Genomic DNA, 288,358 nt, shown 5'->3' with positions numbered 1-288,358 from the left:
TTGTCAGCTGCGGCAGACTCTGGTCAGGGGGCAGGAAGCTCATCCGGGCACAGATATCCTTGTAATCCTGGTTTCGGCGCTCGAAGTCTTCCACGTGGGCAGCAAGGTGGGAATTGACAATGCAGAAGCTGGTATTGTGGAAGACAAACCTCACGGCCACACCCCCCTTATTACCCTGCAGGGGCGGAGCAAAGATGGCTGTTAGTGAGCAAGCAGCAAAGAGGGGGGAATTGGTTGGCAGAGATTATAAAAACATATAGACAGATAGAAAGATAGACGTAGGGAATTCCGCTGTCAGGGTCTACTCACCATCTTCCCCATGATGCCTGTGCCCACGGTCTCCGTCATCACTTCCTTGATGTGGCTGAGCTGGTCCTTCCTGACAAAGATGAGCAACATCATTCCGACGAGACGCACCAGCTGCACCTAGAAGATGCAAGGTACTGGGATGTCTACCAGATTTGTGCATTGCTTGCTGTCCTGGGCTGGCTGGCTGCAGATAGGAGTGGTGGGTGGCACCAACTGGGGATCGCCCAAGGGAAGAAGGCTCAAAGCCAGGGAACTGGTGGGGGACAACGATGAGTTGTCAGAGGGAGAAGACTGTGAGCAAGAGGAGGTGTTGGAAACTGAAGAGGCAAGAGGGCAGGAAGATTCTGTGGCAGACAGCAGTTCAGAATCAGAGGCGGAAGTGGAGGCTGGAGGCGGGGGTCAAGAGGCAGAGATCAGGCAGGCTGCTGAAGAAGTCAGGGGGTCTCCCCATTCTGCTGCAATCAGCTCCCTTCCCTGCTGGTCTCCCAGAACACAGAGAGAAATTAAGAGGATGCAGCAAAGACAGGCAAGGTGTCAGAGTCTCAGGTTGCTTGGGAAGGACCAGGGGGAGGAGGAGACTTCAGAGAGTGGTGGGAGGGTAGCAACCTTGGGGCAAGATCTGTTGGGAAAGGTTTCTGTGATCACTAGGCCTGCACAGTTTTGGTTTCTTTGAATAAAGAATTTTGGCTTCTTTTGAATAAAACACCACTGACACCAGGTGTTTTTATTGCTGACCTTCTCCTCCTCACTCCAGCTCCTGACAGCTGTCTAGCTGCTGAAGAAATGGGTGGGGTTGGACTTACTTTCTTGTACTTGGATTTGGAATGCAGAGCCTTTTCCACAGCTGTCAGCCACTCTTGCTCCTTTGTCGAGTCAAAGTAGAAGAAAGCCTCTGTGCTCAGGTCCAGCTCCTGGAACCTAATACCAAAGTGCCATCAGACACAATACACATCCCTAGCACTGAGGCCATCCTTCCCCCAGAGCCACCTAGGCCTCTGGCTATCTTGGATGCTGCTGTAATCCACTGCCCACAGGGTGAAAGGATGGCACTGCCTCGTTCATTATGGCAGAACGTTGCTTCCTAGCTAAAAGATACAAATCCTCAGGATTCTCCTATTTTGTTCCAAGTTTAAAGCGAAAGTCTTCACACAACAGGACCTCAGTTTAGAAAGCAACTGTGGGGAAACAAAGACTGAGAGAGGGCTCTCTGAAAAGCTATTATGTCTGCTCACCCAATGCAGTAGATATCTGGGGGTTCAGAGTCACAGTTCAGCCAAGGTTCCAATCCACTGTCTGGAGACTGCCCATTCACATTCCACGTCCCCACGAAAAACCTGCAAGGAAGAGAAGGATGTGGAGCTGCAGGAATAGGACTCCAATCTGAACAGACTTGCTGGTTAAATATGCAAAGACAACAGGAGTGTGTGGCACGTAAGGTTACAAGGGCAGGCAAGATCAGGACCAAGAACAAACAAGTAATACCAGCCACTTCTTCCTCAACTTAGCTATTCTGGGCCCCAAATGAGCTTTGCTAATGAAAGAAAAAAGCTTTTTCCTTATATTTTTAAAGATGTGTCAGCCAGCCTGATATTTAAGCACTATCCCAGTTGCCACAGGCAACCAGAAATTCTTTGAAGGCAAGTGAGTTGATTGATCTCTCCATTCTTCCTTCACCTGGCAACCTGGTTTCCAGGCTGGCTTTCAGGGAGCAGAAAACCACCTCTCAGATCTGCTGTGCCAAGCTTGTTTGGTGTAAGATTACCCTGTAACACCCTTTTCCTCTATGCAAACCTCCTAAATGGAGGTTTCCTGTGTTTCCATGCTGGCCATGAAGGAAAGGGCATTCCCGACTCTGAAGACAGCACAGAAATACAGCCTGTCTAGTAAACGGGAAAAAAGAGCAAAACAGCCTCTGTAAAACAGTAGGATCTAAAGCTGCTAACCAGATACTGATAAACTTATGATAAAAGCAGACATTAAAAACAAATTGCAGCTGGGTACTATTAACAGTACAAGGAAATAACCAAAGCCAAAACTTTCTTTGAAGTAGTAAGTTTAGCATTATCAGGATGATCCACACCAAGCGTTGAGGGGTCGGGGTCAAACACCTCCTTGTCCTCCAGCACAGCTTTTAGGAAGAGTTCCAAAGGTTTTGCTTCAGTTTTGGATTAACTGCATCTTGTTACAAAGTCTGAAGCTGTACAACCACTTAATTTTAACTGTGGCTCATTGAAACAAGCCGACTTCAAATCATGTGTTTACAAAGCTGCTAAAATTAACCACCATAGGATCTGGACACACCAAACTGTGGTAAATTTAAAATACAAGTAGAAGCTTCCAAATAGGCTCAGGGTGGGGGAGAAGTGTGCAAACCTGGAGGAGAGGCTGCTGTCGTGCTCATAATATGAAACCACGGTTCAGTATATGTGAACGCAAACATTTGGCACCAAGGAAAATTGCCCACCACAACTAATACTTTACATTACCCACCCTTGTGGCCTGAATGAACAGGACAGACTTTGCCTGGCACCCGACAATAAAGCTGTCATGTAGATGTCGCTTTCTCCAACCCCAAATATGATACAGGTTCCACTGGTGTTTGCATGGTGTTTGCACTTTTGCATGATCTGACCTGAAATTCTGGATGTTGACATATTCCTTCTCTCTCTTGGCGAGGACGTGCTTGATGAGTCCCTCTCTCTGTCCGGACTGCGTATGTGTGGAAGGCACAAAGAGCTTGCGCATAGTGTTGGTCACTTTGGGTTGCTCCTTGCTCATGCTCTCCTTGTCACGGATACGCCTAAGGGAGATGAGAACGGAACTCAAGTAGCCCTTAAAACCAAGGAGGCGGGAGGGCACAGTACACCTCTAAGTCAACTTACGGCCTGCTTGGTGGCAGCGGTGGTGGTGGAGGTTCACGGCGGGCACTCATTTGCTGATTCTGTAGGTTTCTTTTCTTCTCCATACTCATAACACTGAAGTTATCCTCGAATCCCAGAATCCCTGAGAGAAGAAAAGACTTCTGAAGTTAGAGAGGCTTCAGAACCATTTGGGGAAGTTTCGGGAAAGGAACTTAGAAAATACTTAACTGCAGGAAAATGTTACTGCTTCCCCCCCGCACCACATTTGTCGGACAATTGCCTCTCAGCTAATGCATGTTTAGGAAGGATTGTGGAGGAAAGTCCCCTCAAGGCCTTTCCTCTAAAGGAGGCAACAAGTACTTAAAAATTTCAAGCAGAAATCACACAAGTTACATGTCAGTGTGGTTGTACCTGCAGAAGGGGGATCTACTGGCCCTGTGAGACCTTTCACTTGGTGCCAGGAAGTATGATCCACAATATCAGGGAAAGAAGTGTTTCGCGGGACTACAACAAAAATCAACAACAACACTCATGTGAGAGACTTGGCCATCTCCAACATCAAACATCAGAGACAGGGCATGGGAGTTGCTCACCTTCTTGGATTCTCAGAACCTCAGCGAGGAATCCCAAACACTGTTCCTCATCTGGGATCTCAAAGAGATGTTCTGCTGTCCAATCACCCTGCACTCGGATCTTGCAGCCAGCTTGAAGCACACACAGGAAAAGCACATGTCAGGAAACAGGGCACAACACTGATAAGGCAGAACACAGAAAATGCCCCCAATGTTTAAAAAGAGGGATGACAATAAACAGACAACAAAAATGAAGAAACAGCTTGAGGAACAATTGTGCTGTAAAATTTGACTTGTCATATTCATTACTTAATCCAAGGATGAACTTTCAGGCACACACAGTGAATGAGCAGAATATTCTTGCTTTGGCTCATACAGGAAGTGCATTACAAAAGACAAGAGATATAGCGAGACTGCACTGTAATTGAGTGGACTTGAAGCTGAGAAGCAGCCACATCTGAAGATACATGAACTTCTAGACTTTGATCAGGTTCACAGGAACCTGACACACTTCAAAAGTTACTGCTTTTATACCACAGTAAATGAAAATAAAAACAGCAGCAAAACCTTGAAATGAAACACTATGGAGAGCATTAAACACTCTACTAAGAAGTTATAAAGGAACTGAGGAAGATTGCATTTTGTAGAATAAAAGTTATGAAATAAGGTAATGTATTTTTCCGTGTATAAGACTAGGTTTTTCCCCTTAAAAAATGTCAAAAATTAGGGGGAGTCTTATACACGGGGCCATCTTGCCCCATTTTCTTAAATCTGAGTCCCCCAAAATAGGGGGCGTCTTATACATGGGGGGGACACAGGTGGCGCTGTGGGTTAAACCACAGAGCCTAGGACTTGCCGATCAGAAGGTTGGCAGTTCGAATCCCTGCGACGGGGTGAGCTTCTGTTGCTTGGTCCCTGCTCCTGCCAACCTAGCAGTTCGGAAGCACGTCAAAGTGCAAGTAGATAAATAGGTACTGCTCTGGCGGGAAGGTAAACAGCGTTTCCGTGTGCTGCTCTGGTTCGCCAGAAGCAGCTTAGTCATGCTGGCCACATGACCCGGAAGCTGTAGGCCAGCTCCCTCAGCCAGTAAAGCGAGATGAGCGCTGCAACCCCAGAGTCGGCCACAACTGGACCTAATGGTCAGGGGTCCCTTTACCTTTATCTTATACATGGGGGCATCTTATAGATGGAAAAATATGGTACATTTAAAAATAGCTGCCTACTCCCTGTTGCATTTCCAGGGCAGCGGGGGAGTGGGGAGGGGGAATCTTGATGTGGACTGTGGGCAAGCCAAGAGCCAAAACTGGAAAGGACACCACCTTTCCTCTCTGCCAGTGGAAGCTGCTCCACGAGGGCAAGTGAGTCTCTACCCTACCAATCTCAGTCTGTGCTCAGCCCCTACCTGCCGGCCTTCTAACTTACAGTCCTGTGGGTGGCCCTGCCTAGATTCCTTAGTCTCAGTGCTCCCTGAGACGCAGCACAGAGGAGGATGGGGGCAAAGTTAGAATTAGTTGGCTCGGCCTATTACTGGCTCTGGCCCCACCAATCCCAGTGGGTGCCAGTCACTGCTGCTCTCTGCCATTCTTCACCTCATTGCCCTTTCCTTGTGACCATGGTAGATTTGATTTAAATCAAATCAATTTAAATCACGATTTAAATCACTAGTTTGTAAGACCTGATTCAAATCACTGTCAGTAAGACTTGATTTAAATCATTTTTTTTACAGAAAGACTCATTCTTGTATATTTACAACCTGATGAAGGTTTCATTTTTGGAACAATAAATTTTCAGAGTAGTTTTTACAGTTATATCAAAAATTACTGATTTGGTTATACTATTAGAAATACATAGACAAATAACTATGAAATTATTGTGAGGTTTAATAAGCTAACTGTTTATATTTGGGCAACTTTTCTGCTGTACTTTATTGGAAGGAGAAAAATAATCATTTCCTTAATAACAATTTAAACAATTTATTTAACTAAAACAGTAACTTTATAGCATATGTATCCATGTTTGTTAACTGATGTGCTTAAACAATTTTTTAAAAGAAAACTTAGACTGAGTTTTAGCACACATGAAAAACTTAAAACAAATCCTTTGGACTATAATGTAACTTAAACAGAAAACTATCTTTAGAAATATTTTTCCTCCAAAAGCATTTTATTTCAAAAATCCGATTTAAATTTTAAGAAATCCTTTTTTAATTTTTTTTTAAAACCCCATTGATTTTTACCAACCCTGCTTGTGACCCTTATAAAATCAGGCCAAGGCTACAAGTGGCCCACAGGCTGGAGGTTACATGAATGTCTGTTGGTGTGAAGGGACCGCATTACACACTCTGGAAGCCACTATTTATGGCAGTTAAATCAATATACAGTGGACAACAAAAAGGAGAAAAGTTGGGACACACTGAAACAAAATGGGGAACGCTTGCACCCCTCTGATCTTGTGGGACCCCAACTCCCACCAGCCCCAGCCAGCATGGGCAATGGCCAGGAATTATGGGAGTTGTAGTCCAGCAAGAACTGAAAGGCCAGAAGTCCCCCTCCCCTGCTTTAGATGGACAAGGCCAAACCCTCAAACTTCCACTGTCTCCCAGCATCTTAAGCAGTTATCTGCAAGAGGGGCACACTTTTCCTGAAAATGGAGTGGGCAGCAAGCCCACTCAATAGGAGATGCCACTAGCAACAGGGAGGCAAATAGCTATTGCCTGCATAGTTGGAAGGCTCTTGAAAATTCACCGTTGAGATGTGGTGATGGGCCAATTTTCCTAGTTACTTTTAAGAGAAATGGGCACACACTTGTGAGTCATGTACAAGCAACCCCCGTGCAAGAACGATGTTATCTATATCTACCTGGAGAGAGATAAAGGAATGCTTTTAACATCTTGGACACCTCACAGAATAGTGTCTATTCTAATTCTCAGTTTCCATGTGCTGGAATCCTTAAAAACACCTGTGTTTTTAAGAATGGACCTCAGAAGAAGTTCTGGACCCCAAGGGAAGTGCTGAAGACACTGGTTGCAGTTCTCTGGTGGCTTTCTCAACCATCTTCAAAACTCTTGTCTCTGATCTCATATCTTGATACATCCCTGCCTGTGACATTCCGTCCTCCAGCTCTACCACTCTTAAACTTCAGAAGGTTTACAGCAATATTAAATCCTGGGGTTGCATGTGCTTTGCATGCAGAAGATCCCAGGTTCAATCCCCAGCAACTCCAGGAAGTGCTGGGAGAGACTTTTGTCTCAAAATTTTGGAGAACTGCTACCAGTCAGTGTGGACATTACCAAGCTAGATGGTCCAATGTTATGACTTCGCATAAGGCAACTCTGTATGTTCCTTCTCATGCCTGCAACTGTCTCCCAAGGAACTTATCTCACTTCATTGAAAACCCTCATCAAACCCTGTATGTTCCAGGAAGTGTCTAGTACAATCTGTAATTCTCATCCTTTACTAAAACTGTACATGTAACTAGACTGAATGCTTTTCCCCAGCTTTCCTCTTCCTCCACTGTGAGCTTCTCAGGGGACTGATCTAGTCCTGACTCTGTAAAGCAGCATGAAGACAGAGGATAGAATAAAAAAAGCCTTTCACCCCAGCAGCAGTCTGACTTTTGGGGGGGGGCACAACATCCAGACATCAGGGTCAGGAAGAAGAGACAAGCAGGAACAAGAATGATGAGTCAAGAGGGAAAGATGACATGTCAGTGACAGGCAATATCTATTCCTGACAGCACTCTGGTCAAGGGAGACTCACTGTTTGCTGTTATGTCAATCAGTAGAGTTTCTTCAGCCTCTGGAAGAGAATTAGAACGGATCAAGAATTAGAAAGGACCATCCAAGAAGGCCCTCAATAGGAACATCTCTCCTCGCCTAGCCATAAAGAAAAGTCAAGTGCTGTCAGAGGAGCAGAGCACCATGATCTGGGCCTCTGTAATGGAGATACCACAGCAAATCTCCTATTTCATGGAAACCGGTGCTTAGATCTGCAAAGGTTTAGCACCGAGGAACAACATCCAAAGCATGGTCTGAAGTCAATTCCATTATTGGAGACACCTGAACAACACACCACCAGGGGCTGCACAGTTACTCTTATGCACCAACAGGGATCTGCATTCATGCCTGCACTCCAGTCTGGAAAGCATAGTTAGAGAGGCATGGTTTCCATTTGTGGCTTTTGGGGTGGGGCATTGTTTTCCCACCACCTTGCTACAAGGAAGCAACAAATTCCCACAACAGAAGAGACAAGAGAGGCTGGATACCTTGCACACACTTAAAACGGCTGTTGATGGGAATCCTCTCTTGAACACTGGGGTCTTCCTGGGAACGGATAGTGAAACTGGAACAAGATGAAAGGTGTGTAACAGTGTGTTAATTGAGGGATACGGGGAGGTGCTGTGAGAAATCTCTATTTCTTTATCATTCTGAGAGCCATACTCCTTCCTAGGCAACCTTCCAAGAGCAACATGCCAGTGCTGGGCAGGACCAGAGGCAAAAGAAAGCACAGCAATGAAGGTAAATTTCACCTTTGTACATGATAGTTCCCACAAATAACCTTTGTTATCCTCCATCCAGGCAAGCAAGAACTCAAAACACCTGGAGTACACAGCAGGGCCAGTGAGGGGAGTAGCTTAGGGAAGGTTCCAAGGGCCAGGCACATTTGGAGGGCCACATTTGGCCCCTGCGCCTGAGGTTCCACACTCCTGTGCTGAAAGATCTACCTAGTTATAGCTATCAGAACAAAGGACTTAGATGGGGTTGAATTTAGGCATGAAATAGCAGCACATGCATCCAAAAGGGTATCCCTTCAAGTACACAGTCAGGGGTTTGGGGGCAGTTTTTGTTTTGTTTTGTTTTGTTTTTGCTCAGCCAGAAACCCCATAGGGTAGCCCTGAGCAAGTGAGTAGGACAGCAAACCTACGCTCCTTCCTGGGAGTAAACGCCAATGAACATTTAAGACTAAATTTGTGTGATTGGGCTGTAAATCTCTCTTCTCAACAGAGTTCTGAGAGTCCACTAATTTTAAGATTGGAGAATTTGTGTCTCTTACCCGTAATTTGGCAAGGATAAGCCACTGAGCAAGCCTCATAGCAGAATAGGATGTGAGCCAAAGTCTGCCATGTCTGCAACTTTCCCTCTGCCCACTACACTGTCAGAATAAGGATACAGTGGTACCTCGGGTTAAGTACTTAATTTGTTCTGGAGGTCTGTTCTTAACCTGAAACTGTTCTTAACCTGAAGCACCACTTTAGCTAATGGGGCCTCCTGCTGCTGCTGGAGCACGATTTCTGTTCCCATCCTGAAGCAAAGTTCTTAGCCCGAGGTACTATTTCTGAGATAGCGGAGTCTGTAACCTGAAGCTTCTGTAACCTGAAGCGTATGTAACCCGAGGTACCACTGTATATTATGATTATAGGACTAGGGCAGGAAAGAAACAAGGTAAGCCCATCAACTCAATGTAAGGAAACATTTTTGCACCGATAATCATAAACTGCCATCTCCCAAAGTGAAATATAGTGTTGATATGACTTGACTGGCATTTTAGCCATGAAAAGGCCAGGGGGCAATGAACATCTGGAGACACAGGGAGATGTCCAAGTCCTGCTCAGAACCTTGTTCTTAAAACATCCAAGGCCAGTCCCAGGAGATTACCAGGGGAGCCATGGAAGGAGTTGCCTCCTGCCCCAGTCTACAGAGTACAAATGAATGTGTGGGGTCTTCAAACTCCAGTGCCAACTTACACATATTCTTCACCGCACTGTGACAGGGTCAGTTCACATGGCACTTTCTGGCTTCCCTTTACCTCCACACCCTGAGAACAAGCTAAGGAAAAGAGGGAAGGTGGTACAGAAAAAAGCCCGTGTAAAATCCTACCATCCCAAATAATTCAGTGTGCTGCCAGCCACACATTTCCCCATAATCATATTCAACCCCATTACCCACTACACAACCAAATGAATCCCTCTTCCTGAAGTTGTGATGTTGGTAGCCCTCCGCACTGCTCTGTGCCAGTTTCATCCTTCATCAATGAACCCTCCTCCCACCCAGTTTAATTGCTATGAAAAAGAGGTACAAGAAAGGAGTGTAGCCTAAAGCTTGTCTCAGAGACCAAACCTGTGCTGGCTGGAAAGGATGCCATGCCCATAATTTGTGTCCTACTGCAGATAGCAGGTGATGGTCATTCAATGGCTGAGATAAAACACTCCACACATGTCCCTTATCTCATTTACGACTTTAATAATATCATCCAATTCTGAAAACAACTCCCAGGGCTGAGCCAGAAAACAAACAACAAACCAGTCTGGCCTGCTTCTCTGTGCCTGTCATGTATGATCTAGTTGAGTTTCCTGCATTGCAGGGGGTTGGACTAGATGACCCTAGGTGGTCCCTTCCAACTTTACAATTCCATGATTAATCAAGGTTTGACATGGAGAAAGCAGCAAGTGCAAAAAAGTGTATTTCCCAGGTAACCAGACAACCCAGCCTGGCATCCTGTTTCCAACTATGATGGTGAGAAGGAAAACAAAACACTTTGGAAGCATCCTACCCTCTAGAGAGATACACTGCCTTGCAACGTGCAGGCGAGAGCGGTCAATTTAAGGCTCGCTTCTCCACGAAGCTGCCCTTTAAAGTCTTCCCGGGCTAACATGCCAAAAAGAAACGTCCGAGGGAACAACACGCCCCCCCCCCCCCCGCGTAGGTCTCCTATCTCCAAGCAGAAACGCAGCGGAGCGAAAAGGCTGCCGGGCAACAAGGGGGAGGGGGCCGTCTCGGGAAGCTCTGGGCTCTAACATTGTGGCCCCCCCCCACTACCTGCCAAATCCCTCCCACCCACCTACCCCCGTTTCAAAGCCCCTCCCAGGCCCCCATCCCTTGCAACCCCCAGAACCAGCCCCCAAATCTTAACCTGCAAGTCCCCACACAGAATCACAGCAGAGTTGGAAGGGGACCCCAGGGGGTCATCTAGTCCAACCCCCTCCAAAGCGACCCCAACCCTTATGACATTCGGCCTTGCCCGACGCCTCCAACAAAGCTGGAGAAGGATACGCGAAGGCTCTTCAGCTGCTGCTCCTTCCTCCCAGGCGTGGGCAGCGGAGGAGGCTCCATGCTCCCGTCTAGGCCCCCGTGGCGGGGATTTAAAGGGGAAGATGGACAGGGGAGAAGGAAAGGGAGGGGCCCTTTGCTCGGCCGCTCGGTCCCGTCAAGGCCGTACTAACCCGGTCCGACCGACCGACCGCGCGCTCCCACCTGCGCGCTCCCGACTCCCGGCGAGCTTCGGCCGCGCGCACCGCGGAGAAGAAGGAGGAGACAAGCGCAGCGCCAGAGGGCGGGCAAGAGTGGCAGCGGCGCTTCCGGTTCGCTTCTGCTACCGATCCTGCCGCCGCTGCCCCCTGGTGGCCGGAGGGTGTTCGCTGCGCCACCCTTTCTTCCCGCCCACTCCCCACGCGCCTTTTTTTTTTTTTTTTAAAGAATAAAGATATATTGTTTTCCTGTTACTAAATAGTACACGCGACTCATAGAGCATTTCCTCTCTCCGCACCCTGTTTTGTTCACAAGAGGACTTGGCTGAACTACAGTGGCCAGGAGCTCGTTGGCTCTTCCCGAGGAATTCTGGGGACTGTAGTTTACCCCTTGCAGAGGTGCAGGGCACAGCTGCCCTTAACGCAGTGGTTCTCAACCTGTGGGTCCCCAGATGTTGTTGGACTACAACTCCCATCATCACTAGCTAGCAAGGCCAGAGCTCAGGGATGATGGGAGTTGTAGTCCAACAACATCTGGGTACCCACAGGTTGAGAAGCGCATTGCTGCTCCCAGGAAACTTCGGGGGAAGCACGTGCTCTCAATGTGGCACTTTGGAACGCCCTGCCTATTGAGATCAAGCAGGCGCCTTCGCTGTACTCTTTATGGTGTCTGCTAAAAAACAATATTGTTTGGACAAATCTACCTAGCTGCTTAGAAAGATGAGGTAAATCTGTTTCAGTATTTCAACTTTTGTATGTTTTAAAGTAGGGTTGTGAAGTTTTCTCAATTTTATCGTTTGATCTTTTTGTATACTGCTTTGAGGTTTTGTTTTGTTTTTTTAACAATCAAGTAATAAAAAAGGAAGTGGGAACTAGGGAGAAGCTTCAGCCACTTTACTTATCCAAATGGACAGCTACATAGTTCAGTGGTGCATTTAGGATGTTTTATCAGTTTTATTTCTTAATTGCTTTTCTCACAGATGTGACCCAAAGCACCTTAGAAACACAATATAAACACTAAAACAGATTACAGTGGTGCCTCGCAAGGTGAAATTAATTCGTTCTGCGAGTTGTGTCGTCTTGCGATTTTTTCGTCTTGCGGAGCGCGGATTCCCTGGGTATTAACGGCTTTAAGAAAAAGGAAGAAACTCGCAAGACATTTTCATCTTGCGAAGCAAGCCCATAGGGAAAATCGTCTTGCGAAGCAACGCAAAAAACGAAAAACCCTTTCGTCTTGCGCGTTTTTCGTCTTGCGAGGCATTCGTCTTGCGAGGTACCACTGTACAACAGACACAACCAATAAGCACCTGTTTAAACCTCCCCTCACCCACTTTCTTGAATAGTTCAGTTGATAAGAGCATGAGATTCTTAATCTTAGGGTTGTGGGTTTGAGCCCCACATTGGGCAAAAAGATTCCTGTATTGCAGGAGGTTGGACTAGATGACCCTTGTGGTCCCTTTCAACTCTACAATTCTATGATTATGTGAAATAAAAGACAGGTCTTGCAAATCCTGCACCTCTAAGAGGCTGCACGGAGACACCAGAAGCAGTGATCTTAACAAGGGCCCCCACTGATGATGATGATTCTGTTATTTGTACCCCACCCATCTGACGGTTGCTTCAGCAGCTGCTCTGGGTGGCTTCCAGTATATACAAAAACATTATAGAGCATTAAACATTAAAAACATTAAAAACTTCCCTATATGACTCCTTTATGGAGAAGCTCCTTCTGGCCTTAAAGGTTGAAACCCCCTACCCCACTTCTAGTGCCCTGATCTGGATTGCCCACCCCATACTCATGGTTTACTTTTAAAATTATTGTGAGGTATTGGTGTGGGTAGGGACATGGGTGGCGCTGTGGGTTAAACCACAGAGCCTAGGACTTGCCGATCAGAAGGTCGGCGGTTCAAATCCCCGCAGTGGGGTGAGCTCCCATTGCTCGGTCCCTGCTCCTGCCAACCTAGCAGTTCAAAAGCACGTCAAAGTGCAAGTAGATAAATAGGTACAGCTCCAGCGGGAAGGTAAACAGCCTTTCCGTGCGCTGCTCTGGTTCGCCAGAAGCGGCTTAGTCATGCTGACCACACGACCCGGAAGCTGTACACCGGCTCCCTCAGCCAATAAAGCAAGATGAGTGCCGCAACCCCAGAGTCGGTCACGACTGGACCTAATGGTCAGGGGTCCCTTTATCTTTATTGGTGTGGGTGGCTTTAAATGAAGCTCAGACAAATTTGTTGAGGCTGAGGCTACCTGTGGCTACTAGCCACAATGATTATACTCAAACTCCACTGCCAGAAGCAGTATTTGTTGGGGGCTGTTGCATTCATGTTCTGTTTGCGGGCTTCTCATAGGCTATTGAGAGAGCACAATGCTGGATTAGCATTTGGCCTGATCCAATTCATATGATTACAGAAGCAGCCCATGGGGGACAGGCTTAAACACCCCCTCTCCCACTGTTACTTTTGACTTAAAATTTGCAGCCACTCTCACCTCACCTGCATTTCACTTTTTAAAGCAAGTCATGATAATAGATCTGCTATGTGGCATTTGAGCCTGCCTGCCTGTCACATACACAGTTGCCTGGAAAGGGGGGTGGACGGGCAAGCAAATCTCAGAGGATCACTAAAATGTGTTAAATTCCACTTGAACCACATGCTGGGCTATGTACAGGGACACATCTGATATTCTGCACCTAATGGCTTCCTCTTTTGCATCCTTTAACTTGTAGGAGGTACAATTTATGCCTGAAGAACCCTCCAGAGGCTACTGCCAGAGTTAACATTTTTAATTTCCTGTTTAATTAGAGCTGGTGATGGCTAACCCAGGCGCTCTATCACTGGTGGCAGCCAGTGCTGTAAATTTCAGTTTCATCTGCTCGCTTGAGCGACCCTGGAGATTAGGGCTCCATGAATATGAATGAAGTTCCTCTTTGTTTCATCAAGCACAGAAACGATATCCACTGTGTGGCGTTCTCAGCTTGTTGCTGTAAGGGTTTGCTTCTTTGGCCCATAAGCTGGCTAGTTATGGAATTCCTGCATGTTGCAGGTGACTTCAAATGTTCTGCAGAGTGTGCACACAGGACATTATTCAGTCAGTTAATCTTCACCATTGCCTTATGAAGAGGAATGGGGAGAAATTGGATCCAGTTCGCATTTAAAGGCAATCTAACCTAATCCATTCTAAACTTCCCAAGACAAGAATGTAAGGAGAGCCTGCTAGATCAGGCTGATGGCCTTTCTAGTCTAGCATCCTGTTCTCACAGTGGTCAACCAGATGCTTGCAAACAGTACATAAGCACAACAGCACACTACTCAACTTGGATTCTCAGCAGCTTGTATTCAGTGGTGTGTTGCTTCTGGCAGTAGAGGTAGAATATAGACATTGTGGCTAATAGCCCCATTTATTTGTCCAATGCCTGTTTAAAGCAATCCAACTTGGTTGCTATCACGGCCTCTTGTGGAGGTGAGTTCCATAGTTTAAGTATGCACTACGTGAAGAAGTACTTGCATTTATCTTTCCTGAATCTTCCTGCGTTCAGTTTTCATTGGTTGTTCTAGTGTAGGGGTCGGCAACCCGCGGCTCCAGAGCAGGATGTGGCTCTTTTACACCTTTGCCGCGGCTCCGGGGCGGATACTAGCGAGGGGAGGAGGCGCATTGTGCGCCCCGACACTCCCCACTGTGGGCCCACAGCTGTACTGGCTGTGACGTTGCATGGGGGCGGTGCGTGTGTTAGTCACGCACTGTCCCGACGTCATCTTCCCGCCCACCCGCCCGCTACATTATAAGGGGCATGTACGCTGGTCACTGTTTTGAATGGGAGTGAAGAACACACACACACAAAAAGGTAAGTTGTTAATTTAACGTTTATTTCTATGAGGAGGAGTAATTCTGAGAGGTCAAACAAATAAATAATTTTAAAAAGTGACAAAAAAAGTTATTTTTATAATGACGAGTTTTGCGGCTCCCAGTTTTTTTTCCTTCGGAAACGGGTCCAAGTGGCTCTTTTTGTCTTAAAGGTTGCAGACCCCTGTTCTAGTGTTATGGGAGAGGGACAAAAACTTTTACCTATCTGTTTTCTCCATGCCATGCGGAATTGTATAAACGTCTATTATGTCACCTCTCGTTCACCTTTTGTCTAAACCAAAAGTCCCAATTGCTGCAGCCTCGTAAGGTGAATTAGGGGCTTCCCTTGCATGTGAAGATAGGCTATGGTGAACTGAGTGGACGAGACCAATAGTGGGTTCAGTGGTCAAGAAGGCAGTTACTGCAAATGCCATAGAGAGAATTGAGGGGCAGGTGGGGCTCGTCAACCTGGAAAGGTAGCCCATCTAGGAGAGGGACAACTCTGATCCTAAACCTCTGCTGCCTTGCAGGATATCTTCAGGAGAAGAAAAGGCTACACAAATCTGGAGTGGAGTCCCTAAGGCAGTTGGATGGCACCTTGTTTGCCTCCTTCCAGCAACTCCTGCAGCCAAGCTGGTGCCAAATGGATTGTTTTCCTTTCCTTTGGACCACGTCAGTGAGACCGAGAGGGGGGTCATGTCGTCTGGGCAGCCCAGGACCTCCATGCACACTGCCCAGTCTTGCACCCCAGGGAAGTCACGTAGCTGCTGCTAGCGCAGCGGTTTGGCTTCACCTCTGGAGGCACACTCCATTGTGTCTTGAGACAGACAGATGCCAACAACAATTTCATGTATAGAAAAGAATGGGGAGCCTCTGGACCATGGGCCAACTTGGGCTCACCAGCTGTCCAAATTGGCCCACGTGCCATTTCGGCAAGCCTACCTGCCTCACGTGGCTTCAAAGGAGCTATCGGGAGCTTAAAAGTGAGCTCCCAGTTGTTCATTTGTTGCAGTAAGTTCTTCTCCCCCTGACTGTCATCTGATGGGCCATGGGAGCCTAGATCAAAAAGGATCCTGGAGAAACCACGGCATTTTTCCCTGAAGGGGAAAGAAAACTGTTTTAACAGCAGCTTCAATGTAAACACCTTTACAACCCTGGAGCAAGCTTTTTTGAAGGTGTGCTGGAAATGCACTTTGTCACTTGATGTCATGGGCAGCCCTGCCCGCCTGCCGAATTTGGCCGCATGAGGGGTAGAGCAGATAAGAATCTGGCCCACTGGGAGGAAAAAAGCTCTCTCCAGCACATCTATAGCTCTGTCGTTTACCGCCCTGCCCTGTTTACTCTCCCCCATTTTGCCAGTTGTTACAGTTAGCATGCAGAAGGTGGCGCTATTTCCATACACATTGAAATCAAAATGCATAGTATAAACCCAACTGCCAGGCATAACTCTGCAGCAACTGCTTAAGGAGGGGGGATGCATTTGGGCAGTATAGTTGATTCCCTTAATTCCCCAAGGCTTTGTCCGTTTTCTGTCTTGCCCATCAGAATGCCGATCAGGGGCTGAAACAGATGCGAAGCCAGCAATCTGCGATGAGATCTGTAGACGTAATTGTTATGTACTGAAGTTCTCACCCTGGGCCATCAGGGGGATACTGTAGATAGTTATGCAGATAAGGGATTGAAAGTGACGTTCAGTGATTGGATAGTTTTAGAAAGTTGTTACAGTTACGTTGTACTGGAGCTCTATATAAGCAGGCTGGCTGAACCCTTCAGTTCAGTTCTGTTCTGGCCTGTGAATAAACAAGAGCTGTTTGAAGAATTGCTGTGTCGTCTGATATATTCACCCACAACTTAACAGTAATTGTCATAATATATTTTTTATGTCAGCCACCTTGGGCTGCAACTTTTGTCCAGGCAACAGAACTGGGGGGAGTTGCTGGCGAAATTCCCCCAATGCCTTTTTCACAACCCAAAATCTCTATTATCCTTGTAGCTAGTTCAGTTGGTTACAGCATGGTTCTGCTAATGCCAAGAGCACAGGTTCGATTCCCTCATGGGCTACCTTCGTGTTCCTGCATTGCAGGGGGTTGAGCTAGATGGCCTCCAGGGTCCCTTCCAACTCTGCAATTCTATTGTTCTGTGAACATATTGGGCCCTGTATCATGCCTTTGTCTTTCCCAGGCATGGTAAACAACAACACGAGACCATGGTGATCCAGGAAATGGATAATGTCATGGGGAAGAGTCATTTTTCTGGATCACCCATCCCCTCCCTGAGAGACTGAGAGAATTCATATTCATTTCTCCTTTCGAAGGAATCTGTGTTAAAGTCATATCTGGTATAATTCATCTGAATGTTGAAAAAAACCACATATAAGTAAAATAGGCAGTTGGTAAGGGCACCACTCTTTCAACTTCCTCCTTCAGTTCTATGTACTTTTCTTTTTTTCCATTTTTTTATTGATTTTCCAAATTTGTAACAAACATAACAACAAACAAGAAAAACATTACAATATCAACAAACAAACATTTATCCTAACTGTTATAATCCCCGTTTAGTTATCATTATTGAATGACTTCCTTGAATCCCCCTAGCTGAGTTTCCATATGGCTCATTGTAGCAGTTTTCCAACACTATTTTCATATAAGATTTACTTGTTTCAATTAAATCTTTCTTTCTTTTCATTTTGACTTCTATCCGTAAAGGTAAAGGGACCCCTGACCATTAGGTCCAGTCGTGGCCAACTCTGGGGTTGCGGCGCTCATCTCGCTTTACTGGCCGAGGGAGCCGACGTACAGCTTCCGGGTCATGTGGCCAGCATGACTAAGCCGCTTCTGGCGAACCAGAGCAGCGCACGGAAACGCCCTTTACCTTCCCGCCAGAGAGGTACCTACTTATCTACTTGCACTTTGAACTGCTAGGTTGGCAGGAGCAGGTACTGAGCAACAGGAGCTCACCCCGTCGCGGGGATTCAAACCTCCGACCTTCCGATCGGCAAGCCCTAGGCTCTGTGGTTTAACCCACAGTGCCACCCGCGTTCCTTCTTTCTCCTAACATCCCTTCTTTCGTCCTAACACCTTTCTTTCTTTTCATTTTGACCTCTATCCATAGTATTATATAATTTCACATATTTAACTCCTAGTTCTATGTACTTTTTGAGGGGAAAACGTACATAGCACTTTATGACCAAAGGGGCAATGAGTTGTTGGGTGTGAGGGGAAGCCCGGAAGCTTTGTGGGTGCCACTGTGCCCATGGGACCATGTTGGAGATTGCTGCTTTCTCTCCTTTTTTCTGCAAGATCCCTTAGTGACTTTTATGTGCCTTGTCCTTAGTTCTGTCTGGCTCCTTCCCTACAGGAAATCAAGGCTTCTTTCCAGAATTTGGCTCCTCACTGCTTTGCTCTTACTTTCCCATCCAGCGCATCTTTTTGTCTATTAATTAAATCTCACTCAAACGCCTGCTTCAGGTACTTAAAAAGAGGTGGGATCCAATTAACTTTATGGAGCTTTAACACAGCTTTTTTTTTTTTTAATTTGTCAGTTGATGGCTCAGGCTGGACGGGGAGTTGACTTGTGAGAGGATGTGCTCATGAACTTTTATGGCAAGTGTCTAGACAAGGCCTCTGTTTGTAAACACCTCTGCTAGTGTGTATTGTGGAAGCATCTGGCAAGAAGCTCCAGAACAGATGCACCATCATTAAAGCATACAGAAAATGAGGTTACACTGTAGTAGTCCCATGGCGGTACATGCCTGCTGGGACTCCACCAGCAAAAACCTGGGAGTTTTATAATCCCGCTGTGCAGACTTAAAATCTAAATAGACTTAGATTTCCTCAATAATCCTCAAAAAACAGTTACTATTAAGCTTAATGCATTAATACATGGGCCAGAGGCCAGAAAGGAACTAAGAGAAGTACATTTGGTGCTCAGGGGAAAGAGCTTCAGTTTGGTTCCTCCTGAACCAAATTGGCTTAACTTTCACAATTCACTCAAAGTCCAAAATTCAGTTTTTGGGAAGGGGCCATAAATCCAGAACCTGAATTTATGCGGCATGCCTGTAAAGTATGAGTCTCATAGGGTGCTGTAAAAAGGCTTGTTGAGATATTGCAAAGAGGTTGTTGGCAGCAGGTTTTTTAAAATAATAATAATAATAATAATAATAATAATAATAATAATAATAATAATATAAAAACCTTACTGGATTCTCCCTTGAAATAGTAAATCCATATTAGATGGGGAGGGAGCGGAACACGGGGGGCATTGTGTGATTTGCTGATTGCACACAAAAAAATACCATTATGGAACCACCTACACAAGAGTTGAACAAAAGCACTTTGGAAACACCAAGTATCTCTTCCCTGCCACAAACAAACTGCTGCCCTTTCCTCACACAGCTTCATTTGGGCTGCTACAAAATGAGATGCACCATTCAATGTGGAAAAGCTGAAGGCTGCAGTATATCCGAAATAACAACTCAAGGTCACAGCCTTTCATGTTAGGATATGAACAGATAAGTAAATATGGTGCTTTGGGTGGAATAGTTTGGAGCATCATGAAAATGGAAAGAGGAAAGCCAATATTTATGCATAAGACTGTATGCTGGGAATTGCTGGGTACTCCAGAGAGTGAGAGGAATTCATCCTGTAAAGGGAGGATAGTACTTGACAAGTGGCAAAAAAAAACCACACACCCTCTTTGGAGAAGAAGCAATCTGATATTTTGGACCAGCACTTGTGGAACATTGATTAGAAATATATGTTCTATTCTAACACCATAGTGCTAAAGGACTGTAAGGATTTCTCCCCCCCCCCCCATGTGAATTCAGTGTTGAAAGAAAGGCAGGAGACTGAATAAAGGTCACCTTGTTCTCAGCTATTTAAGAAGTGTATTGGGTTTTCACATGCTGCATTCAGTGAGTGTACAGTCTGTGTACCTACGTACACAGTAATGTACACTTGTAGTTATTCACACGTCACATTCAACATGTGTGCATTCTGTGTGCACACGAGTTGATCTGTATAAACCAAGAAATGTACACTCTTTCGTCCAACTTGAACACATGTAGGGATGGGGAATCACTGGCCTATGGGCCAAACTTGCTCGCATTTTGCTCGCAAGGCCATTTTCAGCAATCCACACCCATCTATTCTACATCTGACATAATACATGATGTCAACTGTAGGGCAGAAAATGGTGCAGCTTCAAAGGAACAACCTAGAGCTTAAAATGAGCTCCTGTTTGTTGCTTTGCTGAAGCAAGGTGCACTCTCACTACCCTGAAACTCTGAAAACTGGAGGTTCAAAAATCAATGTGGGGCTGTTTGAAAGCTCTTTTGTAAACAGCCCTGTGCTGCTGTTTGGAAACCCCCCCCCCCGCTGCACTTTGAAGTCTAGATGTTTGGGACTTCAAAGTGCAACATCACCTGACATCAGGGGATCAACAGATGGGTGGTCCTGCCCAGTTGTTGAATTCAGCCCAGCAAAGCAGGAAGATAAGGATGTAGCCTGCTGGCCAGAATGGGGCAAATTGATGGTTTCTTTCCATGGGGGGGGGGGGCTGTGTTGGTCCTCAAACCCTGTTGTGCATTCCCAGTTAGTCAGGAAGAAGCTGGCAAGTACAAAGTTTAAAATCTAATTATTGTTGGAATTAGCATTGCCAGGCCATGTTGCCTGAGGCTGTTGGGAATTTACAATCTATCTGTTGGAATGTCCTCTTTTTTTTTTTTAATGAGGTGTAATTACAGCACAGAGTAGCATTTTGAAAAACATTGTGAAAAAACCTATTATGATGGGGAGATGAGATTGCCAATTAATTTCCTCCTAACAAGTCTATCAGGCTGATCAGCTCAGCTTCCCAGCCAGAGGTAACAGGTTCAGGTCAACCTAGCCCTACAGTGGAGATCTATAATGTTCTCTGTACGACTGATGGTCTGTAGGTTCCATTCAGGTAGCGTGTTGAAAGATTGTGGACCAGTTGACAATATCTGTAATTGGCCCTGTATTTGATTTATCTTTTCTGGTGCTGTAGAGATCAATACCATTTTGACTGGGACCAATATTATCAGACAAGCTGTGATTTTTATAACCCAGCACTGGCTTTCATAATGCTGCCAATACAGAAGCAAAATAAACAATAATGGAAAAAAGGTTATTAAAACCTATGCATCTGCTAGGCTGCAGTCCTAAACATACTTGGATCAGGATCAGCTTGTCTGAGTTTGAGGGTGGGGGAAAGCCCCAGCAATTGTCTCCCAGCAGCAGCATTGCTGGTGTTTATTGGGGAGGGAGGGCAACGAGTGATTGGCAAGTTCTGGGTTTCATGAATGCACTGGTGGAATCAATGTACCAGGCAGCCCCAGACTTATAGCTGCTTCCCACTCCCCCCCCCCTTCCCATCCAGCAGCGATTCTGCTGCCTGAAGGCTGTAGCTGAGGTTCTCCTCCACTGGTTGAGGCATTCCTGCATGGGAATAGGACACGGTGAACACAAAAAGAAAAAAAAAATCCTTCCAGTAGCACCTTAAAGACCAACTAAGTTAGTTCTTGGTATGAGCTTTCGTGTGCATGCACACTTCAGATTGAGCCGCATGAAATGGAAGTCCATCAACTACTAACTTAGTTGGTCTTTAAGGTGCTACTGGAAGGATTTTTTTTTTTTTGACTATGGCAGACCAACACGGCTACCTATCTGTAACAAAAAGAAAAGACTTTGAGAAGCATATAGGAACGATATCTTGAACACAAGAGCTGCAGGGCTGGCAGTGCTGCTGTCTCTGTCCCCTGGCGTGCTCCTGCAAGACACAATATATGCAGAACTCTTTAGCCCTTTCCTATCCAGTGTGGACAGGAACAGTGGTCTGGTGTTTTCCATGAGATTTCAGTACTAGACCTGTGTATTGGATTGAGGACCTGTGGGGTCAAATGAGATGTAATGTTAAGCGTGCCATCGGGAAGCCCATCCGGGCGTCTCATAAATAGCATGCATTCTGGGTGTATTTGTGTGTGTATGGGAGGCAGATTTTATTCAGGAGCACAATGCATAGGGAAAGAGCTCTAATTGTTTCTACCTTTCCCTCCCTTGGTTCCGTTCTTTCTCCCCAGGCCGAATAGCAGCATGTTGTGGGGGTGGATATCTTCAGAGGAAAAGGCTAAATTTCCCGTTTCTGTGTGCCACAATGCATTAATAGCTGCCTTTAATTAAAAATAACAACACCATGACAAGCTTCCTAATGATGTGCTTTGCAGCACGTCTAGCTTAGCCCAGGAGGTTGCCACAAAAACATATTTTGCTCAGACCCTGAGATATTAGATTGAACCACATCTGGGTCCAGGTTTATATGGGCCCTCAAGCACCAGATTATTATCAGTGAGGCTTCATTTTCTCTATCCATTTAGTACAGGATGGGAAATGTGGCCTCAGATGTAGTTGGACTCTAGTGTCTATCAACCTGGTCACCAAGGCCATTGACCAGGGATGATGGGTGTTGGAGTCCAACAACTTCTGGAGAACAACAGGCTCCTTATCCCTGATATAGTACCAGGGGCCCCAGTCTCTGTCAATGGTGGAGGCAACAGTGAAGAGGAAGAGCTCCTCTTTTGGTGGAGATTGGGCCTAAAGGAGAGGATGAGTGGTGGTTCCTGCAGTTTCTGTTTCCATAATCCCTCAATGAGGACTTGGCCCAGAAGGAAAGAGTAAAATGGCTGATTGGCAGCTAATATTCCACCTCCCCCTTATTACCATGGCAACTGGGAGCCCTGGTGTTCTGTCTGTCTGTAGGCCCCAACCATGCCAACTGCTAATGCCACCCTGAACTGTCAAGAGTCCTGACAGGTTGTGTTATCAAATCCTAGGCTTGAGGAGGGACCAAGGATCATCCACGTTGTAGCTCTGCTCTGTATTGACTGGTCTCCTGAGAGCAGCCTGACTTGGTTGGCTACACATAGGAAAACAAGCAGCACAGGAATACTGACCTAGATGGATCATTGGTCTACACTGACTGGGAGGGTTTCAGCCAAGGAGTCTTTCACAGCCCTACCTAGAGGTGCCAGGGATGGAATATGAGACCTTCTGCATGCACCTCTGAGCTAAAGCTCTTCCCCTTTCACCAGGACTGGCTTTAGGTTTGAGAAGGCACTGGGCAAAATGCTAGGGTCTTGTTGGGCTTACTTTCCTTGTAGTAGTGGCGGCATTTTATTTTCACACAATTCCCCAAGCTCATGCTATACCAGGGACATTGTAGGATATTTAAATAGCTGGCAAGTGCTGCTCAGTGCATCAGACTTGCAGGGAAAGATGTCAGCAGTAGGCTCTGCTAGGTTGCTGGGACCCTGGCAGCAGTCCAAGGATGTCAGGTTCTGACACTAGCCCTGGGGTTCACACTTCGGCCCTCTCTTCTTCACCCCTTTTTATGGATAGCATCTGCTTCTGTGTCTCTGGTGTCATCAGCAAGAAAGGAAAGATTGATTCCTGTGCAGTTTTGTTCCTGAACTTTTGCTCTCCATGAATCAATAATTAATGTGGCCCCAAGATGGCAAGAGTGCACGTCCGCAATTACCTTCCCATAGGTAGGCTGTGAATGGTTCTTGGCGGATAGACTGATTGTACTTGTTACGTGTGAAATGCCATGTGCTTCCCTAGTCAGTTCTCTAGCTAATCAAATGCTACTGCACAAAGATCAGATGCTCACTGCCTTGCAAATGTTTGACCAACGGTAGCCTGCCTCGTGTTGAGAAATGGGGGGCGGGATGTGTGTGCGCACGAAGCATATAAGTCTCATTATGACAACGTGTCTAGTAATGGGGTCTTACAGGGTGCCTTTCAGCACATAAATATTTCAGTGCTGCTTGCCAAAGCTAACTTTTAGAATACTATGACCATGTAATTTTGTGTAATTATTACATTTACATCCAATGAGCTCAAGGTGACATTTATTGTTTACCCTTCCCTGCTTTATCCTCTCCTGTGAAGTAAGCTAGAATGAGGGACAATCACTGGCTCAGGGTCACCCTGTGAGTTTCATGGCTGAGTGGGAATATGAACCCTGGTCTCCCAGGTCCCAATTTGACACTCTAGTCATTACACCACATGCTAATGTACCCAAAAGTTGATTTCTGAACAATTTCTTAAATCTTTATTGATAAATACTTGTCTGGGTTTGTACTATTTGGTGGCATTATATTTGTGAAACTGGGTACCTAACTAGGCCCATTTGCAGTGCCGTTGTGTTACTCAGGTGGGGCAGAGGTCAGGGACACACTTCCTTCGCAGTGCGGAAAATGACATCATACAGACATTCCCTTTTTTCTGAATCAAATGGCACCTTGTCTTTCCAACACAAACCTACCCTTGGAATGATCCTTCCTTCTGGCTGAGTTTGCTTCTTTTACTTGTTATATTGCAATTCTGTTGTGTGCATTGATAGCCAGCTATTGCCCCCTCTGAGACACTGTGTTTTGTGTGTCTGTCTGTCTCCAGAACCAGATGTACAAAGTAAGGGCAAAAAGTCAGCTGCCACTTCCCATCATCCTTGAGGATAAATTGGGTAGAAATTCATTCAGGTGATGCTTTAAAAATTGCATCAGTGCAGCACTCTTCCCTTTGTCCAGACTGGTCAGTATGCTCTCTAGGTATGATACAGTGATGATTAAAAGGGACACGGGTGGCACTGTGGTCTAAACCACTGAGCCTCTTGGGCTTGCCAATCAGAAGGTCACTGGTTCAAATCCCTACAACGGGGTGAGCTCCCGTTGCTCTGTCCCAGCTCCTGTCAACCTAGCAGTTTGAAAGCATACCAGGGCAAGTAGATAAATAGGTACCACTGGGGTGAGAAGGTAAACAGCATTTCTGTCTAAGGTTACCTGACATCCCCATTTTCCGGGGACAGTCCCCAGACAGTCCCCAGATTTACAGATCAGTCCCCATGCAAAATCCATTGAAGTTGAAAAGTGTCCCTGGATTCATTGAAAAAAATCTGGTAACCTTAGTTTAGTCATACTGGCCACATGACCTGGAAATCTGTCTGTGGACAAGCGCTGGCTCCCTTGGCCTGAAAAGCAAGATGAGCACTGCAACCCCATTGTTGTCTCTGACTGGACTTAACCATCCGGGGGTCCTATACCTTTTTACCTTACTGTACTGTGATGATTCGGGTGGTGGTAGATTTTGCCTAAATCTGTTATGATTTAGTAACAGAAATAATGGTTTGATTCAACTTTGCTAAACACAGAACCCCCCTTGGATTTCGTTATGGTAACCAGCCAAGAGGCAGAGCTAGCTGGATGGCCCATTAGCAGGGGAAAAAAGGCTAATTGCCAGAAACTGGAAAGGAGAATTAGTACCAACAAAAGAGGAATGGCAGAGTAAATTATTTGAATATCTCAAACTGGCAAAAATGGCAGAGACAATTAGGAGACAGCCAAACCAGAAGTTCAAAAAGAAGTGGGAAATTTAAAAAGAATATTTAAAACCTGGACATGCTTTGATTAATTTTCGCAAACCACAATATGGATTATAAGTATAGTATTCAGATAACAGAAGAAATGGCAAAATGATTAAAGAAGCAGTTTATTAAACAGATAAGACAGACCCACATTGAGGAAGACTGAAGTCTGTTGGGGAAGATAAGGAATTGGGAATTAAGAACATGGTGGCATAAGTTCTTTTGTAAGAACATACGGATTTATAGATGTATGTATGTTTTTTGTTTTTGTTATTTTATCATTTTTGTTTATTTCTTGTGTGTGTTTGTTAAGTAAGAAAACTAATAAAAAGCATATTTAAAAAAAAAGACTAGTGATGCCCATCAAGGAAACCATCAGAGGGTCAGACTGTTGGGCAAGGGGACGTAGGGCCCCTTATTTGTTGGGTTGCAGTGGGCAGAGGCAAAGGTTGGGTTTAAAGTTTCAACCTTGAATGGTTGATAGGAGGTCCTGGGAGTCAGCAGAAAGAAGGAGAGGAAGGAGCAGAATTCCATGTGAATTGGGAACGACAGGAAGGAACGAAGAAAGAGGATGGCTTTTTGCTATCCTTCACATTCAATGCTGCCCTTATGCGGGAAGCCGGACTCTCATAGGATGTGAATGCGCTGCAATCCCTCCATCTAAGTGAAGTTTGTATATATGTGAGAATAAAACCATACATCATGAAGACACCGCAGTCTCTGCTGTGCTTTATTCCCCAAAGGAAACACATACCCTGGGTAAACATCTGGAATCTTGCTGGTGGAGATTGGGGTGGGGTGTAACAATATTTTAGGTCCTGTGACATGTTTGTCATCCTGCTGGATAACTTGTAAAATGAGTTGCCTTTCTGGAAAAGAAGGTACAGCAACTTGAGGCACACAACTTCAATCTACAGGACAAGATACGGAGTTTCTTGATAGAGATGAGTGGACTGTGCTGGAACAGCAACATAGGTAGGGTGCCCCTACAGAGGAGGAAGACCGCCCATTGCAAGAAACGAACCCCTGGAGGAATGTGGCTCACAGAAATGGGACTGTCAGGAGCCATGCTGTGTTATTAGGTCGGCAAAATCGATTCAACGCCTTCATCTTGGATTCTGGGCTAGAGGAGCTAGGATAGCAGTTGCTGACCTCAGAATACCCCAAGGTGACTGTGAAAGGTACAATGCTCAGAACTGATTCCTGCCCCCCCCCACCTCAAAAGGAGGAAGAGACAGGAGGAGATGGACTTGGAGGAGCCGTTTTTCCATTCTTCACCTAATCCCTTCAAGATCCAAGACTACTGATCATGGATGATAACCAACTTGCTACCTTTCAAGGAAATGATCTCAGAAAAAGGGAATTGCAGTCTGGAGAAGGCAAGTTGAAAGGAAGGAGTAGGAAGAACTTGAACCATAAGGTTCCTGACTTTGTAACCTATCCCAATAATACCCAGATAAGCTCCAATAGACAAGAAGGAAAGTCTCAAGGACAGCAGTTGCAGACTATAGAAATCATTGATGTTGCTTTGGAAAGCACAGTGCATGGAACAATTCCTTCTACTCCCCAGCATAGACATGTGGTAGGTGACTCCCTATTGAGAGCGACAGAGACAGTAGTGTGCAAAGGAAACAGGATATCCCGGGAGGTGTGCTATATTCCAGGTGCAAAGATTCACAATGAGAGAGAGAAGTTGCCAAGTCTTATAAAGCCAACTGACCACAACCCCTTCCTTCTCTTTCATGTGGGTCTTAACTAAACATCAGGAAAAACTTTCTGACAGTAAGAGCAGTTTGGCAGTGGAATGGTCTCCCTCAGGAGATTTAGGACTCTCCTTCCTTGGAGGTTTCTAAGCAGAGGTTGAATGGCCATCCATCATGGAAGCTTTAGCTGAGATTCCTGCACTGCAGGGGGTTGGACTTGATGACCCTCAGAGTCCTTTCCTTCTGATTCTACGTCTTGGAGTCCCAATGCCACCCAGGAGAGGCTACCATATTCTCTTTATTTATCTGTGTGTTTTCTTCCACAAATGACTGGGTGAAATTCTGGGTTTTGCAGGAGACACCATTTGCACAGATTCTGAGGAGCCAGAGCCATGCCTGTTCTGTTCTGTGTGACTAAGATTAAGACTGTGAAAAGAAAGTAGACCTCCGTAGCCCATTGAGGCAGCTTTTGTCCACTTCTAAAGCAGTACCAGTAATCAGCACGTTCTATGCTTAGGTAAAGCCAGCTTCTCAGTTCTACATTCCCAATACAAACACTGAAGGAATTAAAGATGCCTATGGACTGTTAATAGTCAGCCTGCTGTAACGTGCTCTGTGTGGGTGCAGAAAGCTGCTACAAGATTTCTAAGTGGTATAATACAATGGTATCCTAAAACACCGATTCTTCAGGATCCATGGGGCCAGAGGCGAAAGCAGATAAAGCAGCTGATGCAAATCTCACCTTTCTGCAGTAGGCTAAGTCACACACACATCCCGTTGTGTCTTCCATCCAGGCAAGCAAACAAGAAGCATTGTCGGAATTCAAGTACACACTCTAGCCAGGCAAAATAAAGGCAGTGTGTGGGATGAGAAGTGTGTGATGAGGAAGCAGCGTACATTTGTTGCTTGGTCCACATTTTCCTCAGGCACCACCCACCACTTGGATGTGGCCCCTGGAAGGTTACCCAGATAGGAATGTGGCCCTTAGTATGAAAGCAGTTCTCCACCCCTGGCTCAAAGTATCCTGGAAGGGGACATGGTGGGCTGGCACCCTTGAGCAGCAGCACTGCTGCTAGGAGCTGGACGTGCACTGCGACATTTTGTTGCAGGTGTTGTTGTTAATTCAGTTTATATACCACCCTTTATCCAAAGATCTCAGGGGGTGTACAATCTTAAAAGCACATTGCAGAACATCAGTGATAAAAAACATAATAAAAACATAGCAAAAAGCATACTGTAAAGGTAAAGGGACCCTTGACCATTAGGTCCAGCCGTGGGTGACTCTGGGGTTGCGGCACTCATCTCGATTTACTGGCTGAGGGAGCTGGCATACAGTTTCCAGGTCATGTGGCCAGCATGACCAAGCCGCTTCTGGCGAACCAGAGCAGCGCACGGAAATGTCGCTTACCTTCCCGCCGGAGTGGTACCTACTTATCTATTTGCACTTTGACGTGCTTTCAAACTGCTAGGTGGGCAGGAGCTGGGACCGAGCAACGGGAGCTCACCCCGTCGCGGGGATTCGAATCGCCAACCTTCTGCCTAGCTGTCAACTTACAGATTTGAAAATAAGGGACCAGCAGCCTTGAAAATAAGGGACCAGCAGCCAAAATAAGGGACCTGCAGCCTCACCTGTTCCAGGCACTCCAGTCTTCCTGTCTTACTGCATCGTCAAACTCATGCAGGTAGCTTCGAGAACACTGTCCAACCAACTTTGTAACCAGAGGTTCAACTGAATAAAATCTGAATCACATGCACCACAAGGCCTATGGAGCCTCAACTTAAGAAGGCTCCCCGGCCTGGCTTTGCACTGCAAAGTTTGCAGCAGCACGTGCAACAAAATGACGTCCAGCATTCAACACCCCCCTCAGCTTGCATTAACTAGCCACACACAAGGCATGCAAGCTCCACCCCTCAGTCGTTCTTAGACTTCTTATTGGGTGAGCAACACAGCCAAGCAACACAGTTGGAGCCTCCCTCCTCCCTGGCCGGCAGGGAGGGAGGGAGAGGAGCTGCTTCCTTTGAAATTTAAGGGACATCATTTAAGGGACATTTAAGGGACATCTATCAATAAGGGACAGCAGCGGGATATGGCACTGGAATAAGGGACTGTCCCTTCAAATAAGGGACACTTGACAGCTATGCTTCTGATCGGCAAGTCCTAGGCTCTGTGGTTTAACCCACAGCGCCACCCACATCCTTCTAAAAGCATACTGACAGACAACCTAATAATAAGTTAGTTATCAAGATAACAGTCCTCTCCCCAACACTTTTACAGGCTATAGATTATTTAATAGCCAATGACCTGGGTAAAGAGGAATGTTTTTGCCTGGTGCCTAAAGACATGTAATGAAGGCTCCAGGTGAGCCTCTCTGCAGTGAGCGTTCCACAATTGGGGAGCCACCACAGAAAAGGCCCGTTCTCTTGTTGCCACCCTCCAAACCTCTCTGGTATGGAGGACATAGAGAAGAGCCTCACATGACAAGCACAGGGTCTGGGTTCATATGGGGAGAGGTGATCCATAAGGTGTTGATCCTTAAGTTTCCACTTTTAACAATAATAACAAATATAAAACTACAATTTATTATGATTATCCTTTTGGGAATAGGCATGCCTGTGGAATTCAGCTGTGAATTCTGATACAGCTGACCTAATCCATACTTACTGAGTTAATACGCAGGTTGAAATGTCAGCTATGTTTAAAGCATGTGATTTCCCCCAGAGAATCATGGGAACTGTAGTTTGTCATTCCCAGCACCCTTAACAAACTGCAGTTCCCAGGATTCTCTGGGGAAAATATGTGCTTTACATGTATGATGTGTATGCTGCCCTGCTTATCAACCTCATTTCACACTCCCAAGTTTCTTGGCTCAAAAATGAATAAATTAACCATGCAATATTTAAAATGCAATTTTTTAGAATTAATGTGTTAAGATATGCATATTTTGTGAGAAAATACATTTTAAAATGCATTATTTAAATAAGTAAAATGTGTATAAATGCGTTTAAAATGCATAATTTAAAACTTTTGGGGGGGGCAGATTAAAAAAAATCACAGATTTAGGCAAAAACAGGATGGAATGGCCTTAGGTGACACAGACTGATCCATTCCATCCCTATTCAGGAATCTTCACAATAAAAAGGCAAGATGTGAACCCCCCCCCCAGTAAATCTCTAGTTTACCCCTGGCCTACCTCAAAGGGTTGTTGTGAAGCTAAAATGGGAAGGGAAACCTCTAAGAGGAAGGGTGGCATGTAAATGAAATGAGTAAAAACCCAGAGTGAAATATATGCTAGCAACCCAAGGGAAAAATGTGTCAAAGCATTAGAAAGGAACCTGGCTCATCAGAAATGTTATTTATAGAAGCCTCCAAAGCCACTGTAAGCCCTAATTGGTGCCAAGGCTGCTTCAAAGGATTTCTGTGAAATCCTCACAAATAGAGCAACACCATCCTCAGCCATTCAGCTGGGGAATGCAATATTAAAAGAATGGCAGTGGGCTGGGGGGATAACTTGATAAAGGTTGCAAACACAGAGAAGGAAAAAGACAACAAAACATCCACTTCTCCAATTTAAAACCCAATCAGAAATCCTGCTTGCAGCTGCACTGTGACAAATTGTGTGCTCATAAATAAATTCTGGAGGCTTTTTTAAGGAACCGACACTGTAAAAAAAAGGGGGGGGGGGAAAGAAAAATAGTGGCAAGAATTAAGGCAAACTTAGCCTTCCTTCTCCATAAAATAAAAATAAAATCCCAGTGTTCTGCACATCAACTATGCCACCACTTAAACACCACTTAAACAGGGATGCTCACCTGGTGCCATTGTTATAAATTTTTATAATGCATTCCTTTTTTTATCAGGCATTTAGCTTTTAAATATGGTCTTTTTGCATAGGTGGGATGCTTTAATTTTTTTAAAAAATAGAATTGTCTTTTGGATTTTTCTTTTTTTGGATGCTGGTTTTAATGTATGTACGTGTTTGTTTATGCTTAAAATATTGTAAGTCACATTGGGTTGCTGTAGCAAAAAAAGCAACTTGTAAATTTAATTCATCATCATCATCGTCGTCGTCATCATCATCAAAGGGCTCTTTCAAATAGGGGCTCCATATTGCAAACAGGCCATTCAGATGTTGCAGACATGTTGTTGACAACTGTATCATTCTTGCTGTTCTTAAAAAAATATAATAATTACTGGATTCTCCCCTGGGAAGAGTAAATCTGGATTAAATAAAATGTGAGGGGCAGGGCCATATGGGCAGGCACTTTGATGGCCATGACACTGTGTAGAGTATTGGGCCACATCTGTACTGTACATTTAAAGCACCATGATACTCCTTAAGTAGTCATACTTCCTCCAAACAATCCTGAGAAATGTAGTTTGTTGAGGGTGGTCTTTGGAGACCCCTATTTCCCTTAGAGAGATACAGTTTCCAGCATAGTTTATCAACCAGTCCCCCTTCCCAAGGGGGCATTCTGGGAATTGTAGCTCTCCTAATAATTCTCAGTGCTCTTAACAAGCTACAATCCCCAGGATCCTTTGAGGGAAGCCATGACTGTTTAAAGTGGTTTGATACCGCATTAAGTGAATAGTGTGGAAGTGGTCTTGAAAAATGTGAAACACCCACCCCATGACAAACACTGGTCCAGAAGCACCCAAGGAGTGTCCTGTGGCTCTCAGCTCAGTTTCATGAGGCCCTGGGCCTAATTTCATGTGGATGTCAAGAAGAGAAAGGGGCAGTGGTGGCTGGTGGCCATTGGGACTGGTGAGACACAAGGAAGGGAGACCAACAGTATGTGGAGCCAGAACTGCTTCAAGACAGAGCCAGCTAATTCTGGTTTGGCCCACATCCTCCTCCTGCCTGTTGACTTCCACTAGAGCAACACTGAGACTGAGAAGGAAGGTGGAAGTTGACAAGAAGGCAAGCAGGTTGTGGTTACCTGGTGGCACTAGGATGGTGGGGCAGAAAGGGAGGTAACTCCACCTGCCTCCAACCCCACCCAAGTTTTGACTCCAACCTTATAGGGTAACCTCACAGTCAGACTTTCTCCCATCTCTTCCTCCTATAGAGTGCCTTCTCCTTTCACATCTGCTCTCTCTACCTCAAGATACAGGGGCAGTAGAGATAGACATTTGACATTCTCCTTTGTCCTTTCTGGTCAGGTGACGGCAACATGCCTCTCACAGGGCCCTGGACTGGCATTTCAGAGACCTTTGCTGCACGTGTGACTTGAGGCTGCTGAGCAAAGGTTAAATGGAGCGTATAAGAGGAGCTGACACCAGGTGGACGAGAGCTGGCAGAGATGGGAAGTGAAGCAGGTGAAAAGGAGGTAAGCAGCCAGGTAGGGCAGCCTAGCCCAAGATGGCAGCTAAAGCATATCGAGCTTTTGGCTCAGCTACTAGAAATCTTGCAGGACTCCAGCTCCAATCAGACCCACCCACATTGGTCATTGATGGTGGAAGTTGTAGCCCAATAACATCCGGAGGGCCACAGGTTCCCCTATCCCTGTCTTTTCATGCATTTTGTAACACCCCTCCCCCTATTTTTGTATGCATTTTTGTACATATCATTTGGCTACAGAACTGTATTGCAAAATCCAGAAAAGTGTGAAATCTTGAAGGAGGGCTGTGTATTCAGTTTGCGTATTTTTTCAGAAAGTGCAAAATTACCATATTTTTTGCTCTATAAGATGCACCAGACCATAAGATGCACCTAGTTTTTGGAGGAGGAAAACAAGAAAAAAAATATTCTGAATCTCAGAAGCCAGGACAGCAAGAGGGATCGATGCGCAGCGAAAGCAGACTCTTGCTGTTCTGGCTTCTGGGATAGCTGCGCAGCCTGCATTCGCTCCATAAGACGCACACACATTTCCCCTTACTTTTTAGGAGGGGAAAAGTGAGTCTTATAGAGCAAAAAATACGGTAAGTATGTTGGCCTTTAAAGCTGAACTGATATGGCTTTCTCCCCCATCCCTATTGACAGGTGGGCTGTCTTGCCCACCTGTCAAAAGTTGACCCATGGGGTGGGGCTAGATAAGGATCTGACCCACAGGGCCCCAAAGGTTCCCTGCCCTTCGTGCTAAGCCATAGTTTGGTGATATGCGAACCAGGCTGCCTTTTCAGGTCTTGACCTCAGGCAGCTGTGAGAGGGGAGCCAGGTGTCAAAGCTAAAGACCTCAGAGCCATGCAGAATCTGAGTTCCCCAGGAAAGTCTCAGCCCAAGCAAGAAGCCTTTTGTAGTTCTTCCTATCTAGAGCAGCCCAGTGACCAGACTAGTCAGAGATTATCAGCCAAACCTAACAAATGCGCACTCTTGCTGGTTAGCATGAGAAGGAGCAAAGTCCACAGAGCTGTATTGCTGATAGGCAGATATTCAGATCATAGAAATACATTTGATAGAGAGGGCTCTGTGAGATGTCATTTCCCCTCCTTTCCTGGAGAGAATGGAACATGTAGCACTTCTTCTCTCTCTGTCTCTCGTTCTGTTTTCTTTTACAGGCAGATGCTTGAAGCTGGTATTTTGTCTGCTTAGTTTTCCCCCCTGCCTCCTTACCGTGATCCAATGCATGATTATAAAGTAAGCAAATCTTATTTTTAAACTTACTTTACAAGTTGTTGCCTGACTCTTTGTTAAGTGGGGTAAGAAGGGGGAAGCCAGCTTACTTCATTAGCTGGATTTGCTCAAAAGGAGGCTTTGCAGCCTAATTCCCATGCTTTTAATTTTGCTGCCAACGATGGGATTTTAAAACTCTGTTCAACCCCCACGCATGACTTCCTGGAGGGATAAATTGTAATTAATATATTCCCTCCTACCCATTAAAATCCATCCACAAAACTAGGTGGGCAGGGTTCAGTCCAGGGCCTAAGAATACCCCTCTGCCCAGAGATATACTGCAAACCATATGGGAACTCACCACATGTGACATGGGGCCGCTGAATGCAGAGCCAAGGTTTCCCAGTCCTTGTGCAGACTGTCAGAAAAATCTTTGGTTCCCCAGTTCTGCTTGTGTTGTGTTTTGTGCGGCCACCTTTAAAACACGGAACATGGTAGAAGGTACAGCCATTCACAGCCTCGACAGTGTGACTACAGATAGTGCCTGAAGTGGTGGCTGATGCCCACTAGGATTTGAAGGGAATAAGGCAGGGAGCCCAGTGGTAGGTGGAGCCAGACTCCATGGCAGGCAGGCAGAGCAAACCAATTCTTGTTTTCTCCCCACACTCCTCTCTGCTGAGTTCTATGACTCCGAGACTAAGGAGGAGGAGAGGACTGTTGAGTAGTGTTACCTGCTAGATTGGTTGTAAATAAGAAGGGAGGCAGGTGGGAGCTGGCTGAGGGCATACTGAACTTGGTGGAGCAATGTCCTGTTTGCCCAAATGGAACTGCTTTTGTGTGTCTAGTCACCTTGGTTTCGTGTGTAGTCCCAGGCTATGTGCTGTAAACTGGAAGAAAGCCTTCACAGTTCAATGGGATCTGCTTCTGAGTGATGGGAAAGGTCCATAGCTCAGTGTTAGAGTAACTAATTTGCATGTGGAAAGTTCAGTCTCTGGCGCCACCAGGTGGGTCTGGGTTAGACCCCTTTCTGAAACCCCAGAGAGCTGCTGTCACTCAGTGCAGACAGTACTGTGGGAGACGGGGCCATTCAATACACTGTCGGCTTCCTAGCAAGTCTGCTTACGATTGCAGGCTTCGTGGTTAAATATCCAGAGAAAATTTCCTGTCCAGCATCGCGGATTCAAAGACAGCACGGATTGCGCTCTAGCAATGGAAGGCACATTGATTAATTCAGTCTATCAAAGGGATGAGTACATCATCTATGATTCATCATTTGGGCAATTTTCAGTTAACCGTTGGGATTTCATTTCTTACGAGAAATAGCTCACAGCAACAAAATATATGGACAAATTCTGTCCATAACAAGCTGCCTATTTATTAAGGGCAGAGCTCCCAAAACAGGAACTATACAAATTACAAATGCTTGTCAAACCTTGTCACATTTTTTCAGAATTTATCTCTGAGATGAATTCTTTATGCCTCCAGTTTGTGGTTGAGACTAGGTGCTGTTTCCTCAAAGCTTCTCTTGCTTGCTTGTTACTGCTAAACGCTGCTCAGAGCTGGAGGCAAACTTACCCAGAAATGAAAGCCTTTCTGTTGTGTTTTTATACCCTGTTTATAATTATATAATTGTATTCGTTTTGTTAACTCCTGATTTGTTTTTTTCTTCTTTCGGCTTTATTATTGAAAGCTCCTTGTGTTAAACTCGCATTATTCTGTTGTTATTGTTTGTTTCTCACTTTGTGCGTATTGTCCGTTTTTGTTTTTTAACAAAATTTTAAAAAAATTAATTGTGGGGAACTGAACTTAACATTGCAAAACTGAGGAGAAAGGGGCAGTTTCATCAATCCCTGAGAACAGGATGCTGATAGCCTCAGTACATATAGTGAGGGCTTTCTGGGCAATGTAAGACAGAACATAAGAGAAAGGGCTGGGATGGCTCTCATGGTTGTAGGTGTTCAAGCCCCACGTTGGGCAAAAGATTCCCTTCCAACTCTACAATTCCATGGTTTTTTATTATTATTATTTATTAAATTTATATACTGCTCTTCATCACAAGATCTCAGGTGGTTCACAGATCTATAGACAGACTTTGTTGTTGTTTAGTCATGTCCAACTCTTCGTGACCCCATGGACCAGAGCACACCAGGCACTCCTGTCTTCCACTGCCTCTCACAGTTTGGTCAAACTCATGTTGGTAGCTTTGAGAACACTGTCCAACCATCTCATCCTCTGTCGTCCCCTTCTCCTTGTGCCCTCCATCTTTCCCAACACCAGGGTCTTTTCCAGGGAGTCTTCTCTTCTCATGAGGTGGCCAAAGTATTGGAGCCTCAGCTTCACGATCTGTCCTTTCAGTGAGCACTCAGGGCTGATTTCCTTAAGAATAGATAGGTTTGATCTTCTTGCAGTCCATGGGACTCTCAAGAGTCTCCTCCAGCACCATAATTCAAAAGCATCAATTCTTCGGCGATCAGCCTTCTTTATGGTCCAGCTCTCACTTCCATACATCACTACTGGGAAAACCATAGCTTTTACTATACGGACCTTTGTTGGCAAGGTGATGTCTCTACGTTTTAAGATGCTGTCTAGGTTTGTCATTGCTTTCCTCCCAAGAAGCAGGCATCTTTTAATTTTGTGACTGCTGTCACCATCTGCAGTTATCATGGAACCCAAGAAAGTAAAATCTCTCACTGCCTCCATTTCTTCCCCTTCTGTTTGCCAGGAGGCGATGGGCCCAGTGGCCATGATCTTAGTTTTTTTGATGTTGACCGTATTTTGCACTCTCCTCTTTCACCCTCATTAAAAGGTTCTTTAATTCCTCCTCACTTTCTGCCATCAAGGTTGTGTCATCTGCATATCTGAGGTTGTTGATATTTTTTCCGGCAATCCACCATAAATTTGCAGAGGAGAAAGGAAAACTTTTGGTTGGTGGCTGACGTGAGGTGGCTATGTTCTTTGGTTTCCTCCCTTCCCTCTCATGGCACAGCTGAATGTACAGCTATGCATGGGCGGGAGCGTGAAAAATGTTTTCTGAAAGCCCTGCAGGAGCTACCTTGAGGCTCCTGAGCTTGTCAAGCAAAGTAATTTCTGTTTTAAAAATGCACGGAGAACAGAGTTTATAGAGTGTCAGCCGGCAATGATAATATGCTCAGTGTGGAGCAAGCGGTCAGCCACGGGATGGCTTATTCTATCTGACGACTCTCAGCCATCCGTTCCCCTCTTTTTTTCTTCCTGCTTTGCTGTCAGCCTTACCTGCCAATCTCTGCTGCCTAATTAATGCTCTGCCCACACTCGTCTCCCGGCGCAGAGCTCAAAGGCCACCTCACAAAAAGTAGCATGGGAGTAAAAACCTCTGATCTTGACAGCTGAGGAAAGCAGTAAGTAACATAATGGCCCAGAATGAGATGAGCTGGGAAGGAGTGTTTCATCTACATCCACATCTTATGTTTAAAGTACAGTGATGCTACTTTAATAGCTAAGCCTTCCCCCAAAGAATTTTGGGAAATGTAGTTTAAGGATTCTGAGAGGTATTAAAGGTAAAGGTACCCCTGCCCGTACGGGCCAGTCGTGTCCGACTCTAGGGTTGCGCGCTCATCTCACTCTATAGGCCAGGAGCCAGCGCTGTCCGGAGACACTTCCGGGTCACGTGCCCAGCGTGACTAAGTGGCATCTGGTGAGCCAGCGCCAGCGCCGCACACGGAAACGCCGTTTACCTTCCCGCTATAAAGCGGTACCTATTTATCTTCTTGCACTTACGGGTGCTTTCAAACTGCTAGGTGGGCAGGAGCTGGGACCAAATGACGGGAGCTCACCCCGCCGTGGGGATTCGAACCGCCGATCTTGCAATCAGCAAGTCCTAGGCACTGAGGTTTTACCCACAGCGCCACCCGCGTCCCTATTAGGAGGCCCCTAACCACCACCACCCCAGTGCCACAGGGTGGTTTAACAATCTATCCCTCTTCCCAAGGAGCTCTGGACGCTGCAACTCTGTGAGAGCAAGAGAGGTTTCCTAACAACTCTCAGCACCCTTTAACAAATGACAGTCCCCAGAATTTCTTGGGAGAAGCCTTGACTGTTCAAAGTGGTATAGTAGTGCTTTAAATATATGGTGTGGATGTAGCCTTTGTGGGCAAAGTGGCCGAGATACAAAGAGATTTCAAATGCACAGAGGATGGGGTTTGGAACTGGATTGAGTCAGCAGATCCAATTCTTCTCCACACACACCCCGGCCCACAATAGGCCAAGTATGACAGGTAACTGGGGACACATACCTGTCAACCTCCTGGCACCACAGTGATGCCAAGGGCCCTCTTTTGCATAATTTTCCTTTGACCATAATATTGAACCCTGCTCTTTGTAAATCCCCTGAAGTGTTGTTATTTTATTTGCTTTGATTGCTGCAATTTGTTTTTATACTGTTGTTATATGAGTTTTAGGTTGTATTTTGTTCTAATGGAATTGTTTTTAAATTGCACATAGTGTACACTGCTTAGATTTCATATATATGGAGTGGTTCTGACATGCTTTTACAAAACAAAATAGCACTGTGCATGGAAGCCCCAATCACCAGCTGATTGCCAGAGCATGCAATGTGTTAGACACAGGGTTGTCATTTATGATCTCAGGTGCAGGGCAGTTGGGCCAACCTGGCTTTGTCTAATCCTGCTTTAAAGACATCTAAGTTGGTGGCAACATAGGTCACATGTGGAAGCAAATCCTATAGGTTTAACTATTGCACTGTATGAAGAAGTACTTCCTTTTGTCTGCCTGAATCTCCCACCATGACTAGTGAAGTTTGAAACTGATGACAGTTCGTCAATGACGCAAGAGTTTAGTTCCTATGGTTTTCGCTGTTATCTTGAAGGTTTGTCCATCATAATTTCGCAAGAGGCGCAATCATGTAGAAATCCCTGATGGATGCTGCTGATTCACGCAATGGGTTCATTGGATTGCATTTAACAGGTTTTCTCTGTGATAAGTGGCGGATCTATCAGCAGTTGTATGATTCTGTGAAGCTGTTATTGAGGATCTCCTATAACAGATGGTCCTCTTATCACTACCTTGCCTGTCTCCCTGTCAGTAATAGCAATTGTTTCATCCATGTATCAGGAGCACACAGAAACTGCAAGGTGGTTGAACTAGTTCGCTGGTCTGGCAACCTGGAAAAGGCAAAGGGACCTAAGTAAACATACATGAATGTTTCATCGTGGTAGCTTTGCCCCCCTTGCCTCAGATCCGCAGCTGTTCTTGCAGCTCTTCGCTGCTCAAGCTTGCAGTGAATTTGACAACATATTTTATTCATTAGTGTTTGGGTTTTATTTCACGGGTAGCGATGAAAGCGAATTACACGTTTTGCCAAAACTCTAAGCTCACTGATGAATGAAGATGAAATGTCTTTCTGCAACTCTATCATGTTTTGCCAGTGTTTCATCTAGTAGCTGTCTGTTGTTACACACAGTTTTGTTCTCTTCCGAAGTCCAAGTTCTTGGAAGGTGAGGGATACACGATTCAGTGGCATCCTGGACACCTGTGTGCAGGGCTTAGGCTGGTGACTCCAAAAGAGCAGAAGTCAAATGTTGTTTCAGTACCAGTCTGAGCCTTCACTAGCTGCTGCAGATCTTACTAGCTGGTAGGTGTTGGAAGTGTGAAAGCAGGTGTAATTCAAACTGCAGTTTAAGGAGTAATTATGGTTATGTTAAAACCAACTAACCAAGAGGAGACAGGTAGAGGTGTTGCTTAGAAACTGGGCAGAATAGAATGATCTTTGCTGAAGAAGCACATGCCCTGATTGACTATGTAGAAGGAAATGTCCTCCATAGGCTTGATTGAATGTCTTCCTGCTATGTACAAGGCCTGAAGTAAGAAAGACAAACCGGTGTGTTCCTTTCTCCTTGAATTATTCACTGTTTTTGTTCCCTTTTGTTCAGCAAAGTGTTAGCTGGATTTCTTGTCTCTCTGGACTCCCATCTGCTTTAATTAAGTGACTTTGCTAACCGTAAGGCCCTCTGGGGATCACCCTGAGGCCAATTCAGTCTTCTACTCTGCATCCCTGGTTTCACCCCTCTAACTCTGAGGTCATTGTGTACATTACAACTTTCATTGCTGTTTAAGGCTTGATTAAGGGTATTGGTTTCTGCAATTTGATAGGAAACATCTGGCTTGGTAGCATCCAGGCAGGTAAATAGCAAATGGGCTTGCACATCTTGTTTAATTAATCACTTGGTACACACCTTGAGTTGCTGCTTGGATGCTCAGTCAATGAAAAGCCTAAGGCCAAAAAGTCATGGCAGCGAGAGAAGTCAATGGAGATGGATGTGATATTTGATGGGAGTTTGGGTCAGCGGTGGTGGGAACCTGCTGGAAAGAAATATTCCATTTCAAGAGGACCCAGATTACTGTAACAATCTGCATGTGTGGGTTTGCTTGCTCCTTTTCTCTCTGGCATTCTGCTCTGTTTACCTCCTGAATCCTGTCTCACCCCACCTTCTCCCCTCTAGCCATGCTGTTTCTTTCCTTGCAGTCCTCTAGATTCCTTCCCATAGCCCACCTACCCTCTTGGTCACTTCAGCTGCTCAGGTTTTGATCTGAGCCTTGAAAAGTACATAGAGCTGAAAGAGGAAGTGATAGGAAGAGGCACTCTTTCAACATCCTCCTTCAGCTCTATTACTTTTCAAAGGGGAACAGGGGAACCACGCTCACCACCCCATAGCGGGGCGGCGGCGGGGCTTTGAGCCTTTGCTTATGCATGGGGATGTCCATAAGAGTACCATTATGCCCACGGACACCACACGGGTGACTCCACGCTTACTTTCATTGCTATCTCTGGCATTTTGGACTATTCCATCACGTCTTCAGCCACTTCCACCAGCTTTGTGCCAAGTTATTTTCCAGCAATGCATTCTGATGCAGAATAAACTCCAGTCCAGAGTAAAAATCCTGACTGCATACACACCATGCATATAAAACACCCAGCCCACTCCCTTCCCCAAAAGTCATGGGAACTGCAATTTACCGCTCACAGAGTGACAATTCCCAGGATTCTTTGGAGGGGGGGGGCATGTGCTTTAAATGTATGGTGTGTACACAGCCTTTGAGGCATTTGCTAAGTAGTACCATGCTTAGTAGTAATTGCCCTGAAAACCATCTACTTGTTAGCTTTGCTGCCAAATTAGGCCAGACTAGATAGTGATTTATGCTCAAGAGATGTCGGGAGAGGCAGTCTTGCATGAAAACCGTATCTTGTACTCTTCTCTCATCAGAGGAGTTGCTTTTTAGGGCTCCCAGACTTGTCAGCCTTAAAGCAGAACCTTGACGAGGAGCGAAGGAATCAAACCTCAGCCCTAGGTGCTCCTGCAGCAAATGTGGTTGTCTTTACCTTGATTGTTAAGAATCCATCATGAAATCCTGCATTACCTGCTGAGACTAGGGTAGACGTGGCAGTACATCAAGAAAGGTATCTTTGTGCAGCTGCGTGGCGCAAGAAGCAGATTAATGGGCAAGCTGCAGAAGATAATAGAGAAGTATTCCCCCCCACCTCTGAGCAAGCCTCCTCCTCCGTTACACAGAACAGTGCACAGCCTTTAATGGCAGGAAGGGGGGTTTTCTTTTGAAGCAGCTGGACTCTTGATAATTGTTCTCCAAGGCCATTATTGCTTTAATCCAAAGGGAAAATTTGGGGAGTTTCCTGAATTTGGCATGAGCTGGTTTTGCGACTGCTCCATTTTTCACTCCATCCTGTCCTTGGCCTTTGGGAACCTTTATTATGAACATGTTTCTGAGTACTTGCTATGAGACACAGAAGGTCAGTGTTCCATCAGTGCTGCTCTGTGCGGAGCAGTGGCGCATGAGCATGCAATATTAAACACGCTACTTGCCCAGCTCCAGAATACTGACACTGATTAGCAGGTAGCGTGGAGGGTTCAAAAGGAACGGGCATGTTCTCTCGCACGATGGTGTTTCCACTCATGTACAATCCGTCACCTCTGAACTCCTCTGCATATGTTGCCTCTTGGGTGAATGCTCAAAGCGAGGTGAAACACCAGCCTTGCTTGACAAGTTCTTGCATATCTCTAAGTGGGAGGCATAAGAACTAAAGAAGAGCCCCTCTGGAACAGACCCCAAGTCCACATAGTGCAGCATCCCATTTTCCTCTTGGGCAAGCCAGATGGTTTTGGAAAGCCTACAAGCAGGGCATTGAAAGCAGAAGCCCTATCTTGTTGCTCCCTAGCACCTGGTTCTCAGCGGCATCGTGCCCCCAAGTCTGGAAGCTGCATATGCATATAATAAACCTAACCCTGGGCTGTAATCCACTGGAAAGCTCCCAGTACAAGATCCAGAATATAGATAGCCTAAAGGCAGATCAAGGGGAGCATGACCGGCGTCTATATATAGCATGGGTAGGCAAACTAAGGCACGGGGGCTGGATCCGGCCCTGTTGTTGTTGTTTAGTCGTTTAGTCGTGTCCGACTCTTCGTGATTCCATGGACCAGAGCACGCCAGGCACTCCTGTCTTCCACTGCCTCCCACAGTTTAGTCAAACTCATGCTGGTAGCTTCAAGAACACCGTCCAACCATCTCGCCCTCTGTCGTCCCCTTCTCCTTGTGCCCTCCATCTTTCCCAACATCAGGGTCTTTTCCAGGGAGTCTTCTCTTCTCATGAGGTGGCCAAAGTATTGGAGCCTCAGCTTCACGATCTGTCCTTCCAGTGAGCACTCGCAATTGCCTTCTCAATCCGGCCCGCAGACAGTCTGGGAATCAGTGGGTTTTTACATGAGTAGAATGTGTGCTTTTATTTAAAATGCATCTGGGTTATTTGTGGGGCATAGGAATTTGTTCACCCCCCCCCCCAATATAGTCTACCCCCAAGGTCTGAGGGACCGGCCCCCTGCTGAAAAAGTTTGCTGACCCCTGATCTATACTGTAGGAAGGAATGTATGAACCAAGAAGGCAGAAGTAGTTAAGACAAGATTAGATGCTTATACAGTACACAGGTGCCCATCCTCAACACCCTTGCATAGCTAAGCCTTCAATCACTACTGCCTGCTTTTGGTTTGGTGGTCCTGAAGACGCCCCCCCCCCCCAAAAAAAATTTTCAATGTAATTCTAGAAACTTGGCTTTCAAAGAGAGTTGCATTTGTTTCTCGGTTGGTTGGTTTTCCAGAAGATGCCCTCTTTCCTTCTGGCTTAAAAAGCCCCCAAAGTAGCTTGCAGCAGTTAAAATATAATACTGGGGGGGGGGGGCAGAGGGTAATGGGACATTAAAATGATAGAGGCCAGTAATGCTGGTCACAATAATAGGAGTAAAGCTCAAGTCAGATAAAAGCTAGCATTTTTGTTTAAGTCTTCAGCATTTGCCAAAAGGCAAATGGAGTGGAGAATTATTTTCCAGGCTGATTGCCACATTCCCTTCTTGGCAACGTCACAGGGGCTGCAGGGCTGGAGGCAAAAGCAGAGGGGCAACAAATGCAAATGTATTTATTTATTTACCTATTTTTTTATTAGTTTTCCAAATTTATAACAAACAAATAGAAAAAGAGCATCAAAAAACAAGTAAACAAACAAAGAAACATTTATCTTAACTGTAATAATTCCAGATTTGTTAACATTCCTAAGTGACTTCCTCGAATCCCTCTAGCTGAGTTTCCATATAAATCATTGTAGCAGTTTTCCAAAACTATTTTCACATAAATTTTACTTAGTCAATTAACGTCTTTCTTTCTTTTCATTTTAACTTTAAACATATTATTCTATAACATCACATATTTAAATCCTAGGCCTATCTGATATTCACAAGTATTTCTATTTAAATTATCTTAACCTATTTAGTTAAATATTCTTTAAATTTATTCCATTCCTCTTGGTGCTCCTCCTCCTTCTGGTCGCGGACTCTTCCGGTAAGATCAGCTAGCTCCCAAAAGTCCATCATCTTCAACTGCCATTCCTCCACTGCTGGTACTTCTTGTAATGCAACTAATGCAAAATTTGCCTGTGTGGGTTAAACCACAGAGCCTAGGACTTGCTGATCAGAAGGTCGGCGGTTCGAATCCCCGCGACGGGGTGAGCTCCCATTGCTAAGTCCCTGTTCCTGCCAACCTAGCAGTTCGAAAGCACGTCAAAGTGCAAGTAGGTACCGCTCCAGTGGGAAGGTAAACGGTGTTTCCGTGCGCTGCTCTGGTTCACCAGAAGCGGCTTAGTCATGCTGGCCACATGACCTGGCCAATAAAGCGAGATGAGTGCCGCAACCCCAGAGTTGGTCACGACTGGACCTAATGGTCAGGGGTCCCTTTACCTTTACCTTTTACAGTAGGCTACGTTTATATATACTCATGTACCCCCACTACAGCCTCCATCCAGGCAAGCAAGCAAGAGGCATTATCAGAGCTCTAGGACACATTTTGGAGTGGCAAAATCAGTCATGGAAGTTGCAAAGCGAAGCTGGTGAGGCAGGTAGCGTGGGAAGATTCCCAAGGGGTAGAAGTCGAGGCCTGGAGGGCTGCATTTGGCCTCTGAGTCTAAGGTTTCTGACCCCTGGAAAAGGCCATGGGAGAAAGGGGCCAAGGGAACCTCTCCAGGGGAGGAGTTCAATGACCTTGGACTCCATAACTGCCCCATGTATGAAGAAAGAGATCTTTATAGAATTCAGGGGAAAGCTGTGGCTCAGTGGTATAGCATCTGCTTTACATGCAGAATGTCCCAGGTGGTCTTTGGAGTTCCCAGGTAGGGATTGAAATTCTGGAGAACTGCTTGCTGCCAATCAGTGTAAAGAATACTGAACTAGATGGGCCAATGGCCTGTCTCAGCTTCCTGCTCACATCAGGTTGAGGAGTCCCTGTTGCTATGACAAGTGCAAACAGACTTGCTTAGAGAACTGGACAAAAATATCTAAAATGGCATGTTTTCTCTTGGCTCTAATGAACAGAAACATTATCCAAGATGGCAGAAGTGAAATGCTTCAGTAAACAGGAAGTGTCAGCAGAGCTCGGCAGAGTCGCCAGTAGAGGAGCTCAGAAAATGCACATTTCTAATGTACACCCCAACCTGCTCTCTCCCACATCCCATTCCTCTAGCTCCCAGGGGCTGTCTTCTTGAATGCGTTGGGTTCTTGAAGTTTTCCATCATATGTCAAGTGAGGTGCTAAGCAGCCCAGGAGGTGTGAATAGAAAAAAATATATATTGTAGAGCAATGACATGATTTTATGGAGCAAGTGGGACCACGCTGGTCACTGAGATCATTTCAGCAGAGAGCTTTGGAATGGGAGAGAATAAATACAACTTGAAAGTGGGTAAGTAAGGACAAATGTCATTTTTTAAGGAACGAAAATAACTCGCTGGAGAGAGAGGGTGACCCCTAAGTGGATTTCAACTGGCAGTTTAGAGTCTTGGGCAATGCTGATCACGTCAAGGCCTAGAGATGAAAAGAAACCTCAAAGGATTCCAGACAGGGTGGGATTCCTAATGCTGACACATCAAGGTTATGCGGATATGCTGGTCTTCATCTCTGCTTTTCAGGGAAATAACAGGCAGGCATTTTGCTTCCCCAAACCCCAGTTTAAACACCAGCTATGAGGATATAGCAAACCAGAGAATGCATCCTTACTGCAGCATTCTCCGTCCTGCTGATGGGAGTTGTAGATCCAAACTCCCTGTCGGCTGCATACACAGCATGCATTTAAAGCAACCTGCCAATAATCCCAGAAACTGTAGTTTATTAAGGGTACCGGGAATTGTAGCTCTGCGAGGAGTAAGCCACAGTTCCCATGATTATTTGGTGGGGAGCCATGTGCTTTTAGCCTAGGTAGTGGAGAGCTGCAAGATTTTAGGGTTTTGGTGTCAAGCGTTTTGAGTATGGAAGGGAGAAAAGAAAGATTGTCAAAGGAAGAAGCAGAGAAGGATTGAGTGGGGGAGAGGAGTTTGAGGGATGAAAAGAGCAAATGTATGCAGAGCAGGGAGAGGTTTTCTTGGCTTCTCCAAAAGACCCCAAAGATATCTGGTATTGCTTATTCACTGGGTTCTCCATGGACCACAGCAAAGGCAAAGATCTGATGCTGGAGGATAGACATCAAGGCCAGAGCCGACAGGAAACCTCTGGCAGTGGGAGGCGTCTCACATAATGAATGCTAGAGTCTGATGCCCGGGGGAGAGGAGGGAGGGAGGGAAAGAGGCGGAGAAGTGTTTCAGGAAGGTTACACAGAGCTTTGAGCTTAGAGCTTTGAACAGCCCTGGATCTTGCTCTGGTAGAAAACTGGAAGTGCAGTGAGGGTGCTGAGAGGACGAGAAAGTAAAAGAAGATAATTGCTGCTGGCTTGGAATCCAACCTGCGTTGGGGAAAGAGGAGGGAACGTTGCCCTGGGAAGCACCGTCTACGCTTCGTCAGTCTCTGGGGAAAAGCCGCTGCCCCACCAGGTAAGCTCATTTTAAGTCTTGCAGGTTTTGCTAACCTGATGCCCCCTGAATGTTTTGGACCACAACTCCCAGCAGTGCTTGTTGTAATCCAAAACATCTAGAGCAACAGGTTGGCAAAGGCTGAAGTAATGCATTGTCTCGGCTCTTGATGCCTAGGGTGAATAGATGCAGAAAAAGAAACTTTAGCAGAAATTTTAGAAACTGCAGCTGGTTATCTGTGCACTTTTTAGGAGTGAAGTCAAACCACTGTGTTAGCAGCACTGAAGTGACCAGGGCTGGATTAAGACTTTTAGAAGCCCTAAGCACTTTAAAGGTGTTGGTGCCCCATGTATATCTTATTTAAAATTTAAGCAACAATAAACTGTAAAATAAAATTTACTTTTTAAAAAATGAAATGAAGGCTATAGCAAGATGGAAAATAATGCTTATTTTTTATGCTTCCACTTTATTTATGTTTGGGGGGAAATTCTCCTGCTTTTTCTAATTGCAAAGTCTTTGATCGGGTGTTCAAAACTAATCTTACGTAACACATCTGCTTCTATACTTAGTAGAGACAGTGGCGGACTGGGTCTAAAAATGTTGGTTATCAGGAGCCAAACTGCACAACTACAAGGGTTTCATTTAATTTTTTTTAAGAAATAAATGAAATTTTCAAAAAATACGTAAGTGGAAAAAGGAAGATTTTTTTGGGGTGAAATAAATGTGTAGATAGATAGATAGATAGATAGATAGATAGATAGATAGATAGATAGATTTAGTAATTACAGTATACATATATATTGTACAAATTACTGGCAGTATACAATAGATACTAAATGTAAGTACGGATTGTTAAATTTGATTTTTGTAAAATAAATAAATGGTGGATATTTTTAAATAGTTTTCTGGTACTGAACATTTTACACATTAACAGGTAAGTTCAAAAGTATGTTTCATACAGTCAACTATATTCAGAGTAATTGTTTGAATTCACTAGATGATTTCAAATCTGTCAATAATGCCAGAATTTTTAGCACACAGGATAAGCGATTGTTACAAATTTTACACATGGTGCAACTGGAATCCTTATTCTCACCATCATACAGCAAAGTTCAAAGCAAAATAAAACAATTCCATCATTACCTTCTCTTTGCTGATTTGTGGAGTCGGTTTAATAATACCTTCCAGTGCTTCTTCTTCAAGGCCCTTCTTTACATTCGCTTTAAACTTTGCTGGGTGTGAGCAGGATAAATCTTCATACAACTTTTTGTGTTGTACAAAGTGTGAATCCAGTGACTGCACAATGCGACCCATTTTTAGGCTAAACACATTTACTTGAAAATCAGAAGGAGAATCTGAGAAATTTCTTTCATTATCTATAAGCTCATTCTTTTCTTCTTCCTCTGCCTCTTAACTGGCAATGCTGTTTCCAAAGAGTCAATTTCCAATGTTTGATTTTCATCCATGCTCAACTGTGAAATCTTGCATTACATTTATTTATAAACCCCAGTGCCTTGCTGTGAACGTTATCAAATGTTCTTGTCTGTTCCTTCAGCTGTGTTGTGTAGCTGCATCTAGTAAACTCCATGCAGTAAACATATAGTATCTAAACCCCTGTTCTGTCAATAACTTGATAATGGGGCTGTCGTTTTAAATATATAGAAATAAGCAAATGCTGTCAATATTGTTTCAAACTTTAGAAGACATTAAAAGTAAAACATTTGTTTCTTGTTCTGTTTATGCATCAAACTCGTCTGAACCTTGTATCATTGATAAGCATTTCAATAGATTTGACATGGTACCTCTGATATATTTTCAAGCTACTAAAATATCATTAACATTTTAAACATATTGTCTAATGTTTAAGGGGCCACAGTTGCCAAGCTGACACCCTGGCCGGTCCGCCACTGAGTAGAGATAAGGCACCCATCCTGCCTTGTTGCATAGTTGTTCTGTTGGGATTTTTAATATACCATACTTGAACTGAGAAAATGAACGCTTAGCTAAGCAATTTGTGACCATTAATGTTAAAAAATCCAGCAATGGGAAATTTCTGTGGTGCCCTCCTTCCCTTGATGACCTAAGAATGTGCTTATTTTGCTTAATGGTTAATCCAGCCCTGGAAGTGAGTTCCATGGGATGCAAACTTAGGCGGTGTGTATGGAGGTCCTGAGCTGCCCAGATGACCTGATGTGGTCCTAAGAGAAGCTTGGCTATAGGAGTTGCTGAAAGAGGAGGCATGTAGGCAGTGGCATTGCAACGGAGGGGTGGGGGAGAGGTTTGCCCCAGGTTCCATGTCTGCCGGGGTGACAAGAAGTCACCCTGCGGGCCATCACGCAGCAGCCATCACGCAGCTGCCTGTGGAGAAGCCTCCGTTTGCGGCTGCAGCCGTGAGTAAGGGATCCCGATGCTGGCAGCAAACCGCTAAGTATAGTGCATGTGTGGCGTCGCACGTATGTGCTGTATGTAGTGACGCCACACATGTGCTGTATAGCAGTTTGCCGCCGGCGCTCCTCCAGCGCCGTACGGACGGTGCCGGGATCCCTCCGTCGCTGCTACAGCAGCGAACAGAGCATCCTCTGTTTGCGGCTGCAAGCAGAGGATCCCAGCACCGTCCGTATGGCGCTGGAGGTGTGCCAGTGGCAAACTGCTATACAGCACATGTGCAGTGTCACTACACATGCGTCGTATGTAACGACACCGCACATGCATCCTATGTAGCTACGCCCGCCTCGGGTGTCACGACGCCTTCCTGCGCCCCTGCATGTAGGGTTTACTTCTTAGCTTTTTCTTCTTTTCTCCTGAAGATATCCTGCAAGGCAGCGGAGGTTTAGGACCAGAGTTTTCCTTCTCTAGATGGGCTATCTTCCCAGGTTGATGAGCCCTGTCTTCCCTTAGCTGGTTATACAGGTGCAATAAAAGAAACAGCCTCTACACCCTCTTCTATGCAACAAAATGAATAAATTAAGGAACAGGGGGCTTGAGTCACACTCATACCATACATTTAAAGCAAAGATCCTGGGAACTGCTGGGAATTGTACTTCTGTGAGGTGTCTCCTAACAGTGCTCAATACCTGTAACAAATAACAGTTCCAAGTAACCTTTTGGGGAAGACACAACTGTTAGTGGTAAAAGAGTGCTTTTAAGGTATAGTACAGGTGTGAACATTGAGTTTTTAATATCTGGTTGCTGGGAGCAGTGTGCCTAGGCAGAGTCTTTGGCTTTCATCTCTTAGGTTCCAAATTCAGGAAGCATGTCAAGCTGAACAAAATGCAACAATAAAACTCAGAGCTTGAGAAAGACAATTAAGAGGTGATACGATTTCGTACATTTGAAAGACAATGGAACAGATTTGTTTTCAGTTGCACCGATGGGTAGGGCATTGGACAATGAGAAAAAGGATTTAGGCTACTACTGATATGTGTATGCCGCCCCATAATATTAAGACTAAACGTTTGGAAGAACTTCCTGATCGTAGATGTTCAACAGTGGAACAGTGCTTCGGAAAGTGGTGGGCTCTCCTTAAAGATTTTAAAGAAAATGCTAGATGGTCACCTATTAGGGATGGTTCAGTAGTGAATTTCCTGTATTGGCAGGGGGTATGGGTTAGATTACCTTTGAGACCCTTTTCCACTTTAAGATGACTTTGATATCCATCTACCATCCCTCTGAAGGGGCTCAGTAAGTAAAGAACACTACTTGCACGTAGATAAATCCAGATTCAGTCCCTGGTATCATCTTCTTCTTCTTCTTCTTCTTCAAGTATTATTATTATTGTTATTATTATTATTTATTAGCTAGTCATGTTTCTCACAGAATGTCCCAAAACAACTTACATTGAAAGCAATTAAGAATAACCACGTGAAAATCTGAGTATATTTCAAAACCTAAGAAGAGCCATACAGATAAAATGCAGGAGTCACATATCCCACCCCACTGCGAGAGGCCACAAAACCACCCTTCACATTAAGGTCAAAAGCCTGGGTAAAGGGAAATGTCTTTGCAGGCACCTAAAAATAGATAAAGACAGTGCCAGGCAGTGCTAGTGTTCCCTGAGAAGAACACTCAGATCACCACTGAAAAGGCTCGTCCCTGTGTTGCCGTCCTCTGAACTTTCCATGGAGGAGGCACATAAAGAAGAGCCTCAGACGAGGATCCCAGGGTCCGGGTCAGGTTATGTCGTCCTCTTCTTTGACGATCACTCATAGCTGAGTAAGATTGTCTTCCATGAACACGGTTTTAAGTGTAAGTGTAAGTGACTGTGGGGGCCAATTCTGGATCCACACGGTCTTCTGCAGTGGGGACATAGGTTTCCGGGCAGGAGTTAATCATGGTGAGGGTTTGCCTAATGTGCCTTCCTCTTTGCTTGTTTCTCCTTTTCGCCATGAGTTTGTGCTTCTTCAAAGTCCATAACACCTTTGGTAAAGGCTGTTCTCCAGTTGGAGCACTCGCACTCGCAGGCCAGTGATTCCCAGTTATCAGTGCTTACTTATACTGCATTTTTAAAGATTTGCCTCGAGAGTGTCTTTAAACCTCTTTTGTATGTGGGGAGCTGTTATGAGCTCCCTGTTCCCCTCACAAAGCTACAATTCACTGTGGTTTAACAATCAATTCCTGTTCCTAGGGAACTTTGGGAATTGTAGCTCTGTGAGGCAAAAAGGTCCTCTTACTAGCTCTCAGGTCTCTTAAACGACCATTCCCATTATTCTTTGGGGGAAGCCACAGTTGTTTAAAGTGGTATAATAGTGATTCAAATGTATTGTGCAGATGGGGCCTAAGTTGAGCTAGGTTTGGATCCATTAGATCCATGGCTGTCCCAGTTCTACCCTGGCTCCACACAGCCATGACCCAATTTTGTTCCTTCCACTGGCTACTTCTGGTGGGAACACCACCGATGATAGTGACTGCATACACACAATGCATTGAAAGCACATTTTAAGCATCTTCTGGGCATTGTAGCTTGGTAAAGGGTAAGGGTTGTTGGGAGTTGTAAATCTGCGAGGGGTAAACTACAGTGCCCAAAATTCTTTGAGTGAAAGATGTGCCTTGAATGTGCTTTCAAGACAGAGAGTGTACACAATCACTGTTTCCTTCACTACGTTTTCTGTAGCTATGGGGGGGGGGGGCGTTGACCAGTGTGCAGGGTTGCCTGTTAAATTCCCTAATCCCCTCTAGATGCACAGATCATGGGTTAGGATGCAGCACGAATCCCATTCAATTCAAATGCATCACATTGTAAAATAATAATTAAAAAAAACTGCACACATAAATAACGAATAAAAGAGTATGTACGTATGAAATGGTGGCATCAGTTGTATTTGAGAGCCATTACGGCTGAAATAATCAAAACAGCTGTTTTCCTTCAAGTTTATATTTACCATTATGATATGCAGAATGAGTTAATCTTGACTGGTCAGAGAAAAAAGATTTTCTTATCTTTTCGTCTTGATACTTAAAGAAACTGTGGAGTCAGGCATGGGTGGTCTGGCTTTCCCCAGTATGTTTGTGCCTCTGTTGTTCCATGCAGAATGATGGAGCCTGTGGCAATGAATCTACTTGCTAAGACGCCCTAATTCCTATACATCATGAAAGCAAATTACAATAACCAGCCACTATGGAATAGACCTACACAGGCAATAAATCTTCTGACCAAGGCAAGCCACTACACAATCCCTGGCATCTCATGGAAGTTCTGATGCTGATGCCCACTAGAGGCATGCAGGCTAATAAAAGGTTGTCATGATTATACAGGCAGTGGAACTGGAGCCCCATCCTCACAGTAACTCAGGCATGTCGGCACGATCCCATTCAGGATGCTGAGCACAGGCCACAAATCCCCTATGTAATTGTCTCGCAGATAGGGTAGCAGAATGTCCTTGGCCCAAGCCAGAGCCCGCCAATCAGAGTCAGCCGAAAGCGAGCTTGCCAGGCACAAGATTAGCAGAGCTGTGCGATGCAAGAGTGGGGAAGGCACCGGAGGAAGGAGAGATGAGCACAATTATTCTAATGCTATTATGTAAATCGCTCCCTTCGGGCTCTGCTTTGACATTTACACATTAGGAGAGACCCAGCTCCAGGTGTCCTCCTTTCTTTTGCTTTGGCAGATGATCTACCCCAACCACCAGCAAGGCAGCTAGGCTAATTGGGCCAGCTTTGTCCGGAGAGGTAGGGCATGCTGGGGCAGAGAAGTAAACCAAGGCTCTGCCCAGGAGAGGCCAGGATGATGATGACGTCAGGGTAGGGCTTTGGGGGCAGAAGTCCAGAGCCCCACTGAGCACGTTTTGAAGCAATTGGAGTAATGTACATTATTAGGCAGGGAATTGACTTTCAGTGCCTTGAATGGCCTGCAAAGTTTTTGTCATATATCACCGTTGTATTTTTATCCCCAGATAATGCTAGAATAAGTTGGCTGACCATGGGGAGTATACACCTTGCCATTTGGGGTGGAAGTGGCACCATTTTGCTGCACTGTGTCTAAGCAGCCCTGATTACCATCTTTAAGTGGAGCCAAGGCATAAGGCATTCAATCCATAGGGTAAAATTACCCAATCTACACCACTGGGACAGGGCCCTGGGCAGTTATTGTCTAGACCAGGGATTGCCACATACCCTCCAACATCTTGGGTCCCCAAACTGGGATGTGCATCTTCCTGCCCATGTTCCCGCATGAGTCATGCGACCAGGGCAAGATCAAGGAGACCAAAAGGCACATTTTTTGGGGGAGGGCATGCTTGCACAGTGCCCCAAAACACGTGTTTTTGGGTGCCATATGAGATCGCAGCACCAAAAAAGCACTCTTTCAGGGAGAGATCTTGGTGCAAAATCACACGAGATCACGGCATCCAAAATGGCTGCCGTGGTCTCATGTGAGAAAACGGAATGTCCTGTTTTTTGTTTTGTTTTTCTGGGACACTTGCGGGGTATATTGCCAGCCTTTTCAGACTTTCAGGCACATTTGGAATTTTGAATGAGTGCCATAGGTGCCCCCCCTGCCCTGGTCACACATAAACCACTTTCTCCTGAGATCTGTGTAAACGTCAGGTCCAGTGGAATGAGTCTGAGCCTCAAAAGGGTCTAAAGAGCTGAAAGTGGGGACTGGACACAGCTTTTTTGGTAGAACACATGATTTGCATGCCAAAGGTCCAAGGCTTAAACCCTGGAATCTTCTAGTAGGTCTGGGAAAGACACTTGTCTAAGACCCTGAGGAGCCACTGTACACCATGTTGAGACACCATCTGCACCATATATTTAAAGCAGTATCACAACACTTAAGTAGTCATAGCTTCCCCACAAAGCACCATGGGAAGTGTGGTTCACTAAGGGTGCTGAGAGTTGTTAAGAGACCCCTATTCCCCTCACAGAATCTAGACTCAGCATGAACAGTGAGGTGGCCAAGTTTAACTGATGATACTATATTGTTCAGGGGCGTTAAAAACAAAAAGAGATTGCAAACAGCTCCAAAAGACATCTCCAAACTGAGTGAATAGGTGGTAAAATGGCAAATGCAGTTCAATATAAACAAGTGTAAAGAAATGCATTTGGGGGGCAATAAATAAATAAATCTTAACTTCAGATATACACTGAACTGGCAGTGAATGACTAGGAACAAGGCTTTGGGGTCACAGTAGATAGCTCAATGAAGATGTCAACCCAGTGCATGGGAGTTGTGAAAAAGCCAAATTGCATGCTAGGGATCATTCGCAAAAGGATAGAAAGTAAAATTGCCGCTATCATAATGCCGTTATACAAATCTGTGGTGTGCCCATATTTGGAATACTGTGTATAGTTCTGATTTCATGTTGAAAAGGATATTGCAGGGCTGGGGAAGGTTAAGAAAAATGAGCATGCAAAATGATCAAGGGGAGGGAGTGACTCCCTTATAGAGAAAGGGAGCAGCATTTGGAGAAAAGCAAACAAGAGGTGACATGGTAGAAGTTTATAAATTTACGCATGGCATGGAGGAAAGTGGGTCTAGAAAAGTCATGGCTCCCCCACCCCCCCGTAACACTAGAACTCACGGACATTTAATGAAGCTGAATGCTGGAAGATAAAAGGAAGTTCTCCTTCAATGCAGTGCCTAGTTAAACTATGGAACTCACTCCCACAGGAAGCAATGATGGCCACCAATCAAGATGGTTGTAAAAGAATATTAGAAGGAGAAAACTATCAATGGCTGCTAGCTGTGATGGGTAAGCTCTGCCTCCACTTCTAGGGGCAGCAATGCTTCTGAGCAATGGTTACTGTAAATCACAGGAGGAGAGAGTGCTCTTGCTCTTGAATCCTGCTTATAGGTTTTCCACAGGCATCTGGCTGGCCACTGTGAGAACAGGGTGCTGCTGGACTTGATGAGCCATTGGCTTGATTCAGCAGGCTCTTATGTACAGCTCTCAATATTCTTTGCAGGAAGTCACTCCTGTTTATAGTGGTATGATACTGCTTTAAATGTATGGTGCAGATGGGTCCAGGTTTTGTTGGCATCCTCAATGGGCACCACTACCACAGCGAGTTTACCTCTTCCCTGCCATTGTTGCTATGCTTCACCACCTGCGCTCCATCATTGCTACCAGACAAAAGAAGTGTTCACACAGCTTTGACACAGTGTCTGTTCCCAGCAGATGTGTAAATCAACAGTGTTCAGTGTTAATGTCTGAATAAGCCCCATTTCAGGAAGCAAGAAGACAGTGGCAGCTGCTGCTCCTCTTTCTCGCTGCTGCTGTAATTTGCTTGCTTATTGCCTGTAGGTCAAACAAGAGGCAGGTGAACCAAGCACCTCTGTAGAGAGAAGGAGCAGATCCAAGGGGACGTTATCATTGGCCTCCTGCTGTGGTCTGGGCCCCATAGCAGGTGCTCAGGCAAAACGACCCTGGACACTAGCCTTTTACATGAGTGGTTCGATGGTGCAGTAGCCAGAGCAGATTGCACCAAAATACTGGCACAAGTTCAGGAGAGAGAATTATACATGTGCAACATTCCATGTGTGCCACCTTCTGGGCTGGCACTTTTAAACGAGCCAAAATTAGCTATTCCCTAAGGTGCTCTTGGGCGATTTGGTGCCATCTGAAGGGATTTCTCCCTGATAAAAATGTAGAGCAGATGCTTTACCCTCCTGGAAAAATAAAAAGCTGAATTGCACAGAATCAGTTAGTTAGTAGTTGCAAGGAGCGAAGTGCTTTTAGAAATCAGAGCAGCTCTTTGTTCACTGAGGGGGAAGCTGTCACTTGCTGATTTTTATGATGTGTGAAAAGCACACAGAGGCAGGATCTTTGCACACAAAGGGTGTTCGGGACTGTCACTGTTTTTGGGCAGAACCCAATCAGATATTGGCAAACTAAGTTTCTCACAATTAAAGTTGTTTTGGAGTTACTGTACAACAAACCCCGCTTTTCTCGAATGCCGGAATTTTTGTGATAAGGCAAGCGACAAGAAGATGCACAGGAAAGTGTGAGAAAGTAATTGCTTGGTGCAGTTTCATCCATCCTCCCTGTAAACAGATCAGGATGAAAGCTCAATAAAGATTGTCTTAAAGCAACTTGTTTTGCAGCTGGCTCCGGATAGCGTTGAAATTTGGGCTTCTTGTAAAAACGAACCAACAAAGTCTGTCCACTGCTGTGCTGTATCTACATCTATACTACTACTAGTACTATTTTTAGATTTATTACCTGATTTTCACCACAGAGTCACTGGGTGTGGGTCACAGCAATGTAAATTATGGCATTAAAGACAGTTCAGAACAAATTGAAATCACAACTAAAGTGGGTTCTAAAATAGATGTAGCTCAACTGTCAAAAGTGCATCTTCCTCTTACAGTGAAAGCTGCATAATGAAGGTGCCAGACACACCCCTGTGAGGAAGGAATTCTACAATTTACAGGCTGCCACAATGAAAATCCTCTTCTGGGTCACAACATACCAGCTTCTGGTGTTGATGGAACTACTAAGAGGGCTCTCATAGAATGAAAGAATCACAGAATTGTAGCATTGGGAGGGACCCCGAGGGTCCTTTAGTCCAGCCGCTGCAATGCAGGAATCTCAACCAAAGCATCCATGGCAGGTGGCCATCCAATCTCTGCTTAAGAACCTCCAAGGAAGAAGAGTCCACCACCTCCTGAGGATGACTGTTTCACTGTTGAATAGTGACAGAAAGTTACTCCTGATGTTTAGTTGGAATCTCTTTCTTGTACCTTGAATCCATTGGTTCAGGTCCTAGCCTCTGGAGCAGGAGAAAACTAACTTTCTCCATCTTCCATGTCTTCCTTTAGATATTTAAAGATAGCTATCATATCCCCTCTCAGTCTCATCTTTACAAGGCTAAACATATCCAACTCTCTCAACCATTCATCATAAGGCTTGGTTTCCCGATCCTTTATCATGCTGGTCACCTTTGTCTGCACACATTCCAGCTTGTCAATATCCTCCTTAAGTTGTGGCACCCAGAACTGGACACAGGACTCCAGGTGTAGTCTGACCAAAGCAAAATGGAGTGGTACTATTACTTCCTTTGACCTGGACATTATATTATTGTTACTGCAGATTAAAAAGGTAAAGGGACCCCCGACCATTAGGTCCAGTTGTGACCGACTCTGGGGTTGTGGCGCTCATCTCGCTTTACTTGCCGAGGGAGCCGGCGTACAGCTTCCGGGTCATGTGGCTAGCAGGACTAAGCCGCTTCTGGCGAAACGCCGTTTACCTTTCCACCGGAGCGGTACCTATTTATCTACTTGCACTTTGATGTACTTTCAAACTGCTAGGTTGGCAGGAGCAGGGACCGAGCAACAGGAGCTCACCTCATCATGGGGATTCGAACCGCCGACCTTCTGATTGGCAAGTCCTAGGCTCTGTGGTTTAACCCACAGTGCCACCCACGTCCCCACAGTGCCGCCTGCGTCCCAGCTTAGAAGGGCATTAAGGCAGCTTAGAAGGGCATTAACTTTTTTTGCTGCTACGTGTTAAGCTTATGGTCCACTAAGACCCAGGGATTCTTTTCACAAGTACTAATGGTAAGCCAGGTGCCCAGTCCTCCTAGTTTGGTGTCATTGTTCAATTCCTTCATCTAAGTCATTTATAAAGACATTGAACAACAATGGGCCATGGAAAGAATCCTGCAGCATCCCACTTGTCACTTTCCCCCTGCCCCAGGATGATGAGGAACCATTAGTGAGCACTCTGTGCCCTTTTTACATCTCATGTCAGCTGTAAGCTCCTTATGCAGCCACACTGGTTTCTTTAGATGCCTCCTGCTTTTATTTCTTGTTGGAATTGTCTGCATTTGTGCCTTCAGTATCTCACCTTTAAGAAACTCCCATCCATCTTGAACTCAATTCTTTTTGAGTATTTCTGACCGTGGGACCTCTCCCAGTAGTTCCCAAAGCTTTTTGAAATCAGCAGAGTGAATATCCGACTACACTTATCTTTCCCTTTCCTTTGTATAATGAAACCCAAGAGGACATGATCACTTCCTCCCAAGGTTCCCAGTACTTTCACTTCATTTATCAGTTCCTCCCTGTTAGTGAGGACCAGGTCTAAGGCAGATGGCCCTATTGTCATTTCTTTCATCTTCTGGGAAAGGAAATTGTCAGTGAGTTAATTGAGGGATTCGTTGGCAGAGTTTGCATTCCAACAGATATTGGAGTAGTTGAAGTCTCCCATGATTACTATCTCTCTCCTTTTTGAATGTTTGACACTTTGCTCTAGAAAGGCATCATTCAAGTCTTCAGTTTGGCTTGGAGGTGTTTAGCAGACAGCCACACTAAGGTCACTGTTTTTTCCTTCCCCCTACAATTTTTACCCATATACTATCTATCTGCTTTCCATGCTCCAGGTCATAGATGTCTTCACAATTGTACACATCCTTTACATATAATGCTCCTCCTCCTCTCTTCCTGTTTGATCTATTCCTTTTGCATAGGTTATGCCGCTCGATTTCTACATCCCGGTCATGAGTCTCATCCCACCAAGTTTCAGTCATGCCTATTAGGTCATATTTGTCAATCTGTATTAGGATATCAAATTACTCTTGCTTGTTTCCTGTGCATTAGTATACTCTGTGCACTAATGCATATTTGTATAGAGACAACTGGAACTATGAGTCTTTTCTCCGCACACCACTGCCTCTGTCCTTTTCACTAGGGAGTTACCTGCCACCACCATACGTCTCTTCCTTCTCTGGGGAGGAATTGTTCTGTGCGCTGCACCTTCCACAACCACCTTGATGTGTTCTGGGATCTGCAGCTGCTTTCCTTGCTCCTCTGGTCCAGAATCAGCGATTAAGGTGAGGGCATGGAATAATTTTTGCAGCCCCAGAGGCACAGATTGGCTCCTGACAGTCCTGTTTTTGGTGACATGTTCCTCAGGGGTTCACCTCCTGAACTGGGTGATCTTCCTTCTCCCTAGAGGGTCTGTGGGGAAGGAGACAGGCTTTATGCATATGATGTAGCCCTCTGTGCTCTGGAGGTGTTCTGCTCTAGACTTTTACGTCAAGGTGCAGATGCAACTGAGGATGCTTCCAGAGTCGGCGAAGGAACATTTGGAACAAGTACAATAAAGTAACAGCAAATAATGGGTGTGATTGAAGGTTTTGTCCAATTAGAATGCCAGGCTGAAAACTGACAAGGGCCCTTAAGAAGCAGAGTCCTTCTGGGTTGGTTGCAAGCTTTAGATAAACACCCTGAGTCTTATGGATGCCAGAACAAGCTCAGAAAAGATGCACTACAGTCTTATAAGGAGTATGTCATCTGATGCAGGAGGGAGAACGTAGGCAGGAGATTGTATGATTGAATGCTTCACAACACTCTGCCTTAGCCTAGTATTTTCCTCAAATAAGGCAGGTACATTCAAACACACAACATCCCTGCCCTGCAAGTCATATCTTGACAGCTGCATTTTGAAGGAGCACAGTTGCAGGAGAGTGTACCATTTGCTTCCCCCCCCCCCACCCTTGAATGTATATATTGGCTGAACAGTATAGCAGAAAATGCATGCTAATTGATAACCATGTCATTTTAAACCAGGGAATAAGAAAACCAGTGTGGTGTAGTGGTTAGAGTGCTAGGGCCTGGGAGACCAGGGTTCGAATCTCCACTCAGCCATGATGTCCCCTGGGTGACCTTGGGCTAGTCACTATCTCAGCCTAACCTACATCACAGGGTTGTTGATAGGATAATGGGAAGGAGAACAACTTGAGCTCTTTGGAGGAAAGATGGGGATAGAAATGCAACACACTGAACCCCCCCCCCACATGTACACTATATAAAAGAATATAAGTTTCACCACCCCACCCCTCCTTTCTTCCTTCTCTTCTTCCCCAACCCTATACTGAATGCAACACTAATGACTTATATCAAACGTAACTGATTTGCAGAAAAGATTTTACAGGATGAAAAAGAGACAATGCACGTACTTTTGTAAACCAAGAAAATCTTTATTTTTTTTTCAAAATAAATAAATAAATGCAATACACAGTCAAAATAAATAAAACCTCTGGCCCTCTACATGTTGCCGGATTACAGTTCCCTGAGCATTGGCCTTGCTACCTGCTGGAAGCTGCATTCTGACAATATGTGGAGGGCTACTTGGTGGATTAACAGCCTCCAAGTCTGAAATCACTTTAGAAAAACAGCACAGTTTGGGGATGGGGTGCAAATGTATACTGAGCAGAGGATGGGGAACCTGCATTCCTACAGATGTCATTGGCCTGCACTTCCCACCATCCCTGACCTTGGATAATTGGCTTTGCTGCTGTCTGGGAATAGGAATTCAACATCTAGAGAACCACAAGTTCTCCATCCGTATGCAAAAGGAATGTGACATCTTCCTCCACACACACTTATTTCAACCCCAATCCCCATAATAAAAGAGTAGCAGGCCTGAACTTTGCTAGACCTCACCCCTGACATTCACAACCCAGATGCTGATTCAAATCAAAAGGACAAACTAAACAGGGGCTGAAGAGATCCTCAGTCCAGTTGGGAACATTCTCTTGAAGAGATCTTGTTCTTCCTTTATCATTCTTTTGGTGGTGGGGGGGAGGGAAGGCACCTGGGCCCAAAATGCCTGCAGCATCGATAAGTTGCCAGAGGATCCAAACTTCTCATTTTTCCATCCTCCCCTCTTCCAAATCCTGATCACTCAGTTTCCTGCCTTATAAAGGCTTGAGTTTAATCCAAACGAGAAAGGAATGAAAAAACTGGGGCACTGGAAATCCATTCATTGAGCAGCAACACAACAAGGCAGAGAGCAACTGCAGTGATTCTGAACGGCGCTGCATAGTTTTGGCCTCAGGCATCCCAGCCCACCTGCTCCAGAATTGCCAACACATTCTACAAACGAAGCTGTGGTGGCGGCTGGAGTATGTGTGTGTGTGTTTGTGTGTGTGTGTGTGTGTGTGTGTGTGTGTGGTGAGTTGTGCAGCTGTCACTGTATGCCGAGTTAATAACTGCATGATGGCTGTTGTGTTATGCTTTTAAAAAGGGAGAGCCATTGACACTAAGTCCTTGCAGCCACCACACTTGAGGTTGCCTACACACCATATGTTTAAAGCAATTGGCTCCCTCAAAGTGTCCTGGGCCTACAGTTTACCCCTCAGCAGAACTACAATTCCCAGAACCCACATGACAAACTACAGTTCCCAGGATTTTGGGAGAGAAGCCATGTGCTTTAAACATAGGGTATGGATGTGACCTTCAGCTGCTTCCAGATTGTTGATATTCTGCGGGTGGGATTTAGTCACATGTGGGAAAATTCGAGTTGTGCAATTAAAGTGAATTTGGGCATTAAAATTGTTTCCCTTTACCATTATTATCACCATGCCGAACCCTGCAGCTTTTGGAGTCAGAAAAGTGATGGGAAGATGCATTGGAACATGTCAGGCATTGGTTGTTTGGCTCAGCCTGCTGTAACCTCCCTGCACACAAATCAAGGTGAATGCTCAATAAACAGGTCAGCTGGAAACAACCTCAATCCCCAAACTGACATGCTGTTTCCAGGAAGCCAGGCATCCCCATGGAAAAAAAAAAACTACAACAACTTGAAATAACGTCCACGGTGGTGGTCACTCATCCCCTCTGCCACACACCTAAGCCAAAGACCTCCCAGTCTCTGCAGTGTTTCTAAAGAAATATTTGGGCAGTGAGGGGGGAATGGAGAACAATACAGGTACCTTTGTTTGCAGCAGGACTGGTGTCAGCAATGTTGGTAGCTGTCAAAACCTATGCCCCAGAGAAGGCACACTGCTTGTCTTAGGAACCTCCTGGCCCCTGCTGGGCTGCCAGGAGTAGTCTGAAGTGAGCCAGGAACCAAGAACATACAACATGGGAAGACTTAGTATTGACCACACTGACTGGCTGTGGTTTGCAGGTGTTTCAGGTAGGGTTCTCCCAGACCTAAGTAGAGATGCTAAGGATCGAACTTGGAATTTTTTGGGATGCGTTTGTTGTTGTTGTTTAGTTGTTTTCATCTTCGTGACCCCATGGACCAGAGCACACCAGGCACTCCTGTCTTCCACTGCCTCCAGCAGTTTGGTCAAACTCATGCTGGTAGCTTTGAGAACACTATCCAACCATCTCATCCTCTGTCGTCCCCTTCTCCTTGTGCCCTCAATCTTTCTCAACATCAGGGTCTTTTCCAGAGTCTTCTCTTCTCATGAGGTGGCCAAAGTATTGGAGCCTCAGCTTCATCATCTGTCCTTCCAGTGAGCACTCAGGGCTGCAGGTGCTTTTACTACTGGGCTATAGCTCTTCTATTCCACAGAACAAGCTAGAGAATAAACAAGGAGGCAGGGCCAAATATACAAGAACATGCCAGAGCTCAGAAAGACCATGGTATTCAAGCAAAGCTGATCTGGAACAGGAAGCCCTTTTATACTTTTTCCTGCTCAGGAAGATTGAATGGTCCACAGCTCACCACTGGGGGGCAGCTGCATACAGATCCATGCAACTCTTGAATAGGATTTGGAAGGAGCAGGGACTTCTGTATGCCGTGCCATGTCCAACCCCCAGCAGCACATGGAATCTTGTCCGCCACTGTCCCTGGGTAGGTTCAAACCAGCAACCTTCTGATCAACAGCCAGAAGCACCAGCCCATTGCACCACAGTATCTTAGGGCAATGTTGAGGATGCTGTAGTTCTAGATCCCCTGAACGAAGGAGGGAAGTTGGACTAGATGGCATACACTAGCCTCCTCCAGCTCTATGATTCTTTGTGGAAGAATATCATCACCTGGATTGCAGTAGGGCAGTGGTTCTCTAAGGGTGTGGAGCACCACACTGGTGTGGCAGGAGAAGGTGACAGGTGTAGATTCAAGGACAATCAAAGAAACATTTAAACATTTCAGTGTAATACAGTGTGTGTGTGTGTGTGTGTGTGTGTGTGTGTGTGGAATGTGGATAGATACATTTTCAAAATGAGAGCAAGAGCATCAAGAATGTGGGAATGATTCATGATCTTATGTATCTGCATTGCTTTATATCTGCTGGATGTCCCTTGACCCTGTTACAAGATAGTTGTGTTCTATGTTACATAACAAGAACTTCTAGGAGCTGTTTCCTTTGGTTTTCTGATCAGTGAAAAATTTGGTGTGGTTCAAGCAAATTTTTATTCTGAATGTGTGGCCCAGATTAAAAAAAAAAGTTTGAGAACCTTCAATAGGGGGACAAATGGAAATCTGTCAGACATAGAAAACCAGGCCTCCAAAATTCATATAAAACTCAGAAGCCAGGAGGTGGGAAGAAATCGTGTATTTGTGTGCATAGCATGGATTTTCTGCCTCGGGCATCAACATTTCCTTGGCATCTCTGCAAACGTGCGCTCACAGAACTTAAAAAGCTGCCTTCTACTGAGTCAGGCCAGTGGTCCATTTAGCTCTGCATTGCTTACACCAGGAGTGAGGCCCCCATTGTGTTGTTGGACTCCAGCTCCCATCCACCCTGACTATTGCCCAAAGTGCTGGGGCTGATGGGAGTTGGAGTCCAACAACATCTGGAAGACCACAGGCTCACCACCCCCTGGGTTACACTGGTTGGCATCAGCTTTCCAGGATTTCAGACATGGAAATGGAGAGAATTGAACCTGGGACATTTTGTATGCAAAGCACATGCTCCACCACTGAGCTACGATCCCTTCCCACTCAAACTGCAAGTTTTAATACAATGATTTCCATATACTGAAAAGCACTCATTGATTTTTTACAGGTCTATACAAATATTTCAAAAATAAAAACTCTAAAGAAGTTAAGACATGCACAGAGAGAGAGATCATAACTGAGTGCATTAATAAGTGGAACGGATGGTTCTAGGCTGGCAGACCTTTCTGCAGTTGCCTACATGCTTCTAAAAATGTATTTACTTGGGCTTCTCCATGGACTGAATTAATGTGGGCTTGGAGAGGAGAGGAATGCCTGTGATGCAGGACTATCTTACGTCAAGAAATACTCCATATTCATTTTGCATTTTAAAAGTGTTCGTTAAAAATTGATTTTCTCCTTAGCCCATCCACAATTTACAATTTGCATTTCAAGCCATTTAAAATATTTAAATATATTATGAAATGGAGTTCAATTATTTATAAGATCATTAAAATGTGCATTAGAAATTATGTCAGGCCAGGCAAATGATCACGGCCCCTTCCAACGTCAAAAGCTTCTCCTCAAATTTAACTTGCATGTTTACCTCTTCCACCTGGTTCCCAAATAGATGTGCATAAATGATTTCTAAGGACTCAGTGACTGAGGGCTTACCCACACTTAACTTTCCTCTGTGCTTTCCAGGCACAGTCTGCAATTCAAAGCTCCATATCTGGGTGCCCTCCCTTTTTTACTCTGGAGCTTTTCCCATGAAAACCTCTTTCAAGCTGAATCAGAGCAAGTATCAACCCTTAGAGAACCTGATTTGTCGTTCATAGTGCTTCAGCCTTAAAGAGAGGGTTTGGAGGAGTTGTGAGGTGATAGAGTTCAACATGCAGTCGGTCATTCACACATGCAAGATGTGGGAACTCATTAAGTACCAAACACACACGTGTGAACCGACCAGTTTGCTGAGCTGGCAACTACCTCTTGTGCTTCTGCAATTCTTGGGCAGTTATCTTGGTTGCTTATCTATGTTGCTGGTGGAGAGCATTAACAAAATGGCTCTAGCATCACTGATGCTACTTTGGAAATACATTAGTCCTTTTCTGAAGTTATTGCTCATAAATCCAGTGTGGTCTGAGAGCATGTGATGCATCTACCTTACCCATGGCCCTTAGAAACAAAATAATGCAGGCACAGTGAGCACAGCAACTCTTCCCAGCAGGTCTTGCTCCAAAGAGGCAGTTGCGAGGAATGAAGGTCTCCGCTTTCCCACAGCTCTCTAAGTCTCCTCCTCCTCTGTGTCCTTTCCAAACAACCTGATACTTCTCTGCCTTGCCTGTCTTTGCTCTGCCCTTTTCATACCCCTGCGGGTTCTGGGAAACCAGGGGAAGGGGATCTGGTCTCAGCAGTAGGGGGAGACGCCCTGGCTTCTTCAGCATCTTGCCTCATTGCTGCCTTGTCTTCAGCCTCCTTTTCTGCCTCCGATTCTAGACTGCTGTCTGGCCCAGCCTCTCCCTGCTCACTACACCCTGTTACCTCTTCAGCTTCTGACACCTCCTCCTCCCAGGCGGCTCCTTCTGACCACTCATCATGTTCCCACCACCAATCCCCTGGCTCTTGGCCGTCTTCCCTTGGGGGTTCCCCAGCTGGTGCCTCTCGCTTCTCTGTATCCAGCCGGTTCCACGACATAAACACATATTTGTAGGATTTTATTTTTTTGGCAAGTGATTATGCCTTAATAGAATGTATTTGTGCACATTATTTTCATGAATATATGCATTTATAAAAAAACAAAACAAAAACATGTTTCATCTTAATGTATGTCTTTTAGTAAACACTGTTTGCTTGGACCGCTGCATTCCAAAATGCGGGGGAGCATGAATTTTGAAGGATAGATGTGCTTCTGGTTCACATACTCTTTTTGGAAACTGCAAACTTCACCTTTAAATTCATCTTTAAGTGTGAACTGAACAGAATTTATCTGCCTTCCCTAACTCTGAGTAGAACTTAGCTAAATACAACCCTAAGTAAATAAACATGTGCATGGAGGTGCAATTCAGGCCCAACTTGACGTATGCCTCCAAAGTAAACCCAGAAAAGTCTGTAGAACCTCTGACTAACCCTTAAGTCTATCGTTTTGTTCCTCTGTTCCTGGTCTCCCTTCCCCCTTGGCCGCCAGTAGGGAGGTTAGCGGAGCTCTGTTTTCAAAGATTCTTAATAAATCTATTCCTTTTTTAAAAAATAGATTTCTTGTTCTAAAGATGAAGTTGACCAGATTATGATCTGTGAAAGTGATCAAGGCACGGACTGAATGTCCATCTTGATATAAGTAGTCTATACTGTCTATGTCGGTTGCTTTAACTGCCCCAGGTAGAATGTTGTTTATAATAGTCAGCAGGTGCCTCACACGGTCTGTCCCTGTGCGAGGAAGATTTTATGGTAACTATATTCGTAATGTATTTTTGTTGGTGTTTGTTCTTTGATGCTACGGCCTGTCGGCTATGCAAATAAAGTCTATTCTATTCTATTCTATTCTATTCTATTCTATTCCCTTAAGTCTACACTCAGCATCAAAATTTGGGCTACTAGCCTTTTAGCAGGTTAGCAAAGGGGGGGGGGGCAGAAAATAGAGAAAGAGAGAGTGATGTCTCCTCTTCCATCGGGGAATTGCTGGTCGCCCATGGCATAACACAAGGCTGGTCTGCACCTACTGCTGTATATGCTGAGGCTTCCATGTCACCTGAGACTCATCCCCAGCATCTCCAGGTTGGGATAGGAAAGACTCCTCCTGAAACCCTGGACAGCTGCTGCCAGTCAGTGTTTAAAATGCTGAGCTAGATGGACCAATGGTCTGACTCAGTAGAAGGCGGTTTCTTATATTCCTAATATTTGGCATTCTGGCCTTTTTCTTCCATCTCCTCTTGCTTAGTTTTGGATTTGGATTCCGTTAAATAAAGATACATTTCAAATAGTGGTTGTAGCAATGACCCAAATTTATCCAATAGCCCTACTGCAATGCATTAAACTGCACAGAACATATTTCCTCACTTTCAGAAGTTAAAATATAATCTCATCTATTTCTGATAGGCTTATTGCAAAGAAATTGAATTGGAACTCGTAAGTTTTCACCTACGCTGCAGTGATGAATAATAACAGACTTCATGGATCTCATTTTAAAGTCTCGCCTTGACATATATAGCAAAATGCTGATGGCTTCCTTTAGAATTTCCACTTGCCTTTGTGAATAAGGAAAGCTGTCCTTTAATCAGAGGGCTTTCCAAATTATTAGTCTGCCTTCCTTTTCTATTGCCATGTACTGGCTGGGAATAGTATGTAGTTTCACTTGGGGATATGCCTCAGCTATGTTAATCACATGATCCTTTTGAAAACTGTTGCTAGAGGCAGAGCTTTCATGGTGGTGGTGCTCTGTTTCTAAGGTAGCCTCATAACAGCGGGGACAGGGGGTGGGGCTTCCAGCCCTCAAATTAATTTAATGTGACCCTGTGAATACTGTCTTGTGAGTTCCAAGGAGGGGGAAATGGAGAGAAAGGGGGTGGGTGGCAGAAAGAGAAAGAAAAGGCAGAGTGAGAAAAGGGGTTGGCTCCTCCCATGTTTGACTCTGACTCCGCCCACCTTTGACCCTTAGTCTTCCCACCAGCAGTAGGCAGCCACTAACAGAATACAGTCGTACCTTGGATCCCAAATGACTTGGTACTCGGACGTTTTGGCTCCCGAATGCCGCAAACCTGGAAGTGAGTGTTCCAGTTTGCGAACGTTCTTTGGAACCCAAATGTCCGACGGGGCTTCCACGGTTTCTGATTGGCTGCAGGAGTTTCCTGCAGCCTATCAGAAGCCGCTCTTTGGCTTATGAATGTTTTGGAAGTCGGAACGGATTCCGTTTGACTTCCAAGGTACGACTGTGATGTGGGTCTTGGCTGAGAAAGATTCTCTTTATTTCAAGTACTTCTGTTAAAGAGCCAAGATGGGCTGCAGCTCCCATTCAATAACAACCCCAGATAATGTGCGAAGCAGTATTTATTCATCATCTTGGATCACGTGCAGACACAAAATGTCTGTGTTGGGATAGAGGGCAGGGAATTGTTTTGATCCTTCTACTGAAAAGCAGGAGCTCATCCAAATCTGTGGAACTTAAAAAAATCAGCAAATCTATTATGTTTGTTATTAAATATATACTTACTTGAGCATATGGATGTTCTGGGAAGGAGGAAGGCAGAGAAGAGTAAAGCAGATTTTTAGTCTTTTCACTTTAACAGAATCATCTCAGCACCTGCCCATCCTTGTTGCTTGTTGCCCCAGGGCTTAACAAAATTAAATCCTTTGTGTTTTGCTGATAAAGTTACAAGCAGAGACAACTGACACCTCCCTCTCTTCATGTTCAGTAGGTTACCAACATTTGTTAGGGGAAGGTAAGTCAACAACGCTGTGTTGTCCAGCAGAACAAACATTTCAAAATGTAAATATAGGGTAGCAGAAGAAACAAATAAAGTACATTTTAGGATTAGCCAACCTGTGGCCCTTAAGGTGTCACTGGACACCAACTCTCACCAGCTCAATCAAGCATGGCAAAGGCCAAGGGTGATGGCACTTACCATTTTCTGACATAACATTCTCTACTCATGCAGCAGAATCAAGGGGTAAAGCTTTTCTTGAATTGTATCACCTCTGCCTGCTTCCATGTTGGTGGGAATTTCTTGCATATATTTTTTTAATAAAAATGAATAAACAAGGGTAACAGAATAGGCTTAAGCTCTCACTCTGTTGCACTAATTGTCTATATGTCCCCCGGTCTTCATCAGGTGGCTTGGGGTTCACAAATGGGTCACAGCAGTGCTGCCACCACCATTTTATTTTCTAAAGAAAAGCACCGGTCTTCCACCTTTTCTTACTTGAAATCTGAGTACTGTTTCACCTCCTCCTCCTGGCCTGGAGGAGATTTAAGTAGACTTCATAGAAGTTTTCAGGCTGGTGTTAAAGTTGAGGTTGACTCTTCATAGCAGAGGTGGGGAACCTCCAGACTGGAAGCCAAATGTGGCCATCCATGTCTCTCTTTCTGGCCCTTGAGACTCTTCCCAGGCAGCTCCCCCATCACTGTACTCGCCTTCCTTAAGTGTTTTTGCCTGGCTGGAATGTGCCTAGTTTAGACAATAATGATGCCACTTGCTTCCTTGGTCCCACTGATCATTGACAGGTGGCACCCAGAAGGGAATTTGTCCCTTAGTCTGCGAAACATCCCACAGCCCTACATTGTCGGGAACTCTTAAACTAGGCATGTGGAATCTGTGGTCCTCTGGAAGTTGCTGGACTCCAGTTCTCCAGCTCTAATACCTGCAAAAACAAATCTCAGTTGCACATACACAAAATAGTTCATTTTCTAGGTAATGATAAGAGATTTCCACATGCACACAAGCACACAGTTATAAAAGCCCTGTCTTCGGTGGAAAGCCTAATTTTCCATGCTTGTGGATGTTTTGGCATTTTGCTAGTTTCTGTTGTCACTTGTATGCTTTCAATCAGGTAGTTGAAAAGGGGGGAAAAGTAGCAAGAAAAGAATGCAAAGGAGGAAAATGCTGCACACACCATTTCATGTGGCCTCCTCAAGCTATCTTGGAGCTTGTTACAAATCAAGAGTGTTCACAATATTGCTTATTGTTCCGAAGGAGAACCAGCATGGCTTCCACAAGAGTCATGCTTGCCTCACTAACCTTTTAGAGTTCTTTGAGAGTGTCAACAAGCATACAGGTAGAGGTGATCAAGTTGACATTATGCACTTAACACTTTCAAAAAGCTTTAAGTTGTTCACCGAAATAAGTCCAGCAGTCATGGAATAAGAGGAGGGTCCTCTTATGGATCAATGACTGGTTAAAAAACGTGAAGCACGTAGGAATAAATGGACAGTCCTCCTCATAGAGAGATGTAGATAGTGGATTCCCCCGTGGATGGGTAGTTCCTGTTCATAAATGACATGGCATTTGGGGTGGGCAGTGAGGTGGTCAAGCTTGCTGATGACATCAAATTGCTCAGGGTAGTAAGAACAAAAAAGAAATTGGAGGGATTCCAAAAGGTTCTCTCTAAACCGAATGAATAAGCATTAAAATTAGGTGAATGTGATTCAATGTAACTAAGTATACACACTGGGGCAAAAATCCTAATATATATATATATTCACCAGTGGCGTAGCGTGGGTTGTCAGCACCCGGGGCAAGGCAAGTAATTTGCACCCCCTAACCCGTGGATTTGCGCCCCCTAACCCTAACCCCCAGATGTTGCGCCCGCTCGCCACGTTTCTGGCGCGGCCAAAGAGTAGACGGCAATCCACCTGTCTGCCTCTTGCCGCCTACCACTTCAGGAGGGCGTCAGGACGCGAAGCCATCGGAGGCGCCTCTGGTCACTCCCCCTGCAGGGAGAGTCAATCAGGACCCCTTGCACCCCTCCCCCTAAAGCCTTTCCACGCTCGGTAAGGTTGGCCAGAGCAGCGCCCCCGCTCCACCCCCCCCAACGCCGGACACGTTTCCCTTCTCCAAAGAGGCAGCTCCCTGCCACCTTCTTGGCCAGATCTTCGCCCGCCTCCAACATCTGGCATAGCCATGACTACGTACGTCTCTCCACCCCCGCCGCAGGCACGCAGAGTGCGCCGCCCCTGATCCCCAATTTTGGCCTAAGCTGAAAAGGGCACATTGGATCACCCCTTGTCCTGGGGCCCAGCTGAGCTCCTGGGTGCCCCCACTGCCGTCGGCGGGATGAAGCCTTTGGAGAAATTTCCGAAGAAGCAGGGGTCTCACTTGGCAGCCCGGGCTGGCCCCGGGAGTTGTGGGCAGCTGCCTCGCAGGCAAAGCGTCTCCAAGATCCTGCTGCCCGGATTCCTCAAGGAGCCCCCCGAGGAGCCCCCTGAAGGAGGCACGGACACTGCTGGCGATGGGCGATGGCTGGAGCTGCCCCCCCCCGATTCCTTTCTGCGCTCCCCAACGTCCGTGTGGAGATTCTTCCCTCCCCACCTCTGCGCCCAGCAAAGCGAGGCGCGTGCCCTTGCCCCCCGCCGGGCTTTCCCCAAGCCGACGAAGCGTCCTGGCTTGCTTGCAATCTGAATCTCTCCAGTTTCCTCCGCCAGCCCGCAGCCTCTGCCTCGTCTCCTTCGCCTTTGCCACTCCGTGCGCCCCTGCGCGCGCGCGCTCTATTCGCCAGGCTGCTGCTGCTGCCGCTGCAAGCGGGAGTGAGCCAGGTAGGGGCAGAGAGCTGCGAGTGCGCCCCCCAAAATGTTGCGCCCGGTGCGGCTGGCACCCCCTGCACCCCCCACGCTACGCCACTGATATTCACTTATGGATCCAAACTGGCAGTGATTGAGCAGGAAAAAGACTGGGGATCATAGTGGATAACTCTTAGAAGGTGCTGATCCAGTATGCAACAGCTGTGAAAACGGTGAATTCAATTTAAAGGATCTTGAGGAAAGGGATAGAAAACTATAACTGTCAAAATCACAATGCTATTACAGTGGTACCTCGGGTTACATACGCTTCAGGTTACATATGCTTCAGGTTACAGACTCTGCTAACCCAGAAATATTACCTCAGGTTAAGAACTTTGCTTCAGGATGAGAACAGAAATTATGCAGCTGCGGTGCAGCAGCAGCAGGAGGCCCCATTAGCTAAAGTGGTGCTTCAGGTTAAGAACAGTTTCAGGTTAAGAACGGACCTCCAGAACGAATTAAGTTCTTAACCCAAGGTACCACTGTACAGTGGTACCTCGGGTTACAGACGCTGCTAACCCAGAAATAGTACCTAGGGTTAAGAACTTTGCTTCAGGATGAGAACAGAAATCGCGCGGCGGCAGAGGGAGGCCCCATTAGCTAAAGTGGTAGCTCAGGTTAAGAACAGTTTCAGGTTAAGAACGGACCTCCAGAACAAATTAAGTTCTTAACCCGAGGTACCACTGTATACAACATTATGATGTGACTATTCTTGGAATACAGTTTTGGTCACCATTCCACCCCAAAAAAGGAGACTGCAGAGCTGGAAAAGGTTCAGAAAAGGGTAACTAACATGATCAAAGTACTGGAGCAATTTCCTTCTGAAGAAAGGGGGTTTTGTGTGTGTTTACATTTGGGGCTTTTTTTGGTTACAAAATAGTGAAGTATAACAGATGCATAAAATTATGCATGTGCAGATAAAGTGTGCAGAGTTAAGTTTCTCTCAGTTTCTCATAATACTAAATTCTGGGGCCTTCCAGTGAAGGAAGTACACACCACATAGTTCAATTATGGAATCCACTAACACAAGACGCAGTGTGGCTGCCAACACGGATGACTTCAAACTACGCTTAAAATTCATGGCGGATACGGCTATCTCTTGTTACGAACTTTATTATTTGTGCTAAAGCAGAATGCTTCTGAATACCATTTGCTGGGAGAGAGCAGTTGCACTCAAGTCTTGCTTGTGGTCTTCTCATAGTCATCTGGTTAGCTATTGTGAGAATGGGATAGAAGACTTAGATGAGCCATTGGTCTAATGCAGCAGGGCTCTACTTAAGTTCTTAAGTAGTATTTTAGAATTAAGGGTTGTTGCTTTTAATTACTGTGTAATACAAATCTGCTTTCAACCACCCATAAATTTGCCACATTGTGGCTTGGATGTGGTCTGCCTTAACTCAGCCTTAACTTAGGGCAGCCAGTGATGTACAGTCATTATTTGGGAATGTGAGCAGAGGCAGAACGGTCCGCTGCTTGCTAATTTTCCTTTCTAGATAATGGGATATTAAACTGGCCAATGGGCAGGCGCTAGCTCTAGAAATTCATCGGGTTGGAAGCGGCCTTGGAGGTAATCTGCCCCAGCCCTTTCCTTAATGCCTGATGTGCAGGATTCAACCCTTGGGGTAAGGACAGGGATCACCAGGTAACAGATTTTCTCTCCTTCCTAGGACTTCTACTTGATCAGCCAGTCAGTCAAAGAACAGAGCTCTGAAAGGCTCTCGGTGCCAACTACTCACAATGGCTATATGAGTGTGCTGGAGAGTGCTGTTGCGCTCAGATCCTGCTTGCGGGCTTCCCAGAGGCATCTGACTGGCCGCTATAACAGGATACTGCACCAGATGGGCCATTGGCCTGATCCAGCAGGCCTGCAATGGCTGTTCCCTCTTATGGAGGTGCCCTGTCTCGATTGGCTTTCCTTTTGTGTCTTTTGCATCTACTTATATTTAAATATTGGGCAATATTTAACATGCACAAATTACTTACTGTGCAACCCTGTGCCTGTTTATTCAGAAGACTGGCATGCAAGCTATACTCCCTTCTTGCTGAGTGCTTTACAATATATTTGCCCAAGCAGGCATTTCCTGATCAGTAATGCAGAGAAGCCATGGAACATTTTCATCTGCCCGAGCTGCAACAAAACATCTCTCTCCTGTATCGGTCTTTGCAGCCACAGCAGGCACTGAAACTTTCCAACGGTTTGACCTCGACTCCCCCCCCCCCCAGGAGCACTCATCCATTGCCTCTCAAGACAGATGGATGCCAACAATGCAGCCTGCACACAGCGCTGTCAGGTGAAATGGCATATGCATCACTATTTTATGGTATTATACTGATTCACTGTCTTTGTTCTTTAGCTTAATGATTTGCTGTATACCAGCTTGGTTGTTTTTTTTAAATAAGGACTGCTGCCCCTACTCGCCAGCATTGCATACCCCTCTGTCCTTTCCCCTAGGTAAAGGTAAAGGGACCCCTGACCATTAGGTCCAGTCGTGGCTGACTCTGGGGTTGCGGTGCTCATCTCGCTTTATTGGCCGAGGGAGCTGGTGTACAGCTTCCGGGTCATGTGGCCAGCATGACTAAGCCACTTCTGGAGAACCAGAGCAGTGCACGGAAACGCTGGAGCGGTACCTATTTATCTACTTGCGCTTTGACGTGCTTTCGAACTGCTAGGTTGGCAGGAGCAGGGACCGAGCAATGGGAGCTTACCCCGTCGCGGGGATTCGAACCGCCAACCTTCTGATCCTCTGACCAAATCCTCCCCCTTTAAGCCTCACCTACCCCCTTGTCTATCCCACCACAGCCACCCCAAGCCCCTCCCCTTCCTGCATGCATGTTTAATAGAGGGGTAGATGCAGAGGGATTCTACATAGTGGCTTACTAAATTGCTGTGGGAAGGGCCTCACCCGCCATTGAACTTTGTTGCAGGCCTGTTTAATGGGTTGGGGTGGGTGGGGAAGCACTTCACAACACCTCCTTATCTCGTTAAGCAGTTCGCCTGGGCCTGCCTGCTGTTTCTCACCTTGACACACAGCGTGAAGGCACTACAGTGGTACCTCTGGTTGCGAACGGGATCCATTCCGGAACCTCCTTCGCAACCTGAGCAGAACGCAACCTGCGTCTGCGTGTGTCGCAATTTGCCGCTTCTGCGCATACACGTGGTGTCATTTTGAGCGTCTGCGCATGTGCTAGCGGAGAAACCTGGAAGTAACCCTTTCTGGTACTTCCGGGTCGCCACGGGACACAACCTGAAAATACTCAACCTGAAGCAAATGCAACACAACACAAGGTATGACTGTATATTTTTAAGCATGTAGGTAGAGCAGCATATAAATATTTTTAAATAAACAGTGGCGTAGCGTGGGTTATCAGCACCCGGGGCAAGGCAAGTAATTTGTGCCCCTTAACCCGTGGATTTGCGCCCCCTAGCCCTAACCCCCAGATGTTGCGCCCCGTGCGGCTGGCCCCCCCTGCACCCCCCACGCTATGCCACTGTAAATAAATAAAAAAAAGTCTCCAATGGGACTTAATGCCCTAGCAAGAGTGTTTAGGATTGGAAGTCAACAAAACGATCCTATAAATGTCTGCTCAGAAATCCATTGAGTAGAGAATTGCAGCCTTAGTTTAAGAACTGTACAAAATTTACGGCCACAGCTGTTGATACTGGTCACTCTGGTCATCTCATATTCACTTGAGCCCATAAGCAGAAGTTGCAGATTATTGTGCCTTTTCCATTTCATGATCTTTCAGCCCAATTGAGGGCAATACTTTGTTGGGCCTGAATAGCTGATGTTGAGAATCGGTGTGCTGCAGTTGTTAGTACTGGACTGGTACCTGGGAGACGAGTGTTCAAATCCCCACTTGGCCAGGAAGCACACTGGGTGACTTTGGGGCTGTTGTAGGCTACATGAACGCCATACAGTTGTACCTTGGAAGTCGAACGGAATCCATTCCAGAAGTCTGTTCCGACTTCCAAAACGTTCGGAAACCAAAGTGCAGCTTCTGATTGGCTGCAGGAAGCTCCTGCAGCCAATCGGAAGCCGCAGAAGCCCTGTTGGACGTTTGGGTTCCAAAGAATGTTTGCAAACCGGAACACTCATTTCCGGGTTTGCGGTGTTCGGGAGCCAAAACATCCGAGTACCAAGGCATTCGGGATTCAAGGTACGGCTGTATATTTAAACTAGTTAAACTTTTGTAGAGCCACAATTCCCAGTAGACAGTTCCCAGGATTCTTGGGGGAAGTCATGTGCTTTACATGTATGGTTTGTTCACAGCCAGAGTCTGTCTACCTCACAGGGCTGTTGTGAGAACAGAATGTAGAGGAGAACAATGTAGGCCACCTTGAGCTGTTTGGAAGAAAGGTGGCACATCAATGTAATAACAAGCCCTTCCTGCTTCCGTTGGACAGGACTCCCAATTTGGAAAGGCTTATGCCACAATTCATCTGGCATAAGGTGGTGAATCTTGCTTGTCTCTAAAAGGTGCCACGAGACCTGCTTTATGTGTAATTATGAAAGGGGGCCGCTTCCTCCGCCAGGTCATGCTACCGACTGATTATGCGACGCGAGTTTGATTTAGGATTTGACGTCGCTGCTTCTGCCGCGACGAAGGGCTCCCGGTCCGCTGATTCTCTCCTTCCTCCTCCTCCTCCTGCGGTCTCCCGAAGGCCCTCTAGCGACTGCTGCCGTCCTCAGAGCCAGCACGTGGAGGGCGGCCCCTCAGCCGGCTCCCCTGCTGCCATTGTCCGTCGGCCGGTGCGCGCTTGGAAGTGGACGGTCTCTGCGTCTCGCCTTCGCTCGGGGGGGACGCTCCGGCCAAGAGGAGGGAACAGCGGGCAGGAGGAGGAGTGCGCGGCTGTGGCTCCGGCTTCCTTCCTGCCCTCCCTTTCTCCTCCCATCGGCCGGGCCAGCCTTGCCTCCCTCCCTCTCTCCCTATCTTCCCGCACACGCTCCCCGACCGGCAGCTCCGCGCTCTCTGCGCCGGCTCCTCCTCCTCCTCCTCTCCGCGCTTCCAGCAAGATGACAGCCGGGCGGCAGCAGCGGCGGTGGCGCGGAGATTCCTCGCACCGGCTGGTAAGTAGAAAGGACGCCGCCGCCGCTGAAGGAACGAGCCCTGGACGGGCGGGCGGTGGTCGCCGCCCCGACGAGAGGGCTCGCGCAGCGCGGCGTAAAGGAGGTGGCCTTTGCGCTCTGGCGATCGCCCCAAGAGAAGAGCGGAGGGCGTGCGGGGTAGTGGGGTGGTGGTGGTGGGAGGCTTGGCGTCGCGGACTGGCGGGCCCACTCCAGAGATGGGAGAGAGGTGTTGAACCTCTTGTGCAGGCAAGGAGGGGTTAACTGAGGGGGGCATAACCAAGAGCGGAGGAAGTAGGTTTCCTCCAGGCGGGCGGGGAAAGGATCGGCTCCCACGGGTTGTGAGTACTTGGATTTGGCTTGGGAGAAGCGGAGGGAAGGAAGGGGTTAACAACCGGTCTGCAGGAATGGCTAGTAGGGCGGCGCGCGGGGCGGGGGGGGGGAGGGTGTCAGTTTTAGGTTGCACTGTTTGAAAGGTAGAGAAGTGCGTATTTTGGAGCGTGGATGTGCTGCTTTGTGATGTGTAAGGATGTGAGCGTGAAGTGGCCTTGCATATACCTGCGCCCCCGCCTTTTGGCAGAGGGGCAACCCTCTCCCGGCCCCCTCCCGCCCCCGCTTCAGAATTTTCCTCAGTATTTTGCAGAGTTGAGTTTTCTGCCAAAGAGCTGAGATGGCGGTAAGGTGGCCCCTTCCTTTGCCACCCCGCCAATCCCTTTTGGCACTGCAGACTTCGGAACACTTGTGCCTACGCACTTCTGACATGGTGGCAGGTGTGTGTCCCCAACCATGGCCCTGCTGACCCTGAGCTCCCCTCTCCTGGCTGTGGTTCCACATCTGAATGGTTCTGGCTCTCTTCCAGGTGCACATCTGACTCTTGGGAGCGCAGCAATATTGTGGGTGGTTTGCCAGGGGGGATTAATGGAGCTGCCAGCAGAGCCGAACGGGAGGGCAGGTGCACCGCCAGGTAACACCAGTTGAAACAAGTTTTCTCTCCCGGGTGCTAGCCTGAGACACTGAAGTTGGAAGGGGTGGTGGAGAAAGATAATTGCACGCCATCCACTGGTTGGTTTGCTTCAGCTCTTACCACCCTTGGCTAGCGGGCTGCCCCTGTAGAGGAAAGACAGCATCCTTGGGTTCTTTCTCTGCTTTTTCCATCCTGAGTAGACTATGTGTTTGCAGCATCCTTCCTCTGCCCTCCCCACTTCAGATCTAATCCTGTCCTCTTTCATTTGCAAGTTCCCAGTTGCGTCACTGAAGCAAGGTCTACGGTGTCTTAAGATTCTTGTTCTCCTGGTTTGGGTAGCAAACTGAACTGCAGCTTAACTAAATTCTGCAGTTTTGGGCAATGTGAAATTTTCAGGTTGGGCTGAAGTTTAGACAGCCAGTTCTTTTTCTGCTTTGGCACTGCATTTTCTGTCTGGACAGAGGAAAGCACGGTGGATGTGTGAGGCTGTCGTGGAGGACTTTGGAAGAATCAATTTCTGGGTCTGTGGCTTGATGTCAATTGAGAAGATTTAAGCTGTCGCCTCCTAGGGATTTTGCTTGCACTAACGGTGCCAATGGCTTCGGCACATATCATGTTTTCTGTGGGCTAAAGACAGAAACTTGATACGGTGCAGAATATTCAGGGTTTAACCTAAGAGCTGGAAATCTCCGAAGCTATCAGGTCTACTTAGGCTTGAAACAAAATATTTACCTGTGATGTGTTTCACTCCACATTTTATATTAGTATTTAGTGACAGACATCTCTGATATAGTTTGCAGCTCAGATGCTGTGGGCTGTTGGATTATTTAGATTCAGCAAGCTTGGAGAGAGGTTTGCATGTTAGAGCTTCTGTCTGCCACTCAGTGGCCTTACCTGACCCCAGCAGGTAAGGAGAGGGAGTTACAGTGTGCTAAAACCCCCCCCCCCCCAATCCCTCTTGCCTTTGTATAATTTGCCATTGTCTTCCCTGAACACATCTTTACATCAACAACTTTGGAATTTGCAGTCTTCAGTGGATGGTGACTTAACTTGGACTTCACAGTCCAAAATAGCAGCTGCGGCTTCTAAGGAGCTGGATATCGTACAGATTTCTGCGAGCCTCAAACTGCTTTGCATTCCTCAAGAGTGCAGTGTCCAGAGAGTTGCTGGTGCTGAGCATTTGAACTTTGATCCAGAGCCTAACAAGAATCCTTTCATCATCATCTTAACTCCCCACCCACTGCAACATTGCTGACCCAAAAGCATTTTTTGAGTTGAATCTTCACAAACTGCAGCATTCACTAGGAGTCTTGTTGAAGTTCAAGGGTGATTTCGCAATTATTTTGACTGATCGGAACCAGAATGCAAGCTGTGCTGTTGTGATGTACAAGTGATATAGGCTAGTGTGTGTCCAGCGCTTTGCTCTGTGGCTGCCTTTACAGAAAGCCTTTATGATGGCAGGTGGAGTCTTAAAGTGGCCCTGGGGAAGATGATGAACAACTTTAAAGTGGTGTGTCTGTATGATTAGCCTCTACCAACCTGAGTCTTCCAGATGTTTTCGACTGTAGCTCTCCGCCAGCCCTTACTGTGGTGAATTGTAGACCGATATATCTGGAGGACACCTGGCTGACAAGGGCTGTGTTAGATTTACTGTTAGATTTTTCATGTTGCCTTTTCTTATCATTTCTGAAACCTGAACAGAACAGAGCTGGAGAAAGGTTGCCATTCTGTCGGCTGTGTAAATTCCTAGGCATTCAAGGGGAGATTAGGAAGAAATCATTGTGCGGAAATTAGCAAAGACCAGTGTACTTCCAGAAAATTATCTCTGTAACTCCGGCAGCAAGTGGAGTCACTCTTTTTCGCAGTGTATCCTGAGATGCTTCCTCTACTTTTCATGAAAGAGTCATGTCTGTGGCAACAGCAAGTCTCTCAGTGAGGGTTTCTGGGATAAGTTGTTTAGCAAACCTGCTTTTTTAAAAATAAAAAAGTTGCTATTGATAAGTATTCTTAGGGACATAGGAAGCTGTTTTATACCATGTTAGGTCATTCCAGCCAGTGGCGTAGCGTGGGTTGTCAGCACCCGGGGCAAGGCAAGTAATTTGTGCCCCCTAACCCGTGGATTTAAGCCCCCTAACCCCCAGATGTTGCGCCCGGTGTGGCCGGCCCCTCCTGCACCTCCCACGCTACGCCACTGATTCCAGCTATTGTATTGTCTGAATTGACTGGCAGCAGCTGTATAGGTTTTCAGAATAGAGCTGTTTCCAGTCCTACCTGGACACACCAGAAATGGAATCAGGGACCTCCTACCTGCGAAGCAGGTCCTCTGCCACTGAGCTATGGCCCTTCATTTGCAACATCTCTCTTGGAACAATTCCCTTTGCCAAGTATGATGGAAACCTCCTTGCTTGGCTGACAGGGATGGGCGAGATGACAGCTGGATGGGTCTTGTGTGCTACTATTGCACGCCTGTGTCTTGGGACAGAGATGCGTGCTTTCGGAGCTCCTGTGGTTGACCCTTGGCTATTTAAAGACCCGGGACTGTCATGTCAACAGCAGATGGTGTAACACGCCTGTTCTGCCTTGGCAGTTGTGTGCTCCCAGCTCGAGGCAGTTGATTTGCTCAATCAGGCAGGGTTGTAAAGAAACGCTTCTGGTCCCTAGCGGGGCTTTTGGTCAATTTTGATGGGGGAAGACTTGAATTATCCCAGGAAATAAAGTGGAACCTCATGCAGTACTTACAAGCCTGAGGCAAGATTTGCTGACAGTTCCCTCCAGGCTGTGGTTTCCAGGTCCTGGATTTTCCAGGAGAGACTAATGCTCTTGATTGTGAATGCTTCTGGTTACACTTGAAAAAAATAATAATGGTGTTTTCTGCTGATGCATGTAGAATCTCACCATTTGCTGAAGATCAAGTCCCAAATGAAGCTGTGGAGTGAATTCTGGCTTAGAGGGGTGGGAGTTCCCCAGAGCACCACTTTTTTTTTGGTGAAGAATATTTAGATTTTCAGGCAAAGCCAAGCTTTTCTTCATTTTGGCTTCCCATAACGGCTCCACTCATGGTGCTAATGGCCTTGCGTTTGTTGATAGGGGAATGGGGAACCTGTGGTCCTACAGCTGTTGTTGAACACCAGACCCTGCCAGCATGGCTAGTGGTCTGGGATGGTGGGATTTGTAATCCCAAATTTGGGCCTCCAGCTGCTTTTGGACTACTATTCCCATCATCCCTGAAGACTGGTCCTGCTAGCTAGGGATGATGGGAGTTGTAGTCCAAAAACAGATGGAGACCCAAGTCTGGGAAACTCTGATCTAGATAACTACAGTTCCCCCATCCCTGCTGAAGAGGAATCTGTATGGGAACCCAGAGCCATAAAGGCAGCCTCTGGGGCTGGCTGGCTGTTTAAAACCTTCTAGCTTCTCTCGTTGATGCCTTCTTGGGTGTTAGATTCTGGGGATAGTCTTCTTATGGGGGCAGCAGAAGCAAAGAAGCCCACTAGGTTTGAGGTAGAATCAGATGTGTTTCAGAATGATTTCAATGCAGATACCACCTTTTTCTTTTCCTTCCCTCTCAGACTTTGGTTGGGGTCACCAAGGCTGGCAGAAGCTGTTGTGATGTAGTGGGGAGGAGGACTGAACTTGGACTGGAGGCACCTGGGATGAAATCCTCGCTCAGGATTGGCGTGCCTACCTGTCAGTCGCCTAATGATGTCAGGTGCAAGGCACTGCTAAAATGGAGACATTTCCACCCCCTTCAGTTTAGCAGGGGTTTCCGTGTAAAACTTCCTGAATAGGTGGATTCTGATGCAAATTTCTTTCTGAGGTTAAACTTCCATTTAAAGTTTTAACTGGAGATGCTCAGGGTTGTACCTGGGACCTTCTGCATGCAAATCTTGTGCTCTACCACTGAGCTGTGGTAGCTTCTCAAAAGTCTTCTTGGAATTGCCTAGTTTAGTGTTGTCTTCTGGCAGAAAAATGGCTCAGGCCATGTTCCCCAGCTGAGAAGATATTGTCTCTTGTGCTGATTTTGAAGCCAATAGACATTTGAGCCAGATGGTCTTTCAAGCCCCTTGCAATTCCCTGAATGATAGAGAAGCTTGGGTGTGGACCACAGCCCCGCCCTCCCCAATTCCTTGATTTGTAAGCCTGGTTGCAGCATGAGTTAGTGTTTTGTTTTCTTAATTTTTTTTCCTCCTAGAGAGCACTCATACACTTCTGGCTTAATGAGGGCTCTGGCTTATTCTGTTTGAACGAACAGCTCCATTAAGTTGTGCTGATTAATGAGCAGAAAACCCAGTAGGGAAGGCAGAGGTCTGAGCTTCCCGTATGTGTTTATGGCTGTGTCTTGTATGCACAGCACGAAAACATAGCTTGGGAACTTGAAGCCTGCAGATGGGTGGGTGGGAATAGATGCATGTCAATGTGGGGAAAGGAAATCTGGCACTGCAATCATCCATAGATGTCAGGGATAGGGTACACTCACCCAGATCTTTTGAAGGCCCCTGTAATGGTTTCTGCCACAATCCTTTCATGGCAGTAAGAAAAGATGTGGGGAAAGGCTGCCCCATGCTGAATTTCTGCACCTTCATTTCCTGGTGAGTGCACTGTGTACACATACTGCTGTGTGCTGGGAGAGGTGTTTGATGTGCAACTACTAATCCTTTCTTAGTGTTACTTGTAAGGGTGCACTGTGAGTTGTGCTTTGTGCACACAGTGAAGGCACGCAACTAGCTTGCTGCAGGCCGGAGTCAGCATAGGCTAGCATTTTCTTTCTGGCTTCGAGGCTCACTGGTGTTTTTGAGAATAGGCTTTGTGGACGGTTGCACCCACACAGAAAGGCCAGCGTGGGTGCTACACACAGCATTTCTCAGGCCTCGGCAGTTGAACGTTGGCTTTTGTTTTTAAATGTGAGTGTTGCAGAGAAAGATTGAATCTTCTCCCCTTTGCTTTATGACGCCAGTTGCATCCCTGTGCCTGTCACAGATTTTCACTGGAGCTGTGTGCAGAGACAATAAAACAGTAAGATTTTGCACCCAGAGAATGCAAATCCTCCAGTAAGAAAGGTGACCCCTGACCGTTAGGTCCAGTTGCAAACGACTCTGGGGTTGTGTGCTCATCTCACTCTGTAGGCCGAGGGAGCCGGCATTTGTCCTCAGACAGCTTCCGGGTCATGTGGCCAGCATGACTAAGTCGCTTCTGGCGAACCAGAGCAGTGCACGGAAACGCCGTTTACCTTCCCGCTGGAGCGGTACCTATTTATCTGCTTGCACTTTTTGGCGTGCTTTTGAACTGCTAGGTGGGCAGGAGCAGGGACCGAGCAACGGGAGCTCACTCCATCGCGGGGATTCGAACCGCCGACCTGTTCGGCAAGCCCTAGACTATAGCGCCACCCATATCCAGTGCTCCATGTAAACTATACAAATTGAGCAAATACGTGTCATTTTGTACTTTGCACAATCCTGGTCATGCAAGAGCTCTGTGTGGCATTAGTGTTCCCTCCCAGCTAACGGAGAACTTAGGATCAAACTATACATTGTATGGAGCACCTGCTTACAACTGTCTATACCTTTCCCAAAAAGCTGCTGCCACACCCCACCACGAACCAGATTGGACTGTGGCACGGGGGAAGGACTAAATAACTCTTTTCGTTCCATACTGTTGAAAATTGTTTCCGGTGTTGCTCTTTCCTGAACATTATGCACAGCTTGACCCTTGGTGAGCAATAAGCTCTGCAAACCATTTTTTATATCAAGTTCTGGCAATTTGGTTCCGATTCTGTTCACATAGTGCCTGTCCCTTTTGTACAGACTTGCCTTGTCCCATAATGGCTGCTTACCCTGCTCGGGAGTAGGCAGCAGTTGTGACCTATCACAGGCTTCCCCTCCATCCCTGGGGGGTGAAATTCCTCTTGGTGTGGCCAGCCATTGGACGGCTGGATAGCCCACCCACATCAATATTTGAACTGGCCAATTGGGCAGGCTGGGAGATGGAGCATAGATGGAGGACCAGAGTCAAGGAGTGTTCACTCTGGTCCACCGACTGGGAATGAAAGCCGGCTGCACCTGCATCACTTAGCACAGGTGGCCAAAGATCATAATTGTCCCTTAATGTTTCCTAGTATCTAGCAGATCTAAACCTGTTCTCCTGGCATCACTGTCTTGCCTGCGATTTGAGGCTTCTGAGCTCTGCCTGTCCTACTGGCCTTGCATGTAGAACAGGTAGTATTTCTTGACAATGCTAACATGGAGGCCCTGGATCTTAATATCCTATCCAGCAACTTAATTATTTTACATCCAAGAGCACGTTCATTTTTTACTAATGCTGAAGCTTAGATGGCTTCAAAATCTCCTGAATCCCTCTATTACTTACTTTTATGTGCCTTTATTCTAAGGGTTTTTTGGTTTTAGGTTGCATTTTGGTCTTAATGATAGCGATGTTTTTTTTAATACGGTACACAGCTTAAGCGTATTAAGCAGTTTATAAATGCCTTATACATAGTTTAGTCTATTCATAGCTTAGTTTAATTAAAAGTATTTATTGACATTTATGTATTTAATGACAGCAGCACGAATACTGTAATTCCCAAAGATGGAAAGGAGGAGAAGTCCCAGCAAAGGAAGAATAGCTTTGGAAAAATGTTGGAATACACGGAACTGGCAAGATTAACAGCAAAGATTGGAGACCCAAATGATAAAAACTTCCTTGGGGACTGAGGAACTTTTATTAAGCATTTCAAGTGTTGCTAAAGCGAGATGAAAACGTGAGCAGGACTTGAAATATGAGCGTTAATTTTTTAAAGATAAATAGGTTTAAATGGATGTATTGAATAGTGCAGCTGAAATATGCAGCATTCAAGGGTAAATATGGAAAGCGTGGAAGGGAAGGGCGGGAAGTCAATTGATAAAATAACTTACGGTTTATGTTAAAATTTGTAGTTTTTTTGTTTTTGTGAAAAATCAACAAATAAGATAAATGCACCAAGGATAAATAAATAGATAAATGCACCAAGGATAAGTTTACTGGTGACCACAAGGCAAGATGGTTATTTGCCACCATAATGGCCAGTTGCTGGGGGACAGCAGAGGGAGAGGACTGTTGTCCTCATGTTCTTCTTGAGGGCTTCCTATCCAAATATATTTTATTGCCTGCTGTGGTAAACAGGATATTGGAACAGAAGGTGGTTTGGTTTGATTTGGCAGGGCTCTTACGCTGCTGACTCCTCCCCTTGCGCTGTCTGGATGATGCAAAGATAGACTGCAAGACTTTGCGACATGAGGGCTGCTGTCTTCTATGGGGCAGTGGACCGCCCTGCTTGGCATCCTCCCAGTGTGGCTAGGACAGGGGTCCCCAAACTAAGGCCCGCGGGCCAGATAGGGCCCGAGGGACTTGTTTATCCGGCCTGCTGCGACCCCCACCGCCCACTGCTGCCGCCCCCGCTTACCGGTGCTGCGCTGTGTGACTGCCCACTTCCGGGTCGGAGGAGCACTGGAAATAGCTTGGGCACATGTGCAAGTGTTATTTCCAGTGCACATCCGGGCCGGAGGAGGCCCATGCACACAAACTATTTCCAGTGTTCCTCCGACCCAGAAGTGCGCCGGAAATAGTGTGTGCACACGTGTATTGGCATGCGCTTCCCCGCCCTCCAGCCCGCTGCACGATCGGTGCTGGAGACATCTTGAAGATTAGATAGGTACCATCTCTCCTGCCTTTCCTTCACCCTGCTGAAGGCCTTCTTCTTTCTCAACGAGCCTTTTAAGTGGAGATCTTTCCCAGTCTTCATCGGCATTGGAATTGTTTTAAAGATGTTTTAAAGTTGTTTCATCACTTGTTTTTTTTGCTAGCTTGGGCTGCTTTGGGATGGATTTAATAAGTAAGTAAGTAAGTAAGTAAGTAAGTAAGTAAGTAAGTAAAAGTCAGTAAGTAAGTAAGTAAGTAAATTAATTAATTAATTAATATTTTCAAGCTTTGTAACGTCAGCTAGTTTCTGCATTCATTTGTGCACTCTCCTCTATCATCTGAGCAACCAAACAGCAAAATTCATATTGAAGGGCCAGATAGAACAACTTGAGGGGCTGCATTATGTGAGGTTCCCTTTTCTTTCTCTGCATGCTGACTGGCAGTTGGCTTTCCAGGTTTCTGACTGAGGATATACGTTGCCCAACCTGGAAATGCTGGGAACTGAACCTAGGACCTTCTGCAGATAGTCTGCCTCTGAGCCGTGGCTCTTCCCAGTTAGCAGGTAGTCAAAGAGGCCTGGCAGGAGCTCTGCAACAGAAGCTTGCATCTGTTACTTAGAGCCAAACTGAGGTTTTCCAGGCAGCAACCCTCGGGGTGGCAATCTGTAGATGGTAAACAGCCAGAGAGATATGGGTGCCCTACCTCTCCTGCCCCCATGCATTTCTCTGGAGGACATTGAAAAGCTACCTGGGGCACCGAAGATAGATTCAGATTGGCTTGTTATGAAGAACCCCCAAATAGTCAGTCCAAAGGTGGGAAAATCCCAACTATTTAGTTGCTTCAGTATCACAAATCAGAATTGTATGGTTTTTTTAAGGATTCACCCTATTCTTTACGTGGTAGATCATTGAACCGTAGAATATGCAGCTGTCCCACACGGGGATTGAACCTGCAACCTTGGTGTTATCAGCACCATCCTCTAACTAACTGAGCTGTGTCATCTCATTTAACTGATTTTAGTATTGTGTCATTACATTCTTGTAACCTGCCCTGGGTTCTTAAGGTGAAGAGCAAGTAGGAAATCTTAACAAATAAATAGCCAATAAAGTTGGGTTTTTTTTTTTTTTGTTTGTTTGTTTATTTCCCACCTGCCTAAGGCCAAGCTCTCTTGATATTGTAAAGGATTCTTTCTATTGAAAGATTCAGGCCCCAGATTCTGCGTATTGCTGCTCTTGTTATTTATTTATTAACATTATTTTATGCCGCCTTATATGGATGACCGAAATATAAAGGCCAATCACAAAATAAAGCAACGAAATGGTTAACACACCAAGCAGAAAGCTTTGGAATACAGTATAGAGAAAGCTGCATTTAAAAAAACCATTTTCCAGAGGTGTTTTTAGAAGTAATTATTGTTGCAAGCCACTGCAACCTACTTTATTGACTGTAAGAGAATGATTCGGTCAAGCCTAAAATAAGTGTGTGTCGTGGTGGTGGTGGTGATGGGACCCTGCAGGCACAGGCTAAGGCCTCTATGGGCACATATGTCCCTGCAGGCCCTCCATTGGTGATCAAGATTATGGGGAAAACTGATCACAGATGTTGCGAAGCAGTAGAGGGATGCTCAAGGCAGTAGCATTAATGAGACATAGATTCATGGAATTGTAGAGTTGGAAGGGACCCTGAAGGTCATCTTGTCCAACCCCCTGCCATGCAGGAATCTCAACTAAAGCATCCGTGACAGATGGCCATCCTTGATGGCTTGGCTTGATTTACAGAGCTCTCCCTGCAGACCTCAGGAAGGGTCGTTGCTCAGTGGCAGAACATCTGCTTTGCATGCAGAAGGTCCAGGTTCAATCCCTGGCACCTCCAGCTAAGGCTGGGGGAGACCTCTGTCCTGACACCCTGGAGAACTGCTGCTACTCAGTGCAGACAATACTGTGCTAGATGGGCCAGTGGTCTGACGCTGTGCAAGGCAGACTCCTGCGTTCCAGACCTGCTGTTCTGGACAGATATTACATCTCTTTAGTAGGCATATCTTTCCCCCTGGAAGTTCTTTTCTGTCCCCTCAGGCATCCTCAGCGATGCAGTCTTCATTGGAGATTGACTGCACCTTATCTCCTTTCATTGCTGCAAAGGATTAAGCATACCTGCCTGGCTCTCATAAGCGTGTGAGCTGTTATAACGAACTGAAATTCATTTTTAATAGCAAAGTTAATCACAGAGTCCACTCATTGATTCTCTATTTTGCAGCTGTATTAGCTAGGCTGTGCTGCTGCTAATGGTCTAGAAAATCGCCTTTTAATAAAGTCAGGCAGAGGGTGTGTGTTTGACGGGGTGCGGGGAGAGAGAGAGAGAGAGATCTATCTGTAAAAGTACAAGCCAGGATGGCTAAAATTGGAATGCTTCAGAATCAGCCGCGTAAAAGGATGCTGGCAACAGCCATGCATTGAAGCAAACAGAAGCCATTCAAAGGCTGTTTACTCACATGCAGGCTTATCACTGAATGACAGCAGCTTCCAGAGAGCGTTCTTTGATACCTTTTACACTTGCATCTTTTTGTTTGCACTTTTGGTGCAGAGAACAAGTTTGTACTATGTTGAGTAATTTGAGAGGATAGTGCTTTGTTCGCGTCCTGATATTTGAGGAAGGAAGACAAATTAACTGAGGGCTTTATTTCGCTGTCTCTCCAGATTGAGGAAAGATTGCATGTGCGGATGGTGGAGCTTCTATGTTAAATTAAAATGCAGAGAGGTTCAAAACTTTGACTCTCAGGGTTGGGTGAATTGCCGTTTGCTGTCCTCAAGGTATGTGGTGATTTTCTGTGCAGGCCTTCCTTCCCTCTTTGTCCTATAACTACATTTCCCTGCTTCTGTTTAACGTGCTTTCGAAAGCTTTGCGTAAATCTGGATCTCACACAAATAATCACCTAACGGTTTCACCATGTGCACAAAGCAGAACTCAGCCCTCATCCATTCAAACCGCACTGCACAGCCATTTATAGGCAGCAAGAATTGTTTTTTTTGCTTGCCCAGTGTGAGTGGAACAATGGTTATATTTTTGCAGTAAGAAGCTTGTGCTGATGAAAGCCAGCGTGGTGCTAAAAGCAAGAAAAGCCATTCTGGATTAAGCCAGTAAGGAGATACCACAAATACATATATTTGTGATAGGTTTTCGCTGTTTGTACAGTAATATTTCCCTGCATAAACACTTCCCTGTATTTCACTGGGGATGTAAAACCCAACCATTTTATATAATCGCATTAGAACCAATTTAGTGCGGCTGGGATTGCTTCTTGCACTTCACAGGTGAAATTCTGCTGAGGCTGGCAGGAAATGGTCACTTCCCTAGCTTCCAAACCTTACATTTGCTCCCATGGTGTGGACCGTAGTTACAGGATTGTGGTTAGCTAGGCTGGAAGACTTCAGATGGTAGCTGCATTTCCACCTATTGGTACAACACACTTGCTGGCTTATCTGGCATGGGCAGTGTGCTAGTGCAGGCTGCCAATCTCTCCTACTTTGTTCCTGCCTTCATGCAATGCGGATCAATAAACTAAGAAGTATTTGCTCCAATTACACCTTAACCAGAGTTGTGGTTTATTGTTCTCTAAGAAAACATGGTTGCTAGTCAACCAGAGGACATGGTTTATAGTTCGTTATTTATTTATTTATTTATTTACTTACCTACGTACTTACTTACCTACTGCAGATAATGTTTCAGAGTAGACTCATGGAAAGGAAGGGACCTAAATTAGCCATGTCTATTAATTTCCATGGGTCTACTTTGAGCAGAACTAGTGCTAGATACAAACAACATAATAACAACTTCAACAGGATAAAACAACAGTATTGACTAAAAATGCTCATCCTGCAGTATTATAAAATACAAGGTTTATATAGCTCTTAATGAAACCTTCTAAGCGGCTGGCTTACAACAACATGAAATACTGATTAACAATATTGATAAAATAAAAAACAAATTGACATACGAAGTACCCAGGTATGGATAAAACCAGCAGTTTTGAAGCAAATATATCTAATAAACCTGGGAAGGCTTGCCTAAAGAAAATTTTTTTAGCAGGTGCTGAAAAAGGTACAACCAAAGCATCTGCCTAATATCAATTGGCAGGGAGTTCCAGAGCATTGAGGCTGCCACACTAAGGGATTGATTCATTGCAAGTGTGGAAGAAGCATTTTGCTCTTCCATAGTTCCACAGATCAAAATGGATGATAGGGCATATACCCTTGTGCAAAATAATTGAAACAAAGCGTGTTTTGTATCTTACATGTAATCCTGTACTCAAAACAAACACGGAAAGTCAGTTGATCATTATGCTGTTGGAAGCCTGCAGCCAACAGAAGGAATGATGCACTCGCTGCAATATATTGAGGTTCTACGAAAGAGAGTTATTCCAGAGCTGGAAAAGAGGTATCCTGGTGATACTGGGATATTGCAGCAGGACCTAGCCCCCTGTCACACATCGAAAGTGGGGAAGAAGTTCATGACAGAGCAGCAAATACAGGTACTTGATTGGCCAGGGAATTCCCCGCACGTAAATCCCATTGAGAATTTGTGGGCTATATGCAAAAGTCACCTCTGTGCTGTAGACTGTATGACTGTGGAGAAACTCATTCAGGCACTGATTCAAGTGTGGTACAGGGATCCAAAAATCAACAGTAACTGTTCGAGACTAGTAGACTCCATGCCAAATCATGTTCAAATGCTGCTTAAAAATAGCAGAGGTCATATCTATTAGTAATGTACGTATGTGTGAGTTTTGTTCAATAAACTACATTGTTTGTTTCAAGTAATTTGCACAAGTGTGAATGGAATAAGGCAGTCCTTCAAGTAAGCTGTTGATGGCTTTTATTGGCTTCCTTATCATGACTTTGGAGAGCAGCAAACCGTGATCCTGGTTCAGATATAATTAATTAATATACCGTTTAATGCCGAAACAGCTTCTGAATGGCTTACAGAACATAAAAAACAATTGCACAATGTTGTTCAAATAAGGAATAATTAAATAATATAACAGTTCCAGGGAACAATAAAACAACCCCATTAAACCATTTACAGTGTAAATATCCATGCTTTTAAAATGCAATGAAACATTAAAACAGCACAGCAATTAAAACAGGAAACTTGGGTCAAGAGATCAAGGGAATGCCGATGTAAACAGGTGCATCTTCATAAACTGGTGGCATGCCAATATAGTTGGGGCAGTTCATTCTGCAATACTGTTGTCACAGTACTGTCACAGTGCTTCTTGATTTGTTTATCCTGCTTGCAGAAGAGGAGCAAAGTAAGAGTGATCAAGAAGCCTGCATGGGCATGCTGTTTCTCCAGATAAATCATGGTAAGGTAGGCACTCTGGCTTGTCGTGTGAATGCAGCAGCTTGTCACCACACTGAACTGCAATGACTAGAACAACAGAGGGAGTATTGCAGATGAAATCTGAACATTGTTGAGAACTGATGCTATTATTTTTCTGGGTCTTTTAAATAATGCATCAGATGCATAACCCTGAAAACTGGTTTTCAGTTCTGCCGATAATATTTTGGTGACCAAGAGCAGCTAATTAGACTGCATTCACAGGCAACTGGAAAGGCTAATAATGGTCCTGAATATTTCTGCAATGGGTTATTCATGGGGCATACTTTACTGTCTGCACTGCCCACGTTCCTCTTGCATACAGAAATAGATCTCCAGCTCTTTCACTACAAGTGATATGAGAGTTCTTCGCTCCTTGTTGTAGAGCTGTGGTGGGTTGACTTTAACCTCACAGTCTACTTTAAAAATAAATCCATGTGGTCTTCCAGTCTGCATTTTTCACCGGGAGTGCATGTGCAGGATCAGTTAAGGGGTGACAATTCTGTTTTAAGAGATTCTTGCTTAAGAGCATAAGAATTGCCTGGTTGGGTCATGACCATGGTGAGGCTTGCTCAGCCTCTATCCTCGAAGGTTTCCAGTTCACCATAATGAGAACTGCTTCCTTTAGGATGAACTGGAAGTAATTCTACTCCTTATGGCAGAGCTTTCCAAACTTTTCATGTTGGTGACACACTTTTTGGACATGCATCATTTCACGACACAGCAATTCAGTTTTACTAGCAAACCAGACATTAAACTAACCCCTTTCCATTCCTGGGATGAGCACAAGGAGTGTCCGCATGACACCACTACACACTGCAGCCGACACAAAAGCATGTCGCGACACACAGTTTGGAAAGCTCTGCTTTATGGCACTGGGCATAATAAAAGTTATTGCTGGATATGATGTGTTTATGACTCCCAAAGCTGTACTGCTTGAATGCTAGAAGTATATGATCCTTGATGAAGATTTGGTGGTAGTCATGTGCTTATTTCAATCAAGACTGTTGCATCCTGCTGGAGAATCCTCAATACTGTTCTCTGGACATATTTGGTGGGGTTTTGAGGTTTTTTTGTTTTGTATAATATTAAGCTAGCTGTCAGGGAACTGCCATCAGTGCCGGAGGGAGAGAGCAAAATCCAGAGGGATTCCAGAGAGCGTCCCGGGATGGGGAGAGGCAGCCCATCTTCTGGGGAAGAGAATCAGCATAGCACCAGTGGAGAAGGGGGGCAGATGGGGGAAGCGGTGAGGCGGTCCCATGACTCCTTGCCGGGGACCAGCGGGGAGAGTAGAGGTCCTCCGCTGCCTACTCCCTCCTTGCGCAGAAGGCTTCCGCGCAGAGAGAGTAGGAGGAGACTAGGCGTCAAAGAGCTTCTTTGCTGGAAGAAGTTTAAGAAACGCCCACTGATGGATTCTGCCAGCGATTGAGACAGCCACGGGTGAGTGGCTGTCTGGACAGAAAAGGTTCACTCAGGCAACCCAGCCAGGTGTTTGCACCGGTTTACGCACGAGCAACCCCTAGAACCATTACACTAGCACATTACAAAACCTGCGGTTCTCCAGATGTTGCTGGAGAACAGGCAAATCCACGTCATACATTTAAAGCAGTTTAAATGGGAACAGTAGTTTCATCCTCACTAAGCTACAGTCCCTACCAATAAACTGTAGTTCCCAGGATTCTTTGGGAGGAAGTCATTAATGTGTTGAATCAACTCTAAATGTCTGGTGTGGATGTCCCATACATCTCGCATCATCCCTGACAGTTGGCCATGCTGTCTGGGAAAGGGCCCTAGGTTCTTCATCCTTTTTATAAAAGAGCCACAGATGTTCAGGGGTGGGGAATCTTTTTTCTTTTTCTTTTTAGCCCAAACAGCTTATCCCCTCATGGATGACCTTTTGGGATCTTTGTGACAAAAATAGGTGGCCCCAGATGCAAAACTGGGTAGAGTAAGAGGTGTGACTTATCTTCATACATTAGGCTGTATTCCAATTATAGTACCCCCAAAATCAGAGGTTTCTACATGCACTCAACCCACCACCTCTCTTGTTTCATCCAGACAAGCAAGAGGCATTGTCCACAATTGTAGCCAGTGCTGTTGTAGAAGGTGCACCATTGAGGGGAATAGGAAGCTTGGACTGAGACTGGTCATGACCTGGGAAGAGTCCTGAAGGCCTGATGGAGAGCTCTACAGGGCTGCTTTCAGAGGCTTGAGGTTCTCCCACCCATGAGATTCAGTAACAAAATGAGTTTATCTATCAGCATGGCTGTCAACGTTTCCCATTTTTAAAGGGAAATTCCCTTATTCCGAATAGGATTCCTCACAAGAAAAGAGAAAAGTTGACAGCTGTGTCTGTCAGTCATTACAGTTCAGAATTTCATGGTTGTGTATATCCATCTATGCTTTCTTTTTTATGCTTATTATAATGTTTGTCCTAGATATGCAGTCTTAAATGCAGGTAGAGACCACAATTTGCCCTTTTCTCTCAGAAATACCAAAACTTTTCTTACATCTCCTTAAGTTCAGTGGGTCTGCTCTAAGCATGACGTAAGTCTGGCTCTTTCCTATGGACTTAAATTGAACTGTGTTTGCCACTCTGATTTCCAATGCAAAGTACAGAGGGCTTTCGGTTACTATAGAGGTACCAGATATACAGCAATGCCAGACTGCACCCTTAGAGAACCATGGCCAATGGCAGCTTTCAATCTAACACCAGAAATTCAGACTGAAACCCACTACGACAACCAAAGCTGATTAAAAAAACACATCTATACAAATAAGAGACAGGTCTTACAGATTGTGCCCAACTAAGAGAGGACACAAGTACCCAAAACTCATTAAATTAAGGGTCGAAAGCCTTGGTAAAAGGCAAGTTTTTATTATGTGTGGATGTGCTCTGAGTAAAAATTAGTTGGATAGAACTCAGGAATTCAGGGAATTCAAACAAATAAAAATAGGGTCTGATCTTGTGGAGCAGGGAAGGCCTGGGCAAAAAGACATACCTTTACAAAACATCTGAAGCAAGTGAAGGCTGCTGCTTTTGCATATGACAAGGGGATTCTATAGTACAGGGGCAATAGCAGAAAATGCCCATTTTTGGTTCACTACTCTATGATGTTTTTTGGAGTGTGGTGTTGTGAGGGGAATTTCCACAAATGATTTAAGTGATCTCGGCAGGGTAAGGCCTCTGCAGGGGACAGGTGGTTTCATGTAACCTGGCTTCAAGTTGCATTAAGAACTTTGTATGCCAGCTGCCACACTTTGAACATGTGCCCCGGAAGCTGATCAGTGGCAGCCAGAGCAGTTCATGGCTGAGAAGGGCGGAAGAAGATCAAGCTCTTTCTATGCAGAAGATATGCAGAAGATGGAGGAATATTGGGTGAACACTGACTGCTCTACACATCGCTTGTGTTGGGCTTCCCAGAATGGGCCTGGAGTGACAGCAGGTGGCCTGTGTCGCTGTTGTAAGATGGAGATTAACACACTCTCTCGGCTGCATGAGATCATTTTGTTTAGGCTCAGGCATCTGACAAGTACTTAAAGCTCCCACTTTAGAGCCTCTCAAATTCTTCCAAGGCAACACTCCCTGGAACAGCGTTTGCTCACATTGTCTCGCTCCTAAACTTTATATGTAAACCTTGAAAGCTCATTTAGGTGAAGGCTGTGAAGTATCCCTCCCTTTTATTGGTTTGCCTGAGAGCTGGCTTATTTTGGTTCCTTTCTGTGAGAATCTGACACACAGGCAAAATTCAAGCCTGGGTTTGCTTCCTCTGGAGCGGGGATGTTTGTGCCAGAACTTTTAAGGAAAAACCCTCAGTGGCTAGAAAGTGTGTGACACACTGCTCAGAAACTTTCCCTCTGCCTGTTGCTTCTAACATGCTGGGGCCTGCCCTGTACAAAAAAGGATAAGGGAACAAGCTGTGAGGAATTCCATTTGCCAAGCCAAGTTGGCTGCGGTGTTTCAGGGAGGGAGGGTCTGGCAGGCAGGTTTGGTTCTGCTGCTCGCAAAGCCTGCTTGTTTTTCTTCAGGAAAACGTCTTCTGACTTCGTTTGGAGAGATTTTCAGTTTTAAACATTGCAATAATCTTACAGACATTTTAACGTTTCAAAACTTGACTTCCTTCCGCCTCTTTCTGTGGTTTTTAAAATTTATTTTTAATATTTTCTGCATATCCAAATTAATTTGTTCATTAATTCATCTACTTTAAATATACAATCGTACCTTGGGTTACAGACACTTCAGGTTGCGTTTTTTCAGGTTATGGACCCGCCGAAACCCGGAAGTACTGGAACGGGTTACTTCTGGGTTTTGGTGGCCGTGTATGCGCAGAAGCGCTGAATCGCAACCCGCACATGCGTAGACGCGCTGCTGCGGGTTGTGAACACTGCGGGTTGCAAATGTGTATCCCACACGGATCATGTTCGCAACCCGAGCGTCCGCTGTATACTCTTATGAAACTGCAGGTAATTACAATCATCCTGCCAATGTTCTTATCTGTTTACTACAGCTTGTTTGTACATATTCAATACATCATTTCCATTCTTTTATAAAACATTTGTTATCTTGATTTCTTATTTTTCTGGTAAGCTTCACCATTTCTGCGTATTCCATGTCCATTCTTCTTTTGCCGGGACTCCTTCTTAATAAATAAATGCTATTGTTATTATTTTCTTTTTCCAGTTTTTCTTCCTTCTGATTATTGTGTAGTCTTAGAAGCTAAGGGGATTGTCATGAAGCGTGCCTGCACGTCAGGATTTACTGCTACGCTTACCGCATTGACCGATGAGTGACTTCCCTGGCTGAGAACAGGTGACCCTGCTTGGGGATAACATCTTTTGGGGGGGGGGCAGATTGAGGCCTTTGCATGTTGCCTGACTAGAAGTTCAGATGCTCAAACTTCTATCTTAACTTCATAACCCGCCTCTGTTCCCGTGCTGGGTACTATTCCCATGTCCTTGGTTGGGACAGCACAAGTTCAGGGGCAGAGTGAAGTGACGGTACAGGATCTAGGAATTGCAGTACAGGATCTAGGATTTGTATGGGGGCGGGGAGAGACAGGGTCTAGGGGAAGCAGTTATCAGTGGTGTCTCCCTCCCTGAGTGTGTCCACACATCCTCCTTGTGACTCTTGTGACTGTACATCTGCTTGCCTTTCCCTCTAGCCAAATCTGCACCACCTCGCAGAGGAACAAGTCAAGGTGTGTGGTAGGGATGTTAGAAGGCATCGCTTCCTTTTCTGTCCTGTATTCATTGCATGCGGTGTCGCTTCCGTTCTGCTACAGTTCATCTTCGGCCAAAAACCCCATTATCTGTCTCATTGTTCACGGTAGTGAAATTACATAGCTTACGTAATTTCTGCGATCTATTACATCAATTAGGCAGGCTACATTGCCGTCATGTTATTCCACCCCATTAATTTCAGTGCAGAAGGAACACTATGCAAATTGGGGAGTGACATAATCTATTATTATTATTTTACCCTGAAAGCAAAAACCATGAAGACTATGGTAATTATATTTGCTGGATTGATTTCTGTACCAGACGTGGAACAAAGAAGCGAACATTGGCACACCTGTTTCTGTTTTCATTGTAATTCTGTAAATCCTTAGTGTGCGGATATTGTTGCTCCTATTTCTAGCACCTCTCACTGCTTGCTCTAAGAGGGCAGGTAAATAGACCAGTGCTGCGCTAAAACCTGTCATCCAATTTCTCAAAAGCTTTCTTCCGCTGTGAAGGAGACATTTTTCTGCCTCATTCTCTCTGGGAAATTTTCAATTTTTCTTTAGCCTTCTGGTCAGTGCAAGGTTTTGAATGCACTGTATTGTTGCAAGGTGACAGAGAGTGCTGTGTGTGCATGCACGCTCTTGCTTTCTTTCCAGTGAATATTTCTCTGGCACTTTGCAGCTTCCTTGGCTGCCCAGATCAGGTTCTGATCTGAAAAAAGCCCCATGGGAGGAGTTCCTGCCCACCCCTGGACTTTAATTGGAGTGTGAGAATGAAAGAAAGAAGACTTGCTAACATCCACTGGCTGCCTCAAAAGTATGGCAATCGCAATAATAACCACATACCCCACACATGAGAAATTCACCAGATTTCTCTCTCTGTGTGTGCTTCAATTCATTGAAGGAAGATGGTTGGGAAAAATGCAGGAGAATTTTTTTGGCACAGCACTAAAACAGATAGCACCTGCGAGGAGCACCAGGGGGCTCCAAGATTTGGCATAGAGTCCCCTACTGGGTCATAGGTCTTGGCTGGCATCAAATGATGCTGACAAGGGGCTTTGAAAACCCATTGGTTGCTTGGCTGGGTTCCACACATATCATACAGGCTTGCCTTAATTATTTTTCAATAATTATTACTCATAATTATTCATAAGGAAAAGTACTGATGAAATTTTCCAAAGATACAGTGAAATTGAAAGCTTTTTAAAATTCTTCTCGACCACCCAGTACTGGAGTGACCTTGTGCATTTTTTGACAAACTACCAGTGCATAAAACTTGGAAATGGACAGAGCATTAATCTCTCTCTCTCTCTCTCTCTCTCTCTCTCTCTCTCTCTCTCACACACACACACACACACACTTCTGTATATTATTCCTCTCCCTCTCAGTTCTCATGCACACACCTTCACACATTTCTTTCATGCAAAATGAATTGAGAAGGCTCTTCAAAACAAGAACCCATTGACTATTTTTCCAGAAAAACAAATGATCTTGCTAAGAAATTCAGATTTTGAACTGTGTAGGCAGCTGAGCAGAAAATAGGAATTATAGGCTTGGAGAGGAAGAAGGGTCGATTTTTTTCCAGGCTGTGTTCTCTCCACAATTGATGGTAAAATCATTAATGGCGAGGTTACAGATCGGATGGCAACGCCAGTTGCCAAAAGACATCACTTCCCCATGGATCAATGAAGTTATACACTGCTCTCTTGTAAGCATTATTGTAGAGATATATGGTGTCCTTCTTAAGAAAGAGTAGCCATGGCCCCAACTGCATATTTTCTCCCTGTGTTGGGGGGGGGGGTTGTAGTATATATATATAAATGTCAAAGCCAGCACTTTGAATTGGACCCAGAAACTAATTGGCAGCTAGTACAGTCAGGCCCAAATTGGTGTAATATGCTCAAACCATCTTGCCCCAGTGAGCAACCTGGCCACTGAATTATGCACCAGCTGAAATTTCCGAACTGCCTTCAGATGCAGCTCCATGTATAACTCATTGCAGTAATCTAACCTACAGGTTACCAGAGCATAGACCACAGACGTTAGGCTATACCTGTCCAAATACGGACATAGCTGGGCAACCAGCCCAAGCTTGATAGAAGACCACCTGAGGTTCAGGCTACATACCTGCTCCTTCAGAGGGAGTGTAACTCCATCAATACCAAAGCCCAAAGTACTGTTTCTTCTGTGAGGTTTCTTCATTTTCCTTTATTGGGTTTGCAAAAGGTAGATTATTTTGTCTTATTTTTATCTTCTCCTTCCCCTTAGAAGTTCATTTTTATATTTGTGTGGGCAGAATCAGAAGTGGTTACTTGCCTAAGCCCATCTAATAAAGAGTTGAGCTTGGATTTGAACCCATGTCTTCCTGGTTCAAGTGGAATGCTCTGTATCTCTATGTTTAGCATAGACTTTTAAAGCCTTTTCTACATATTTTCCCCTGAGACTCAGGATGGATGATAGTCAGTGTAAAATATCAAATCATAACATACAGAAATAAGGGAGAGAATCTCCTGTACTTTCCATTATAATGTGTGCTCTAGTCTTGTTGTTTCTTGCAGAGAATAACCAGACTCTGACTTCAATGACATCCAAAGCCAGATATTATCCACCAGGAAATGGGACTATGGGGAGAGCTATCACTGGGTAGATATAATTGAATTCTGTTATTTGACCAAGCTGCTGCTGTTCTCCATCCAAACTTAAATATGCAGGAAGCTGTCTTATAACAGATCAGTCTTTGTCTACCTAGGCTAATATTATTATTGACTAGCAGCAGCCTTTTGGAGTCTTGAGCAGAGGTCTTTCACATCATCTGTTATGTCAGTGGTGCACCAATAAAACAACCAGCACATTGGCAAAGCTAAGTAGGGTCTGGTATGGTTTCAAGTTGGATGGGGGACCACATGTTGAGATTGCTGCATTGCAAGTTCAACTAGATAACCCTCAGGATCCCTTCCAACTCTACAGCTCTATTATTCACTCTGAAACTTATACGCCCCCCTCATGTTTTGTGAGAGGGCAGTGTTTAGATACTTTTTTGATGTTGATGGAATTATGTGTGGTGGGGGTAAGAGAAATGTTTTTCTTCCTCTCTCGTAATATTAGAACTTGTGAACATTCAATGAAGTTGAATGCTGGATGATTCATGAGAAAGAAAACAAGGTACTTCTCCACACATGGTGCATAGTTAAACTCTGGAATTTGCTCCCACAAAATGTGGTGTTCACCACTTACTTGGATGGCTTTAAAAGAGAATTTGACAAATTCACAGAGGCTGTCAGTGGCCAGTAATCCCGATGGCAATGTTCTACCTCCACTGCTGAAAGTAGTATGCTTCTGAATGCCGGTTGCTGGAAACTGCATGAGGGGAGAGTGCTGTTGAGTACAGAACCACCTTGAGAGCTCCCCATAGGCATCTGATTGGCTACAGTGAGAATAGGATTCTGAACTACATGGGCCACAAACTGGTTCGATCCAGCAGGCTCCTGGGTTCTTACGTTCTTGGGAACCCTTTTAACTGGAGATGCTAGCATTTGAACCTGGGATCTGCTGTATGCAAGGCATATGTTTTACCACTGAGCGGTAGCCACAAACTTGCATGGGGGCATATTTGCCCAGTTTTAGCTACTTACCTCTTATTTTTCCAGCATCGGCTGAAGGCAGCTTCGTTTCTTTGGTGGTGAATTGGAGTAACAAAATTCTCAGTCTCCATGCTGTGTGATGGGCAAGTTGACAAGTACATACCTCTCAACGCTATGACCTACACCAATAGACCAGGCCTGGGAAGCCTGTGGCCCTCCAGATATTGTTGGACTCCAACTCGCATCAGCCCCAGTCATCATGGCTACTACTTGTCAGGGACGATGGGAGTTGTAGTCCAGCAACATTGGGAGGGCCACAGGTTCCCCGGCCATGCAACGGATAGTGGGCTTGTCCACACAGGAACAAAATGTGGATTTGTACCAGTCTATCTCCCTATTAAATTAGGAGCATTCACATGATGTCCTCTCCGTCCCAGTGTTACCTAGGTCCTTTTCTCATTTAGGTGTGGGATTTTTTGGTCATTGGAAAGTGTGAAATGTCCAGGATCAAAAACCCTGCATTTAAAGGGGAAAGGTGTGGGACGATACTGGGATAGGGAGGATGTCATGTGGATACTCCTAATTTAATAGGGAGATAGGCTGATACAAATCCACATTTTGCTCCAGTGTGGACAAGTCCATAAGAATCAGACTGGGGTTTATCTAGTCCAGCGTTTTCTTTCCAACAATGGTCAGCAATATTCCTCCAGGAAGCGCTCCCTTAGTCTTAGTTCCTAAAAAGGTAAAGGTACCCCTGTCCGTACGGGCCAGTCTTGCCAAACTTTAGGGTTGTGCGCTCATCTCACTCTATAGGCCGGGAGCCAGCACTGTCCGCAGACACTTCCGGGTCACGTGGCCAGCGTGACAAGCTGCATCTGGCGAGCCAGCGCAGCACACGGAACGCCGTTTACCTTCCCGCTGGTAAGCGGTCCCTATTTATCTAATTGCACCCAGTGGTGCTTTCAAACTGCTAGGTTGGCAGGTGCTGGGACCAAGCAACGGGAGCGCACCCCGCCGCGGGGATTCGAACCGCCGACCATGCGATCGGCAAGTCCTAGGCGCTGAGGTTTTACTCACGGCGCCACCCGTGTCCCTATGTCTTAGTTCCTAGATTCTGGTATTTAGAGGTATATTGCAGCTGACCCTGGATGTTATGCGTTAGCTATCATAGTTTCATTGATAGAACCATCTTCCATTACCATAGGCAACTAGGGTGTTTTCCAACACTATATCCTGCAGCAGTGAATTCCATAACATTTAACTATTGCTTCTCTAATAGCAAACTTGGGTGATGAATGCCAACAAGATCTGAGCCAAAATGGGGCCACTGTGAATCAGAAGTGGGCTGTCAGCTTTCTTGAGAGAACTCTTGAAATAGGTAGAAGTACACAAAATATTTTTTTATATAAATTAATGGGTCCACCCTCTCTGCATACAGCTCATTGACTGAGTATCCAGAGCGATGAAATGTTGTGTATCATCTGGAAACTCAGGAACAAAGAGTGGAATGCCCAGATAGAGACTCTTTAACAGTATCTTGGAGGGAGGCATAGCAGGCCGGCTGCAGCCATGAACAGGAACACTCCTGTTAGGAGGCTAGGATGCACTGCAACATTTTGTTGCAGCTCCCACTTTGGATTCTCATGCCTCCTCTCTCTCCTCCAACCTAGGGATATAAGAAGCAGTGTTAGAAACTGGGCTAGAAAAGCTAGGAGCCAAGTGGCTTCTGGGACCTGGCTTCTGGGTGCCGAAACACCAGGGGGCAGGGGGCAGCAACATGTTTTATTTATTATTTTGATAAGCATGAATTATTTTTCAATTCACATAAGTGACACATTGTTAATATCACATTTTAGCAGAAATTATGTTTAATTAACATGTTTAATTTGGTGTTGACAATGAAAATATTGGTACCATATTTCAGTTTTCAAAACACTCCACTCTCTATTCTTAAAGTCCTTAACATATTGTCTATCCTTAACATATACGGTACTTCAAGGCTTCAAAGCACCATACATTTCAGTAATCCTTCTGTGTCAGCCAGGTGCAAAAAATAGCACCCAGACTTTTAGAGATGATGGCAAATGGAGAATCTTTAGGTGCAAAATAGGCCTGGCACCCTGCTAATTTTGAACCCTGAAAAGAAGGTAACATTTCCTGTAATGCCCTCTATTTATTGTGTGTTTCCATTTCGCTGCAGTTTGCCCTCCCATCAAAAACTACATTATTTGTCTTGCTGTCTGCAAGTTATGTAATTCATTAGATATATTAATTATTCCACTGCATTCATTTCAGTGCAACAGACACACAATGCAAAGGGGTGGGGGATGCCATCAGTTACAAATCATTTGCAGACAACAAAAACTAATATTGATCATGTTCGTTGGATTGATTTCCATTCTGGTTATGGGATGAATTGGAGAACACCTGCAACTTCTGCTATCTTTTCCATTTTCGTCACAATTCTCCAACATTCTCCACCTGCCACCAAGGGACAAATCATTCTCCTGTATCCTCTTCACCACCCCAAACCTCTGCTGTTCTGGTTTCCCTTGACCACATTCAGCAGTGTAGGGAGGGAATTTGGAGATGGCTTGTCTCTGGGGTGAACCGAGGATTGTTTATTGTTGTTTAGTTGTTTAGTCGTGTCCGACTCTTTGTGACCCCCTGGACCAGAGCACACCAGGCACTCCTGTCTTCCACTGCCTCCCGCAGCTTGGTCAAACTCATGCTGGTAGCTTCGAGAACACTGTCCAAACATCTTGTCCTCTGTCGTCCCCTTCTCCTTGTGCCCTCAATCTTTCCCAGCATCAGGGTCTTTTCCAGGGAGTCTTCTCTTCTCATGAGGTGGCCAAAGTATTGGAGTCTCAGCTTCAGGATCTGTCCTTCCAGTGAGCACTCAGGGCTGATTTCTGAGGATAGTGCAATGGAAAAGGCAGGAGATTGGGTGGGGGGGCGGGAATGGGACTCTGCTGCCCCCTCTCTCACCATCTGCCCTCTGGAGCTCTTTGGCAAGCGGCAGGTGTTTTCCCCCCTTCTTCTTTCCCATGCCATCATCATGACTCTGCTTCCAAATGATAATATTTTTTGTGATACTGCTTCTAATCCGTTTCTAGTTGCAGTGTCCTTACGCACAGCTGGATGATTTACAGGCCTGTTTTATAAGCCTCTCTCCCATTTGGCAGAAAGGAGTTTCGAGAGCTGCGATTTGTTTCTGCCGCTTTCCCATCCGGGAGACAAACGGCTGATGTAAAAGACAACGAGGAAAACAATAATAAAAGGTTGTGGTTCTTGGCCAGCTGGAAGCAACCAGATCCTCACAGCTGGGACCAAGGGGTGCGTACACCCTATAGGAGCACTCGCTTGCACTCTCCATGATTCTGCAATTGCGTTGCTTCAGTGCAGGCATTTGGCAGTAGGCCTAGGACTTGGGGATAGATCATGTGTTGCCTTACATGCATGACTGCTACCACATCGTATCCCACCCCCTGACATTTCCCTGATATCTCACGTGATGTGACATCATGAGTCTCAGTGTTTCCCACCTCCACTCTGCTTAACTGGCTGCCAGTTTTCTCTCTCTGTGTGTGACTGAAGTGAGTAGAATGACATCATGTTACGCATCGTTTTTCAATTGTTTCGAGGGAGATGCAGGAAAAGATGTAGGTCAACAGCAGGCATGAGTTCTATGTGTAGTTTAGTCCCGTCTCATCCCCCACCGAGTCTAGTCCTTAAGTTTGCAAAAATAGCAATGCCTAGTGAGTTACAGATGCCAGACGGTGGGTTGAATCCTGTGTTCAGAAGGGGTTATTCAACTAATACATATTCTATGTTTAATGATTAATTGGTCATTTAATTTAATTTAATATAATATGGTATTTTGCTTTTCTGTGTGAAGAAATGTTTGTTTAGGCAAGCATTGGGCACACCTGTTTGGATTGCTTTTAGTCCCCCTGCTCATAGAATTGCCGAGTTGGAAGGGATCCCAAGGGCTGTCTAGTCCAATCCCATTGCAATGCAGGAATCACAGCATCCATGACAGATGGCCATCCAAGCTCTGCTCAGAAACCTCCAAGGAAGGAGAGTGCACCCATTCCAAGAGAGACCGGTCCACTGTTGAACAGCTCTTGTTAAAAAGTTTTTCCTGATGTTTAGTCAAAATCTCCTTTCTTACCATTTGAATCCTTTGTTTTGGGTCCTGTAGAGCAGCAAAAGCAAGCTTGTTCCATCTTCCATGTGACATCCCTTCAGATCTTTGAAGTGAAATATCATATAATCCAGGGGTTGGCAAGGTTTACCTCGCCTGGACTGGTTCACTCCAGTGGAGATCCCTCTGTGGGCTGGACCGTGCATGTGCCTGTGATTTCCGGCGTCTGCGCAAATGCAATTTCCAGCGTCTGTGCAGACGCAATTTCCAGCACTGCGGAAACGAGTCCCCGTGCTGCACTGCACTGGTTTAGCACAGTGGGCGGGGACTCGCCAAGTGGGCGGCTCGGTTCGTGGGCAGTTTGTGGGTCAGTTAAACGACCCCTGTGGGCCACTTGTGGCCCATGGGCCTTAGGTTGCCAACCCCTGATATAATATCTCAGTTTTCTCTTCTCCAGGCTATACATCCCCAACTCTTTCAGCTGTTTCTCATACCTGGTTTGGTTTCCAGACACTTTATCATCTTGGTCACTCTACTCTGCACAGGTTCCCACTTGCCAATATCCTTCTTTAAACTGCTGTGCCCAGAACTGGACACAGTACTTTGGATGTGGTCTGACCCGGCGGTATAGAATGGGACCATTATTTCCCTTTATCGAGTACTTCTGTTGATGCAGCCTAGAATTCCATTAGCAATTGGGTGTGTTCTGTGATCTTTCTCTGCTGCTGTTTTGTTATTTTAGCATACTCTGATTGTTAGTGTTTTGTTTGTTTTGTCTTAAAAATATTGCACAATGGCTTGAGCGCTTCTGCTGAAGTCGAAAGCTGGGGTGTTTGGCAAACAAATAAGATTATTTCTTCAGACCACCTTATGGGGATAATGGATACAGCTCATGCATGCAGAAAGCTGCTTAGCTAAAATAACTCTGATTGCACTTGTACAATTCAGCTTTCCTTGGTACAGGATCTTTTGAGATTGTGTGGTTCCTTCTAAGTTCACAATTGACATTATCTGGCTTGTATTCCTTGTTAATGGACTAGCGTGTTAGACTTAAGGGAAGGAGACCTGGGTTCAAGCACCTACTCAGCTGCAAAGCTTTCCCTGCTGACCTTTAGACAGGCCCTCTCTTTCAGTTTAGCCTACCTTACAGGGTCGTTGTAAAGAGACACCCCCGGTCTAATACTCTGGAGAGACACTGCCACTCAGTATAGACTATACTAGGCTAATTGAACCAATACATAGTCTGGTTTGGTACGTATTTAGTGATTGATTGGTTGATTGCATTTGAATACCACCATTCCTCCAAGGAGCTTAGAGTGGTGTACATGGTTTTCCTCTTCCCCATTTCATCCTGAGAGATAGATTAGGCTGTGGGAAGTTAGTGTCTGGCCCAAGGTGACCCAGGGAGCTTCATGGCCAAGTGGGAATTTGAACCCTGGTCTCTGAGGACACTCTAACCACTACACCACCCCTGGCAGTTTCCTGTGTTTCTTTAAAAACAAACTGCTGCTATTTAAATTTGTGTTGCTTCCCAACCCCCCCCCCCTTTTTTTTGGAATAGCAGGTAAAATGGTGAACTGGAGCTATCCTTTATTTATTTATTTAAATCTGTATACCCTGCTTCTTTTTTTTAAAGAAAACTCCCTCGCAAAGCAGCTTACTACTAGCTCCAGTAAAAAACTGACCCTACTTAAACAATAAAATACGGTCACAGATCAATAAACTAGCATGAATTGCTTTATATATATATGTATATAAATAAATGGAATCATTTTGTTTTTAATTTGTTTTTATTCCTGGGGTTTTGTCACTGCGAAATCGCTTCAAGAAATTTTATGGGAGGTGATTCAGAAATGGAATTGAATAAATGATAAATAAGTGGCTTGAAGAAATGAAACTCTTCATGTTATAACAGGAATCATAAAGGCGTTATGAAGACATAAAAACCAACGAGAATTAAGAACTGCAGAAATAAACATTATCTGAGTTCTTGTTCTAATGAGCCTAAACAGCCCAGCTGATGCACAAGATCATGGGTAGGCAAACTAAGGCCCGGGGGCCAGATTGGGCCCAATTGCCTTCTAAATCTGGCCTGCGGATGGTCCGGGAATCAGCGTGTTTTTACATGAGTAGAATGTGTCATTTTATTTAAAATACATCTCTGGGTTATTTGTGTGGCATAGGAATTCGTTCATTCCCCCCCTTCAAAATATAGTCTGGCCCCCCACAAGGTCTGTGGGACAGTGGACCGGCCCCCTGCTCTAAACGTTTGCTGACCCCTAGAGAAGATGGAAGAGGAACCTGTAGTTGGGAGACTGATTTATTAGGGTGAGTGGAGCTCTGTCCTCCCCCAGGAAACCCCCACCTGTCTACCTCCTCACTTATAACCTGTTCAGAAGGTGGTCCTGGTTGTCAGTGCCCTCCTTGTGTTAGTGTTGACTTGGTAAAACTCAGCTCGGAGGAGGATGGAGAGAAAACCAGAACGAGTTAGTTCTGTCTGGCTTTGGCTTTGGCTCTGTCCCCTGTGGACCTTTCTGCCCTCCTGCCCTACCAGTTGCATCCTCCTCCACTGATTCAGCAGGTATAAGGGCACCTGGAGGTTTGTAGAAGTCCTAAAAAATAACCTTAGGAGGAAACAATCCCAAAGGGGGAAGGCAGATACTCAACAACATCCCATGAGAACTGAGCATTTTCAATGGGTTTGGAAATTGTGTGTGTGTGTGTGTGTGTGAGAGAGAGAGAGAGAGAGAGAGAGAGAGAGAGAGAGAAATGGAAACCTATGTGGGTGTGGTAGGAGAGGAAGAGAATGGAACATACTGGGAAAGGGCATAACTGGCTGAAATTCCACATTTTGTTGTAGGTCCAACTTGTATGCACCGTTTGGTGTTAACTGGATTTATATAAAATGGTACCTCTGGTTACATACTTAATTCGTTCCGGAGGTCCATTCTTAACCTGAAACTGTTCTTAACCTGAGATACCACTTTAGCTAATGGGGCCTCCTGCTGCCACCACGCTGCCGGAGCACGATTTCTGTTCTCATCCTGAAGCAAAGTTCTTAACCCGAGGTACTATTTCTGGGTTAGCGGAGTCTATAACCTGTAGTGTATGTAACCTGAGGTACCACTGTATTTGAAAACGTGTGTCTATGTATATACAGATATATATCTTGTATGAAGCAAATGTTCCTAGAAATAATCCTTGCAAACACTGATGTGCAAATTGGTATCAGCATTTGTATGTTCCACATCCCACAACATTGAAATGAATCCAGCCTAAGACTGCAATCCTAACTCTACTTTCCTGGAGGTAAGCCCCTTTAAATTCAACAGGACCTCTGAATAAACGTGGTTAAGATTGCTTTGTAAATTAGTTGAACTCAGATCCTTCTGAGATCAATGGGGTGGGTGCAAGTTAGCAACTTAGTCAGGGTGCAAGTCCATTATGTACAGCTTTCATGTTTTTGTTTTGAAAGCAGAACTTGGCAAAAAGACTTTAAAGTATTTGGATTGCTTTTTTGAGAGTGTTAGGTGGGATAGGAGGGAGACTGAGTTTAAGTGTTTAGTAAGCAGACGGAGTAGCAGCCATGGGGCAGTCTTTCAAGAGCCAAATGAATTGCAATGTTGAGAGATCTGTGGTTTGGAACTTGGGATTTGAAATTTTCCTCTTCCCTCCCTGTCCATTTTACCTTGTGTGTCTTTTTTATTATTATAAACCTGTGGGCAGGTACCATCTAGGCTTAGTAGTATATAAGCCACACCAGGAACTTTTGTGGCTGAGGAGGGGGGAATAAATGCTAATCCAGCCCCAAGCAAAGAACTAGAAAGGACTACACGGGGGGGGGGGGAAGGTCTTTTGTGCTTTATCCAATTTAACTCCCCACCCCCAAACTGCTTGTAGACATGGGGCGGGGTGTGTGTGTGTGAAAGCAGGGTAGCTCAAAGATATTTTGCAGTATTCTTTCTTCCTCTCATTCTTCTCCCCCCCCCCCCAACTAATGGCAGTTTTGGATTTAGATTGGGGAAAGGGTAATAATAATTAAGCACCACTTCCTCTCTCCTCAAAGAAGAAATGAAAACGCCAGATAAACTGGGAGATCTTTATTACTGTTAGTTTGCCCTGAATGTTGCAATACAAAAATCTGTGAGTTAGCCCACGTCCTTAGGCCTCCCAAGAATGCAATAACGGTCAGCACCTAGTTTTCGGGAGGGGGCCCCTTCTTAAATGTGGCCAAGTTCCACAACTTGTTTCCAGGGCCCATACCTACAGCATAAAGTTAGAACCCATTGGGTTCAATGGTAGGTGGGATTGCCAAAGTCATCTTTCCCAGAATCCTGCCCTCTTTCCACTCCTTTTAATTTTTTGCCACATGTGTAAAGTTGAATGCTTAATGTGCATAAATTGTGGGTTTACTCATATTTTGCTGCTGGCAGCTATCTGTTTAGAGAGGCAATGTTACCTGCTTCTGGGGGTGAAGTCAACCCAGTAACAATAATTTTCACAATAAAGTAATCTGTGGACAGGTTTTTACCCACAGACATCAGTTCCTTCACTACTGTTTATCCCCATGTTCCTTGGCAGAATTCAGAGTCTCCTGAATTGGTTTAAATCACATCTGTAGCAGCTTTGGTTGCAGCAAGTATGCCTGAAATATGATAGCTGTATGTTCTAAAGCAAGCAATAGTGGATTTGTGGCCCTCCAGATGTTGTTGGCTTCCAACTCTTATTGGTCTCATGTGCCATTACAGGACTGATGGGAGTTGTAGTCCTGCCGCATCTAGAAACCCACAGATTCCCCACCACTGTTTGAAAGGCCCAGAGATCAGACAGCAAGCTAACCCAATGTATAGAGCACTGCTGGATCAGGCCAGTGGTCCTTCAAATTCAGCACCCTGTTCTCACAAGGAGTCAGCCAGATGCCTGTAGGAAGCTTGTACAGGGAATCCAACACAGGGATTTCCCATGAAGGTTGGGTTTGGCTCAGGGGCTGTCAGTTGCTGACCTCCAGTTTAGACTTGAGTAAAAGCTGCTGGTTTCTATTCAATGAATCCTTCTGGGGAACCTCAGTAAAGTCTGTTAGGCCGGGAGTCCTCTCCTTGTGGCCACTTGGCTTGCCCCTTAATGTCAACACCTAGAAATTTTTAGTGGGGCAGCTGTGCTCTCTGTTCCAGCAAAACCAGAAAACGCTCTTGTGGCATCTTAATGAGCCACTGTGGACAAGAGCCTGCTTTGTCAAATGCATGGTAGAATCCATAGGATTTCTGCAGTTAACAAGTTTCGTTTGCCTGGTTTTGGCAGTTGCAAGCATCAGAAGGTGGAAGGAGCCCATAATCTCCTTTCCCCATTCCCCATAAAACTTTCATGCACAGGTAACTGCTGTCAAGTACCATTCTGTTCTCTGTCTGTCTGAGAGCCGCAGATTGTGGATGTTGCTCCGTTTTGACTTTTACAGCCTTTTCTTGAAATCCTAACAAATGTACTGTGAATCTTACCACCTGACGCCATGCAAAAAAAAAAAGTGCTTTTTTGTGTGCGAGTGTGTGTTCTATGCACCCACTGAACGCAGATGAGCATTGCTCTCTGGGCTTTCTAAGTGGCATGTCTTGTATCTGGTGTGGTGTGACCTACTTTAAAAAAAAAAGTCTTTGCTTCCCGGCAAGGGCTAATCCAATCAGACTAAGCAAACAGAACATTAAACATCACTGCTAAACATTAGCCGAAACATTTTATTGTTAGGAGCCCTGCCTCGCAAGCACATTTGCCAAGTCAAAGAAGTGTTTGTTTTCATGCCATCAGGGGAAAGGTTTGATGTTGTCAGAACAAACAGCATAATCAACTTCCTTTTGGAACAAATTATAATTGGCTGCATCCGATCCTACTCAGAGTAGACCCAGTTAAAATTAGTACACATTGCTTTACTAAGGCCCACAAATTTCAGTGTGCATCTATTCTGAGTAGAATGCGTAGAGTAGAATTCTGAGTAGAGTAGAATGCGTACAACCATACTGTACTTGATCTTTACAACATATATCCCAGTATATAATGCAGTATAATGTTTTCCTAAACAAATGATATCCTTTTGGAGCAAGAGGGGATGAAATGGTGGATAAAAAGGTGGCTTGGCTGGCATTGTGAGCAAAAAACGAGACTGAAGAGCTTTTCAGTAATTGTATGACCCCTTGTTTGATGAGAGAGGCTGTGTGTGACTGTGTGTGTTGGCAAATTGGGAATGTAAAAAACCTGCCTGGGAACACTGAATGATCTGAGGACACCAGATGCAGCAGCATTGCTGAGGCTATGTGAGCCTGGATCTCATTATTTAAATGACTTTATAATGGGGATGGATTGGGTGTATTTCTAGGTCTGTGTCAGTTTCACATATGTTCAAACAAAAGTCTGTTCCATCTCATTTTCTGCATTGTTTTTAATAACACACACACACACACACACACACACACACACACACACACACACACACAGCATTTGAAGTGTGCATTCCCCCCAGTGTACTTCCTAAAATACTCCCCTTAAAAAGTATGCATTTTTTAGTGCCAACAACCGGTTTGCAAAATTCATAGAGATGAACACAGTCCATGGGATAACTGTGTTAATCTGGGAAGTGTGAATTAGGCTGGTTGGTTTAAAAATGATCTGAATGAACTTCTCAGTAGCTTTGCATTTAAAGGGGAGTGGAATAATCCGTGGAGGTGAGGTTTGTCAATGGCTGGGATACTTAAACAGAGTCTGGCCGTACCAAGGAAGAATACCGGTGAATATCAGATGCTGAGGACAAACAACAGGGGAGGAGGGGGCTGGTTTACTTCATGTGCTGCTTGTGGGTTTCTTAGAGCAGGGCTTCCAAAACTGTGGTCTGCAGGCCGCCACTGGTGCACAAGATCTTTCAGGTGGTTTGCAATGTGCCAGTGAAGAACAGTGGAAACAGCAGCTGTTAACGCCAGGTGCAATGCATTAACTATTCATACTGATTTTTAAATGCATTTTCTAGTGCATCTTTTATCTCTTAAATTGTATTGTATTATTTATTATGGCATTTCATATTGTAGCCAATGGGATTCAAATACAATCAAATACAATACTCCCCAAAAACAATAAAGCAATAAAAATACAATTAAAAATCATATAGCACAATTGCTACAAGAGGGAGAAAAGTCATGATTTGGCCTGCATTTGAAATATGGCACTGCATGTTACAGGCTCAGAGTCCAGAAAACAAGCCAAACCATTATTCCTCATGATTGTGTACTAATTTTAGTTTCATTTTTTTAATGGTGAGCTGTCTAGGGGATTTTCCGGTTCTGGAATAAAGGCCACGCAGAATGCGTATAGGGAGTTGCATGTCTTGGGTGTAGCAACTCAGTGCAGATTGAGAGGTGATGTTGTGGTTGTGGTGTCAGGCTAGAACTGAGGAGACACAGGTTCAAATTCCCACTCAGCCATGAAGCTTATTGGGTGAGCTTGGACTAATCACTTGTTCTCATCCTAACCTACTTTGCAGGTTTGTTGTGAAGATAACATCGGGGAGGGTAACTGTGTATATCTCCTTATTAGAGGATTTTTTGGGGGGGAGGGTTAAAATAAAAATTATGGTACCAAAATCTGGATTTATTTATTTAATCAATCAATCAATCAATCATAAATAAATAAATAAATACATACATACATACAGTGTGCAATCTAAAAACAGAGCAATATCATTAAAAAGTACAAAAGAATCTTGAAATGCTGTAAAGAAGCAATTTAAAAATTCATTAAAGGGTAAAAAAAAATGTAGCCAGGGAACTCTTGTTTTTGGTATATGTATCTAGATACTTTTCCTTCATGGGATTTTGAACGAATCTAGTGTTTCAAAATATATTTTAATGCCCCCCCTTTTTTGTTGTCCCCCCCCCAGCAAGGAATGATTTTCTTTTCTTTTTAAGTTAACTTAATAAAATGTATAGGCTGCTTTCAAAGTGGAATACAGTGGTAACTCTGGATACGAACGGGATCCATTCCGGAGCCCTGTTCGCATCTAGAAGCAAACGTAACTAGCGACGGCATGCCTGCGCACGCACGCATCGCTTTTTGCCGCTTCTGCGCATGCGCGTGGCATCATTTTGAGCGTCTGCACATGCGTCAAAAGCCGGAAGTAACACGTTCCGTTACTTCCGGGTTGCCGCAGAGTGCAACTTGAACGTGCTCAACCAGAAGCGCATTCAACCCGAGGTATGACTGTACAGTTATAATTAAAAAAGAGCAAAATGATCAAGAATGAAAAGGAGAGAACAATCAACAGTCAAGCCAAGTAAAAAGTTGGCCTTTTGTCAACGGGGTACCAAAATCAATCCAAACGGAAGGACAGTTTAAATAATGCAGTGTTTGCTAACTTTTGAAAGCATAGGCCGTGGCGGGGGGGGGGGGTTAGGAACCTGCGACCCTCCAGATGTTTCCAGCTCCTATCAACCTTAGGATGCCTCCTGCAGGTTTTCTGCAGTTAAAGCACTGGACTTTTCCTGTGGTCAGGAAAGTGATGGTGAAATGGCACCAGAAAGTGTGGGACAAATGTAGCACATTGCACAAGCAATTCAGAACGGATGTTCGCTATTGTATAACCTCCCTGCAAACAAATCAGAACGAATGCTCAATAAAGCCCCAGCCATAGTCTAACCTTTGTGTAAACTTCATGCAAGCAAATCATGATGAATAAACATATCTTCTAGCGGAGCCCTTAGATGACCTAGCCCATTGCCAGGGATGGTGGTAGTTACAGCAGCATTTCCAGGGCTGTGATTTTCGCAGTGCTGGGCTAGACAGGCAGGACTTCTCCTCTGTGACTTATGATTGGAAAAAAATAAAGATTGACTGACTGACTGACTTACTGTCAGGTCTCGGGGGGGGGGGGACGACGACTTCCTGAGTCTTTGAACCACAACTGCAAAGGATTTGTCTCTTGCACCCACCAACAGAGAATGGGAGCAGAGCCTCCCTGGCATAGCTGCCAACGTTTTCCTTTTTAAAAGGAAAATTCCCTTATTCCGAATAGGATTCCTCGCAAGAAAAGGGAAAATTTGACAGCTATGCTCCCTGGCATATCTCAAAGGGAGAGCAGGATCCTGCCTTCGTAATATTGATGATTAGCATTTATATAGCACTTTACATTCATCAAAGCACTTTGTAGCCATTATCTCAGGAGCCCTTGCAACAACCTTGTAAAATAGGTCAGTAATTCGTATCCCTCTATTTCAGATGTGTGTGTTGGGGGGTGGATGACAGGGCCGAGGTGCTGAGGCTTGGCGAAGGTGGCTTGCATAAGGCCATTTAGTGAGCTCAAGGCAGAGGTAATTTGGTGCAGCAAAGGGGAAGTATTTTTTTTGTAGCTGGTACACACAGGTATGCATGATGATGTGTTGGGGGGGGGGAATTCACCTATTCTGCAAATGGATGCAAATGAGGAAAAAGGGAAAGGGAGCACACTTTTTAAAATAAAAAAAATGTCTCTGATCAGCTGCTGATGCAGACTTCTGAAGAGTATGAGAGATTATGACAGGTCCCTTGGGGACAGCTGAGACAAAGTGGAAAATCCGGAGTCAGCACACAGCCTTTGTAGCAGATGTGGTGTTGCCTGGCAATGTGCCCTGACATGCAGTCTCTGTTCTGTAATAGCAGCTATTGATAAACATTCATTATTTTGTGTGTATGTGTATCAGTAAAGGTATCGCTGAGCTGGTTCATTCGTTAGGGACAGACTACATCTGAGAAAAACAAAAACACCCTGCCCTACTTTCCCATCAGAGAGGTTGGATTGCTGAGGTCATGGAAAAGGCCCCCGGCAGCAAAAGGTTGGAAGCAAAATAGCCAGTGCATGGGAAGTTGGGTTTGCAAGCTCTGTGAGTCGGAAATCAGGTGAGTTGGCTGTAGAAAGCCTCAGAATCGGGACAAGGTAGCTGGATAGGTAGCTTGCAGGCATCAAGATTCTGACATCTCTGATGAAATGGGTCTCTGGTCTCAGATCTAGGAATGAGTTACTGCCTGAGCTTTTGAAAAACAGGTAAGTCATTGTCGGTAATATAGTGGTACCTCGGGTTAAGAACTTAATTCGTTCTGGAGGTCTGTTCTTAACCTGAAATTGTTCTTAACCTGAGGTACCACTTTAGCTAATGGGGCCTCCCGCTGCTGCCACCCCACCACAGCGCAATTTCTGTTCCCAAAGCAAAGTTCTTAACCCGAGGTACTGTTTCTGGGTTAGCGGAGTCTGTAACCTGAAGCATATGTAACCTGAAGCGCCTGTAACCCGAGGTACCACTGTACTCTGCTAAATGGATCAGTGGTCTGACTCAATGTACAGCAATGACTTGCCTGCTGCCAGGTGGCTGCAAGCTATCAACATGGGCTGTACCTCAGTGGCAGAATGTGTCTTGCATGCAGGAGGTCCTGGGTCCCTATTATCTCCAGATTGCGTTGGGAATGTCCCCTGTTTGAAACCCTGGAGAGTCAGGGTGGATAATACTGAGCTAGATGAGCCAACGGTCTGACTCAGGATAGAACAGCTTCCTATATTCTTAGGGCTGCTTAGTCTCATCTAGAATCTGTGCACCCAGTAGGGGAGCCTTCCCAAAGTAATCCCACTTGAGTTAGACATACCGGGGGGGGGGGGTGTTGGTGCTTTTGTGACAATGTACATGGAATTCTGCTAATTGTCTCCCTCTCTGCTCCCAGAAATGTTCAGCTGCTGCTTTAAGAGGCTTTTTCCGGCATGACTCTGTGCCGGGGCTATTGCCGGGGTTGATCTCTGGTGCGCAATGCGTCCTGCTGCCTTGTAAGCCTTGTTAATATTTTATCATTTTGATACACGGGGAATTAATTACTGTCAACAGAACAGATTTTAATCTAATCAGCTATTCCATACACCGCATCGGGTTGCAGACATCAAAGCCAGCATCAAAGTGTTGGGAATGAAAGTGCTCTGTGAGCTTTCCAAGCAAGAAGCAGCTTAATGCACAAGGGTGCCCTGCGCGGATACTATCCTTGGGCGTGCCCTCCTCCTTCTGTATGTTCTTCCCCAGGTGGTGGATCTTTTGAGGCGTTACCAGTGCTAAAACATACAATGGTGCCTGGAAGGGTTGGCAGTTTCCCAGGAAAAGAAATTGGCACAAGACATTAAATCAGTAAACAAGTACCAGTTTCAACCTGACTTCATTTTTTTAAAAAACTTGATTTTTAGCAGATTGAAAAACTTTTTTTGCATGCATGCAGCCATGCAAGAAGGAAGGTGTTAGTTGGTTCAAAAAGTTGGGTACAAGAAGATAGGCAAGGCAGTAAATCCCAGCTGTTTCCGCTGCCCATCCCTGAGACCTTCTGATAACACCAGCCGTTGACCATGCACATTGGTCAATTTGGGGTTCTTACCATAGGGACAGATGCCTTTGTTACAACTGGATTACTACAACATGGTTTATGCCTATATAAAGATACTGTGTTGTAGGTTTATCGAGGGTGCAATGAGATTAAGGGCCACTATCTGAACGATAATCTTGATCATTTGATTGTCTTTTTTACCCATTGTAGCCTTTTAAATTGTATAAATTGCTTGTTTAATGTTGCTTTGGCCGTTGGCTAATGTGAATAAAGTTTATCTATCATCTATCTATCCTCTATCTAACATGGTTTATGTGGGGCTGACTTTGAGGGGAAAATGTAGGGAGCATATTGTTGCACCCCACTCCAGTCTCCAAGATTCCAGAGGTTCCAGGCAGGTTTACCCAAGGTTTGGTTTCCTTGGAATGAGGGACATCCGAGACTGAGGTGTCTTTCTGATATAAGGTTTATTTACACATATATACAGTCTGAGCCTACAATGCAGAGGCTCATAGCATTAATACCCCTAGAAGGTCTTGCTTCCCCCATAGCCACAGCCTTGGATTCCAGCAGAAATCAAGCATGGCTCTGCCTCACAGGATTCTGCCTGCAGCCAGCTTCTAGCTCTCTCACACATTTCAAATCTGACCCTTATCCTTCTCACTAATAGCCAATACTTGGGCTATTAGCTCAACAAGAAGCTAACCTGGCTAATCCAACCATCAAATCCTTGCTGGATTCAGGAATTAGAACCCCTCAACCCCCACAACCCACAACATTAGGATTCTTGGCTTACAATAGCTAATACTGGCTGCCAGTCTGTTTGGGCACAATTCTGAGTGCTGACTCACCATACTCGTGCCTTCCCTCATAGTTGTGTGCAGCTGCACATGTCTTTCCAAAATGTGCAGATAATAACAGCCATAACCCACACCTCAGACACTCACCTGGCCGTGTGGAGTTGAATGTACTGATTTTGGGCAGAAATGAGTTGCTTAATTTCGGTGTATTTGTGGGCCAGTGCTTTTCCCCCTCTAAAAGGTGTGCATAAGAGTATCAAGGGACTTGCACAGAAAATGAATATAGATCACTGCTTGACCTTTTCCTGTGTTTTTATTATGTTGGAATCCACTCAGAGACACTGGGAGCTGGATGGTGGACAGCCCTCTAGGCTGTTCTGGGCTTCTCTTTACTTGTCCTCCCCTCAGAGCGTGATGGTCTTTAGGTAGCCCTGTGGAGGCAGGTGGATCAGGTGACACTTTGATTTCCTTCAGACCTTTTGCTGCATTTTGTGACCATGGTCACTTATGAGTGCTGTGTTGCCATTGTTTGGCTTTTAGCACAGAAAATTGATTGAATTGGAACAACTGAAGGACTATTTGTATCCATACAAATCTACCCAGACCTTAATACTGACCTTCCAAGGCCTGCTTCTGGGCCTGCCATCAGTACAGTGGTACCTCAGGTTAAGTACTTCATTCGTTCCGGAGGTCCGTACTTAACCTGCAACTGTTCCTAACCTGAAGCACTATTTCTGGGTTAGCGGAGTCTGTAACCTGAAGCGTATGTAACCTGAGGTATCACTGTATCAGTTAGATTGGTGGGTGCTAGAGAGCAGGACTGCCTTTATGGTGGCCCCATATTTGTGGACCTCCCTATGTTTGTCCCCATCTGCATTGGCTTTTAAATGCACTTTGAGAAGCCATTTATTTATAGCTGCTTTTAGATGAGAGATTTTGATGACTTTTATTATTTAACTACAGTATGTATTTTACACTGTTTAAACTGGTTTGAGTTGAGTGTGCTGGGCTGTGAAATTTTTTTTAGACTACTGTTTCAGCACTCTTGTTTTGTTGGAATGAAATGTTTTAGTTTCTATATTTTATTTAAGTATGTAATCTGCCTTTGGAGGGCTTTGCTCTGAAAAGGCGGCATATTAATATTTGAAACAAAGAAAGAATCTAGTTGCGCTTGAGTCCATGCACAGTTTGCTTGTTTGTTTAAAAAAACTCTGTAAGCACCAAACTCAGCATTGTCAGCTAAACCAGAATCTTGTGAGGCTACTTTAGCAGAGGAGATGTAACAAGTCTTGCAGATGCCACTAGCCAATTCTTGGGGAAGGGCACAAGCCCTTTCGGTTGCTTACGCCATATGGTTTCTTGTGGTGGTGAAGCAGACAGGAAAAGCAAAGGAGTGGACCATGATGATATCTGCCAGAATGCCATGCTAATTGGCAGACTCTCCTTGCGTTGGCAGATAAAGGTGGTGATAAAGAGGCTTTCAAGTTTTATTGTTCTTTGTGGAAGATTAGCATAGAGGAAGTGAGGGAATGAAGAAAATCAAGTAGGATAGAGTTGGGAAACCTTGGGCCGGGGACACACGCAGACCCTCCCAAGTGTCCCTATTTTCCAGGGACAGTCTCAGATTTACAGAAGCCGTCCCGGTTTCTGATTTGATCCCAGAATGTCCTGTTTTTCTTTAGGAGGTACCTATTCTCACTGGAAAAATGTTGGAGCAGATGGATTTATGTGACCCCTGAACCAAGTTCAGAACATTTAGAAGGCATCTGAAGGCAGCCCTGTATAGGGAAGTTTTTAATAAAGTTTTATTATGTGTTTATATATGTATGTTGGAAGCCACCCGGAGTGGCTGGTGCAAATTCAGTAAGATGGGTGGGATATAAACAATAAAATTGTTGTTGTTGTTGTTGTTAAATAGGATATCCCTATTTTCATCGGAGAAACATTGGAAGGTATGCAAATTTGGCCGGCCCTCTATATCGCTTGGAACTAACCCTAAGCCACACAGCCTCTTCACATTTTATATGCTTCCCCCCTCCCCTGCTCCCCATGGTACAATGTATTGCATTTATGTTTATTAATGCAAATTGCTTAGAGACATTTTAGGTAACAAGTCACTAATACATTAAATAACTAGCTAACTAACTAAAACAGAGGTGTTTGTGTTTGTGTGTGTGTGTGTGTGTGTGTGTGTGGAAACTAGTGTACGAAGGTGAAATTTTCTTTTATTGGTTCACCCACTTTTGTCTCTGGCCCCCACCTACCTACCGCTGGTATATGGTCCTTGGAAGGTTGTCAAGGCAGGAATGTGGCCCTTGGGCTGAAAAGAGTTTCCTGCCTGTAAAGCAGAGAGAGGCTGAATAGCCCCTTTCCTTTGATAAGTTTCTTACATTATGCTAACCGCTGCGGTGGCAGCACATCTTTACCATATGCTTTACATTTCTTATTATAAAAGCTAAAGGTTGCATTTCATCTGGCTGAAGCCTTTTGTTGAAGCTGGACCTTTGCAGTAATCGCCACTGAGTTTAGTGGAGCTTACAGTGCATAGGATTGCAGCCATAGTAGTCTTAATAAAGTGGTTTGTATGCTATGCATGTACTGCTGCTCTTGGTGTGTGTGTGTGTGTGTGTGTGTGTGTGTGTGTGTGTGTTTGTGTGTGTGTACACACACACACACACACACACACACACTATATAATAACTGGACCAATCTGTGAATTTTGCTTCTCATTTTTTCTCATTCTTAAATTCAGTTCACCCCATTTCCACATCAGTTTTTAAAAAAGAAATACCTCACAAAAATTTGTATGCATTTTCCACATGCATTCCTGCTAATATACACATTTTCACATGTAATTTTACCTTATATACTATATACATTTTTGCAAGTAATTTTCCCTAATATGCATTCCTGGTAAAGGCCCTTTACAGTGGTCACTCCTTGTGTATGGAACTACCAATCTATTGTAGTTTTAGGCAGTTAAATAATATGTGTCCTTTTCAGTGGTAAGTTGGAGGAAGAAAGATCTGATTCCTACGGCGATTTTTATTTGTAATTGTAATTGTTTTGTGACTTGTTCTGTGTGTTTAAAGGATTGTGCAATATTTTGTGGATCTATTTTTTACGTATTTGCCTAGTAAACCACCTTGTGGCTTGTGCAGAGGGGTGTGTGTGTGTATCTGTATCCAGAGTAAGTTTGCACAAAGTACTGTTTGATGTTTATCTTCTATAATATAATGCATTTTGTATGTTTTCACTAACATATAAAGGTAAAGGGACCCCTGACCATTAGGTCCAGTTGTGGCTGACTCTGGGGTTGCGGCGCTCATCTCGCTTTATTGGCCAATATCTCGCTTTATTGACCCAGCTTCTGGGTCATGTGGCCAGCATGACTAAGCCACTTCTGGTGAACCAGAGCGGCGCACGGAAATGCTGTTTACCTTCCCACCAGAGCGGTACCTATTTATCTACTTGCACTTTGATGTGCTTTTGAACTGCTAGGTGGGCAGGAGCAGGGACCGAGCAACGGGAGCTCACCCCGTCGCGGGGATGCGAACCGCAGACCTTCTGATCGGCAAGTCCTAGGCTCTGGTTTAACCCACAGCGCCACCCACGTCCCTTTTATATGTACACATAAAAGGCATTTTGTATGTTATTTTTATTATTTATTATATTTGTTGGATGCTTCCCCCCCCGCTGAATGACCCCGCTTCCCCCCCGCTGAATGACATTAAAACTAATTGAGAACAATCAATAGAAATCTAAAAACACAGCTAGATGTATAAAAGGCAAAACTTGCAGATCCCAGCTCAATGCCAAAAGTGCCAAAAAACCTGGGCAAAGAGAAGAGTCTTTCTCTAGTGCCTAAAAACAGATGAAGATGGTGTCAGGAATCCCTGTGCCACTGGTCACGTGAAAAGTAGTCTCCCTCACATCCTTGAAATAAATTATGAAGGAAGCAACTCTTGTGGCTTCAGGGTTTGATGCTGTTCCATAGTCCCAGAGAAGGACCTGTAGGGAAGGTGTCAGGAATCTTTCCTGTTCATTCTTTTTTTCTTTTCTTTTTGAAGTATCTTCCTAGCATAGGTGGAAGAAAGGCAGGCATATGGAGTACTTCTGTCTGTAGTTTACCTTGCTTAGCAACAGGGAATGGAGCAAAAAGGTCTGGTGGGATGAATTATTTGCGGCACTTACTTACTTTGGCAGCCAGTTTATGTATTTGTGGTTTTCTGAGAAGATGGAGGAGGTGAGAATTTAATTAGCACTGGGCTCTTAAAAACAAAGGCCTCCTGTCCCAGTCTAATTGGGCTTTCTCATCAATAAAGGGTGCAAAGCTGGAGCCAAGTGCAGTCACAACCAGCCTCAAAAAGGTACAGCGTTCATGTTCATTTGTTTTGGTGGCAGGTGTATGTGACTGCACATATATGTGCATCTTTGCAAGGAAGTGCATCAACCAGGCCTCTTTCACTAATGTATATATTTATATGCACCCTTTCTCTTTATACACTTTTTAATTTTATTTTTTTGGGGATAGAGAACTGCGTTGTAATAGAGAAGTGTGGCTTTTGAAGGTTAGCTGTCTTGGTTCATTTATTGTTTTGGAAAATGCCAACCATTAAAATGAGAGTTGGATTTCTCCCCAACCCTTAATCCGAATCCACTTTCTGTCCAACCTGTAGTAAACAGTGATTTATTGGCTTAAGATTGTGACATTTGAAACATGCCTCATTCTTTTTATTTTTAATACACAAAATTCATTACGTATTTATTACAGATTATTTACATCTGTGGCCTATACCATCCCAAGCATTCAGGCCTCTACGATCTGTGCCTCACTGGGATCTTTTGCACGAATGTCTTGTTGAAATGGGTGTTGGGTTGTTGGAGGATTCACCTTGGTGAGACTCTTAACTTCTATTATCTTAAAAACAAACATGCAAAGCAGTTATTTGCAATCATTAAAGGTGCAAAGATGGGTTTAAAAACTGTGGTTAAATGTGCTTGTGGTGCAATTGGTTTCACTTCACTTGAAGGACTAGTCTCCTTTAATATTTGCATACTGGAGGGAGAGATCCGTCTTGGCTGTGAACCAGAGGTAGATCAAAGAGGCAGGGCCTTTTCCCCTGTGCAGTTTGCTGTGAGAGAAATGCTTGTTCTTCCAGGTAAGGGATGTGAAATGTAACAGGTCTTCCAAGCAGAGCTTGTTTTTGTGGGCTCATTATCAGCTGAAAAAGATTTAAATCTGTTCCTTGACCGTATCACTTGAGAGTGCAAGTTTGGGACTCCCATGATACAGTGCTTCTCCATACAAAGATAACAATTTAAAATCTCTGTGCATGAGGAAGTAGTGTGTTGAGGAGAAGGCCAAGTCTAGAATAGTTTTTGGTCTCATTTTTACGTGTCGGGATTTTGCTGTCGTTTTATTTGGCCTGGGGAAGCAATCAGTATATGAACTCCGACCTTCCATCTATGAAGTGGTGCAGTCCATAAACCACTTCACTGCCTGTGTCTTAGATGTAAGTCTCACATTGGCCTTGGCCAACCTGGTGCCTTCCAGATGTTTCAGCCCCAGCCAGTTGGCTGTGGTTGATGGGAGATGTAGTCCAAAACATCTAGAGGGGGGCAGGTTGTCCAAGGCTGCGTTACAGCTTATGCCCTCTTCCTCCCACCAGTAGAAGAAGATTTAAGAAAGCCTTTCCTTTCCTTTTCCTTTCTTTTTTGAAGTGGCTTGAATAGGAAATTTGGAAATTAAGGGGAAATGGCTGTAGCTTGATAGTGGAGCACAGCTATGCATGCCTGAAGCCTCAGGTTCATAGCTGTCAACTTTCAGATTTGAAAATAAGGGATCAGCAGCCTCGAAAATGGGACTGCACCACTTCATAGATTGAAGGTCGGATGAGGGTGGTGGATTGAGGGACACGGGTGGCGCTGTGGGTTAAACCACAGAGCCTAGAACTTGCTGATCAGAAGGTCAGCAGTTTGAATCCCCGCGACAGGGTGAGCTCCCTTTGCTCAGTCCCAGCTCCTGCCCACCTAGCAGTTCAAAAGCACGTCAAAGTGCAAGTAGATAAATAGGTACCGCTCTGGCGGGAAGGTAAACGGTGTTTCCGTGTGCTGCTCTGGTTTGCCAGAAGCGGCATAGTCATGCTGGCCACATGACCCGGAAGCTGTACACCGGCTCCCTCGGCCAATAAAGCGAGATGAGCGCTGCAACCCCAGAGTCGGCCACGACTGGACCTAATGGTCAGGGGTCCCTTTACCTTTAGCCTCGAAAATAAGGGATCAGCAGCCTCACCTGTCCCAGGGACAGTCTACGGGATATCTAACAATCCGGGATAGCAGCGGGAGGCAGTGGGAAATGGCGCTGGAATATGGGAATTTCCCGCCAAAAAAGGGAAGGTTGACAGCTATGCTCAGGTTCAATCCCTGGCATCATATCCAAGTAAGACTGGGAAAGACCTCATTTCTGAAACCCTGGGAAGCTGCAGCCAGCCTTATGCTCTTCCATCCACTGTCTTGTGATTAGAGCCACAAAAAGCAACTAGCCTGCAAAAAATTCTACTAGCCTGCTGAGACTGGCAGAGGAGGGACAGAGAGATCCGTCCCACTTGCAACAAACAGCCTGCTGTGTTTGTCATGGTTCCCTCTGAGCACCCTGATTCAGAGAGGAGTGGGAGGTACTTGAAGACAACAACTTGGAATGGGAAGGAGGGGGAGGGGTTGAGACGGCGCAGCAGAGACCTCGTAACGAATTTCTCCCTCTGTCCCTGGAAATGCATGGAAAGAAATCTTTAATAAGAATTATTATTATTATTTTTAAAAAAGGTGGGAGATGGGGATAAGAGGGGGAATAAGGATTGTGAGGGTTCAGTGGTAGAACACACACTTTGCAGTTCCACCACTGCAGTTCCAGTTTAAAACCCCGGCACCTTCAGGCTAGGCTGTGAGAGAGACCCCGGACTAAAATGCTGGAGACCCATTGCCAGTCAGTGTAGGCCATACCGAACTAGGTCACTGAGCTTCAGTAGGTGGGTTGTGGACACCCTATTGTTTCTCAGACTTTGGCCCCCCAGCTGTTGTTGGACTACAACTCCCATCATCCCTAGCTAGCAGGACCAGTGGTCGGGGATGATGGGAGTTGTAGTCCAACAACGGCTGGGGACTCAGGTTTGAGAAACACTGTGGTCATAGTTGAATTCTAAGGTGCGTTGTTGTTGCAGCAGCAGCATTTCCACCATGTAAATATATGGTCAAACAAACAAACAAACAAGAAAGTTGTCCCTCAGTGCATGTTTGGGTTAAAGGGCATGGCTGAAGACTGCTCAGCTAGGTGGATTCAGGGTAAGTAGAAGGCAGCTTCCTATGTTCCTGTATGGCCTTCCGCGCATATGTGACATGAGGAATGTCTACTTCCCAACAGTTACTTATTTTCTTGGTGGAGAAGAGTATCTGCACACAGCTGCAAAGTGGGACATGAGCATAGTGAGTCATTGACCCTCACCAGAGCAAGTGAATGAACCCTGGAAGCTGCCTGCACTGTTGGTTGCACAATAGACCTGAAGGATGGGAAGTGGCTTCCGCAAAAACCAAAGCAGAGATGACAGGGTTATGAAACTAGTTGGAAGAGCAGGCTTCATCCCTGAGCCAGCTGGTTGCAGGTGTGGGTCTGTCGAATTGGCATGCCTCTGCATGGGAGTGCCCCGACACTGTACTGTTGGAGGGTTGCCAAAGCTTAATGTTGCTGTTGGTGTATGTATGTTTTGTATATGTGTGTTTGTGCAGCGCTTTTTACGATGGTGTTCTCAGTTATGGAGTACTGTGACCTTTTTTTACCGCCTGTGGCAGACATTTTGTACTGGCACCCATGGCACATTCATCAAGATCTGAATACCTGGTATGTGTGAGTGTGCATATGTGTTGTTGTTGTACCCCTGCCCATCTGGCTGGGTTTCCCCAGCCACTCTGGGTGGCTTCCAGCACATTAAAAATGGTAAAACATTAGGCATTAAAAATTTCCCGATACAGATGTCTTCTAAAAGCTCACTCAACCACTTTGATCTGCAGAAGTGTCACTTGTACAGGTACCACATAATGCTCATTCCCAGTGCTATTTTTCTAGAAAAAGGAGGTGCTGGAATTCACCATGAACACCTCCCTTGTTCGGGAGTTGCACCCACCTGGGAGGTGCCGGAACTGAGTTCTGGTGAGTTCCAGCTAGGAAAAAAACCTCGCTCACTCCACATTTGTAAGACATTGATATTTTAGTGTGGTAGCACCCACACTTTGAAACTCCCTGCTTATTGACATCAGGCAGGTGCCTTCCCCTTCATTATTTTTTAAGCCTGTTAAAACACATTTTGCTTAGACAACGCTACCCAGATGGGTGGAATGTCAACATGCAATGTAAACTTATAATTGACTTAATTATTTTTGAATGCTTTGATTTTTTGTAAACTGCTTTGAGGTTTTATTACAATTAAGTGGTATATAAGTATTGGGAAATAAATTCTCTCTCTCTCTCTAAATAATTTATTTCCCAATACTTTCTCACACACACACACACACACACACACACACACACACATAGTATAATGCATTTATGTTTTAAAATACATTGTAAACCACTTAGACACCTTTGGGCAACAAGTGACTACCAAGCATAGCTGTCAACTTTCCCCCCTTTTAAAGGGAAATTCCCTTATTCTGAATAGGATTACTCGCAAGCAAAGGGAAAAGTTGACAGCTATGCTACCAAGTCAAATAGATAGTGTTCTGGGTTTGCAGGGGCCAAGGATCCCTTAAATTCCTGGGTGCGAGTTTCTGCCCATATTTTCTGAAATTAGTAAATATGGGGTTTGAAGTCAAGCCAGCTTCCTCAGGAGCTAGGCTTCTCTGGCTTGACTTCCTTAGAGGGGAGATAGCAGAGTCATTATCCTGCCAAAAGGTGAGGCATTCGGCATCGGACAAGAAAGGGGGAGGCTGCCAGAATTAGTACAGGGGCAAGATGTCATCACAGTAAAAAAAGAAAAAAAGAAAAGTGATTTTTGCAGGAGGCTTTTTAAATGAGGTTGCGAGGGATGCTGGAAGCGGAAGGGGAAGAGTTGTTTTCTGCAAAGGCTGTTGGGAAGAAGCAGCCGGAAGTGGGCAGAACTCCATGCATGCTGGCTGGGAGAGGCTGTTCTGAGAGGCTGGGGGCCGTGGCTGGCTGCTGTTTTGGACCCAAGCTTGTTGAAGCCACGAGAGGAGCAACAAGAGACACTCTTGGGGTGTCATGTTCTATGCCCCCTCTGTGGAAGGCTTTAGGTGTCAATGTGTGTGATCAAACCACGTTTCTAAGACACAGCAAACTCCACTGTGCCTTTATTTTGCAGTGGAAACACAACTCTGGGTGAGTGCTTGGAATCCCTGGAATCTTGCTTCCATTTGACAGAGATTAGGGGTGGCGTGTAGCAGTAGCAACAACAAAACACAGTTTGCCAATTTGCACAGAATGTGTGGAATAACCTCTTTCCAGTTTCCCTCTTTATTTCCCCCCTCCCCTGTTCCATACTTCAACAATAATCTGAGTAATTCCTGGGTGTTGTATTTGCAGAAATGGGAAATCATTCATTTTTTTGCTCCTACTTTCCATATGGCTGGGGCTCTGTTTGAAAGCAAAAGTACCCCTGGTTGTCTGCTACCTCCTCCCATATCCTAAGTCTTTCAGCAAAACAGGTTAAGGTGTCTTGATAAACGGCAGCAGACTTTCTCTCTCTTCTTCCCTCTAATGTCTTTTAAACATCTGATGAAGTGTTCCGGGGAACTCAAAAGCTTGCACTCAACAGTTTCATTATGACTGAGCTAATTATGACTGAGCTAATATGAATTGGAAATTTGTGTTTTTTTCTTGTAGGCCATCAATGGCCTTCTCTAACTTACATAAATGTGTCAGTTCGAAATCTTCAGATCCTTTAATTTGTGGAATATCCACATGGAAGTATTTAGCCACACGGACTGATGTACAGTGAAGGTTAGGGACCACAGCTCAAAGGGAAATGAATTGCAACCCAGTAGCTGAGAACATACGTTTGTATGCAGAAGGTTCAGCCCCTGGAATCTCTTTCCTAGCATACCCTCTTGGGTTTTAATCTCTTAAGAGCTGCACCACTCTCAGAAATTTGGGGGTGGCCCAGGTGGAGCATCCTCTGTTGCAGCCCCTAAGTTGTGGAATTCCCTCTCCCAGCTTCACTGTATAGTTTTTGTCATATGCTGAACATGCACTTTGTTACCCTGTACGTCTACACTTGAAATAGATCTTTTATAGGGCATATTCTAATTGTGATTTTAAGTTGTCTTAATTCTTTTTTTGTTGTTGCTCTAACCTGTGACCCCTCTTCACCTCACAAAGACCCCTCTTCACCTCACAAAGGTATCAACTGTTAAACCATCATGAGAAATGTATCTCTGTGGGTGGAATAGGGGTTCCCTAATATTCTCAGCACCCTTAACAAGCTACAGTTTCCAGGATCCTTTGTGGGGGAGGAAACCATGACTGCTTAAAATATATGATCCTGCTTTAAATGTATAGTACAGATGTGAGTGCTCTCTCTCTCTCTCTCTCTCTCTCTGGGGTCATTGTGAGGCTAAAAATGCTGTTCTGAGCTCCTTGGAGGAAGGGCGATAAATGAAAGTCTATAAATAATTCACTGTCCCCTCTTGCCCTTCTTTCTTTCCCAGGTGGCTAACCTGCCTCCTTCGTTTTTAGTGCTGAAGCCAGATTGCTTTAACTAAAGATGGAAACACTGGAGTCGGAACTGACTTGCCCAATTTGTTTGGAATTGTTTGAAGACCCCCTCCTTCTGCCGTGTGCTCATAGCCTCTGTTCCAGCTGTGCCCACCGCATCCTGGTCTCCAACTGCTCCGCCGGAGAGCCTCTTGAGCCCATCACCGCCTTCCAGTGCCCCACCTGCCGCTATGTCATCTCCCTCAACCATCGGGGCCTGGAGGGCCTCAAGCGCAATGTGACCTTGCAGAACATCATCGACCGCTTCCAGAAGGCCTCCCTGAGCGGGCCAAATTCCCCTAGCGAGAACTGTCGTGAGCGGCCATACCGCCACAGCCCAACCATGTCGGCGGGCGACAGGATAGCCTGCCAGTTCTGTGAGCAGGACCCTCCGCGCGACGCTGTCAAGACCTGCATCACCTGCGAGGTGTCCTACTGCGACCGCTGCCTGCGGGCCACGCACCCCAACAAGAAGCCGTTCACCAGCCACCGCTTGGTGGAGCCTGTGCCGGACGCCCACTTCCGTGGGCTGACTTGCCTTGAGCATGAGAACGAGAAGGTGAACATGTACTGTGTGGCTGATGACCAGCTCATCTGTGCCTTATGCAAACTGGTGGGGCGGCACCGGGATCACCAGGTGGCATCCCTGAGTGACCGGTTTGAGAAGCTCAAGGTAAGAAGGGGCAGGGTGGGGTTTGGGGCACTGATTGAGGCAGCCGCAGCAGCTGTGTGTGTTGTGTGGTTTGTGTCTCTTTTGCTCCTTCCTGTATGTTCATAAGTAAGCATTCATTGCAAAAACCACACGCCCCAAAGTGACATATGGAGAACGTGCTCTGAGCTGCTGTTTCACCGCAGTTGCATCCCTCACCCACTGTGTCATCTCTTAACTCACTTTTCAGTATCTTTTACATCAAAACACTAGGAGGCTGTTGTAAACTGACTCAGGCTGTTTACTCAACTAGCCCAGTTGTATCCATTGACTGGCAGTGGCTGGCTGTCCAGGGTCTTGAGAAAAGATCGTTTCCATCATCTGCTACTGGATGCTTCTGAAATGGGGATTCCCATAGTTTTGCCACAAAGCTATGGTCTCTTCCTATGAGCCGCGCTCCCTCCACAACAGAAGAAGCACTCAAATTGGTTTTGTGGTAGAGCAATGAATACACCACAACCCCCCATTTTCCTTACCACACCAATCTGGTCATGTGAATTGGCTTTGGTACTAACCAGGTAACTGGAAGCAAGGTTTTCCTGTGTGAAGCGATGCAGACTGTTTCAATAGGTGTTGGCTTCCATAATTAGGTTGCAATGGCAGACGTTGCCTGAAGCTGCAGGGGCTGGATGGAGGCAGGCAGGCAGGCAAGCAAGTGGGATGGATGCATGGTTTGTCAGGGGCTTGTTTAACTGAGATGAATCTGTACTATTTGTGGGTGTGGGAATCTTGGTTAGCACTGCATGTTGGCTGTGTGAAAGGCCTTATTAAAGGTTTGTGATGGTATTCCCCTTTATGAGTTATACAGAACCATAAGACTAAGGGTTCTGAGCTTAGTCATCCCCCTCATGCTGATCTTCACACCCAGCCTTAAGCCCCTTTTTCTTTGTGAGATCAAACCGTAAAACACAAGAGTAAACCTCCAGGCACTTAAAAGTCAGCATGTAGTAGTGACTACAAGAGTGGGAAGCAGCAAAAATATTTGGACTTTAGAAAGGGTAGAGGTGGGGCTTGCAGTGGTGGAGCCCACTGTTCAGAGTTCCACCGGACCAGCTATGCCTTTCTCTGGGATTTTGCATTTCACGCCCCTCTTCCCCCCCAGTTTTCTGGTGTTTTTTCTGCCCTCCAGCAGTTAATCAGTCACCCATTTTGTGGGTGGTGAGACTTGAATTGGATTGAGGTTTTATAAAGTGTGTGTGTGTGTGTTTTTGTACATCTGGAAACCTTAGTGTTCTCCACAGCCTGTAGCTACCCCCTTTTGTGTGTGGATAGCTAAGGACCAGCACTTAGGGATTTGAGTTCACTATGGGTATATAGCAGGTGTGAGTGTGAGGTATCTTTGGCCCTCCAGGTGTTGCTGCACTATACCTCCCATCATTACTGGCTGTTGGCTATGCTTGCTAGGGTTGATGGGAGTTGTAGTCCAGTAACACCTGAAGGGTCATAGCTTCCTCACACTTGGTATATATGATGGTCTGCATGGGGAATGGTGGGTCAAGGTGCACCCAGTGTGAGAATAAGCCTGGGGAAGGATGGAGCTGTAAAGGGATGTAAGCAAATGCCCACGGTTCCTTTGTTGTTGGTTTTTTTGTTTGAGGAATTCTCCGCCCTGTCAAAACACTGGAATTTTAGTATTTTCAGTGCTGTTTATCCTTGTCCAAGATGAAGTGAGAGAAAGTGTCCCACTATGGAATACATAAGCCATGGAATAAGTTTTGATAGGGTGTTTTGGTAGTCACAGCCAAAGATAGATGAAAGATGATAGAAATAATAATAATAATAATAATAATAATAATAATAATAATAATAATAGATATATTTATACCCTGCCCCATCTGGCTGGGTTTCCCCAGCCATTCTGGGCAGCTCCCAACAAAAAATTAAAATCACGACAAAACATCAAACATTAAAAACTTCCCTAAACAGGACTGCCTTCAGATGTCTTCTTAAAGTTGTGTAGTTTTTTATCTCCTTGACATCTGATGGGAGGGCGGTACTGCCAAGAAGGCCCTTTGCCTGGTTCCCTGTAACCTCACTTCTCGCAGTGAGGGAACCGCCAGAAGGCCCTCGGTGCTGGACCTCAGTGTCTGGGCTGAACGATGGGGGAGGAGACACTCCTTCAGATATACTGGGCATTCTGTTGGTGTCTTTAAATCATGACATTAAAAGAAAGTTCAGAAAGAAGGGGTTCCCATGGGCATCTGCTGGGCCACTGTGAGAAGAGGATGATGGACTAGAAGAGCCATTGGACTGATCCAGTGGGACTCCTCTTATGCTCATATCTCTCATTATCAGATACTGAGGGGAAAGTACTGGAGACGGCAGTTGCCATTTTGGCTTTGATTGCAAGCTTTCCTTGGTCCATTGTATCTGTTTCCTGTTTTGAATTGCCCACAAGTTCCTTGCTGGCCAGGACTTTGATGTTACCACCAGAAGTTGTTGGGCTGAGTCTCCTGTTAGCACCAGCCAGCAGGTTGGATGGCCAGGGATGTTGGGAGTTGTAGTCCTACGGCACCTGCAGGATCAGGGATCCCTTCCCTGCCTTATATCTTCAAGGTGAACATTCCTAGAGAGGCCGAGTAATTTTTTAGTTTTGGGGGGTGGGGGGGTAAATATTTTTTATTTCATTCTATAATGTATATAAAACAGAGAGAACAGTTACTTTTAAAAAAGCAGATAAAAGTAAAGGATGGAAAACAAAACTATAAGGTAGGCACATATAATAAGTGCAGTAGTTGCATGTGGGTTAAAGTAACAAATTCCAAGTAATAAAGAAGTGAGAATAAATGTCTTCTCATAAAGAATATTAGAGTTATCTGATAATCCAGTATAGAGAGGCAGTATTAACTGAGAAACTTCTGGTGCTTGTTGTGAGAACCTTATTTCTTCCTGGAAGAAATATACAGAAGTATATATCCTTCTGTTATGGAGTGAGTGTGGGTGAGAAAGGATTCTGTTCTCCCTTCACTCAAGCCAACATTGTCAGTGCATATTGATGAACTACCCTGAGCTTCTTGAGACAGAGGGATCAGACATCTCTGTGTGCTTCCTGGGCCTCTATTGAAATCTTTTCATGCTTGACTTTTTACGCAGCTATGGAGGCTCTGCTGAATCTGACAGGAATCAGAATGTCTGGTTCTTGACCCATACGAAACGAGACATCTCTCTTTCTCTCTTATGCATTACACAGGGGGCTGGATCTGCAAAATAATGCTAGGTTCCGAAAAATCTGGAAGCGCTCCCCAGCCATATCAGAGAAGGTGGTTTGATGGCCAGGTCTCTTGAGAAATCCAGGCTGTCCTGTGACCTGAATTTTGTAAAAAATTAGGAAAGAACACATTGTGGAGACAGAGAGTCTACTCTGTAGGAGTCTTTGGAGCCAAACTGTCCTGGAAGAAGCATTTGGTTCAGACCAACTTTATATTAATATGCTGGAGTTGCACCATGAGACGACCTAGTATTATTTCAGCTCCTTGGGAATGCTTGCAAGTCAGATTTAAGCTACACAGCATAATAAGCATTTTAAGCCATCCGTGTCGAGGAAAGTTTATGTCTGATGCTTTCAAATTGTGAAGAGGCGGAGCTTTTCCAAACAGTTTCATGTTTTCAGGAAGCAGCTGGTTCACTGCTGACTGCATTACAGGATCCTTGTAGATTCCTTGGGTTCAGTAATGTTTTTTGGTTTGCACCTGCTCATGGAGGGATCCACAATTCCCAGAGTTTAAGACACACCTCAGTTTAAAAACAGGAGTATTAAAACAACAGCATTATAAACAATAATTGGGGATGAGGCAGCCTCAAATGCACTTTTAAACAAAACAATGTGAATAGTCTTTCTGAAGGGAATGAACTAAACAAGGCTTTCTGGAGGAGGAGTTTAGGATCTTATGCAGTACCATGGAGAAGGCCTTGTTCCATGTTCTCATCAACTTCACTTTGGATGGTAGCAAGTCAGAGCCCAGAGTCTCCCAGAATAGCTTAATAGGCAGGAAGAATCAAACAATCTTTGTGCAGGCAGGAAGTAGACCGTGTGACGTAAGATGAGGCAGCTGCCTCACATGGTGGAGGTTACAATGGGAGATGAATTTGACTCACATGGGATGATTCACTGGGAAGGTCTCCTTTGCAAGTTCTCCACAGAGATAGAGAACTGAGCCGGAGAGACAGTAATTTGGTTAAGGCAAAGGACTGGTTTGGCGCACAATTGCATTGTGCAAGCATTTTTTTTAAAAAAATATATATAGAAAAGCTAAACCTAAAGTGAGACAAGTTTCTGGTTCTTAAGAAACTCATTGAGACTTGCAATCGTCTGAGCAGATGATGTTGAATTCTCACTATGCCTAGCTGAAACTACCATAAGCACAGTGCCCTGCATTGTTCTCTCTCTCTCTTTCCATCTCTCTCTCTCTCTCTCCTTGCTAACCAGAGCTAAATAATTTGTGCAAAATATGTGAACACAATTAAATTTCAGGGCTGCAGTGTTTTGACTGATCAGTCAGTACATTGGCTTAAAAGCTTTTGCTCAGCTTACAATGTGGTGACAATCTATATGCACTCATAATAACTATTTAGTACAGGTACTTCCAAAGAACAGCAGGTGGCAAGTACAATCTTTACAGAGGCATCCCTCCTTTTTTCTCATACAGGAGAGAATGCTTCTTCTAAGATGATGCCTACTGCGACACACAGGTGCATGATCCAAAAGGATGGGCTTTGATCCAAAGCTCCTGTTTGGACTTGCATGCAAGCGTAATCAATGAATCGATTCCTGGCACTCATACAGTTTAATCAGCTAAGATTTCTTCAGTTTGGTTGCGGCCCCATTAGATTTGCATAGTTTAGGCAGGTCGCAGAGTTCAGCTTTTCCAGGGGCAGATTTTTCATGAAATGCTGAGTGCATTTAATCACTAAGTACATTTAGTACTGCCCAAGATGATGGGAGGGAACCAATTGCTGGGCAAGGGCTTGATCCCAGGTCCCTCAGATGCAAGTCCAGATCTCTGTCTGTGATAGTTATCGTTAAAAGTAATTAAAATCTTGCTGGATTGGTTTAACACTCACCCAGATAGCTCTCTGAGGGCAACAAACTTTGCAAGTACTTAACTTTTTTGGTGAGTACAGTGGTAGCTTGGGTTCAGAACTTAATTCGTTCAGGAGGGCCGTTCTTAACCTGAAACTGTTCTTAACCTGAGATACCACTTTAGCTAATGGGGCCTCCCGCTGCTGCTGTGCTGCCGGAGCACAATTTCTGTTCTCACCCTGAATCAAAGTTCTTAACCCGAGGTACTATTTCTGGGTTAGCGGAGTCTGTAATCTGAAGCGTCTGTAACCCGAGGTACCACTGTACTGTATTTGTGTACTTTCATTTCTTCTTTTCCTTTCTCTTCCTTTTCCTTTCCCCCTTTTAGTTTCCTCTGTCTGAAATATGTGAATGGTAACGAGCAATTTTGGGTTTATAATAAGAGCTTTCAAGACGTGCCAATCCATTAGGTAATATGGTATCCCCACTCCCACCTTCCACTATTCAGCATGCAGTTGTGACTTGTCCCAAACTGCTATGTTATCTTGTCAGATTCAAAGCAGGTTTTTGTGACTGGGAAGCTTTCTGGATACTCATGGGTATGTGAAGGATTACCCAGTGGAAACCTTACCATGGGACACCAATTTGTACAGTGTTCAGTGGGAATGTGCAAATGCACTTTGCACCTGCTCAGGGGTGCTTTGCCTTTCTATCTTTCTATCTGTTGGAAGCCATCCAGAATAGCTAGGGAAACCCAGTCAGATGGGTGGGGTACAAGTAAATAATAATAATAATAATAATAATAATAATAATAATAATCTTTCCCTTGGAGGGAAAGGAATGCTGCCCGTGCTTGGAGGAGGATTCTTGGTTAGGGCTGCCAGACCTTCTTGTAAATGAGAGGGCAGTCCTACAGTTGTGACAGCTTTTTATGATTAAGTGAAACAAATTGGTATCTCGCTCCAGAGATAAGAATTCTTCCTGGGTTTTATGATGCTAAAATACTGGTGGGAAAACGAGTTTCTTATTTGTCTTAGAAAAATAACTTCATTGCACAGGAAAATATTGTTAGTAATAGACAACAACATTTGCCTAGGCAAGAAAATTCTTGAGTTACTGGATTTTCAAGCTCCAGAGAATCTACAGTCGGGCAGTGTGTGTTATTAGGAGGATTAATCAAGATGTCACAAACTTGTGGCATGCTTCTGAGTTTCTTAGAACTTTTCATCAGACAGTGTGTTCCATTCAGCCAGCAGTCTCCCATCTTAGAACTGAGGCTGCATCTGCACTATACGTTTAAAACAAAGTCGTGCCACTTTGAACAGTCATGGCTCCCCCTACAAAATCCTGGGAACTATAGTTTATTTTGAGATTTGCAGGAGACACCTTTCCCCTCTTACAGAGCTACAGTTCCCAGAGTGCTTTAACAACTGATGCTTCTTTGCAGGGAACTATGGGAATTGTAACTCTCTGAGGGGAATAGGGGCTTGTTGCCTAATAAACATTTTTTGTAGTTTTTAATTTAATGGTATGCTTCCTTCTTTCTCTCCGCCCCGCCTCCCATGCTTTGTGCAACATCTCACCTAATGAAGAGTCCTGGAGAACATGGAAGCATGCCACAACTTTGTGATATTTTGGGTGGTCCTCCTAATGAATGTATTGCCCAGTTTTGGATTCTGGAGTCCTTTTCTTTTGGCTCAACATGACTATATTTTGTTTATCCTTCTGCCCAAATAAAGCCGGGAAAGGCAGACATTACAGCAGCCATGCTGGCTTGGGGCTGATGGAAGTTGGAGTCCACCAGCATCAGGAAGAGAACATTTTCCTCCCCTCTGATCTAAACAAGCATAAGGCACATCCATGCTTCTGGAAAACTGCTAGGACCTGTGGACGAGCACATGGTTTCATCTCTTAAGATTGCAATACAAAATGCAGCAGTCAGATTACTGGCTGGGGTTCACTTTTAGTCTTGCATAACTCCAGTTTTAAAATAAGTGCACTGATTGCCAGCTTGCTTCCAGGCCTAGTTCAAGGCACTCACATTAGTGTTTTAAAGCCCTAGAACAGGTCAGGCCCCAAATACCTGAAAGACCACTTCTTTCCCTCTTGGATGCTGAGATTGGCAGAGGGGAACTTCTTGATAGTTCCTCTAACCTCAGAGACTTGGGGTGATGGCAGATCAGGAGAGGGCATTCTCTGTGGCAGCCTCTAAGTTGTGGAACTCCCTTAGCATAGAGGTGTGTCTTCATTATACAGGTTTCGGTGAATGCTGAAGGCACACCTCTTTACCCTGGCTTTTGGCATACTGTATTCTTATGAAACACTTTATTTCTGTGATTGTAAGTTGTTTTAAACTGTTTTTAAACTGGGAGTAAGCCTCATTGAATTCAGAGGGGTTTAGTTCTGAGCAGACATGGTTGGCATTTTGCTGCAAGTTATCTTCTGGACATAGGAGTACAGTTGCTTGGCTATTCTCTTTACCCCCCACCCCAAATAAAGTTTTCCTACTGAATCCTTGAGGTCAGGTTCACAAAGTATTTTGGGTTGTTTTCTGATTTATTATACCAGGATCAGGATGGTAGTAGGAGAAGATGCCTTGAAATTTATACTTTCAGGTAACACGTTCCTTGTCTGTTTAGACAAGGAACCTATTCATGTGCTGAAGAGACACGTCTCTACTCTGTCCTTTGACATGTGACAGAGACGTATTTTAGGAGCCACTCTAGTGGCGATTGCAATTTGTTTTAAACCAGCCAGGCGCCTTTTGCGACTGGATGGAGATATCCAGGAGCCACTCTTGGCACCTGGCATCTCCACCTGCCTGGCTGCAGCCAGCTGCTCTGCCAAGCACAGTGGCAGCAAAAGACGTGTGTCTTTTTCTGCAGCACAATCCCCACCAGACACCTGATTTCCCAACAGTGCAGCAGCAAAAGGCACATGTTTATTTATTTTTTGCTGCTGCTGCCAGCTGAATCAGGTGTTTGGCGGGCTAGCAAAAGACGCCTTTCCTTGTGGCCACGCTACGCTGCAGACCCCTTGATTCACCTGGCAGCAGCAACAACAGAAGTTTTTAAAACAGGTTTTTTGCTGCCGCAAATCAGATGTCTGGTGGGGTAGAGTGTTAGCAAAAGCTGCGTCTCTTGTGGCTGTGCTAATATGCAGACCCCCTGATTCACCCAGCAGAAATTTTATATATATATATATATATATATATATATATATATATATATCTGTCCCTTTGACCAGTGAATCAAATATTTGGTGGGGTAGAGTGGTAGCAAAAGCCTTTTTTTCCCTACTGTGCTACCCTGTGGACCACCTGATTCCCCAGGCAGCATTCCTGCCCCCCTCCAGTGGACTGCCTGGTCTGGTAAAAAGGTAAAGGGACCCCTGACCATTAGGTCCAGTCGTGGCCGACTCTGGGGTTGTGGCGCTCAACTCGCTTTATTGGCCGAGGGAGCAGGCATACAGCTTCCAGGTCATGTGGCCTGCACGACAAAGCTGCTTTTGGCGAACCAGAGCAGTGCACAGAAATGCCGCTTACCTTCCCGCCGGAGCAGTACCTATTTATCTACTTGCACTTTGACGTGCTTTCAAACTGCTAGGTTGGCAGGAACTGGGACCGAGCAATGGGAGCTCACCCCGTGGCAGGGATTCGAACCGCCAACCTTCCGATCGGCAAGTCCTAGGCTCTGTGGTTTAACCCACAGCGCCACCCGCATCCCGTGCCTGGTCTGGTAGTGGGGCAGGAAAAAAGGGAGGAAAGGGGGGGGGGGAGAGAAGCAGCTAGACATTTTGTTTTGGCGCCCACAACCTAGGTCCCAGGAGCCACATGGCATTCCTATCCCAGTTTCTAACACTGTTTTAAACTGTTTTTAATGCTCTATAATATATTGCTGTAACCCACCCTGCTGCCTTCTGCTGAACAGTAGGCAGTAAATCTAACAACCACCCCCTGACTTCCACTCATTACCCATTTCAAACTAAAGTTTCCAGTCACTATCAGTTTCAAATAAATTTTGTTCACCTTAAACTGGCAAAACACTCTGAAATATTCATGCTGGGTTTTACATTGACAGGCATGTCATTCCAATCATAAAAAGGACTTTATGCTGTGGATTTTCATCTCAAATACCAGGGATGTGTGAGAGAGAGAGAGAGAGAGAGAGAGAGAGAGAGAGAGAGAAGAGAGAGAAAGAGATATGCATAAAGCAAAGAACAAAACTCTCACTGGCTTTAGAGGGATTTGCTTTGTAAACTGGTTATACAAGTCTGGGTTGAGCTTCTTCTGCAAATTTACTTTGGTAGTATAAAATGCTGGGAGGAGGTTTGTTTCGACAGAAGAGTTATGTGATGAATTGGGAGGATAAAACTGCAGGAGAGAATGGTCTGGATTAGAAGCCGCAATATGAGACAAGAAAAAATGAGAGACATTGGATTCCATTTATCACTTAGATGAGTCAAAAATATAACATGAGCAAGAATTCATATAAAACTTAGTTGTTGCTGTCATGGAATATTGTAAAAATAGCCATGCAGCTTGATGCCCTTCAGATGCTGCTGAATTCCCCTCACAGTTATCATTTCCAGAATGGTCAATCCCTCTTCCCACAGAGTTCTGGGAATTGTAGCTGTTTGAGGGGAGTTCCCTTCCTAGTAGCTCTCAGCACCCTTAACAAACTACTGGCCTCCAAGATTCTTTGAAGGAAGCCATGACTATGGTATGATAACTGCTATAAATGTATACTGCTGATTAGGCCTTAAAAATACCTTAAAACTGGTATTTTTACTTGTCACTTTCCAGCTAAATAAGCTCTCAAAGTGACTCACCGTATTTTTCGCTAAATAAGACGCACCAGACCATAAGACGCACCTAGGAGGAGGAAAACAAGAAAAAAATATTCTGAATCCCAGAAGCTAGAACAGCAAGAGGGATCACTGCGCAGTGAAAGCAGCAATCCCTCTTGCTGTTTTGGCTTCTGGGATAGCTGCGCAGCCTGCATTCGCTCCATAAGACGCACACACATTTCCCCTTACTTTCATGAGGGAAAAAGTGAGTCTTATAGAGCAAAAAATATGGTATATATATATATATATATATATATATATATATATATATATATATGCTTTCGTAGATTTTCACGGGTACAGGAATGCAGGTTTTGGTGTCCTCGGGTGTCTTCCCGTGTAAAAGTTGGGGTGTCTAGGCGACGTTTCGACGAGGTCTCACTCGTCAGGATATCACTCAAGAAATCACTCAAGGTATCTCTCAAGTAATTAAGGAACAAAAGAAGAAAAGGCACACTAGCCTGGGAACTTCCTCTCTGCCCAGAACATTGGAGGCTAGACACCACACCCCCTCTACAGTATTTATAGGAACTCAAACATTGAGATCCCGCTCTGTTCCAGTAACAAGAAGCCGAAAGCACCAGCCTGAAGATGACGAGTGAGACCTCGTCGAAACGTCGCCTAGACACCCCAACTTTTACACGGGAAGACACCCGAGGACACCAAAACCTGCATATATATATATATATATATATAAAAACCCTATCCAAAAAACCTCACATATTATAACAAGAATGGGGAACCCCTACTGATGTTGATGGACCCAACTCCCATCTGCCTCAGCTAGTGTGACTAATGGCAAGGGATGTTGGGTTTTGCAATCAAACAATCTTAGAGCATCTGATGGTCAGACATACGTTATTACAGGGTGGGGGCACCCATGCATTATAACTTATGTTAATTAACACAATAATACCTTTACTTACTCTTCAGCAACCTCATGCTGATACTGGAAACTGGAATTCTATGAAGGGTTTTTGGTCAAGGATTCTTAGTTATTTCTCCCAAACTGAAATTCCCAAGATTCTTTGGGAACCCAGCGTAAGTTGTCATAGTATAGGTTTATGACGTGTGAAGTTCTTGAGCAAGTATAGTTGTCAGGACTGAGGATATTGAAAGTGAGGGTGATCTTGTAGTACTTTACTACATTGGTCTTCAATGGTGGGTCAGAACCCACGACTAGGTCACTTCCTGATCCAAGGGCAAGTCACAACAGCAGCACTGCCACCGTGCAAATATATGGTGAGAAATTAAGAAATGGGTCCCCAAATGCGTGTTTGAATTAAAGGTGCATCCTGGGTATGAAAAGGTCGAAGATGGTTACTGCTTTACAGGACAGCTGCTGTCTCCAACATGCAGCCAGTGGCGTAGCGTGGGTTGTCAGCACCCGGGGCAAGGCAAGTAATTTGCGCCCCCTAACCTGTGGATTTTAGTAGGGGCAGAGAGCTGCGAGTGCAAGCGCGCCCCCCGGATGTTGCGCCCGGTGCGGCTGGCCCCCCCTGCACCCCCACGCTCCGCCACTGCATGCAGCTGTTTTGTTTCACACACAGAAGGGCACACCCACACCATATATTTTAAGTACCTGACTTCCCCCAAAGAATTCTGGGAAGTGTAGTTTGTTAAGAGTTGTTGAGAGTTGTTAGGAGACCCCTCTTCTTACAGAGCTACAGTTCTGAAAGTGGTTTAGGAATCAGTCTCTCTTCCCTTCAGACTCTGATAAATGTAGCTCTGTGAGGGAAATTGGGGTCTCCTTTCCTAACCATTCTTATCAACCTCAACAAACTTTTGAGAACTTAAAGGTTTGCACAAAGTTTTGCAATGCTCTCATCAGGCTATTAAAAGTATTGCCCTAATATGGATTTGGGAATCTTGTTTGTTTTTAACACTTACATCCCACCTTTTTGTGAAAAGCACACTCAAACCACTTGTGGAATAAACATATATAAATCAGGAAATAAAATAAAACTGCCGCACTAAAAAGGAAAAGGAAAAATGCACATATGCAGCAATAGCAGGATCATAACAAAAAATTCCCAACAAAATATTGCTATTGGCTTTAAATAAAAAAGAATGCCTGCCTAGATAAAACAAGCTTTAATAGGCAGTAAAAGAGTGGGCAGATTAATAACCTTTTCCAAGGGTCTGTGTAGCTCAGGGGTACTGACAGTACAGTCATGGCTTATTCTTGGAGACTGTGTCTTGAGGGGGCAACACACACACACACACACACACACACACACACACACACACAGCTTTGTCCTGCAGAGAGGATTTTTGTAACTTAGATCTTGCCAGCAGAGTCTCCTTTTTTAATTTAATTAGCAGCATTTGCATTAACATGGGTTTTCTGCCTCTTTGTCCTTTGAGGAGGGAGCAGGCAAAACTGCCTGGGTAAACATCAGCTTAACAATGCAACTTGAATTTTTCCTTTGCTTCCTTTGAACATCTTAGCCTAAGGATGAATTCTATATGACTCAGCGGAGGTGTCTGTCAGCCCCTGCCCTCTGAGGGGATCGGTATGGCAACGTGATGTGTTAATTCATATTGATAACCAGCTCTATTTCTGAGGCTTTGGATTTGGTTGTATTTTTAAAAAAGGTCACGATGAATCAAGTAGAATTATTGAAAATACTAAAAATATGCCCATGCAGTTCTGCCACAGAGCTCTTCTAAGGCTCCATGAGTAAAAGTCTGTCTTGCATCACTTGTGAAAGCTGCCTGGATTTGAGCCAGATTCTGTGCATTCTCTGATTTCACAGTGGCAGTGCAGAAATTTGTACTGAGTGTATAATTCATTGGGCTGTATCCATTGTTAGTTCTTTTCAGACCAGACCCACTGAACTGAAAGGATATGACTAATTTGGCATGATTGTTGTGTATGGAATTATGCATGGTGCTGAGAAAGTGAAGAGAGAAAAGTTTTCCTCTCAACAGTAGAACCCATGGACATCTACTGAAACTGAATGTTGAAAGATTCAGGACAGACCAAGGAAAATACTTCTTAAAAATATGGAATTTTCTGCCACAAGAGGCAGTGATGGCCACTGATTAGGATGGCTTTTAAGAAAGAACGAGGCAAATTTATGGAGGTAAGTCTATCAGTGGTGGCAGTGGCGCAGTGGGTTGCCAGTGCGAGAGAGAGGAAGGGGGAATAGGAAGAGAGAGTGTAAAAGAGTCTTAATCCGTGCCTGGGAAAAGAAGTAAATGATCTGATACATTTTTGGAGGAGGTACCAAACCATCATGCTAACTTCCTCCCGACTCTCAGGGTGTGTTTGTGGAGAGAGAGAAATGACGGCCAGTGCTCACAGCTGGTTGGTGGTGTTTTGGGAGATGATGGTGTCATCGGCGAAGTAGGGGGTCATAGGGGGCTGTGGGATCCCCGTCACAGAGCACAGAACATGGCCAAGGCATGCGGCACCAGGCCACATGGTGCGGAAGAGAGGAGAGGGGCTGTCTTGGAGCCAAGGCAGGCAACTAGTGCCCATCTGAGCGAGTTGCTTGTGCTCTGGCGCTGGTGTGTCTCTGGAGTGCCCGCTCTCCTCCCCACAGGCCTGGCAGGTTACGCAGTTCACAAGGCCAAGCTGGCTTCTCCTTTCCTCTTGGCCAGCCCAGGGGTGGAGTGCGCAAGTGCGTCCCTTCGCTGGCCACAAGGGAGAGGGAGGCATCGCTACCACCCCAGCCCTGAAGGGTCAGCCTAGGCACAGCTTGCCTCCCTGCAGCTCTGGAAGGTGAGAGGAGTTCAGCCACACGGCCTTGATGTGGCAGCCTATCGTACGGGTGCCCATTGTTCTCAGAATTTTTAACCTGGGGCAATCGCCTCTCTTGTCCCCTTCATGTTGTGCCACTGCTTCTCAATTCCAATTCCTAGAAACTGCAGGTTGGGCGAAGGATATTTGGCTCACATCTTGCTTGTGGGCTTTCCACTGGGAAAGCATCTGATCTGATTGGCTTTGCTAGATGAGCCGCTGTCCTGATCCAGAAAGACTCTTCTTACGTTCATTTCAGTGGGTATACTCTGAATAGGATTGGGTAAGCTGCAACCCATTTTCCTGAGTACCTCCATCATCATTTGGGCTGCCCTTTTCTCAGTGTTTTCAAGCAATTCACCATTCAGAAGAGACAGCCAGGGGAACCATACACAACATTCCAAGTCGAGTTGCACCATAGATTTGATTAATGGCTCGGTGATATTGGCGGTTTTGTTTTAAAGCCCTCTACTAAAAATGGCTTATAGAACTCAGAGGTAAGATTTCAGTTTTGAACGCCTACAGGTTAAAACCCTCAACAAAGGGGGGGGGTGTAGCATGAGAAAGGGTTGCTTCCAAAGGCATCAGCGGGGTGCCACCTGTTGTATTCAGAGCTGGCATGACGTTCCACAGAAGGAAGCAGCGGCGAGAGTTTCAAGTTCCCCAGCTGTTTTTTGGGTTTTTTTGCCAGCCTAGATTTCCCCAAACCCCCCCCCCCCACTGTGATTCCCCTGCATTTCTTTTATCTAGGTCAAGCTATTACTTTTACTCATAATCTACATTAATTTTTAATTTGATCTTTAGTCCTAATTCTTTAGCAACTCTGAACAGGAACCGGCTTTTCTTCCTTTCTACTGTGAGAGGGGTTGCTTTCAATGCTAAGCTATTTGCTGAGCATGCAAAAAGAAAAAGAAAAGGAAAAAAAGGAGCCAGGCAAGGAAAGAAGAGACACACATTGTTCTCTCTCTCTCTCCCCCCCCCCCCTGCACTCCCCTTAAAAAAACTAGCATGGACCAAATGAGAAGATGTGACTGGGCCAGTGTGGTACAGTGCCAGCAATATTAGACCATGACCTGGGAGATCAGTGTTTATATCCCAACTCAGTACAGTGGTATCTCGGGTTAAGAACTTAATTCGTTCTGCAGGTCCGTTCTTAACCTGAAACTTTTTAAAACCCGAGGTACCACTTTAGCTAATGGGGCCTCTTGCTGCTGCCATGCCTCCGGAGCACGATTTCTGGTCTCATCCTGAAGCAAAGTTCTTAACCCAAGGTACTATTTCTGGGTTAGCGGAGTCTGTAACCTGAAGCGTCTGTAACCTGAAGCATCTGTAATCCAAGGTACCACTGTATTGACACACACTGAGTGCCTTGGGCCAGTCTCTGTCTCTCAAAGTGGGGAGGGGGGACAACCAGCTTGGAGTGGGGTGAGAAAGGTGAAATATAAGTGTAGTAATATACAAACCATAGGATAAGGGAAGTTGCCTGGCAAGTGAGACTGCTGTTCCATCTACAGTGGTACGGTGGGTTACATACGCTTCAGGTTACAGATTCCGCTAACCCAGAAATATTACTTCGCGTTAAGAACTTTGCTTCAGGATGAGAATAGAAATCGTGCTCTGGTGGCACAGGGGCAGCAGGAGGCCCCATTAGCTAAAGTGGTGCTTCAGGTTAAGCACAGTTTCAGCTTAAGAAAGGACCTCCGGAATGAATTAAGTACTTAACTTGAGGTACCGCTGTAGTTCCCTATTTTCTCCTTGACTATAGTCAACAGCTCAGTTATTTCTCCCTTTCTGCTTTTCCTGACTCTCTTAATACTGGAAGAGAGCTGGGCAGAGGGGGAAATGTCTGGAGTGAACTAAAGGCCAAACAGTGACTAATGGCAGTTTCTCAGTAGTCTTCCAATGAAACTTGAATAGGAGAATTATTCCGCCTCATGTGTTCCATGGCTTGTCTCAGGCTCTTCTCACTTAGAATGTTCTGCCTGAAGCAGCTTCCTCACATTGCCTTGTGGTTGGTCTGACTCAGGATGATTCAGGTGTGTTCCCATCCAGTGGAAAGCCGGAAATTCAGCAGCCTGTGCAGTCCCATGGTGGCAATCAGATTTGAAGGGAAAGTGCCTTCTGGGCTTCCGTTAATGGAGTAAATGGCAAGGAAACATTATTGGGCATGGTTTGTGCTACAAGATCCAGTGAGGACCAAGCGTCGAATGTTGCATCCTGTTTCAACTGTGGTGGTGGCAAATACTGAAATGCAGGTGCCAGCTGCAGGTACCTGGTTGTGTGCATTGCTGGTTGGCCACTGTGAGAACAATATGCTGGACTGCATGGGCCACTGGCCTGATCCAGCAGACACTTCTTACATTCTTATTACTTGGCTGCCTAACAAGTAGCAATGGGCAGTGGGTTGTATGGCACATCTGCATGGAAATATAATGCAGTTAATGGGATGTTAGGAGATATGAAAGCTGCCCCTTTTGGAGTTAAATCTATGATGGCTCATTCATGCACGCAGATCACCACTTGAGGAACATGTATGTATGAGCTGGTCCTGTCTTGGTGGAGACATAAAGCTGGCTCAGTGTAAGCCGCAGTTAGCGAATTAAAATACATGTCCTCTTTGCCAACCCCTTTCTATTTTGTGGACTCTAACCACGATTCAGTGTTATGTCTGCACTGATGGCAACCCGTGAAAAATTCTGACTAGATTTTGCAAAGCTGCTTCAGTCCTTGAATTCAAATTCTGGATAAAAGGGGAACCTGATTAATGTTGCTGTGCTTAACATGAGTGTAAACGTATTAGGGAACCGTGTTTGTAGTTCTAAAGAAAGGAGAGGGGAATTCACGCTAGAGGTGATGGAGAGAGTGTTCTTTCCCGAGGTGGACTCCCAACCTACAAACCTTGGTTTGCAGGGAGCCAACTTTATATTGCACAGGAACCCATGAGAATTGCGGATATAGGGAACTGTGAAACCACAACTCTATGCACCATGAAAAGAGGAGCGGGAGAGCGAAAGAGAGTGATTGCATGCACAGCAATTATAGTACAATTCTGCAGCAGGAGACTTCTGTGTGTCTTAAGCCTGAGCCTCTCTCCAGGCACTGCAATGATTTTGTGATTCTTTCATAGCCAGTGGGTTAATGTGGCAAAACGCCACCTCCCAAAGTACATTCGAAAGCTGGCCTTTGAAGCTCTGACATTAAGCAACAAAAGCTGGAAAAGTTGTTGGGGAGGACACCCATCGGCTTTAATTTATTTAACATCGTGAGTCATATTCAAATTAGAATTTCGCTGGCCTAGATAGCTTGAAGGGGGCTTGGGATAGAAATATATTCAGGACACGGCTTAATATGTCCCCAGCCTGTGAAAAATAAAGCTGTCACTGGCTGTTGCTTGATTTTTAATTTCAGCCAATAGTTTGCAGGGCCTTCAGGCTTAGGAGCAGGTGCCGGATGTCACCCTTGATGCCAGGGTCCCTTGCTTCCTTCGGACGAAGAGGCAGAGTGGCATTTCCACAATAGCAGCGGCCTTCAAAATGCCAGGAAGGTCATTGATACGTGACCCATGTGAAGATGCTGCTTTGTCCAAAGGGTGTGCGCAGAGCCAGGCTCGATGTCTGGGCCATAAACCCAGCAGTTGCATATCATGAGATACAAGAAGGCAGCAATACCCGCTCTGACCTGTGCTTGTCATGATCACCGCTATTTCTATTCCACTGCAGTTTGGTTTCTGCCAAATACTGTGTCTTGCTGTCTGCCATTTAGTGTGAGTTAGGTAAATTATGTAACTGTTTACATAACTTACATTCCATGTAAAAGAAATGTCAAAACACGTAAACAAAAACAACCACCCTGTCATTTTTTAAGTATCGTTTGGGGACTTTAAAACATCAGCAACAATGTGAACAAAGACCTATCATACTCGCTAGACTGATTTCTGTTCCAAAGTACAGAAGAACATATGAACAGCAGCAATTTCTGCTTCCATTTCCATTTCCACTGGAATTCTCTGACATCCCTGTGCATAGCAGCTCTGAGTGACTTAAATTCCCACTTTAAGCATTCGTTTTGAGTGTAGGCTGATAATCTACTTTCCTCTTCATTCTTACCCATTTTTATTTTAAGTATGCCAGTATGGCAGTATCAAGGTAGTTAAGCTGCATGTACTTAGCGTGCTATGGAAGAAGCCACACTATAGTTTTATTTTTCAGGGGTGTTGTGTGTGTGTTACCCTCCTTTCTTGCAAAGGCAACTGAGGTTGTTGCCTCTTGCTTTGCTACAGGCTAGTGGTCTCTGTGTTTTTGTTTTTGTGTGCTTGCCTGGCTTGAACTTCTCACAAAGTTTTCAAAGTCAAAACACTGCCCCTGTAGTAGAAAAGAGCTGCGCCAAGCTGAATAGTGAGGTCAAACGCTTTGAGGGAGAACAGCCAGCCATCCTGCTGGAGGGCACAAGCCTTGAGTAGCAGGAATAACTTGTTAGCTTGGAAGGGTGAATGGCAGATACCTTTTTGTCTCCAGGCCTTTTGTTCCTACTGGAGGCCTCAGGTGATTTCTGCTGCTAGATGAGGACAAACCGGACCGATTGGACTGTAGGCTTTGGCACAGTTTGGGTGCACACAGATGGGGCAAAAACAATAATTATGGTACATATTTTCCCAGGGGCTGAGTCTTTGTTTCTTTTGCATCTGGAATGCCATTGACAGGCATTCAAACTGAAAAATTGAATAGTGGCTGTCAATTCTCTCCCCCTACCCTTGCTTCAGGCAGGCTGCTCATTTTTTTATTTTTAAAGTGCAATACATACATTCATTCAAATGAAAATATTCCTTGCTTTATTTAAAGCACGTACCCATACATGCTAGTTGAGAAACTAGGGGCAGAAGCTTTGTGATATCACAGGGAATCAGCCAATCAGTGCTGTGCACTTCCCACCAAGTTTCTCATCAATTTAACCCAAAAAAGAAAAAGATATACAAAATCTAGTGAGCAGGCTTCTGCATTAGGATCTATGCTCAAATAATGCTCAAATATATAGACATGCCTTCAAGAACAAACCATGAGTGGATTCAATGGTCAAGAAGGCAGTTTCTACACATGCTGTAGAGAGAATTGAGGGGCAGGTGGGGCTTGCCAACCTGGAAAGGTAGCCCATCTAGGAGAAGGAAAACTCTGATCCTAAACCTCCACTGCCTTGCAGGATATCTTCAGAGAAGAAAAGGCTAAGGCATAAACCCTATACAAATCTGGAGTAGAGCTCCTAAGATGGTTGGATGGCGCTTTGTACGCCTTCTACAGGCAACTCCTGCAGCCAAGCTGGTGCCAAACATATTGCTCTGCTTTTGTTTGGACCACATCAGCAAGGCTGAGAGAGGGGCCTTGTTGTCTGGGCAGCCTAGGACTTCCATACACACTGCCCAGGCTTGCACCTTGGAAAGATCACTTTGGTGCTGCAAAACGCAGCTGTTTGACTTCCCTCTTGGAGGCGCACTCCATTGTCTCCCGAGACCACAGCTGTCAACTTTTCCTTTTTCTTGCGAGGAATCCTATTCGGAATAAGGGAATTTCCCTTAAAAAATGGGAAATGTTGACAGCTATGCTTGAGACAGATGGATGCCAGCAACAACTAAAAATCCAATACTCTACAGAAAAAGCTATCTCTATGTAACAATCATCAGAAACTGTTCTCATAAAGGAGAAGTGAATTTTTTCCAAAAGTTATAACAAATATCAATCAAAACTGTACAAAAAAGTCTATTGAAGCACAGGAAAACTCAACCCAGTATAAAATTCTTACAAGCAGCAAGAATGAAATGAAAAGTCTTCCAGATAAGAGATAAGTTACAATACAAAAAAAAAAAAAGTCAAAACCCAGCTTGTGTGAAAAAGGGATGAAGCTTTAAGATACAGGCAAGTGAAGAAACTGATGCTCCCTGATTTGCAGGGATTTTTTCAGCCGGAACTCACCAACTCAATTCCAGCACCACTCAGGTGAGCGCCATTGCCATTATAAGAGAATAAGGGAGGCGTTCATAGTGAGTTCAGACACCTCTTTTTCTAGAAAAATAACACTACATTTGTGTTATGTTTATCCCTCTCTTCACTCACAACCAAAATTTGATTGTCCATTGGTAAACGACATCCCAAGGGACAGAAACCTGTAAAACCCATTTTCCATTGTTTTAGGGAATTGAAATGTTCTTGAACCTTATCAGGAAACATCTGAGCCCATGATGTTCACTTAGAACTGCTACCTGCTAGGCGTACCTTTTTCACACTGGTGCATTGACAAAGGCACATTCTCAAATTCCATAGTCCATCTAGAGAGAGATTTCTGCTCTTAAGAAAGACATCCATACCTGCTTAGCCATAAGCCAGAGTTTCTTGACTAAAGTTTGTTTCCATTCTGCACCATTTCTCTTTGGGGCTATTATCACCTTTGCCACACACCTAAATTTTCCCCGGACATGACCTGAGCAATATCAGGTGAGCATTTCCGAAAAAAGGGCCTTAATCAGCACTGGAATAAGCACAGGCCCAGAGCTTAGTCCAGTGTGACCAGTAAAGGTCCCCAATTATCTTATTTGTGACTCTCGGTGGCTCACACCTCAAGGCTGGGGAGGAATCATGCTGAAGGAGCCCTACAACACATCAGTCACCAAACTTTCAGGTATAAATCCCAGAAAGAGCAATAGGTTTAAATTCATCTCCTAACCACACTTATGCTTACAACTCACAAACCATCTAGTTGGCCAAAGGGCTCGACCACACATTGCTTTATTTTGCTTGTCCCATGCTTTCAAGGCACAGGTCTGAGTGGTTTTCCATTTGCCCTGCTGCTTTCCCCCTGGGAAAACCCGCTCCTTACTGCTGTATTGGAGCAAACATCAGTAGGGTTTCCCATGGACTGATGTTTGCTCCAGTTCAGCAGTAAGGAGTGGGTTTTCCCTGGGGGAAAGCAGCAGTACCAGCTGAAGCGTGAATGGGCCCTAAATGTAGTAGTGCAAGACCTGAAGCCAGAGTCCCAGCAAGTGTACATGGCTGCTCCAGAGTTGACCTTCCTGAGCCTGGTGCTTTCCAGATGTTTTGGAAAACAGCTCTCGTCATGCTTGCTGGGGCTGATGGAAGTTGGGAGTCTAAAACATTTAGAAGGCACCAGGTTGGGGAGGGCTTGCTTAAGCCTAGCCATCATAACAGGAGCACTTTGGGCACACAAATTCCATGTTCACTTGGGGAATAGTGGAACTTTTTAAGAACAGCCTTTGTAAATACAGTTACTAGCATTGAGAGAAGGTTTGGCTTCTCTTCTCTTCCCTGTCCAATTTCCCTTTGCTTGTAGAGACAGAACTTGCTCTGAGTTTGCTTCCCCCATCTTCTCAGTCATCCTTCATAACCATGAGAACTTCTTCACAAAGAATAAACATCAACATTGCTCAGGGGGGGGGGGGGACAGGGACTGTCTGAGGTTTTCTCCCCTCCCCCCCCGAATAATGTATGAATGTCTGTTTATAAATGCCTTATCTGCTACAAAGAGTTTGCAGATAACAAATACAGCAGTGTCCTTTTAATCTGTATGTCTAACCTGAAGACTTGCTAAGCCTCAGGAGTTCAAAATAACAAAATAGATGAAAACTCCAGAAATCAGCTTTTGGTATGTTATAGAAACGTGGGATCTCATTTATAGCCTACTTGTTGGTTCCCAAAGCTGTCTGCAACTCATTTAGACTTCCTGCGGTACAACAGATTTATTGCAATGACAATGAAGTGATGTACACAGATATTAAATTGAACTATTGACAAAAGCTTTATTACTTACTGTATACTCCCATTATTTTTATTTTATTTTTTGCCTGCGTAGAAGTGTTTTGTTTTAAGCAAGCCTGCAGTCATGTAAATTTTGTGGAAGATTTTGCCCTCAGATTTAACAATGCATATCTATGCTAGTTGGCAAAAGAAGGCGTTAGGGACTCTAGATCTCTACATTTCTAGAGAAGGCTAGGCTAGGTCATGTCCCCTCACCTTTGAGAAGGGAGAAAGTAAGGGCTGATTCTTGTCTGCCCCCCTCCTTTCTCTTCCTCTCTTCCTCTTCTCTTTGAACCATGTGTCTGACCAGATGTCTGACCAGATGTCTCAGACTTTTGGTTGGACCAATAGTGACACCAGCAACCCCTTACGTCCTGAGTAAAGGTGCAAATGTCTACACAATCATACCTCGTGTTTCGTTAGGTTCATGTTGCGTCTTTTTGGCTTGTGAACACAGCAAACCCGGAAGTGTATACTTCCAAGTTTCGCTACGCATGTGTGCACAGAAGCGTTCTTTGCGCAGAAGCGGTCTGCACACTTCGCACATGCGCAGAAGCGCTCTATCGCACCGCGCATGCGCAGAAGCAGCACACTAATTACAGACTTTTTGGGGTGTGAATGGCACCCCAGAACTGATCGAGTCCGTAGCTAGAGGTGCCACTGTATTTAACTTTAACTGCTTATGGCAAAGAAGACACTGTGGCAAAGAATGTAGTAACTTCTGAATAGGGAATGAATATCAGTAGAAAGTGATGTCATTAATTGCTAGCAGGTTATATACCAAGCTGTGTTGTGAGAAGTTTTGAGGGGTTTTGTTTGTTTATTAGGCACCTAGTAATTGAATAATAGAACTGTAGAATTGGAAGGAACCTCAACCCCGCTGCAATACAGGAAGTCTTTATGACTTCGTCAAATATGAGCAGTGCCAGAAAGTTTGAAGGAGTGGAGATAGACCAAGCACACCAAGACATATGCAAAAGATACCCTGACAAGGAAACACTCTTCCTAACTTCTCATCCAGTGTTTCTCATACTTGGGTTGCCAGCTGTTTTGGGACTACAACTCCCATAATCCCTAGCTAGCAGGGCCAGTGGTCAAGGATGATGGGAGTATTAGTCCAACAACAGCTGGGCATTCAAGTTTGAGAAACACTGCTTTCCCTGCTGAAAATCTCCCCTAGGCTGCAGTTCACCCTTTCTCAAACTCTAAATGTACTGTATATTTAGTTTACTGTTAGAAATGTGCATTGGGAATCCTATGTCAGCCAAGCAGTTTGTCACCGTTTCCCACTAAAAATTGCCGCTTTCTTAAGCTCCTTTTCATTTCAAAAAACTTTGGGGATTCTAGATGTGTTTGTGTGTGACGTTTAGCTTCACCCTTTATAATGGACCCAGCATTTCTTGTGCCTGTAATGCGTATCTCAGGCTGCATTTACTGAAACTCAGACTTCATTCTAAAGCGATTGCCTTCTGCTTTCCGTCCTGAGTTAGCATTCTTTGCTTGACCACACAAACAGCGTATTGCACGTTCACGACAACTTGTGTCCATGATGCTTTCAGGGCGGTCACACATGATTCCTCTTTAAGGGCTGTTTGTGCTTGCAGAAGTTTGGAGGTGGGCGCCCTGCGTCATTTCCAATCAGTGCATATCCTGTAACTTTTCATAACATTGGGGAAGCATCACAGAACAACTAATAAAGCAGGATAAATCCACCAGTAATACATTATTATTGTGTCAATAGCATGTTGCAGTATACACTTGCAATAAAACACCAATCTGGATGGGCCTGAGTGTCAGGAGGGCAGGGGGCTGCTGTGTGCAGTTTTGAAAGACCCAAAAACCTATTTCAAAAACCTAGATATCAGCATTGTTTTCTGTAGTAGCCACCTTGAAATATTTAGCATCCACACCTGTACAGTGCTGAAAATATATATCAAATTTCAAATTGCCTAACTCGGTTTTTTGGGATTCTGAGCAACCAGGAAGCTGGGTATATTTTCAGCCCTTGCTTTCTGGCAAGGTACCAACAATGCCTTCCGCTGGGAAATGTTTGAGCAGCCGCTGGTAAATTTTTATAGGCTTTGACTGCAGCCAACTTGCTTTTTGTTATGCTGTTAATTTTCTATGGTGATAATAATGCTATTTCCTGTTATATTTTTCCAGTCCCTTGTGGTGTTTGTGTAGTATAGTGTACCAACTTCTCCCTGATTGGGTATTATTCCGGGTCTGTTCCTATCCCACGCTTGCTCTGATGCTGGCAGCAACTAAGGCCCTGCATCTCTGGGGAGGGGTTTGTTTTGGGGTGGAATTTCAAGTCCTGATTTCCAGGTCAAGTTGGGGGCAAAGCCTGTGTGTGTGTGTGTGTGTGTGTGTGTGTGTGTGTTGGCTGTGAGAGAAGACTGAGTTGATGCTTTCTTTTTTTGAACAGATGATGAGAGCAAGACCTCTCAGGAATGTGGGAGTCAGTGGTAAGGGTCAGGAGACAGGCAAAACAGCCAGGTTTTGGTTGGGTTAAATTTCCTGTTCTGGTAAATTTAGGGGAGGAAGTGAAGAGCAAGGGAGTTTTGATGCTAGGAGCTCCGTTTCCTAAGCAATTAGACTTCTGGCACAGTTTTTGCATCTTCTGACTACTGTGTCTTACTTACTGATTGATTGATTTTGGAAGTGCCTTGTGTGAAAATTGCCCCCGTTCCCTGACTCCTTCTATCTTTAAGTCCCTCCAGATGCTTCTGAACCACCTCCGCCATCATCCCCAGCCAACATAGCCAGTAGTCAAGGCAGCTGGGAGTTGCAGTCCAATAATATGCTTGAGAGCCAAATGTTCCCCCACCCCAGCTTTAAATTCCTGGCAGACTTGAGGGAGATTAGGACCCCTTGATTCTTTTTGGGAAGAGTGGGAGCAGGAACCCAGGAGTAAAAAAAATGTCCTGCTCTGGAGGGTTTATGGCAAAAACGAGGATGTGGAGGAATATGCCATCACTTGTGCTGTCTAGCATAATGGCCCAATGTGACTTTGTTGCTGCTGTGCCATACCCTTCAGTACTTAATACTCTTGCATTGTTCATATCTTTCTAAGCCAGGTGAGCGGGAAGCACAGTTTGCCTCCATTTTACATGGTAATTTCACTTACCTTGGCCTAGCTAAGTTCATCCCAGATGTTGCTGAACTACAACATCCACCATCTCTCTGGCTGTTGGCTATGCTGGGAGGGGCAGATGGGAGTTGTAGTTCAGAAATATATGGAGGACCATCGGTTAGCCTCCTCAGGTTTAGAATGTGGGCTTTTCTTCTGAATTGTGAGATGCAGAACTGCAGGTGATTGCTTGGGAATAAATGTCCCGGAAAGCAGTGGAGGTAGGCTGAAAACAACTCATTTGCTGCTCCAATGCCACCCGTAGATTTTGCTATTATGGTGCGAGGGATGTGTGGGTGCACATGCATGTGCGTGCACGCATGCACATGCGCAAAGGGGTAAATGATACTGGAGTTTCTAGCATATCGGGGAAGAACAGCCAGCTGCGTGCCTATTGGCTGGTGCCTGCGGTGTCACATCCTGCTCTTCCCCCAAGTTCTGAAATAATTTTGCGCTTGTTTCTAATATTCGCTGTTTGTTGTAATGCAGATTTTTTACATGTATGTATGTACATTTGCATACGCTTCTTTCAGATGTTATTTAGAAAAATCAACAAGACGGACCAGTTTGTCTGGAGTTCAAAGAGAAGGGGGCAAGAGTCAAGACTAGAGAGCTGATCCTGCATTTTATGTTTGTCAGATTGGTAACAAACGTCTGCTGAGCCCTAGAATAAAAAATAGCAAAGCTGGGTTCACATTAAGGATGGATCAGTCTGTTTTCTGTTCCATGTCAGTTGTGTGTGCACTCAGTCATAAGTCTGTTCTGTTTTTGCTGATTATTTTCTTATTTAAAACAAGCTTGGTAAATTTGTATTTAATATAGATATGCTTTCCCTTAAAGTATGCTTAAAGTTTGCATTCAACCTTTCCCTAAAATACTGCTGTCTTTGTAAGAGGCTGTTGTCTGTGTGCCTCATCGGAGGGATGTGTGGAGGCTGGCTACCCAAGAACAGGCTTCATCTCCCCGCCATGTGTAAAATGTTCTCCCTAAGAAAGTTTTGCTGTCACTATCATTGTCAGTTTGTAGGTGCCAGGCTAAGTTTTGTTGTCTTTTTAACCCAGGCTTTTGGTAGGTTGGGACGTGGGTGGCGCTGTGGGTTAAACCACAGAGCCTAGGACTTGCTGCTCAGAAGGTCGGCAGTTCGAATCCCCGCGAGGGTGTGAGCTCCCGTTGCTCGGTCCCTGCTCCTGCCAACCTAGCAGTTCGAAAGCACGTCAAAGTGCAAGTAGATAAATAGGTACCGCTCCGGCGGGAAGGTAAAAGGCCTTTCCATGCGCTGCTCTGGTTCGGCAGAAACACCTTAGTCATGCTGGCCACATGACCCGGAAGCTGTCTTCAGACAAACGCCGGCTCCCTCGGCCAATAAAGCGAGATGAGCGCGCAACCGCAGAGTTGGACCTAATGGTCAGCGGTCCCTTTACCCTTACCTTTACCTTTAGTAGCTTAAGTTACCTTCTGCTCTGGTGACCAATTTTTGGAGAGGTTGGGAGGACTTGTCCTCATTTTCTTGTTGTATATAGAAGTTTTGTGTTGTACATTGCTTTCTTTTTGGATTTAATGTTTGCTTTATATCTTACTATGAAGTAGCTTTGAGACCATTTTTGTTATAAATGCTAACAATAACAATACACACTTAAAAAATACTTTTCAAAGCATTTCCCTCTAAAAAATCAGCATTTTTGTTAAAAAAAAGAAAGAAAGGAAAACCACAAAACAGGCATTTTTGTGCACATAAACCACCCCTCTCCAAAATTAGGAAAAGTGCATAATCTATGTGTTCGAATCCACACATAAGTCGGGCTGGCAAATTAAATTGGTTTGCTTTAAAATGCAGACCAAACAAATTTCTTCTCCTCCATCCCCAGTTCATATCTGCAAGGGTAAAAGAATCTGCAGAGACTGAAGAATGCAATGCAGGAAATTCGTTCTTGCTCTGCAGCAGGGCGGGGATTCCTAATCAGACCATGAGGGCACCAGGTGTTCTGGGCTGCTTTACCACCTTCAGCTTTTGATAAAGCATTTAATATTCCTGCCATAAATAGATGAGATTTAATATTCAAGATGCTTCTTTGCTGGCAATGATGAATATTCAGCATGCAAATTAGCATGCTGCAGTTCATTCTGCAATGGGTCGCAACTGGAGGCATTCCAAAAACCACCATATTCTTGAGAATCATCACGGAGGTACAGAGTTGCCCAGGACTGTTGTGCACTTGGAGTGTGGAAGATCAGGAAGGGGGAAATCTCATCAATATGCAACCCCCCCACTCCCCCCCACTTGTTAGTACAGCCTGGTTTTCATGTTCAGGGCTTTGAATTGCTAGCAAGGGCTCTTATTGTGCCATTCCAGATTTGCAGGTGACATTGGGGGACTTGTCTGACAGTGACATGCATCTTTAAAAAGTGTAATTTGAATGTCATTTTGACAGATAAATTGACATGCTTTTAAAAGAATTTCTTGCACAGCACATGAGGAGGTAAAACCTCTGCTTCCCACTCCCCCCTCTCCCAATTTGGGTTTAGATATTGTAAATCCACAATTGATAAAGCTTCTGGAGAAAGGATTGCATGAATTTGCACCTAGCACATTTTAATTCCCGCCCCCCAAAAACTGTAGCATATAGCTCAGGCCCCCTCACTTGAAATCATCACACACACCTAGTTCGGTTTGTTGCAATGATCTCAGGGAATGTGATGAAGAATCCTTGGAGAATACATTGGGAAAGGAGTTGACTAAATGTTCTTTTTGGCCCACTCCAGCAGTGAATTTGTGAAGGGTTCCCCCAAACTAGTATAGGGCATGCACGCACATGTGCCAGAACCTGTGGTGGCTCGTGTCAAAATTGGGCTTTGTGGGAGAGCAGATTGAGCTGATGCAGTGGTGAATCAAAGTAAGGGGTAAAAAGGTAAAGGTAAAGGTACCCCTGCCCGTACGGGCCAGTCTTGACAGACTCTGGGGTTGTGCGCCCATCTCACTCAAGAGGCCAGGGGCCAGCGCTGTCCGGAGACACTTCCGGGTCACGTGGCCAGCGTGACATCGCTGCTCTGGCGAGCCAGAGCCGCACACGGAAACGCCGTTTACCTTCCCGCTGGTAAGCGGTCCCTATTTATCTACTTGCACCCGGAGGTGCTTTCGAACTGCTAGGTTGGCAGGCGCTGGGACCGAGCAGCGGGAGCGCACCCCGCCGCAGGGATTCGAACCGCCGACCTTTCGATCGGCAAGTCCTAGGCGCTGAGGCTTTAACCCACAGCGCCACCTGCGTCCAAGTAAGGGGTAGAGCCAGGTAAGTGGGAACTAAACCTTCAGGTGTGGCGTCACGTGGTGTGGCGTTTCCCCCGCTGCGCTGAATAGGTACTGAATTTACTTAGCAAGGCTAGAAACTCTGTCATCAATGACTGCTCTCATAAATGCTCATTTTTCAACTAACGTTTTTAGACTCATGGCTACTAGTCATGATGGCCATGTTCCGCTTCCATTGTCAAAGGCAGTATGACCCTGAATACCTATTGTTGGGAATCACAAATGGGGAGAGTGCTGTTACATTCAGATCCTGCTTTTCGGCTTCCCACAGACATCTCTTCTCAAAACTGGATGCTAGACTTGATGGGCCATGGGCCTGATCCAGGAAGGCTCTTCTTAGGTTCTTATCATGCAAACATTTGAACAGAATTGTCGCAGCCTGTACCTCTTTCATTTCCAGACCTTTGGGGCTCACAATGTACATTCCCTCCACTTTCTATTTTTTTATGTGTGTGAAAGAGGGAGGGGGAGAGAGAGAAGGAAGGAAGGAAGGAAGGAAGGAAGGAAGAAAGAAAGAAAGAAAGAAAGAAAGAGTGTGTGGAGACAGTCAACTGAAAACACCAGAGCTTCCACTTCCAATGACGTGGGCTGTAGCCCATAAAAACGGATACCGCAATAAATCTATTAAGCCTTTAAGGTGACACAATATTATTTTTATGAGTGTTAACTACATCCTGTGCTGCATTCCTTTTTTTTTCCCTTGGTGATGTTTGGCCTTGTTTGTTCTGCTCCATTGATCTTGAGATATTGATCTGTATTACTTAGTAGACTTGCTTGTTTTGCTCTGTTTCATATCTGTGATTGCCCAGAAGCTAAGAGCTGCATGAGGTTACTAGGAGATTTGATCTTGGAATGCATGAAAAAGGGAGAAGAAAAAGATTCAAATGCTGTTGATGGGCTCCTTCTACCAGGGCTGGGTATCCTTGAGTCTGATATCCACAGTAAGAGGGGAAGAGGCCATAGCTCATTGCTCCAGCACCTGCTTTGTATGCGGAGCAGTGCTGTGCATCTACAGCTTTTTTTTGGTAGGGCTGAAACCTTGGAGAGCTACTTCTAATCAGTGTAAACGACACCGATCTCTCCCATAACTTTAGAACTTGGGGACATCCAATTAAGCTGAAGGTTGGAAGATTCAGGGCAGATGAAAGAAATTACTTCTTCACACAGTGAGCAGTCAAGCTGTGGGATTCGCTCACACAAGAAGTAGTGATGGCCACCAGCTGGGAAAGCTTCAAAAGAGGATTAGACAAATTCATGGAGAATGAAGCTTTCGTTATACCTCCACTGTCAGAGGCACCATTCCTCTGAATGTCAGTTACTGGGAATCAGCAGTGTGGAAAGTGCTGTTGTGCTCAAGCTTGCTTTTGGGCTTCCCCATGGAATCTGATTGGCCACCATGAGAACATGATGCTAGATGAGATGGGCCATTGGCCTGATCAAAAAGGCTCTTCTTGATGATGATGATGATGATGATGATAATGATGATGATGATGATAATAATAATAATTTATTTATACTTTGCCCATCTGGCTGGGTTTCCCCAGCCACTCTGGGTGGCTTCCAACAGAACACTAAAATACAATAACCTATTAAACAATAAAAGCTTCCCTAAACAGGTCTGCCTTCAGATGTCTTCTAAAAGTTTGGTAGTTCTTCTTCTCTTTGACATCTGGTAGGAGGGCGTTCCACAGGGCGGGTGCCACTACCGAGAAGGCCCTCTGCCTGGTTCCCTGTAACTTGGCTTCTCGCAGCAAGGGAACTGCCAGAAGGCCCTTGGCGCTGGATCTCAGCGTCCAGGCAGAATGATGGGGGTGGAGACGCTCCTTCAGGTATACTGGACCGAGGCCGTTTAGGGCTTTAAAGGTCAGCACCAACACTCTGAATTGTGCTCGGAAACGTACTGGGAGGCAGTGTAGGTCTTTCAAGACCGGTATCTTGGACAGTCTGATTTACTGTAAGACAGATTCCTAAGTTCCTGTGATAATGCTTAATATTCAACTTCGGTATGAAGCTTTGCATGCTCAAAGCACTTTGCATATATTTTCTAGTTGTAATTATTACAGAAGGTACGGGCAACCTGTGGTCCTCCAGATGGTGTTAGATGCCAACTCCCATCAGCCCCAACCAGCATGAACAATAGATGATGGTAGTTGTGGTCCAACAAGAGCTGGTAAGCTTCAGATTCCCCACCCTGCCCTATAGTAACACTATAAGGCAGGTTAGTGTTATTATTTCCTTTACTACAGATGGTGGCAGAGGGTTAGGAAAGCCTAACACCACGCAGTGAGTTTATGGCAGAGGCGAGATTTGTATCATGGAGTTCCTGATTCACAGCTGAATCTCTAAGCCACTATGCTATGAGTGTCAAAAGGTTGCTAAGAGAAGTTGCAAGTGCAAGGGCTGAGAAAAAGTATTGAGAAAAGGATAAGAGGCAACTTGATTATGGTGCATAAGTATCTCTACAAGAAAGAGGAAACCAAACAGTAATAGGGTCATTAATCTGTGAGAGAAACCAGCAGCTGGAACAATTGAAGGCTAGACAAAAATCTCATTCTTGTACTGTTTGGCAGGGAAAAGAGACCCAAGTTGCATGTTGAAGGATGCGTTTCTTTCCCCCTCCAGTATTGTTGCATAAGTGGCTACTCGACATTGTTAGAATTTGCAAGTCTAAGGAGTGACGGATACAAGTAGGCCATTAGTTTGGAGATGTGCACTGCACATAATCTCTGATTTCCGTCACTTTCCACTGCACTTGCACTGCACTGCACTGCCACGTAGAATAGTTTTGGTGAAAGGTAAATTTCCACAAAGCAAGCATTTCACAAATAGTTTCCTACATGGAGATACCCTCAGCTAATGTTAAATTTGCAATGACATTTGTATGTGTCTAATTTTTTTCTTGCTGATACCTCTGGTTTACAAAATAATGGTTCACATTCACAGGTCTCTGCCCACATTTTCAGACTTTCACACCAGGTGCATCTAAGATGGTTATTGGAGTCTCTGCAGTTAGGATGCTTGCTCGATCCAGCCTGGCAGACTGGAATTCCATGTGATTGAGCAGGCTTTCAAAGGATTCTTCCACCCTTCCTTTGCCAGACTGATTTGTTTCCATTCTTGCCTCAGAGGAAATAAAGTTGCTTCCTCTGCAGCTAGCATGGAAATGCAGCAACCTGGATGCAGTGTTCCATGTCTCCTTTGCTAGTCCACCGATTTTTAATAGCTTGCTAAGAGGCTAGTAGCCTGCAATTCATAGCTGGCTGCTCCTCTGCAGGGAGTATGGAAGCAAAGATTATTAGCTTCTTAGTAGGCTAGTAACTTTAGTTGGCTTTCTTACAAAGCTGGCTCCATTGATCACTCTTACAACACAACCTGTAAATACTATTCTGTACAGTACAGATAACCTGGCATGGCTTACAACAGCTTCAAGCCCGGTTTATGGATGTTGGTTTCAAACATTCTTATTTCCCCTCTGACCCATATCATTGCTGGCAGGTAGGGCGGAATTTGTCAGTTGTACACAGCAATTGAGAAAGGAGGCTTGGAAGAATGTTTGCAGAACAGTAGTTAAACTGTCAGGTGGTTTTTGGCTGAAGCCATATATATTTATGTTCTGGCACACTGCATTCTTTTCAGCCCATGGCTGATGTGGGGTTGGGCAGTGCTGGTGATGGGACAAGGATAAGAATAACAGGTATGCATTTGGAAAGTGTTTGTGTGTGTGTGTGTGCACGTGCACATGCATGTATGCGTTGGGTGGTGGTCAAGGATTCTTCCATAATGGCAGAAGAACCAGAAATGTGTGTGTGTGGGGGGTTTGCCTCCAGAGAGGATGACTGGGATAATTGGTTGTTCCATGCTGTGAATCTCCTTTTAAGTGGCACAATTAGCAAATTCCCTTGGGAGATGGTCTGTGCTCATGTGGAGAGTGGCATGACTTCAGAAGCCTTTCTGCAACTTGGTCAAGCTCTGTGGACATTAATTTATTGGTCTCTTGCTTACCTTCGTGGAATCTACAGGAGGGGAAGATAATTACTTGGGGGCAGGAGAGGGTAAAATCCAGACAAGGTCAGCTTAGCAAGAAAATGAGTGTATGTATGTTTGTTTAAAATAACCATACCAGGGAGAAAATTCTAACCTAGCTCCTATCTGACTTGCATATATACCAGTTTTATATGGGGTGGGGGGCTCACACTCTATCAGGGAGACTGCTGGGCAAGAGAGATGGTCTTTAAAGCAGCAGAATCCCTAATCTTTCTAGAAACACTCTCAACCAGGCACGTCCAACACCCAACAGGTTGCGATCCACCATCCAATATCAAAAACTGGCAGTGATCTACCACACTCTCTTTTTGTCATTCTTCAACTTAAACATATTATATTTCAATGGGGAAACCCAGCCAGATGGGTGGAGTATAAATAATAAATTATGATTATGATAAAAATAATAACAAATTATTACCCCCACACCAGTCCCCTCTCAGGGCCACTGGTGCACACTGGAAGCCAACATGCCCCAAAGCGTCCAATTCCCCCTTTACTGGATGGAAGAACTCCATGGGGGGGGGGTAAGCGGCTTAATTTCAAATAAATGCAGCTAGGCTGGAGCTGGAAAGGTGGGGAAAGCTAAGCATCCATGCAGAACTAGGAGGGAGAGCGGCTTACTTTCACCTTCCTGCCGGGGCTGCAGCTTGCAGGGGTTGGAGGCAGGTGCCTTATGCCTTTCTGGCCAGCCAGCTGACCGGGCGTTGGGCAAAGCCAGCGGCCAAGTGGGGTGCTTGAGGCGGCCACAATCAACCAAAATCATTGCATGATCCCTGAGTCTATTGTGGTCGACGCGTTGGACATACATTCTCTATACCATGTCTGTCCAACCGTTTGATCGCGATCTACCAGTCGATCGTGGGGCGTCCCTGGTCGATCGTGGTTGATCGCGTGATCCTGATGGATCGCTCCCCCCAAAGAAGTGCAACAACTTTGATGAAGCCTCCCCAAAGAAGCTCAACAACTGATCAACCCTGCCCCAAAAAAGCTCAACACTGCCAGTTTTTTATAGTGGGAGTAAATCGCAGTCTCTTGGGAGTTGGACATGCCTGCTCTAGACCAAGTGTTTTTCAGCCTTTGGTCCCTAGACGTTGTTGGACTACTCCCACTGGCTAACCTTCTCAAGACAATGAGAGTTGTAGACCAACACCTGGGGCCCTAAGGTTGAAAAACACTGCTCTAGACCCTTCTTCTTCTTTGGCAATCACTCATAGCCAAGTAAGATTGTCTTCCATGCACTAGACCAGTAGTCCCCAACCTTTTTTTTGGCCATGCCCCACCTAAGCATCTCTAAAATCCTGAACCCCCCCCCCCCCCGTGACATATAATTCTTATTATTCAAAAAGTGAACTCCTGTTCACCTGGAGGAAGCCTAAAAGGCCATTAAGTTGGTCTAAACAAGCTTCCAAGTTGTCCCCCTTAAAAATCAAATTGTCCCCCTCTGTGGAGCGTGTGCCACACGTTGGGAACCACAGCTCTAGACCTAGAACCATACTCAGCTGGACAGGGAGTTTTTTGGGGGAGCGACCATTCCTGTATCTGTTGAAAGCAATAGTCCCTTCAGATTCCCCCCCGCCCCCCGCCCATGCTGTTGTAGAGGACTGCCTTTCAAGACCAGCTATCTCTGCATGGGTCACAAAGCAGGATACTGTTTGCGTTTTAGCTTTGCACATTAACTGGGCATCCTGAACTCGGTCTGCTTAATTATGGCTATGACCAAGGTGCTGGCACTACTTTAAACCTTGTAGCCTTGATTAATCTGACTTTCCATACTTCTCTTGAGATGTTAAAGGCTCACCTTTCTCTTCTTGCCACTGCTTCTTCTTCTTCACTTCCTGCAAGTTTAAAAAGAAAAAGAATGCTTTTATAGTGGAGAATTGTGTTACTGCTGCTATGGGGATATTTATTTATTTATTTATTTTATTTAACAAAATTTATATACTGCTTGATTGGAACAAAACCTTGATAAGTGGTTTACAGGAAATATTAAAGTCATCACTAATTGCTTTAAAAACAATTACAATCAGCATTAAATTGAAAGAGATCAAAACATGTCAATATGTACATGTCTGGATACGTTTGGCTAGGGAAAAAATGCTTTAATCAGGCACTGAAAATAACACAATGATGGCAGTTGCATGGTATCAGTAGGCAAATTGTAGGTACTACCACACTGAAAGAATTTCTTACATGGGTGGAATGAGTTGTGTGTTGCACCTGCAACAGAGCATGTTCCACAGATCAAAGCAGTCGAGGGGGCACCTATGGGGTTAAGGCGATCCTGCAAGTTCTCTTCTCCTAAGCTGTTAAGGGCTCTATATTCTAATAGTGACACCTTGAACTTGGCCCTGTAGCAAATGGGCAACCTGCAGAGATCTTTGAGCTATTACATGCTGACAGGGTCTCACTCCTGCCAGCAAACACACTGCAGCATTCTGCACCAGATCAAACTCAAGGGAAACTGCATGAAGAGTACACTGCAGTAATCCAATATTGAAGTCACCAGTGGCTGAACTACAATGGTCAAGCTCCCCCAGTCCAAGATAGGTCACAGCTGGTAAAAGGTGCTTTTAGCCATTGGAGATACCTGGACCTTCAGTGACAAAGCTGGATCTAGAAGCATCCCCTGGACTGCATACCTCCTCCTTCATGGGGAGTGAAACCCTGTCCAGAGTGGACAGCTGACCACTTTCTCAGACATGGGAATCACTCGCCCACAGCGTCTCCCATCTTTCCAGGATTCAAGCTCAATTTATTTTCCTCATCCGTCCCACCACTGTCTTCAGGCACTGGTCCAGGGCCCATGTGGCCTCTCCTGATTCAGATGTTATGAAGAAGTAGAGTTGAGTGTCAGCAGCATATTGATGGCAACCACCCCCAAAACTCCTGGTGGCTGTTCCCAGTGACTTCATATAGATATTACCGTATTTTTCGCTCTATAAGACGCACCAGACCACAAGACGCACCTAGTTTTTGGAGGAGGAAAACAAGAAAAAAATATTCTGAATCTCAGAAGCCAGAACAGCAAGAGGGATCGCTGCACAGTGAAAGCAGCAATCCCTCCTGCTGTTCTGGCTTCTGGGATAGCTGCGCAGCCTGCCTTCGCTCCATAAGACGCACACACATTTCCCCTTACTTTTTAGGAAGGAAAAAGTGAGTCTTATAGAGCAAAAAATACATTAAATAGCATTGGGGATCAAATGGGGCCCAGCAGCATCCCATAATGTAACCACCAAGGGACTGAAAAGCATTCTCCCAGTGCTTTCATCTGAACTTCGTTCCATGGGTAGGACTAGAACCTCTGTAACAACAGTGGCCCTAGTTCCCATGCCATTGAGACGGTCCAGGAGGATGCAGTGGTCAAGGGTATTGAAACACTCAGAGAGATCAAGAAGCAAAAGCAAGGTCTCACTTCCCTTGTCCTGCTCTCTGTAAAGGCAGTCATGGGCAGGCCTGAACAGAAGTTGGAAAGGATCTCAATAATCCATGTCATGCCGGGATGCTTGCAGCTGCTCTGCCACCACTCTGTCCACCTCCCCCCCCCCCAAAAAAAAGAAGGTGTTTGTGATTAGGTAAAGGTAAAGGGACCCCTGACCATTAGGTCCAGTCGTGGCCGACTCTGGGGTTGCGGCGCTTTACTGGCTGACGGAGCCGGCGTACAGCTTCCGGGTCATGTGGCCAGCATGACTAAGCCGCTTCTGGCGAACCACAGCAGCGCATGGAAACGCCATTTACCTTCCCGCCAGAGCGGTACCTATTTATCTACTTGCACTTTGACGTGCTTTTGAACTGCTAGGTTGGCAGGAGCAGGGACCGAGCAACAGGAGCTCACCCCGTCGCAGGGATTCGAACTGCCGACCTTCTGATCGGCAAGTCCTAGGCTCTGTGGTTTAACCCACAGCACCACCCGCATCCCGTGTTTGTGATTGGTTGGTAGTTATTCCAATCAAAGGGGTTCAGAGCCAGATTGACACTCGCCTGTCAAGTTTGTGTTGTAAAAACCATTTACAACGTTCCACCTGTATTTTCTTTGAATGGCTTACAATAAATAATGCAATTTAAATGTTGTTGTAAATGAAACTCTGCATGATCTCCTGCTGATACTTGATGTATCTTCATTGTTTGTCCTTTTCTCTGTGTTCCTTCCTTTAGGGATGCATCTGTCAGCTCTTTTACTGCTGGTTGAGTGTTGTATGCAGCTATGAATATGTTTACCAGTAGTAGGGGTGAAGAACCTCAGGCCTAGAGGCCAAATGCGGCCCTCCATGCCTCTCTTTGTGGCCTTTGGGACTGTCCCCCACACCACAGCCCCTCCCACAGGCCACACCCTCCAGGAGTTCTTTGCATGGCTGGAACTTGTCCTTGACCTGTGGTGATCACTTCTCCTTGCCTGGAAGGAGGGTGGTTGGTTGGTTGGATGGTTCATGTGTGTAGAAACCTCTGGCTTTTGCATGTCTGTTAAACCACAGAGCCTAGGACTTGCCGATCAGAAGGTCGGCGGTTCGAATCCCCGCGATGGGGTGAGCTCCCGTTGCTCGGTCCCTGCTCCTGCCAACCTAGCAGTTTGAAAGCATGTCAAAGTGTAAGTAGATAAATAGGTACCACTCCAGCGGGAAGGTAAACGGCGTTTCCGTGCGCTGCTCTGGTTCTCCAGAAGCGGCTTAGTCATGCTGGCCACATGACCCGGAAGCTGTACGCCGGCTTCCTCGGCCAATAAAGCGAGATGGGCACCATAACCCCAGAGTCAGCCACAAATGGACATAATGTTCAGGGGTCCCTTTACCTTTACCTTTAAGGTAATCTGTGGTATACAGGTGGGGAACCTTTTTTTTTCTTTCTCCAAGAGCCAAATCTGACCCCATCCCATGGGACAATCTTGTTAGTTGGGCGAGACAACCCCCCAGTCCATCTTATGCCATCATGTGATTGACAGGTGGCTTTTGTCTTTCCCACCTGCCAAAATCCCTTTGGTAAGCCTCCTTGGCAGAAAGGCAATAAATAAATGCAGTAAATAAATAAACATTGGTCCTACAATTGACAGCTAGAACTGTTCTTTTTTAAAAACAACAACTGTTCCCCCCCCCCCACTCACCCACTTAGAAATAATATTTCAGAAAAGCTGTGCTGCTTTACAAAAACTGTTAGAATGCAAACTAAATTCATTATTGGTTTAGCCTTGGTCTGGTGCCTTTATTTTCACCTAATTGCTTCACCACACTCCCCAGGCTTGGCTGGGTCAGTAAGAAAGTTAGCAGAGGATAAAAGAGCTGTTTTAGTGAAGGCATCCAGGGAAGCTAAAGAGGGTTTACTTGGTGGCGGCAGCAGCAAAAACCACAGGAGAGCTATGCTTCCTTCTCCCTCTTACAGCGCATGCTGTAGCCTGTGAGCATAACAGCGGGGAATCTTAAAAGTTTGGCTAGCTGAAATTTGGGGCTGTCCACTTCATGCAATTGGATGCAGCTATTTTTGTTTGGGCCGCTGCAAAGGAACATGAATTACACTTTTGATTCCCGCATTGTACATTGTATTGATGATGTTTGTCACTGAGCATTGCTTGCTTTTGTGGTTTCTCTCTGGGGTTCCTTTGTGCGCATTTCTTTTGCTTACTGGCCGATCGGTTATTTTATTGTTTTGGGTGTTCTGCTTTTATGCTTCGTCTGAGGCAAGCAAACAGAACTCAATATGAACTTTTGTATTTGTTCTTCCTGGGCTCTGCAATCTCTCAGCTGTGGAGAACCAACTAAGGAAGGTTTTAATTAAATTTTAGGAAAAAGTTATATGTCTGCTGTATTTTCTCTACCTTAGTAGGGCAAAATCTCACTCTAGTTTATCCCAGCTTTAGTAACTTGGGAAGCTTTGGCAAGTCATTATGATAACCCTGTTTAAATTTCAGAAGGAGAAAAAATAGGATTGGTAATTTTTAATGTACGCATTTCAGTGCTTTCAGTGCCGTGTTTACTCATTGGTGCCATTTGTTTTACTGAATTTTATATATTACGCTTGACTGGGGAAAAGCAAATTAAGACTATGAGACTCAAAAGTTTGGACCGCTGGGAGATATTTGAGGTCTCTCAGACCAAGTGGTAGAAGCGTAAAGGAAACCTTGACTGTGTAGCCCTGTCTAGGGAGCTATTTGAATTCTGCATGGCTAATGGCTCAGATTGGATTTTGAGAACTTCCATTGCAAGGCCAATCTTTTCACCCCATGATTCATTTCCTAATGAGTATGCTCTCTTGGCTTTAGTGAGCTCTTGCAATCTAGGTTTTGCAATGGAAGAAAATCTAGATCTTGAAGTTTGACAGCCATGGCATCTGAAGAATGCTTTGAACTGAAGACAAAAAGACAGGGCCAGTGCCCAGAATTGGCATTGCTGGGCACCTGCTGAGACCTGAACCCCAGCAGGGCCCCCACTGCTGACACCCACAACCCCCCCAAGCAGTGATGTGGACTCTCCCCTCCTGCAGTTTCCAGCAACTGACATTCAGAAGCATACTGTCTCCAGCGGTTGAGAGAGAACATAACCACCGATAGCCCTATCCTCCATGAATTTGTCTTAATCCTAAACCAGGCATGGCCAAACTTGGCCCTCCAGCTGTTTTGGGACTACAATTCCCATCATTCCTGACCACTGGTCCTGTTAGCTAGGGATGATGGGAGTTGTAGTTCTAAAGCAGCTGGAGGGCCTACCCTGAGGGCAATTTGGATACGCTCCATAGTGGTTGGAGTGTTGGTTTAGAACCAGGGAGGCTTGGATTCAAATCCCTTGTCAGTCAAAATGCTCACAGCGTGATCTTAGACCAGTCACACAAACTTGGCAAACTGCCCTGGGATCTATGGATGGATGGATGGATGGATGGATGCCTCTAAAGAATTGTTGTGAGGATAAAAGGGGTGGGGTAGGAAAGAACTGCATACACAGTCTTGACTTCCTTGGAATAAGGTTAGGTTATAAATAAACAAATCCTGTTTGGTGATTTCCTCTCTCAGGTCTGCCTCTTTCACTCCCTTCTCAGATGCCTCCTCTACTTCGCTTAGCTTTGTCAGTTCACTTTGGAAGTTCCACCTTTTTAATTTGCAGTTCCTGACCCTGTATTTTGAGAGAGTCTACCTTAGTTTTCTGTAGCCAGTCTGAGCGCTGATGTTTTCCAATGTGTAGCTTCACTCCAGCTTTTTTGTTTGGCATCCCACATTAGGCAAGAAGTGCATCCTTTGGGTTGGGTTGTTTGTTCTGTTGATCTGAGGGATGTTTAGCCCAAGAAGAATGTTATTCTGTTTAAGAGTTCCTTCCTTCTCTGGAGTTACGTTTCCATCCTCTAGTGCTCTTTTGTGGAGGGAATAATACTATCGTCTGATTATGCAGGATCAAAATTATCCTGTCACTCACATTGATTTCCATCTTTGCCTCTCCTAATGTTATGACTTGCCTTTTTTGAATAGTTCATATTCTACATTACAAGAGTCCTCCTGATTGATGCAAATATTACCAGAGATGGACAGATGCCCAGTTTTTTGTATTTCCTGCCTGAGGTCTTCTGTTTGCCTCTCACACTCTCTCTGGGGCTGAGCAGCTCCTCCTTCACCCCTGTTGAACAGATGACTTGCAATCTAATTTTTTTTAAGCTCTAGTTAAAGCTCTCCTGGTTATTGTCTTGAGGAACTTTCAGTGTTACCAGCTTAATATCTGTCTAGGTGTGCTGCTGCTGCTGCTGCTGCTGCTTCGCTTCCTCCTCCTCCCCCCCTTCTTCTTCTTCTTCTTCTTCTTCTTCTTCTTCTTCCTCCTCCTCCTCCTCCTCCTCCTCCTCCTCCTCCTCCTCTTCTTCTTCTTCTTCTTCTTCTTCTTCCTCCACCACCACTACTACTACTACTACTTCTTCTTCTTCTTCTTCTTCTTCTTCTTCTTCTTCTTCTTCTTCTTCCTCCTCCTCCTCCTCCTCCTCCTCCTCCTCCTCCTCCTCTTCTTCTTCTTCTTCTTCTTCTTCCTCCTCCTCCTCCTCCTCCTCCTCCTCCTCCTCTTCTTCTTCTTCTTCTTCTTCTTCTTCTTCTTCTTCTTCCTCCACCACTACTACTACTACTACTACTACTTCTTCTTCTTCTTCTTCTTCTTCTTCTTCTTCTTCTTCTTCTTCTTCTTCTTCCTCCTCCTCCTCCTCCTCTTCTTCTTCTTCTTCTTCTTCTTCTTCTTCCTCCTCCTCCTCCTCCTCCTCCTCTTCTTCTTCTTCTTCTTCTTCTTCTTCTTCTTCTTCTTCTCCTCCTCCTCCTCCTCCTCCTCCTCTTCTTCTTCTTCTTCTTCTTCTTCTTCTTCTTCCTCCTCCTCCTCCTCCTCTTCTTCTTCTTCTTCTTCTTCTTCTTCTTCTTCTTCTTCTTCTTCCTCCTCCTCCTCCTCCTCCTCCTCCTCCTCCTCCTCCTCCTCCTCCTCCTTCTTCTTCTTCTTCTTCTTCTTCTTCTTCTTCTTCTTCTTCTTCTTCTTCCTCCTCCTCCTCCTCCTCTTCTTCTTCTTCTTCTTCTTCTTCTTCTTCTTCTTCTTCTTCTTCTTCTTCCTGGTTTGGCCAGCACTGCTCTGTTTCCTGAGAAAGCCCATTTAAACATTGTGGACATCACTTGCTTCATGAACTAATAATTAGGCAAGTATTGCTGCAGGAATCTGATGGAATCTGATAGAGGGTCTGCTGGGGGTGTATTTATATTGCATGCCTCTTACCTTCGATCTCCTAGTGTATTTGTAAATAAACCAAATATTACAAGCAATTTTCAAGATTTGCAATTTTTCTTTCACTTGCAAGGAACTCCTCATTCAGTACTCTTTAGAACTCCCTGCCGAGTTAATATTTGTCCCTTTGCTGTATTGTTTTCCTTACCTGCTGGGAGAAATAATCTTTAGGCAAAATACAGATAATTTTCATATGTGTATCTTTTTTAAAACCTGTTGCTTTTATCTATATTTTGATGAATTTTATGCATGCTTGTTTTCAGAGTTGACTTTTATCTGTATTTTCTTCTGTATATTTAATATTTTTAAGGTAAGCTGTTCAGAATATTTTGTTTTATTAAATGGTGTATAAATCTGATTAAATAAATATTACAGCAGTTTCATAAGTTGGCAGTGATCTCCTCTTCAAGAGGAAGCCAAACCTGTCCCTAGAATTTCTCACTGGTGAGGGTTGGAGTAGTGGATGTTTTAAAAAATTACCTACCTGGTGGGGGTACTGGGAATAAAATATCCAGGTGTCCTCTTGCAGGAGTCCTGCCTTGGAACATTTGGCATTATTTTTCTCACTTTTCTTTCTACCCCTTCCTCATGCCATCTTGAAATGCACCACCTTCAAGATTTCTCATCTCTCTTTTTTTGAAAAGTCTTATGCTATTTAAAGTTGTGGTATCCTTCAGCTGTATTCATTTTAGAAACCAATCAGTTGTTCTATGGATTCTGAGCCAGCTGGGAAATGTAGGGTAAAAGTTCCCCAAAGACATGTGGAGCTTTGATCGGTGTTTGTGTGTTTGCATGCTGAGCAGTGGGGAAACAAGGGAGCCTGAGCGTGCGGGGTGCTTTGGCTCTCAACATCTAGCGGAGAGCACCTGCCAAAGGAAATCACAGCACAGTGAAATTTAATCAAATATTTTTATTTTTCTCGCCTGCCTGCTCCGAAAGTAGGTAAATGAGAAGAATACATACATTTTTGTTAAGGCTTTACTCTGCCATCCAGTTGTTTTGCTGCTATATAATCAATCTTGTTGTAGGCATGTTGCCTTTCAGCAAAAGTAGAAAATCTACCAAGTCTTACCTTCTCATTCCCTGCCAAGTGGCCACCGTGGACTACCTATCATTGCCATCTGCTCTGTTGCAGTTTTCATCAAAGCAGCTCTACTCTTGTGTAAAAAGGGGTCATGCAAAAAAAAAAAAAAAGTGAGCTACAGCAATAGGTCTGGAAAAGCCCTAAGGACCGGGTTGCTGGAATACTGAGAAATGTCATGCTAGTTCCTAGGGATGAGTACACGCCCTTGTTTTGGAAAACATTTGGTTTTGCCAAACCTGCTCATAGAACCCTTTAACAAGCAAACTTATTTTTGTAAAGTGGTGTTGGATTTGGCATGGGTATGGACTCTCTGAAACATAGGTAGGATTTTCATATCTCTTGCTTAATTGGAAAAGGTAACTCCTGGGTATACTCAGCAACATCAGATTCAGTTTCCCGTGCCTAAAGAGTTCCCCCAGCCATGTTTTCCTCTTGTGTTGGCAGTGTGGGAGCTTCTGCAACATGGCACCTTTTCTCCTGAGAAGAACTAGGCTATGTTGGGGAAACCCGTTTGTGGCTTCTGCCCTTGGTAGCCTTGGCTAGAGGGGCGATACTGGCATGGGAACGGTGGACCATGCGACAGGAGGCTTCTCACATTATCTGAAACAGCTGTGTAAAGTAAAGGTAAAGGGACCCCTGACCATTAGGTCCAGTCGCAGGTGACTGGGGTTGCGGTGCTCATCTTGCTTTATTGGCCGAGAGAGCCAGCGTACAGCTTCCGGGTCATGTGGCCAGCATGACTAAGCCACTTCTGGCGAACCAGAACAGCACACAGAAATGCCATTTACCTTCCCACCGGAGTGGTACCTATTTATCTACTTTCACTTTGACGTGCTTTTGAACTGCTAGGTTGGCAGGAGCAGGAACCATGCAATGGGAGCTCACTCCGTCGTGGGGATTCAAACCGCCGGCCTTCTGATCGGCAAGTCCTAGGCTCTGTGGTTTAACCCACAGCGACACCCGTGTCCCATTCGAAACAGCTGTGTAGCAGCCTGCAAATATCCAAAGAGAACGGGTCCTAAAGTAGTACAATTCTTGAGCATTTTAACCTTTGTGATGAGTTCTTAGTGTAGGTTAAGCCTTACTCAGTATTGTGAAGGCTAAGGAAGCTTGTGCCAAGGAATTTTAAAATAGGTTTCTAGCCCTCCAGTGGAATAGTTACTCTTATGGATTCCTTCTTGGGTAATGATATATATCTCAAGGCAATGCACACAGTATAACAAAAGCAGCTAATAACAGTTCAAAACTGCACACACAAAAACAGCAAACCAGTTGGGGAAAATAATATAAGAAGAAGACACCCATGTTAGAGACCTATTCATTTCAGATGTTTTTGGACTCCGATTCCCATCAGCCCCAGCTAGAAAGGCCAGTAGTCAGGGATGATGAGAATCGTAGTCCAATAATATCTGGGTGGTTGCATAGGCTGTTTGTTTAAAACCATTGATAGCTATGGTAGCATAATTTGTCTTCCTCTGCCCCATCTTTTCACTCTGTGCTAACGAATGACACAGTGTGTGTCCTTAAGGTTATACCCAAACAAACCTGCTTTGCCTGTTGACTTTCAAGCTGCCTCTTGCTGTGTAGTCATTCTTCACTGCCTGGTTGGCGTTTGGAAAAGCAGCTTGCTGTTGTGGTTTAAAACATGTCCGTGTGGGCAACTTCAAAAAATGATTCCTTAAAGCCTTTAGTCTCAGAATTATTGGGACAGAAAATCGATACGTCAAGTGCTCTGCTCTGCTCCTTTGTTTGGTGTGTTTCCTCCTCCCTTTCCCTCAGCCAGGTAAATAGAAAGATCAGCCCAAATTCCACTGACTTTAGTTCCAAAGTAGAAGTTGCAAAGAGAAGGGATTCATGACAGCCGTTGAGGCTTTAAGGCTGGTTTTCAGCACCCTGAGATGATGGAGGATGGCAATCCTCCATCATTTCAGTGCCATTTGAATCAAGGTGATAAGCTTGGCAGTCTGGCAACCTCATGTGCAGAGCAGTGGTATTTTCTCATTCACCTCTTTGAACCCGGGGTGACAGGCCCTTCGTGGGACTGCTAGGTTCAGAAGTGGGCAGCCCCACAGTAGGTGGAGCCAGAGCCAATGACGGGCAGAGCCAGTTGATTGGAGTTTTGCCCCCATCCTTCTCTCTCCTGAGTTCCACACCACAAGACTGAAGTTGATAAGGCAGTGGCGCCCCTGAGCCGGTAAGAAGGCAGGCAGGTAGGGGTTGGCCGAGGGCAGGTGAAGGTTGGTGGGGCAGTGCCCCTATCTGACCAAATGAACCAGCCTCCAGTTCTTTGAACTCTGGCAACCTGGTGTGGGTCCAGATCAGATTAAATGATGAATGGTGTTGATTGAAGCACTACTCTGACTTCTTGTAAGTCAATGCTGGCAGTGTGCATTTCACAGTGATATAACACTTTGTTTTGTCAGGAGTGAAAAGTGCTGCTGTTCAGGGTCCCAGCAAGCCAGGAGCATGCTTGGTTTTCAGTGGGTGTTTAGGTTTTCCCTCCCCCCACACTTTAAAAAAGTTTTGTTCTTGTAGTTCTGCAAACCTTTGGTCTCCAATGAGACTACTGTTTTCTTTGTGGTGCAAGGTGTGCGTGTGGGTGAGCAAAGTGTTCCCATCATGCACAGAAGAATCGGTGGGCACTTTAGCTTGTGTTTCTTTTCTGTTTGCTACAGCGAGGCTGACTTGAGTGATTACTTAGGAGCAGAGAGCGTGTTTGTTGCATTCATCTCTGTTGCATCTCCCACATGCCTAGTAACAGCTGCCTGTGATGGGAACTGACAGCCCAGGGGCAACTGCTGCCCTCAAATGCACACATGCATCTCCCGGCACAGGCTATAGTCTGGAGGGCTAGTCTCACTCTAGCAATGTGTTGCTCCTCTGATATTAGCACAGGAGGACATTCAGCTGAGCTGGCAGGGCGGGTGAAAGCACTTTGCTGAAGAGAACTCCTCTGAGTGTGAAGCTTGGGGGCACAGAGGCCTGTTGCCTCTAGGATGGTGATATCAGTTTGCCAACACCTGTTGCACCTGCTATCTGGTGTGTTCTGGGTGCTGGAATTAAGTGGGCCAGGTTGCAATCCCCTGCTTGCATTGCTCAGCTGAAATTATTGCTAGCATACGCACTTGAGCTTTCTTTGTCCATCATGGTGATCCTCTACTGCAGGTGTGCAGAACCTTTGTCCCACCAGATGCTGCTGAATTACAACTCTCATCAGTTCCAGAAAGCACGGTCAGGAGCATTTGGAGGGCCAAAGGCTTACCACACCTGTTCTAGCATTATGGCTCAGAGCAAAGGTAAATGATGCACATGGTTACTGGGCATGTGCAAAGTTCCACCTGCACTGAGCTTTTCAGTAACAACACCTGTTCTTCTTCCATTCAGGCGAGCCTTATCACAGCACTGTCACAGTTCAAGGATGCTGAAACACTATCACAGTTCAAGGACACAAAAGGCCTCAAGGAGGGCACAGAGCTGGGCAGTGAGGGCTGTGGCCTGGGGGATTGGATAGGGAAATCCAGAGGGTTGCATCCCATCTGTGGGTTGGAAACTCCCCAATCTTGGTCCAGTTCCTTGCAAATAGTGAGCTAGCATATCAGGAGGGAGGCTACATTGCTCGACTTTCTTTCTCCTCAGCATCTTAGTTTTGCAAGTGCAGGATATATTTTGCCCCCTGTTTTGCTTGTTGTGAAATGAGACTGTTTTATCTCCACCGGCGGAGGCAGTGTGCCTGTGAATGTCAGTTTCTGGGAGTCGCAAGTGGGAAGAGTGCTGTTGTGCTGAGGTCCGTCTTTTGAGTTTCCTATAAGCCTCTGCATGGCCACTGGTAGGCCACTGGCATGATCCAGCAAGGTTCTTCTGTGGGAAGCAGTCAAGCATGCCATCTCTTCCCACTTGTGATTTGAAATAGTACAGTTTGGCAAGAGAGTAAATTTTCTTCATCACGTATTTCAGCTCTTAATAGGGTGCAGAAACATGGTGGGCTGTCTATGGTTTGTTCATTGGCACTAGAAATGTGCATAAAATCAACGATTTCTCTGCTTGGTTCCTTCCTGGGAATAGCCAGGAGATTGTCCTCACAGAAGGATTGGCTGATTGGAGGTGAATCTCTGGGTTTGGCTGTGGCCACCTTTTTGTTTTCATTTTGTTTTGGCACCTTTTGGCAAGACTACGAGGACCTCTTCTTTCTCTTGGCATGGTGGCAGGAATGGAGCAGCCCCAGAAATTCAAGAGTGCAACGAAATGGGAACTGACTCCGGTGATGCCTATTTCTGTAAGCATGCTGGAAACAGCCCTTTGGATTTGACTTCGGGGAGCTGGCTCTTCTCTGCTCTGATTTTCTTTCTTTCCCCTTCAACACTTTCTTCTGTCTTTCCATATCTTTCTGAGAAGCGTGGCTTTCCAAAGCATAGACTTGGTGAAGGCCCTGGAAACATAAAACTGGAAATAGCAAACAGCTTCTCCAAGCACCTCTTTCCTCACCATCAAAATACAAGGAGTGGTTCCTTCAGGGGTTCACATTATATCATGCACTGGTTAGCATCCTGCTTCTGTTTCTGCCATTCGAAGGCCAGAGCAGAAGCGTTAGATTTCTGCACTGGGAAATACTAGATTCTCCAAGCAGAATGGCTTGGTTTTACAATCAAAATAAACATGCTCACCAAGCAAATTAAAGTGCCTTAATTGATTTTTGTTTTTTTAACTGGAGTATGACCAGAGTGTCTGTGGTTTGATGAACTTTAAACAGATGATGTGTGTGTGTAAAACAGGAGTTCTCCCAGTGCTCTCACTTAGCAGTTTTCCAGCTGTTCTTCATGTGCTTCAGGCCGCATTAGTATGTAAGCACTCAGTTCCCTTTGCTGTATTCCCAGCAACTGGAGCTGTTGAGGCCTTGTCTGAGGAATTCTGCTAACTCCTTGTCTCTCAAGGGTGAGTTACACATGCTAACTGTATCCTACATGACACATCTCCAGTCTGACTGTAATTAGAGCATATGAAGCTGCCTTGTGCTTAGCAGAGGCCGTTCCATCAGGCTGCAGAACGGATGGAGAAGAAAGAAGCAGGCTTGTTCCATTGGCTGTGCCGAGAAGCCAGCTGCTTTTGGCTCTCCATCTCTCACCGAGTAGCAGCTATTCCATCAGGTTGCAGAGCGGAGGAAGGAAAAAGAACCAGGACTATTCCACCAGCTTTGCTGAAAGACTAGCTGCTTTCTACTCTCTCCCTCATCGGTCACTCAAGAGCATATTCTATCCGCCTTCCTTGAACAGTTTCCACCCCAGCTGGTTATTATAAGAATTGCAAGCCCAAGCTTGATTTTTTTCCTTCTCCTCTCACGTTGTGTTTTTTAGATCATGAGGCAGAGTGCTGGGACAGTATCATTTTGGGTGGAAGTGTAAGGCAGGCATAGGCAAACTCGGTGCTCCAGATGTTTTGGGACTACAATTCCCACCATCCCTGACCACTGGTCCTGTTAGCTAGGGATGATGGGAGTTGTAGTCCCAAAACATCTGGAGGGCCGAGTTTGCCTATGCCTGGTGTAAGGCCTTCTGGGAGCCTTTGAGTTTAAAAAGCGGGCTTACAACACTTAAAAATTTAAAGTTTAACTAAATACATAAATTGTCCTGATCTGGATCATTCATCTGTCTAGACTAGAGTCATAGAATTGTAGAGTTGGAAGGGACCCAAGGGGTCATCTACTCCAGCCCCCTGCAATGCAGTCTTGTTTTATCTAGTCTGTTCGTGAGTTGTCCTTTTAAGTTTTTCCCAGCCTTGTTATCTGAGATCTTTTTAAATGAAGATTGGATCCAGAACCATATGAAGAGACCTGCTGCGTACCCTCTGCATGGCAAACAATTGGCTTAGTACCCATCCCATGTAGCCTGCTTCAAATGAAAGCCCCAGGCCTAATTGACCTTTTCTTTGCTGCTTGACCCAATTGCATGGAGAGTTTTGGGGTGCTTGGGTGTTTGTGGGCACATCTGCCACTGACGTGGAAAATTGCCTGTGATTGGGACGCCCCACACGCTCGTTGTTAACCAGCTGGGTATGGAGAGTCACCAGATAGAAACAGCTTTGTTCATAGACGAGGTCTCCTATGTCAGTGCTGCTTTGCTAAGGTGGAGAAACCAACTTTTCCCCATCTTAGGAGCAAGGCTTTTTTTCAGCCAGAACTCAGTTCCGGCACCTCCCAGGTAGACACCATTGCCATTATAAGAGAACAAGGGAGGTCTTCATGCTGAGTTCCGGCACCTCTTTTTCTAGAGAAATAACATTAGATAAGCTGAGATAATCCAGCTGCTGTTCACTCATCCACACTCCTCTCAAGACAAACAAGGAGGGAAGGTCATAGTGGTTTTTAGTACATGTGTCACATGCAGAAGGTCTCAGGTTTAAACCCTGGTATTTCCAGACTGGGAAAGACCTCTGTCTGAAATACCCAAGACTGTGGATTATTGAAGACAGTAGTACTGAGCTAGGTGCACTGGGCAGCTTCCGACTTTCACTCACGGCTAATGTGGGTCAATCTTTTCATTTTAAGCAGCTGGAACCGCCTGTTCCCATTACAGCACATCAGAAACAGCCAAGCTGTGCTGCCTTCGCTTTGCCATTTCCATCGTCTTTACAGCTATATTTGCATTTTATTTTCAAGAAGTCCTTTGCTGCGGTTTCATACATCAGGCTTGGTGCTTCTCTGCTGATAGGAGAGCCCTCTGTGAGGTGCTGCAGTCAAGCGCATCATTGGAATAAATTGACTCATAAATTATCGACGCAACCAGCATTCTCTTTCCTTCTTTCTTTCTTTCTTCCCTCCCTACCTTCTGTCTGCCAGACAAGCATCGGCAGAGCCAGGTGGCCAAAGTTGATGGAAGACACCAAATGGACACCTGGAAGGGTTAGTAAATTGGCATGGATATTTTCCCTGCATGTAGAGAGAGCCAGGAGCCAAGAATCCTCCAATCAAGGGTTGGATGTGGACAGGGGATACCTGGGTTCAAATCCTCGTTCAGCCATGAGATTTACTGGATGACCTCTGTGATCTGGTTCACACATCATGCTAAGCCAAACCACAGCTTAGCACAAATGCGTATGCTCTGGGAGAGGAAATCAGAGCAGCTTTTTCTCTTCCCTGGTCATTCTGTTGCTCTGCTGTGCTAAAGCATTTTATGGCTTAGCATATTGGCCAATTCCAGGCTTATGGTTTAGTCCTTTCCTGCCTAACCATGAGCTTTAAGAAAAGTTTGCCCTATGGTTAAGAGCTCATAATTTGTCCTGGAATAATAAGCCATGAGCCCAGGTTTCGACAGTTCCCTAAGCCAAACCATGGCTTAGCTCAAAGCAGCACAACAGCAGAATGACTGGGAAAGAGACAAATGGCAGTGATTTCCTCTCCTGGAGCCTGCATCCTGCTGTGTTCACACTATGATATATGAACCAGGCCACTGTTTCTCAGCAGAACCTACACCACTGTGCGGATAGTATGTGAGGTCCATAAGGTCTTTAGAGGAAGGGGCTAAGACTATAATAAATAGGATCAGGCATTAACATTAATATGTTTTAAAGCAGGGGTGAGATACCTGTAACCATCCAGATGTTGTTGAATTCCTATTCTCATCGGTCCCGGCCAGCATTGACAACAGTCAGAGATGATGGAAGCTGGGGGTCCAACATCTGGAGGACCATAGGTTCCCTATCCCTGCTTTAGAGTGTGATGAAAATTATGACCATATTTATCTGTATGTAGGTCCCATCTCTTGCTCATACTAAAGTTAGTATACAGAATTTCTCAGGAACTGAGAATTGTTGTTGCATACTGATGATTTGGTTCTGATTTCATTCAACACATGACTGGTTTGTTGAAGGACATCAGAACGTATCAACATACAACAATATTATATTCAGAATCTAGATTTGACTAAAGGAAAGTACTGTATATGGTGGTGTTAACATTCTGAAACCAAATGATTAACACACCAGCTAATTTGCCATGGTTGCCCAGAAACTGAGAATAAAGCTTGTTGAAATGCATGGGACAGGTTGTTAAAACATGCATCTGTATTAGGTTTTCCTGTGGATGCATGCAAAGCAGTCATTTGTCTGTCTGTCTGTCTGTTTCTGGTAGTGTAGGCACCTTTCAGTTAATAGTTAACTGATTTGACAGGCAGCTTGGCTTGAGGTGTAATCAAGCAAAAAGATGGGCAGTGTGTCTGTTCATGAGCACACTGAGGCACATTGCCTCCACTCAGAGCATGGCAGACTTCTCAGCAGACTTGTGTCTCCTGCATTAAGCATTCTGAGCACTGCAAGCGATCTGCGGAATGCAGGGGAATTAATTGATTGGCCCAAAATTCTTCTCACTGTATCCAAATTCAAGGATGTTAGTGGAAACGGTTCACTTGCTTGTTGGCAGCTCAGGGAGGAAAACGAGTTTTGTAAACGCAACTTCTCCCCTCCTCCCCAAACACACTTTTCAACTTTGATCAAGAACATCAGGAAAAAGGCTGGAGAACGACTTTTGAGCCTAGCAGTGGCCAAAGTGGATCCCCTCCAGCATTTTTTCTTTCTTTTAGTGTAGCAGAGGAAAAAAACACCTTTCAGGAGTTTTTATCTGGAGCATACGTGGCAATACTAGGCATTGTTGTTTCATTGGAAATCAGTGTCAGTTGCAGAATTGGAAAGCAAGGAATTCTGGAAGAATCCTGGATCCAGCTTGCAAATTGTTATATGGTTAAATAAAAAATTATTTTTGGGATTTATATACCTTCATCAAAAGATCTCAGGGAAGTTCACAAGATAAAAGCACAAATAAATAGTTAAAACAGAAACAACAAAACAATATAACCCCCCAAAAAAACATGCACATTTAAAAGGCTTTGGAATATTAATCAGTCCCAAATTGCTCATGGTGCCTATTTTGGGATATATTTATTTTTTGGCAATGGTCAGGTTCTTTTGTTCTTCTCTTTGTTTACCTGTTCTACATGGCACAAATTGCAGATGCAAGTGAGGTAGTAACTCCACGGACTTCTTTGCAGAGTTATAAACAAAAATAATATAATACCACACACACACACACACACACACACACACACACCAACCATAGTGAGTGTGCCTGTCTGATTATCTAAACAGGACAAACTTACGTGTGTAAACAGATCATTAAAAAATTCCAAAAGGAACCAAAGGGTTAACGCTGAATTTATGCTGGATCTGTGCTTGTGAGTCACAGGCACAGAATATAAACAGACCTGTGCATAAGGGAGATAGGAGCTCTTCAACAGACATTTTTGAACCTCTAAGGGACCGCGCAACACCTCTCCTTCCTTTCTTTCTCCAATCTTTTCTGATTCTTTGTTCTTCTCTGCTGTTGCTGTTACTGCTTTTTGTGTATTAGCAAGTGAAAATAAAAACACGGCCCCCCACCCCACCCCCCAAAAAAGGGATCTGGCAGGGTTGGATTCTTGGATTAGAGGTTTGGCAGTCCTTGTTGTGTGTAGTCTGGAGAATGTTGTTTTTGGGATGGCAACAAAGGATTTGCCTGTGCATTTCACAGCTAAGCAGGGAGGTGGAGTGCTCAGGGAAGAGAGCTATTTTAACTCTGCCTTCCCCATTCTGGTGCCTTCTAGATGTTTGGGACTACAGTGGCCATAAGATCCAGCCAGTATGGCCAGTGGTCAAAGGTGATAGGAGCTGTAGTCCAATAACATCTGGAGGGCACCAGGTTAGAGAACACTGTTTCAACCTCAGCACACTCAGTTTCCCCACTCTCTAGCTGTTGGGCCTGGTTTTAGAGGGTGAAGGTGGATCATTTGCAGAGGATTCACTGCCCTGACACTGCTGTCATTTCCACGTCACACAGAGTATTAAAGAAAGTAAATTTGCTGAAGTAAATTTTCACTTTCCATACTCTCTCCCAGGTTACAGGTGGGGAATCACTGTAGATTCTATGCCTGAGGGCTCCCCAATTTTTGGAGCCAGCACAGTGCTCCCCCAAAATGAGGAAGGGCAGTAATTCAGTGATTGAGCTTGTGCTTTGCATGCAGGTAGTTCCTTTGCTCAATCCCTGAAATCTCCAGGTGGTACTGGGAACCCTGGAGAGCTGCTGCCAGTCAGTGTAGACTGTACTGATCTAGAAGGACCAATTGTCTGGCTCAGAAGAAAGCAGGGTTCTACGTTCTTATGTAAAACCAGCTCAGCAAACAGTTGTGCATTGCAAACTCACTAGCTTAGAAAGCATATACTCTTCTTTTCACTGCAAAGAGGCATTAGCTGATTAACGCAGGCCATATTGGAAGATCAAATTGGATTGTGCAAAAGAAGGGCTTCTTGCTTCTCTACTAGAAAGTGAGTTATGGGAACTGTAGTTTGTGGAGGGTCTGAGAGTTATTGGAGACCCCTGTTTCCATCACAGAGCTACAATTCCCAGAGTGGCTTAACAATCAACACCTCTTCCTAGAGAACTCTGAGAGTTGTAGCTCTGTGGGGAAATAGCAGTCTTCTAACTTCTCAGCACCCTTAAACTACAGCTCCCAGGATTCTTCAGAGCAACCTATTACTGTTTAAAGTGGTGTGATACTTCTTTAAGTTTGTAGTACAGTTGGGGCCTCATTCATTTCTCCTCCTCTTCTTCATCTCAAAAGTTAGGCTCAGAATCTCCAATGATGGACTATTCTTTTAGATTTGAATTCTGTTCTCCAAGCTATGGGATTTGAGGTGCTTTTGTGTGTGTGTGTGTGTGTGTGTGTGTGTGTGTGTGTGTGTTGTATTAAGTTTTCAGCGGATTTTGGGAGGGAAGGATGTCTCTTTTTAAGGAGGGATGGAGTCAATGAAAAGTCACAACACTCTCTCTTTCTTAAGTTGCTTGTTCCTTTAAGTAGATCCCGAGCAGCTTCCGCCTTCATAGATTCCTGGTTTTATTTTAATAAACAGCACTAAAGGGCAGGTCTGCAGGGTATACATATCTGGGAGGCCTTATACAACCATCATGAACATTTCAGCTGAGGAAGCTGCAGGAACTATTTTCCCACCTCCTTTAGGAGAAGACACAATCATAAAACCAATTGGCATTTGTGGTGCAGATGTATCCCTAATGCAAGAGATATATTCCATAGTGTTCTTACAAAAAAGAAAAGAAAAAAGATTTCAAGTATTTCTCAAAGAAAAAAAAATGAAAGCTGACTTCTTGAACAAGGGACTTGCTTTGTAAAGCCTCACTAGGTTTTTATTCTTATTATTTCAACAAAAGACAGAGAATCGCAGGCCTGCTTGCCAATGTGCACATTAGCGTGCCGCCTGAGAAAACAAAAAAAATCCCTGCTAGCAAAGATTAACTCCGAACAAATGAAGATTATATTTTGTGTAGAGTAATTCTGTTGATCAATTTCCCTACTGAGAGGAAATCCACAGCAGCTTCTGCATTGAGAAACTGCACTGGTTAGTCAAGAGGAGACGTACCTTGAAATGACGGTCTCTCCATGTCTCAGGAGATGGACTGGCTACTTGCTGTCAGATTTCACTTTGCTGGTAGGGATGGGCGAATATGTCAGTGCTGGTTTTCTCACTGTTTCTCATCTTTCCAGTCTTCAATTCTCCACATTTCCACATTAGTTAGCAATTTATTTAAAATCCCCATGGAAATTCATCAGATTTTTGTGCGCACATTTCTTCAACTGCAAGCAATTTCATCTTAATACACACATTTTTGTAAACCAGTTTTCCTTAATGTAATGCAAATATGCATGCTATTTTCACTAATATATGTATCAATATGCACATTTAACCCCAGTATATGTATTTTTGTATATGTAATTGGTTGAAGAACTGCACTGTAAAATTTGGAGAAGTATGAATTTCAAAGGATGTCTTTGGTTTGGTTTGCATACTGTTTAAGAAAGTGCAAATTGGATTAAGTTACCTTTAAATGCCAACTGAATCAAATTCCTCATCCTTTCATATCTGCCAGTACATACAATTAACCACAGTTTAGTGTGTCAGGCCAGATCCATAACCCATAGATTTAACTTTGCTTTTTTAGAATAAACCATAGTTAAGATTAATCATATTTTGTCAGTTTTGGATGACATGACAGAAAGATGCCTGAATGCACCCAACATGGTCATGTCTCCCTGGTTGACAGCTCATCTTCTTAGACCATTGTGCTACATTGCCTATTCTTGATTTCTTTCTGAAGGAAGACAATACAACCTGTTCTTTTTCTTTAGTGAGCATCAAGCATGGTGTTGGCTTGCTTGTGGACTTAGAATACTTGGGTTCATATCGTTGCTCAGCTATGAAACATACTCATTGGTCTTGGGACAGTCACTCTCTCAGCCTCACAGGCTGTCATTAGGATTAAATTGTACTGGGGGGGGCAGCAACATCATGTACCCTGCCTTGAGCAACTTGGAGGAAGTGCGGGATAAAAACACAACTATGCTGAAAAGAGAAACCTGGGTCCACTTAACGTGTTGAATATATATAGTTTTGCTCTTGTTTTCTTATTAGCATCTTACTGTGCCAGCCCACATAATATCGTTTTAACTTCTGGGATATTTAGGAAACGCCTCTCCCAATAAGAGCTGGTGCCCCTTGCAGGGGATGAGGCCCATGGACTCCAGGGCTTGGCATCCTGGAAATCACTCTGGCACTCCTCTGGGCTACGCCTGAGTGGTGGTGGGATGCTGCAGCGGGAGCTGAACTTCCCTCCTTCGCTTGGCTCCTTCATTGTATGCATCAGTGGGCCATTAAAGCAACATGGGTAATGGAAAGTGATGCTGCATGAATTAGAAGGCATCCTGCCTAATTGCTTTCCAGGAGACTTTGTCAAGATAAATGGTTGCAAGCCTGAGAGCTGTTGCCTAATAAACCATATTTGCCGCAGACGTGCCCCTCACCCCCCTAGCAGGCTAGAAACTCATTTTCAGAGTTCCTCCCCTCATTATTTGGACATCATAAGGCCATTCCCGCCTCAGGAGAGAAGGCCGTCCGGCTGTGCGGAGAAACTGAGGTCAACATCAAGGTATACCTGCCACATCCAGATGTGAATGACTTCTTCTTTGTGGCATCAGCTAGGAGGTTATTGTGCCATCGCTCATGGGGGTTGGTGGGGAGGAGCTGCAGGGTGTTATAGAACTTTTTTCTAGTGGTGGTGTACCTGGGGAGTAAATTAGGAGCAGGCAATGGCCTGCTTTCATGGGGATGGTAAGGAGGCAGGAAGGGGATTGCAGAACGAGAGAGGGGAACATTGGTGGCCTCATCCTCCATTATAGCTGTCAACCGTCCCTTATTTGGCGGGAAACTCCCTTATCCTAGCGCCATTTCCTGCTTCTGCCCCAGATTGATGATGTCCCTTAAATTTCCCGGGTTTCAAAGGAAGCGGCTCCTCTCCCTCCCTCCCTGCTGGCCAGGGAGCAGGGAGGCTCCAACTGTGTTGCTTGGCTGCGTTGCTCACCTAATAAGGAGTCTAAGAACGACTGGGTGGTGGAGCTTGCATGTGTTGTGCCGATCAAATTGGCCGCGTTGCCTAGGGACTCGCCTTTGCTCAGCACTTCCCAGAGGAGAGGTGACGGTGGTTTTCCTTGCTGCATCCCCTTTGCCGGGTTGCTGCGCTGTGGGAACCACTGCTTGAGGCTTTGTCTGGCTGCTGGTTGACTAAAATCCCTTATTTTGGCTGCTGATCCCTTATTTTGAGGCTGCTGGTCCCTTATTTTCAAGCCTGTAAGCTGACAGCTATGTCCTCTGTGGATTTAGCACAATGCCCCTGGGGGAATGTAGCTGTCAATAGAAGAAGGTATGTTCACCTCTGGACTAGATAGTTTTTGTTGCAGGGCATAATGCCTTAAAGGAGGAAGAAGGTGGCAGCAGCCTTGGTACAGCCCTAGGTGACCAAGGGTCCCTGGTTTCAGGAAGTGCCAGTGCCATCTCTACACTTTGAATGAGTTCCTACTGGGGTGTTTGCCAAGTGTGCTTCTGTAGCATATCCGCAAAGCAGGGTGGGAAGAGCAAGGCTCTGCACGAACGGCATGCAGCCTCGGGGCTCCTCTCCCTGATCTTGACGCTCCTGTGCTGACAAGTCTCTTATGCAGCAGCAAAAGAACACTGTGAGTGTGCGCACGAGTGAACAGGCACACTTGGTTTCATCCTAGGCTGGCGGCAAACCTGTCCACCTGCAGCCATCACTCCTGCAGTGCATGGGGATGGGAAGTGGCACTGGAGCTGGGCAGCCGTATTGCCTGGAATGGTCTGGATTTCAAGGGTGGCTGCCCAGAAAATGACAAAACTGTGTTAAATTACACCAGCCAAGTTTGGCCTGTGCCTCTTGACTTTGCTAACTTTGCATCTTTGCAGAGGGACAATACATTCTTAGAGTCTTTGTTTCTGCCCAGTGCCTGATGCTCAAAGAGGGAAAGGAACAGTGGTCTCTTTCACAAGTAATACTAAGCTAAACTGTGACTTAGTGAGAACAAGCAAACGTGTGGGTATTCAGAATGAAAATCATGACCACTTCCCTCTTCCCCTAATCCTTCTGCTGCTGGACTGCACAGAGTTAAGCCATGGCTTGCCTTAGCATTGCATGCAAACATAGGCTCCTGGTTTATGCCCAGACACGATGAGGGATAAAGCAAGAAAAACCTGGTTACAGTTCATTGTCTGTTGAGAGTGAGACAAACCACAAACTTGGCTTCATACATAACCCATGAAAAGCACAGAAAAGCTTCCTTGCCTCTGGTATAAAGAAATAATTTTTTCCCCTTCAATTTGGCTGTCTGTCAGGATAGAGATTTCAACAGAAGACAATGCAAGAACAGCAAGGCCAGATCTGATTGGTGCAGTCAGCGCAACTGAATGTTCTGCTGTTGCATTTAAGATGCCCAGATGCTCAGGGTTGAAGCATGCTGGGCTTTACCATTTGAAGATCTGCCAACAGCCTCCATACCACCCTACTACTGTAAGCAAGGGCCTTAGTTTGCCACAAATCTGAACACAGCATCCTGTAATCCAGAAGGCCAGTTCATGCAACTTCATCCTGAGAAGCATAAATAATGCAAAAATAAGAGGATTTATTGAATCGGATTTGATCTCGTTGACAAGTTGGAATTGCTTTATTACAGAGGAAACTTTGTTTGGCATCAGCATGTATATGGACTTTATTAGTTGGTGGACTCTCCTTCCTTGGAGATTTTTAAGCAGAGGTTGGATGCTTATTTGCCATGTATGAACTAGTTGAGATTCCTGCATTGCCAAGGCTTGGACTTGATGACCCTTGGGGTTCCTTCCAACTCTACAATTCTATGAGGAGATGGTGGCATAAGAGTTCTAATTGTTTCCTATGGCCTCTTCACACATTACATTGTTTAAATATTCATCTGAAATGTGTGAGTGCAGCAAGCAAACATATAATGCAAAAATGTAAGGGAGCACACCTCCTGATGCCCTTTCCATTGTACATCCATCGTGATTTGTTGTCATGATGGTATTAGAGTGAGGATATGAAACCTCTTCCAATGCTGTTTGCACCTGAAAAAGGTTTTGGGGCAGATATTCTGCTTTGTTTCCAATCGGGACATGTTGCGTCACTTCCTGCTGAAATCATTTAACATCACAAATGTCCATGTTTATATTTGTTTTTGGTCCAGCATCTGTTGGGGGAGGCATCATACAACAGCTCACAAAGTAGAATGAGATGCATGGGATGTCCACCATTAATGCACTGCCCATTGCTAATCTGAATCCGCTGCTAACACATCATTACTTCATCAGTGACATGTTGCATAGTGTAGTGGTGGTGGGGAAAGCCAAAAAGCAACTCCAGTCTCTAGGGGGTCCTGCAAGTCACTGTCAAGAGCCCACTCTGTGGCAAGCCTAGGCTCCCTGTTGTACAATATCTGAAACAACTTCATTGGAGCTACTTTGCAGGGGATACATGTCTGCACACAAATTAGGCTAATGTGGTGTTTTGCATCTGGGATGAACCAACAGTTCCCAGCACGTAGAAGGGTAGCCTTGCAGAGGCAAGAGCAGATTTGAGGCTGTGTTCCCAGGGGGGGCCTTCAATAGTTTAGGCATAATTGTTCCTCTTTGTCATAGTCTTATTTCTTGCAGGGCACTAATTAACAAACAGGAATCCATCCTCTTCTTAACTCATTCTTGGGGTTCTCCTGAGCCACTGTGTGTGTTAGGGAGGTTTTAGTAAAAGGCACTCTTGTTTTTGGATCAGAGATCAGGCAGCAATAAACAATCTGGAAAGATCCAAATGAGGGTAGCAGAGTTGTCTCTGCAGCTGAAATCCCCCATCTCCTTTTTTTTTTTGCCAGGTCTAGCTGTGCACACTCCTGTTTAGTACAAATAAAGAAACATTCTGGACTGAAACAAGTTGAAGACTGATTTACATTTTCCACCTAGCAAATGCAGTTTTGTTTGCTTATTGTATTTCTACAAATTAAAGGGAGTGAGGGGGAGGACAACAGAAATTAAGTAGGGTACTGGAGCCTTGTTCCCTGATGACTTTTAGAAAGAAGCCTTACTTCTGAGATGCCTATGTTCATTTGACACCACCTTTGCCATCTTGCTCTTCTTAATTTTGGAATCCAGGATTCTCAGAGTGCTGAGTTTTGCCTTTTCATTACATAATGGTAGAGTATATAACAGTCCAAGCTGCAACCCTGTTTGGAGAGAACTGACCTTGTGTCTGTTTTCCATGGACTAGTGGAACTACTGCAGTGTGCTCTGCAATATGGAGCTGCCTTCAAAGATAGTTTGGAAGTGTAACCTAGAACAAAATACAGCTGCCTGGCTGCTGGTTGGGGCTGGGCATTTGGAGCACAGTGCATTTACATTGTACTAGTAATTCTGGTTGCCAGTGCATGTATGGGCTTGATTAAACTCCTGAATGGTTTGGAACCAGGGTACTTAAGAACTGCCTGCACTTATATCAGCCTGCCTGGGCCCTCAGAGGCTCTGCCTAGGTTCCTGGGTGGTTGTCTGGTGGCCACATGGAATAGAGCCTTCTTGGTAGTGGCCCTACAGTTGTGGCATTCAGTCCCTTGTGTGATCAGGCAAGCCCCAACCCTCAATACTTTTAAAATGGGCCTTGGAGACCATTTCTTTGTCGCAGTCTAGCTAACTGTAAAAGGAGCTTTAGAAATTTTGTATGCTTAAGTCAAAGATTGCCAACTCTTCTGAGCCCATGGACACATCTGGAAAACAGAGAAACTGTCCTGGGCATCACACACATGCCCTGCTGCAACCAAGCACACACCACAGTTTGTTTTGTCGGCTACAAAGGAAAGTCAGTTTCAGTTTGGGGAGGGGCCCGTTTTTAAAATTCTGAATTTAAATTACATTTAATTAGGTTTCTTTTGCTTTGGTTTTTTCTTTCTTTTCTTTTTAGTGTCCGAGGAACATCTCTTGAAAAAGTGGGATATAAATTTGTTAAACAAAAAAAGGTGGCTCTGCTATTAGCTGCTATCATGAATATTTCTGGCACCAGGTTAATACTTGCTTGCTTGCCCAGGCACTAAGGCAGCAGCGAAGAACATAAACTGTGGAGCAGGTAAAAACAGGGTTGGGCTGTCTGATCTGTGGCATTTGCAAAACCCTAGTGATCAGCTGGTTGTTGGAGCTTGTCCCTGTGTGGCTTAATTTCAAACCACATTGATGAAAGCATCTCCTATGATGTCAATGTGATGTCAGGGGATTGGCAGGCAGGTGGCTCTGCCCACCTCTCATACTTCGCCCACCATGTGTTTGGCAGCGGCAGCAGCAGAGGGAGCAACTGGCTCGTCAACTGGAACCGATTTCCCACCCCTACAATTGGGGGTTACTTTTGTCTGCCTGCTTTTTAGCTCTAGCTCTTTGTTTTCATTTCATTATTCCGTCCATCGCCCTCCTGGAATCTGTCTGGATGAAGGGTCATTCAGAATTCTTTAAAATAAATAAACTGTAGCTGGTTTCCAGCTGAGGGATACAGTCACTCCTCTGCAAGGGTGGAGTTTGGTGCTTCTTCTTTTTCTCCTCCTCCCTCCTGATCCCCTTTTCCTTTTGTGTTGTCTATTTTAGATTGTAAGCCTGGTGCTTGCAGTTTTTATTGATCTATAAACTTGTCTGTGTTCCTTTTTGGCAAGGCAAAAATGCTTTAAATAAATAAATGAGAAAGAGCCCATCTCAAGCCACCATTCCCCCCCCCCCCTATATAAAGGCTGCATATAGGAGTGAGGAGGAGGAGATAGTGTGTTCACTTCCTCTGTGCATTTGCTGATGGGCCCCCAGTCTGTGTGATTTTGTGTAGGGTGGCCACATTTACATTGGGTGAATTTCTGGGAAGTAGGCGTCTGATTCTATATACAGTATACATCGCAGGACGAATGTAGCCTGGAAGCGGGTGCCGAAATGCCCCTGCTGGATTTATCCAGCAATGCCAGGGAGCTAGCATTCTGTCTCCGCTCCACTGCACATCAGGCAAAATTCCTATTGCACATTAGCTAGCTCCAGATCACATCAGGTCATTATCTACCTCATTACAGTTTCTGAGATTAGCAGAGTCTTGCAGGGCGGTGGGGTGGGGAGCCCCAGATAGGCGCAAGCTCTGTGGTATTTCCTCCGACTAGAATAAGTGATGATGTTGAGCTGCAGCAGCGTGTGGGAGCCTGTATTGCCTGCATTTGGCACTTGGTGGGAGCCTGCACTTGGCACAGTCAGTGCCTCTCTGGTAATATCTGGTGCTCAAAGGAAAGCGTATGTCTCTATTCTTATATAGCATGGAATCTCTCCACATAGAAGGGGAGGACTGCAGGTTAGAAGATTTTGCCCCTCCCTGCCCCCCCTTCCCTGCCCCTGGAAAACTGAGCCTGATGTTGCTATTTATATCTGCTTAATTAGCACTGCTAATAATCTGATCAAGGCGCCACAGTTGTAATTACACGTCTGCTTAGCATGTGCGCTCTCTCTCTCTCTCTCTCTCTCTGCTGTTTTAAAAACCGGCGTAATTTTGTTTGACATTATCCTTGCCACTATGCTTATTTGTTGCGTGCCAGGAAAGGACATGTTTGTCCTCCTAGATAGCTAGGCATTTAAGGGACGCAGGAAGCTTGTCTTATACCAAGTGAATCAGGTCATCTCTGGCCTGTCAATATTTTGCAGCATGGATTCAAGCACATACCAGGAAACGTAGGTTTCTGCAATTAAAGTGGATTAAAGCTCTGTTGTCCCTGTGCACAAATTCACATTAAAAAAAAAAGAGAGAGAGAGAGGCTTTTCAGTGACAGGGAAGTTCACTGAACAGTGTGGGGTACAGTAGATGAAGGCTTATAGTATGATAAATATTTGAGGCTTGTAGCCATAAACCATTGCAGGTACGATGAAATACAGAAACGCACACTCACTTGCCCAAACTAAAGATGCTTTGGATATAATTTGGGGCCTCCTACATACATGTGCACTCAGATTGAGCTGTGATTGCTGCCCATTTGAGCAAAGCCTCTCTCCTGATACAGATGCAAGAGGCCACCTAGCGGGCAGGGGGACCTGCTCTGTGGACACTCTGAGCTTCTCTTAAAACTCACCACTGCTCTTTCTGCCAGTGTTGGGAAACATTGCTCAACTTCAGGCAAGTCACCTCAGCACACCTGTTTCACTTGCAGCCTGGGGGGCGGGGCGGCAGGTTATCACCTGTGGAATGTGCAGTCCCAATTGCAGCTGCTGTGTTTTCTTAAGATGCTGACATCTGCTGATGGGGGTACGGTTTGAGTATCTGCACCCCTGAAGGCACATTCTTCCATTGTCTCCTGAGACAGAGGGATGCCAACCACAGTAACAGCAGAGAAACGAGCAGAGACAGCAGTGATGGGCAGGAAGGAATTGAGGTTTGAAAGGTCGTTATAGGCACTTAAAAGCCTGGATGGATTCAACCTACCCTCCTCCATGAATTTATCTAACCCCTGCCTTTAAAGTCCACCATCACCAAATCTTGTGACTGTGAGTTCCATAAGTTGATGATGCATTGTGAAAAGGAGGGCTTTCCTTTTGTGTGTCCTGAATCTCCTACAAATCAGATTCTTTGGATGACCTAGTTAGAGGGAAGAGAAAAAATCCACACTCTGGAAAGTGATGGTGGGAGGTGGACTGTCTCATGTTCACGAGCAGGAGCAGGAAGGTAGAGCAGGAGCAGAAACTGAGCCGGGGAAAACTGGTTCAAAGGTGCTGGAGATTAGTAATAACCTCAAAAAGGAGCTGTTAACCTAGCAAAGATTCGGAGGAAACAGAGATTTATATAGCCACTGCTAATTCTGCCTCTGCCTAGTCTTCTGCTGGGTCATTGTGTGGGTCTTCCTCCTCCTTCAGAGTATAGACCTGCTATCCCAAGTAGACCCGTGGCAACAGAGCTGTCTGGTTACTTCAGTAAGTCTGAGTTTCAATAGGTTTTGGAGTGGATGGGTTGTAGCTCCGTGGAAGAGCATCTGCTTTGCATATAGAGGGTCCCAAGTTCAATCCCCGGGATCTCCAGGTAGATCATGGAATGTCCTGCATGAAACCATGGACAGCCACTACCAGTACCAAGGTAGATGGACCAGTTCTCTGAATCAGTATAAGGCAGCTTCCTGTGTTTCTTTGCTGTGGAAATCCAGGGGCAGGGGGATAGATGAGCATCAGGGATCAAGGCACGGCTTGGAATGGCGTCCAAGTGTTTCTTGGGGGACTCAGACAAAGCATTCCTGAGATGGGTCTCTTTGGGTTGGCTTTGCACTGCTGTGGGTTTGCACTGCTGTGGGCCTACAGGGTCTGAGCTAGACGCAATCCTAACGTTGCCCGTCAAAAGCACAAGAATAGCATCTGTGTCCACAAACAGCATCTGGGTCCACAAAAGCCTAGCATCGCTCTGCTGAAATGGAACCAGACTGAAGAGGGGCAAACTTCCTTGTTAAAACTGATCCTCTTGCTACCAAGAAGAAGAAAAAGCTGTGTGAGCAGAATCCTGCCCATCGGGCTTAGGGCTTTTACTTGTGGATGGAGTTTGTCAGAGCCACCTGGTTGGTTGGACCCTCCCCTCCTGCTTTTTTCACCCATCCATTCTTTCTGTGGGAGCGCTGACAATATAAAATGCAAAGGTTGCATATTTATAGAACAAAAGGAAGCGGGACTCAGTTGCATTCCAGAATGAGCAATGGTGCAATTTTCACCAGAGTTTAAAACAATTAACAAACAAAAGAGTGGGGATTGTGGGAGCTGCTTATGCTTGGGAGAGATCTCCAGGTGCTCCCACATCACCACACAATTGGCTTCTAAGGCTGTGCACAGATGTGGGTTTTTTTGCCTTCTCTGCCCTTGCCTCTCAGTTGATGCATGTATGGATTCTGAGCTGGACCTCCCCCTGCAGATGGACCATGCTTTTTGACTTGTGTGTTTTTCCTTCCTTTTCAAACCCACTTGTATGGCTATCTGCGCAAAAATGTGTCCTTCACTTTGCAAAATAAGCTGCCTTATATGAATATTGGTCCATCTAGTTTATTGCTGTCTACACTGACCAGCTCACCAGACTCACCAGGATTTCAAGCAGGAATGGGTTTTTGCTTTTACTCTTTCCCCTGTGCCAATATCCCATTGCAAGCCCCCGCAGTAATCTGCTATTAGCCAAATACAGACCATGCAACTGCTAATGCCATGGCAGATAGCAGCTTGTGTGTGCATAGGGCAGTTTGTTTCTGGGGAATTGGCAAAGAGGGAGGTCCACCCTTTATGCAATCCAGCCTTGTTTTAAATAAGAGAGAAATAAATATATTAGGAGCCTCCATAGCTTGACCATTCTCTTGGCTTATGCAAAGTCATTTTTCAGATGTTGCAGGGAATCCTGCTGGTTCTGAATTGCATGGGCACTATAACCTGTTTCCAGCTATGAAGCAGTCATTTTTATTAGAAGAGGTGAGGTTGAGGCTGGCTTCTGTTCTTCCCCCCAGTCTGCAGTTAATGAGCAACATTAAGGAAAACTCAGTCAGGAACTATCATGGTGCCATCAGTTGCTAATTAGTGTATGAAAGACTAATTCAAGGTATGCCATGCTGAATCCAAGAAAGGTGAATTTTGGGGCACGGTAGTAAGAGGAGCCTTGATTCCCCTGGCAAGGAAGCTTCCTTCAAAGCATCTGCAACCAGATCACAGGGTGCCTTTTTTTGTCGCTGTTCATTGACGCTCAACCCAATCTACTTAAAATGCATGAGTTTTACATTTCCCCCCATGCTAAATTTGTGTATTTAATTCAGAGCGGCTTCCTATTGTTTATGAGAAGATTGTACTTTCTGAGTCATCTTCCAGGATTTTCTTTTCTTTCTTTCTTTTTTTCCTTTTTGGTTTTTGAAAAAGCGCAGTGGGCGCATCACATGTTGACAAGCAAATGTATAACATCAGAGCCCTTCATGAAATGCCTCTTCGGGTGGGAGGGGGCCTTTGATTGCTGCACTCATGGCTTTGGGAAAGGAGACCATTTATTCAGCCAGCATATTAGCTAGCCAATATTGTTCACATCTGTCTGTCACAAGAGACAATGGAGTGTGCCTCTGGGGGTGAAGTCAAACCACTGCATTAGCAAGCCTGGACAGTGTGCATGGAAGTCCTTAGCTGCAAAGGTTTAGGATCAGAGTTTTCCTTCTCCTAGATGGACTACCTTCCCAGGTTGATGAGCCCCATCTGCCCCTCACTTCCCTCTACGGCATTTGCAGAAAGCACCTTATTGATTGTTGGACCCACTGTTGGTCTTGTCCACTCAATCCGCCACAGCCTGTCTTTGCATGCATGAGAAGTAAGTCCCCTTCACCTACCCCCACACCTGTGTGTCAGCTCCTAATGCCCCAAAGGTTGTGAGTTGGATGGGGCAGAGAAATTATGTGCAAGGGGTGAAGAACTCCTCCTTGACTCCTTGCTGTAGGGGAGCAAAACTGGGCATTGGCAAAAAACAACAATAACAATAACAACAACAGCAAACCAACCAACCAACCAACCAACCAACCAACCAACCAACCCAGAAGTACTTTTTGTTTAAAGAAGAAGTTCCAACTCTGTTATTGGCTCAGTCTCTGTTCTGGAGGAGAGGCTGTTTGGTTCAGTTTATTAATGGTGCAAGTCACAAGGCCATCATATTAAAATACCATAAAAAGAAAGAAACGCCAATTTATAAGCTGTAATGCATGAATTTTAAAAATCCAGTAAAACTAGAGAAGGCAGGGACAGTGCCAAAAAAACAAAAAGCCTAAGTAGTGACAATCATGCTATAAAGCCATATTTTAAAGCCAAACTGTAACACTATAAATTGTCAGTCGACTGTCTAGCTCCTAATAGCCCAAGCATGATTGATCTGCAGAATGTACCACCTTCCTTTACCACAAATGTCTCGCAAATTTCAAGAGTAGCAGCAGGAGCAAAATGAAATAAAATTTAAAATAACATAAAATTGATCCCCTGGACATTACTGCAGCTGCCATCTGGCCCATGACCACTCAAAAACTTTATACTTCTTGGGGCAGAATAAGGTGTCACAGAGCACCTGATTGTAGTCTTTGCTTTGTAAGGTGAATGATGAGTGATGGATGGAGGATGTAAGGTGAATGATGAGTGATGGATTGTAGTGATGGACTACAATCAGGTGCTCTGTGACACATTATGCAGGGGGCGAATGAGTGGTCCGTCCACTCACCAATGCTCTCCTGCAAATCCCCATTTATTAGCCTTGCTAACTTGCTGATTCTCCCCTGTAAGTAATGTCCCTGCCCACAAGGTTGGCTTTGAGTCTGGAAATAAGGCCAAATGGGAGAAAGGGGGCCACGTTTCCAGGGGAGATTTGAGTCTGGGATTGGTTAATCACTTCTCTTTAACTTGGCCACAGAAGGTTTGGGAAGGTAATGCTGTTGTACTGTACCTTAACAGTTACGCCCTCTTGCAAGCCTTGCACAACCTTGTTCTTTTAGCTTGTTTTTGCTGCGGCAAATGTGGTCTTAGATTGTGCTTGTTGAGCTACCTTGTCACATTTGTGTTTTGCAGAATCTGCCATGAATTCTTCTATAGCTGTGAAATAGATTTGCATGTACATAACACAGACTCCCAAGTGTACTAATCAATGGGACTGTTTTTTCCAAGTGAATCTTCCTGCTCAGAGTAGCTGCCGAATTGGTCTTCTGTTTCCTTAGCAAAATTTCCAGGCTTCCCCTGGAGGAGGTGAACATCTTGAACTTGCCGAGTTTCTGGCTGTAGAGGCTATTAATTTTTTCAAAGCAGCCTTTCTCTTCTAGATAGCATCCCTGGGTGTTTCCAGAGGTGGACAATTTATCAGTTTAGCAGGCACAGTTGAGCATTGCTGTTGCGCTTTAATCTGCAAGTGGAATAGCAACTCTTGCTTCTAGACTTGGAATCCAAATAACATTGCAGGGGTTGGACTAGATGACCCATGTGGGATCCCTTCCAACTCTACAATTCTGTGATTCTATGATTCTGTGATTCAACTGGTCAGCTACATCTGGGGAGATTTTGCAGCTGTCCCATTGTGTTAAAACAAAAAAAGTTGGATTTTCTGAGCTTGGGGGCATAGGGGAGGAAGGAAGCTGAATGGGGGGGGGAATAAGAGGCGGAGTGTTTTTTTCACAGCTTCGTGTAATTGACTTGTAAAAACTGAGTGAACTAAATATGGGTATGTCACAATAAATAGGCACGGCGGATGCAGCCTTGGTTTTTTTGTCACGTGCATGCAAATTCTCATAGTCTTGACATAAACCCTTTAAATATTTCATTGACTTCACCTGCCAAAATGATTTTCACTTTCATTACCAAAACTTTTTCATCGTTGCCTGGTTCCTTCCAGCTGTCTTATTCGTATCTTTGATTCCATGCTCTCCAATTCATTGTGTGCATTTTAAACTACGCAAATGTGGTTTTGATCTCTTTTACAAAGTTTCAGTTTCCCTTCTTCTCCTGGTTTTGGAATCTCCGAGCCTTCTTGAGGCCTATCAACATTTAAAACAACACCCCACTGCAATGACTTTCAAGGCACCCACTACTAATTTTCCAAGATATATATATATATTTTAACAGAATAATTTCTCTACAGTCCCAACAGAGCAGCTGCTTGTTTTTGAAAATATACCCTAGAACTCTTGTGGAGATACTCTATGACTTGCTAGTCTTTTTGCTCCAAGGCTAGCAGGACCTGCTTGATGTGTCGGGGAGAAAAGTATAGCTCCAAAGCCCTGGGAAAGTCTGGGACTTGCAAATGTACTATTCATGAACAGGGCAAGGCAGGAATAGCATGCTCAACTTTGCCCCATGTTGCTATGCCCATCACTCTACATAAGTTGGGCTGCAAAGTCTGAAACATGGAGCCTCCTCTGTCTGTGGAGGCACCCCACCTGATTTAGAACCCTGCAAAATTGAGATCGTATATAATGTGGGCAGACTCCACCAATAGAGAGACTCTCTGCTTCAGGGTGTCAGCCAGTGTATTTGTTCTGTTAGCACAAGGAGTTATGCTTTCACAACCCATACTCCCCCTTCCCATCCCTCTCCACATATGCACCCTATGCCCTCCCCAGATCTACTCCAGAGGGTTCGAGGGAACCCCCAGAACAGATTTTAGGGGGTATGTGGGGTGAACGTCTGCTGGAGAACAGGATAAAGGGCCACTGGTTTGATCTGGCAGAGTTGTTCTTATGCGCTTATATTCAAATGGGATAGAGCAGGGTCCCTAGAGGTGTGTTTGGAGTAGCCAAGCCAGGGGATTTATTTTCTAAGTAAATCTTGTAGCTGGCATCTCTTTTGGTCCTTCTGACAAAACTTGAGCACTTTGTCAAGTTCTCCAGAACCTCAGGAGATTTTGTGGCGGGAGCTGAATGTTCTGCTTATCGTTGCTCCACAGCCTGTTTCCCCCCTCCCCTTATTGCTGAATTGTGTCTTGTTTTTCTCTCCTTATAATGATTTTTAAAAAAAATCCCATGCATGCCCCCTCCCCAGCAAAAAGACACTCCAAAACATAAAGGAAAAAATACCAACTGTTTGAGGAAGAAGGTTGGAGGTCCTTGCTATCCGAACTGCCACACTTTGGGTAATGAGATTCTGCTAAGCACCCCTTGGGCATCCCTATTCTTGAAGTGTCACCCAATAAACAAAAGTATGAGCAGACTTTAAGAGGAACATAATTGGTCCCCTTGTGTTGCTGCCAGCCAACTCTCCCTCAAGCTGATTAATGAAGTGTTTCTTGCCCAGGACACTCTGTTAACTGCCGAGGGTGTGTGGTTGGAAAGAACGCAGGGCTATATGTTCTTCGGCCCCTAGCCCAGGCCTTCAGGCAAAAGTCCAGGGTAAACTCACAGCAGAAATGTTGCCTAAAGTGGGATTTAGCTTTCATTTTGTTGTTCAGCGTCCTGTACCTTTGTTTCTGGGTAGGCACTGCAGCTGCCTGGGATCAGGCTGTTGTTGATAGCTTCATTGCTGTCTTTCGGCCAAGTTGTTGTAAGCGGATCTTGCAGTAGCCAAAAGGAGGAAACATCAAATTTGTGTATTACTATTATTGTAATAAGCAGCCAGGTTGTTGGTCTGCACATATTGCACCTGTGCTCTGGAAAATGTGCTGACTGCAGATCAGCTACTGGGCTGTGTTCAAGGTCTTGTTGTTAACATACAAAACCCTGAACAACTTAGGAGCAGGATACCCAAAAGATTGCTTGCACTTGTAGAGACCTATAAAATCACTTAGGACATTGGGGAAAATTGTGCTCATAGCACTACATCCTACAGAATATCATAGGGCAGTGACCTGGAATTGTACTGTGGAATATCATCAGATCACTATCCAGAGCTGGCCATGAGACAAACCTTAACAAAAGATGGGGCTTCCAAAGAAATTTTAAGGACAGGATGCCATTTGTGGCTGTCTCTAGATCTGACCTCTAAGGTGTAAATCTGGAGTTCTGCTTTGGAAGGGAGAATAATTTTATCTGCAAAGAGCTTGACAGTGTTGTGGACCTGGCTGAACAACAACAAAAAGGATGTGCTCTGAGTCTGAAGTGGCTTATCGCTTTAATGTGCGTGAGTACTGCCTTCATCTTCCAGAGTGAGGTCTTTGCAATCCTTGACAGTATCCTCTTGGAACTGCCGAAATCGCAGCAGGAGAAGCAGCCAGAGTCATGGTGTTTCCTGGAATGAATGTGCATTTTCAGCTATTCTCATAGTAAAGTCTTTGTCTCAACAAATTAGTAGATGAAAGTGAGACGCAACTTGCTGACATGTTACGTATGTGCATGGGAACTAGGGCATGGGGGCATCATAAAGCAATCTGCTCTGTTTCAAAATCAGAGTCCCCTGTTGGGAAGCTGCCATCTACAGTACTAGATCAGACTATTTGTCCTTCTAGGCCAGTTGTGTCTGCTCTGACTGTCAGCAGCTCGCCAGGGTCTTGGACAGAGGTCTTTCCATTGCTTGCTACTTGGTCCCTTACATGGAGATGCTGGAGATTGATTCTAGGACCTAAGGCATGCAAAGCATATGTTCTGCTATTGACCTATGTTTCTCACCTTCTCAAGTGTTCATGACTGTGTATTCATTCCTGCACAAATGATTGATTCAAATATGAGGCTCTTTTGTGCTTAAGCCTTGGAGAACTGCCAGATTCTAGAGAGGTGATCAATCAACCATATTTCATGATGTGCAAAGATGGTCTAATTTCTTTAACAGCAGATGTGCCAGCTCAGTAGCCCATTGATGAGATTGCTCATTGATGAAAGCATCAGCTCTGGCTCACAAGTTTTAGCTCCAGAGTAGTTGTTGTTGCTGCTGCTCTTACAGCAGCAGCAGCAGCAGCAGCAGCATCTGAACATAAAAGGCTTACAGCTTCTTTTCCCTTGCTTGTGCTTCCAGCCACAAGGATCCTTCCTGAACCTTCTGCTGTACAAAAGAAACCTGGAAGGGCCATTGATAACCCTGAATTCATTCTACAAGAATGGGAAGTACAGAAAGCAAGGCATCCTTATATATATTGAACACATGCAACCATATGGCCATTGCACAGCAAATGCTTTGCATATATGAGGTTCAAGGCCAGAATTAGATGTGGCGTTTGAAATTCAAGATCAAATCTCCTGTTTCTTTAAAATAGCTGTGGGCAGGCGGTAGGGAACAAGATTTGGACTGTAGTGTTGTGGGAGGCTTTTTCCAAGCACAAATCAAAGGTGTTTCAAGATCTCATAGCATCTTCAGAATGAAATTTCGGCTTGTGAAAATTTTCATTATGAAATATGAAAGAAGTCCCAATGCAGTCCAAGTACAGCTTAGCCAAGTACAGGATAATAAGCCCAACTTATTATCCCTTATTAACCCAGTAGATTGTTTCTGTCTGTTGGAGAGTTTCCTCTGCAAGTTCCAAAAAACTCCTGCAGTAACGCTGAGCAGGGCTTTACGTGTGGCTGCCCCTGTTCTGTGGAATAGTATTGCTGTTGATATATGACAGGCGCCCACTCTCTGCACTTTCTGGAAACAGTTGAAGACAGTTTCTTTCGACAGGCTTTCCCAGCTGGATAAATAGGTATTCACCATGAGTGCTTGATAGAGGGCAATAGAAGTGCATTAGCCATGGATTTATGTTGGACCATCCACACATCATTTGACTTTCTTAGTTGTTCTGTGATACTTCTCCAATGTTACCCCATCATTGCCTTCTGGAGGGTCACTCCTGTACTATAGCAGGGCAGAAGATAAACTGGAACATTTGTGGTATAAAAAGGGAACAGACACGAACTGATTGGAAACAGGTGCATGACCACCCCTAAACCTTTGCAGGTGCAAATAAATTTTGAAATCACTGTCGTGTATAACTGCCCCGATACCATCATGAGCGCAAACCATTGTGAATGCACAATAAAAGCGATGTCTGGAGGGACCCTTAATCTTTGCCTGCATTTGGAGCTTTCCTCCAGTTTTGTGGTGTGTTGTTTTAATTCTGTATCCTGTAAGAGCCAGTCACGCAGAAAGGCAGCAAACTGTTGCTCAGTGCCGGGCTTTAAGTGGAAAGGAAGCAAGATTATTGATGCCGTGGTTTATATCAGCATTTGGCTTTCTTCCGAGTAGCTGGGGAATCTGACTAGGGGAAAAAAAAGTAAGCCTGCATCAAATTGACCCCTCCGTCTGTGAGACTCAGGTGGATCGATATGTCATTTTCTCTGCTGCTAATTTGGGTGGGTGGGTGGAGGGTGTGGGAGACTGCAAGGCACAACATTAAAATGAAAAACGGGGCCAGAGTGGGCGGCAGGGGGGGAGGAAAAAAGAGGGAAACGGTGCTCAGGAGAACTACTCAGTTTCGCTGCCACGTGAGGAGGAGATAAATCGGGTTTTGCACTTTGGGAACTGCTCCATCTGGCTTTCCCAACCCATCTGCTTTCATTGACATGGTTTGGGAGCTGTGCAGTTAATTAGCTGAATGCCCCGATAGAATGCCTAAGAAGTTGCCACTTTGGGGGGTTGGGGTTGGAAAGGAGGGTTAACACTGCTCTGCGCTTCACAGAGCAGCAGCAGCAGCAAATAAGGACAGTTGTTGACTTTATACTTGGCATTTACATAGTTTGTTTCCAAATGCTACACATACGCTATCTCAATAATCCTTCCAACAATCTTGTAAAGTAGGCTGGGGGGGTGCAGGAGATGAGGATCTATTTTATGAGATACTCGTTTCCAAGTGCTTTTCACCATAGATGGTCACAGAGCAGGTCATCCAGCAATCTAGAAAATAATCCATGAATCTGAAAAATATGGTGTTGAAAGCAAACAAAACCCAGCAGTAAAAACATAAATTCAACAAATAAGCACAGCTTATTAGAATGCATGTCAGGGTATTGCTGTTGCACTCAGACACTGGAGAACAGGAGGTTGGGCTAGGAGGGAGTCCTAGCCTGATCAGGCCACTGGCTCTTACGTTCTTATCAAGGGTGGGGAGTATGTGGACCTCAAGATGTTGGACTGCAGTGCCCGCCAGCCTCAGACAGCCTGGTCAGTGATCGGGGATGCTGGGAGTTGTAGTACAGCAATGCCTGAACGGTCATGAGTTCCCTATTCCTACTTTAGAGTCTGTTATCTCCCCACTTCCCCACCCGGACCCAGTATCAAGAAGGGCATGCATTTTCTGACTTAAGCAGGATGAAGAATGGAACTGCTGGGTAGCTCTCTGGCAGAAACTGTATGGAAAGCACTAATGGGACAAAAATCCAATATGTGCTAATTAGTCAAAAGCTCAATGAGGCACCCTGTACAACATTGCCATTCTGTAGAACGCTTTGGCTTCTCACTCTTTGTCTCTCCTGTTTGCCCTGTTAAAATCAATTTCAATTCAAAGGCACTTCATTGACATGACAAGATACACAAGTGCCTCCAAAAATTATGGGGAAGTCTAATTCCCAAGGTACCGCGACACCTGTGGCTACCTGCTGAGGTGCAAATTTGGTTTGAAGCAGCTACTGTTCTTCTTTAACCTGCGGTCCTAGATGCCCTCTTGAGTGGTGTTTGAGATCACAGCAAAAATAGCTGAGAAATGTTGTCCATTCCAGAGCTGATTAAAAAAAACAAATAAATCACAGAATAATTCCTGCTTCATTCTGCATTCCAGTGCAGCTACATTGTACATATGGGTAAGCAGCCCTAAACGGGTAGCACCTTGACTGGCAAATGCCCCTGTGACATGAAGCACATACTGACAGCATCCCTTGCAATGCTTGTAAGAACATAGGAAGCTGCCTTATACTGAGTCAGACCATTGGTTCATCCAGCTCAGTTTTCTGCACTGCACTGACCAGCAGCTCTCCAGGGTTTCAGGCAGGGAATCTCTTGCACCCATACCTGGAGATGCTGGGGACTGAACCTGGGACCTTTTGCATGAAAAAAAAGCACCTTGGTGCTGTTCCACCAAGCCACAGCCTTTGTCCTTCTACTTCACATGTGTAAACACAACTGCATTGGAGTGCAGATGGAGTTGCCTTTTCATTAAGGATTGTTTCCCATGTATAGTTGCTGCAGCAGACTTTGCCCTTGTTTGGTAGATATTTTGGTTTCTCATTTTTCCAGTTCAGTTTGTGTTGTTGTTCAGCACTATTTCAGCATTTCTCCTAATATGCACATTTTTTTTTGCAAAGTTTCCCTAATGCATTTTTAATCTTATTTTCAGTAACATGCATTTGTATTGTATTGGGTTTGCAGGGGAGCAAGAATACCTGAAAATTCCTGGGTCCCGAGTTCTCCCCATAATTTCTGAAATTAATAAAGGTGGGGTTTGATCAACCGATTTAGCAAGGCCTAAAAAAATAAGTCAAGGCAGCTTCCGCAGGAGTTTGGCTTAGGGAGGTGTCATCAAAGAGCAAAGACAGGTGATGACAGATTCATTACCCTGACAAAAGTTGAGACTTTCAGCATCAGACAATAGGGGTGTGTTCCTCCCCCAGCTGCAATGTTAGTTAGCAAAATGCAATAGTAGAGTTGGGAGGGGTCAGTTGCCAGGGTGACAGCGGGTGTGATGTCACCACAGGAAAAAATGCCCTTTTAAACAGAGGTTTTTGAGCAAGGGTTTTTGGGAAGAAGGGGGGAGGAGCCAGAACTCCATTCAATTCTGTCTGGGAGAGGCTGAGTAGCATAGGTGGCTTCCACTCTGGAACCAAGCCTGCTGAAGCTATGAGAGGAACTTTATGGGTGTAAAGTTCTCCACTTCGTCAGACGTAAATATGTATGAATAAACCATATTTTATAAAGACACAGCTGTATCTGCCATGCCTCATTCCAAAGAACCACAAACCCTGGTTAAGTGTCAAGACTGCTGGAATCTTGCTACCACTAGGTAGAGAGTGGGGTGGTTTATAACAATCTGCACACTTTCCCCTAGGATATGCATCTTTGTACACATTACTTGGCTGGAGAAGGTCCAAAATTTGGAGAAGGTGGCAGCAATTTGGTTCACATATTGTTTCAGGAAGTGCAAATTCAATAAGTTCGCCTTTAAATGCAAAGTGAATTATTTCTCCCCATCCCTAATGTCAGGGAAATGGAGATAAACTGTTGGCTTTAGTAGGAGGGCGTGGGTATACCTCTCTGGTTTGGATGCTGAAATATGTAGTCACATTTTGAGCTGGCTGTCCTGGATCTGATTCCTTCTTGGTTTGTGTGTGTGTGTGCACTCTCTTTGCTTCCAGCATGTGCATTCAAGTGAGAAACAAACTAGGAAGAAGCTCTAAGTGGAGCAACTACTGGGGGAAAGAGCTTGTTACTGCCAAGCACTAAAGAAAAGCAATGAAAGGAGCTGGATGTTGCTCAGCAAGCACCAAGCCCATAAGCCAGGCTTACATGTACTCTGTGATTGTACCACCGAAGTACAGAAAATGATAAGGGGTCCCTAATTCAAAGTCCTGAGAAACTCACTTCTCATACTAATTTCTAGTCCCTAGGATTGAAGTGGTGTGAGCTGCTTCTGGCCACATGGTCTGGGAGCACATGTTAAAATTTCCTTTGTGAAATTTATTAGGCCTTGGTCTGATCACTGCCTGGATGAGAAACCACATAGGAACCCCCATGGATATTGTCTTGAAGTTCATGATGAGAGGTTGGAATATGGAGGCACTGTAAATGTCAGACGCCAAATGGAGCCTGAGCAGGATTTTCAATGGACAGGAGGCAGAGAGCTATTTAATATCCTGCAATAAATTGACCATACCCCTACCTCGGAATAAGCAGAGTAGTGCAGTGAGAGAGAACAAATCTATTCTTGGTTTGCTGTGTCTTAATTCTACCCATGGCAGAACTTGACCTGTATTTCGTTTGCACACAGCTTGGGTTTCCTAGGTGTAACTCCCCACCCCCCAGTGCCCCCAATTTATATGTTTAAAGCACAGGGTGTAATGTGCACAGACTTGCCTCACAGCACACAAGGCATTTGGTCTCCCTCTTTTGTGCATTTAGCCTCTCCCAAAAGGGCTCTAGGAAAATGTACAAAAGCGCTCTTCCCTTTCTTTAAATTATGAGCCAGTGATATATTGGAGGCCCCTTCTTTCTGCTCCTGAAAAATGATTGGTCTTACTTACTGGAGCATCCTCTGGCCATGTCATTGCATTTATTAAAGCCATATTTTTCCTCCCAGACATTCTGTTGGAAAGGCTTGGCCGACAGTCCCCTTGGAGTCCTTCTCAGCTGTAGTCCTGGCACTTCTCTTTAACCTCCATTGCTTTAGTTACTGGCAGTTTATTAATGTTGGTCCCTCCTGCCGGTCTCCCAACTCAGAAGTGTTATATGTTGGCTACAACTCTTTGCTTCCAAACAGTCTGCTGTGATGTGCTAAATGTGTGCTTAACACCCAGCAGATGAGGTGCTCCTTTATTTATAAGTGACAAAGCTTGCTGCAGGTTCTCATGGCGTCCCTAGATGTCTGTAGACTGTCAGGAATCACTTTTGGTGGGATAAACGTATTAGGATTGCTGTGCCCTCAGAGCCCCTTCCTGCCCGTCAGCTGTTCAGCGGTCAGCAGCTGAGAAGGAGAAGGCCTTTGATGCTGTGCAAAGTGTTCAAATGTAGCTCCTTCCTCTGCAATAGTGAAATGCCTCAGCAGAGACCTATAAAGGTAAAGGTAAAGGTACCCCTGCCCATATGGGCCAGTCTTGACAGACTCTGGGGTTGTGCGCCCATCTCACTCAAGAGGCCAGGGGCCAGCGCTGTCCGGAGACACTTCCGGGTCACGTGGCCAGCGTGACATCGCTGCTCTGGCGAGCCAGAGCCGCACACGGAAACGCCGTTTACCTTCCCGCTGGTAAGCGGTCCCTATTTATCTACTTGCACCCGGAGGTGCTTTCGAACTGCTAGGTTGGCAGGCGCTGGGACCGAGCAGCGGGAGCGCACCCCGCCGCAGGGATTCGAACCGCCGACCTTTCGATCAGCAAGTCCTAGGTGCTGAGGCTTTAACCCACAGCGCCACCTGCGTCCCTTCAGCAGAGACCTAGGTTCCTTGCAAATATGCAAAAATTGCCCATGCATTTTGTAATTTGATGCATGCAATTTTCGGGATACAATTGCATTTTGGAGTTTGCCTTCTTTTTGCCTCTTGCACAATTGATGCAGAAAAAAGGAGAGTTTTTTTTTTAAAAAAGGAATAAACAAACCACAAACTCCATAAAAAGCATATGAAGAAAATGGAAGGTGAAGATTATAATAATTAAACATGGACTTCTATGTGCATCGGATATAGTATATGTGTGTGATTGCGTGTGATTGTATGTGGGTGTGGTTCTGACCCTGCCGGCTACTGGAATGGGACTTCCTGTAGATTAATGCAGCCTGATAATGGTTCCCCACCCGTGTAAGCATTTGAGGACAAAATACTTACAGAGGTGGTTCAGACATGAATGCCAAACCATGGTTATGTGAATGATTCTTTAAGGAACCCTAGGCTCACATGCTCTTGTAAGCCACAGTTCCCTGTCTCCCTTCCTGGTTTCTAAGAAAACCAGAAAATATTATCTAATACAGTGGTACCTCAGTTTAAGAACAGCCCTGTTTACGAACTATTCAGTTTACGAACTCTGCAAAACTGGAAATAGTGTCCTGGTTTGCAAACTTTACCTTGGTCTAAGAATGGAATCCGAATGGTAGAAGGGCACTGGCGGCGGGAGGGCTCATTAGGGAAAGTGCACCTTGGTTTAAGAACGGCTTCGGTTCAAGAACAGACTTCTGGTGCGGATTAAGTTCGTAAACAGAAGTGCCACTGTATTTCATTAAAACTGGCCAACTGATTCGTTGCTTTCCCAGCGTGCCAAAATTGGAATCTGCTATTTGTTTTGGGTTTATGTCTGAACCAGCCCATGGTGTCAGATGGCAGGAAGTGAAGTAAAGCAGATAGCTGTTAGGGACAGGGCCTTCTCAGTGATGGCACCCCAGCTTTAGAATTGCCACCCCATAGGGTTTAACTTGGTGTCATTGCTATGTTTTTGGCACCAGGCCAAGATAATTTTATTCACCCAAATTTTTCCTGTAACCTATGTTTTTATAGCCTTGGCTTCTCTGTTTATTCTTGCGTTCCCATTTTATTTCTTCCTTATGAAAAAGAACCGCTTTATGGTGTTTTGAAACTGTATTTTATTACTTTAATTTTCTTTATGCCACCTAGAGAAAATACAGTATTGGATTGCTGTATTGTGAGTGAACATATAAATATGGTATAATAAAATAAAATAAAAATAATTCTGACAGGAACCTGGATGTTCTAGCCAAACGTGCTTCAGACATAGGCGGGAAATGCAAGAGGAAAGGTCACCAGCTGATGTTAAGGGGGATCCGCATGTTCATAAGTGAAGAGGTGGTCTTCTAAGGTATCCTGGCCCCAAACTGTTCAGGGCTATGAAGGAAACAGCAAGTTGGAGCTTGGGATTAAATTGGTCGCCAGTCCAGTGGAGCTCTTTTAAATAATATTTAGGTGCCTCTTTATTTTTAAAAACCTGAGTACAGTCTCAAGGATTTGAATATATTTTCTTATCTCTTTGTCTTCCTCAGCACGCAGAGAAGTCTTTAGCGCTATCGCTCTTGAAAGCTCCAAACCCCCAAGGCAGACTCCCGCACCCTGCCGCCCAAAATAATGAGATTTCAGAAACAGATATCAGTCTTCTTTTTACTTGCCTCTAGGTGTTACTGGAACAGTGCTTTTGAGTTTTTATATGCAATCAGGAGAACCTAGAGCCCTTTTTGAGAACTAAATGTTGATTTTCATTATTACAGTGTCTTTTCTTTTCTTTTTTTGAGGAAGCACCTTGAAAGATGGCTGCGAGAATTAGAACGGCTTCAAGAATTCACATTGCAGCAAGCCTCTGGGGTGAAATGGGTCAAGTAGCATTGTCAGTTTTTAGAGTTCTGTTTATGAGGCGACTGTAGCCCTACACAGGCGTTACAATCCTAGTGCGAGTAATCACAGTGGGGGTGAGAGCGCTAGTTCTGCTCCTCCCCCCAATTGTCTCAAGTGCCTTCCATGAATTGGCGACAGTCTGCAGTGGGGAGTCTTTTGCCCCTGTTACACCCTCAAAAATGTCCCGCACATGTATGGCTGCACATTCTTTGAATGCGCACGAAACAGGAGGGGGGGTTAAAATTGTGAATAATGCACAATACAGTAGTACTTCGGGATGCGAACAGGATCCGTTCTGGAGCCCCATTTGCATCCTGAATGGAATGTAAGACGCGACAGTACGTCTGCATGTGCGCCGGTTGTGTTTTGCCGCTTTCGCGCATGCGCGTGATGTCATTTTGAGCGTCTGCGCATGCGCAAGCGGCGAAACTCGGAAGTAATGTGCTCCGTTACTTCTGGGTTGCCGCAAAGCGTAACCTGAAAGCGCTCAACCTGAAGCACATTCAACCTGAGGTATGACTGTACATAAAACGTTTGCCCAATGACATAAATAAGGACAAGTCTTACCCACTACTTTAAAAGGTGAACACCACCAAGGAGGCAAAGAAAGCCATGGGGAACAAAAAGAGCTTAGCCTGATGCCTGAAGACTGACAAGGATGGTGCCATGTTCATCTTCTTCAGGAGAACAATTATGCATACAGGGGAGGGGGCACCACTAGAAAGGCCCCTTCTTATGTTGCCGCGCTTCAAACTTCCCTCATGTATGGCACATGGAGAAAGAGCCTCTGATCAAGACTGTAGAGGTCAGGCTGGTTCATATCATATGGGAAGACACAGTCCTCGAGGTATCACAATCCTGAGCTGTATAGGATTTCAAAGGTCAAAATTAGCACTTTGAATTGAACCAGATGCTAATCAGTACCGAGTGCTATCAGAACATAATTGGTGGAATATGTTCAGACCTTCTGGTCCCAGTCAACAATCTGGCCGTAGAATTCTGCGCAAGCAATTCCACTGCACTAGCAATTTCAATTAAGCAATCTCACACTGAAATTATCTCAAATGCAGATGAGCTCTGTTCTCTTTTACATCTGGTCACCCTAGATTTGTGATAGATGGTGACAGAATTCACCCTCCCCCTCCTTGCGCTTGGGCAAGGAGAATTGTACTATATGTGGAGCAGTGAGACAAACTCCCAAAGAGAGATTTGTTGTTGTTTCTGATTTTGATGAGCCTCAAACAACTTGGAGGAATCTGTTTTTCATTAAAACGGCTGTTAGCTTGCAGTGAATTGCTGTTCAGCATAAAACAGGCTGCTTTGCACTAAGCCATTCATGAAGAAAAGCAGGTCCCTTGCAAATTTTTGTGTGCTTGCCTGGGTATGTTGCTTCTTGGAGAATGCTCCCCACGAATTTTGTTTCATTAGCTGCATTAGAACATTAAAGAATATCTGTCCCTGTTTCAAAGCTGAAACTTCTGAGCTGCCAAGCTGGCGATGAGAGAGATAATTAGCAAGTGAAATGTTCAGTGTTTTTAGTCAAATTATGCACTTAATAACATTGAGTTGTAAGAAAACATGATTGCAAAGGACCTTAACCAGCTGGCTTTAAAAAAAGGGGGGGAAGATCAATATTGGTTTGTTTAGAACAGCAGATTCAACTCAGTGAAAACAGCAAACATACTATGTACCCCTTTGCTTGCGTGGGGCATGTTTAAATAAATACACTTGGTTAAACATTGGCAAAGAGTTGGCAAAGTCTTTAAATAATTCATATTAGAACAGGAACAAGGATCAGAGAGAATCCTGATAATTACACAAATGATGTATTGTCTTCTTGACCAACGTGTCCTAATTTGATGCCCTCCAGATGTTCAACTGCAGCTCCCATTATCTCTGACCATTCACTATACTAGCTTGACCTGATGAGTCCAAAGCTTATTGGCAGGTGGGAGAAACAGGATGGGGAAAGCTATTGTAGAAGCTTTCAGAGCCCAGTGTATTCCTCTCTTCTCCTGCCCCACCTCTGAAGTTTGACACAACAGTTTGCCTAGGGACATGGAGACCTCGCTTCTTTCTGCAGGGTGGTGACAGGTCATGACTCATGCCTCCTGAATCTGGTGTAGAATTGACATTGATATTTTTGGGCTGGCAGGATTTTGCTTGGAGTACCACAGTGTTCCCAACCCTATTAGCAGCCTTGGAAATGGATTGATGTCCCCGTCCCCACCCTAGTGCACTACTTTCAGTTGTTAGGTGTGCACATAGGCCGACACTGTATACCAGGGTATTTTGTGACTGGTGGGGTGGACGGTAGGGAGACCAGAAGTAGATGGAACCAGAGCTAATGGGAGGCACTTCCACATAGCTCACTGCATCGTCATCATCATCATCATCATTTATTATTTAGATGCTGCCCATCTGACTGGGTTGCGCCAGCCACTCTGAGAGGCTTCCAACAAATTAAAACATCAAGCACAGTAAAGCATCAAACATTAAAAACTTCCCTATACAGTGGTATCTCAGGTTACATACACTTCAGGTTACAGACTCCGCTAGCCCAGAAATAGTACCTCGGGTTAAGAACTTTGCTTCAGGATGAGAACAGAAATCGTGCTCCGGCAGCAGCAGGAGGCCCCATTAGCTAAAGTGGTGCTTCAGGTTAAGAACAGTTTCAGGTTAAGAACAGACCTCCGGAACGAATTAGGTACTTAACCCGAGGTACCACTGTACAGGGCTGCCTTCAATGTCTTCTTAAAAGTCATATAGTTATTTATTTCATTGACATATGATGGGAGGGCATTATCATATCACATTCTTTTCTGCAATCAGTCCTGGGGTGAGCGGTGGGGATAGAATGGTTTGTTGCACAAGAGCACCAAATCCACTTTAATTGTGCAACCTGAATTGGCTGGTATACGATTGAATACAGCAGGCATAGGCAAACTCAGCCCTCCAGATGTTTTGGGAATACAACTCCCATCATCCCTAGCTAACAGGACCAGTGGTCAGGAATGATGGGAGTTGTAGTCCCAAAACATCTGGAGGGCTGAGTTTGCCTATGCCAGGAATAGAACCTGCAAAACAGCAACTTTCTAGAGCAGTCCTGGATTTGTCTATCTCAGTCCTGTAAGCTCAGACTGACAGTGGCTCTCCAGTAGATGCAGATCTTTTTCATTACCTTATTCTTTCATAATCAGAGGTTATAAAACCCCAGGATTAAACCTGGAACCTTCTTTATGCATGTGATCCGTCGCCAAGACCCCTAATTATAGAGGCAGGAGAGCAGGCCTATAGCTCTCCTACTTAATATAGCGGGAGATGCCAGGAATTGAAGCTACAGTCTACCTTGCTTTATGGAGTCTCCTTGCTAGGAGGCTGGGAGGCATAACTGAAGAGTCTCCATTCTATACAAACTTGAGTATATTAAAATAAAAAACCTCCACAGGGAAATCCTCCTTTGCCTCTGGACAATGCAATATTAATGAGAGATCGTTTTCATGACACATGGCACAACAGGTTGCGAGTGGTTTCTTATAAAATGTATTTCTCTGTCTCTCTCTCTCTGTCTCTCTCTCTCTCTCTCCCTCTCTCTCTCTCTGAGTGGAATGTGTATTTTTTAAAAATGGAAATGTAATGTCACTTTAATTATTGATAGCTAGAAATACACGTCCACTGTGTGTCCGCAGATAGTTTAAATTGTTTCAAATGGGCTGTTCCCATGCTAGTCTGGGCTGCATTTTTGCTTCATTAATACTGCATAAAGGAGCACTCCATGGGAAAGATGGCAGCCGACCAGTGGATCGCACAAAAGGCGCTAGAGAGAAGCGAGCCTGGAATCTGTCTTCCATCTCCTGAAGGTGGATCGCCCTGGACCTTTTATTGACAACAGATTGCTTTGTGCTTTCCCCCCAGAGTTTATTATCATGCTTACCATTTGGTTTCTCTTAGTTTCTCGCTTTTCCCCGTCCTAAGTTCAGTTCCCCCCGTTTCCACACCAGTTTGCAGACTGATTTTTAAATACCCCTCATGAAAATTTATCTGTATGTTAATATGAAATTCTCCTAATGCGCACATTTTTGTATGCAGTTTTCCCTAATACACATGTTTTTGCCAAGCAGCCCCACCCCCCAATATAATGCATTTTTGTATAGCATGTTTGCTAATACATGCCTCTTTGTGTACACCAGACCATGGTATGTGTATGTTTATGCATACCGCTTGGCTGTAGAACTGCATGAGAAAACCACAAAGTGCATATTTCATATGACGGCTGTGTTTTCTTTTGTGTATTGTTTCAGGAAGTGCAAATTAGGTTGGTTTGCCTTTGAACGTGAACTGAATATATATCCCCCCCCACACTCCTTACCTGAGACTGACTCTTTACTCTGATTAGTCACTCAGGACGGAAGGCTGGAATAAAACAGCGCAAGACTTACTTAGTGTTTTCTGCTTAAGCCACTTTGAGCCAGGAGGGGTATGAGTCACAAACATCTCATACCCCCAGGCTCCCTTTTTGTGGAGAAATGCAATTGTCATGGTTTGTAGGTGTGTGTATGTGTCAGAGAAAGGGGGGGGGGAGAGAGAGAGAGAGAGAGAGGCAGAAAGTTGGAGTGTATGCCTTATGAAAGGATATGTGATAGGCATCTTCAAGTACAGTGGTAAAACCTCTGGAGGAACTTTCTGATGGTAAGAGCTGTTTGACAAGTGGAATGGACTCCCTCAGAAGATGGAGACCTCTCCTTCACTGGAGGAGAATCATATGATTCTATGATCCCCAGTGTGTCTGTTTGTAGTTATTAATTCTTTATTTGGTGCCATTAGTCAGCATGGTGCTTACAGCGTTCAAGAGGGCATGCTCCCTGTCACGAAGAGCTTACAGTCTCAAATTCAGTACAGGGGACATAACAGAGGAATGGAGGTGGAGGCAAGGGCAAACAATGAAGCTTGTTTCAGTTGCATGTGCTTAGACCAGGGGTGGGCAACCTAAGGCCCATGGGCCACAAGCGGCCCATGGGGGTTGTTTAACCGGTCCATGGACCCTCAACACCTGCTCAGGGACCCCCGCTGCCCTCTCAGTCAGTTTCTGTGCGCCACGCTAAACCGGTGCAGAATAGAGCAGGGACTGCCTTCCACGATGCTGGCCGGCTTCCCATTGGCTGCAGGAAGCTCCTGCAGCCAATGGGAAGCTGTGCACGCCTTTTCCGCACCGGAACGAGTGCCGAAAATAGCGTTTGCACATGCGTGTACACACACACTCCGGCCCGCCACAGCATATGCGGGACCGTGTACTGTCCCAAGCCACAAAAACTTTGCCAACCTCTGGCTTAGACTTAGTTACTGTCTGAGTTATAGTAAGGCATGAGATCTAAGAGGGCTGTGCCACAGGCTTTGGAGGAGGGATCTCAAGAGTGTTCTGTGGGGTAGCTCAAAGTATGTAGAGGAGCAAGGAAGAAAATGCCATTTGACAGAGCAAGAGACCTTTGATGAATGGAAGGTGGTGAGGTTTCAAGAGTGAAGATATAAAAGGAGGGAGGGATATATAAAAGAAGAGAAATAAGTGCGATGAAATCCATGTAGGGCCTTGAGTTGTTATGGAGACAAGGTTTGTGAGAAAGGCCAAGTAACGTGTAATCTGTTCCAATTAATTTTTTTTGGACTTTATGCTCTAACTATAAAATCTTAAATTTGGGCTGGTAATGTGTAGGAAGCCAGTGCAATCCCCAGATTATTGGTGGCAAGGGGAAAAATAGGTAAAAGGAGAATTCCTGGATGCCTAGATCCAAGTTTGGGGCAAGTACTTTTTGGTGAGAGCACCAGCAGAGATTTAAAATAACAAAATATGCAGCAAAATGAAGCATGGAAATATAGGCTGTTAGACTTATAAAATGGCCCATTCTAAGTTCCTTCCAAAGTCCCCCTCTTCCCTTAGCACAGAAAAAGAAACCCCACACACATTTAGTAAGTTAAAAATGATTTACTTACAAACTCTCCTATGTGAATTTCAGGAAAAAGTTACATAGGCAATAAATCTTGGCTTAGTTACAAAGTGGTGAAAGTTCCTAAATTATTGGTATAGGAACTCAATAGTGGCTTGTTAGAGCCATGTGGTCTGAGCTTGAAGCAACCAGCTCTGTTTACACAGCATCTGTTTACACAGAGCATTTCTCAGGCAGTGCTTTTTTCAGGGGGTACTCAAGGGTATGCAGTACCAGCAATTCTTTTTTTTGTTGTTGTTGTTAAAAATGTGGCACTTACTGCGACAACTTCATGGCGAGTACCGGCACCTATTTTTCTAGGGGGGAAAGCATTGACTGAGGGTGAACAAATTATCTTCCTCCCAAAGTGAGGGGGAGCGACCTAGTCAAGCCGTGAAAGGTATTAATCCCTTTGTGTGTTAATCAGATTTAAGCCTGTTGGTTATGTGAGACTGGTTATCCCACAAACATTATGTACAAAAGGTGTGCTGCTGCATTCTGCAGTAGTTGCAGCTTGCAGACAAAACATAGTGCAATAATCCAGTCACATGGCTACTAATGCATGGGCCAATGTAGTTAAGCAAAGCTAGATAAAAAAGCAGGGTTGTACCCAATCCCAAGTCGTACTCAGAGTAGATCCACTGAAATTAGTGGACATAATTGACTTGTTGTTGTTGTTGTTTAGTCGTTTAGTCGTGTCCGACTCTTCGTGACCCCATGGACCAGAGCACGCCAGGCACTCCTGTCTTCCACTGCCTCCCGCAGTTTGGTCAGACTCATGTTTGTAGCTTTAAGAACACTGTCCAACCATCTCGTCCTCTGTCGTCCCCTTCTCCTTGTGCCCTCCATCTTTCCCAACATCAGGGTCTTTTCCAGGTCTTTTCTCATGAGGTGGCCTTCTCTTCTCATGAGGTGGCCATTCATTTCAATGGATCAACTCTAAGCAAAGCTTATACAGGCTCACATTATCAAAAAATGATTGCTTTTGTTTTTAAAACAAATTTATTTGGACTTCATAAAACACAGGTGCAACATAAGAAAATCTTGATTTCTATTTGCACGTGCTTGAATCTTAGCTTTGCAGTAATTAATGAAAAGTCACTAGTTTACAAAGAAGAAAAATATTATAAGTTTAGACGGGTAGGCAGGCTTGTTACTTGAAGAGCTCCAAAATAAGAAATACTTCGTGTCAATGCAAGAAAATGATGCATTACTTGTTTCAGAACTTTAACAGCACTTTGTTAGAAAATGCAGTCCTAGTAACATATTAAATTAAAGTTGCTTTTTGCAGATATGATTCATCTCAGAAATAAAGAAGCTTCATAAATAAGGAAGTCATTCCTTGAAATAAGGAACCAGGTTGGAAAGCCCAGATGTGGGGATCTGAGTAATTACACCCACCCACTCACCAGCTAATTAGATTGAAGGATAGCAAGGCCATATATTAGAATAGGGTTGGTGACAAGTTCCTACAAAACAGGTGGTATGAGGCAAAATGGGGGGGGGGCTCTGCTTTTCACACCGAAATAGTCTCCCCCTGCTATTTTTTCTCCTTTTTTTGGGGGGGGGGAGAAAAATGTCTGGAGGGAAGCAGGGTTCAGCACCTCCTCCTGTCCATGCTTTCTTCCTTTCAATGGTTCCCTTGCATTCTCCATGTTGGTGTGACTCATATTCTACTGCACAGTTATATGTAGTTTGTTTTGGGGGGAGCCCACACCAGTGTACATTCAGTAAACTGATTTCAAAAATATGGTGCAGGTAGCAAAGTGTTCACCTGTGTCAAATGCAAGCTTTAGAACATTGGTAGTCAAACTAAGGCCCGGGGGCCGGATCCTGCCCAATCGCCTTCTAAATCCGGCCTGTGGGCGGTTTGGGAATCAGCATGTTTTTACATACGTAGAATGTGTGCTTTTATTTAAAATGCATCTCTGGGTTATTTGTGGGCCATATAGGAATTCATTCATATATATTTTTCAAAATATAGTCTGCCCCCCCCCCAAGGTCTGAGGGACAGTGGACCAGCCCCCTGCTGAAAAGGTTTGCTGACCCCTGCTTTAGAACAAGCAAGCAAACAGACCAGCTCCACCAAATGTTAACAGTATATGAAGTGGTGCCAAAAACCCAAACTGGAACATTTGTGGCAAGAAAAGTTGCAAGATTTCAGCAGGAAGTAGCACTAAATGCACTGATAGGAATTTAAGCCATATGACCGCCCCAATTTTTTTGCAGACGCAAACAGTATCAAACGTGGGTTCACGTCTAACTACCTCAATACCATCATGAGCACAAATCATCACGAATGCACAACAAATGGAGGGACCCTGTGAATATTTTATTTATGGGTGTCCCCCTAAAAACAGACTGATATTCATGTTTTCCATGGAAACATGAGTAAAGAATGGTCTGGCTAGGCAGGATGATATCGGCAACAAGCCATATTGCTTGTTTGTACTTGAGTAAATAAGGGACGTGGGTGGCGCTGTGGGTTAAACCACAGAGCCTAGAACTTGCCAATCAGAAGGTCGGCGGTTCAAATCCCCGCGATGGGGTGAGCTCCTGTTGCTCGTCCCTGCTCCTGCCCACCTAGCAGTTCGAAAGCACGTCAAAGTGCAAGTAGATAAATAAGTACCGCCCTGGCGGGAAGGTAAACGGCGTTTCCATGCGCTGCTCTGTTTCGCCAGAAACAGCTTAGTCATGCTGGCCACATGACCCGGAAGCTGTACAGCGGCTCCCTCAGCCAATAAAGCAAGATGAGTGTCGCAACCCCAGAGTCGTCCATGACAGGACCTAACGGTCAGGGGTACATTTTACCTTTACCTTACTTGAGTAATTTCAGGTCTCTGTTTCCCTTGAATGACCACCACTTGCATACATTTGTTTTACCCCCTCAGTTGCTGGTCTGAATCTGTCCCAGAATTGCTCCTTACTGGAGACACAGCTCTATACTGAAAGTGGAACGACATCAGGGAAGACAAGGCACCCAGAATGCACAGCTCTCATTGTCTCTACATGCCTGGCTTACTTGGACAGTGAGCTGCAGAAGGGAGTCAAATGTCATCTTCCTTTTGCTTCTTCCAGTCTTTAAATAACACTGAAATGTTTTTTTGTTATTCAAGTACAGTTTGTGTCAGGAAGAGTTGGTTCCAGCCTTCCCTATCTTTTCTGACAGCAGTCATCTTATTGGTCCATGTTTTGGCTATTGGAGCCGTCCTCAACTGGACATGCTTTACGTAAGAACTTAAGAACCCTGCTTGATGAGGCCAAAGACCCATCTAAGTACAGCATCCTTGTTACCTTAGTGGCCAAATTGGGACTTTGGGACGCCCACAGACAAGACCTGAGTGCAGTTGTGATTCCCAACAGCTGGCATTCAGGAGCACACTTTGCCACACTTCAGCACCCCATAGAAACTATGCTTGGGGGTTCTTTGTACAGGCCAAATGCACACTCCCTTTCGCTGCGATGCTTGTCTCCCAGTTAAGAATGTCAGATGAGTGCTTCTAGATCTAGTCCAGCTTCCTGTTCTCATGGTGTCCAAACACCTACGGGAAGCTCACAAGCAGAACTTGAATGCAATAGCACTCTTCCTACTTATGAGACCCAGCACCACCTGAAGGGATAAAAGCTTTTTCTTTTTCTTTTTAACGAAGGAGTTTTGTGGAATGTGGTATTAGAGCAGCAATCAAATGCACAAACCTTTTCAGGGGAACTTTTGGTCTGGCTATCCTTATCCAACCTTCCCTGTTCCAGTGTGTGTGTGCGTGCGTGCGCCTTCATTCCCACCTGTTGATGCTGTTAGGTTGATATAAAGGAAGTGCTGGATGGAACGGAAGACGAAGGGCAGGGAGAATATGTAACACACTGATTCTCTAGACACCCCACCCCTTGATGATTCCATTTTGGAGCTTTTATGTAGGCTGCTTTGGTCTTCCTCACCAGTCAGAGCCGAAATCACCCTGCTTTAGCCAGTCAGTCATTCTGCTCTTTCTTTTCTACCTTTTCAAAATCATCTGTGATAGATTATTTAGGTTCTTGGGTGGTTCTGCATGTCTCATCTTCACACCTTGCTTTGTTTTATAGTTTGTCGGCATTTTGTTTCTACCCAGACCCAAATGCTTTGTTAGATTGACAATGCTTTCAGTAGTAAGACCTGTTGAGCTAAAAGCAAAATTAATTTGGGATGTATGTGTCATCACCCCAACAACTGACCTGGCTGTCTGGGGCTGATGGGTTGGTGTTGCAGTTTAGCACTATCTACCTGGAGGGCTCCAAGATGGCTATCTCCTTTGTAATGAATATGAACAAGACGGCAGATCCATGTGATGCTGTCAGGCGTCAGGGAATCGGATCCCTCCATGATAGGCTGCCAGAAATAGATAGACAAGGAAAGTTCTTACCAAGGTATTTTATTCAATATTCACACAGAGAGGCTTAGAAATGCAGCCTCTTGGAGTAATGACGATGCTCCGAGTAATCACCACCATCCCCTTCTCTCCTCAATTGTCAACAGCACGACCCACCTTACGGCGGCCACTTAGGGCCATTTGTCTCCAAGCCCTTTGCTCTTCTACTTTTATTGCTCACCAGGTTCTGGGAGAAGAGGGGTCTGGAATGCTTTCTAGTGATAACATGTCAGCCAGCTGCTCCGGCTCTGCCTCCCCCTCCTCCTCTCCCATCTTTGCCCCTCATCTACCTCTGAGCTATGACCTTCTGCAAACCACTGTTGTAAATCTATACTGTCTTCCTCTTCTCTGGAAGGTTCAGGCTGCGGAGGCAGTCTCCACCATTCCTCCTCTGCCCAGTCCCTGACAGATGCTGGATTTCTTGCAGTCGTGGCAATTGAAGCTGGCTTTTTAATATTTTATCAATGTTAACTCAATATGTGAATGAATAAAAGTTGTAGTATATTGAGGACTATCTGGAAATACCTTTCTTTCTTTCTTTCTTTCTTTCTTTCTTTCTTTCTTTCTTTCTTTCTGTTCTCTACTTTTCTTCTGCACTTCCGTCTTTCTTCTTCTTTCCCACACATTAAATTAACTCTTGTTGTGTTTATGGAGATAGATGAGTGTGCCTAAATGTATCCAAGGTTCAAAGTATCTTAACAGGGAGGATCTTCTTTATGGAAGAAGATCAGAGCTGTAAAAGATGGATAGAAAAACCTTGCAGGTTTTCTTCTGATTGATGTGTTTGCGTTACAATTAATAATCTCAAAAATAAAAAAGGAAGAAGCTAGCTGGTTTTTTTTTTTTTTTTTTTTTAAATAATATTTATTAAAGTTTTCCAATTAATTACAAATTAATAAAACATCCAATTTCAAATCTTTTTCCAATTACATCCTTTCAGGACTTCCCCTTCCCTCCCCCCCTTGTATTCCAAATCTCTCAAATAAACAGATAATCTCAACAAGTTCTTCTCCTCAATTTAAACTTGTTATCCTTAACCCAAAATTTTTTTTTTTTCTCTCTTATAAAAAAAAAAAAAAAAAAAAAAATTATTTTCCATTCCCCTAAAATCGGCTTAGTCCCTCCACGAGTTCCCCACTTTAGAGTACCATGTGGATGTATATAGCCTAAATAAAACATAGTTTACGCCTTTGGGTTCCACATTTCCCACCCCCCCTTTTCCCGGTTGCGTTCCCAATATTCCTCAATGTCCGATATTTCCACGTCTCTCTAAGTCATAGTCCTTTGCCAGTCCTCTTTAGTTTCGCATGTCCAATCATGAAAGGATTCTGTCTCAAAGAAAGGCCCATTTTTTCCATCCAGATTTTTATATCCAGGAGTGAAAATCTCCAAATTATAATCCTTAAGCTTGTCAAATCTGGATGTCCCAAATGTCCCCACTTTCGACTTAGTCCAATTCTTGTTGTTTTGTTGTTCTTATTGGCCACACTCCTCTTTCTATTTCTTTCTGTCCCTGTTTTCCTGCACAAATGTCCTAATTCCAAAAGTTAGTTCCTTTGCAGAGGCTTGTTGCTCAGAAACAAAACATTACGTCAAGTTCCTTTCATTCCACAACGGATGATTCCATTGTCTTCTTCGGTATACTGGCCTCTGTAGTCATAATAATGTTCCATTTCTGCAGTTTCCCAGGAGATAAAAAATTCTGTTCAAATTTCCAACTAAAACCACTTGTGATATCCCTCGGCTCCTCTAGGTGGATTGCAAAAACTGAGTTCTCTTCCAGATCACATCCATTAGCCCTAGTAACTTTGTAATCCTTATTTAAAGCAATTTGTATCCAATTTATAACAAATATAACCTGCAAAGTCCTTGTAACATAGTCTCTATCTTGTTTTTCTGCTTTGACAGCTCTTTGACAGCTGTCAAAACTTGCCTTTCTCCTCTCCAAACACCGTCATCGATCGCTCCCGGGGTTCCAGGGGGGGGGGGGTGTTTTTTAAGTCCAAATTCTACTTTCCTCCTCCAGCTCAATCTCATATTCTTCACTCGTGAGGTTCCAAACTTGCCAAAATGATGTTATTCCGATCTTAGTTATCAAATCCTTTGTTTTGACCCTTCTACAATGGAGGGGGTGGCTGACTTCCTTTTTTGCGCCTCCCCCGCTCGCTCCGAAATTTTTAAAATTTTGTCCCTCTTTTTAGTCCAGATTCCAATTACTTACGGGTTGTTCTTTTAGGTCCAAATTTTCAAAGGAAAAAGCCAGCGCTCTCCGCCGGATGGCATGCGGCTTCGCACGGCAGGGATGGCAGAGGACTCAAAACACCACGCTTCTCCCCGGCACCCGATCCTTAGCCTTTAAAAAGGCTCCTTCACGAGTCGGGAGGGCGCTAACGGTGCCAGCCGAGTCTCCATGTCCACGGCCCCCGTGGCCGTGGTTTTTAAGGGTCCCCGCATCGCCGGTGCGGTAGGACCCAGCCCCTGCCGTGCAGGCTCCCTCCGGAGCTCGGAGGGAGTCCGCCATTCGGCGATGGCGCCGACCCGGAAGTCCTCGAAGCTAGCTGGTTCATTGTAGTGTGAAGTTTCCTAGGTAATACTCTGCTTTATCAGATTTGTGATGTTGATTTGCGAAGGTTGATGGGTTATGGCTTTGTGGAAGAAAACAGTTTAACAAGGTGGAAACCAAAGGCTGTGTTGCCTTGGCGCAGAATTTATTTTCTTTTTAGCACACTGTGTATACATCCCTGACTGGAGATAACAGGAATGCAAAGACCACATTCTGGTAGCTGGGGGGCAGACAGGAATAAAATGCATAATCTGAATATTTACTGGTGCAACAAAGCATGAACGCTAAGCAATTTCTACAGCAACAAATGGGAGGCAATTATACTTTAGAGCACTAGAACCACACATAACCCCTTATTTAAACATAGGAATCACAGCCAGGTTTGCTATCAAACTCAAAAGTTCTTGTGTCTTAACCGACTTCCAACATTTTTGATGGTAACACAGGAGAAGGGAGGTGCCTAAAAACCTGAAATCTGTTTCTTTCCCCCATCCTCAAGTTTGATATGTTTCCTTTCTTTTACATATAAATGGAACATTTTCTGTGGAAAGAGTTAAAGAACTGGGGAGGGGGTGTTGATTCCCCACCCCCACCCCATGTCACTGTTTTTACTTCGCACAAGTAAAATCAAACTCCTCATCCCCACCCGCTCCAGAGTGATGGTGAGAGGCTGAGGCCTACATGCCTCCACCCATTTACATGTGGAATTTCCGCACCTAAAGAAGGCTTAGCTTGGGCTTTGTACATACTATGAACCCCCCCTCCCAAGAATCCTGAGGACTGTAGTTTGTTAAAGATCCTGGAAATTGCAGCTCTATTAGGGCTAAATTGCAGTTCCCAGAGGACATGGGTGGTGCTGTGGTCTAAACCACAGAGACTAGGGCTTGCCAATTGGAAGGTCAGCAGTTTGAATCCCCGCGACGGGGTGAGCTCCCGTTGCTCGGCCCCTGCTCCTGTCAACCTAGCAGTTTGAAAGCATACCAGTGCAAGTAGATAAATAGGTACCACTCCAGCGGGAAGGTAAACGGTGTTTCTGTGTACTGCTCTGGTTCGCCAGAAGGGCTTAGTCATGCTGGCCACATGACCCGGAAGCGGGACGGCGGCTCCCTTGGGCAATAAAGCGAAATGAGCACGCAACCCCAGAGTCGTCTGCGACTGGACCTAATGGTCATGGGTACCTTTACCTTTACAGTTTCCAGGATTTTGGGGGGGTATGCTATAACTGCACTTTCACTGAATGGTGTGTTTGCAGCCTTGGACTGAGATCAAAAACTAGATTCGCCTTTTATCTCCCTTGGGTCCCTCTGATTCCTGTGGATTCCTGACTCACAGGCATCAAAGCAGGGCTGACTCAAAATTTTGAGGGAGCTCTCAGTAAACTGCCCTCTGTTAATCTCCTTTAACTCTGCGTACATTGTGGCTCAGAAGTGTCAGGCAGCGGAAGGACCCTAATGGAGCAGACATGACATAGCATCAAGGGGATTGTGAGAAAACTTAACTGGCAACTCCCAGACTCTCTTGAGGAGAAGCCTTGTCTGGGGCATTGTGGGAAATAAAAATGGCCACTCCTAAACTCAGCTGCCTGGTGTGTGTTGTGGGGGAGGAAGGCTGAAATGGAGACCCAAGGCAGGTATCAGTGTTGGGCCTTGTCAGGTTGTGGGGTACTGTACTCCTTCCTGTTTCTTGGCCCCATCTGGGGGACCTGTGGCCCTCCTGATGTTGCTGAATTAAAACTGGTCATTGTCTATGCTTGGAATTGTAGGAAAGCAACTTTTGGAGGGCCAAAGGTTCCCTATTTCTGCTCTTAGTTCTTTTGAGAAGTCTTAAAAAAAAAAAAGTTCAGACCACCTTTCTCCTTTGCCTGTCCTTCCCTCTTTCCCTCAATCTTACCAATTAAGCATATCTCAGATCCATTTATCATTACGTTGTATTTTTACACCATGTAATTTCATCACATCTTTTGATCCAGGGAGAATCTGAAGTCTTTAGGTCAGAAGGGGACTAATCAGGGTTGAAAAGAACTTCTGCTGAGACTAACCATCAGAATAGACAGCGGGGGGCTACGTAGTTCAGTCATCTTGACTACTTCTTTTTTGTAAGGAGTTCTTAAATTATTCTCAAAGCTTTGTCTACTCTGTTTCCTTTCCTCGCTTCTGACATCCCTGTCCTCTTCCTGGACCATTTTTACATGGCTTCCTAGTACTCAGCCCACAGTTCATATGACATTGTGTAGGTTTTTGTTTCCCTCCTTTGCCAACTGACCCCTCACTTCCTTCCAGAACTGAAATTGTTTAATGCTCTAAAACCTTTACCCTCAGAAGTTAGCACATCCAAAGAATATTCCATTACAGCAGCTCAGCCAATAGCAGGAGAAAGTGGAGCTTTAAGAAGACATGCATATTTTTGTTGTATATAACTGCCCATATTTCGCTGCCCTGCATTTGAGCCTCCAGGGCTCATTGTTTCATTGATCTTGTTGTTTGTGACTTATTGATGTTTATTCTTTGTTCTCTCCCCCCCCCCTTTGTCTCCCCTCTCCTTCCTGTGCCTGCAGCAAACACTGGAGATGAACCTCACCAACCTCGTTAAACGCAATAGCGAACTAGAAAATCAGATGGCCAAACTGATACAGATCTGCCAGCAGGTGGAGGTATGTGTTGGTTGCAAATTCGCGATGGTGAGGGCATGTTGGTGTGTCTTGTATGTGTGTTGCGGATCAGGTGGGAGAGCAGTTGCTTGGGGGGGGGGGGTAGGAATAAAACTACACTGTAGACCACTCACCAGACTTTCTGCAGTGTGATGCAAGAGTACGAAGCACCAGCCTTCCAAGCTGGTTCCACCATCATGGACAACTGTTGAACATATTCCAAGTAACCCAGGATGTAAGGCCAGCACCTTTGCTGAAGCTTAGCAGGTCTGTTCAATGTCTGGATGGACCTGTGCCTCACTTCAGGTTCCATTATGGAAGAGTAAGTAAATATATAAAACAAAACAACCCACATTCTACAAGTCCAGCTGCTGTGAATCAGCGTGAGGGGGGTCCTCATCCAGGGATCGTCCATGGGCTTTCCTCTCCTTGCAGGGAGAGCAGCAGCAAATGTAGAACAGGAAGAGAAGGCGAAAGTTTGCCTGCTCTACAGTTGTAGCGCTGCTGCTCCGCTCCTACCATTGCCGGCGGTCCCTATGTAAATATATTACGTTTATATCTTCTCCTTTGCTCCAGGGAGCTCAGGGTAGAAGTTACGTTTCTCCCAACAACCCTGCAGAGTACACTAGGGACCTTGGCACACAAAGCACGAGTTGTGCTACCAACAGACGCGAGAAGCAGAACCTTCCTTTTTACACAGTGTGTAGGCTCAGATGGGAGTGGAAGTTGGTTAGACAGCAAGGCAAGAGGGAGGCAACAGCATGCGAAGCAGGAAGGGAGGAAAGAGGAAATTCTTACTCTTTATTAAATTTCTATCCCACCCTTCCTCCCAAAGGAGCCCAAGGCAGCAGACAGTAAAGCAGCAAAACAATTCAATTTAAAATAAAATATGGACATGATAAGAACATCTGAAAAATTTTATTATTATAGTAAACTTGGAACTTGCACTGCTTTCACTTACATGATCTCAGGTTTACAGGGGTGAGGTGGGGGAACAAATACATAAATGGAGAGTGGGTATCATTGGCCTTGGGAAGGAGGTGTGAGGGCTCTGGGAGGCAGCCTCTGAAAGCCTTTATGTCTCAGAAGATGCCAATCAGGCACCTTTTGTTTGGTTTTCTAAGGGTGTCTTGTCTCCCCTACCACATGCCTTTTCTAGCTGCTCCCAGCCCTCTCATTACACCCTGTAAAAACCAGATGCCAACAGATTAATACTTCCCTGTAGCTATTAAGCGGCAAGAGCCATGACTTCATCAACAATGAACCCTCATCTAGTACATCTGAAGGCAAGAGAGCACTTTAATGCTGTACTATTTCCAAAGGCAGAACAATTAATAGTGAATTAGTTTGCTGCTTTGTTTACCAAGGCAGTACACTGGGAGAAGCCATAGCAATTAGTTTCTTCTTAATGGGCTATTGATTTTCAGTTACTAAATTAAGAAGCGGTTCCTTGAACAAGCTGCTGCTTTTTCTTCTTCTTTTTAATAATGGAAGTAGAGATACTGATCTATTGCAGTGGAATCCAATTCGATAACTGGTTATTTAGTTTACTTGAATTAGTTTCCTCTGGAGAAGCCACCTTCCCCACCTCTGCATGCACACCCACTGGTTATCTTCCTAACAAGGCCAGCCCACCATTAAGCAGGGTGAGCAGCTGCCTCAAGTGGCAGATACTTGGGTGTGGGATAGGCGGGAAGGAGAGGTGCTAGAGGAAAAAGGCAAGTAAGAGGTGACATAATAGATGTTCATAAAAGCATACATAGCATCAAGAAAGTGGATAGAGAAAATATATACAGTGGACGCTCAGGTTGCAAATGTGATCCGTGTGGGAAGCACATTCGCAACCCACAGCGTCCATAACCCACAGCATCTGCACACGCACAGGTCACGATTTAGTGCTTCTGTACAGGCGCTGAAACCCAGAAGTAACCCGTTCCGGTACTTCCGGGTTTGGCGCGGTGCGCAACCCGAAATCACAGAACCCAAAGCATCTGTAACCGGAGGTATATCAAATGAAGCTGCGCTGTGATCTTGCTTGTTCAGTGACCTTTGGTTGTGAAGCAGTTTATAAACCTACAAATAAATAAATAAAGTAAGTAAGTAGCCTGTAGTCTAGTGGTCAGCCACTGGTCAGTTTCCAGTAGGCTACCCAATACCTGTTGGTTGCTGGGGCTGCGGTAAAAAAATGCTCTTTGTCTGATCCTCCTTAGAAGGATGAGGAATCTGTTGCCCTCCAGATGTTACTGGACTCCAGCTCCCATCATCTCTGACCATTGGGCCATGCTGCTGGGATCTGATGGGAGTTGAGTCTGGACGGCCCCACAGGTTCTATGCCAAGGGCATGGGTACACATGATCACTTTAACAGAGACCAAGGATACATTAACTGTCAAGAGATCCAGAGTCTTCATTTTCACTTTGTAAATTTTAAAGAACAGTTGGCGGATAGTGGGCTGATTGACGTGATTCCACATTTCTCTCTGCCCAAATCCTTCCTCAGAACACAACTTTCCTGAAAAGTCTTTGTCGTGACCAATTAATCCTTCTTCCCAATAGGAACAAAAACCACAATACATTCTAACCTAGTTTGATCCCGTTCCTCCTTCTCCTTTGTTGTTGTTGTTTATTGTCAACATTTAAATTTTAAGGTCCTGCTGTTCCACTTCTAACCTACCCAATAACTGGGGTAGTAAGCATCCCTCTGGATGTTGTTGGACTACAACTCCCATTATCCCATATCATTGGCCATGCTGGCAGGGGTTGATGCCATTTGGAGTCCAGCAGCAAAAACATTGTCTTCCCTTGCCCTATAAAGCTCAGTGTGCAATGATAGCACTGTTAAAATAACACCTAGGGATTGTCACACAATTAAAGAAATCTTAAATCAGTTTGGTTGTAGATATTTTGATGATTTGCATGCAGCAGGGCAAAACTGATAGTTCTGAAGATAGCATACTTTTTAAACAGTGCACATATTTGTTTCAGTCAAGATCCTATTAGCAGAGGCATTGTATGTTCTCTTTAGCACAGGACAGAACTCTCCTTAAAATGATACTTGTTCTACATGCAGGTTTATAAGTTGTATTTAAAAATAAATATATATATATTTAATCAGGATGCCTTTTTAGTTGGTCAAAAAGCTGTTAATCTAATGGATTAATCAACATAAATTGCAGTTTTCAGCTCATTTAACTGGGAGTAAGCCTCATTAAACACAGTTGGGCTTCTTTCTGGGTAAACACGTAAATAATGTAATTATTGCTGTCTTTACTCTTTTTGCATTTACTTCTGACTTCGCTGTTTACAATTCCCCACTTATAGTATGTACTATATCTGCAACTCACGATAGCACTTCATGCATCTGATGAAATGGGCTGTAATTCACAGAACCTTATGCCTCAATAAATGTGTTACGTGTTTGGCTATGTACGCGTTCCTGCCTTAAAATGCAGTTAGGGAATTACTTTTCTGAATTTGGATTGAAGCTGGCTTGGGAGAACACGCATCCAAATGCATCTGTATATTTTCTAAGAAACACCCAGGTAATTGCAGGATGGATATGGATTGTGACTCATGTTGGGTGTACACTGCTTCCCAAATCAGTGCTGGGAGTGCACTGGGTGCAAAATAAATGGGAGTACCACAAGACTCCTTGATGTCAGTGCTATCTCTGCCGCCACTACAGTTTTTACTGTCTCTGCCCACCACTCCCTTGAGGAATGTCTTGTTCTTGTAAAGCAATGCCAGTCCCCTCCTAGTAAAAATCTCCCAGTTTCTGCCACTTTGTCCTCTGGGAAAGGATTTTATATTTGCAGCAATTTCGTTTTCAGACAAAGCTCGTCGTGGAAGAGGTATAAGTCTCATTTCCCCTTCACCAACTCTCTCCAACTTCTCACCATAAAGTGGTCAAAATGTGTGTCCCGAGACCCTTCGGCAGGCTGTAAAGCTAAATACAGTAAATGAAATAATCGTTAAGTGCCAGCCCAAAGCAGGAGGGAAGGACACGCAGTTTCAAATCTCACAAACGAATTTATTGGCCCCAAGAGGCTACTGACAGGAGGGCAGTTATGTGCCATTGAAGTGGTGTGGTTTATAGAAATATAAGGAAATGCCTTATATTGAGCCAGCCTAGTGGCCTTGGGCAACATTTCCCTGCTTATTTCAGTTTAATAAACCTTCTGTGCTGTTTTAACTCCTGTGCACTGCCCATACTTAAATTCAGCTGCTCAGTTGCATTCCCCGACATGTATTTTCCAGGTGTAAAGTCCTTTGCGCTTTCTGTTTGTTTAATTACTATTTTTTTGAACATTTGAAGCATTTTGGGCTTTTTACTTTAGATAAAAGACAAGCAACAGGCAACATCATAGTGTTGCATAAAATTATGCATTGCATGGGGAAAGGGGATAGATAAAAGTTTTCCCCTCTCACATAATACTAGAATTTGTGGATATGCAATGAACCTGAATCTTGGAAGATTCGCGACAGATAAAAGGAAAGTACTTCACGCTTTCACATAGATAAAACTATAGAACTCTCTCGCATAGAAGGCAGTGATGACCACCAATTTGAGTGGCTGTAAAAGACTATGAGATAAATTCATGGAGGATAAGAATATCCTGAAAGGTGTGCCCAGGGGTAAGCAAAATTGTGCCTTCCAAATGTTGTAGACTACAACTCCCTTCAGTCCCAGCTAGCTAAGGCCAATGGTCAGCCCTAAACATTTTGGGCCTCTATTATTTGTTAAGCTGTCTGCACCTGCACCATCCTGTGCTCATCCCCTAGATATGTGGAGTTGGTGGCCATGAGAAACAGGACATTTGATGTCATGGCCCCACAGTGTTGGAATTCCTTCCCTGTAGATTTGCAGTGAGTTGCTAGACTCCAGACATTTGGAAGGTCTCTTTCAGTTGGCTTCCATTGAATAATTTCTCTTTTTCCCCTGGCTGGATTGCAGATAGAATTGGTTATGGTATGTTTTCTGGCCAATGGGTTTTAAAATTTTGAATTGAATGGGTTTTATTATTTTGTATTTTTTGTAATTCTTATGGTTTTTTGCATATTGGATGGGCATCACTCAGAGAGAAAAATAGATGAGTAGAATCAAGGAGAGAGGAAGACTTTAGTTTCCCAGATAAAGGATCTGTAAGGTATAAGGATTAAGTCATAGACTTAGGAATCCAGAAGCTGGAAACCAGGAGCCAAGAGTTGTGCTGGGGAGTCAAGAGTTGAGAGACCAATTCAGGAGTCAGAGCCAAGCCAGAGTCAAAGAGCACATCAAAACACCATCACATCTAGGAAGACCATTGTTTCTCAAGCAAAGTCCTATCCCAGACGGGAAGTCTTATTATAGCACTTCCTGTCCAGAAAGGTTCAATAGCCAACCTGGGTGGAGGGCACAGATCCAGAGGCTGAGAATACTTCAGTGCCTTAGGCTAGAAGATGCTTCAATCTGCGGTTCTGGGCATACTGGACAGGGCAGTTGTTCACAGAGGTACAGCGGTTTCTTTAAAACAGCCTCCTCTAACTAGGTATCAGTAGTGGCTGGTACCCAGAGACAGGGAGGCAGCTGGTGTAACCAGAACCAAGGCAAGGCAATTAAACATTCAAGTTTCATCCCCATCCTCCTACACTTCTAAGTCAACATTGGGACTACGGTGGAGGAAGCTAACAGGCAATGCCACCTCTTGGTCTAGTTGCAAGTAAGACGCATGTGAGGACCAGCCGAGGGCGGACTGAGATTGTTGGGATGGTGCTCCATTTATACCAGTGGACCAATCCCCACTTCCAGTGCCCTCCAAATGTTTTTGACTACAACTCCCATCAGCCCCAGACAACACTTAAATATAGCCCAAAACACCTGGAGGAGAGCAAGTTGGCGGAAGGCTGTTTTAACATAAGATTGCTGTTGCACTCTGCTGAGATATTGCTGTTGAATCTCTGCTGAGAGTCCAGGTGCTTACCTGTGATGGGATAATGAGCTGCTTGTGCGTAAAGCTTGATCCCTCCGGGTTTTGGCTGGTCAGCCAACCTAAGTCTCTAACGGAGCCCCCCAAAGCATGACTCCGTCAGTCGCTGGTAGAATCCGACAGTGGGCGTCTACGGAACTTACTCCAACATAAAAGCTGTTTGACGGACATGCGCTTCCTGGACTCTCTGCGTGACAGCTTCCGGCGAGGGGTGGGGGTTGCTAAAGGGGGTCTTGTTACCTCCTCACTGTTCTCACTGGAAGTATCCCAGAGCCTCCCCTCCGACTCCCTTTCCCTTTGAGCTCCTGCTCTCCCCCTACTGGTTCCCTCTTCTGCTGCAGAGTCTCTCCTATTCTCCTGGAGCCTTTCTACCACCTGTTCTTCCGATGGCAGTTCCCTGACATTACCCAAGACTGTTTTGTTAGAAAATCAAGGCACAGTGGTGCAGTCTCTCCCACCCAGCACACATTGTGTTCTCGCTCCATTCATCCTCTTCCCAAAAGGAAAACAGCCCAAGCTCCATGCAGCCACTCTTCTTTTTCCTTCAGCCTATGACATGCAAGCTGGAATCCTAAACCCATCTCTGCCCACTGTATCCCTGGCAACTCACAGATTCTAGGGTCCTCCCTTGATGTGCTGAAGACTGGGCATCAACATCTTTGCATTTCTATTTTTTTAAAAAGATATTTATTAACATTTCAAAAACTTATACAGAAAAAATAAAACACAAACAAAAAAAAGACATATCAAATATATATAAAAAAGAATACAAAACTAAAAACAGTTAAAAACAAGTAAAATTCCATTCCCTTATTTTCTTATAACTTACTTCCTCCACCTCCTCATACCTCCCCTTTTTGTATTCCAATTTCTAATTATTAATTCAGCAAATCCTCTCCCTTAGTTTTCATTTAATTTTCAACCTTTCTTTTCTTTTTACTTAATCATTACAACTGAAAACCACTTAGTTTCTAAAACCAACATCATTCTAACATTCATTAATTTTACAATATTTCCCAATATAGTCCTTGAATTTCTTCCAATCTTCTTCCGCCGTCTCTCTTTCCTGGTCTCGGATTCTGCCAGTCATTTCTGCCAGTCCCATATAGTCTATCACCTTCATCTGCCATTCTTCCAGAGTGGGTAGATCTTGTGTCTTCCAGTACTTTGCGATGAGTATTCTTGCTGCTGTTGTGTACATAAAAAAAGTTCTGTCCTTCTTTGGCACCAATTGGCCGGCCATGCCCAGAAGAAAGGCCTCTGGTTTCTTCAGGAAGGTATATTTAAATACCTTTTTCATTTCATTATATATCATTTCCCAGAAAGCCTTAATCCTTGGGCACGTCCACCAAAGGTGAAAGAATGTACCTTCATTTTCTTTACATTTCCAACATTTATTATCAGGCAAGTGGTAGATTTTTGCAAGCTTGACTGGGGTCATGTACCACCTGTAAATCATTTTCATAATATTAACATCTTTGCATTTCTAAATGGCTTATGCCCAGGTGTTGCTCCAGCAGGAAGGGCCAGCTTAGTCTGCATTTCTACATTGCTAAAGCCAACACCTGTCATCTCACCTTAATTCTCAAAGCACTGATTAAGCCCCAGTGCCCAGGAGCCTAGAAGAGGTCAGGGTGCCCACAAACCCTTAACAGTATGTTGCACCAGGCTAAGGAACATTGGCTCACCTCTGGCCTGGCAGCTAAGCAAGATTTCAACCCTGGCTACTGCCACCCAGATTTCAACATTCTTGACACTAAAACTTGCTGGTTCCTTCCATCTGCAGCTCCTGGTGTGTGTATATATACATATATGATCATACGGCCTCCTACTCAGCTGCTTTCCGAGCCACCTGTGAGATAATCTTCCTCCTGCTGAGGCATCATCTTCCAGTGGCTCTGAGTCCTGGGCCATGAACTGCCATTGAAAGCGGCTGCCGCACTTTGTGTTTCTGCTTACCCAGCAACTTGATCAAAAGCGAAGCAGATGAAAGGGATCCAAGCAGCCTTTTCCTCTCGTTAGTCTTGCTGAGAGGGCAGCCTAGCCAAAGGGGAAACAGTTCCCCCTCTTAACTGCTTCTGGCTTTTAGCTGTGCTTCTGAAGCTGTTTTCATTCTGGCAACAGTGCTAGCCCTTTGGTTTCCCGTGTCACTTGTGGCAGACAAAGAGAAGGGAAGGCTAGCAAGGTAGGATTGATTTGAGCATCAGAGTTCAACTCTGGAATCAGCTTTCCAGTGACAGGGTTTGCCCTCCAGACCACAAAACACTGTAGCATCTATAGCAGGGGTGGGGAAACTTTTTTTCTGGGCAGCCCCCTAGGGGCTGCATGCCAGTAGTGAGTGGGGCAGAGGCAAAAGTGGACAGAGCAAAGAACATACTTTTTCTCTTTGTGCAATAAGGTAGTTTAACCCATTTTCACAGACCGCTCTGCTCTCTATCCTTCATCCAAGCAAGCAAGACCATTACCAGAGCTCAAAGACACATTCCAGTCAGGCAGAAACACTAAAAAGGGGTAGAAAACAGGACTGCTGAGGGGTGTGGCCTGTGGAGAGTCCCAGGGGCCAGGCAGAGAGGCCCGAGGGCCACATTTGATTCCAGGAATCGAGACTCTCCATCACTGGTCTAAAGGACTGCTTACTCCAGGGAAGTGCAACCTGAAGCCCTCTGCCAAATTTCCTAGGATGCTTGGCCTAATTGCAGAAGCAGAGAGTATAGGACGCTGCCATATATCAAGTCAGACCATTGATCCTGTTGTGTGGAGATTGCACAAATCCATCTATGGATCTAGCTTATCCAAATCCACAAATCCATCTATGGATCTAGCTTAGCACTGCATACACAGACTGGCAGTGACTCTCCAGGGTTCTCTCCCAGTTCTACCTGGAAATGCCAGATATTGAACCTGGGACCTTGCAAAAGAGATGCTCTGCCACTGTGTCACTGTCCTTCTGCAGAGAGGTGATGGAGAGGCCCTTCCTGAGAAGATACAGGGCCCATGTTGCTCATCAAGCATCACTTGAATATCTGACTCTCCCTCTGCAAGTACTAGGCAGCCAAATCTCTCTTTAGTCCTTAACATTTGATACTTCTGGGCACTTACATTGAAAGAGAGCGCATACATGCATGTTCCCCTGCTTCTTCCCATGCACCAGATGCTGCATGTTGCCTCAAGGCCTATAAGGAGCACACCAAATGGGATTTGCTATTTTCTTTCATTTGGGAAGTTTCAGAATCCCTTCCAACCCTGGGCTGCATTTTTCCATTTCATTTAGAAGCTTTAAGCTCTGCCAATCACGCCTTCCAGCCTGTGCAGCCAAGGAAATGCACATTTTCCGTCTTAGTGAGCTTGTATCTTGCCAGTTGTCGGATGCAAAGGCCTGAAAGCCAGCAGAAAATGAGGCAACAGGAAATATCTTCAAAACTGGGGAGAAACCCCACTACGTATCTCTGCTTCTTTGGTGGTGTAGTGGTTAAAACTAGGACCTGAGAGACTTGGGTTGTAATCCCTGCTCAGCCATGAAGCTAACTAGATGGCCTTGGGCTGGTCAGATTCTGTCAGCCTAGCCTACCTCACAGGGTTGTTATCAGGGTAAAAAGAAGATAACCATATGTGCCACCTTGGAGGAAAGGTGCAATAACAGTTTAAAATAATTTAATTCTCTTATTTCCCCTACTGCTTTTTACCCGACAACCACACCTGACTTTGGATTTAGGCGCCCTTTGCAGAGAAGGTGAAGCCTTAATGCCCAATCTGCTCCTTCTCTGTTCCATTGCACAAAGCTATGCTATTATTTTTCTCCTGCCCCTTTTCTTCCCCTCACCTGGTTTCCCTTTTTTGCTGCACCTTCTCTATTCCAGACTAGTATTGCCTTGGCATTTAATTTTTTGTCCACTGGTCAATTAAGCACAGCATATAATGAAAGGTCAGTGTGGGATTACTTCCTGATGCAAACAGAAGCTTCAAATGAGCAATTTTCATCAATACCACACTTAAGATTACTCCACTTCTCTGCCTGCTCCAGTCCCGATAATTATCAGTGTGTGAATACACACAGCGGGGGCATGTTAAATTCAAAGATGCTTTTATTGTCATGGCATCAGGAAGTATTTTTTATTTGCACTGTACGTTAAATCCCATTTGCCATTTTAAGGTTCATTCACTCCATTTGGACAGATCCTGTTGGAGCTCTTTGCAATCCCACTTTATATTTACCAGCTTGAATAACTGGGTGTCATCAGCAAACTTAGCCATGTTAATGCACACCTGCCGGGGGGTGGGGTGGGGTGGGGGTGGACTGTAGCTTAGTGGTAGAGCATCTGCCTTATAAGCAGAAGGCTGTGGGTTCAATTCTCAGCATCTCTTTTTTTAAAAAATGATATTTATTAAAATTTTAAAAGTTACATAAAGAAAAGAAAAAGAATTAAACATAACAAAACAAAACAATACAAAAACAAAAATACTACATATACATAATGAAACAAAACAAAAACATTTAAGAAAACACATCCAATACTTTCAATATTGTTATCTTTCATTTACTTGTTTCAGCGACTTCCTCACTCCTCCCTTTTTTGTATTCCACTTCAATTAATTGTTTCAGCAAACCCTTTCCATCTTCCTCAATTTTCTGTCCTATAATTTATCTTAATACATTCTAACCTTATTTTCCCCTTTAATCCATTTACAATCTATTGTACTTAATTCTTTATAGCATTTCTGCTAAAGCCATGTAACTTCATTCCTACATCTTTCTAACATTCATTAATTTTACAATATTTCTGTAAGTAATCTTTAAATTTCTTCCAATCTTCTTCCACTGACTCTTCTCCCTGGTCTCGGATTCTGCCAGTCATTTCCGCCAATTCCATGTAGTCCATCAACTTCATCTGCCATTCTTCCCGGGTGGGTAAATCTTGTGTCTTCCAATATTTCAATTCTCAGCATCTCAAGGCAGAGCTAGGAATGATCATTGCCTGAAACTGTCAGTGTAGACACTACTGAGCTAATGGTCTGTCTGGGTTTAAGGCACCTTCCTGTTTTCCTGCAGCTAATTTGGCTCCATATGTGATGTCAGGAGCCATCCATGTGTTACCCATATAAAACTATGGCTTTCTAGCTGCCACTGAAGCTAGAGCAAAGCTGTGCATGGGCTGCGACAGGGAACTTCACATATTCACATTTGAATAATCATTGTTGAGAAATTGGAAAAATAACCAGGAACATTATGTCTGGGAAACAGGGTCAATTCAGTGTAGTGGATGGAGTTTTGGACTTACCCCTGGGAGACCTGAGCAAACCATGAAGCTCACTGGGTGATCTCATATCAGATGTTGTGTCTTGGATTAACCTACCCCCAGGGCTGTTGGGAGGACAAAATGTAGGATAGACACCAGGGATACCTCGTAAAAGGGATTGCTCCTAAAAATGTAATGAATGAATGAAATTTTCAGCAGTCATGTAAGTGGGGTAGAAGAGGTTCAGACATGTTGCAGTGCACTTGTGTAAGAGCCAGAACCATAGCCCACAGTGTTCATTAAGAAAACCCTCTCTTCTCTCACATTTTGCAGAAATGACTACAAAACAACAACAACAAAAATAACCTCTTTTGTGTAACTGCCTTCTCATTTCCCCTCAGCACTCAACTTTTGACAAGAAGACCAATGAAAAGCTGGCTAAGAGGCAAACTAAACATTACATAGCAATGTGTCTAACAAAGCACAAATTGATTTTCAATGAAAAGCAGCCATGGGGGAGTGCAGTTTTGAGCAGATTGGCAGTGGGGGACAAGGGGATGTTCCCAATGGCTCAAAATCTATTGCCCTGTGGGGGGAAGATAGAAAGAACAGCCTAGAGATTGGCCCCCTGTCTCACTTATGCTGTTCGTATGGAAGGCCCCCGTAGAAGTCCATTTTACTGTGCATTCATGATATGTGGTCATGATGCTATTTGGGTCACACTATTGGTGACTGCAAAAGTTCTGGGGTAGTCACACTGCTTCATTTTCATTTAGTGCATATCCTGTAACTTCCTGTGACTTAACCATACCAGAAAAGTTCTGGGTGGTGGTGTTGCCCCACTTTTTTGCACTATCGCCCCTCCAGACACCAATAATATGGTAGCATTGGGGAAGCCTTGAAGAACAAACTACCTGAAAAATCACATCTCCCTATACAAGCATTCCAAGGTGCTAAGGTCCTTGGGAAGCACCTTCTCTTAATCCCACCAACATCAGCATCACTGTTGGTGGTGACACAAGAGAGAGCCTTCTCTGTGGCTGCTCCCATATTGTGGAATTCCTTCCCAAGAGAGTTTAGATGGCTCCCTCTTTGCCAGCAGGCTAAGACCTTCCTATTCAGACAGGCTTTTGAAAATGAAAGGTGCAGGCGGAGCTGATCACTGGGTTGCTGTCAGGGCAAACTGTATTTTAAATGTGTTCTGGTGTATTTTAATTATTGTTTTTATCTAGTTTATTTTTATTACTTTGCAGTTTATAATGTCATTTTTAAATGCTGTAAGCCGCCATGAATCCCAGTTCGGGAGAAAGGAGGGATATAGATACATTAAGTAAATAAGCAAGCAAGCAAACTAAAACAGAAATAATCCACCACGAATGCACTATTATTGTGTCAAGAATTTGTCGCAGGATGCACCTACAATAAAACGAGGGGCTCTTTGGTGGCCTCTGACTTCCCCAATTCCTGCCACAGGGCTACTCCAGAAGCACCTTTCCTCAAGGGGCAGAGAGAGCCCGGCTCTTTTCATTGTACCTCATCTTGCTGCTTTATTATACAGTTTTGATTGATGCTTTAAACATTCTTATAAAAAAATTTTTTTTTAAAAAAAAAGTACACTAAAAATTGATGTTAGGGTTGCCTGAAAAGCAGCTTATGAATACCTTAAATTTCATTTGTTTATTTGCCTAGCTAAATTTATATACCATTTTAGTGTTGTAAGGCATCCTCAAAGTTGTAAGACATCCTCAAATGTTAAATAGAACATTTAAATTATCGATAAGAAACAGTTAAAATCAGGCATTCAAAAGATGATTAGAATCAACAGTAATTCAAAGAAATGAAACACATGCAACTTCTACATAGCTGGATAGACTTACCTAAATAAAAATGGATTTCAGCAGGTGCAGCAAAAGTGCGTGCAGGGAGACAAAATTTCAGGAACTTAGAAAGTGCAGTTACTGCCACACTAAAAAACTGACTTCGTGTAAGCCAGATGAATGTTTTGTGGCACCTGTAACAGTGCCGAATAAACAAATAAAATCACTCTCACACATACTTCTGGAATATACCACAGGGGTACCATTGCACAGCTTTGAGTGTGGAAAACAGCTAGTAGAGAAAGAGTGAAGAGTTCTCTCTCCCCCACCACTCCTCTGCTCAAAATAACCACCTCCTGAGCCTTATCTAGGGTGGCCATGAGTCCTGCTTTATTGAGGACAGTCCTCTGTTTGAAGAGCAGTCTGCTCCAAATCTGGTTTAAAAATAAAGAGTCTTGAAGTTCTCGATCAACAGCACCTGGACAGCAAACTGAGCAAGCAAAACAGGTCACCTGGTCAAAATCTTCGCCAATATGGTGAGATATGTTGTATTTCTATTTAAATTATAATTCTTCTAAATTTGCATCAATACATTTAAAATAAATACATGCAAATATCATCCAAATGTACACACTCTTTTGTCCTATTGATATATTCCCCTTTTGTGGTGATGCGTCAGCGGCAAGCCAAGGCTTATGTAGGCTGTTTGTTTCCCTAGCTGTCTGTTTGTCCATCCATTCCAAAAAGTGGAAGAGACTTTATCCCATGTAGCACTAAGTAACTCATTCCATTGGCACAAGGATTTCTCCCCTTTTTTATTAATACTTTTAAACTGAATTTTCCAAAAAGGAAACAGAAACAATTGCAGTCAAAAAATACAAACTGAATAAATCAAGACAATGTGTACTATGCATGCGAGTTAGGGGGAGAAGGGGGGAATGGCTGGTGGCCCACCCCACCCCAGTACTCAAGACATTCAAGCAAATAGCTTTGTATAAGAAGTCCATATATCTTCCCATTTTCTTGTGTTTACAGAAGGTCACCTCCTCATATGCTGCCAGCTGAGTCCTGTCCTCTGTGTGCTGCACAATCACAGCAGTAGGCTCTTTCTTGTTATCTTTAATGGTTAGATGTTAGACCATGAGTGCTCTTAGAAGCCAGTCCCTTAGAAGACAAGTTCCAAAGGACTGGTATGTAACTCAGTAGTGTAGTAACAGCTGTAAGGACTTATGCCCAGTTACTTTCCCTCTACTCTTTCCAGGCACAATCTGCACTTTAAAGCTCCGTGTCTGAGTACCCCTTTTTCCCCCCTCCAGAGCTTTTACCACGGAAACTCACTCTTTAAACCTCAGTCAGTGCAAATGGCAATCTGCAGAAAACCCAAATTGACATTTGTTTCGATTGAGCACTAAAGAACAGGTTTTCGCAGGGAAAGTTCCAGGGCAAAAAAGGAACAATGCTCAGACACAGAACGTTTAAGCATGGACATGTGCCTGAAAGTAGCAGGGCAAATTGTAAGTGTGGATAAGCCCTAAATATCAAGGAGGTATCCAGATCCATATTTATGCTGCTGATGACCTCTAACCAAAAGACTGTGACTCTAGCAGAAGACCAAATCAACAAAGATTCACACTTGTGCAGTGGAACTTCCTATCCCTGTACAGGCACACAACCAGTCTGTTCTGGTTCCCCAATACCAATCCTATGGAGCAGATTTGGAGAGTGGGTGAAAGTTCTGCTCAGCAAGCATAAATCCTTGCGCTAATAGAATGAGTGCATTGGATAACACCTGAAGTTAAGGCTTTCTTCCTTGAAGCATTTGCTCCATGAAGATGAGAAACAAAATCCTGTTCCATTCTTCCCATTTGGCTTGTTTTTCGGCTAGGTGAACACAGCCATGCATGAGGCCAAACTGATGGAGGAGTGCGACGAGCTAATGGAGATCATCCGTCAGCGCAAGCAAGTGATTGCCGTCAAGATCAAAGAGACAAAGGTAGGACCATGCTGCCTAATTTACTGTTGCCCCTCTGCACTCTGGTATGACCTGTTACGTCACCCTTAATTCTGTGAACCATTTGCTTGTGTAATTAATTTCTTTATTTTTCAGTGGCTGTATATCTTTCGAAATTTCCCACTGAGGTGAGAATAAAAGGCTGTGTATTCATCATCCAGAATTGACCTCCACAGTCATTTACGGACACATGGTTAAGACTTTTTTTCAGGGAAGACAATCTTACTTGGCTATGAGTAATCGCCAAAGAAGAAGATACACCATACATGGCTTCCCCCTAAGAATCCTGGGAGCTGTAGTTTACCAATAACAGAGCTTTTTTTATTGTTTAAAAAAACTACAATTCCCAGGATTCTTTGAGTGCATGTGCTTTAGATATATGGTGTGTACACAGCATTTCCGACTCATATTTAGGGTAGCAGATCTTTTCTATAAAACTTGCCTTTGATGGCCAGAGATAAGGGAGAGTTGAGGTAGCAAATAATGAGCATTCTGAGACCCACATCAACCCATTGTGATGGAGTGGGCTGCAAGTCAAAGAAAGAAAGAAGGTCCATATTTATTAAATAAGTGCACAGGACCCCTTTCTTCATAGAAGCGTAGCTGCTTGCAGTCCAATAAACATTATAACGTATTTTTCGCCCCATAGGACGCACCGGCCCATAGGACGCACCTAGTTTTTTGGGAGGGAAATAAAGGGGGAAAAATTATTTTCCCCCCAGGTGCCCTGCGCTATGCCCGAAGCTTAGGGCGCGCTGAACTCAGCGCGCCCCAAGCTTCTGGGTGCTGGCAAGGTCTCCGCTAGCTCTGGGAGAGCCGCGCAGCTCTCCCAAGGCTAGCGGAGCGCTGTGCTAATCCCGAAGCTTGGGGCGTGCGGAGCTCAGTGCGCCCCAAGCTTCTGGGTGCCGGCAAGGTCTCCACTAGCCCTGGGAGAGCTGCGCGGCTCTCCCAAGGCTAGCAGAGCGCTGCGCTAATCCCGAAGCTTGGGGCGAGCGGAGCTCAGCGCGCCCCAAGCTTCTGGGTGCCGGCAAGGTCTCCGCTAGCCCTGGGAGAGCCGCGCAGCTCTCCCAAGTCTAGCAGAGCGCTGCGCTAATCCCGAAGCTTGGGGCGAGCGGAGCTCAGTGCGCCCCAAGCTTCTGGGTGCTGGCAAGGTCTCCACTAGCCCTGGGAGAGCTGCGCGGCTCTCCCAAGGCTAGCAGAGCGCTGCGCTAATCCCGAAGCTTGGGGCAAGCGGAGCTCAGCGCGCCCCAAGCTTCTGGGTGCCGGCAAGGTCTCCGCTAGCCTTGGGAGAGCTGGGTCTCCCACGGCTAGTGGATAGCTTCCTGAAGCCTGGAGAGCGAGAGGGGTCGGTGCGCACCGACCCCCCTCGCTCTCCAGGCTTCAGGGAAAGCCTGCATTCGGCCCATAGGACGCACACACATTTCCCCTTCATTTTTGGAGGGGAAAAAGTGCGTCTTATAGGGCGAAAAATACGGTATTATTCTTCCTTTAATCCTTCTGCAATATCGGGTGGACATTACACCTCATATGTTGCAGAGTCTAATATTGTGAATTTATGACAAGGATGAGGAGAGGAACATAAAAGCCCTGCCACAGGTTGTTCCCCCCATCCTGGACAGTGCTTTTAGGAGCCTTGAGCAGAGGGGTGTGTGTCCCCTAATTATATAGACAGTACCCAAAAATTGCAGATTGTGTATTGGAAAAGAACTCTGTTTTTTTCTCATCACTTTCTCTCTCTCATGTCTATATCTACACACACACACCTTATGAATGCAAAGATTTGATTGAAATTACATTTGAATTTCCAGTAGAATCTCAGGAGCCAGAGGGTTGGCTAAATAAGATTGACAGTGGTCATGAGCTAGGCTTCAGCTCCCATTATTATCTCCCTGCCATGACTAGCAAAGCCAAAATGAATTAAATAAAGTCTACAAAGAATTAAGAAAAAAAAAAAATTTATCCAAGTTGCAGAATTCAGCTGGGGTGGGGTGGGGGGCAGAGTTGGCACAGGATTTTTATGTTGTCTTTTAGCCGGGAATGCATACATCAACCTGCCCTTGGGTAAAGGTAAAGGTAAAGCGACCCCTGACCGTTAAGTTTGCGACTGCAAACGACTCTGGGCTTGTGGCCCTCATCTCGCTTTACTGGCCGAGGGAGCCGTTTTTTCCGCAGACAGCTTCTGGGTCATGTGGCCGGCATGACTAAACCACTTCTGGCAAAACCAGAGCAGTGCATGGAAACGCCATTTACGTTCCTGCCGGAGCGGTACCTATTTACCTACTTGCACTTTGACGTGCTTTCGAACTGCTAGGTTGGCAGGAGCAGGGACCAAGCAATGAGAGCTCACCCCATTGCGGGATTCGAACTGTCAACCTTCTGATCAGCAATCCAAAGAGGCTTAGTGAGATTGCTGGTTGATCCTGAGTAGTGTTTCATAGCAAAATAGCTCTGATATGTGAAGATGGTGCAAAGGGGGGGAAAAAACAGAGTGAGAGATTGGTTGGGGGTTAATGTGCTTTGGCTTTGATTTGAGTAGCAACTTGCTGAGTTAAGAAGCTGCCTTTTAGTGAGGAATCTGGACCTCGATTCTTAGAAGACTGAACTTTGCAATGTCCAACACTTAATCCTATGATGCTCCAGAAATGACAAGGCAAAAACTCTTGCTTCTGCCCCTGTTACCTTTCTTGCAGGGCCTTCCCTGCCCAGCAACCCAACTCTGAGGAGGAGGGAGAGCTGGGCACTGTGCCACTCACCTCCTCACCATGCCAGGTGTTTGCAGCCTCTGCTTTTTGGAAGCCCTCCTTTCCCCCTTCTTTCCTTCTGATCGTTTTCTTGATGAGTCTGGGCATAAACGAACCATCCATCAGCCCATTAAATCCCAGCAGGAGAGTCATTTCCTTGTGCAAACAACCATTTGAAGTTCTGGTCTGCCTGCTGCTAGCTGGAATGAGCGTCTCTCTCACTTCCTCTCGCTCCTGCTTGGCATCGGCTTTGACATTTCCAGTAATGATGAATGAAGGTGAGCAGGGGAAGATTGGCGGGAGCAGAGCGTGGCAGCAAGGAGATGGGAAAGGCATTAATTGCTCTGCACCTCTGCACTTAGCTAGCTTTGGTTTTTTCCTCCCCATTCTGTCATCTCAGAAAGGGGAGCTGCACACCCTCAAGCACACCCCCCCCCCAAATCATTGGAACCCTATTGTAGTAGAGACAACATTCAGTAGTGGTTCCAGTGGTGATTGCTAATGCAAAGGCACCTTCAAGCTGGGATGGCTGCAGGATATAAAATAGGTCATATCCTAGGAAAGGAAAGCCCAAGCTCTTAAGTACAGCCCTGCTCCCTGTAAATTCAGTCTTCTCCTTATACCACACTAGACTATTTTGTCCATCCAGCCCAGGGTTGCCTACAGTGACTGACAGTAGTTGTGCAGCAGAGGTTCTCCCTTTCACCTTCCTTCTAGTCTAGTGCCAGGCATTGATACGGCAACTTCCTTCCTGCAAAGGAATTGCTCTTCCAGGAAGAAAACCATCACTGCATGTGCTGTTGCTGAGCTGAAATGCATTACAGTGGTGGTGATGGTGGTGGAGGACGTACAGTCCTGTGGCCGGCAAGCATTTTTTGGGAGCCTGCCATTGTGCTGCTTCCTCCGTAACCCTCCAGGGGCGTTGCAGTACGCAGTTACGAATTCACAGTGCATTTGACACCAGCGTTCATTCCATCTCAGAGCTCGAACAAGACAGCTTTGACTTAACAGCCAGTGACTCTGCATGTATGAAATTCTTGCTAGTTGAGTTTGGCAGGGCTATTACTGGGCAGCACTGTTACCCCAGGCCAAAGTAATGGCAGAAATATCAGTCATAAATCAAACTTGTCATCTGGTGTGAACACAGCTCGATCCCAGAGCACATCCGCTATCAGCACAACCTGTGCCTGCTTCCATGCATCCTTCACTCTGAAAGAGAAGGATTCAGGCAGCGTGTGAGGCTTGCTTATTTATTTAGTCACATCTTAGAATTCCCTGGCAGTATGGTCCCTGTTTTGAACTGGAAGTTGAAACTGTGGGATGAACCCATGCAATAAAAACAAAGGTTTGGTCCCATCCATCATCATCATCATCATCATAGGCAAATTTATTTATTTAAATAATTTATATCCCAGTTTTAATTACAACAGCCCTTAAGATATCCTGGTCTAAGTTGTTCAGTACTTAGTACCCTGTACAAGAACCTTGAATGGAGCCCAGTAGCAGGTCTTTTAACACTGGTGCCATGTCTTGGTGGTGGTTTATTCCTGGTTTCGATTTAGTTCAACCTCCATTCTTTTGATGTGTGTGAGAAGAGAGAGTCAAACCAGATGAGACCTTTACAAAACCTGAACTGTAATTTGGAAGTTTCTCTTAGGTCGAACCCGAGTCTGTTGGCTTCAAGGCTATTTTGCCTAGAAGAAGTTCACAGATTTGAGGTTTCCCACTTAAATTCTACATCTGTGTAAGATTCTTAGTATATGTGTTGCCTGCACTCTTTGGGTGTTTGTGATTTTAGTGTTTAATCAATTGTTTAATGTATTCCCCCCCCCCTTATATTATTTCTTCCTCCCCCCGTACTAAATGCTTCTTGACATTTCAGTTGTTGGTTTTCTAGCTCCCTGCCCCCCACCCACTGGATTTATTGAGCCTCCAACCATGACTTGTGCGCTAACAGCTACCTCTGCATAAGCAATAGGCCCCAGCATAGCCAATAGTCAGAATGGTGGGAATTGTATTCCTGCAGCATCTGCAGGGCCACAAGATCCCCATCTCTGTTTTTAGAGCTAATCCAAAAACAGCACTCGTTGGTTCTTTTATCATAGTCAGACACTTAAGCAAGTTTTGAGTTCAGCAGCACTCTTTCCCAGGCTAGACAATAAACTATCACAATGTGATGGTGGCATATTTGTGAATTCTAAAGTCTGTTCACTGCTTTGTGACATACTTATTCAGCCTAAAAATGTATTGTGCTACTGTTGCATTGGGGATTTCATTCTCTGTAATTCAGGGCTGGGAAACCTTTTCTGTTCTGAGGGCTGTTTCCCCCCATGACCATTATCTGGAACCAGCAGTAAAAGCAGGCAGGGCAATAGATGCGCTTCTTGCCTCTATACAGCAGACTACATTCCAGCCATGCAAAAGTCACGGGTTTTGTATACACACCCATACATACCTCTCAGACTCTCAGACTTCCATCCAGGTAAGCATGAGGCATGATCAGTGTTCAAGGACACATTCCAGCCAGGCAAAAACACTCCTGGAGGATCTAGAGTGAGGCTGTGTAAGGGGTGTGGCCAGCAGAGAGCCCCAGGGGCTGGGTAGAGAGGCCTGGAGCACCACACATGACCCTTGGGTCAAAGGTTCCCCACCTGCTGTAATAGGTAGACAGCATTTCTTGTTACAGGGTGGTCCCCTTGAGGACTGGTGAGGAAGGATCGGATATAGCACGCTTTCTTGCCCTTTACTCTTCTGAAGTTGGAAATGTTGGTGGTTCATTCTTGCTTTTGCAAATCTTGGGTACCTGAATGTAAATTCCTGAACAGGAGAGTGCAAAAAAAAAAGTAGAGAAAGCTGGATCAATGCAGCGGAAGTGCTTCCTTGGAATGGATTTCTGGTGATGAGGTTGGCATCAGGGTAGGGGTTAATTATACCCTTTCTTGATGGAAGTGACAGGCATCCAGAGAGACGGTGGGGCGGGGAGGATGGGAGGGAGAGATACTGCAGCATTTCTGCCCATCACCGGTGGGGGCTCTGCCATCTTCCCTTCACTTGTCAGAGAAGGGCTTCAAACTGACAGGCTGCCCCAGGGCAGCTACTCCAGCTCTGATTTAGAAGCTGACAAGGAAGAGCACTGAGGGCTGCTGTCATTTGGGCTTGGTTGGGCTCTGCACAGCACACAGAAGTACCCAAATAATTCAGGGGAGGGAACCAGAACAAGCCATCTGTGTGGGTCAAGCAGTGCATCCCTTTTCAGCATTCAGACTGTCCAGCTGCTACTGCAGTCTGAAAAATAGACAGCATTAGGATGGATTTATTGAGAGAAGGGGACAAGAGAAATAATTGAATGGGGAGGGGGCATGTGTGTGTAAGAAAGGGAGGGTGTAGGGCAGTTCTCGTCCTGCCCACCATTGATATGAGGACACCGGTTTGCATAAGGAAATGCAGACCATGGGCTGAAGTAGCTTCTCCACCTGTTTTATATCCTGTGTTTCCTTTGAGGAGCTGAAAGTGGTATACGCGATAGTAGTGACTGGCCCAAGGCTATCCCGGAATCTTCATGACCAAGGGGTGATTTTGAAGCTGTGTCTTCACTGTTCCAAGCCCAGTCCTCTAACCAATGTGCCACATTGCTGCATGAATGGGACAAGAGTTCTTTTGCAGCAGGAAGAAAATTCTCATGTTTGTCTCCCAGGGACATGACTGGGCAGCTCATGTCCAACCTTTGTCCACTTTCTAGTGTCAGTACTTTTTTTAAAAAAAATCATGCAGTGTATGTGCACCTGTAGCTATTTTCCAGCAGGTGTGTGTCCAGAACTTTTCTCTTTTTAAACCATATTTCCTTGAAATGGACTTCATGTGCAGCTGCCTCTGGGCACATGTACATAATTAATTGAGCATAATGAATAATTAACACAGAAGACACAGCCTAAAAGGGAGAGACAAAACGATAGAGATCCAGCTACGTTGCTTGAGCTTAAGGCAGCCAAGGAAGGATGAAACTTGAAGGTCAGTCAGTCTGAACAGGCTGGCAGAAGGCTAGACTAGGATGTGGTACCATTCGCACAATTAGCAATCACTTGAACTGCTTTATTTTTAATGTAAATAGCAAGTGTGGGGTGGGGGTTCTTAGGTGCATGAATAGTTCCATGTTTTCTTTGGCCTTAAGCTTGGCATGAAATGGGCAAAGGAAACCAGTTTTATACAGCAACCATTTCAATGTATTTCTTCTTGTTGATTTCCAGTGGTGGAGTAGCTGTGTCCTATACAATTTTGGTCCTATTGACTTGCATTGCCATTGAAGATGCTGGAGAGATGAACACTGAGTGAGCAACAGGGGGCTGAGGTGGCCTATTCTGATTCCAAGCATATAGATGCGGATATCCTCAGAGCCTCTAAGAGCTGTTCTTTCCAGTAGGGCCTCCAAGGCCTAAATTCCTCACAGAAAAAGACCTTGCCTGGGGATACCACAATACTTCCCCTCTTCCCATGGTAGTTCTTTTCATCTGCTTGTTCATTCTGCAACCTCCCTTGTGAGGTCACTTCATTTCTCTCTCCCCACCCCATGGTTTTTACTTTTGATGTGCTTGCCAGTATTTCAGTGATATAAGCCACTGCCTTTGAATGTCACCTGCCTGCTTCCCTGTGCACTAATGAGGCTTCGGTTGTTGCTTCAGCAAAACCTGTTGTTTTTTCCCCATCTGCCCATTTCTCCAAGGTGATGAAGCTGAGGAAGCTGGCCCAGCAGGTAGCCAATTGCCGGCAGTGCCTGGAGCGGTCGACTGTCCTCATCAACCAGGCTGACCACATCCTGAAGGAGAATGACCACGCACGGTTCCTGCAGACAGCAAAGAACGTGGCAGAGAGGTATGGCCTCTTACTCCTTAAAATGACTGGGACAGCATGCAGACCTATCTTGCCCACAAAATAATGCCCACATGCTCTACCAGTGAGCTTTGTCCCTCTTGTTGAACATAGAAATAGTCCTTACCTCTAGTCAAACCACTAATTTATCTAGCTCAGTACACAGTGCCAAGGGCAGGGATAACCAGTGTATTGGTCTGCAAATGTTACTGGAATGCAGTTCCCATCAGCCCCAGCTGGCGAGGCTAGTATTGAACACCGCCCTGGGATCTTTAGGCAGTATATAAATCTAATAAATAAAATAAAAATCAAATATAGCCACAACTTCCATCAGTCACAGCTGGCTTGGCCTATGACACTGGTCTTCCCCTGGTGGGTTGGGACCCACTAGTGCAGCCTTTCTCAACCTGTGTGTCCCCAGATGTTGTTGAACTACAATTCTCATCACCCCTAGCTAGCAAGGCCAGAGCTCAGGGATGATGGGAGTTGTAGTCCAACAACATCTGGGGACCCACAGATTGAGAACCGCTGCACTAGTGGGTCGCAAAAGGAGCACTAGCACCCTACAGATATATGGCAAAGGATTAAAAAATGGGTCCCCAAGTGGACATTTGTGTTAAAAGTGGGTCTGAAAAGGTTGAAGATACTTAGCCTGTGATCAGGCACCATGTTGGCTGCTTTTAGTCTAGAGTTTCAAGAAAGGGTCTTTCTCAGCACTACCTGAGTTGATCAACGGACCTTCTACATGAAAGAAATTTGCACTCAAACACTGAGCCTACAGCCCCTTTTCTGTGGATGGAACCACCATAGATGGAGGGAGTGGAAGTGGCAGAATCTGGCAGGTATTTGCAAATCGATTCAGGATTTAATGGTTGATTTAATGAGAATCCCATACTCCTGCTGTCTCCTCACCTTGACCCAGTGCCTCAGACAGAATGTCACAGGAATTAAAGGAATGCTCAAGAGCCAGAGCCGTTAAAACTGAAAGCAGCTGTTTGGGTGACGGCGGCCTCAATGTTTGTGTTTCATCTGCCTGCCCCAGGGCCTAAAGCTTTTCTTAGGGTTCAAAGCACAATGGTCTTGGGATGACAGCTGCAGCTGCAGGTGTTCTTTAGAGAGATTCAGAACCAGCATCAGCACGTGCCATCCTTGGGCAGCTGCCAGGACTCACTGCTGGTTGCCTGCCCTGCCCGCCAATGGCCCAGAACTCAGCAGCATCAGGCAGCTACATCTAACCACCCTTTAAGTGTCCCACAAGACCCACCCAGACCGAGTGACAGCAGAGGAGACCCACCAGAGACTACCTCCCCCAGGGGCCCTGGCGGATTTCATCTGTTTGTTTGAGAAATAAAGGACTGAATCTGAAGAAGGATGGGGAGGAAGCTGCATAGAGGGCAGGCACTAGTGTTAGTGATCCTTACTATAGCAACAAGAGTTTTCTCCAGTGGCAGTAGCGGGCTCCTCTGGGCAGGTATCCACCTTTGCACGGATGTCTGTACATGACCTTGAATCTTTTCAAGCACTTCGGTTTATTTTCAGTTCTTCTCCTTTCCCCCCAGACTCTATCACACAAGGGAAGGAGGAGTTTTGGGTTTTGTTGCTTTCAATTATTTACAGATTTAATGTGAACTTTCTTTAAGTACACGAGAGCGCCTCCAGCTCGACCAAATTAACAGCTTGGAGTGGGAGCTGCTTTTGCAGCAGCGTCAAAACGCCAAAGAGATCAGAGAGAATGCAGAAGTGGGCCATCCCCCCATCAGGCCAGGGAAAGAGACCGCAAGCGCTAGTGCGAATATGCTAGGCTGATTGCTGCCAAACAGGATCAGCCTCTTCACTGTCATCCCATGAGCATGCCACAGTAGTTGCTGGGTAGTATCTAAAAACAAAAAAGGGTGTAGGGGCTCAACACCTTCTGGGAGGCTGTTAGGGAACAGGGAAACCCTGCCTTATACCCCTGGAACATAGGAGTGATTTTTAGTTATCCTGTGTTGTGAGAAGGTAAATGCTCTGAGAGTTCCTTTTCCTTCTAACTTCATATGTTCACAGATTTTGGGATGGCTACTCTTCCTGTCCACTGGATTGCAGTTCTTCTTTGAAGCATGGGTTAGTTTGAGACATGGTTCACTCTTGAATCAGTCCCAGGCCCTGGATGTAAAATATGGCTTCATCTGCACTATGCATTTAAAGCAGCATCAAACACTTTAAACAGTCATGGCTTCTTCCCCCACAAAAAATAAATCTGGGAACTGTAGTCTGCTATGGATGCTGAGAGTTGACAGGAGTCCCCTGTTCCTCTCCCAGAGCTACAGTTCTCAGATAGTTAAACAATCAATCTCTCTTCCTAGGGAACTCTGGGAATTGTAGCTCTGGGATGGGGAATAGGGGCTTCCTAGCAGTTTTCAGCACCCTTAACCAACAACAGTTCCCAGGAGACTTTGAAGGGAAGCCATGGCTGTTTAAAGCAGCACATGTTCAGCACAGATGGAGCCTATGTGTGAAGCCCAGAGCACTGGCCCATCAAATCCAGCAATATCTATTCCAGCCTTCCCTAGCCTGGTACCCTCCAGAGGCTGTTGGACTCCAATTCCCGTCAGCTCCAACCAGCATGACCAGTGCTCAGAAATGATGGGCATTGTAGTAAAAAAATAAATCAGAGGGTACCAAGTTGGAAAAAGTTATTCTACTCTAACTGGTGGTAGGTTCCTCTACCTCCAGGCAGATGCTTTGCCAGCACTCAAGATCCTTTTTAACTGGCAATACCAGGGGGTTGAGCCTAAGACTTTCTGAACGCAAGGCAGGTGCCCCTCCCTCTGTAGTCAATGCTAGGACTCAAATATAGGGATTCAAAACATCCCATAGTGAGGGTTAAGGTATTGGGAGCTTGGTGGGGAAGGGGAACATGACAAGTATTTGACATTGCTATAAATTTTGAGAGTCATCTAGTCCAATTTTGAGAGTCATCTAGTGCCTAAATAAACTGGGTCTTAACCTGCTCTAAGATGAGTTCCACCATGGTCACTCTCTTCTTTTATAAAGTTTTTAAGTGAAGGAGAGGAAGGGAGACATAAAGATGGGGGAACAGTGGGAAAGATTGTGGTAGAGAGAGAGAGAGAGAAGGAGAAGCACAAAGGAGGTAGGGTAAAAATATTAAAAGTGAAGTATTATAGGTTGAAGTTAAATGTGGTACCAGAATCTGAAAAGGTGATGGTTACTGATCTGGAGGATTTGAGCCTCCAAGGGCTTCTGATTTCTGCCACCTCTCCAAGCGAATGGGATGCATATGGCTCTTGTGGAGATCAAGGAAGGATTTGGGAATTGGGGAGGGGAGCTCATTACACAATCTTCCAGCTACCAGACTCTTGCACGGGCAATTGAGGTCCTGCATTTGAAGCCTGGGCGTCTCTCCTCCCCTTCTCTTCCTGCTGGTGGTTATATCACTGCCAGGCTGTTTTCAGCTCTTTAATCAAAAATCAAAGTGCCGCCTGGGAGTTACAAACACCACCTAATGTATATTGATGCTCTCTTCTGTCTTTCAGGGTCGCCATGGCAACAGCATCCTCTCAAGTTTTGATACCCGATATCAATTTAAATGATGCCTTTGAAAACTTTGCTTTAGATTTTTCCAGAGAGAAGAAACTGCTGGAGGGGCTGGATTATCTAACAGGTTTGTGCCGATTCTGCAATCCCAGCTCACCCTCCGCACATCCCCAAACTTTCCCCCGCTCCCAATTTGACCTGCTTTCTTTGTAAACCTGTCAGTGGAAATTTGGGGGCTGGGGGGCGGGATATGGCTTCCTTCTTATGCTTTTTGGGTAATACCAATGTTACAGCTCAGTTGGCATTTCACGGGGCTTCTGATTCCACCAGTGCAGAACACAATGTTATTTGGCTCGTCTTCTGCTTGTTTTGAAATCCTGTGGAAGGGGGCAAGATTCCCTTCCACCAGACTCAAGCACAAATGGAGAGAGAAAGAGAGTCCCAGGGGCTGGCTAACAATATCTTTTGACTCATCCTTAAGAGGAGACTCTGTTCTGCTTCATGGCAGCCGTAGTAGCAATAGGTTTCTGGTAAGCAGAGGAGGCTTGCTTACCTGCAGAGCTGGTAACATCAGCAGCTTCATAGCCACACACCTTTGCTGTATTTGTTAGCTAAGAAATGGAGTAGGTGGGTGATGTTTACTCCAAACAGCAGATGCCACTTAAGTTCATTATCCAGGCCTGCAGGACCTGGTCCACGTATGCAAATGTCCTGCATCCACTTGAGGTGATGGGTGGGCATATGGTGTTTTTGAATGCTTCCCTACATATAATACTTCCTGCAAGTAGAATATAAGCAAAGTCCTCTTCTTGCTGTGCTGGGTTTCTGCATAGGAGCATTTCAAAATGGGGCTTTCCTCACTTTCATCTTGAGATGGTAGAGTTAGGGCCAACTCAAGGGGGACAAGAGGGTCATTTGTCCTAGGTTTCAACCTCAAAGGGGGTCCCCAAATTTAGACACTTCTTAATGTGGGGGGATTTAATAAGTTTTGCAACCTGTTTTTATGCATATCAAGCTAAAACATGATGTGTTCTGTCAGCTTATAACTGTAAATATGAGCAAATGCTTTAAGCAAACATTTTAATTTGGTAAAAAACATACATGTTTTTTGTAAACTGATGTAGAATTTGTCGTATTAAAGAGCTAAAAATGTCTCTAAATTTTGATCTGAAAAGTCACTTCCAATAGCACAAGATTGTGATGAGCATGTCTTCTCAATCAGCTGATTATGTAAGCGAGCTATTTACTCTTTTTTGGTGCCTTATTTTGTTTTCAAGTGCTGCCATTTTTAAAAAAAGCTTTTATTATGATCAGGGGCCTCCAAAACTGTACGTGGCCCCGGGTCTCTCTGGGCCTCTGAGGGGGCCTGTGCTCAGTCTACCATATCACCTCATTCTGTTGGACATTGACCAAGGCCATAGCTCACTGACAGAGCACCTGTTTGCATGCAGAATGTCGCATATTCAGTCAAAGACATCTCCTAGGGCTCATTGCCTGAGACACTGAAGAGCCACTGCTAGTCAGTGCAGCCTCTCTTTGGCTCCCTTAGAAGCATGCATCTTTTAGGAGAAATTCTACAGAAGTCCTTAGGCCTCTCAGTCTGTAAATCCAATTGTTTATTGTAGCAGGGCATGTAAAAATTGGCATAGTGCAGAGGAATGTGACTTGTTCCCAGGGTTTTTTAAAATTCCTTTTATTAAAACACACACATTCACACACAGAGAGACATTCACACACAAGTTTTGACAGGACAGCTTGGCTTTAATTAGTTTATTAACCTGATTATGTCCAAATGTCTTGAGTCGGATTTCATTGTTTCAGCCTTAATATGTGATCTCTCTGTCTTTCGTGGACAGGAGGCCCTCCCAGCCATCTGTCGCATTATGCAAGGGGCCACGGATGGATTCTGGTGAAATTTCCCAGTGGACTGAAGCTGCAGAGAGAGAAAATTAAGCAGTGTGTTAATATCTGGAGTTAAATGGATGGTAGTAGATCCACCAATGAGGGGTTGGGAAAGGAAGCAAGTGGCTAAGAGAGCTGGCATTATCCAGGGAAAGCCAGAAAATAAAGCCTGCCTGATGACAACGTGGTAGACAAAAAGTACTATGTGGCACCTGTCACAATGCCAGCTCTACAGATCAAAGGGGTCAAGGTGGCAGATATGGGGTAAGGCAAATGATCTGGTCCCAGGCTATTAAGGACTTTATATATACCATATTTTTCACTCTATAAGATGCACCCGATCATAAGATGCACCTATTTTTTTAGAGGAGGAAAACAAGAAAAGCCAGAAAGAGCTGCAGACACACTCACTCGGCGCAGCTCTTTAAAGATAGAGTGGCTCTTGCTGGCTTTTCCAGGAGGTGGGAGAAAGGACTGATGGGCTGCCCTCTGTCCCTTCTCCCACCTCCCTGAAAAGCCAGAGCAAGCTGCACAGCTATCGCTGAAGCTAGCAGAGCAAGAGCTGTGCAGCGCCTCTTGTTCTGCTGGCTTCCCAGCAAATCGGGATGAGGGATGGAAGGGGCTCTGTAAGGGCTCCCTTCCATTCCTCCTCCCGTTTCGCTGAAGAGGCACTGCGCTGCTATCGCTGAAACCAGCAGAGCAAGAGCAAGAGGGATGAGGAATGGAAGGGAGCCCTTACGGAGCACCTTCCATCCCTCATCCCGCTTTGCTGGGAAGCCAGCAGAACAAGAGGTGCTGTACAGCTCTTGCTCTTGCTCTGCTGACTTCAGCGATAGCTGCGCAGCCTGCATTTGCTCCATAAGATGCACACACATTTCCCCTTACTTTTTAGCAGGAAAAATGTGCATCTTATAGTGCAAAAAAATATGGTATATATAAAGGTAAAGGACCCCTGGATGGTTAAGTCCAGTCAAAGGTGACTATGGTGTTGCGGCGCTCATCTTGCTTTCAGGCTGAGAGAGCCGGCATTTGTCCACAGACAGCTTTCCAGGTCATGTGGCCAGCATGACTAAACTGCTTCTGGTGCAACAGAACACTGTGACGGAAACCAGAGTGCACGGAAACGCCGTTCACCTTCCAGCCACAGTGGTACCTATTTATCTACTTGCACTGGCATGCTTTCAAACTGCTAGGTTGGCAGGAGCTGGGACAGAGCAATGGGAGCTCACCCCCTCGTGTGGATTCAAACCGCCGACCTTCTGATTGGCATGTCCAAGAGGCTCAGTGGTTTAGACCACAGTGCCACCCGCTTCCCTAAGGGCTTTATATACCAAGAGTAACACACTGAACTTGGCTCAGTAGCAAATAGGCAACTAGTGCAGGTCTCTGAGCACAGATGTTAAAGGGTCTTGCTCTTCAACAACTGTGCTGCAGCATTCTTTACTAACTGCAGCTCCTGGGTCAAGTGCAAGGGAAGCCCCACATGAAATGCATTGCAGTAATCCATATGGGAAGCCCCAAATTCTTCACCCCCTTTATTAAGAAATTCAGACAATGCTGAGGCAAGGACACAATCTTTTGGGAACAGAGGAATTACATTATACCTGGCCTACATTATGCAGTATTTGCTCCTCTGGCTGATAGTAACTTTCCAAGTTTTCAGGTGAGGGTCTTTCATATCACCTGCTATCTGATTTTGGGTTGTTTTTTTTTAAACTGGAGATGCCAGAGCTTGAATATGGGACCTTCCGCATGTTAAACTGAGCTACAAGCCGGTCTGCTCAATGGTACTCTGGCACAGCTCTTGTTCATTTCACTAAGACTTTCACAGGAGAACTTCCCAGGGCATTGTGCTCTGTTTTTAACTAGTAGGACATACAGGATGCCATTAGGATTTTTCTCCTCTGGTGTCTGAATGCCCTGTGTTATCCCTACATATCACAGGTAACAATGGCATAAGATAAGGTCTTTGGGGAAATGATATGTTTGAAAATCTGCCAGTTAAACAACTTTAAGCAAATTAGATGTCTAGCTTTAGAAGCTGAAGAGCCTGTCAATTAACTGATTAAAGGAGCATGTAATTACATAGAGCAGCATTGCTTAAATGAGTCTTTTTTATCATTGTGAATGAAAGTGACATCCTGTGAGAACTTAAAATTCCCAGCTACCTGCAGCCTTCTGAAGAATTGTTGAGAGGGCAGCCCCATTCTTCCCCCACCATCATGATGGTTCACTCCTCTGTTTTCCTCCCCACCTCTATATACTTCCTGTGGACACCCCTTATATTTTATTTTAGTCCTTCATGTATTTTGTTAAATGTTTGTCCATCATTTTATTTTTTTTTTAAAAAAGAAACGTTATGTTAAAAGAGTTGCAGAGCAAGGGGGGGTTGCTATGGAATGCTTGCAAGCCAATCAGTGCTGTACCAAACTAGCTTCTGTTGCAGTCTGACAGAACAAGTCTTCCCTGAACTCAATCTGCTAGAGTAAACTGCTCACCTGAATTTTGACTCATTGATTACAATTTCCACGGTGCTGGGCTGTTCAAATAGCATACTTGATCAAAGTGGATCACTTCTAACCTTTTTTCCCATTTCTAGTGCTTTTTATATTTTCTGGTGGCTAACATGACTTCTTTAAGGCATTGTCAAAGCACATCACTGAAGCTGCTAACTTTCTGCCTCTTATGTCAACTGTTGCCCCCACAGCACCCAACCCACCATCGGTTCGTGAAGAGCTTTGCACTGCCTCTCATGACACCATCACTGTCCACTGGATCTCAGATGATGAGTTCAGCGTCAGCTCGTATGAGCTCCAGTACACCATCTTCACTGGCCAGGCAAACTTCATCAGTAAGTAGCTGTTGGCTAGCATCTATTTCCTGGACATGAAGATCAACTCATTGTAGATGGGCCTGCAGTATTTTCCTGTGTTTTATACTTTCACCTTTTCACACCTTTTGCAAATCCTCTGGATCCAGAGCAACCAAGGCTATAGTTCAGAAAACTGAGATAGGTCAGGACTGCTGTTGCTGAAGCAAACAGCTGTTGAAATGACAGAGGTCCAGTAAGAGATTCAGTAAGTGACTAGGGATTCCTAAGGAGAGAAAGGGTATACGGAATATGTGTGACTCTTTTCTTTAAGGGCCCCTCCAGACTGATTTTTCTGTAGGTATATTCTGCAACGTACCATTGACTAATAGTAAATTAGTGGTGGATTTATACTGGAATGTCCACATTTTTTTCTTAAGTGACTACCCAGTGTTGCCACATTATTGTAATCTAGAAGGATGCTCTTGCACTGTAATACAACAGATATAACTCCGCCCCCTCAAAACCCCACAACATTTGTGGAATGAAGTGTGTCAGGATTTCAGCAGAAGGCTATGTGGCATGCAGCAGTTGGAAATAATACCGTATGTGCACCCCAAAAACCTTTGCAGGCACAAACAGTATCGAACGTGGCTTCATGTATAACTGACCCAATGCCAACCATGAAAACAAATAATAATGAATGCACAATAAAAAGGACGTCCTGAGGGATCTTAAGTAGAAAAGTCTTTCTCTCCACCCCTAAGAAGTTCAAGTCCTGCTGCTCAGCCACACTTAGCTTTGCTCTGCACTTCTGTAATGGCTTTAAGGGTTGCTTGTGTGTAGGTTACCGCCTTTCCGGGCTAGTTTGCCTGGTTAAGCCGTTTCCCTCTGGACAGCCCTCCACTCCATGGCTGTTCAGTCGCTGGCAGAATCTGTCAGTGGGCGTTTCTTGAACCTCTTCCAGCAAAGAAGCTCTTTGACGCCAAGTCGCCGCCTACTTTCCCTACGCGAAGGTCTTCTGCGCAGGGTGGGCGTAGGCAGCGGAGGACTTGTGCTCTCCTCGCTGGTCTCCTGCGAAGAGTCCTGGAGCCTCCTCTCCGCTTCCCCCATCAGCCCCCCTCTATCCCTGGTGTAGCACTGATTATCTTCCCCAACCGGGGACTCACCTCTCTCCCTGCTTGGCCCCTCTCCAGCATCGCTGCTGAGTCTTGCCTCCTCTGCTAGCTGCAATGGCAGTTCCCTGACAACTTCCTAGGCAAAGGCTTTCCAGGCCTATGTTTGAGTAGTTAGAGCAGAAAAGCTGTGTTTTGCCACTGAATTGGAGCAACAGCAACCCGCTCAAAACCTGATTTCCATTTGCTCTCAGTCAGTGGTAAAACACAGGTTTTCCCAGAGAAAGTTCTAGGATCAAAAAAACAACAACAAGAAACCATACCTCACTTAGATGTGGACCTGGGAAACCCAGACCTGCGCCTAGAAATGCAACATAAAAGGAAGTGTGGGTGAACCTTTGGTGGTGGTGATGATAATGATGATGATTGATGATGATGATGGGGAAACACACTGAAAGGTTTGGAGTATATAAACTCGAGGAAGCCCTGGGTCAGGCTATAAGGGTGAGTGTTAGCAAAACTACCAAGTAAACCTTTAGCCTCAATGTCCCAATGACAGGATCTGCTTGAAGGTTATCTGCTCAACATGGTTGCCTATGGGAATCTTTACTTACCATGGTTAAAATTGGCTTTGAGCCATGTCTCTCCTGCTTTATACAAGCAGATATCAATTCTGAGCAAAGCCTGCAGAGCAACTGCATGACTAGAATAAATATCTGAAGCAAACCTAAAAACGCATGAGGTATTCTTTATTAAGCTGTCTATATATTTTTTTTCTAACTACATTCTGTGCTGTGTAAACCAGAGGAAATTCACCCAACAATATCAGCATGTTGAAAGTGGATTGAGGGGGGTGCATGCAAAGTTTGACACATGGAAAAGGGGTTGTCGGAGGCTTGCTGTTTGACCTGGGCCTTCTGTACCATCACTGAGCTTCTGAAAACTTGAGTGGTGCTGTGGTAAACACAGTTCTGTTGGCGCTTGGAGAAGCTGGCATCATTCAGTGGCTTCTGCACTCAACTCAAGACTCTCAGCACAGCAATTTGATTGTGAATCAGCCCCTTAGCAAGGCCAGAATATTGCATGACTGTGATTACAGAGTGGAAAGAAGATGGTGTTGTTCGTAAGAATTTTAACTTAATATTGTAAAGGCAAATCTCTGAGTAGCTTGCTTTATTTCTGGTCTGTAATAGTTTGTCTCCAAGATAGCCCATCAAGAAAGTAATGGAGTTAAACTGCTGGGCAGAGAAGTGTAGCGGCCGCAGGTTAACAGGATGTGATGGAGAGAGGGCAGGAACGCTGATTTCCCAAGACAGTTGTTGTTTATCGGTAATGAAACATGTCCACAGAACAGCCAGCTTCAAACTCTATCATTGCATATCCCTTTTATCCCTCCCCTTCCTTGCCTATCTCTCATCAGTTAAAAATCTTTTTCGTTAAGCAAACAAGCAAACTTTTCATTTGCTAGTTAAAAGTCACTTTAGATAACGTGAAAAGATGCCATATGTCTTTTTCTTTCTTTGTTATACAAGAAAATCTTTAATAAAAACTATTTTTTTAAAAAAAAGTCAGTTCAGATGTTCAGGAGGAAATTAATATAGTGTCGTCCTCAAAAGAATATATTGCTTTAGAATATAGGTAGAGTAAACCACATGGTTGAAGCCTCACCCCGATCTGCTATGTTCCTGTATTCAGGGAGAGGTTCAACATGGAGAAGTGTTTGAACATGTGAATTCTTATCTGCATTCTGAAATGGCACATTCTTGAAATGTCTGTACCGTTTTTTTCCTGAACGCTTGTGTGTAATCCATGGCTGGCTGGCTGAAACATTGACTTGGTATCCATTGTGCATACACCAAAGAATTCTGCGATTCCCGGCACCACTTCCCTTTGGGGGTGGAGGTGGGAATGTGATTTAATTGTATGGTGTGCATGTGGCCATTGTGGTGCAGACATAACATTGTAGAGCAGTACACCAATTTAGTGCGAGGAAATAATGGTTACAATATTGGGGAAGAGATCGTACGTGGGACTTGTGGGAATGAACAGACCCTCTTCTATGCTTTTCTTGTCCTTTCTCTCTTTCCACCAGTGGGAAGATTGCATACCTTCTGTTCCGTTGATGATTGGCCACTCCCAAGGCAACCTTAGCAGAGAGGTTGTGTTAGTGAGGGGAAGTGTAAGGTTGGAAGAAGCTTCAATAAGGGTTCCAGGGAGCACAAATCCAAGCAGCCAGATGAAGAAGAGGAAAGAGTCTGAAGTTCTGCTCTTCACTCTGCTTCTTGAAGGGTTGACAACCCAATTTAATTGTTGCGTGTACACAGTGGTGGGTGGTCCAGTGAATCACTCCATGTAATGAAACCTAGTCTCTGGAGACCAGCCGTTCAGGGAGTTGTACTAGCAAGCATGCATTACAGCCCATTTAGAGGTGCGCTTACAGTCAGCTAATAATAATAGGATCGATTTACTTTTTCTCCCCAAATCACATCACAATTCTTATAGAAAACGTCTCTCTTGTCTAATTACTCCTGCGGAAACTTTGTTTGGCAGGGAAGGGATTAACAAGAGGTTGCAAGTGACAGCTGCCAATGCCTCATCGCTTAACATACTGTGTAGCCTGTGAGCAAGGAATTAGCACCTTATGGTTCCATGTCTTGATCTCTGTATCCTATATTTGGGGAGGCAGAAAGGCAGGTATGCAAAAAGTATGGCCAGTAGTTCCATTTACAGGACTGTTTCATCGGCTGACTTTCCTCTACTTCTGTAGCCCCAAATTTTGACCACAGTCACCTTCTACCTTGTCAGGCCAGGAAACCCATTTTCCATCCTGTTCTGAAGCTCGGGTCATATCCACACCATTGAAAGCACTCTCATACCTTTAACCATCATGGTGAATCCTGGGAATTGTAGTTGGTTTTTTTTAAGGGTTCTGGCCACTGTAGCTTTTCTCCGCCTGGCACAGAGAATGATCTGTAACTGACCCTTGGACATGGTGTCGGGGTTTATGGGAGTTGTAGTCCAAAACATCTGGAGGACACCAGGTTGAGGAAGACTGACCTAGAGTAGGGATGGGGAACTTGTGCCTCTCTGGAAGAAACAGAGCACTCCGTCTTTCTCTGCCACTCACTTACCTGTGTGAAATTTCCCGTTGGGTCTCGAGCCCACAGCCTTGTTGAGCAGGAATGGAGAACCTGTGAACCTCCAGATGTTATTGGATTACAACTCCCTTAGTGTGCCAATCCTATGGCCAGGGATGGTGGGAAATGTAGTCAACAGCATCTGGAAGCCCCCAGGTTTCAAATTCCTAGCCTAGAGCAAAATAAAAAATGGTGGTACTGTTGTGGAACCCAGTTTCACCCTCCGAGAAATCTCATGTCATATTGCAACAGAACCCCAAGAGGACCTCAGCAGGGCTTGGTGAGAATTTTCAGAAAATATACGCACAAGCCAAGCCAAGTTCTTTGTTTCCACTTAAAGCTGTGACTTGCCCTGCCAGTACTGTAGGAAAGGCAATGAATCTCTCCCCACCCCCTTTGTGAGCCACTAAGCTTACTCCAGGCACACTGGTGTGTACAATTATCAGTTTGTTAATTAGCTAGTCTAATTGACTAAAAAAAAGCAGATCCCTTAACAGAATTCGACATCTGCCCCTTTATTTTGTTTTACTACTTGATCTTTGCAAGAGAGCCAGCCGCAAAGCTAGTTCAAACCCAATATATAACAAGGGACTTCGGTGTCCTACCAGTTGGGTTAATCAATTTTTAAAAAACCTTTGGAATGGCTGAAAAGGTGTTCCCATTTAATCAAGTAGCAGGGGCTTTAGAAAAATGTTTTAAGCAAGTGCTTATAAAAACTGGAAGTAGCTAGTGCCATCTTTAGAGACAACCTCTCAGCTCTTGCCAGACGAGCAACTGCCTCCTGTAAGGCAATGCATGGCGTACATGCACACCACCTGAAAACAAAGAAAATACTTCAGAAATATTGTTTCTATTAGCATGCAAATTTGTGCAATTTAATTGATAACTAATTTAATTGATATAACTCTTAACATTCCGATAATTGGGTTGCAGCTCCATTAACTTTTAATACCCATAGCATACATATAGATCACATTTCAAGCATATCCCTCCTCAAAAAAAAACAAACAAAACAAAACCATCCTAGGAACTGTAGTTTAAAGCCTTGCAGAGCTACAGTTCCCAACATCCTTAACAAACTACAGTTCCTAGGTTTGGGCGCACATTAGCAAACATCAAGTCTCTCTAGAAATACTTTCTTCTTTTACACAGAGCAATGCTGTGCTAGACAAAAGCAGCACTTTTCCATGCAGGCCTTTCTGTCACACAAGCACTGCCTCCCAGATAGGACATAGCAGTTCTGGATCACGACTACAGTGGGGCGTTTGCCAGTCTGCTTTGGAGCCCAGCATTGTGTTATCTGAATACACAGCTTTGGACTACCTACTTTTGGGTTAAGGCTTGTCTCCTTGCCAAGGCTGAACTCTTCCAGCTTGTACACCCTCTCATTATTAACCCAGGTTATATTTGCAGCAACCTTTCAAACACCCTGCATGAGTGTTTATGCCACCCTAATTTAAGGAATGGGACGTGGGTGGTGCTCTGTAAACCACAGAGCCTAGGGCTTGCCGATCGGAATGTCGGCGGTTTGAATCCCCGTGATGGGGTGAGCTCCCATTGTTCGGTCCCAGCTCCTGCCCACCTAGCAGTTCAAAAGCACGTCAAAGTGCAAGTAGATAAATAGGTACCACTCCGGCGGGAAGGTAAACGGCGTTTCCGTGCGCTGCTCTGGTTTGCCAGAAACAGCTTAGTCATGCTAACCACATGACCCGGAAGCTGTACGCCGGCTCCCTCGGCCTATAGAGTGAGATAAGCGCTGCAACCCAAGAGTCGTCCGCGACTGGACCTAATGGTCAGGGGTCTCTTTACCTTTACCTTTAACTTAAGGAATAAAGTGCTTCACTTATGTACAGTTCCTGCAGCCATGCCTCTGGGAATTAGATACAGGCTCTGGGAATTAGATAAAAACAATTTTGCACCCAGGCTGAAAAGCAAACATGTGTCTATCCCATATCCCTTTGCTTTGAGAAAGTATGAGCAGCATCACTTCTACATAGGATGCTGCACTCATCCATTTGTGCCCAGGAGGACAGAGGGAGATTCAGTACAACCCTATGCATCATGTCTACTAAGCCCCATTGAGTGCAGTGGGACTTAATCCTAGATAAATGGGAATAGAATTGAAGAATCACACTCTTTTCAAGATACCTACATCATTAGTATTTCAACCTTTGACAGGGAAATCAGTATTAAGCTACTACTGGATCTTTTGCTGCCTAACACTAAGATACTACTGATGCAGATGTTGCTTTTTTCAAACAAACAAACAAACAGGCTTTTTAAAATCGTATTGAAATTTCCATTTTGCAGTTTAAAATCTTGTACGTTTTTTGCATGTCCTTTTTTTTTTTTTTTTGGTCTAAGAACTCACCCAGATCTTAGATTCCTTTAGGTGCATACATAGCTTGATGGCTGTATCACCCTCTGGGTCTCACTGGGTTTCATGATCCAGAGTTACAATGGGAAGGAAGAAATTAGTATTGCTGGGTCTGCTGACCCAGGTAGTTAATAATACAGCTGTTATCTCCTATTGCTGCAGTTCTTCCAGGGCCCTTCAGGTTGTAGGCAGAGCCAGATAATCCACTTCCTGCATTTAGCTTGCACATCTTATCTTCTTCTTGGCTTTGTTATCTCCCTGCCGACTTTCATAGATGCTTCACTGTCCTGCTAGATCAGCCCAGCATCCTGTTTCCAAAAGTAGCCAGCCAGATGTTTCTGGGAGCCTCCCAAGCAGAGCATGGAAACAGCAGCCCTCCCTGGAATGTTTTTTGATCTGTCTCCAGAACTCTTGCATGTTTTCTTCTCAAGCAAGAGTTACGACAACAGGCTGCCAATGATGTGACCTCCAGCCTGTTTGGCTACCAAGGGGCCCTTTTGGCTGGGCCAGCTTGGCCTTAATGAGCTTAGTTCCCATGGCATAATGAAACGAGCCACTCTCCGCTGCTTCTTTTCTTTCGCTCTCCCTCCTGCAGGCTCCTCTGAACCTTCCAGGCAAGAGATTAAATCAACTGAAAAGATGCACACTCTCAGCCTGCCTTGCACTTGCCTCCTCCATTGCTTTCTGTCTCTGTTACCAGATTTTAGACCACTCTCCGTATTAGATAGATTTATTGGGGGGGGGGGGGTAGGTTCCAGCAACAGGCAGTGGCCATGATAGCTAACTGTAGGGATGCTGGTGATAATGTAATTTGGTCTATGTTTTTAAGTGAACCAGCCTTAATCTACACTTCCCATACTGACAGTGCAGGCACTCTTCACATTTTCCAGTGCAGGTATCAGGTTTTTTTAAACAACAAAAACAAAAAGTGTTCCAAAATGCGTATCTTGCAGGCTAATCTTGCATTGAGGGAGAAATGTGTACAAAACGCACGTTTTGGGGCAAAATGTGTGCCATTTAAATGCTCGTTTTTGTGCAGGCTTAAAAGCAGGATGGGGATGGGTGCGAAACAGGATAGAAATAACTTAACGGTTGAACACCTGCAAAACTGACATGCTCCAGAAACTGGTTGATCAGTCCCTCTCTAGCTAATTGGAACTTCTGTATCCTGAGAGAGGATGCTTTGGAATTCCAGTTGCTGGGGGATGAGTGCCGAGGGGCACCCGAGTGCTTACTTGCTTCCTTCCAAAAGCCACCTTGTTGCCCCTTGTAGGAGGCAAGATGCTAGTCTCAATGGGCCTTTTGCAGACCTTTTCTGATATCCTCTGTGCTCCCTCCTGCAGGCCTCTACAATTCTATGGACAGCTGGATGATCGTCCCCAACATCAAGCAGAATCACTACACAGTGCATGGGCTGCAGAGTGGCACAAGATATATCTTCCTTGTCAAGGCGATAAACCAGGCTGGCAGCCGGAACAGCGAACCCGCCAGGCTCAAGACAAACAGTACGTGTCTCCAGGCATGCCTTTCTTCCAAGCAGCAAATGAGGAGGGGAAGTCAGGGTGTGAATGGGTTGCATTCAAGGCTCCTTTACAGATGTATGGTTTGCTCAGGGCTGTAGTCTTAGCTGCAGTGTGTGTCACCTTTAGGGAACCCTGTCCATCTCGGCAATTTCTACAAAGTGGCCAGTTATTCAGAACTCATTCCTAGAGATGCCCTGGTCCCTAGATATTTGGCCGCTACTGAGGCTCCATGAACAATGGATCTCTGTGTAGGGAGGCTGGGCTCACCTAGTGTCTTGATTTAGGCTGTATTGGGCTCCTTCTGTTGGCAGGATTGTTGTGGCCCCCAACTGCTGGCTTGCTAGTTCTTTTATGGTAGACGAAAGCAAGGTGGGGACAAGGGCGAAGATACCCCTGCTGGCTGCAAAAGGGGATGGGAAGGCAGTGTTAGGATGAAATGGCCAGGGGAACAGAGACACATGGTGACATCCAAGGGCCTGAAATACACTGGGCATGAGTATATGGATGGTGAAAATAGTGCTGTTTCTCCATAAATTTCCACTTGGAACATTCTAGGTTCCAGACTCTGAACCATTCAGTGGCTGTGCTGGCTTAGGCTAATAGGAGTTGTAGCTGAAAACATCCAGAGGTTTCCAAGTTGGGGAAGGCTGAGTTCAAGGGTCTCTGCACATAGCTAGATGGATGCAGTTATTGTGCCATTATTATGACATTGACTTCCTCAAATTAAGGAAGTTCATGGGAGGGACGTTTCCCATGGGGTGTAGGAAGCTGCCTTACACTGAATCAGACCATTGACCCATCTAGTTCAGTATTGACATTCTCAGCCCTCCCTGGAGATGTCAGGAATCGAACCTGGAACCTTCTACATGCAAAGCTCCACCACAGAGCTCTGGCCCTTCCTCTTTTCCTTCCTTTCCAGGAATTCCCCCACTCCCTATCTCACTTTACTCAATAGGGACCCCAGTTCCTCCACAGAGGCATTTGGGGTGTCACAGCTGGCTGCAGGGGGAAAGAGGAGACAGGAAGCTTTTCTTCTATGAATATCTATAAGAGGATCCAAGTCAGTAGACTTTTGACAGTAGTGTGAAGGTAGGCAATGCATGTAGGGAGAACAGAGGCAGAGATGGAAGGTGTCAGGTTGTACAAGAAATTCTGGTGCGCCATGCTCTGTCTTATAATTTGGCACAGCCTTGCACGGCCAGCAGAAGCTGAATTTTGTGTGGGGACCCCCCCCCCCTAATTTCCCAGAAGCTCTGCCTCTCTCTGTTTTGCTTGATGTTTCAATCCTGTCCTACCTGCTGTACTTGATTGGGTGTTTTAAAATGATTTATTGCTTCCTACCACTCCCATCCCTCCCTGAGAAGGCACATTGCGTGGATATAAATACCAAATAAAACTTGCCCCGCATGTTGGAGACAAATGGCTCAGCTTTGATGAAAGACCAAACCATAGACCCCACTCTCTTTTTATGATTTTAATCACTTGGATTTTTGCATGGGCTCCAAAGAGGATTGAATTGTTAGCTTGACAGATAAGCCGAGTGCTAACAGACCACCTCCGTCGAAGGGGAGTAAACATGCGTCAATAAATTGCTAAGAATTAAGGATATGGGTAAGGTGGGGTGGCTAGCCCAGCCGCCTTTTCTGCCAGTCAGCTGAGAGATTAGGATGCAGCTAAGTGCTCTGCACAGAGAAACTCCATTTGCTAGATTAACTGAGCACCCAATCAAAGGCTTGGTTCAGATTCTTTGCTGTGGATCTGTCAGCTTTTGACTTCCTACGCTTGTCAAATAAGGAGCAAGAGATTTCAAGAATGTGCTGCTGAAATTCCAAGCCTAGCGATTATATTGCTGATTTGAAATAAAGAGTCTTGTTGCAGAAACAGCGCTGCTCCTCACCCCCACGCCACCCCTCTGTCACGCCAGGAAGATTGCTTGGCCATTGAAACTGTACTGGCATCTTCCAGCCCCCGAGGGGATGAGCAGAAGGGCATTCGAATGGAGAGATGCACAATCACTATTGTGGCTCTCCGATGTTACCCGGCCTCTTAATTAAAGTTGTTCCAAGGGGTCCTGCAGGACACATCTGCAAGAAAGAAGGGTACTTTGCCAGATGCCAGGATCTTGTGATAGGTAGCTTGGCCATTTTCCTTTGGGATGATGTTCCTAGGTGGGCTGCAGATGCTTGCATTTGATTTTCTGTCGGGGTAACTGGATAGAAAGCAAAGAGTAGTTGTTCCACTGAGACCATTCTGAACTCAAGGAGCAAGATTTGCTCAACTGAGCCATTCATACCCAGCCCAAAGCTTGCCTGCGCCTTATTTTCAAGCACTCCCAGTGCTTGCTTTTCCCAGAAGGCAGGATTTGAATTATGCATGGGCAATTGGCAGGGCACTTTGAACTGTTCTCTGCATGCCACCTTGTGACTATTGCTGAACCACCACATCTTTCTTGCCGTTGGTAATTGGGAGAGAAGGATACCTAGTTATCATCATATTTAGAAGATATGTTTCCCCCTCCTTGAAATAAATCACTGTCATCCAATCCTGCCACATACCTCCTGTTTTTGTACTTGTGGCTTGCATTCATTTATGTGTTTAGTATTTTTCATCTTTTCCTAAAATATTGTCTTCCTTGCACTCCAGGGAAGAGTGTGAGCACAAGCACTCTTGCAATATCAAAAGTCTGAAAAAGCCATTGATAACAGGAAGAAAAAAACACATAAAATAAACATTCAACGGCTTTAATGCTCAAAAGCCCCCCACCCTCCGTAGATGAGTCTGACAGCTCCCCACCCCCACAGAAAACGAACAGAGATATGCTCAGGTGGGCTTTCTCTGCACATCTGCTTCTGTTGAGTAATAGAAGTATTCTGTTACTGCCCCTCCAGAAAATGCACATGTACACTCTCCTGTCATATAATTGTTCAAGAATTTGCAGAACTCGGCTACGACTGAAGTCAGTAACTCCACAGAGCTCAAGAACACCCTCGAGGGGGAGCCGGCATGCTGCAGTGCCAGCTGGGCTTAGAGACCTGCCCGTTATCATCAGTGGCATATTAACCAGGATAGGTTCTGAGGAACTCTTGAGATGTGCAGCTGCAGATGGCCAAAACCGGCAGATGGGCGGCAGCCCCGCCCTCCCCCTCGGAACAGCCTGTCTGGTGGTGCTTTCCTCAGGTTGCACAGTCTTTCCCAAAGTGATTGCAGTGGAGATGGTGGCTGCAATGAATCTTGTGAAGTGGGTGGAGAAATAGATCTGCCCAACAGCCCCACCCCATGAACCAACGTCAGGTGTGGAGCAGAGAGAATTCTGATGGAAACAAGAGTTGGTATTTATGGTGTCTGCCTTCTGCAAACAATACAATATTATTATTATTTTGCATTGTGTTTCCTTTGCATTGAAATGAGTGTGGTGGAATAACGTAATGGCAATGTAACTTAACAGAATTTCTATAATAAGTTGCATAGGTTAGGTAACTTTGCCACAGCAGGCAGCAAGATGAATAAAGTGGATTTTTATGGAGGATGAACTGCAGTGGCATGGAAACTGTGCCGCATGCCATGAATACAGGACAGACCTGAAAATGATGTCGTCTTACATCCTTAGGGGGCAAGTGGGCATAGTTTAGACTTATGCGCTGGAGATTCCCCACTGCTGTCATGAGAATTTCTTTTACTGGAGCTGACCAAAGTTCCAACCAGTGTTGCATTCTGTCTCTTAATGGAAGGCTTTAAAAAGAGGGCTAGAGAAATTCATGAAGAATATGGTCACCTGTCTACTAGCCATGATGCCTGTGTTCTACCTGCACTGTGGTAGGCAGTATGTCTCTGCATGCTGGTTGCTGGTAATCACAAGTGATCACAAGGCTCATACCACAAAGCTTGGTAATCACAAAGCTCATACCAATAACAAACTTAGTTGGTCTCTAAAGTGCTACTGGAAGGAATTTTTTTATTTTGTTTCGACAAGTGAGGAGAGCTGTGTTGATCTCGGATCCTACTTGTAGACTTCCCATAGGTTGACCACTGTGAGAATAAGATGCTGGGCTTAGATGAGCCTTTGGCCTAATCCAGCCAAGCTGCTCTTATGAGTGAACCGGTAAGGGAATGTTCTGTAAGTGATGTGGTTCACCTGTTAGGAGCCTGGATCTGAGTGCTCAAGAGGTTCAGCTCCCAGTGGCTGGAGAGGAAGCAGGTACTTGGAAGTAGAAAGGGTGCTAGGCATGCAGCAAAAGAACAACCTAGAAGCAGGTAGGCTGAGGAAGAGGGGCTAAGCCACACTGAGAATTTTAACTCCATGAAGGGACTCTTCATAGTCTCTTTGCAGACTACAGTTCCCAGGATTCTTTGGAGGAAGCCACGGCAGTTTGAAGTGGCATCATTCTGCTTTAAATGTGTAGTGCAGACGGGGCCACTGTCTTAAGCAATGGAGTATTCCCCCCTCCCAGTGTTCTGCACAGGTTTGAAAAGTGTGTACTTTGATGGCTGAGGGCTGAGTCTTGCCACGGTCGCCTGGCAGAATCTACAAAAAAAGCCCCTCATTTTCTGCCTTTGATTGGTTTCTGCAGCCTGAGCCTGCGTGTGAGGAAAAGTCCCTTGAAGGCGAGACCTTCCATCGGTGCTGGAAAAATTACTGTGAAGCCGCGAAGGCGTGCTTTCCTGTAGGATGTAATAACAGAGCGTCTGTTGTGGGGAGTGACTGTGGATGTGGGCGAGAACGACTAAATGATGCATTGATGGTCTCTGCCGCTCTGTAAGACTATTACACCAGCACTTAAGGGGGCTGTGCTCTCCCTGCAATGTGCCTGAATAACTCCCATTAATGTTAATAGAGAATAAAGCCCTTAAGGAACTCACTTAGATCCGACTTTCCCCTGCTTTGCTGGGTCTTCATCTCCATTTCTGTCCCTTGCACAAATATCTCCCTGGCTGTCTGTTAGCAACCCCAGAGCAGAAAGATCTGTCTTTAAAAATGTGAGGAGGCTGTAGCTCAGTGGCAGAGCATCTGCTTTGCAATGCAGAAGGTCCCAGGTTCAGTCCCCAGCATCTCCAGGTGGGGAGAGACTTCTGCCAGGAAGAAATAAAAGAAGCAATAGAAATACAATTGAAAATCAACATTAATGTTTAATACAATGGATGTGTGCCATCTCCCTTCTTCAGCTACAAATCAACAGACACATGTGGACCACCTGGATGAAGCTTGCAAGATTTGATGACCACATGCAAGATTTGATAGATATATTAGCCCTTTTGGATCTCTGGAATGGAGAAATGACCAGGATGGTGGACATGATCGCTTCTGATCATCCCCTCTCATGAAGTGGATCCAAACCAGCCTCCTGGTTCTCTGGGGAGCTAGTGACAATGAATTGCATGAGACGGCAACTAGAGTGATGTTGGTGGAAAACTCAGAATGAGTCCAACTGAATGCAGGCTGGAGTATCTTTGAAGACCTATTCTGTAGCAGTGTGAACTGTGAATAAACCTTTTTCTCTATGCCTCCATTGCATCAGTGAGGAGCTGTCCAGCACAGCTGTTTTCAGTGCTCAGGGATCTTTTACACTCTGGCCCACATAAGGAGAATTTAGACCACTCAAAGGCCTGCTGTGAACAATTTGCTCAGCACTTCTCTGACAAAATCACCCTTCTGGCTTGGACACTATAGTTGATACAGGTCTGGTGGATGTAACTTTGGCCTCTGCTTGTCCAGTGTTAATGATACATTCCAATTTGTACAGCCTGAGGATGTGGACAGGATCCTTAGAAATGTGAGAACAAATGGAAACTTAATCGAAACAGGATGGGTGCTCTTGGTCAGCTGGAAGGCAGAGCAGGGAATAGGGATTCAGCCTAGGCTGGATGGGGTAGCCCTCCCCCTGAAGACACAGGCTTGCAATTTGGGCTTGCTCCAGGACTCAGCCCTGAGCACGGATGCCTAGGTTTCTGTGGTGGCTGGGAATGCACTTGTACAGTTAAAGCTGGTGTGCCAGCTGCACTCATTTCTTGAGATGCCTGATTTGGCCACATTGACACATAGAATTGTAGAGTTGGAAGGGACCACGAGGGTCATCTATTCCAACCTGCTGCAATGCAAGAATCTTTTGCCCAACGTGAGACTCGAACCCATGACCCTGAGATTAAGAGTGTCATGCTCTACTGACTTGAGGTATCCCAGCATGCCTTAGTTACATCCTTTTGGTCTACTGTAACATGTGGAGCCGCCTTCTAAAAGTGCTCAGAAACTTCAGCTGGCTCAAAGAGCTGCAGCCAGATTGCTGACCGGAGCTGGTTATAGGGAGCCTTCTATAGTCCTAAAGTGGGCACTTGCATTCCCTTCCTTAAAGCCAAGCCAACAGGGACAATAGCTCTGATTGGAAATGAAACAAACAAACAAACCTGGGAGTTTTGGAACTCCTTGTCTTAGGAGGCTCATACGCCTTCTCATCCAGCCTCCAGAAATATTGCATTACCCATATTTATTTATGCTACTGTCTTATCCCCAGAGCATGTTTATGATTATTCAACCTTTAGTAAGCTATCTTCTCTTAAATTGGTTTTGTTTTTGTATGTATGTATGCATGCATGTATGTATGTTTAGAATATTTGTACCCCACCCTTCAGCCAAAAAGGCTCCCTGAGTAGCTTACAATCAATTAAAATAAAACTTATCATTACAATTATTACTATGGTTGTAAGCAGCTCTGGGTTCCTCTTTTGGGCTCTGAAAGTGGGAAATAAGCAAAGCAAGCAAGCTGCTGGGAGGGGTGGGGTCCTCTGTACCTTTTTAAAGTTTCTCTTTGCCCTGCGTCACCTTCGTTCTCTTTCTGGTCCTCGTAGGCCAGCCCTTCAAACTGGACCCCAAAATGGCACACAAGAAGCTGAAGATCTCCAACGATGGGCTCCAAATGGAGAAGGACGAGAGCTCCCTGAAAAAAAGCCACACTCCCGAGAGGTTCAGCGGGACAGGATGCTATGGTGCCGCAGGCAACATTTTCATTGACAGCGGCTGCCATTACTGGGAGGTGACAGTCGGCTCCTCCACCTGGTAAGTAGCTCTGCTGTTGGTGCTGAGCCTAAACTAGAATAAGCAGGGGCACGGTGCCCGGGAGGAAGAAGGAGTGGGCCTGTCTCCCTTTCGTTTACTCGGAGAGCTGAGTCCCCAGGCTTATAGTCGAGGCATAGATTGCTGGTTTATTGTGCCCATCAGCAAGGAACCTGCTACTTCCCAACGGCCCTGCCAGCCAAGTCCCCTTTGCAACACCTGCGTAGGGGCAGCAGAAGCTGTTGGGAACTGCTCTTGCTTTGAAAACGCATACCTCTAAGAATGCCGTTTTCATCAAGTCTCTTTTGCTGAAGGGCTTCATTTAAAAGTACACGTCGGCAGCGAGAGCAGCGCAGGCTGTGTGTATACTCTTCCAGGTACGTGAGCCTCGGCGCTGCTCACTTTGCGCTGCAGGGAGGGAGGGCACATTTAATTGAGCCAGGGAACGGCTGCTGTGATTCAAAGCGAGCCTCGGGGCATGTGTCACACAGAAATGCATTGATCAAAGGCACAGTGGGGGGTGGGCAGGGGGTGGACTTGCATCTTCCAATGGTTACCACTGAAACATAGTCTCTCTCTCTCTCTCTCTCACACACACACACACACACACACACACCAGTTTTCCAATTGAATTGCCCTCCTCTGAGCCAGCAGCCATTCTTCTTTTGTCCCCCCCACCCGAAACAAAAAGCGCTGGGTTCTACCTGGTTGGTCCATGGCCAGAGAACCACTTCAAATTTTGCGCAAGCCCACTGTTTACACTTTGCTGACTTAAGGGCTGGCTTCTCATTGCATGTATTGTCACTGAGCCTTAGCTAGCTGCTTCAGTGGTAAATTTGATCAATGGGTTTTGATTTGTAACCTGCCTACAAAGGCTTAGAGTGGGAAAGGACTGCAGCTCAGTGGCAGAGCGTCTTCTTTGCATGGAGAAGTTCCCAGGTTCACTTACCGGCATCTCCAGGTAGGGCCGGGTGAGACGACAACTGTACAGTTGGATGAAAGCAAGCAACTTATTTGAGTTGCACGATTGAGATGGTTCTCCATTTTCAAAAAGAGAGTGGAGATTTAGAATCTGGTCTTCCCTGGTTGAAGACCAGCACCTGGGTTGCATGCACAGCATATATTTAAAGCACGTGACTTCTCCCAAAGAATCTATGGAATTGTAGTTTGTTAAGGGTGCTGAGAATTATAGCTCCATGAGGGGTAAACAGCAATCTCCAGAATTCTTCAAGGGAAATAATATGCTTTAACTGTAAGGTGTGTACACAGCCTTAGACTCTATGCCAGACTGATTGAATTGATTTAGACAGCAATACCCTACTCACTTACCTGGAAGTAAACCAGGTAACTTGAATGGGCTTACTTCTGGGTAGACATGGTTAATTTTAAGATTGCATCACCAGCCCATGGTGGTTCTTATCTCTTGTTTCAGCTAGTCTCTTGAATGCCACTGTTTGTTTTTCTGCCTCTCTAGGTATGCAATTGGCATCGCCTACAAATCAGCCCCCAAGAATGAGTGGATTGGCAAGAACTCCTCCTCCTGGGTCTTCTCCCGCTGCAACAACAACTTTGTGGTGCGGCACAACAACAAGGAGATGCTGGTGGACGTTCACCCACAGATGAAGCGCCTGGGCATCCTTCTGGACTATGACAACAATGTGCTGTCCTTCTACGACCCAGCCAACTCTCTCCACCTGCACACCTTCGAGATATCTTTCATCCTGCCGGTCTGCCCCACCTTCACGATTTGGAACAAATCTTTAATGGTCATATCAGGTCTGCCCGCCCCAGACTTCATAGACTACCCCGGGCAGCAAGAATGCAACTGCCGACCGCAAGAGTCCCCATACGTATCAGGGATGAAAACCTGCCATTGAGTCAGAAAGGCCCTTCCCTTCCAGCCCAAGCCTCAGGAACTTCTGTGCAACTAGGCTGGAAGGTGGGCTTCTGCTTCCTATCGTGGTGAGCAGCATCTTGCCACCCTGGGCTAGCTTATATCCTAAGGAAAACCCACCTCTTTGGCACACCCTCTTGGAGGAGTGTGGGTGGTGTTTTGTGAACTGGATTTTGTTTTTGTTTTTGTTTGGTAGCACTACTGAATTTTCTCCGATGGGAGTTGGCATGCCTTGTTCATTTCTGGTGGGGGAAAAGGGTGTCATGGCAGGGCTTTGGGTGGGTTGGTCCCTTCTTGGTTGCCAGGAAGTTGAAAAGCAAGACCCTTTTTTTTTCTTTTCTTTTTTCTTTTGTGTGGAAAGAGTGTTCTTGGAACACCTAGTAGTTCCCAGCCCGCCATTTTGAGAGGGTGCCAAACAAAATTGGAACCCAAGCTGTTACCTAGAAAAGACAAGATTGTCACACATATTTAGCGTCACAGGTATCTTAGAGATGGGTCATCTTGCCCACCTGCAGGTGTTGCCTCCATGAATTTGGACTGTGTGTGGAGGAGGAAATGGGACCACAGCTGATATACCCACTCACAATACTATATACCTGAGTCTGGGAACTCAGCACATGGTCTGCAAAGGGCCATAGGCCTTCTACGCCATTGGAGCTCTGATCACATGAGGACCTACACAAGTACTGCTGTGTTGGCTCCTCAGGCATTGCACTGAGCATGCATATGGCAAGCACCTCCCTGGGGTGCACCATTTCAGGGCCGGAACCAACAAGCAAAGTCCTACATACAATCCTCCACACATCACCCAGTCATCTGAAAGAGCTCTGTACTGAGAATAAGAATCCTGTGGCTCTGCAGAATTTGGTGGATGACAGCTCACAACATCGCTGCCCATGCTGGCTGGGACTGATGGGAGCTGGGATCCAACGACCTCTGCGAAGCCAGTTTCCTCATCACTGTGATAAAAGACATGGAGGCATCATCTGCAGAGGATTATTGTATAAATGGAATGTGTACATGCTGGAAAGCCTTGGCGAGTCGCAGCAAGTCCATGCATGTTCACCACGAGTAGGCTCTGGTGATCCCATGTGGCATTTTACTGGCAGATTTATTTTGTTCCCTGAGCAGAAGTGCCTTTCCTGTAAGGGTTTTGTGAACGTATGAAACAGTCCATAGTATCACAAGGAACATGCTACGTTCAGAAAAGGGGTGGCACAGTCCACGAAGCCTGAAAGACCATGACTACTGTGCCATATCTGGCTTCTGAGATGCAGTGGTGTCTCCCTTTGCTCCCTGGACAACAGGGACTATTTCAAGCATCTGTCTGAGTTTGGCAGGAGCTTCATCACAGGGGAAGGGGGTGGTTGTTTTAAAAAACCCGCGCACATTTAAAACATAAGAAGGAAAGTTTAGCGCACACTCTAGTCCAGTGGTTTACTTGTTAATATGGGATCCCAATTGGTAGAGGCTACTTCTTTGTCCAGTGGCACCTGCTTCTTTCAAGACCATATCCTGTGTGTAGCAAATGTCGTCATTGGCTTTCAGTCTGCAAAGAGTAAACTAGAGCCTTTAGAGCACAGCCAGGAGCTCCTTATTGCTTCCAGAGACGTTGTGCCAGAAGACACAGCAACCCAAAGAAGAGGCTTTGGGTGGGAATTCTAGGCAAAAGCACTAGATGGAGCAGAGTGAAAGGTATTCCCCCTTTGCCCAGCGTAAGCGGAGGGAAGATGGCACTGTTTATGCTTTCTTTTCGGGAGTGGCTGGTGTTTGTTCTGTGGCCTGTAGCAGTAGAAGAAAGCAAACAAATCCTAGGAGTGGAATGTACAGGCTCAACTCCTGTCAGTTTCAGACGCTGTGCCCAGCAAGTGGGTGGCATTCCTCTCTGCAAAATTGGTAACTGTAAGATGGGAGCAACGGTGCTTAGATGGCCTTAAAGTGGGCTTAAGTAAATTTAGTTTTTGTTGCCTCAGGGCTACTGGCAGGATCCTGAGGCACGCTCTTGTGTTTGCTGCTGAATTTATCTGCCAGATTCACAAGGCATGACTGCCTTCCAAGTTTTTCTTTCAATTGTATTATTGATATGGACCTCAGCTTTAAAAACAGAGGTGTTTTTTGTTTTGTTTTGTTTTGTCTGTTTGTTTTGTTTTGTTTTGTTTTGTTTTGTTTTGTTTTGTTTTGTTTTGTTTTGTTTTGCTTACTCCAGAAAGGAGACCTAGAGCATTGGTTTTCAGCTGGTGGGTTGAGATTCCCTTTTGGATCTGATTAAGATGGGTCACAACAGCAGCACCAGTACCATGCAAATAAATGACAGTGTATATAGATATATATAGATTATTATTTTTTAAATCCCCAAATGCATGTTTGGGTTAAGATGGGTCCTGGGTCTGGAAAAGGTGAAGACTACTTACCTAGGGAATAAGTGAACCTAGAACACACACACACACACACACACACACACACACACACATGACCGCCAAAAGAAGAAGAAAAGAATCCACATCCCCATAATGATTTTGCATTTAGAAATCCAGGATCACCTTCCTTAATGCTAATATATAGTTCTTCTTTTATCACCTTCAATTCCCTGGTGAATGGTTTTGCACAGAATCCAATAATCTGGCTTGAATTTCTGAGTATCTCAGCTTTCTTTGAGAAAGGGGGATAAAAGGGTAACTAGCCACCAAATAGTAGTCACTGAAACATTTGAAAGCATGGGAGTGAAAAAAATCTACAGAGATTGCCACAATTTGAGTGGTAGAATACTCATTCTTGGCTTTTCTTTCTCTGCCGTGTGTCCTCCAATTGTGCTTCTGGACCACAACAGATCCTCATGTCTCCTTGCATTATCCACTTTCTGGGAACATTCCCCTCCCCTGCCACACACACACACACCAAAAAGAAAAGAACACCTTCTGGAAATTCCCAGTGCTAGGATTGAGCTACTAAAGCTGGGACATTATGCAAGATAAGGAAGCGCTCTGTTCAAACGTAATAATGCATTTGCATCAAGAAACAGCACAATCTAAAGTCAGAGTAAATTATGCAGAGTTTGTGGGGAGGGAGTTGGATATCTTATCTGAACAGCAGCATCTGTGCTGAGGGGTGTTCCACTCCTCTCCTTTTCATCCATCCCCTGAAAATTTTCTCTTCTTGAAGGGAAGAATTTGTTCTCTTTCCCTGCCCCTCTCCTACTGTGTGTTAACACAATATGGCGTTCCAGGTGTGTGTCAGGCATGGTGGGAGAAGTGAGTGTTCTCTTTGCCAGCAGATCAAGTTGGAGGATTCAGGAGGGACCTCCAGCTCATCCATCCTTGGCTCCCAGGGGGAATGGATTAGTGACCTCCCTAAAATAGGATTGCCATACACCCGGAATTTTGCAGACATACCTGGAATACTGCATTTGGAAGCTCAACAGCTTTGTCAAAAAAGAAAGAAAGAAAAAGCTCAACAGCAGATTTTCAATTTTTGAAATATGGCAATCCTAACTAAGGCAGTACCACTTTGGAAGGTGAGTCCATGGACTAAATGCTCCTCCATACAAATTCCCTGGATGTGCACAAAAAATGTGCCAGAACTTGTCTCTCTAACATGCTTGTTTTGGTTTTTTCTTTTGGTTTTGTTTTCTTTTTGTTGTTTTCTGTTTTGTTTTGTGGATTGCCTACCTGAGGCCCACAGTAGTGCAGCTCATACAGCAAGCAGCCTGTCACTGCAGTGGGGAGAATGAATTATCTGCCCAGTAAGAGCAGATTAACACTAAAGGCCTTTACAGGAAAAGATATGCTTTACCATTTATTTAACTTTTTTTTTTTTTTTTGAAAAATATGATTAATTAGACCGGCAGGTTTCCTGGGTTGGGGGGAAGGGAGAGTCATCCTAAAGAAAGCCCCAGTCTGTATTTTGCTTGGTTTTCACAACCTCAATGAATGGTTCTTTGCGCAGAGGGGTGGTGGTGGATGCAGGACTCCAAACATTGGACTCCATCAACCTCAGAGCCAATGGTCTAGGTTGATGGAATGGTGTCAAGCAGTATTTGGAGAGCCACAGCCCCATACCTAAACACTAGAGCTGTTTTACTGAAGGCTTGGGCTTACAAGAAAAGAGGCAGTGTAGATGACTGCTACTGTAGATAATGCATGCTCTAAAGTCAAGAGGTGACCAGTGATGGGGGTCCTGACATGACCTTTTGCAACCTGTCTGGACTGTTTTGTACTGCCTGTCTTCCCTCTGCCATCCAAGAGGCTTGATTCCCTACATCACAGGCACTTTTATTTGGGACCCCATTTTTGTCATTCTGTCCTTCTGCCTCTTTTGTCCATTGCAGCATCTCACAGCCCATTCAGCTGCTCTTGGGGTTTTGGCTATGAAGGCCTTAGAGCGCCTCCAAACGGTCCAAGAGTCCAACCCAAGGCCTCGACTGATTCCAGCTGTCGGGGCAAGCGGGGAATGTTTTTCTGAAGCTGGCTGCTGTGGTTGCAGTGAGGGATGCTTTTTCATCAACTCTGAATTGCCTGTGCTAATGGCAGTAGGGTGATAATAGCTTCTCCTGGGAGCAGGAGATCAGAAAGAGCTGGAGCGCTTCCCTTGCACAGTGTTTTCTACATCTCTTAAAGAGTTTTTGAGGCTGGCTACTTTAATGAAAGCAGGAGAGCACACTGCAGCTGCAAGCAAATGACACCTCCCTGTCATGTGTTGGGAAATTGTGTTTCTGTGTGCAAGCATCTTTGGGAAATAAACATCTGCTCAGACCACTGGTGAGAAGGAACAGGCTGGGCATCTGAGAGCATCACAAGCCAGTCACACAGGCATTTGCACCCTGACTTCCTCTTTCCTTCTCCAGCCAAATGCAGTGAGAACAAATAAAAATCATCACCTGGTGCTTCAAGTCTTCTATCTCTCTTGGAGTGCCTGGTCACAACATTCCAGTTCAGAATGCCTGCATGTGTGGCTGGCTGAGGTTGCGGTGACAGGGCGGCCTTGTTTTCTGATGGCCCCAGCAGCTCTGATGAGGACTACCAGAGAGGGCACGTGGCCTCCATTAGGGCCTGAGCACAAGGACCATTTAGCATGGCACTTGATCAGTTTTTCACTGATTAAAGTGGCACTGGATAGAGCCAGTCCTCTGGCAGGTAGCGGAAGGGAAGAGGCAACGGGTGATGATGGCTGAGTGGTGATGCTTATGACTTTAGTCCAGCTAGTAGGAAATGCCTATTTCCTTTGCCTTGTCTGTTGGGATCCAAGCTGCAGCTGTGTTTTGTACCAGCAAATATATGAGGGAAAGGGAAAGGTACCTGCGACTTCCTCCATCACTATTTCTCCAACAGCTTTTGGCTTTATAGCTTCAGGCCAAATCTGCACCATGCATTTAAAGCATGTGGTTTCCCCTAAATAATCCTGGAAGCTCTTGATTACCCCTCCTCACAGAGCTATAGTTCTCAGCACCCTATAGTTCCCAGAATTATTTGGGGGGAAACCATGTTAAATGTGCTTTAAATGTGGATGCAACCTCAGTCCCTAACAGCCAGCCTGCAAGTTAATTGCTCCACACCTAACATGTAGCATCCTCTTGATGTGGAAACACCCAGTGGTGATTATGAGAGAGTCTGTGTCCATGACAGAAATCCTTGGGACCAGAGGGCTGTGTACTATTGGCATGGGGGGGGGGGAACTATTGCATGGCGTTTCCATGTAGCAGAACCACTGGAAAGTGACTCATGCTATTGATCAAGCAGTGCATAGCCCACTCTTTAGGGAGCTGTCTGATTGGTGGAAACAGCCCAGCGTTAAACATGAAACAGCACCACCACCCCACCCCACCCCGGCCAATAGCAAGGCCCTCAGTGCTTCCTGCAGTCATAACAGGGTGCACCTCTGCATTCAACCCCTGCTTACTTCGGTGGGGTCAAAGAAGTGGAGTAATTTGGAGCCCCCTTAAAGAGCTTTTCTCCCTGGAGACATCTGTTGGCTCTTCCCTGACCCCTGACCCTGTGCTGCACTTGGCTACTTGTATCATGTTAGCTGCATTGTAATCTGATTTTGGGGATGTGGTGAAATTTTGGTTACCGTGAAACCTGTCGGACTTTCTTTTCATATGTAACATAATTGGGGGTTTTGCAGCTTTTTTGTTAATGTGTATATATAAAATATAAATATATATATATATACATAAAATATATAATATATATGTATACGTTCCAGGTGTGTCTTTGTGTGCAGCAGAACATTGGGCATTTGGGCTAAATTGTGTGGTTATATTTCGGGTGCAGACATTTCATCCCCTGATGGCAAAAGGCATGCCCAAGATTAACCAGTGTTAAATGGGACTGTGTGGACACAAGCACGCGCACACACACACACACATTCGCCAATTGGTTCTCAACACTTCCTGTGTTCTTCTGCCCACTCCATGTTGGCGGGATCAAAGAGGTAAATGGACAGCTCTGGGTTTAAAGCAGCTTCCTAAATATCCATAGCGTCCTTCTTGTTCCAGACTCCCCATCCCCAGATCAGAGCAGGCAACTAGGAGTGTCCTCAGAGCACCAAATCTTTTTCCTTCAAAGAGGTCTTAGTGAGCCCTTACCTCTTAGTATATGAGTATTGGGACTTTTCTCATCATTGAGCTTTCCCTGGAGTACTCTGCAAATTTCCTCCTCCCTTCCCTCCTCCCCTTGATATTTCAACTATTACACTGCTGCCGTGACTGCTGCCCCCTCTCCAGCTTCTAAGGAGGAAGAGCGGCCCCAATCCAGCTACATCAAGCCTCTGCCAACCCCTAGCCACAGTCAACATCTGATAGTATCCAAACAGGAGGGATGATTCAGAGGCCTCTCTCGTGTTGAAATCAACAACAACTCTTTTTTTTTTTCCATGCTGGCTCAATGTGACCTGTGGCCAGTGGCGTAGCGTGGGTTGTCAGCACCCGGGGCAAGGCAAGTAATTTGCGCCCCCTAACCCGTGGATTTGCACCCCCTAACCCTAACCCCCAGATGTTGCGCCCGGTGCGGCCGGCCCCCCCTGCACCCCCCACGCTACGCCACTGCCTGTGGCAGCACAGCCTATTTTGAGCATGTCAGAAGGGGCTCCATGTTTGGATTGATGCAGAAGAGCTGCTAAATACTTAAAGGGCACGATGCCCATGAGACAAATTTGCATGTACTATTTTATATTATAGATGTTTCTGGGAAAATAATATGGTGAATGCCTGGGGCACTGCACTTTGCAGTATGTCCCCAACTGCTCCATATGGCAGAGTAAAATACACACACATACAATTAAGTTTAAAAAAGGAGAAGGGGCAAGAGATTTAGGGCCTGCTGGATAAAGCTCCCTAAGCCGCCCTGTTTTGATGTACGCACATGTAGAATTCCTCTGCAGGAGAGGGCATCCACCTGCTTCCCCACTTGTGCTGAGAAGCTCTACATTGGTGCACACACTGAACTGCTCCTGACATGCTTTGGATTGTAGAAGCACAGCAACCAAGGGTGAGAGGGTGCTGGCAGTAGCAGCTGGTGTGCAAGGGCAGCAGCGCTTACGTGACCTCCCCATCACTGGAGTCACTAGTCCTTTCTGTCAGAGGTGAGGTGGTAGGGATTTTGGCACAGTACTCCCTTTCACATGTTTGCACTATGCACTTCCCACCCCATCAATTCTCCCTCCTAGAACATCGCGGTGATGGGACCTTTAAGTATGTGCCACTGCCCCTCCACACCAAGCGCTACTGGGTGCAGGGCTAGCCCAAGCACACATCCTGCTCACATTCAGGGGTGTGTGGTTATCTAAATTCCCCTAGCATTGATACCTGAAGCTGTGTTCTCTGCCCACCTTAAGAAAGGCTTGCAGAATCAGCCCAAAGACCTATCTAGTCCAGCATCCCATCTCATACAGTGGCCAACCAGGTGCCCCAGGAAAGCCCATAGATAAAGTGTGAGGGTTGCTCAAAGTGATCTCTTTTTGGGTACTTTGGAACTTACAGGATGGGTGGGAGGGGCAGGGAAAGGATATGTCTCTCCCAATAGATGTTTCTTTTAATGTGCTCTCCATAGCTGGATCGTAATTTCAGAGAAGCTCCTCATATAAGAACAGAATGAGGGCAGAGGAGTCGTTTTGGTTTTCTTTTTCGCAAAGCCTAGTGTACATTTTCACACATCAAGAGATGCATGCTCAAAAATCCTCACCGTCAGTCTCAGCGTCCTGTTCATGCACACATAGAAAAGCCACAGAGGAGAAGAGGGATTGGATCTTGCTGGCAGAAACAGCCTACATGCAGGCTTACCTGGAGACAAGAACAGGTGTAGGTTTGTTCCTATGGGAAGAGCTCTGCCTTTCCCTCTCTTCTCTCTTGTATTGACACATGTATAGCCTCAAGATCAAAAGATGTTACACACACACACCATTTCATGTTCCAGGGGGGTTATTTGCTATGCTTGCTTTATTTCCATGCACTGGTTATTTGCATCCATGTTTTTGTTTAGTGCTTTTTTAAAAGGGATTTACACACAAGAGGAAGAGACAGAGAATGTGCATGGGTTCTGGTTACACTTTCACAACCTCTCGCAGAAGGAGGAGCATTTGGAACCATGACTGACAGAAGAGCCAGCCTATCAACAGGGTGCACAGCCTTAGTCGGAGGACAAGAGTAGAAAGTTTCAGGACGGATGCAAGGGTTGGTCAGCTGTGCAAATCCATCTCGCTTGTAGCACAAAAACAGGTTCCACTTAAGCTTGATCCAGAGGAAAAGATGATACGTTTTATAGACATATTGAGTGTCCCTCCATCTCAGACTCGCCACTGAAATGTACATTACTCCATGTATCCTTCCTTGATTTCCTGCTGGGATGAAGGTGACTAATGGGTGCCCAAAGATGGGCGGTGTCACTAAAAGCTTTTGGGCATTTCTGGCTCTGCAAGTGTCAAATCATACCTGGCATCGCCACCCTCTGTAATAACAGACACTGCACAAGAAAGTGGATGCATGATTTCACTTGTCTCTAATCCAAGAGAGGAATGGTGGGGAAATTTGTTTCACTTTGCATTTAAAGGCAAGCCTACCTGTTCCACACTTTCTTAAACAATACAAGAATTGAAACACAGCCATCCTTCAAAACTTGTACCTCTCTGGATTTTGCTATGTTGTTCTCCAGCCTTGCAATGTGCACTTGCAAAATGCATTTACTAGGGTAAAATTTGCATTAAAATACCCATATTGGTGAAAGTAACATACAAAACTGCATTTTTTTAGGGGAAATGGCACTAGGGGGGAAATGAGTATATCAGACAAAATTATGTACAAATGTGTATATTAGGAGAAATCCACATTAAAATACTGATGATTTTTCATGGCCCTTTTTTATGTCTTTTATGTGAAAAGTGGAGAACTGAATTTAAGATTGGAAAAATGAAAAACCAAAATTGACTTATTCGCCCATCCTAATCCAAGGATGAACCCTCCTCTCTCGTATCTGAAGAAGTGTGCATGCACAAAAAAGGTTATACCTAGAACAAACTTAGTTGGTCTCTAAGGTGCTACTGGACTATTTTTTAATTTTTTATTCCTCCTCTCCATTCACCTAGTTCAGGGACAGGAAAACTCTGGCGCTCCAGATGCTGTTTGAAGTACAATTTCCAGCATCCCTGACCATTGGCCATGCTGGCTGAGAATGATCGGAGTTGATATCCCATAGCACTGGTTAGCCACAGGTCCCCCATCCCTGACCCGGCTGAACATTCCACCTTGCTTAATGTACTGTCCCATGTATACACCAGCATAACCACAAAGAACAGCATCTGAGCTCTTGAGCTTGAGGTGCCCCAGAAAGTCATATCAGAGCCAGAGCAGGTACGGCAACACACACACACCTAGACCAGCCAGAGTTAGTTCTTGAGCCCACAATTGTCTGTAATCCCATCAAAGTGCCACCACCATTCCTTGGCCACAAAGGAGGAAGGACATACCAGAGAAAGACATAGGCCAGAGAAAGATATATGATAAGGAGTAACTCTCCACTTTCACTATAAAAGATCCTGTCAGGCTGTTCTGAGCAACAAGGAGACCTTTGCTTAATAAAGATTCTTGACCTGATTAACAGGATCCTGTCCTCCTCACAGGTATGCAGGTGTTTGGGGATGTAGATGGTGCTGTTCCTGGGTCACATCCCTGCTCAGTCAGATATTTTGGATGGCATTCCCAAGCCATCCAGGCACTGTTTGGGCTGTGGCTGCCATGCAAGCAATCAGTGAAAGGAACTTTGTGTTCCCTGGATGAGACATTGGCTGGCTGGCTGGCTGGCTGGCTAGCAGGGAGGGAGGGAGGGAGGGAGGGAGGGAGAAGTGGTGCTCCTGCTGTTTTGGGGAATGAGATGCTCTGATGCCACCTAAGCCTGGTTGAACATAAGTTTGTAAAATATTTATAAAGTTGGGAACATATGGTGCAAACCCACACAAAATATAAAACATTTTTTTCTTCTTTATTCTTTGCTCAGGGCTTTCTCCCATGAAACATTAATCTCTGAGATGAGGCGAAGGATCAAATAGCTGCTGCTATTATTGGGATGAATCCACGGCATTTTCAAAAGCTGTTTGTAGGGCTGAGCTCAGAACAGCAGCAAATGAGGCTCCTGTGCTATGAAGGACCCAACTGCACATTTTGCATGGGGGTGGCAAGATGTTAGGGGTTACTTCAACCCCTTTCTCTCTGGTTGGGGATGGGCAAAGAAGGATTAATATAGAAAAAGCCAGGTAACTTTGAGCCATCTCCAAACTTTCTTTCTAAAAGTAAGAGGTGAACATAGGAATATAGGAAGCTGCCTTATGAGACAGACCATTGGACCAATGATCTCAGGAATGGATGTCTATACAGTCTGGCAATGGTTTTGCAGGATTTCAGCTGGGAAAGCCCTATCAGGAAATGCTGGGAACTAAACCTGGTAAGTTCTGCGTGTGAGACATTCTCTACCACTGAGCTGCAGCCCTTCCCAAAGGTGGCAGAGGGATCTCTTCCCTTTGCCCATCTCTGCTTAAGCTTGGGGACTGGAGGTTCTTCAGCAAAAGCAAAAAGCATTCTAAATAAGCTTTGGGGCACCCATTATTTCATGGGTTCCTGGCAAGAGGCCTGGCACTGACTACAAGGAAACCTTCAATTTTCACTCCTAAGATTAGAAAACTCAGGTGTATAAGGGAAAGTTGCCACCTCATGCCACTGGAGAGCTCTCTCAGTGTCCTTGTTTGTATGTGCCACATAAGAATGTTTACACATTACATTTATTGAGTGCACAATTTGTGCACCTGCATACGAAAATAGTTATTCATATGTAGCATTCAATAAGTGTGCGCAACAGTTGAACTATATACGTAAGTGCAAACTCTTTCACACAAATACCTGTAGATGTGTTAAGACAGGTGGTACCTGTGTTAAGTGTAATGTGTGAACAAGCCTATCATGTCAAGCTAATAAAAATATGCTTTACTACTGAGCTACTGCCACCTCTTTTTCCCACAGTTGAGCTCAAGGCAACATGCATGAAGTTTCTATGACTGGGTTTTCAGCATCTCCAGGCCCTGGAAAGTCAATGTAGACAATACAGAGACAGAGGGGCAAATGTTCTGACTCAAGGCAGCTTCATATGACCTTCCATAATATCTAATTCATCCCAGGCCCTTAAAGCCAGCTTCCCAGTTACTATGCATTCTCGGGCTTGGTCTGTACTCAGAGTAGCCTAACAGTTTGGCATGAATGATTCAACTCCTGCAATCTGTCTCTGCTCTAAGGAGGGAGTGCTTGTTCTCATTCTTCTGACATTCTGAAGCAATGCATTTTTTGCAACTGGCTGCTGTTGCCTTGCACAATAGGCCAAGCAAATCAGTCCTCCAACAAAGCTATTGAGGGACATCAGAAAGCAGTCGCCTTTGGTGTGCAAGTGGCAGCTTCTGTGTTTTGGACCCAGGCCAAATGCTGGACGACGGGCATAGCAAACAGCATGCTGCTTACTTAAGTGCCAGAGAACATACTTTCCTTCTGAAAGGAAGGCCCAAGGCTCATTTCCTGGCATCTCTTATGTAATGGATTTCAGGGACCACAACCAAGAACTGCATGGAACAATGACATCCCATCACTGTCTGTTTGGTCCTTAAGGTAGCTCCACCAGGAACTGCTCATACATTTGCAAGCATATCTTCAAAAACTTAAAGAACTAAACTTAAATAAATAAATATCCTCAAGAGGTGACATGCAGCCCTGCACCTCTGGCTCCTGCCTTAAACTGTAAGAATGGACATCTCTAGTACAGGGGTCGACATGGTTTACCTTGCCTGGGCCTGTTCACTCTAGCGGAGATCCCTCCGTGGACCAGATCGTGAGCACATGCGCACCTGCAATTTCCGGCGTCTGCGTCTGTGCAGATGCGATTTTCGGCATTGTGCAGGCGCAATTTTCAGCGCCGTGAAAGCAAGTCCCTGTGCTGTGCTGTGCTGGTTTAGTGGGGACTCGCCGAGCGGTCAGCTCGGTTCGGGTGCGGCTTGGGGGCCGGTTAAACAACCCCCATGGCCCGCTTGTAGCCCATGGGCCTTAGGTTGCCGACCCCTGCTCTAGTAACTCTTCTTATCTAGTATGTACTCCTTAGTTTGTTCCACTTTTCAGTGGCGGGCCCAACAGAAATGTTGGAGTCTTCTGGTGACTCCATTTCCCCTTCACATTTATACTGTAGGAATTTATACTGTAGGAACAGTAGGAACTTGTGCTTTTGTCATGGGGTGAGCAGAGTTTCCTTGGTTCCATCTGCACACAGCATGGGCGCTTCCAGACTGTCACTATTTTGGGGTGAGATTCCATCACTTGTCAGCAAGCTCACATTGTGCAATTAATGTTGCTTATGACAGCCAGGCACAACATACCCACTTCCCCCAAAAATATTTTTGTGGTAAAGAAAATGATAGGGAAATTCATTGGGGATGACTGCATAACACTTGCTTTTACACAACATCATCTAACCTCCCCAGAGACAAATACGGATAAATAGCCAACATCATACAATCTACCTGCAAACATAAAAAGGCTCAATAAATAAGTCATCTAGAAGCACCCCATGCGTGTTAACATAAGAATGTAAGCTCCAGAGTCATGAGAAGCTAAAGTTTAAAGTTCGAGATTGGTTACATTACTATCAGATAAATGAGACATTTAAGCAGGACAGGAAATTAGGATTTCAGAAGGAGAGGTCAAAGTTAGAAACAGAACTGCTAGAACCCAATACTAAGAATCTATCTAGAATGTATAACTTGCTGTTGAAATGGAATACACAGGAGGAAACGGTTAAATCAGCTATGATTAAATGGGCACAGGATATCGGTCATGACATTATGTTTGCTGACTGGGAACAGTTATGGACCACCGGCATTAAGTTTACGGCATGTAGTGCCTTAAAAGAGAACATAATGAAAATGATCTATAGGTGGTACATGACCCCAGTCAAGCTTGCAAAAATCTACCATTTGCCCAATAATAAATGTTGGAAATGTAATGAGTCTGAAGGTACCTTCTATCATCTTTGGTGGACCTGCCCAAAGATTAAAGCCTTTTGGGAAATGATCTATAATGAAATTAAAAAAGTCCTTAAGTGGACATTTATAAAGAAACCGGAGGCTTTTCTCTTGGGCATGGTCGACCAGCTGGTGCCAAGGAAGGATAGGACTTTTTTTATGTATGCGACCACAGCAGCAAGGATCCTGTTGGCAAAGTATTGGAAGATGCAAGAACTACCTACTCTGGAAGAATGGCAGACAAAGGTGATTGACTTTATGGGACTGGCAGAGATGACCGGCAGAATCCGTGACCAGGGGAAAGAGACAGTGGAAGAGGACTGGAAGAAATTTAAAATATATCTTTAAAATTGTTGTAAAATTGAGGACTGATAAGATGTCTGGGGGTAAGAAATAGAGAATTACAGCTGTAAACATTAACATTAAGGAAATTTAAAGAAAACTACTAGAGAAATTGACTGAAGGGTTGCTAAAGAGTTGTAAAACAAGGATGCAGTGAAAGGGAGGTATGGGGAAGTCATGTTTTAAATGTTTTTTATATGTTTTTCTCACTTTCCCCCTAAACTAAATAGTCTGAGAAGCTGTAACCTTTCTTCACAGGGAAGTCACTCCCATCTTTTGGGTTGCCCTTTCCTGAACTTTCTGTTGGATGATCCATATAGCACTGAGCATATGGCAGCTTTTTTTATATAAAGCACAGCTCTGCAAGTGGAAGAACCCAGCCTCTTCTCTGTGTTGCGCCCATAATGGTTGTTAATTTGTCAAAGCAAGTCTAATTCCAAATCTGCCCACTGAACTTGGAGCAGACCTAAGCTTGGAGGAGGAAGTGAAGAAGACTGGGTGGATGATACAGTGAGACTGATGTCAGTTAAAGGCATCGCTCCTCTTCAATCCCTCCGCTGTCTTCCCTGTGGCTTCTTCACGTCCCTGGTTTTTAAATCTTTTCACACACTCTGACTGGCTTTCTGACAGATGCCCCCACTGGGCTTTTGCAATGGAACAGAAGGACTGGACTGATGTCTGTTAGAAGCAGTTTTTGTCTAGAAAAGAAAAACTTGTTGTGGCTTATTGCCCTGACAGGAGAAAGCTCTTTCTCCCAAACACCCACCCCACCCCCACCCTCTCTCTCTCTCTCTCTCTCTCTCTCCCTCTCTCTCTCTCTCTCTCTCTCTCTCTCTCACACACACACACACACACACACCATCAATCTTTGATGGCAGCAGCTTCAGGCTCAAGTGATAAACCCCATTGCTTGCTTCTGCAAATGTTCCAGCTGCAGTAAAACAGGTTTGGAATTTGACCACCAAAGGGGTGGAGTGAGAATAGATGATGGCAGGAAACAGCATTGCCCGGTTCTCCTGGTAAGTATTAGAATAATTGGATTGAAGAATTTGAAAGGGGCATTGGAGGTCATCAAGTCCATGCAAGAATCTGCAAATACAGCTCTCCTGTTGTATGGCTGCCCAGCCTCTGCTTATACACCTCCAGTGAACTTGCACCTACCCCATCTCCCAAAACAGAATCATAGAATTGTTGGAAGGGACCCTGAGGTTCATCTAGTCCATGGGTGGGCAAACTAAGGCCTGGGGGCCAGATCCAGTCCAATCGCCTTCTCAATCTGGCCCGTGGACAGTCTGGGAATCAGCGTGTTTTTACATGAGTAGAATGTGCCCTTTTATTTAAAATGCATCTCTGGGTTATTTGTGGGGCATAGGAATTCATTTTTTTCCCTTCCAAAATATAGTCTGGCCCCCCTTCCTGGTCCTGAATGGGGTAACTGTGCCCCTGAAGGACCAGGTGCACAGCCTGGGTGTCATTTTGGACTCACAGCTGTCCATGGAGGCGCAGGTCAATTCTGTGTCCAGGGCAGCTGTTTACCAGCTCCATCTGGTACGCAGGCTGAGACTCTACCTGCCCACAAACTATCTCGCCAGAGTGGTACATGCTATAGTTATCTCCTGCTTGGACTACTGCAATGCGCTCTACGTGGGGCTACCTTTGAAGGTGACCCAGAAACTACAACTAATCCAGAATGCGACAGCTAGACTGGTGACTGGGAGCGGCCGCCGAGACTACATAACACTAGTCTTGAAAGACCTACATTGGCTCCCAGTATGTTTCCGAGCACAATTCAAAGTGTTGGTGCTGACCTTTAAAGCCCTAAACGGCCTTGGTCCAGTATATCTGAAGGAGCGTCTCCACCCCCATCGTTCTGCCTGGACACTGAGGTCCAGCACCGAGGGCTTTCTGGCAGTTCCCTCACTGCAAGAAGCCAAGTTACAGGGAACCAGGCAGAGGGCCTTCTCGGTAGTGGCACCCACCCTGTGGAATGCCCTCCCATCAGATGTCAAAGAAATAAACAATCAGACTTTTAGAAGACATCTGAAGGCAGCCCTCTTTAGGGAAGTTGTTAAGGTTTAACAGACTACTGTATTTTAATACTTTGTTGGAAGCCGCCCAGAGTGGCTGGGGAAATCCAGCCAGATGGGCGGGGTATAAATAAATAAATAAATAAATAAATAAATAAATAAATAAATAAATATTACTACGACTACTACTATTATTATTGGCTGCTTTGGTGTTAGTTTATTGTACTGTTGGAAAGCTTTCAGTGTTAGGAAATGTCTCCTCAACTTGGCTTTCCCTGAAATTTTCAACCGGTGGTTCTTGTGGCATTGATCATAATGTGTTCCAAAAGCTAATGCTGCTTCCTAAAAACATAGGTGTCCATTAGTAACCTTACCTGGCCTTAACTGGTCATTACATTACACCGCCTTCCAACTGGGTTGCTTTCAAGGACATTTCAGAATCCCTCCCCTTGCTTTTTAATTCACCCTTCTGGAGAACTCCGCATTTCGACAGCCCTCCTTGATGTCTGAGCACAGGCATCTTGATAGATCTAATCACCATCCCCAACCTAAGCTGCTGACCTAGCTTTCTGCAAGGAGGGGGTCCACTGCTTCTCATTCACAGCTATTAGCCCTGCTGTCAGATAGGATTGTGCTCATGCAGGCCCACCCAAGCCATAGAGCAGGGCAGTCGAAAACAAAGGTAGTGATGGAATAGTAATTAAATTGCCATTAGATGGATAGCAGATTGTCTGGCAGCTGACAGTGAGTGAAAATGTTCCATTCTGTCATGTTTTATCAGCATGGAAACCATTTGCAAGTTGCTCTAATTACAACCCTAATTGCCAATGTGATTAGGGGCCCTGCAGCTGTTCATTAAATGCATGTCACCCTCAGCCAGCGGGCTGTGAAGGGAGTATTTACTTAATGGAATTGAGCGCAAGGTGAGGGCAAGGAAGCCATGCCAAAGGAGCGAGTTGTTTAAGCTTCAGGATTCCAGTGTCAGGTTTGCCAGGAGAGCCTGCTGGCAGGGATCAGAGTGCCTGGAAATGTTGTCGCTGTGTGATTCACACAAACTGGGGACAGCACTATGGTAGGACTTGTGCAAGACGCACTCAGGGTCTATCCACCTCCTTCTCTTCCCAGTTGCACCCAGAAGCCCCTGTTCAGGATTCTACCCAGTCTGCTCAACCCCATTCCTCCTACATCTTAGTTTTCCTCCCCACTCCCACTGAGCAAACTCAGTCCTTTATGAGCCGTTTTTGGTGTATCACTTTGCCTGAAGTGTTAAAGCTTTCTAGTACTTCTACAGACCTCGGTGATCCCCAAAGCCTATTGATCCATGTGCTTTTTTGCTTTTAAAAAACCCCAACCAATGGCAGTTGCATCCTGGAAACTGGAAATAGAGGGAACAAGCCAGATCTGCAACAAAATGTTGCAGCTGTGGGATGCTTCTGCTAAGTATTCTCCATTACATTTCCTCCTCCCTCCCTGTTCGTCACCATTTTACAATCACCAAAATTCAGCATTAAGTTTCCACTGAGTAAGACCAGTCCCCACTGGTCTGTTGCCTTAGCCCCACATCCCCACAGTCTGTTTCCTATAGATTTCCTTTGTACTCTTTGGGTTCTCCCCCAAACCTGCTTCTCTGTGGATAGCGTTGTTTCAGCTACCTAAGGACTCATAGAATTAGGTTTCCTGTTGGTATACAGAGGGTGGTATTTCATGAGGATTCCATGACCAGCATTTCCTGTGCATTCCCCCCCAAGCTGGGAGCAGAATCCAGCAGCACTTATTCCTGGCCAGCAAGAATTTAAATAAAAAGATATACATGAGGGAGAGAGGCAATTCTGAAGAAAGGTAATTAAAGCTCAAAGTTTGCCCACAGCAAACGAAGCAGGGCTGTGCAATCAAGTGGCAGTTGGAAACATCTGATGTCCCACAGTTATTTTGCCCCATTTAGAACCATCCGTTCAAAAGACTCAGTGCCACGCTGTCAGGGGGTTCCCTGGAAAGCACTCGCACTGTAATGGAGAGGTACAATCATTCTGCTCCTGTAGATGGAGTAGGAAACAATGTACATGAAATATACTCAGAGTCCTGTAATGATTTCATGCTCTTTATTGCAGCTTGTAAACAGTGATTTTAATTCCCACCCAAACCTCAGGCTTTTATATACATTATTTACACAATGAGTTCCATCTGATTGGCTGATTCTGCTTCCCTTCTGGAGCCTGATTGGTTTATTCCTGCAGGCCAATCAGTTGTTGCATTCTATGATCCTACCAGCCTAATAGGCTGATTAACTTCCTCCTGGAGCCTGATTGGTTTATTCCTGCAAGGCATTCAGTTGTTGCATTCTAGGATCCTACTTGCCGATTGTTCTTGGATCCAAGCTTAGTACAGTGGTACCTCTGGATGCGAACAGGATCTGTTCCGGAGGCCCGTTGCATCCAGAAGCGAACGCAACCTGCGTCTGTGCGTCTGCATGTGTCGTGATTCGGCGCTTCCGCGCATGCACATGATGTCATTTTGAGTGTCTGCGCATGCACGAGTGGTGAAACCCGGAAGTAATGCGCTCTGTTACTTCCAGGTCGCCACAGAGTGCAACCCGAAAATATTCATCCCGAAACTACTTCAACGCGAGGTATGACTGCACCTAACAGTACAGTTGCCCCAGGACTCAGAGGGCCAACCCATGACTAAAGCAGTCGGTTCATCACGGCCCACATCCCTGGCTTGAACTCTCTGCCTCAGCTGCCAACCCAGACACCGGCGCCATCTTGAAACCAAAGACGCTGGGCTAACTGCTCCCCCCCCCTTGCCACTTCAGCCCCCCCCTTGTGACCATGTGACCTCGGGGATTTTCTTTGGACTTCTTGGACAAAGCAGGGTAAAAAAAGAGCGCCAGAATTGCACTCCAGGGCATTCTAGCAGGGGGTAAGGGAGGAGCCCTGGCCCTACAAATCCTGATGCTGCTGGCAGAGGTAGGCTGGACAGGCAGCAAGGAATAAAAGAGCTTCTGGCAGTATCATCATGGCCAAGCAGATGCAGGCACAATGAAAGGGAAGCAGTTGCAACAATAAAATTGTTGTTGCACGCTACACAAGTAGTAAGAAACTCCAAGGGGTGGCAGCTGGCTGTTGGGTGGTTGGGAATCTTCTGCACCCAAAAAAATGCAGGATTGACCTCCCCACATATTTGATAATGCATGGGGAGGTCAATTCAGCTTTCTGCAGGGCTTCGGTGTTCAAAGAAAAGCTCCCAGTGGGAAATCTTTCTTGCCCATTTGAAACAAGCGCGGTTGCCTCCTGTGTGTGAAAATATGAGGAATGTTTATTCTGAGGAAAATCCTGCCCTTTGCAATTTTTATCATAGATAGGTAGGTAGGTAGATGCTTGATTAACTAGGGGCACATTTATCATTTATCAAGTTTTAACACTGATTAATCTGCCTGGACTGATTGACTAGACATTGCAGGGCAGAGTCACAATACTCAAAATCCCAAAGGCTGTCACATAGCAAAATGGATTTCCTTTGGTTTCCTGAGCCTAGGACCCGGATCACAGGTTCAAATGACGAAAGGGGATTTCGGCTGAACGTTAGGAAGACTTTCCTGATAGTAGGAGCTGGGGAACTGTGGAACAGACTGCCTCAAAAAGTTATGGATTCTTATTGGGGGTTTTTTAAAAGGGTTTTAATAAGAAGGTGGATGGCTGCCTATCAGGGATGTTGTAGGAGCAGGTTTTCTGCACTGGGAGGGGCTTGGCTGGATGACCTTTTAGGTCATTTCGAACTTCACTTATTCTCCATGGCACTGCTTTCAGGGGAACACTTTAAAATGTAGCTACATGTAGAAAAAAAATTAACGTAGGGCTGACTTGCTTTAGAAACAAAAGGTTCACGTGCTGGCTGTTTAATCTGGATTTATTAATTTGCTGTGCAGTTTTCATGCTCATGTTTGCATCCCTGGTTTTGTACATCAAACAGTTGTTTACAATACATGAGCCATGAGGTGATTAAAGACTCTTGTAAATAAATCAGGAGACAGAGCTATTGTCTCAAGCCTTAAGCTGCTTCCACAGAGACACTTACAATCTGTTTTTAAATATAGCATGTCTCTATTATGACATCACACTGATCCAGATTATGCACATCCCAATATTTCATGTTTATGTGCCCTTAGGAATGTCACATCTACCATTTTATAGGGTGAAAAGAAAAATGAAGATTAAAGTACATAAAAAGGAACAAGGACTATTGCGAGGAAGGCAACTATTGAACGGACCGTTCTGAAGAGCAGTAAGAGAGGTAATTAAATGCTGCAGGGAGCCCCAATACTGCCTGTCTCTGAAGCAAAAAAATACTCAACATGGATGCAAGCATGAGAAGTTAATTAAGCCAAGTCAGGGAAAGGTGCTAATTACCCCCAATAACAAGCTGCAAACACACAGCTCTCTTAATTGGGAAAAGAATTACTCATAACACAAAATGCATGACTCAATTATTGCAGGACACTGCACTGTGTGCTAATGATGCCAGGCCCAGTATGGAAAAGAGAAGGTTAGATTTGTTCTGTTTTTCTAAATGAGTGTTTGGGGAAGTGGGGTGGGGTGGGGGTGATGCCATACACAGTGCTTAGGTTCCTGAAGCATTGGTAGCCATTTTACTAGAACCAAGATGGCTGCTGTCTGGGGCAAGGAAGGGGAAACTGTCCTGAGGAGTTGACCTGGCACAAATGGTGTTGCCATCACTACATTTTACTGCAGTGGGGGAATCCACTGACCGCTCAGCATACAATGAAATAAAATGTGGGTGGTTTTGTGGGGGGTGGATCACCTTTGTCACCAGTGTTTGCAGTGGGAACGCCAACCACCATCTACTGCAGAGCTTTCATGACACATTAGTGTGTCAGCTGCAGTGTGTAGCTACATCGTGTAAACACTCCCCACGTTCTTCCCGGGGCGGGAAAGGGGTTCGTTTAACCTCTGTTTTGCTAGTAAAACTGAATTACTGCGTCACAAAATGACGCATGTCTAAAAAGTGTGTCACCAACATGAAGAGTGTTGAAAGCTCTGATCTACACAGTCGGCTGGTGTGTGAAGGGGCTCCTTGTGTTTACTGATGCATATGTGTACAACTTCCCATCAGAGAACGCTTACAGGTGTTGCATACCCTCCTAACATGTTGAATTCCAAAACTGGGACTCATGTCCTTCTGTCCATGCTCCTGCACAAGTCACATGACCCATGTGAGATAATAGAGCCCAAAAGGCACACTTTGTGGGGGAGTGCATGCTCTCACATTGCCCAAAAACATTTGTTTTGGAGTGCTCCATGATATTGCGGCTCTGAAAAGTGCTTTTTTGGGGTGGGTGGGGAAGATCTCGGTGCAAAATCGTGGCGCCCCAAATGGCTGCTGTGCTCTCAAAGGAAAAAAACTTGGATATCCTGCTTTTTCCAGGACACTTGCAGGCTATGGGGCTGGTATGCACATAGCTTTGCATG

The 288,358-nt window shown here is 45.1% G+C and overlaps 2 protein-coding genes and 2 long non-coding RNA genes across 5 annotated transcripts in view; 3 read left to right on the top strand and 1 right to left on the bottom strand.

Moving 5' to 3' along the window:
* Positions 1-11,085, bottom strand: part of OCRL (OCRL inositol polyphosphate-5-phosphatase) — a 25,449-nt gene extending 14,364 nt beyond the window's left edge. Inside the window, 12 exon segments of the mRNA XM_083722665.1 lie at positions 1-175; positions 310-426; positions 1,113-1,227; positions 1,542-1,643; positions 2,942-3,109; positions 3,192-3,312; positions 3,582-3,674; positions 3,764-3,874; positions 7,501-7,539; positions 8,006-8,082; positions 9,485-9,555; positions 10,791-11,085. The exon segment at positions 1-175 is cut by the window's left edge and continues 13 nt beyond it. Of these exon segments, the coding sequence (XP_083578791.1) occupies positions 1-175; positions 310-426; positions 1,113-1,227; positions 1,542-1,643; positions 2,942-3,109; positions 3,192-3,312; positions 3,582-3,674; positions 3,764-3,874; positions 7,501-7,539; positions 8,006-8,082; positions 9,485-9,555; positions 10,791-10,850 (1,249 nt within the window). The 5' untranslated portion in view covers positions 10,851-11,085.
* Positions 11,086-32,128: 21,043 nt separating this feature from the next.
* LOC310836853 lies at positions 32,129-35,219 on the top strand. The gene is made up of 3 exons (XR_014560269.1): positions 32,129-32,292; positions 33,461-33,539; positions 34,647-35,219. It is a non-coding gene; the product is annotated as an uncharacterized lncRNA (long non-coding RNA).
* A 39,656-nt stretch (positions 35,220-74,875) lies between these two features.
* On the top strand, positions 74,876-270,786 carry MID2 (midline 2). 2 transcript variants are annotated; one of them, XM_083722254.1, is made up of 10 exons: positions 74,876-75,283; positions 125,110-125,828; positions 218,914-219,009; positions 233,908-234,015; positions 241,492-241,640; positions 245,174-245,301; positions 249,784-249,927; positions 257,858-258,019; positions 264,875-265,082; positions 266,554-270,786. In XM_083722254.1, the coding sequence occupies exons 2-10, from the start codon at positions 125,166-125,168 to the stop codon at positions 266,954-266,956; spliced, it is 2,061 nt and encodes a 686-aa protein (XP_083578380.1). In that variant the 5' UTR covers positions 74,876-75,283; positions 125,110-125,165; the 3' UTR covers positions 266,957-270,786. The 2 variants fall into 2 exon arrangements, with proteins under 2 accessions (XP_083578380.1, XP_083578381.1); XM_083722255.1 differs by lacking the exon at positions 74,876-75,283 and adding an exon at positions 115,690-115,855.
* A 2,990-nt stretch (positions 270,787-273,776) lies between these two features.
* On the top strand, positions 273,777-276,304 carry LOC310836874. The gene is made up of 2 exons (XR_014560288.1): positions 273,777-273,867; positions 274,023-276,304. It is a non-coding gene; the product is annotated as an uncharacterized lncRNA (long non-coding RNA).
* The last annotated feature ends 12,054 nt before the right edge of the window (positions 276,305-288,358 follow it).

The sequence above is a fragment of the Podarcis gaigeae genome, assembly GCF_964106915.1.
Source record: "Podarcis gaigeae genome assembly, chromosome: Z".
NCBI classification, from domain to species: Eukaryota; Metazoa; Chordata; class Lepidosauria; order Squamata; family Lacertidae; genus Podarcis; species Podarcis gaigeae.
This window is presented reverse-complemented; position numbering and strand designations above follow the sequence as displayed.

Excerpts from the sequence above, each read along its gene's own strand:
- MID2 (XM_083722254.1), top strand. The coding sequence starts at position 125,166 with ATGGAAACACTGGAGTCGGAACTGACTTGCCCAATTTGTTTGGAATTG. Across the intron at positions 125,829-218,913 it reads ACCGGTTTGAGAAGCTCAAG|CAAACACTGGAGATGAACCT; the intron begins GTAAGAAGGGGC and ends CTGTGCCTGCAG. Across the intron at positions 249,928-257,857 it reads TGGCCAGGCAAACTTCATCA|GCCTCTACAATTCTATGGAC; the intron begins GTAAGTAGCTGT and ends TCCCTCCTGCAG.